Here is a 288,358-nt window from a genome sequence, read left to right as displayed (position 1 = left end):
TTGTTCCCTTTGTCCTTGTTTTTTCATTCATCTGTCAACTGCAAAAAATAGCCTGATGTGTGGGTTGGTGGGTTGCCTAATGTTACCTAGCTGGTCTTGGGAAATTTCATTGAAAAATTCTGCTTTCTCTGAGTTTTACGTGGAGCATACTGGTATTTTCTGTCTTCTGGAAGCTTTGATAGCCATGAAAGGATCACTTGAGTTTTACCACTGACAAGCAGAGGATGAGAACCTGCTCAAACAATGTTTTATGACGTTGATGGTGATGATGTACAGCCTCAAGGATTTGGTTTTAGCTGAAACAGCTATAATATATTTTTATTATCTGTGTGCTTTTATTTGGCTGATCATAGATGAAGTTCATGCCAGTTGTATCTTGGCAATCCACCTAGAAATTACAGCTGCCTGTGGATTCAGTGTGTGAAGACCAAAATTTTACTTTGAAAATGTTTTCCAAAAGCAATTGAGAAAGGAGATTACTATCGGAACATAACTTTCTATCTTGAAAGTCTAATTCTAATCAAAAGACAGCATCTTCCATTTTGAAAGGTTGTTCTTCAGTAGAAAGGCTAGGGAACTGATTTCTGATTTGCATCAGCAGCTACATGTACATTAGACAAGATCACTATGGTATAATTCCCTGATTTTGTGAGAAAGAAACAAACATGGCAAAAATTTCAGGAGGTTATAATGAAAAGATGGAGGCAAAGTTCAGTTCACCATCAACAGGGTCATTTTGTTGAAAGCATTTATTATTTATTATTTATTATTTATTATTTCTATTAAAGAGAAATTCTAGCATCAGCTTCAGTGTCAGACTTAACCTTAAAATCATTGATGTACAGAAAACTGTTTCTTCCTGGTTTTAATTACACTGTGTTCTGTTAGGCAAATTTCCTTTCATTAATACCTTATCCTTTATAAAATAAATTTAGCCCTTCCAGAAAGAGAGTGTTTTTCTGAAACATAATTAATTCTTAATTTCAATGAGGACTGGATGACCACAACTGACTGCCTTGAGTTCAGCCTAAAACTGAATCTGGTAATGTTGGGCAGCAAGCGGATGAAATTGCACGGATATTGACCTTCCTTTTTTATGAGGGCATATTTGTTTTGTGGAAAGGGAGAGCAATCTCAAAGTGTCCAGTATTTCTTTTGACTTCTTTGGTGTATCTATATTGCCAGGTAAGTCTAAGATTTTATTGTGTCTTACAGATCTAACTAGTGAGAATTCTGATTTAACACCTTCCCAAGCAGACAGTTTAAAAACCCTCCATCTATTACTGCTGTAGAGTTGCCTAGAAACTCTCAAGACTTCAAAGCTAGGGCAGACCAAAGAGAATTCTTTTCTTGTGTCCAACTCTCTAGTTGCTGTTAAGTCAGTTTAGGATTTAATGCGTTTCTGATCTGCATCCCTACAGCTCTTTCTGGTAATAACTCTCTCTTTCCAGTGAAATAGGATTTGGCTTTCAGTTTAGTGGGCAGAATTAGCAGGAACAAGATGCTTTCTGTTGAGAGAGTCCTTGAACATTGGATTCAGTGCAGCTGGAGATCCATCTGAGCCAGTCTTGACTCCTGTAGGGTAGGATAAAAGGCTATTTTTGTTCTGCCTTTCCCCATGTTGGATTGCAGGCAGCAACTATTTTGGACACGGCCTTGTTTTGTTCCATTTTTGAAATGAGCTGCTACTCTATGGGGGCAGATACTGAAGTTCTATGTGTAGTACAAAAACAGTGAAAGACATTACAAAAAAAAAGGAACAGGAAGATAAAAATTAATTTGCAGGACTTTGTTTAGTTTTTCTGCATTTGGAGACTTATTTGTAACATTGGTAAGGAATGCATGATGCATTCATACACCAGTGAGCATTAAGATATTATAAACATAGTTTGTAAAAGGTTGATACTTAAAACCAGACTAAATTCTTCAGGTGTAAATAAAAATCAGGGCCCTCTTTTTTGATAGCTGTCCTAGTGTTGGCAATTGTTAAATGTGTATTTTTAACTGTGACAGGTACGGAGTTTACAAGGAGATTCAGCTGGTCATTGCAAGATCGTTTTGGGAGTGTTTTTCTAGTTTATCTCCATATCAGAAAATGATGAAGGTTTGAGCAGAAGCACAATGGAAAGAGAATGATGTGGAAAGAGAAGATTGAAACAATCAATCAAAGACAGGGTGCAATCAAAGTAAGGAGCATTTAGAAACAAAGTTAGGGAGTATTACAGAAAAACATAAATGGAAAGTGGGGAAGGGAAAAGTTATTAGATGAAGAGAGATGACGTAGATTATGCAAAAGGCCCTGGGTTTTTTGTGTGTTCTTGGGCCCAAAAATCTCTTGCCAGCTTTGATTGTCATCAATAAAACTGCTTCCTCACAATTACCATATGTATCTGGAAGCTAGCCACACTGCTTGTTTAACCACAGTACATGCTTTGGAAATTTCATTTAAATGTCAAAACTGTCTGTTTGAATTGAATTGGTTTCTATTTAACTGTTTGCTTTTATCTAAGTCAACTTGCAGCACCAAAATAACTGAGGATTTTCCTAACTTTTAACATCTTCCTCTCCATTTCTTATTTTCTGCAGTGTCCAAATGCCTTTTGGTTTTGCTGTGTGACTGTCTCACACACACACACACACACACACACACACACACACAAATAAAAGATGGGGGAAGGGAATCTGGAATTTTGTGCTGCTACAAGTTGGCCTGAACTCTGTGTTTAAAGTTTAATGGTGTATCTCTGAACTACCACATGTAGCAGGGCAATGGCCCATAAAATAGTCTCTCCAATCCCCTCTTTGGATCATCTAACTCTGTTGCTTCTGATTACCAAGATGTCCTAAAGGATGGTTGGAACTGTCTCATCCTTTGGTCTTGTAACCATTTTCTTAGATATAAAGGGTGGATCAAGTGGGTTGTTTCCTTTTTTGTGATTCTAAAAACAATACAAAAACAAAGAAAGAAAAAATCCCTTCATTTAATAGACACTTTACCCACTCAGTCAAATTTTGAATGAGTTTGTTAGACATTCTTCAGCAGCCACTAAATAATCTGTATGCATCTTACTGGAAGACTTTTCAGTTCATTATCTATTAATAAATGAAAAAAACAGCTGGTGCCAAAGCTACACCATATGGCAGATCTCCACTGACACAAGTGCTTATCACCATAATATAATAATGAATGAAAAATGGAAGAATTAGTTGATGGTACATAGCATAGAGGAGAGGCTTTGAGGGATGACTGTATAGATCACACAAACAGTTCTGACCTGCCTGTTCAATACATGGGCAAGATCTTTCATTTTTGCTTATCCTAATGGATGACTGTAGTTTGGAGCAGTAGCAGCTGGGCAGGTGGTTCTGACTAACCTCTTGCCTGCAAAGTAACCTGAATCTTGTTGCTCCTTTTTGGTCTTGCATACACAATTTCACATAATTTAGGAATGCACAGTAATATAACACAGCCCTTTTAGTTCATTCTTTACCACCTTCCTGTTAGAAATTTCTTGCATCAAATTGTGACTTGCTTAGCTTAGTATCTAACCTTCTTTTCTGCTTGTTCCATTATCTTTCATCGGCTGTTTCATTACTGTTTCATCTCTCTCATTGTGTCCTCTTCAGCTTTTTGCTCTTCCTTTCAACTCACAGTATAAAATATGATGCCTTAATATTAAGCCTCCTTAAAAGCATACAGGAAACGTGGATGGTTTATCTAATTTTCCTTCTCTACTCGTCTCTGAACCCCTACCATCCGTAGTTCTTCCCTTGCCTGTATTCTTTTCCACCATTTTTCTCAGATCTCAGAGGCAGCACTTCTATCTTCTTTCCTTGACATGTCAAGTGTCTGCCAGTCCTGTCCTTACCCCTTGCTGACCTTCCCATATTTCCTTACTTCTGTAATGTGAATGCAGTTAGTTCCTTTACTGGTCCTCGTCATTACTTTGTTCCTCCTCTCCCCCAAAAGTCTTCACTGCCACTAGTCAGTTCTCCTTCCTAATCTTATCTGATTGTACCTTCCTCTTGTCTAGCTCTTCTTTCCTGCTGACTATCCAAAGAAATTTATCTCTCAGGCACATTGTTACAAATAATAATTTTATTCCTACAAATATCCCTGAATGCTCATTTCCATGGTGTAAGTGAATGAGAATATCTCAGGATCTTTGAAGCCCTGGATCAATTATTCCAACTTCCTTTTCATTACTCTTCACAAACACAGTTTTTGCCCATATGTGCCCATCTTGAATGCAGCTGCAGGGAATGTTATTCTGCCCATTATTGTCTGCTTTCCTCTTTGTCCACATGATGAGTTTGGTCCTTGGTTTCAGAGCCTTTCAAGAGAAATCAGTAGTCATGGTTCAACCATTTCTTGGCATACTTTCAGTAGCAGTGAGTTGTTACCTAGAAGCAAGCACCTTCATGCTTTTTTCCCCCTGTGATAGTTTTCTTAATTTTCCTCTGTAAAACTGTCTTTTGATGTAATGCTTGCACACCACTTGATAACTGTTATCTGTGCCACTCATTTCTGCATACTGAAATCATGTTATCACAGCACCCACTCCTGTCCTTATCTGTCTTACATTATTTATATGATATGTACCATTTTAGTTCTTCACCCACATCATGAAGCAGGTTTTTTTTTAAATTTCCTCTATGGAGATTTTGGGATTTGTTTTCAGGTACAATGAAAACAAATGTGTTTGTGCTTAGCTCTGTAACTATGACCTGGTGTTTTGCTGCATCTTCAATAAAAACTGCCAGAACTGTCTGATTGTGTAACTTTTGGGACAGGAATATACAATTCATTATTTTCTTTTGAATTATGGCATTTTTAGATATTCTTTTTACTTTCTAGATTAAGTATTTGCTTTATATATATTTGGTTTTGCATTTATAAATATTTGCTTTATATACAAGCTTTCCTTTTTACAGAAGTTTATACCAGATTTCTTTGGAACTTCTTATAAATTTATTTTCTTTCTTTTTTCCATTTCATTCAAGTTAGCATGTCCAATGCTACAGTTTTCTATATAATTCTATCATCTGGCTGTTCAGTGTAATTCAGAATAAGGTATTTTGAATGTGTTAAGCTTATTGTGTGAATGGTCCACTGCTCCTTTTTAACATTTTTGTCTATCTGTCTATGGTCACATAACTTTTTGTCTAAACAACTTATCTTATATACACATTCTTCCATAAGAAGTCTGTAATAGCATCTTTTGTGTCATTCTTTAGAAGGAATTGTGCCTCTGAAATCTATACCTTTATGATGTTACTGCATGGTAACATGGTATTTGTAGTCTTTGAAGTGAACCCCTGGTCTCTTTTACTCACCCCAAGCAGTCTCTCAGCACCCTTCTCCTCATGAGGCAGAGATAAGTTAAATTGCATATTTGTTTTTGTTGAACTTATTTCTCCTCCTTCCAGCATTTTACTCCCTGGGTATCACAGCTCTGAACAGACCTCACTTGCCAGAGTTTTAAGGGTGGTGCATCCTCTCAGCTATATGCAGCAGCTCCCCAGGATGCAGCAGTGTCCTCCACCCTTCCATGTCCATCCAACATCTCCTTGACAGATTCCCTAAATTGGGAAGGAATGCTCATCTAGAAACTTCCTGCAGTTAAAAATTATGTGGAATGTTTTTGTTTTTTTCCATTTGATTCTCTCAATATTACCATGATACATGACTGTCTAGATTTATTTCTTACCATGTTAGTCTGAAGTTAGTAGATGTTTGTGTGATCCTCTGTGTTCTCACGACAGTTCCTAGCACTTTATTTTGTTGCTTTTACTCCTTCTCAGCTGTGCAGTAAATTGCAGTTGAACCTCAGATATATATTTTAATGCAAGATTCCACCTGAATCCAGTTCCATAATTCAAGATGGTGTAGCAGCTCTATATCCTTTTTACAGAGCTTCATTTAGCCCTCACTAAGAGCACTTAAAGCAGGAGAGTTCCTGTTTTCTTGTACCATATTTGTATAAAGTTTTAAATCTTTATTTTGTTTTAGCAATAGCTTCCCCACTGCTTTCCTTAGTTTTCCCCAGTTTCAAAGAATTTACAATTCAACAGGGAAAGAGATGAAGTCATACCAGGAATGAGGCTGCCTGTTTTCTTTGTTAGGGGCACTGCATTTCCTGCTGGAAAAAGCTCTTTGGAAAGATCTTCTTTCCAGTTTCTTATAAAGTCATTTACATGCCATAACAAAATGTGAATTTAGGCACCTTCAGGTATCTAAGACATCATTAGGGTCCTAGGATATGACACAGGACTACCTTAAGCCCTGTGTGGAGCAGCAGCAAAAGCCCAGAAAGAGTACACTGGAAATATTAAAATGGTACTAGAGACCACGTGTAGGCAGCTGAACTGTTCCCTTAATATACACCAGTTCTTTCTGTGCCCTCTTTACAGAGCTGCACATTTTATCAAGAATTTGAATTTTAATGGAAAATGCTAAGAAAGAGGTTAACTGCATCAAAGGAAGCATCATGTTTCCTACAACTCAGGCTGGAGATGCATGAGGAGCACCAAGGAGAGGCATTTCTTATTCTTGGATGTAACAGACCTTTTATAGGCCTGTTGCCCCAAATGTGAAATGTACAAATGTTTGTTGATTCAAACACAATCTTTTTTCAAGGCATTTAACCACTATTTTGTCTCTGGGGCTATGAATGTATTTTTTTGGTCTGTGTTTGACTGTGTCATGGTTTAACCCCAGATGGAAACTCAGCTTCACACAGATGCTCACTCATTCACCCCCAGTGGGATGGGGGACAGAATTGGAAGGGTAAAAGTGTGAGAAAACTCATAGCCTGAGGTATGGACAGTTTAGGAGGTAAAGCACAAGCAAAGGGAAATCAGGAATTTATTCACCACTTGCATGGGCAGGCAAATGTTCAGCCATGTACAGGAAGGCCAGGGTTCATCAAACATACTGGTGACTTAGGAAGGCAAAATACATCACTCCTAATATTCCCTGCTTTCTCCTTCTTCCCCCAGCTTTATATGCTGAGCACAACACCACAGGGTCTGCAATATCCCCTTGGTCAGATGGGGTCAGCTGTCCAAGCTCTGTCCCCTCCCAGCTCTTTGTGCAGTGCTGGGGTGGCTGAGGAGCAGAAAAGATTTGCCTCTGTGCAAGCCCTGATCAGCATTAGGAAAATATCCCTGAGCTATCAACACTGTTTCCAGCACAAGCCCAAAGCACAGCCCCACAGTTATGAAGAAAACTAACTCTATCCCAGACAAATTCAGCACACACTGTCATGAGTCTTTACAGTCCACTAAATTCCAGGAATGTCCATAGCATTTAGAATAAAGTAGATACTTGTTTATGGTTTGGTGTGGCTTTTGTTTTGCACACATAGGATGTGCAAAACTACCGCAAAGTAACCATGCATGTGTTTGTGAGTTGGTACAGGATCACTTGTGATCACTAAAACATGATTCACAAGAATCTCAAGACTATTTATATCTAGCATAAATTTGGAGAATGTGGCTGGGATGCCCGATTTATCTCTAATGGAAACCTGATTGTATACTGAATGTTCTTTGGCAGCTCCTTTTATCAGACTAGTCTACTCTCTTGCAAAAGCATCCAAAAATATTAACATTTCTAGCAGAAATTTACCAGAATATAAATTATCCTCTTATTCTGAGCCAGGAAACACCTAATGTAGTCAAAAGCTGTTGTCCACATTTCCTGTAATTTTGGGTAAACTGTTAGATGTCTGCATGCTCAGTCATCACTGTACTTAATTTCATATACCCTTTCATTTCACATTAAACTTCTCCATCAACATCAAAATTACAGTTAAAAAAATGTTTTGCTATCAACCATTTTACTTCTTTATTGCAATTATTTTTTTATCAGACCCTAATACTAGATTTGGACAACAGTCTTAACATTTTTCTATGGCAAGGTGAAGTATGGTAGGAATTTCTTACTCCAACGAATGCAAGTGTAAGTGGATGATTAGGCTACTGTTGCTAGAAGTAAACATAAACAGAATTAATGCAGAGACTAAGCAAGATCAAAAAATAAACCTTCACACAAGACTGAATTACTTGAAAGTTCTTCAGTGGTAATTATACATAGATCTCTTAAATCATATATACAATGTCCTTCTTTTTCCTCTTCCCCTCTCTACCCAGATAAAAGTGGTATGATTTTTTTTTTCTTCTGATAAGGAATAGAAGGATGTTAGGAGAAAGATAAACACTGAAATATTTTACATCTCCTGTATTTAAAAATGCCAGTCTTTCTTAAGACTTCTGACCCAGTCTCAACTGATAACAAATGCTTTAGTTGTCAAAAAGCAGTATAACTTACTATTCCACCTTAAAATTTACTCTAATTTTCTTCAAGTTACATAGAATTAAGAAAAAACATCAAATAAGGAAAAAGGTATAACAGAATTAGTAAATAGAAAAAGGGCTGAATGTTCTTTCTACATATTTGTAACATATAGGGAACTTTGATGCAACTTTCTCTGCACTGATAAAAGTTTCACCTCCGTTCAGGGAGAAGGAAACAGAATAAGCACTAAGAAAACTGATTATTTGTTATTATGGTGTATTTCCCAAATTGTTTCAAAATTTAGAATTCTTGAAAGGCAGTTTGAGTCATTCAAAACTAATTTCACAATACTTGAATAATGGTGATTTCAGAGGCCAGGTAGAGTGAAATTCTGTTCTACAAGTACATATCGTGCAAACTTAACACCCTACTGTATGCAAATTCAAGGGAATTATGGTCTTTACAGCCATTTACACTTTGTAAGTATCTTATCATAATAAAAAGTAGTATATGGTGTATGGATAACACAGCTCTGGTCAATATTGATGAGAGGATGTCTTCCTAGTTGTCATGCTGAACTTGTGTCTTCATGCTTTCTGGAGGCAGTTTGCCTATTGTCCATGACCTGGACTTTCCAGGATTCCTTGGGGGTTTTTTCTCATTTTAGCATTTAAAGAACTAAGAACATTTGCCAACTTTTGCAACTGGCACCAGTTTTTTGTAGAGTGTTCTGTTAGTCAAGCACACACTTTTTCCACAGCATCAATCTTGAAAGTACTTTAGTTCAAATGTCATCTCTTTAAAGAATACGGCAGCTGATCACACAAAGCCAAGCTTTACGTAGTTCATGACTATGAAAGAATACCATCCAGGTTTGGAATTCACTTCTGGTTATCATCTGTGTAACACTGGTGTTATTACTGTGCACTTGATCATGACAGTTGCTTCTGTATTATTCCAGCTACATCAATAATTTTGGGTCATTCAGGTTAACATGCCGTGTGCTGTGTGTGGTAAGTCTGAATATAACTTCCTCTGCTGTGCAGAAATGCACAAAAATGTATCCAGTTATCCTATTCTCCATCAATATTACTAATAATTTTAGGTGATTCGTCTGCAACATTTGTGGCAGATTAATCTTTTCATTTTAGCCCTGCTATTCTTTATTCTGTATTCTCAGAGTGTGGGGGGGGGGGGTATTGAAGAACACCTCTTTGCCTCCACTCACAGGTACAGTCGACCTCCTGTTCATTTTTGCAGTCATGTTCATCAGATTCCTCTGCTGTAGCAATAATCTGCTCTTCCTCACCTGAATTCTGGCTGGTATGTTTAGGAAAAGTTTGAAAGCCAGAAAGAAGCATGCATTTTTCTGTTCCTCCTTTTTGAGTATGTGACAGAAGTCATCTTGAGCAAGTATGGAAGTGAAATACAGGTATAAGAAAGAGCTTGAAACAAGGATAGAGAAAATCTGAAAGTGAGTTGCAAGCTTGATTTGGACAAGTTATGGTTGAGAAGTGAGAGTGAGAGTGAGAAAGAGGGACAAATATGCATAGTTTGGGGGTCATGTCACTTCCCTTCCCAGTGAACATGATCAGAAAGAGTAACTAGATCACAGTGTAAGTGCTGTCTGTGTTGTATGGCTTCACTGAAAAAAAAACTACAAAAAAAAAAAAAACACCCTAAAAAAACCTACAAAACAAAAGACAACAAAAACCACTCTTTTTTTCATATTTTCTCACATATTCTCAAAAGACCATAAAAAAATCACATACAGTTTTCAACTCTATCACTGTAAGATATCTAATACATTTTCAAATTATTTGTGGTAGTTTTCATGCTAATCAAGTTGCCTGAAGTTCTTTGAGAATGACTTCATATATTGTTTAGCTGCTTCTTCACATAATGTATAGTTTAACAAAAATGCATCTGAAGATGAAATATTTGGCTTTGGAAAACTTGACAAGTCTGAGCTGGAACAGTGGGTAAGTAACAACAAGAAACTTTTTAGGACTAGCATTTAAAAATGATATAATAAGTTTTATCAATTCATGATGTTTAGTTTTGGGAGAAAATATTCCCATGGTCCATGTGAAATCAGATATATATGTCTGCCAAGTAATCAAAAGGGGAAAATATTACTGTAACTTTCATGTGACAGAGGCTTTTTGCAGCTCAGCTTCCTGAGATTTAAATGCATGAGAAAGATGCTAAAAATGGATGCAGAGAAATATATATGAAAGATCATAACATCCTTTGGAATTTTCTCCACTGGTATGCCTCACATTATAGTCTTTATCAATGACCAACCTTTCACTGGACTTCCTTTCTTGTGCATTACTTCCATGCCAACATGAAGTCAGAACACAGTTTAAATAACAGTTGGAAGCACTAGCTGGAAAGTACTTTCAATTTATTAAATCTCATTATTTGGGTGATACAAGACTACAAACTGTATAACACTGATGAATTTTAAATGATTTTCAGCAAAAAATGATTTTAGTATTTTTATTTTATTTTTTTTTTATAAAAAACAGGTTGTTATAGACAAATAACTAATATAAATTAGATGTCTAAGTTTAAGGTCATAACAGAGATGAGGCATGAATAATTTAAATTTTTTTTGCTATCACTCTTTTTAGGTGAGGTTAGCATTAAAGCCTGACTTCACTTACCTAGACCATGGACAAAAATTTAATTGCCATTAGGATTTGACAGAAATTTCTCTAATGTATCCAGTTATCTCACTGTAAAAAAAGATTTTTTGACAGTGAAAACATAGCCTAAGTCTACATAGTAAGACAGATGGGGCTAGTTGTGTGAGTGAACAGGATTCGGTTCCGTATGGCTCTCCATCAGAGAAGCCACAAGCAGAACGGAGCAAAATAGCAGGAGGCAGCTGAAATATATGAGGGACATTTGGAACAGAAAATATTAGTATCAATAAAAAAGCAGGTTTATATGCTAATATTAATTTTGGAAAATTTTCTGCCAGCAGATGCATCTTGCTAAGAACAGTTTATTGCAATAACAGATGTATATAATTGTACCCTGAGAAAATGGCATTGGCTGACATCAATCCCATATGCTTTTTGTTTTAAGGTAAAAAAATAAGGTGGTTATGCTCTAATCATTCTGCCAACATTAGTTCATTTACAATGCGGAGCTGTCTCTTTTTAATCTAGAAGTTATAACCTGAAATGTTACCTGATTTAAATTTCAAATTCACAGGTCAGTATAAACTTTTATGGTGGTGAACAGATGTTCATATGAGCCGTACTTAGCTGCAGAGCACCTTAAAACAAAAACATGTCAACGGAATGTCAAAATTAAATCTCCATCAGAAATGCCAGACGGCTAAGTCTTTCAAAAGTTTTGGTGTTTGCTGTTAGTTTTGCTGTAATCCCTTGCTCTTTGTCCCCCTGGCTTCACATGAACCACAGACTACTGCTGATTGCTTTAGAAATTTATATTCATGTAAAAAACAGTTTCAATAGTGAGAGGTAAAGTAAGATTGCAACATTCATGTATGTATATCTGAATAAACAGTGTCTTGCTCAAAAGTAAAAAAAAACTTTTACCTGTTAAGTTGTCACTACTGCCATATTTGAACTCGATTAAATGCTGCATGGAAGTTAATTATGATTGTAAGAATTCAGCAGAGAGAAGTTAATTGTCAGTTTCACACTTTTGAGGGACACATTCATTACTTAGTAAACAAGGAAAAAAGTTCAGAAATTGTGACAGACGTTATCAAAAAAGTTAGCTGCTGTAATTTGGAATTTAAAAACCAAGCCGTTATCTACAATTATTTGTGTCCAAATTAGACACAAATTCCCTTTTGATTGTTATAGATGTTTAGATTGCTATACTCCTAGGTAACTCCATAAATGATCAGAATTTGCAGTGGTGAGCAGCAGATCAAAATCACATCCTCAGAGTTCAATTCATTCATCTGACTGCAGGTCTCATAATTATCAAAGCTGTGAATAATTTCAGAGCTTGGGCTGAAGTATTTTGGGTTTTTTTCTACCTCTCACAGATATATATATATAGGCTTAGAGTGACAAGGCACATCAAAGTCATTGTGTATATTCTAACAGGTCGTAAAATCAGCCAGTCTGAGCAACACGTTTGTGTGCCAAGAATGACTTGGTGCCTGAGCATTCTTCATTTAAAGAGAAAACTCTGTCTCTTGCAGAGTCTTGAGCACAGATTCACAAGCCACTCACAGCACAGGCTGCTTTAGAGAAGAGCAGGCTGATGCCCAAGTCAGCAGCATGGTCAGTACCCTCCTGCCTTCACCTGTTCATATCGGGCAGGAAAACAGCACAAGGAACATAGAGGGTTCAGTGAATGAAAGAAGGAATAGAAAGGAGTTTCTCAGGCTAATGGATGTGCATGCACATTGCAGAGCTGTCTCAAAACAGCACTCTTGCTCCATCTGGAAGGTTTCCAAGAACAAGCTTGGATATTTATTTTTTTTTGGAACAAGAATATTCCAGCATATGAAGCATCTTGACAATGCTCTCCTCCTAATGGAAAACATTCAAGTGTTTCTGACTGAACATTCCTCTTAAATTCTGCTCAGTCCAAATCAACATGTGCATTTGGGTGGCCACAGCCAGATGAAGGTCACTGGTCAAAGAGGGTGGGCTCACATTCCCACTTCAGAGAAAGGGGACTTCCAGCTCCAGTTTAGCAGAACCTATGAGAACATCTCACAGTGTCCTTCCTGGCTCCAAAGTAGTAAAATCTTGGTAAAATCTTGTTATATCTTATACCTTATTTTTATGTATTTTTGTAGGGTTGCAGACCTCCTTATTTTTCCATTTACAAGTTTGCTTAAATTTTTGGAATACAGATAGCATATTCTTACAGTGAGACACTGCATCATCACTACTTAATCCCTTTGGCTCACTACAGCTTGCTTCCTTTTATGTTGTTTTTCATCCTATTGCATGGGAATAAATTCTGAAATTTTATTTGATGCTATGTGTAACAGAGACATTGCTCTGTAAACACTGGGAGGGATTGAAAGAAGCAGTGGGTAAGGATGCTAATGATAGGGCATGACTCCAGTTACTCTGCTGGCATCTTGCTGTGATCTGGATCATCCCTTAGATTATCCCCTCATTTGTTACCTTCCTGGGTTTAGCTGGGATAGACTTAATTTTCTTCCCAGTAGCTGGTACAGTGCTCTGTTTTGGATTCAGTATGAGAATAATGTTGACAACACATGGATGCTTAGGTTGTTGCTGAGCAGGGCTTACCTTAAGTCTAGGACTTTTCTGTGTTTTATGATCCAACAATGAGGAAGTGCGCTCTGGCCCCTGCCCAAAGCACCAGATTAGTTGTATCAGACCTTTTGAGCATTACAATATCCCACTTTTCCTTGGACTTCTTGAGGCAGAAGAATTTTAGCATACAGCCTTTGTCTTCTTGCTTCCTCTTCCCTAAGTGCCTTCCTGAAAACTTAGGGTTCCCATTTCTCATTAGGATGAAACATTCTGGGGAAACAGCCAAGGTGTATTTTCTAACTGTAAGATAAGTTTATTTAACATTATCCCCCAGAATTTACAGCCTGTGTTTTACCATGTGCCTGCTCAGGAGGATGAAGCTGTCATCTGCATGACATACAACCAATAACCTAAGGAAAGAAGATGAGCAGGAATTGATACCAGCAACTTTCCCAGTTTCCTTTTCTGTGCTGCCACATGGCTTGTTGCATAAATTAAAAGCTCTGACGGACCAGCTTCAGTTACAGTAGCCTGCCAATTACACCCTTTTCATCTTAGAGGTGGTTGGGACAGAGCAAGTCAAACCACATGCTGAAATCATCTCTGTCTCCCTATCTTCAGTGATCCTTGTGCTTGCGCTTGCGTCTCTAGGGCCACACTTAGATTATCATGAGGCTCTTCTCTAACAAAATATTAAGCCATATTTAGTTTGGACACATAAATCCTTGCTTGGACTTGAGCATTCCTGCCTTGCTTTCGTGTTTCCCACATCTGTTCCAAGATGATGGAGCATTATTTCATAACACTTAAAGGAGATCACGTCTGGCTATAACTGGCATAGCGTTGCCCAGTCTCCAGGACCATATGATGGACAAGGCAAAGCTGTTCTGATGCCATTTCACAGGGAGACAAACCTGAAAACAGGGGTTTTGCAGTACCTTTACATGCTGCCTTATGTGGAGGAGTCTCCTTATTGGAAGTTGAGCTTGCAGACTTTTTCACGTATTTCTCACACTTTTTCTGCGAAAAGAAAAGTGAAGGACATATATCCTCCTTTTCCCAACACACTGCTTGTAGAACTGCAGAGCAACTAATAATGCCTAACGTGTTAATAGCAGGCTGAAACCTAGTTCTCTATTCATAAAAGGCCTTAATCAACATGTCAGACATGTCAGGAACTGAGTCTGTGTAGCCTTCTTTCTACAATCCTCCCCCATGTAAGGAGCAGCCCTTTCTCATGCAAATAGTCCCCACAGCCTATTCGGTTTCTGAATGAGTAATGCCATTCAGAACAGGCCCTGCTTCCTCTCACAGGAATCATGGCTCCTATGCCCAGATAAACTTTTACCATTTTCATCAGCAAAAGGCACACTTTTCAAAATATCCTTTGCCAGTGCTGGAAACACTGCCTCTATAAAGAAGGATATAATTATACACGCTCATTGACAGCTATTAATCCTATTAATCTCAGACTGTGCTCTCTTCAAAAACAAAACAAAGACCCCAACCAAAACCAAACTCCATTGAAATGCAAAACTGCTTATACATGAGTGTAGAGTTTTGAAAATTGATCAAATCTAGAGAAATAGTCTAACTTCACTGAAGCTTGTGGGAGTGATTATAAATCAGATATAAGTTATAAAACAGGGCTTGTGAATGTATGGGAAGGTAAACCCTGATCATTTGCTGTGCAATAAAATGGAATATTAGCCAGATAATCAAATCATAAAACAATTACTGTATTTTTCTAGATGTTTTCAGGAAAGGAAATACAAAACCATTTTGGTTTTTTAACCAGATTTTCAAATTTTGTATTTTTAATAGTTTTCCTTTTAGTCAGTTGGCAAAAGAGCAATACCAAAAATAAATAAATAAACAAAAAGGAAGCTGAATTGGGGCTTTCTTCCCCATGCAAGTTATGGCAGCAATTTAGACAGAATGACTGATGCTAGCTGGGTAAGATGCAGAATAATTAGCAAAACCTTCCTGGGTCAGGCCCACAGAGATCACAGGGTTCAAGGGGGGAAAAAAGCTATTTTTTAATCAAGATGTAGCATTCACTCCTGATCTTATTGAAGATGAGGAGTGTTTGCAGCCAACTTCAACAGTACTTGTACTTGTATTTCATGCCAACCTTGCCACCTTTTGAAGTAAACCTTTGAACTGAATTTAAAGTTAAATTAGAAGCCAAGCGATTATTTAGTTCATTTAAAATGCCAACTTAATTAAACTGTCATCCCAATGATGAAAAGTAACTGAATGGTTTACTAGAGCACCGGCACTTGAAGAAACTAACTTCCAACCCAAGTTAAGTCAGCCCATCATTGTGCTGCAGAAGTGTTACCATCACATCTTTGCACAGCTGCCTGCACTTCTGGCACACGGAGCAATGGACATGAAGCTGGTGTGTTCAAGAGGTACTGGACTAAGTGCAGCTATTCATGACTGAAATACACTCTGTTATGAAGGTGTCTTATGCTGCTTTCCACTTACAGCTTAACAGAGCTCTGTGAGGGTATTTCTAGCCTGCTTATGAATTAATTGCATGCAGACACATACATCAATTCACGTATTCAGCAAGTGGCAGCTTAGAGTGAGGATCATTTGTTAAAGTGCAATTTGTGTTAATCTGCAGTGGTATTAGCTGAGAGAGGGAATATAGGCAGGAAAGCTTGCTATTTCTTTTTTTCTTTTTTTTTTCAAGTAATAATAAAGCATTTCAAATATCTATTTGAAAATCACTAGAAAAAAAGAAGATACAATATTTTGCACAAGGGATATAGCTCAGATATCTGACATGATTGTTAGATAAAATGCAAGAAGTATACAGAACTCTAGTCTGTAATAATGAAATTTTGGATCCACTGAATTTACACTGCATGTTAGCTAAGGTTTTAAATTTTCTTCTGTTCCTCAACACACACACACAAGATTTCTCAGGAATCAATTATTTCTTTAGGTTGTTGTTACTGATAATGCTGTTTTTGAGTCTTGTACATTTTAATTACATTTTTCAGACATTTTGACCTTTGTTTAATATTTTCTAAAATGGAATGCAGGGAAAAGTTCAACACTACTGTATTCATAGTGTTAATATGGAAGGGAAAATACAACATATTTGTAGTATCATGATTTTAGGTGTCAGATTTTTTTTTAAGACCTGTAATCACAGATTTCAAAGGGATGTAACATTCTAGCAGTAAAACAGATTCAATGATTCATGATTCAATGTATATCATCTTAATCACTGCTGAGATTTATGGTCCTGTGGAACAAAACAATGGTTAATAGTAACAGTGAATGACTAGAGGAATTTTTTTATTTTCCTTTTACTATGCCATATAAAGTATGGTGTGATATAAAAATAATCTTAGTGCTGTAGCTTCCTTCAAAATGCAATGACAACTTTCCAAAGAAGATTTTGGCCACCTGAGGCCACAGAGTAATTCAGGACCCAATCTTAAATCCACTGCAAGGAAACAAAAAACCTTGAGTTAGTAAAAGTACAGAACTGCAAGAGAAGCAGAATGGGATCTACACTGATCCTGATTGTACACCAGCCTTTTTTCAGTAGCTCATGAATGTAAGTGAGAGATCAGTATACAGAATAAGGAGTGAGAACATCAGGATGCTGGCAAGTCAGTCCTGCCTCTTTGTATCACTTGGCACTGGAAACCAACAGATCCTGACAGCCACCTCCTGCCTGCTCCTTGCCATACTTGTGGCAGGATTTGTTGAGTCCAAACACACAGAAAGGAGGAGAGGAATAGCACAGGGGGAAACACTGTTCCTGTAGAGTTCCTACTTTGCACTGGAACATACAAAAATTTAGCTGAGCAGGGAAAGTTCGGACTTTCAGCAGCTTTTGGTAAAGAAACCTACCGAGACAACAACAAAGATGAAGACAACAAAAAAAATTCTATTCAAAGTTTAGGAAAGATGCTAAAAAAGTGTAGAAGACAATAGTTGAAATGCCTGCTTTGGCAGCGTGAAACATAAATGGCATTTGTTAGTGATTTTACAGAAAAGAAATACTGAGGATCACATCTTGATCACATTTATTCTAGGAATATTCAAATTACTTTTGGAGGAATAAAACCAGTTCTTTTCCAGGGAAATGTTCCATGGTTCCTCATCAACTGAGGATTTCAGTAAGTATAGTTTCACTTCAGTAGAGTTTAGAGTCATCCTTTATATTTTGCAGAGCAGATACATGATATTTTAAGAACATTATTTTTTCTGAGTTTCTATAAAATGATTAAAAAACAGTGAGAAACCATTACATGCATAAACAGAAACAGGATCTAACCTTGTGTTTTCCAGACATTTCCAGCATGTATACTTTAAAAACATTAAAATACACTCATGAGATGAAAATTTGCCAACTCTCTTCTTGTAAGGTTCCCTAAACTCCAATTGAAATCAAAGGGGCATGTGCTTAAAGACTTTCCAGGAGACATTTTCTGGAATTAGTCATAATGAAAATGAATTAATCTTGGTCTATTTCCCAGTATTTCCCTAGAGTCACAGTTCTTATATTTTCCTCCCAGCTGTAGTCTGGGTGATATTTGGAGCCTGGAGTTTTTGAGTTACATGGTTTTGTAGTCAGTAATGCCTATTTCTGCTTTTCACAACCTCCTACTTTGCCAGTGTGGTCCTAAAGGAGGAAAAGAAAACTATGTCACAACACTAGAATGTTTTCAAGAGACTGTGTGCATATGCATGCATGTAAATCACGCTGAAAGAGAACAGCTGATGCTTCAAAGTAAACGTTTTAACCTCTGTGTATCATCTATAAGGCAGTAAATCTAATTCATTAACAAAAATAGAGCAACCCTAGAACAAATGATGTAGGAACAGTACTGCCACCTTGCTGGAGGAAGAAAATAATGTGATTTCAATTTCCCAACATTGTTTGGATAGCCTACAATTATCAGAATTAAGTATGATAATAGCCTGGTAATTAACAGTAATTTCTTTTATCACTGTGTGAATGGCATTACAGAAGCAACAATGACCTATAAATTCTTTCATGACTTCTAAAGTTATTGGCACCATGTTTTTAATTACTCTTCCAGTCACCTTAAGTATTTTAGAACAGTTCCCAAGATGATGTTAGATACCCCTGATCAGTCTGTTTTCTTGATGAACTGATAAAAAGGTTAAAAAAAAATTAATCATGATTTGACAACCATGGTGTGCTGAAGAGGTGACTAGAACTACTACCTGCCACTTGATAGCTTTTGGTAATATAAGTTCATGCAAAGAGATTGTTGGGGTTTTTTTCAGAAAAGTTGTTATTGCTTTTGACTGATCATTTGTAATTAAAGTTGTGTTAAAAAAACAAAATAGCAGAGTTGTAGAAGAAAATACAAAGCAATTACATCTGTTGTTTGACCCATCTATTAATTGCTATTAACGTCAATATTTTATATGCCTCCTCAACATCAGGGGGGAAAATGAAGTCTTAGAGGTTCAGACAGAAGCTAGTGGCAGTTTCAGTTTGATCCTGGGCTTCTCATTCCTCCTCTGCCATACTTGTTCTGATTGTAAATGCTATTTCACACAGCTGCTTGCCGAGCAGTGACCTGAGAGCAGCTTGGCCATAGCAGGCGTCAGAATCTGCCCCTAAACGTGGGTGGCAAGGCTGTGCTGGCCTCTTCCCAAGGGAGCTACTGAGGGGGAGCAGGCATGCCAGGAGCTGGGGGATCACACACCTCTGCATGGTCCCTTGGTATTCCTAAATCCAGAAAACTCTGAGATTGGCTGAAACTGCCTTTCCCTTCTCCTATGCCTGTCTTTTGTTCATAGTAGGACTCCCAAGGCCACGTGGCTGTTGCCACCTAAACAGACTACCTTTTTGAAACTTTTATTCAGTTTCTAAATGAAGATAACCTTCTGTAGAACTGTTTTAATACCTTAGAAAAAGGTAATCAATTACGAAGTGTTTGTATTCTCCTAGAAATAGATCATCCTGCCAACTATTTGGGAAGGAACTTTTGCTTAAAATGAAGCTGATGGGAACAAAAGAGAAGAGCAAAAAGTGTCACGTGAGCTCATCTGCATGAGCTGAATAAAATACTCAGTACAGGTATTTGTGTGTGAATATGCTGTGGAAGAAAACAGTGGCAAAAAGAAGAGAAACGGTCTGTTTTCATTCTTAAAAAGTTCCAGTTTCATCACTTTGTCATCTCCTTGACTTTGCAAGTATCCAACCCAATTCTTTCCTTCTCCCCACTTGCATCCTCTGTTCCCCGTTCCACTTCTCTTTGCTGAGCTTTTTAAATTGAACATTCACATATTGCTCAGTACTTACCCATGGATGCATGGACAGTTCCCCAGGTTGTCTCCAGCCTTCCAGGCTGAAGAGCTGTGGTTTGAACAGGTACCTTTGAGACTATGTGGCTCCAAGAGGCCCCCACTGTACTGGTGTCAGTGAGCATTAACATTTAATTTAGTGTTTACGTCACTGAAATATCCTATGCCTATAAAAGCCATTATAGTATGTTTGCTCTTCAGCTGCCATGCTTCGGGTAATGACACGGAGGGATTTGGTGCCTGTAAAGTTTAAGTGTTTGTGTTTCAGCTGGACTTAGCAGTGCTATGCCTGTGATTAACTTTGTGTGCACTGGTTGACTTCATGCAGCCTCTATTGAGCACATCCACAGTCTGTCTGTCTTTGTTCAAACTCCTTAAAGGTTCCTAGGAGCACCTTAAATAACAGAAATCATTAAAAACTCTGTAACACAGGCCTACTCGATAGCTGCTCCTTCCCAAGGCAGTTCCACTTTATGAAGTACAGCTCTGTACTTTATATTTGGACTTCCCAAACTTTCAAGATACAGACCATATTTTACTACAAGTTATCAACACTTCATCTCTGCTAATGGCCACATAGATCAGACCATCCATTTAGAAATGGTAAAACATTTTTAAGAGTTCAGGATTTTTTAAAAGAGAAAACTACTATTTATACACATTTTTAAAACCCAAATAATTGTATTTAATCAAAATGAGAATGCGCTAAAAGTATGTATTCCCCAGATCTCAAATAACTTTAAATACTGTTCTTTAAGCCTTGTGAAGCAACTCTTACTTAATTTTATCAACAATGAGAGTTGGTTTTCTAGGAGAAATTCTTTCCAGGAAGGAAAAGTTTGAGAGGTTTGGTCCCAGGTGTTATCTACAACAATGGAGCTGTACATTGCCCTCAGTCTCTGAAGCTGCCAGGAGGAGCTACCCATGAGTGGGAGGCATTCACCAGGGAACCCTCAATCACCACAGGAGCAGCTTCTGACTCCTGTGTCCTAAGGAATTTCTGGAAAAAACCTGTTGCTGGCAATGCACTGTGCTGCATGGGCCCAGCAAGGCTGATTGCTGGTGCCGTACATTAGCACAGCCATTGTACTTCCCTCATTCATGCTGCCTTCCTAGCAGACCCTGAGCCAAGAGGTCACAGCACTAAGTGAACTGTGAATCCTTCTTTTTGCTTTGAGTGTCTCTTCACATTTGGTGAACAGACTATCCCGGATGTGCGCTTTGTCTCATCCCAGATAATCATACCTCCAGAGAAGCCAAAAAATTACATCAGCGAGACGGGAACCAGGGTACTTGCACGATGTGTGTGAACTTGTTTTACTTCAGTAAGTGGTTAAGATCATACCACAAACATGTCTGTGGATGATTCTTTTATTTACTTTTCCTTACAGCACTTCTAGTATTTTACATTGCTACAGTAACAGCTATGAGAAAAATGTTGCAGAGTTAGTTATTGTCTCTCTCCATGGAGAATTTATGTAGTCCTTGAGCTGCTGAGGCTTTTTTTTAATATACAAAATATTTTGCATGTTAAGTCACCAAAGCATAATGTGAGAACATATGAGAATCACTCTCTAAGAATGCAAATACACACTGTTATGTAACGAATAAGTTTAGGGAGGTGAAATGGGGATCTTACTAAACTTCACAGGCAGGGTTAGCTGAGTTTTTTTATCTACCATATCTTATACATTTCCTTTCATAGACTTTCATACTTCCCTTTCCTGAGTTTACTTAATGGAATTGACAACACAGATTTGAGGAAAAACAAATCTGCTATTTGGACAGGGTGATAATGAATCTCCACGTTGCAGTATCATATTAAATGTACTGATTACTACTACTGCCCATTCACTGTAGTGTCACACAACGGCAATAACTTACAGTTATTGCAACTCTAAGTCTAATTATATGCTCTTTGACTCTTTAAATAAAGCAGAATTTTTGTGGAATTTTCCTATTATAATAACTCCCAGAATTTAAATTCTGTACTTTTTGGTCAAAGGACACTTCCTCTTTTATTTCAGATAATAGTGAGCTGTGTAGCACGTAGTTCTTACTCCTGAAAATAAACTTTTTTGTGGAGCCACAGCTGGGAGGTGGGACAGAAACAGCATGGGTTTCTTATAGAAATCTTCAGCCATCAAAGTCTTACTTACTGACTGTGGTTAAGCTGCATGCTTCCAGAAGAGCAATGGTTTTTGGGGCTATGTAGTTGTAAAGAACCCTCATTTCCTTCTACAGAGTTGGATCTAGATCCCATATCCAGTGTCTGTCTGCTGCAAAATAGTGACTTGATAACACTTAGAAGGACGTAAGGTCTAAGCTTGATCATAAAAGTTTGCAAATCAAGGGGATTTTCGCAGGAAACCAGAGAATGGTCAGAATTTCCTGTGTATAGATAGTAGTAAGAACGTCAGAGTGCTGTTCACAGAATCACAGAATAATGGAACCAATTAGGTCAGAAAAGTCTTCTGAGTTCATTCAGTCTAACCCATAACCCAACACCACCCTGTCAACCAGGTCATGGGGCTGAGTGCCACATCCAGTCTTTCCTTAAACATCTCCAGGAATTATGACTCCACCACCACCTTGGAGAGCCCATTCCAATATTTAATCATCCTTTCTGTGAAAAAATTCCTCCTCGTGTCCAACCTAAACCTCCCTGGGCATAGCTTAAACTGTGTGCTCTCACCTTGTGAGAGTCCTTGTGGGGGTATTCCTTTCATATGTGACGCTGCTCTTGGCTGCACCAGAGCTCCGGGCTAGCTCTACGGTGCCACTCCGGCACGGGCAGTCACCAGGAGTGGGGAACTGCAGGGGGAAGGCAATCCCACTGCAGAACCTTTGGAGCACCGAATCCTGCTGGGCTCTGCCAAACCAGGCGTCATGGGTGGTGGCAAAAGGAAGGAGGAGACTCACTGGGCTGTACTTCCCAGGAACAGGTTTATTCGGGGAGGGGATGGGCACAAAGGCCTGGGCTTGGAGAAATCAGGACCAAGGACAGCCCAGAGCACCTCTGTGCACTGGGTTTTATCTCAGGGGCGGGCACAGTCCAGGGTCCAATGGCAGCTCATGGAAGGAGGGGTAAGGGGAGGAGGTTACAATATCAGGGACCAATGGGGATACAAAGAAGGCGGGAACATAACATAACAACCAATAACATGTCAAGGAAAGGATGATATACATGGAAGGAGCTGGAAGGAGAGGTGGGGTTTATGATGATGGATGGGGAGATGGGGCAGGGTAAAGGTGATTGACGGGGAACATTCAGGAAAACTGGGAGGGGTTTACATAACAGACAAATGGAACCAACCAAAGCAGTAAATGGGGGAGAACCAGGAACATACCAAACAGACGAAATAATAGCAATTTCAACAGAACTGAATAAACATAATACAACAATATGTATTGCAGAAGTGAAGAAACAGATAATTTGAAGAAACAGACAGACTTTTGGTTGACCATTGGTAACATTCCAGCTGCACACATTCCTAATCTGAGCCCTGGTATAGACTAGACACCAAAAACCGTAACACAGGAACATGTCTCATCAGAATGTGTTGATCTTTACAGACTACAGCTTTACATAGTAGTGTGCAAGAAGAAGCTGGAACTAGAATTTCAGCTGCTAAACTTAAGCAGAAGTTTGAGAGAATGTTTGGAAGAAGGCTGGAGTAGGGATGACATCAACAGAAATAGCTAAGTGTAAATTTTATACAGTCTTAGTTGAGGCTTTTACAAATATTTTTACTTAGTTTGAACTTTGATTAAACATCTAGGCAGAGAAAATTTATAAGAGGACCCTCTTTTATCAAAGAGAAGAGGAGAAATCAAAAGCGTGTCATATATATTTACTCTCCCTTTCCTAGATCCTGGACCTCTCATGCTTTGATACATACCCTGAAGGTATTTCAACCTTGATAAAATTTAGGCAAGTTTCAGAGAAATCTCGAGGTAATTCCACATCCTGGCCACCCTGCAACAATGCAAACAAGAGCAAAGCCTTTTCATTTTCAGTGATTTGTGTGCATTTCTGTGCTTGCAATTTTCCTGAGAACTACTCCAAGTCATTGGAAAGATAGATAATTACGCTTTTACTAAAGGAAGTCTTATTTAGCCAATTCACTGTAAGGGTGTGACCCTTAAGTGAAGATGTTTCATCATGTGGACATGTAAACATGCGACTCAATTTTTATAAAGTTCTTAAAATTGTGTGCTACACGGATAGGCTCTGATGTTTATCAATTTTTAGTGAAATTAGTCACCATAGAAAAGCAGAAATACATCTTCAGTGCAGTCAAAGGCATCCTCAAGAACTTACATGTTTGCAATGCCAGAGATACACTTGGCTGAATATAGACTCAAGCATCAATTTCAAATGAAAAAAGATTTCTCCAGCTGCTGCCACATCTGTTGTCAGGACCTGCTGCTATGCCAGTGAATGCATTTAAGCAATCATCACAAGAAGTCTTTGTCTCTTTGTGTGTACAAGAAAGAGAGATCTATCAGAGTCTGTGAGACAAGAATTTTGTGGATTTTGTGGAAAAAGTGGATTTCAATCTTAATCGAAGTTGCTGGGATATCAAAATCAGAATGAGAATAGTAGTATTAAAATACTAAAATAATGTGCTAGAGAATGTCTTCAGATGCTTAAAACAGTATTGGGAAAAATTATGAAAAGTAATTCCAAGAAATAGAATGACAAACCTTCAGCTGAGAACAAAAAGACTCATATTTGTAAATTGGCATGTGTGGCTGATTTCAGTTTGTACCTGTTTACTCTTGACAGACAAGAATCCTCAAAGTTTCTTCTACAATATTGTAGTGTTTCTTGACATATATACTATTCTCACAAATTCTGTTTTGAAGCAGTACGTGAATTGCAAGATAAGGGACTTCTCTGAAAATATAAGTAACTGGATGGTTCCATATAAAGGCACGAAGGTCACCTTACAAAATTGTAAAATCTTGCCAGATAAACAACTGGTTTAAGTATATATAAATATATATATATATATATATACATATATATATATGTATATATATATATATATACATGCACATACATACACACACATAAAGTACTTTTAAAATAGCTAAGATTTTTTTTTTGTTACAGTTCTGCAAAAATCTTGGAGAGAGGAACAGACATACACAGTACATTACAAACCATCTATTCAAGTCTTTGAGAGGCTGGGTAGCTTTCATGCCTGTGGTTGTTACACAATCTTTAAAACTGCTTGATCCGTGAAGAATACCAATAAAAACAACCCTCTTCAATGATTTTCTTTTCAGGTCAGTTCTTTCATCATGAATTTGCCTTTTGGCATCTTTCTTACTGTATGTTCCGTGCACTAGTCGAACAAATGTAGTGTCACTATCATCATAAGAAGTCAAGCATTCCAAGCTGAACAAATTCATTTGCGCCTGCCAAATACTGCACAATTGTTATCTTGATACATTGTGCATTAAAGCAAAATCCATCAACAGAATAGTTTGAGAGGAAACAAAAAGTCTTATCATCTGGGGAGGCCTAAAAGACCCTCTCTAGTGGTGTGAAGTTTCTGTGCCATGGTTTAATTTTGAAAGAACATTGTCTTATACTTTCAGTACTAGATTTTAATTCAGATAGTCTTCTGAGGAGATAGAGGTAGTAGTCCAGATAATAAAGCTGCTATTACAGCTGTTCTTCCCATGTATTTCTGCACCTTAATGCTCCATCTGAGGGGACTGAGGAACTCTCCATGGTGTGCACTGTCCATATACCCCAGTAACCTGATAGTTCTTGTTCCAAGAAGGTGGCTGCTGTCTGTGAACAGCAGGAAGCTCAGGAGTACAAAGAAACTTTATCCAAAAGTTTATATTCAATAGACCGTTTCCTTTTCTCCTTTCTCCTTCCTGGACTGTCTCTGACAGACTCTGAGGTACTGCTTTCTAACTTATATTTATTCACTTCATTATTAGAGTCACAAATTCTAATCAGCACCTTTCCCTTTGAAAAGGAAATTGGAATGCAATTTCCACTGGAGTGTAAATCCATCTTTACTGCAGAAGTGATATAATACACTTTAATCTTCCAGAAATTATTTTGGATTTCTCAATTCAAAATAGATATGCCAAAACTTTTTCTTGAAGATGCACATGTATGTCCAATACATCCATATAGTTATCTGAACACTTCTTTGAAGTGTATACAATGGGGAATTAATTTATAAGTGCTTGTTAGTATTTATTAATTAGCTTTCTAGGTTTACAAGAGCTTTGGTGTATAACAGAAATAGGAGCTTTACCAGTAAGAATTTTCTGTATATCTTCAGTAAAATGAGAGTTCTTCTTTTTCAGAAGGTGAAGGAGTTGGGTTTCACTAATTGTTTTGCTGGTATTCCAAATGTGAGTCATGTCTACAAATCCTAAGCAAATGAACCAGAAAATGGTTAGGCACATAAAACTACAAATGACATGTTGTCCTCCTGAAAATGCAAAACATTGAGGCCAGTTCATGAAAGTTCCTACTGCACACTGAGGTCTTTGGAGCATTGATAAAAGCAATTTTGGCTTTCCTTGACAGAACTCTAATATGGAAAGGGGCTTTTGGGTCATATAAGGTATGACACATAATTATGTGATTTTGCCTTCTTTTGTGATGAAAAGGAGATCCTCAAAGTGATAGCAAATGGAGAATGTCTGCTTTACTGTATATTAGCCCACATCTATCTATCTATCTATCTATCTATCTATCTATCTATCTATCTATCTATCTATCAGTCTAGTTTAAAAACATAAAAATAAAAGTGGGGTGAGTATTAGACCTTATTCAGAAATCCGTTTTCCCAGACTGTTTTTAACTGGTGCAGTGAAACTGCAAAGTACATGCTGTGTGACTATAGTAATTTTCAGTTATATTTCAGAAACATCAAAGGTAACATGTCTTGTATTTCTCCTTTGGACCTGGAAATTGAAATAATAACAATGAGATGTGTTTCTTTAAACTTTCTGCATGACTGAGCTCACTAATTATGGAAGCTTAGTGTTGATGAATAGGTTAAGCTCAGTTGAAAATTAGTCTTTGCTCCCCAAGAGCTTATTTGACTCAAGAAATTTCTTATATAATTAGATGAAAATTGATTTTCTTCAGCACTTAAGGAACCACATGTACTTATGAATAGTCAGTGCCAACACAAAGTTTGCCATTTAACTTTGCTCATTTGCTTGTCTCTCTTGCATCTTGGCAAAATATATCAGTCTGGTTTCCTCTAACAGCAGGCTCAGAAGTTCTCCTTCTCATTGTGCTTAATTCTTTATGGTTGGTATGTTACAGAAAAAAAATATAATAACTGTGTATTTAAATAGAACATGTTTCTGCAATATCACAAATACCAAAATAACGCAAGTTTTGTTTTGGATTGTATCAATTATATGAACACTTCTAAAACAGATTCCAATTCTTACCTAAAATATGCCTGTGCCTATGTCATCTTTAAGCCCTCTTTTTTGTCTTTTTTCTTGTCTTGCTGTTGACTGCTACTTAAGACTTTTCTTTAGGACTCACATTCAGAACTTTAGATGGCCAGATAAACAGTCCTACCATGATGAACCAGAGACTAACTCTTGTCTTTGTAATACATTTACTTTCTACTCTTTAATCCTAAAACAATCAATCCTTCAATCCTGTCCTTTTATATCAGTTTGCTACAAGTGCATCTTTAAACAAGTAGCCTTTCTATGCAGAGGAGAACCATTTTCCTATCGACCCCTCTCAAACAGTGTCATCCTTAGGCAGCTCCTGCCTTTTGCATTTGTGCTGCAAGGGGAACCTGGGCACTTCCATAAAACTCCAAGGTGCTCATGTGAAAAGTAAGAGTGAACCCCAGCTTTTGAGCCCTATCCAGGACCAGCATTTCTTCTGAAACAGTTTCCTTTTGTGCATTATTGCTGGACATAGAGACTGGAATTGCATGGAAAACTCCATAGTTAATTCAGCAATATTCCCTGCTAGAGGAAGAGGGGAAATCAAGAGCTGTAAGGGCTGGTGAGAAGGAAAAAGGCTTCATTGTACTCAGAGACTAAAAGTGCACCCTGTAATAATAGGTTCATGGTCCTAGCAGAAACAAATTCACTACTTCCAATGCAAACAGGAATGGTGACCATCTCTCTTGTCGCTCAAGGTGCAAGGGGGTCAGTTTCTCCAGGGCTCTTACTTTCAGAAGAAAATTTGTTATTTAATTATGAGCAGAATCCATTTCTATATTCACAACATGAGTACCCAATAAAGAGTGACACATTTTGATTGCTAGCAGCTGTTGCCATCTGATCGGGGGATATATTACAAATATTTTAGCAAATGTTTCTCCTCCTCCTCCTTTCCCCCTAAGACTCTGACAAGGCTGATGCGTGACAGGGAAATGTATTCATATGTGAAGAAATTCCCCATGTCAAAACATCAGGCAGCAGGCAGTACCATTTCACATGCACACATATCAAATAGCACCTGTTAGAGTTTAAGCTCTGTTCTCTAAAGCCTTGACTAGAGAAGTGGCAAGCATTGTGTGTGTTTAAATTGTGCAGTTTGGAGGTGATGAGAAAGTTCAATCCCTGTTGACTGAACCTGAAACAAAAAGCTCCTGGTAAGCAAGAAGCTAGACCATTATCTTTTTCCGTTAGCTCTCCACTGAGAACAGCAGTGTTGAAATCAGAGATGTGATAATACTGCAGAAACAGGCTTTCTAGAAGTATTATTATGAGTGCTAGAAAATATTTTCTGCTGTGGATCAAGAAGAGGGAAGGAGCCTTAACATCTCTGAGGGAGAAGAATGAGTTGTTTAAACAAAGTCCCTAGCTCAGATCTGGAGGGGAGAGAACAATCTGCAGTGACAGAGCTCCTAATCCTTGGTTTTAATTTGATTTACTACTTTCCTAATTTTGCCTGTAAACCCACTGAGGAAAAAAAATCTTGCTCCATTTTATGCTGTTACTTTTCAACATGAATGAGGTGAGCAGAATGTGAACAGTGCTGTTTTTTCTGTGGAATAGATATCATTTACACACATTATGTTTAAATCCCAACCCAAATTCTTAGTATATTCTTAGGTTCTCATTCAAAGGTAGAAATGCACGCTATTATTGATTAGTTATTATGCACTTCAAAGAGGAAGTAAATCAGAAAACTTTGGTGCAGGGAGTTCTGGGGTTTTTTTTATTTATTTGGTGTGTACAAAAGAATTAGCAATATCTCCAAACCAGATTTGCAGTCTGTCAGCTCCCAGCAAGTCCAGAAGACTCTTCCTAGGAAACACTCTGTGTCATTCAGAATATTGACTGTATGGAAAAAGCAAGAATCCAGCATCTCACTTCATACCTCTAGGCAGTTTGCTGTAATTTCAATTTTTAATTCCAAGTTTTAATGAAAATAAGCAATATTGATCTAAGGAGGTCTTTAACCAGAAAATGTACAGCCTTTCAGCATATTCCATTCAAGTCTCAGGTGACCCAAAAGAACAATCACTGGTGAGTACAGAGATGTTCATTCTGATTATTTTAGAACACTGTATTCTCTTAGTATATACAGTAAACACTGTATCATAATTTTTCTAAACATTTCTGTTCAAATAAACTTCTGTTTTTATTAGATAAAAAGTTATCCAGCATGTTTAATGAAGTTTCAGAACAAACAAACAAAAAAAAAACTATTTAGTAATAAATTAAAAAAATGTGAGAAGAAATATGAAATGCAAAACAGGCTTCTAGGATACAATTTTAACATTTCTAGGGAAAAATACTTCTAACTCATTCTTTCTAAATGCAGCATTTTTATTGTAGACTGAAAAGTAAATATGTAGGTAAATGATAAAACCTGATGAAAGTGATTTTCCTGGTTGTGCAGACAACAGAGATCAATGTATGGAGCATAGACAGCCCTGGTGTCTGAATACCCTCCTCAGAACGTTATGAACTAAGTTCAAAGCAGTGTGAAAGAGACAGACCACTCAAGAACAATGAGAAAAGTGTCATATGATGTCTCATGGCTTGAAATATGACTAACTATAAATACAATATACATTAACCAGGAAGCTTTCATGTAAGAAAACATCCATAGTTACAATCTATATATAGCAGCTTTAACTTTCTTTCCTTTTCACCAGGAAATAGTTTTTATCTATTAATATTTAATGCCGCATGAACCCTTTAATGATGACAGACTTTATCTTGTGCACTTGGAAAATAGTGTTGCAGAGAAGAAAACTCTGTTTTTCTCTGCATGTCAGAGTTCTAGAAAAATAAGTGAGAATCTCTGCTTTTCTAGCTGACTGTCCTGTCAAAACAGGGCTTGAAAATGTAAACCAATACACAGTAGGTTATTTCTGTTACTGCATTTTGGAGAGCAGAGGAACAGGCCAATAAATGACTTATACACAAATATGTACAAAGGAATGCACAGAAGCCCTTTAGTCAGAAACCAGTTACATTTGTAGTTAATGTAATCTTCCTGGTTATTTCTCCAAACCTGTAGGCTGGATCTTTGCTTTGTGGACAAGAATAGGTTTGCATTTTTGTGGGGGAGGATGGACATGTTTTGCAGGCTCAGACAGGCTCTGAATACTAACTCATGGGTGCAGCCTATATATACATTTTGAAAGACTTTATCCATTTTTGGTCAAAATTGTTTTCTTTCCTCATTCATCCTGACATAAGCTGCAGTGTTTCTGAATGTTTGGGTTTGATATTTTGTTTGTCTGGGGGCAAGATTGCAATGGAAGTCCGGTGAATATCTGAGAAATGGACAGTCATATTAGAATATTTCTGTTTAGGATGATGTTGAGGGATGTATGTTGATCCTGGCAGGACATTAATGCTGCCATTAATGGTGTCATTAATGCTACCTAAACAGCACTTTTTAAATATCTGAAATGGAAAAATTATGATTTTTATGTTGTTCAAATTGACACTTTTTTTTTTTTTTTTTATACTGTGTACATATATATATATTAATATTTCTCTTAAATAAATGTCAATAACATGAAGTTCTTCATTATATGGAAGTAATTTCCATACTGACAACATCAGTGTAAAGCCCTCAAAGCAAAGTAGTGCTCTGCTAACAAGCACTTCAGTTTTTTCCATTCAGGAGTGACATGAGGGCTTCCCTGGATCAGAGCTTCTCAGTAAATTATTTCTCTCTTCTACATCCTGTTACTTTTCCCAGATTCATGGCTTTCTCCACCAGCTTTCTCAAGGCCTGGTGCTCTTTGCCATTTTACATCTCTTCATCTTCAAGACTACTAACTGAGGCCATCACATACTGTAGCATTTCCTTTGCTCCTGCTGACAACTTCAAAACATGCCGGTGCATGAAGGTTATTTTTCATGTTTAATGAGGTGCTGTGATTACACTGGAATTTCTAGTGTTTGCCGTGATGTTAAAGAGTCACCTTGTCTGACACTGTAAATGAACTTTATTTGCAAAGTAAATGTTTTCTCAGAGGTTTCAGTTCCCAAAGAGCAAATTTGAAGCTGCCTAGTGTTCAGATGCACTGGTGTATGATTGCTCACTGGCCCATGTTCTCTATTCTGCAACATTCTTCAAACCAAGAGCCAAACTAAACCAGACAATTATTGTCAGCCAGGTGACACTTGGTAGCTGTGTCATTTACCTCTTTACCTGGTAAGGGTGACTTTTCTATACTACACCCTGTACTCTGTGCATCCACCAGTGAGTCCACATTCTGTAGGTCTCTGGAATCCAAAATTTTCCACCCAGTTAAAAAGCATGCTGGAGATGAAAGCGTTGGACTGGGTTATATCAGCACTACATCAAAATCCCTGCTGCTGACTAGCCTTGGGGTAGAAGGGTGCAGCTGGCTACTGTTCAGGGAGCCCAGACAAAGGGTGCAAGTGGAGGGTGGTAGCCCATGCAAAATAATGAGTTTTATCCAAGCCATCTCATTTCTCCACCTTTCAAATGCAGAAACTTAATAGCTTTGTTCACAGTGACACTGGGAAATAAAAACATTAGTTGCTTGTAAGGTACTTGGAAATCCTCTGATTGAAGGTACTGGGGAAGTACAAATTGTTTATTGTGCCTACAGATAATATGTACCTGTGGGCTTGGCTTGCACAGAATAAATGATGTGTTACTAGCACTGACCAATTATCTGATTTTAAGGGTGTAAAGCAGATAAAGCCCTCTGCCTTTAAGGTATGCTAAAATAATTTCGTTTCACCCTGATTTTTCTCTCTGCTTTTAAACAGGTAGGTGATGTGACCTTGTAGTCTTTTATCCATCTAAAGTATCTGTCTTTTTACCCTATTTTCTTAATGCATTAATAGCTGGAAATTATATTTATTTGACACAAAATCTATGCTCTCATTCTATTATTTTCTTTGTGAAGAAGACTTGATTATAATAATTCTAAGAGTTTTGTTGTATTAGTAAGTGATATATTATTTTTCCCTATTAAAAGTCTGATTTAAAATATTTTGTGCCATGTTTTTATAACTCTGTCCCTTGACCTGAAAAAATCACTGAGTTACCATTAAATATATCTTTTAATCATATATTTTTTAAAAAATGAAAGATTAATTTTCTGCTGGAAAAAAAATTCAATAAAACTTTTGAAACTGTGGGAATGAAGTGTAACCACTATTTTCGTTCTCAATATCTCCCTGAATGCATGGGTTGCTCTTATTCCTTTGGCCAAATGTCAACAGTTGTGTTCTCCAGCTTTCACATTTGCTGTAAATGATACAGACTTCCTTGGTGTGATGAAAAACTGATCACCACCAGAAACAGACTTTCTGTTAACCCAATTCCACTTGACTGGAAACTTTTTTTTATATAAGGCTTTTTAAAGAAAGCTTCCCCTGTGTGTAGGTAGAAGGGACTCCTATTTTCTGGGTAAGCTTTGCTCTAGAAGCAGGGATAGCAGTGCTTGTTTGCAAAATAAATTTCTTTCCTTTAGACAGTGAAGATTTTCCCGTAGAAACATGATTAATTAATGCCACTTTTAACATATGACACAATAGCATCTCCATACTTGCATTAGGATTGTAGATATGCCTGTAGCAAGACTTCTTCCAGGGACTCACTACTGAGCAGGGGTCAAGCAAGTCATCAAATGTCATAAAATAAGCAACTATAAGAGTCATTACAGAGGATATACTTTGCCCAGAGCAGTGACAGTCAGGTGACAAGAGCTCAAGGTGTGAATGAGTAAGAGAATGAACGTGTTACATGCCTTTGAATGGCACCATGCCACTGTCTCTGTAAAACTGCTCTCCTAATAGACAATTTGGGCGTGGTTGGATTTATTTCACAAAGAGGACATCTCTTCTGTCACTACTTACGTTATGCAATTAACTGCAAACCATAGGAAACAAGCAGCATATTACATTTAGGCAGAAGGCTTTTGTTAAGCGGACTCCTAACACTTACCAGCCTCAGCAAAGAGCCTTACTATGTATTTTATATGATTACTCCATAACATGAAATATTGACAAAAATTCAGATTCTGTTTGAAGATAGTATCAGGATTTCTTGTGTGGGATCTAGGTCTTAAACAGCAATTCCACATGTTGTTTACTAAATTATGCTCTCTGTACATATGCTTCAACACAGAGCAGACCTTGAAAAGACAAATTGTTTATTTGTAAGGTGTTTTAGGCATTTACATGCTTCACAGAAAGACTACACTTGACATAATATACTCTCATACATTTGAATTGTAATAGTATTAAATTATTTTTGAAGGAACTAAGGAAAAACCAAAGGCCCCAGAATCCTCTGGATTTTTAAGCCTCTGATACCATCTGATATGCAGTGCCACCTGTGCAGTCTCTTTTTCATACTTATATCTAGGTATTATAGAGTGAGGAACAAGGGGAAGAGAATAGTGTCTGCAGTTCCAGAACACTGTCTCCTTTTCCTTCCTTCCTTCCTTCCTTCCTTCCTTCCTTCCTTCCTTCCTTCCTTCCTTCCTTCCTTCCTTCCTTCCTTCCTTCCTTCCTTCCTTCCTTCCTTCCTTCCTTCCTTCCTTCCTTCCTTCCTTCCTTCCTTCCTTCCTTCCTTCCTTCCTTCCTTCCTTCCTTCCTTCCTTCCTTCCTTCCTTCCTCCCTCCCTCCCTCCCTCCCTCCCTCCACCTTCCCTTCCCTTCCCTTCCCTTCCCTTCCCTTCCCACCCCTTCCCACCCCTTCCCACCCCTTCCCACCCCTTCCCACCCCTTCCCTTCCCTTCCCTTCCCTTCCCACCCCTTCCCACCCCTTCCCACCCCTTCCCACCCCTTCCCACCCCTTCCCTTCCCTTCCCTTCCCTTCCCTTCCCTTCCCTTCCCTTCCCTTCCCACCCCTTCCCACCCCTTCCCTTCCCACCCCTTCCCTTCCCTTCCCTTCCCTTCCCTTCCCTTCCCTTCCCTTCCCTTCCCTTCCCTTCCCTTCCCTTCCCTTCCCTTCCCTTCCCTTCCCTTCCCACCCCTTCCCACCCCTTCCCTTCCCTTCCCACCCCTTCCCTTCCCTTCCCTTCCCTTCCCTCCCCTCCCCTCCCCTCCCCTCCCCTCCCCTCCCCTCCCCTCCCCTCCCCTCCCCTCCCCTCCCCTCCCCTCCCCTCCCCTCCCCTCCCCTCCCCTCCCCTCCCCTCCCCTTCCCTTCCCTTCCCTTCCCACCCCTTCCCACCCCTTCCCTTCCCTTCCCTTCCCTTCCCTTCCCTTCCCTTCCCTTCCCTTCCCTTCCCTTCCCTTCCCACCCCTTCCCTTCCCTTCCCTTCCCTTCCCTTCCCTTCCCTTCCCTTCCCTTCCCTTCCCTTCCCTTCCCTTCCCTTCCCTTCCCTTCCCTTCCCTTCCCTTCCCTTCCCTTCCCTTCCCTTCCCTTCCCTTCCCTTCCCTTCCCTTCCCTTCCCTTCCCTTCCCTTCCCTTCCCACCCCTTCCCTTCCCACCCCTTCCCTTCCCACCCCTTCCCTTCCCACCCCTTCCCTTCCCTTCCCTTCCCTTCCCTTCCCTTCCCTTCCCTTCCCTTCCCTTCCCTTCCCTTCCCTTCCCTTCCCTTCCCTTCCCTTCCCTTCCCTTCCCTTCCCTTCCCTTCCCTTCCCTTCCCTTCCCTTCCCTTCCCTTCCCTTCCCTTCCCTTCCCTTCCCTTCCCTTCCCTTCCCTCCCCTTCCCTTCCCTTCCCTCCCCTTCCCTTCCCTCCCCTTCCCTTCCCTTCCCACCCCTTCCCACCCCTTCCCCACTTCTTTCTGGACTTCCACACTTCCCCCCGTTGCATCTGGCTGTCTGTCCATCTGTCCCACAGCTATTGTTTCCAGACACGTAGAGAAGCTGCAGTCCGGTTTTTGGGATGCAGCAGAAGACACTGAACAGAGAGCCACTGGAGGAGGTGTATAGGTGTCTAAGTCCACATTGCAGTGGTTGCAGATCTTCTCTTCCTTCCTGCTTCTGGCAGATGTGCAATTCCATCTCTCTGCCCAACTTTGGCTGCCACCTTGAGGATTCAGCTGGTCCTGGGAGTTTCAGCTGTAATAAAGTTATGAGGGCTGACTATAACAGATTTGTCTTCACCTATTGATCCCTAAACAGTCAGTGAGGATTGAAGCTTCCAAAGTTTGTATTTCAATTTCTTGAGATGAAAGTGTCCAGTGACTCCACTATAACTGTTACACAGACCTCCAAAGTCTATTTTCCTCCCTGTTATTTCCCAGCAGACTACAGCCTTTTGTCCCTTTCTTTTGGGAAATCTGTCTTAGTGCTTTTCTGGCTCCAGGATCAGAGCACTTGGGATTTCTTCTCACAAAGTGATTTGTTCAAGTTAAGAGCTAGCCCTGGCACCAACATGTCTAAACACTCTTTAGTTTCCTTGACTTTTCTCATCATTTAGATTATGCAAATTCAGGTTCCACAGACTTTCTTTAGAGCCACAAATTTATGCAAATATTTGTCTCCTTTTGGGACTTAGTAGTTCAGTTTTATCGTCCATCTCTCACAGATTTTCCATTCATCTTTTGCAATTCATCCTCAGAACTACTTGGGGCTGCCTTTTTATCATTAAAAGTATTGCTATAGCATTATACCATATAGCAAATACTACTACAAGCTGAAACAAATACAAATGCTAATCCAGTGTGAAAAGTTCAGAAGCTAGTACTGGTTTCTATAAGTACCTCAGCACTTCAGAGTTGTTGTGCAACTTATGGAGGATTCTGGGTTTGTTTGTTTAGGTGGATTTTTTTTTTTTAGGAAGGGCTCCCACATATTCTTCCTGTGGGATAAGAATGAAGTGTTTGAGCATTTGACAATTTAAACAAAGCTCCTGCCTCATCATGGAAAAGGCAGGCAGCAGTACTTAGCAAGCACAGACTATAATAGCATGTTATGCATACTCTTATTTTGTTGTAGAAAGCACAACTTAGTGATTTCATTTTTTGTGGCATGATGGATTTGGCTGGGGTAGAGTTAATTTTCTTCACAGTTTGGGATTTTGCTTTGGATTTGTGCTGAAAGAGGTGTTGATAACTCAGGGCTGTTTTTGTTTTTGCTGAGCAGGGCTTGCACAGCATCTTTTCTGCTCCTCACCCAAGCAGTGATTGGGCTGGGGGCGCATAAGGAATTGGGAGTGGACAAAACAGGTACAGCTGACCCCAAAATACCAAAGGGATATTCTAGACCATACGGTGCCATGCTCAGCCAAAAAGCCGGGAGAATAGGAAGGGGGAGGGGGAGCATTCAGAGCAGCATCATTTGTAACACATCGGAAAGCTGAGTTTAAATACATTCCCCTGTTTTTGTTCTGTGCTCCATCAGGAATGTATTAGCCTCAGGAACCTGTTGTCCATTCAAAGACAATATCAGAACATGTATTGTACTGCACAGGAAGAAATCCTCAAATGAAGGTTTTAATGAGCCTCATTCTTACTCTCTTGGAGACAAGAAATTCCCTGCAGAAGTTTCTGGAATTGGGTACTTTCTTATTTATGTCCCTGTAATAACAAATAGAAATTACATAGAAACAACAAGATAACATAGAAATAACAAGTAGAAATGCCTTTTCTTTAAAGAATTTTCCTGCTTTTTGTGCTTCTTCCTGTGGTACTAATAGAGGACATTCTCAAAGACACTTTTAGCAATTCTGTACCAAAATTTCCATTAACATTTCCCACCTGAATGTGATCAGCAGGAACCCATCCCTCATTTACCTCTTAGCAGACATATTTGCCATGAAATGGCTAAATCTCACCTTGTCCAAAGACTCTCTAGAGATATTCAGCCACAGACACCCTCGTGACCATCTGTCATCAAGTACAGGATAATTTGCAGAGATGGTGAGTACTTGCAGATATTTTTGCCACCAGGAAACAAGGAAATGCTGAGGGTCCTCTGCTGCTAAGGAAATCAATGAAATCTGTGTTGTGAGCTTTGTAGCATGCTCTAGTAAAGTTAATCCTCTTGAGATAGTCAGCTCCTCCCTCATTTAAAATGGACACCTACAATTAATGCACTCTTCTGGGCACTTTGATTTCATCGTGACCTATCTCTCCCCATCTAAGACTAGGAAAATAACAACACTTCATCTGATGGAGATTATAAGGATAAAGGCAGTCCTTACAAAGCTCTTGGATAATGTAGTGAGGAGAATTATAGAAAAATCTATGAGAAAAGTAATGATTCTGCACTGAGCACGAGGATTGACTGAGATATAATAAAAAGCAAGGGTGATGAGTATGAATTCAGAGATTGCAGCACAGTCTGTGAAATGAAAAATAAAGAATTTTATGGGGGGAAAGACTATAGGATTATGCTGTCAAAAACTGTGTAAAGGCAGAGTAATTGATATTTTATCCTCCTGAACCTATTGTTCTCAGCAAGAAAGAGTTCCTTCAGATTTTGAGAAGGTCGGGCTTCAAGCCAGGGGCTCAAGATGGGGATCCCAAATGGGATTATCAAAGTGGTGTCAACAGAGGGTCCATGCACTGATCTTTCACTGTGCATGGAAAGTTGTGCAGAAGCCTTCACTCCACAGAGAAATTTCAAACCTTTGTCTTTTGATGGAGATATCTGGGCAGAGTATGCATGTAAATAGGCTCACTGCAAATTCAAATTAATTCAGAAGTTATTTGGGAAATTTTGCGAGTATTTGGGATTCAACCCCTTTGTGTTTCACTCAATAAAAGCAAGGAAAGATTGTGTCTAAAGACTGGAGGAGGAAGAAATATAGCCCTTTCTACTCCTTAAGACTCATCCTTAAATTTCACCAATCATTTAGAAATTATTTTTGGTTTTATACAAATACATATTTTTATATGTATTTGATACATATTTTGCTTTAATATAACTTACAAAGAAAAGAGTTTTGAAACAACAAGTAAGGGAAGGCAAACAAGGCAGAGTGTACTGCCTGCATCAGCTCTTCCTCCTAACATCAGAATTCAAGAGAATTGCCTTTTTGAGTGTCAGCAGTGAAAATCTTCAGGCCAGAATTTTGTTACATTAGGTAGGAAAAGTAATTTACAGCTTTTAGTAATGTATATTTTATTGCATGCTGAGGAGAACCTGCAGTGGCCTCATATCACTGTGATGTATAAAAAGATTCACTTAATGAGTCCCAAAAATAAAATAGAGCTAATTAAAACTTCAGTATAAATGTCACGCTGCAAGTTTTAGTCAGAATGAAGGATCAAGCAAAAGTTTTAAATAGGATTAAAATATTCCAAAAATGGTACTGCAGAGTCAGGTGTGTTTCATGCATACTGGAAATAGTATGTGTGATGGGTTGACCATGGCTGGATGCCAGGTACCCATGAAAGCCACTGTACCACTCACCTCCTCAACTAAGCAAAGGATAGGAAAATGCAACTAAAACCTCATGGGTTGAGGTAAGAGCAGGGAGAGATTATTCCCCAACTACTATCACTGATAAAACAGACTGCAGGCAAATAAATCAACTTGGTTTATTACCAATCAAATCAGAGCAGAATAATGAGAAAATAAAAACCAAATCTTAAAACAGCTTCCTACACACATCCTTCTTCTCAGGAATTATTTTCCTCACAAATCCTGCACCTTGGCAGCAGCACAGAAAATGGGGGCTGTGGTCAGTTCATCACACGTGGTCTCTGCTTCTCTTTCTTCCTCAAGGGGAAGACTTCTGTCACTCCTCCCCTGCTCCAGAGCGGGGCCCCTCCCAGAGGAAACAATCCTCCAAGGAGTTTCTCCAGCCTGAATCCTGCCCACGTGCTCCCCAAACTGCCCCAGCCCCTCCTGCTACCAAAACCTTGACGTGCAAACACAGCACAGCATGGTATTTGGAGAGGACAATGATTTATGGAGCTCAGGGCAGAGCAGGAGGCTGTGTTTCATGCTTAGGGTACAAAACTTGTGTTATGGTAACATTTCCTGGTCATCATCTTCCATAGGTTATTTCTCTTCCCTACTGCACTTCCCCTCCTGGTTTTTCACAAGGAACAGCTTCCCCACAATTCTTTGTTTGTATTCCAGACTGTGGTACCTCCCATACAGGAGGAGATATTAACACACCATTTTCCCTGGGAAAGTAGTAGAGGCAGAAGAGAAGCAGTGCAGTGATGGCAGGAAGTCAAATGTAATTCATTTTTCAGGGGTCATGCTACCAACACTGCCATTTACCTCACCAAGTCATTATGCCATAAGCCTTTCCGTTTTCTGAACCTATTATTTCAAAGACTCTAAGTGCTCGTGTTTGTCTTAGGGTGACATTTGTCCTTTGAAGGAGTGCTTTAAAGTGTAATTCCTTTGATACACACATATACAGACGTGTGCAGGAAGTGAAAGGAAAGAAAAAACCAGGAAAGACCAAAATGTGGTGGTATCCATGTTCCCCTTCTACACTGTACATGTGAGATAAACCCAAACATACTCAGATGGAAATTATAAATAAGGCAAATGAGAATTGGCAACGGGGAGGGGAGATTCTGTTCTCTGGGGGCTCAGTTCAGTTCACATTCTATCAAGCACCATTTTCATTAAAACATAAACCAGAAAGGTCATATGATTCATCATGTATGTTCAAGTAATGCTACTGAGGGTATCACACAAATATATAGGAGAGAATAGACCCAAGGTTTTAGTGTATGGGTAAAATATTCTTTCATTAAATTAATTTCAGCCAGTCTGGCCTATTTTTGAACCATTTAAAGTAAATTATATGGTTTCAAGTTCTCTTTCTCTTTAGAGAACTCAAAACCACCTGTAATTTTTAAAATAATATTTACAGTTAACTCTTACCAAATGGAAGTGAATTAGTTTCTTCCCATTTGAAAGATATATAAAATTAGAACACATTCTTTCCTTTATAAAAGTAAATATCATTCATGCTTTTAATTTTACTTCTTTTTTAAATATAAGACATGGAACCATTAAAAGTTCCTCTAACAGAGTCATGAATTTTAACAGGTCAATTCTAGCACAGTCAGTCCCAATGACTCAATAAAAATCAGTATGGTTTACTATAAACTCTTTAGAACAATCCTGGCAATCTTCTTCCTTCTAAATGCTCCATTGATACTGCTGTACCTTCATGTGCCAGTGTCATCAAACATTATCCGTGGGCCTTGAGATATAAGAAATGCTAAATACGAAAATTAAGAGCTTGTCATGAGATATCCTAGGCAAATTTAAGGCATGAATTAGTGAAACCCATCACTTCCCACTTAGCACTGCATGTATGGGTTTCCTCATCTGAGCGCTTTGGTTGTCACTTTTCTGCCATGACTTAACATAACTAATCAAAATGCTTTATCTATTCGGAACCTACTTTCAGAAATACCAATTTCCATATGGAAGATCAAAACATTGTTGATGGAATATGTCAGAAGGGTTTCTTTCATGAGTTTCCTCTAGATTGCTCCTCCAGAGATTGCGACCTTCACCAGCACCATAGGCAGATGGAATTGATTTATTTGCATAATATTTGCATAGAATTCATTCATACCTGACTACAATGGGTGCCTTTACCACCCCTTTTGCAAAGGGATTTTGTCTGTCTCCATGTGAAGATGAAACCCCCTCCCTCAGGGAGACACAGCTGCACAGGAAAGGGGGAGTGTAACTAAACTCTTGCCTCCCATAGATAACTGGAACACTGAGAGCACATGCCCTGCCCAGCACAGTCATTCAGCTCAACTTCATTTTTCAGAGACAGAAAGGGGGCAGAAAGATGCTGGGAAGAAAAAGATCTGCATTCCTGTCCATCACAGCATCCTGACTAGCATTTTATTTTCGCTAGAGCCTGTTGTACAGAATTTTCACAGTGTGAGGACACTGTCCTTGTCCAGGTGCTTTTCTAGGATACCCTCATTGAAATTAAATGTAAATTAATTAAAGTGTTAGGAAGTCTGTTTGATACTATATTAGTTTATAATAAAAGAAATTAAAATGTTACATTTTCAACTTTATAGACACCTTAGGATGCCTCTATCCTGTGGAAGCTGGGAATTTTTTGGCTCAGCGTGTGAGGGCAATGAGTTTGTCTCAGTATCAGTGACTGAACTGGTGGTTTGAGACTGATTATTCTGAGCAACCCATTTGCAAATTTGAATGAAATTAGTGATTTGTGACTTAGGGAGAGAGAGTAATATCAATAATGCAAATCCCTACAGCAAAAAGTAACAGAGAGGCAGTGAATTTCTCCTAGACTTACCATACTGGCCTATACCAGGGCAGTGGAAACACTGTCTAGGTGACCACTGTACTTTAAGATAAACATCAAAATAACTATTAAGACATGTGGCATCACATTAAAGTGAAGTTTTTAGCCAGTCAGAATAACACACAAGTTTCAGACAATAAAAGTGGTTTTGAGTGGGACAAACTCAGTTGCCCAAGGTATTCTTGAATGGGAACATCCTTGACAATGAGATTAAAATGTGATAAGGAAGATGTTAATTAGTTTTGCATCTTCCTCAGAACACATTGCTTTTCTGCATTAACATTGTAGGTGAGTAAACTCTTGAGGCAAATATCCTTGGTCCAGAGATTGTACTAAAGCAGTAACTTTAGGGAAAAAAACAAAAAATCTGAACAAATAGATAAAGTAAGTGGGGTGGGAATGTGCTGTTCTAAGCAAAAGGTCAGCAAAGCTGTGATTTAAGCAGACAAAATATAAGCAGGGTTCAGACCTCCTGTTGTACTTTACCTAAATTCATGTTATTATTCTGTAGTGATTTGTTTTGCTGGGAAATTAAAGTATGGTTGACCTCCTTCTCCTTCTAATGTTTAATTTTAAATATAAAATACCAAAATGCAGTTGTCTAGCAGATAAAATTACACTGTACAGGATATTAGTTGTGTCAAAGCTCACTGCCATGGCTTGCATATGAGTTGTTCTATTTATACTAGTATATTGCATGTAATTTTTTTTTCATCCAGATGTCAAACAGTTAAATTATGTTTACACATAAAATGTCATCTCTGATACTCAGACTCATGGACTGTAACTTTGATTTACAGAAGAGGGGGTTGTGAACCAAGTCCAAAAAGACCCTTGAGGTTAAATGATTTTGGAGTTTAGAGAAGTGTGCGTCTGTGTCTCTGTGTTGGTTGGTTGGTTGGTTTGTTTGATCTGGAAAAGAGGACACATATGACTGCTTTGCTGCTCATCATCCCCACTATTCACAATAACATTTCTCTTTGGTCAGCTTTCACTGGATTTGACAAACAGAAGGGATCTCAAGGAAATGAAGTTCCCATACATTAAATGCCTTTGACAGCTAAGCAAAGAATTGTAACCCTGGTATGGGACCAGTTTTAGGGACAAAAGTAGGAAAACCAGCCACATGCATTAGGCAGCTCCAACGCAAAGCAGGGTGAAGCACCACCAGGGTGTCTCTCACTCAGCTGACATGCCAAGCAGGCAGGGGGCTGTGAAAAGGAGGTCCTTGTGCTAGAAAACCGGAGTTAAGGGAACCCAGATTACTGCAGTGATGGTGCCAGGGGAGCTGAGGAAAAGCTGAGATGAGAGTACAAGAGTTATAAGCACTCTCTCCTCTAAAAACACTTCTTCATCCCTTCCTTTTTACTGAAATGCCGATTTTGCTTTGCCATGCTTTTATCTCACACACTCTAACTACGGTGAAAGAGAAGACATTTTTGCATGTGTTAAAATCCCTTGAATTCAGGGGTTGAGATGATGGGGAAAAGGAAAATCAGGAGGTCATAAGAAATTGTTTCAAGGTGTTGCAGGAATAAAACTCTAACTGTGTGGCCACAGACAGTGGGAAGGGAGGAGGAAGGGTGAAGCATTTTTACACAGCAAACCAGAATATTAAGCAGGTCCCATGCCAGCGCCAGAGTAACAGGAATGAGGCAGGTAAGGGCAGAGTAGGCTAGAAAACAAGAGACAGCAGCCTGTGCAACACAGCAGGAAAAAATCTCAAATTGCAGAGGAGACTTCCTTCCCTTGAGCAGGCATCTTTGCGTGGAGCACAATGGGGTGATCCACCTCCAAGAGCTATCGAAAGAAATCTGGCAAACAATCTGGCAAACCTGTGCAGATAAACTGCTGCTCATGCTATTTCCATTCACATTTGGGGTGTGTCCAGCAAGATGACACATGCTGAGAAAAAAACCTTAGAAGCAGTTGTTTGCCAGCCTAAGAAGCCAGAGTGAGTAGGTTTTTGAGCACTACAAAGGGATTGTTTTGCTTTTCTTTATCATCTCCTGAAGCAGAAATTATTTCAGAAGACCAAAACTTTTTTCAGTACCCTGAAGAGCTGAGGTGCTGTCAGTGACTGCAGCAGCTGCATATTTCACCTATTCAATACTGGAGTATGGAGCGTGTGATTTAAGCAGGTGACTCACATGGGAGCAAAAAAAGGGAAAAACATGTAGTGGAAATTTGGTCCTTCAAAGTGAGAAGGCCTGAGCTTGACTTCAGACGCTCAGTTTCAGCACAGATTAATTTACTGGAACAATTCATTTTCTTAAAGATAAGCATATGTCTGTATGCTTTGCCAGATGAGGTGTGTTTTAGCAAGACATTGCTTTCTTTGCTACCCCGTTTACACTGGCTAAAATGACACATCATTTTAGTGAGACACAGCTTTAGCAAATGAAACACTAAACTGAAGCACAGTAAGAATGAAACCTTGTGATGTTGATTTGTGCAGCAGCCATTCATCTTGCTAGTATGGGATGGAATACCCCACGGAAAAATATGACAAAACCCAAATCATTGTAGGATATCTGTTTGCTGAAGTATTTATCTGTCAAATGTTTCTGCAATATAGCTCCCTATGGTTCAGGTATTACTTTCTTCTGAAGACATGTTAAAGAGGAGCTAATGAAGAGTTAAGAAATGCCTGTCTTCTATATAATCTGTCTTTCTTTGTGTTTTATTTCTTTCCAGTGTTTCTAAGGAGGAGGTTGGTTTGGGGGCTCTTGGTTGTTTTGTTGGGGTTTTTTTTCTGTTACTGGCTGCTGTGATAGGAGTCCTGAATGCTAGTCACTGTTATCAGCCACTTGGTTCAATTCCCAGAAGTCACACTGAGCAGCCCACTATAGCATGTGAAAAATGGTGCGACAAATATATTTCACACTCCCCTTGAATCTGATGGGCAAGTGCAAATTTAATTTTGCACTAACTTTACAGCACACAACTCGTATCTGAATCTTTAGGCTTATTGCAGCATGAAAAATACAGAAAATTAACCTATTTGAACTATTAAAATTAAGTGACTTTCAGCCATTCTGCTGGAATGAGGTAAGGTTGAGCCTTTGAAGAGTGCTATGTAATACATGTCACATAATACGGGTTTCAAAACTACTCAGGGCCTATTACCAGATGGGCAGGAAGCAGAGATCTCCAAGGTATTTATTACCTGACAATGCAAGGCACTGCAACCTAACAGTTCAAACATAAGGAATGAAGAATTTAGCTCTCCTCTATCGCTGATCATCTATCTACACTGAAATAACTTTTATTATTTGTTTGTTTTTTTTTACCTGAGTTTCCCCTAAAAAGTTGACCTCTGTCAGTCTGTCAGTTGATAAAACCTGCAGGCTGCAGTAGACTTTCTCCCCCCCATCCTGTGTTAGTACTTATTATTAATGGTCCATCTGGTCTTGGAATCTCACAAATGTTTTCTGGCACACTGAAAACTATTGTTTCTGGAAATAACTACTCAAATGTTATTGCTGATAACCTACATGCAGCCATTCATCCAGGTGTCGCCTTCCCAGCACAGACCTATAGGCCTCACTACTGTATGGCAGAAATGACCATGGAGAGGCTGCCAGCAGCAGCACCACCTCCTTCCCACAGGGTCTGTTCACCTTTAGGTGCATGGCCAGAGATCCTGATGTGCAGAAACAGTGATTTATCCCACTCTGTGGCTCCTCTTGCACCAGCTGGTTCTGCCCAAATTCAGCCTCCTCTCTGCCTGGTACAGACATGAATTGAGGGTTGGCATGAACGCAGAACATGAGCACCCCTGACCAGTTACACCAGCAGCTGGAGCTCCTGAATTTCAGTGGAGCAGGCATTGCAGGCTGTGGGAATCTGCAGTATCTGACAGTTTCTCTACGGGACAAACCTGTTAGGCAGCATTTGTTCTTTATCAGCATGCAACCGGGAATAGCTTCAGGGCTGAGACATATCCTGGGGTGCTGTGGAAGAGTGCTTTAAGCAGTGCTATGGTATCAAACGAGAGGAGGGAGACATTTGTAAAAATGTTTGGTAAAATTCTCCTCTCAAAAATGCAGAAGAACTCTAGATAAATAGTGCATCTTCTAAATCTCACATTCTTCCACAAAGGAGCGAGAGTGAAAACACAGCTGTGAAAAACCATGGGTTGTACCAGCAACTTCTAAATTTAATTTTACACCTTTACATTGCAGGAGACTAACATACTACAGGGCTCATACAAGTCAATGCACCCTCTATTTCAAATGTCATGCTTGAATGCCTCGGGCCTAATTGTTGGTTCAGTTGTCATAAACCAAGGGGAATGTTGACTGAAGGTCTCATGGCAAAGCAGGATAGGGGCATTGTGTTTGAAGTTGCCTAGGGCAGAGAGGACAAAGGCTTCCTTGTTTCAAGCAGAGTAAACTCATCAAGCCCACATTGTTTCAAGCTGGGGTTTACCCTGGGATCAAAAATTCTTAGAATGACCGAAAGCACAAAAAGACAAGTGATTTACTACCCGTGGGGAAAAAAATTACATTAAATGCAATAATAGACCAAGAAGCAAAACATCTTTCTTTATTTTTCTTCAATATTCATCTATATGTGGTCATTGTTGTCATGTCTGCTTCATAAAGAATATTATCACTAGTTAGGTTTTGTGTTCTGTGGGTTTGGGTCAAATGGTTTGTTCTTTGGGGTTTTTTTGGGTTTTTTTTTTTTACTTTGTGTAGAGAAGAAGAAGCTGAAAGAATAGCATAAGTTAACTGTTTCCGTGTCTCCTTTTTATTTTTTTAAGGAATAAAAAGGTTCAAACACACTCTGAATCCTGCACTAGAAAATAGGAAGTGTTCATTCGTGACTCTTTCTGCTGTAATTAAGCAGCTAATGCTCCAGATGGCTTAGTTTTCAAAATTAATAAATTTCAGCTCTGATGAACACTTTATTTCAAATAGTGCAAAATACAAATGAAAGCTTTTAAAAACTTCAGTTTTAGATATTCCAAAACAGTTTAGGCTTTATGACATCTGCTACATGGGCCAGAGATATAAAGTGCCTTGTGCTCCACATGACACCGTGCCACTTGGCTCCTGCAGCTCCCAGGATCCAGCCCACACCCAGAAGCCCCTGTGGAGCAGATTCAGCTCTTCTCCCAGTCAGGCATTCCCCCTTTGCATCACATTTCAGGGGTGGACTGAGACTTTGGCAAAGGATATTTGAAGGGAGACATCTGGCCCTAACACACCAGTCAAAATGAGAGTCCTGCTGGTTGCTTGGGAAAAAATATGTGCAGTACCACCAGCACCAGCATTAAAGCAATTTGCCACAGTTGCTCGTGGAGGTCAACTGAACTGATTTTACATTTGTTCCCTGTCTGTGGCAGCCATCTGCTTGCTCTGGGAGGTAGTCTGCAGATACGTTATCTATGTGTGCTTGTCCTGCACACTCACATCTGAGGGCTTGTGCCCTTGCATGCTTCTCTAGAAGAAGTCAAAACCGGCCTTCAAATTTAAATTCCTTTATCAGCAACCTAATGTGTGTCTGGAAAGGCAAATATTCCTCTGAATCTTTTGTGTAGCCTTTTCTCATAACGGCATGCACATAAGAAAGTGCTGTTTAACGCACGATATGTTATTTCATGTTGTCTTGCTGTTTGTTCCCGAGGACAAATACTTTTACAGATAAACACTGCATTAAACTTAGAAGTCTGCATGCATTATAACTGCATTTTTTATATCATACACTCTTTTTGCTGGATCATTTGTGTCAACATTTGTTATGCAGTTCCAAACGTAAAACAACCCAAGCCTGAGACCACTGAAGGGCACATGGCTGTTATTTTCCTATGTCTTTGCTAAAGGCCTGGCACATAGGTTGCTTGCCCATAGCATGGTTTTGGGGAAGTTTCATGAATCAGATTAATTTTTAAGGCTATCAACGATGCAACTGAACACTGTAGCAACAAACTACTGAACCAGCCTCTCATACAGAAAGCCACTGGAAGGAGTGTGCTCGTTTTCCCGGGTCATACAAGACACGGGGCATGATCATTGCTACTAGTTCCTTAAAAGTAATTCTCTCACAGAGCTGGGACACAGCTGGTTGTTTGTATTCTCACATTCCTGAGTTGATAGTACTGAGTGATTGCAAATACCTTGTACGAAGAAAAAATCACTTTGTGGAATTGATTCTGGTCAGAGTCCAGGCTGTGCTCACTCTCTGTTGGCAGAATCCCCTCCTGGCTGCTCGCTCACAGCCAGGAGCAGAGCAGAGAAGATGCACAGCGTCTTTGCTTTGTGTCAGTGTCCAGAGGTCTCCTAAGGACACTTAAGCAATCCAAATTTGTCCTTTCCTTGGCCTTCCAGTAGCTGAAAGTTGTTGTATGAGGCAGTGTGTAATGCCAGTGTCACCTGAGGATTTGATTTTGCAGGCAGAGCTCCTCAGGTCTGATTTATGGCTCCCACATATTGGTCCACCCACATGAAACTACTGCAGCAGTCAATATTCTGGGGCACCATTTGTGCTTTTTTGTATATTTTTTTCATTTTTGCAAATGAACACTACTCACTATCAGACCAAGCTGGTTACAGGCAGCTTGGACTGTGCCTCCTGGTTTTATACCATATTTTCAAGTGCAGGTCAGTCACAGTCCTTTTACCATATTTCCTCTGAAGTTATATTCATAAAAGAGCTTTGAATTTTACCCACTACAACCCCAAACACCTGTTTCCGCCTCAGAAAACAGGCTCATTGTAACTGATTCAAATGACAGACGAGAACAGAGGGAAAGGGATTGTTTGATTTACTGCAAGGCCACCATGAGATTTCTTTCAAGCTCTGATAAACAGACTCCTCAAAGATCTTAAAAAGCATCTGTAGGGCCAGGACCTCTGTTTACTCATTAGACTCTTAACCCACTTATGAAAGTCTTTACTTAAATGAAATCAATTCCTTCCTAAGACCATGGCCTTTTGTGGTGGGCTTCACACCCTGCACAAGAAATGGTCTGTGTGCTCAGAACTGTGGAGCATTGCACAGTCCTAGATACTGCAAGGGTATGTGAGGAGTGTAGGAGTAACTTGCAGACTCAGGGAAGAAATAACAATTTCTAGCTGATGTTGGAAACGCTGGGAGCTGAGAGTGGGAGCAGAAAATGAAAAAGGCAGTTCTCTAAAGGATTCCCATTTAAGGATGTCATCAACAAGGACTGCCAAAAGATTACCAGGGGTGTAGAGGCTACACCAGTAACAGCAGCAAGCAGCAGCAGAAAGGTTTCATAGTGGGCTGGGAGTTTCAGCAGGGTGGTTCCTTGCTGTTGCTGTGGGAGATGTAGGACCCAAAGGACGGAAGGAAGCTGTGCCTTCACCTTGGCAAGCTGCAGCACAGCGTCCAGGCAGCTGGGATATTCACAGACCCACGCCTTGCCCCTCGCTGCTCTTTGCTGTGTCTCAGCAGATGTATGACTGCTGCCTGTGGGGTCAGGAGCAGGATCTGCCAGCCTGGTGGCTCTTTCTGCACCCTGCCCAGCCCTCTAGGCATGTGTAGCTCTGCGGCTCTGAACGCTCCATGAACACCTTCATCAGCCTCACACACTGCACTCTGCCTGCTTCACAGCTTCTGCACCTTCACTCGCCCTTGTGCTGGCAACAGGACTGCTTCTAAAATACTATACCTTCTGGGTGGCTCCAAGCACTCCTGCTTCTGCCAGTAAGAACAAAAAAAAAAAAAACAAAAAAAACCCCAAACAACAAAAAACCACCACCACCACCAGACCAATTTCCTCCTTCAAGACAAATTAGGAACAGTCGGAGTCATTCCTTGACATACTAAACTATTAAAATGTTGTGGTATTATGTAAAATATTCTAGCTAGAAACATCCATTTAATTATTCTTTTGGGAGCTAAGGCTCAGTTTAGGAAGATTGGTTTCTAGTTCAGGTCAAACACAAAATAGTTGTTTTTAAAGTATGTAACTTTTATTGTTAGCATTTTTTATTCAAGAATTTTCTTCTATGTCTTTTTCTCTCTTCTACAATTCTCTAAAACACTGGATTACCAAGGACTAAAATCCCAAATATTTACAGGAATTTAATGCAAAGTAGCCTAACTGTGGTAATATGTAACAGAGTTAAGCACATAGGATTCACATTTATGGGTCTTTCACAGGGTTGTTTTTGTGAACGATGTCACCACATTGAATTCACCATATTGAGTGCTCTGTTGCATATCTTGCAGTCAACAAAGTTCTCCTCAAGGCATATTAACCACTGCAGATCTCTTTTTAGTCACTCAGATATCTAAATCTGTCACAATTCACCCATCACCAATTAAAAGATAGTTAATCAACCCTCAGATAGCTCTACAAACTTTGATAGAGCAAAATTACTAAAAATATTATCCAATGTTTCAGTACAGCTTAGGACTTAGAAAAATCGAGAAATCTGCTAAGTGGAATGGAAAATAAATGTTTGTGTCAGCCTGAATGACTGAGAAATTCAGTGACTCGTGTACTATTCTTTAATTTTATGGTTCTCAAAACAGTAAGTACTTTTTAAAAAATCATACCACAATCCTGTGTGTGGACACCCACCTCTTTCCCAGACTTAATCTAGTCTGTTAAAAAAAAAATTATCATAAAAATATTCTTGTTTCTGAGCTACAAAAATGAACAACCCAGGTGCTGTGCTGTATTATTTTTATTACTTTTTAAAAAACCTATTTTACATTTCCATGAGATTTTACCTCATTTAAGGCTGTGACCTATCACCCAGCTATTTCAGTGTTATATACTGGTCATTAAACATGGGGCTAATAATGACAGACAGCTTTGAGAGGAGTTGTTCAGGCAAGGCTAGTTGATTTTTGAGTGTTCTGCCCTCACAGGCAATGCACAGCCCTCCAGCAGGGATGGTGATCACCTGGCTCATCTCAGGTTAGCCTTGGGAAAGGCTCCTTCAGCCGTGCCTGAAGGAGAAGCAGAATTCTCCTCTGATCTTCTGGGCAGTCAGGATGCTGCCCATGCCCAGCTCCAGCCACAGAGTGAAGTGATGCCCTCACTGCTTGCTCCAGTGTGCTCAGCTGAGCCTTTTGGTGACTCAGACCCACTTTAAGGTCACCTAAGACCGGGAGGAGAGTGACTAAGCTCTGGTGCTGCTCGGGGTGCTTTTGGTGTTTCTGTCTGGGTAGATGATAAGGACAAATAACTAGCAATAAGTAGGGTACAATCAGGATATATTTGCAAAAAAACAGCTGAGTACAAGCTTAAGGCCAGCAACTGACTCACACAGAGGAAATTGTTAAGAGAACGAATCTCCACTTAACCTCTTCTTTTTTTCCCCTTTGTCATTCTTAATGCAGAGAGGAAAGAAAAAGTTGACATTCAGAAATGATCCATGAGGTCCATTTGTGAAGGAAAGATCTTTTGGTAAAGAAAAGCTGTGGTCACATTCCAACCCACAAAATATTTGAATAAACAATATGAATTGCAATATTTTAGCATTATTGAAAGCCCTTTGCAAGCAAAAATAAATAAAATAGTGCAATATGCCGTTTTGATATTTTAAAAAAAATTCTGTTTCTAAAACAAATACTCGTGTATGAAATGTTATTTGAAAGATGTCAGCTTTACTGGAACGCCTGTTTCTGGGGCAACCCTGTTTGATTTACACTCTCTGAACAGATTTTCTCTGCAGAACTTTCATGCTATTACCTTCTATTGGACTCTGCCGTCAAAACCTCTTCAGTACCTATTAGTCTCTAACCCTTTCTAAAGTGCTCTGTAGTAAGTCAAAGTAAATGGGTAAGGAGAAATGGCCTTTAATATTTTACTGAGCAAACCTGGTTATAACCAGCCTCCTGTCACGCAGCCTTGGTTCTTGAAGTGTGTTTCATTAATTCTTCAGTGTGTCCTGTGATATCCTTTCTGATCATCATAGGATAAAGTTCATTTCCTTCACACTTTTTTGGAGCTCTTTGAGGTGGTTTTCATTTTTGTTTCCAGATGTACCAATAGTTTTGTACTTCTAAGCCAAATATGGTTTAAATTTCTCTTCTGTTCAGGAAATGAACAAAATAATCCGTGGCTATACTCATGTAAAGCACATCATTTGTCTCCCAAGCGATTGCAGAAGAGTCAGAAAAAGCAACTGAGCACTGGCTGTCCTTAACAATGAAACCTTCTCATTTCCAGCCTAAGACCTATTACAGGGCTGGAGTGAGTTCTGCAAAGCAACTTTAAAGTGTTTTGTCATTGTGTCAGGCACGTCAGCTTATTAAGTTAAAAGACATCAGGAATATTTGAGGGAGGTGCTTTAGTGCTTCCTGCTTCTCACACACATTTGTTCCTGAAGCAAATACAGTTTTGTTCCAAAGTTTAAAGATTTGTCTAGTCCCAAATCATACCAGTGTTCCCCTCCAGACCACTGGTTGGACACCAGCTCCTGTTGCCCATGGCAAGGAAGTGTCAGGAGAAGCATCCCTCTGCTGCAGTGGGAGGGAATCTCCGGGGAGGTTTAGGATGTGAGAGCCCAGCTGCCCTCAGCCCCCAGCATGAATCATCCTGCAGATGCTGCGGTCTCTCCAGCAGCAGACATTTGATGAGTTGCTTTCTAACCCAGTAACCTGGGAAACACTGTGTAACCTTTGTGAAACACAGACAGTCTGGATCAGACCTGAACAAAACTTTTTATTTTTTTTTTCTTTCACACATGTATATAAACACTTCATTCATAACCGGTTATTGTTTAACTGAGCAGGGGGAACCCTAATGTTTCTAAAATATGAGCAAGCTGATATCTTAGAGAAATATGTTCAAAGCTAGACATAGAATTACTCACCCTGTGAGTCAATAAGCATGGTAGAAATGCAGACACTGTCATATGCTGTCAAGTAAAAGCAATCCTTTTTCCTGTCATTCCTTGAATGCACACATATTCTTGCTGTTCAGCAACAAACTTGCTGTTTGGAGTTTTTATGCTAGAAAAAGAGGTAGGAGAGTTTTGTTTAAACAAACAGACTAACAATAAATCCTTGGGGTTTGGTCCAGTGGTCTGAAGCCAAAATCAGTACAATGACATTGCTGCACATGTTTCAGATTGACATGAGAACCCGTGTATAGGGGGTAAAAAAGTCCCTTCAAAGTCACCTACTTTTTGAAACAATAAAATCTGAACTACCTTGATTAGCTGCACCAGAGATGGAAATTTTTAATCTCCTGGGTTTTGCCATGACTCAGCCTAACACATTATCTGTGGACTTCTGGTTGTCTGGGACAAGTGCACACATTACTTGGAACTGACTCCAGACCTGGCAGGTATCTTTTCCAGCACATATGAGTTGCACCCAAGACATTTTGGTATATTATTAATATGAGAGTCTGACTTGGGGAACAGGGGAGCATTCAATTCCTCGTTGACAAACAGCATCAACACCTTCAAAGGTAGTAAATTAAGCAGGCAGTATCAACTATAAAAAAAAATTCAGAATCCAGTATCTGGAGTAGAAGTTGCTTCTTGCTGCAGTTTGAAAGCCCTTCTTTTCATGGCTGTCTGGAATGAGGTGATTTGGGAAGTGCTTGGAAGCAGCAGGAGTTTCCACAATTCAAAACAGTTCAACATAATTCTGTTCCTAATTTAATAATGGAAAAAAAATTAAGAAGAAAAGAATGGGTAGGAGTTCAGGATGTAATCTCCAACAGCCAAAACTGTTCTAAAAAGCATTTAAACAGATGGGATGTTCTTCTCTTGACTTTAATCAGACAGACAGCCAAAACTAAACTTCTTGTAGGAGCAAAATTTTATGATCCAAGAAATAGAGACAATGAGCTAATAAAAATGTCTAGCTTCATACAAAATACAAATTCCTATGTTGTGTGTGGTTACAAGAGAAGAGCTTTCATGTGGGTCACTGCATGGCATGTTGGCAATACCCTGCACCCTCCACCTGTACCTGGTTCTCACTTTGCTGGAGCACAGTGGGCTCATATGTCAGTCAGATTATCAGGATGTACCCAGTGCCCCCTCCACACACAAGGACATTTTCTAGTTCTTTTCCCTACACATTTTCATGAGAACAGCTCTCATTCTCTTCCCAGCTTATGGACCAAGACATGTAATCAGCTTGTCTTAAAATGAACAGGCACACTTTATTTAAATCATTGTAGTTCCCAGACCTATGTAATGGATAGGCCTTCATGATAGCTGTAACCTGCTGGAGAGTATTTTTGGTGCCTGTGGCTCTGCACTATAAATGGTAAATTCTGGTTCTTTCTTATTACTAAAATGCCTACTATCCTAATGATTGCCTTAGTCAGCTAGGTTAGAAAAAACAGACCAGAACTTTTCTCTGAAAACTTTCATTAGATTTCAAATGTAGAAGAAACAAAACTATTATTATTTCTTTCTAAATTATCACAAAATGTTTTTTGATTACGGTATTTTAGCTTTGGACCAAATTTTATCTAATCTTATTGAAGAGGAATTGACATTAGGCATCTAACATGAAAAAAAAAATCTTCTGTGTAGTTGTAAGGTTTATATATCACTAAAGCAAAAATACAATATTCAAACCAATAAGGTAAATATAAATTGCAATACTTGGCTGTTTCTTAAATAAGATATATTTTAAAACACCACTACTTTCAAAGCTTTAAAAGAAGTCAAGTAATTTAAAATTATTCAGGCTTATGTAATATATAGATTACAATAAAGGCAGTCATAATCCAACATATTCAAAGGTACTGGTTTAATTAATTTTTAGCCTCAGAAAACTGCCTTTCAAAAATACATGAAATGTATTTGACCTTTAGAAACATGAGGAATTGGCCATGCAAACCTTATTCAGGGCTCCTCAAAACTGCAGTTGCATTCTGTGGGCCTGAGATCAATCAGTAGCTTAAGTTTCTTATTGTAACAGCATATTTGATTTCTCCATTTAACCAATCACCCTTTTAGAGACAGGTCATTAGAAGAACAGCTTAATTGATCATTTCAATCTTCTTTGCGCATAAATTTTGTGTCAGATTGTTTTCTTTCAATCAGACAAGTGGTAAGTATATTAGAGAGACTCTGTCTGAATGTTAACTTAGGTTAATTGTACTTTGTATCAGACCTCATTTTCTCTGTCAGGTGAGTAATATTCATTTGCCTCACCTCCAGTCTGCATAGAGACACATAAATTTCCTGTGCAGTTGCAAATACATTGTGTCTTTATCACTTTTGACAGGCTGCTTTCTCCACAGAGAGCATGTCTCAAACAACAGAAAACATCTGTCTATTGAGGAATACTCTGCAACGAGATGTGTAAGTGCCTTGTAATTTCTGGTCCTTGCTGATAGCGAGAATTTTCTTCTCTAAAACCTTACCTGTAACATGATGTCTAGTCTCTCAGACTACAGAAATGAAGCTATGAGCACCAATAGTTTTTGTTTTCACAAGTAATTTCTTCCCTTACTCATACACATTCCCCAAATAATGTACAGGAAGTGTTCAGCTGCACGACTTTTTTTCCTACATACCCTTCCTTCAGGGATCAGCAAGCATGAAAGTTAACATGAGTTTGGAGTATCCCTGACAAGATACGTATCAGAAGGTCAAACTATTTTTGGCACCCCTCTTACCCACTACTATTATCATTATTATCATTATCCCTACTGGGCAAGTTAAAAACAGGATCAAATAGCAGTTTGTCTACTACAATCTGCCACAGACTTAGCCATTTCCCAAAGACTCTAAAGATGCACAGATTTTCAGTATTCATCTGTGAACAAAAGTAAGATTTTTCCCAATGTCTCACAAAGCACAAGTCATTTGAAACTGCTCTCAAGGATGTGCAGCACTAGAAATTCCCAATTAGTCTGCCTGCCAGTGATGGTGTTCTTAGCAATTCCAGTGTTTAGCAATACAGGACTTGAAGATAGATATGAATTAATTATTCTTTTCTGCATTCCTGGCCCAAAGATGCTTTATAACAGGACAGGGAGGCAGAAATGCAGAACACACTCTGAGATTCTTCAAGAAATATAGAGATTAGGAATCAGAATCTTAGCCAAAATTTGCTAAACATTATGTGGTTTTGCACTTAGATAAAGACACATTTGTGCTAACTGCTCCTGATCTAGTCTGTGTTATGCAGAGAGGAATAGACTCCCCATAACTGTAAGTGCAAATAGACATTTTTTTTTAACCATGATTGACTTTTATATGGCATAGCTTGTGGAAAAGCAAATAGAAATTTTAATTAAAACTGAGCTCAGTCATGTTGAACCTACAACCTTTGAAATAAGCAGTGGGGCTGCTATCCACTTGTCTACCTGGTCTCCATGGGTCTGTATACATATATATACATGTGTGGATTTATATATGTGTATACATATATATATATACACACACATATATATATGTATGTATATATGTATATATGTATATATGTGTGTATATAGGAGTTTACTCACTACACTCATGCTCCCAGAGAATAATAGCAACCTGGAGAGGTTACCACACCAAAAATAATTTTCAAAATCAAATATAAGTAGTATTCAGTTCAAACAAAACCTATTCCCCAATTCATACAAAGATTTAAGTGCATAGAAAATTTAATGAAGGTTAGATTTGCACTAATAGTCTGTTATTTTGCTTGAACCAAAAATGTTTGAGTACTTTTAAGAGCCAAACATTAGCACTATTCAGTACATGAGCTACTGATTTCAGTGGGATCAAGGCTTGGCCCCTCATGGCCTATTTTGGAATTCTAATGAATTTATTGTTTGACTGCTTTGAAAAGTCTCTTGGCAGTGAGCTGCTGCAAATAAAATGGTTTGATAATGAAGGGCCATTTTTTCCCCTCTATGCTGTACTGGCTGTACTTTCAGCTATTGTGGAGTAGAAATCATTCAGCAAAAGAACTATATTAGTGTTATGGAGGGAAACTAAAAATCAGCTGTAAATGCTGTATGCAAACAGCACTGAGTCCTTATTTCATAACTCCATATGTAAACAAAATATAACAAAACATGAAGGTAATCTACTGCTATTTTTTCAGAAAGAACATATCTGAATATGAGTTATATACTTCTTTAATTCTTAATCCATAAATATACAGAAGATACAGAAGATACAGAATATACAGAAGGATGGCACCAGTAAAGTGATTTAAGGATATGGAGTAGTTGTGTCTGTCTGTGCAAGCCCTTTGAGAGACTAATATTTAAGGGTCTGGTATTAAAGCTCATATCTGAATATGAATTATTCCTGGGTTGTCAGACAATATTTAAGGCCTAGAAAAGAGTATACATCCATGTATAGCCTAGCTTGCTTATGTGAGCTCTGTAGATTAATACATTTTTTTCTCTGTGGGTGATTTATTTATTTAAATTTTTCCAGGGTTTTGGCTTTCCTTTTCTTTTGTTTGTTTTGATTGTTTTGGTTTGGTTTCTTTTTATTCCTGTGTGGATAATATGCTATTTCACTCTTCTAAGTTTTATCTTGAAGATATAGGTATTTCTGTTCCTGCCAAACCATGTCTTACTATGTTTCTATTCTCAGTCATTTCTCCACATCCCTCTGGTGTGTACATTATCAGCATGGGAATTTGGGAATCTGAATTACTTACCTCAAATATTCTGCCCTCTGTGAGGGCCCAAGTGACATTCCTGGCACAAGCAACTGAAGACATGCAGGGGTTCAAGGAAAACTAACAGTACTAAAAAATTGCCATGAGCTTTCTTAATATTCAGCTTTTAATGACTATCTGTGGTGTCCCTCCCCATCACACACACAAAAATCCTCATTCCTTATGGAATGAAGTCTGCCTGGGAAATATTCAAGGTCTATGGATGACTGCAGCAATGCTGGTTTTGACTACAAAACCCTGCTTTTTATGCAAAAAACACAGGATACTCTATCAAGTGTCTTCTTGCCTACATAATATTAATGGAACTCCCTCTTCAGCTGAGATCAATCAACATGATGAGACAGATATAAGTTAAAGTTTAGCATATGCTGATGGCTTCTGATTTCAAGCAGCCTCTCTGAAATTTGACTTTCAGAGGTCCTCTACAGCGGTAATGTGAGAAAGGTAGAAGAGTTCATTCTGTCCAACTGGGTGAAGCACACCTTATGTCTCACCCTGGTAACTCCTCCAAGGAGAGCTGGAGGAGCTGGAGTTTCACTGCTATGAAAAATTGTTACAGCACACTTCTGGAGAACATCTAAGTAATCCAGGTTTGCTGGTGGGCTGAGCCAACTTAATGAAATGCTTTGTGTGTATGGTGGACCTCTCTGGTGATGTATAGAAAAAGGAAAGGGAATTCGGTGGAATTGCCAAAAAAAAGCCAAAATAGCTATTGTTCTTTACAGCTCATCAGGGATAGATCCAGGTGTTTCTCATTTACACATACCATGAAGAAATTAGGACAGGTCTTGAAATATAAGGGAAGGAGCTACTGGCATTAATGTGGTTTCAGGGCCTCAGTAGCCAGTGCCTTTGCAACAGCTCCATTATGTCAGCTGGGCTATTCTCACTATCCTTTCCTAAGGCAGGGGGTTTATGTACCTCAGCCTTCTCCCCTCTACCATTTGAAACCTGGCTAACTTGTTGGGACACTGGTGATTCAGGCAGGTTGAAAATGTCACCAGTTGCAGATGGAATAGGTCTTATTTTAACTTATGTTTTGGCAATACTGTTCTTGCTGACAGTACTAGGACAGTCAACAGAATTCCCACCCTCTCTGCAACTCAGCAGCAGTGGTTGACAGAGCACAGACATAGATTTTTTGCATATTTTAACTACATAGACAAGTAAATATGTTCTTGACACACAACACTGTCATCATTATAGTTCAAATAGGGGACTTAAATCACAGAAGAAGAGCTCTTTTTAATAACTCCTGAATGACAACACTCAGAGCATGAGGACATGCAGTTATATATTTAAACTTCCTGTCTATAAGTACACTGAAAAAAAAGAAGTATTGGGTTGCTTTTGGAAGCAAATATTCCCCAGTCCTTGGACAGCAAAAGCAGTCCTGTACATAATTAAACCATTACTTTCTCCATTTTCTCCTATTAGTCTTTTTGTGTGCTTCTGTCTCTCACTGAAATGTTCTTAATGAAATTGTGGGATCTTACAGCTTTGAGATAAAGAAAAATTATCAAGGGAGAAAAATTATGTGACTTTTTACTCCTGAAAGAGTAAATCTTAGTGTATGAACTACTTACAAACATGTAAGTTTTAAGAGAGAAAAGGAAAGGGAGAAATGGAAAGGGAGAAATTGAAAGGGAAGTTGAAAGGGGAAAGAGGAAAGGCATAAGATCTCAGGCACCAGTTAGAATTACCTTGGTGTGACCTGTGTGACTTGGTTTAAGATGATGTAAGAGCTTTTCAAGTAATGTTTCTCCAATGAACCAATAATGTATTGCAAAATCCTGGTAACCCCATGTGGAAATCAGAGAGAAAACACCTTAGTAAATTCACTTTTTAATGATGCTCACAAAGACTCCCTAAACATTTGTCTTATGTTTCCTCATAATTTTTAATACAAAATATCCAAGAAAAACGTTTAGGGAAGAATGAAAATAAAAGAGAAGCAGAGTGCAGAAGCTTCCTGATTAGCTGTAATCCCAAGATAAATTACACATGTTTATGCAGGAGGTCAGTCACTACTGTAGCAGAGAAGAGATAAATATCTGGTTAGTCAAGCATAACAATTGTACTCTGAACACTTGGCAATAGATGGAATTCACCATTTGATTAAACTGTTTACTTAAATTCACTCAGTAGGAATAGCCAACATTTAAGTGAAGCTATATCTCACAAGGGCATAATCTATGGAAATGTATGTCACATCCCATGAATACTAAACAAATTCATTACAAACGGCAGTATTTCCCAAGAATCTGTAGTGATGGAACCTTTAAATTAAATTGTATCTCTTGATTTTACATTGTAATCGTGTTCATCAGCTCATTCCTTCTCTTTCCTTTTTTAAGTCATCAAACCCGTGAGCTCGTCAACATGCGAAAGCACATTTGAGCAGCTCAGCCCAAGAACAAAACAAGGAAAAGAGACAAAGCAGTCATTCTTTACATCATGGAGCATCAAATTCTTTTTTGTAAAAAAGCACAGTGAAAAAAATGCCTGGGATTAAGAAATACAGAACTAAATACCCACTATAGAGCAATAGAAAGGACTTGATTTCCTAATCTCTGTGCTACAAAGGTACTGTAATGCGTAAGAGAGACAAGATACCCTCTGACACTTGGATCAGTCAGCAGGATTTCCGAAAGGCAATCGTTGAGAAGCTTAAACCAGTTTCCTCTTAATGAGACAAGTTCCCAAATCATATGGTAACAGATAAAAAACCAGCCTCTCAAACTTTCCCAGGAGCACCTCAGTGGTGTCATCAATAGCCTGCTTGCAACTCCACTGGTCAGTGAAGTATTTCCCTCATCCGACAACAAAGTGTTCTTCCTTTGGGTAAATTACCTGCCAGAACACTTATCCAAGTGGCACACAACTTTTATTTCTTCAACATTACCACAGAGTCACCAGAGAAACAACAAATGATTGCTTTAACTACTGTCCCAGTACTATACAAAGCCTTACCCACCTTCATTATTATTATTAGTGACTATTGGTGACAGTCTCTTTGTGACATTGTCTTCCAAACAGTGCATTTCAATACCTGCATGACTTGCTTTTACAGTGCTCAAAATCCACAAACCATCACCAAAAGGCAAAGGGTACTGATTCTGCATGGTTAACAGTTCCAAGTTTGCAGCTTCATATTTCCAGTAGACCAATACCATTAGTCTACTAGACTAAGACAAGTCCGTATCAACACTCTTCCATTTGTCTAAATAGGGAACATGCGTATGAGCACCTCGAGTGTTGTAACCCTTTTGAACATTACAGCCATATGGAATGTATTTTTTCAAGCAAAAAGTTCTTCTGCATCCAGCAGAATTATTGAAAAGAACTTTTACTGACAGTAATTGGCAGCCTTTATCACTTTAATTGTACTTAATTGTATCAGTAAATCTCTATATAGATTTCAATATTTACCTCAGTGAGTAATACCTTATCTTCATTTCTCTGTCAGAAATTAGCTTGATTGTTATACAAAAAGCGTGATTTTATTGTCTCAATCCAGTGCATAAGTACATTTTAAAACAGAGCATCTCAGTTCAGTATATGTAAATTAGAATTAGTAAGAGAATCAGGAAACTTTGTTGCTACTGTTGATGACAAGAGGTATTTATGATTTTTAACTGGTTGAAAATGAATTGCAGCTCTCTTATTAAACAGCAGGTCAAAGTGCATGCACTTTGCTCTGCCAGCATTTGAAACATTTCTGTAGATATTCTTCCTTTATCTAATTTTTCATGAATGAAAAGCCAGAGATGAGACTTGACTTTTTTTTTTTTTTTAGTAAATGTACTTAGATCTGTTACAAATGTTTCACTATGTGCGTAAAATACACAAAATTATAAACATTGTTGAGTTAAATTCCTTTGGAAATGAAAAGGAGTCATTAAAGAATGATTTTTTACATTTTGGTTTTCATTTAGGTCTCTTACAGACATGGTATCTTCCTTTTTTTCCTAACTTCCTGTTCAGTACAGATACACAAAAGGACACCATTTGTCACATCATATCAACCACAAGGTCCACCTAACAGTGTATGTCTCCTGTTGGTGATGATAAATGTTAGATGCACCAGAGAAAGTTTGGGATAAAGCTGAATAAACTGTCCCTTGATCTCTCTTAATAAAGACTGACTAAAATCTTGAGGATCAAGACCTCTTTCAAAGTTTTGGCACCACTTTAAAGTCGCTCTACGGTTCAAATAATTCATTGTCTCTTCTGAGTAAAGCAATACAAAACCCTAAAAAATGTATTTCATGATATGGCCAGATGTCAATTGCACAAACACGAGGTTCATAATGTGCCTGGTGCAACCTGCTCTCTCCTGAGTCCACCTTGCACCCTTCAAACCCTTCATGCTGATGTACTTTTGATCTGTTTTACTCTGTTACATCTCCACAGAAGAACAAAGAGGATAAAAGGTGTTCAGCACCTTGTGTGACCTCTCTCCTTCACTGAGAAGGACTGCAGTAAACACATATTTACAGGAAGGAGGTAATACAGCAGCAGAGCTGTGATATGTCACTGCAAGTAGAAGTGGCTTCATGAAATTAATTCTCACTTTCCACTGTCCTGTGAAATACTGTTTCAACACAGATTCCTTCTCATCAGCATTTCTCTGCTGTAGATGTGTTCTGTTTAACATGCTGTCTCAGTTTGGGCAGATGTAGGTTTTTGGCAGCACTATGGTCATCTGTTGAAGCTACATGTGGCAGCATAGCACTGTCTGGGCTGCCTGTGACTAACTCTACACATAAGCCTGAATTTCTGTTTCTGGCAGAGGCCAATCTCCTTCTGATCATATAAAGAAAACAAAGCAAATCTTAAGAGACTTATCTGCTATTCATTTTCCATTGGCAATTACTAAAGGTCTCATCTAATACCTACATAAATCAATAGCAATTTCTCTTCTTTGGTTATCAATAAGAATCTGGGTAAGTGCCCAACACCTGTTCATCTTTCCTCAAAACTGTTAATTACTGTATCACAGTGAATTGAAAGTATTTAGAAACATTTTCATAGTGCCATGCCATTAATATCTACAGGAGTGCCATGGTGTACTTGACATGTCTTGAACAGAATAGATGGCATAGAAGATGTTCAGCAAACCTGAGATTACTCACACCATTTAAGACAGCAAGTATTCATATTCATTTAAAGAAAAAAATAAATAAATAAATAAATAAAGACACATCAACCTGATATAAGGTTCTTTAGCATTTACCATCTGGAGACATTCCAACAGTTGCATTGGCATGATTGTTGCAGATCCAAAGAAGCTGAATCTTTGAAATAGATTTATGTCTACAATTCAGTCACAACAAGAAAACTGTTTGGAAAATTTTGATTGACAGAAGATAGAAAAGATTACTAAGTTTAGCTAGTGGCAACTAAATTGACACTTTTAAAAAGTAAGCATTAAGTAAGTATCTATTAAGACTGATGGCAGAAAAATGTAGTATGAACAGAAATATTAAAATGTAATTGAAAAACAGTTATATCATCTCTTTAAAACTTTTTGTGTATGCAACTCCTTGAAAAGATGTGCTGGTATATGGAAGAGCCTTCCACAGGCACTTCTTTCAGAACAGAAGCAGCCATATCTTTTGTTTTTTTAATTATAAATCCAGTGAATACCTGAGAAAGAAGTAGGTGAAAAATGAGATTAGTTGAAAAAGTTCTCAAAGTAGTTCCCTATTTTCATTTTATGATTAATGAACACAGGATAGTCTGAGTACTTTGAAGGGATGCAGGAGAGCTAGACAGTAAGGCAAGTATCCCAAGTAAGATGTCCCATAATGAGAGAAAAAGTCCCCTGAATCTTACTTTTTTCCTTCTTTCTGAAATAAGAATTCCCCCCATTTTCAAATAAACACAACAAATATCAAGTATTTATGGAGCCACAAATATCTCCCAAAAGTTCTTGTTGCTTTCACAGTATTTCTGTAGGCAAAATAATTGACTGTTGTTGTAGATCTTACGACTGTTATCTTCCATCTCTTCCTAGACTGTCATGTCATCTTGAAATTTAACCAGAAACTGACCTTAAGTTTGTCAGCTCACTAGCCTCTGATATTTCCTTCTCATTTAGTAACTTCAGTTTCAGCAAGTAAGGAAAGAACATACCTATTTCAAAACTCAGGCGTTTATCAGGAACCTTCTTTGTTAGGTAAGAGAAAATACCTCTGACACATGTAGGACTCTTGACAGTTCTTGAACCGAAAACAAGCTGACACTTGATTATATAAAAAAGCAAAATAAAACAACATTGTTACAGCCCAATGTCACTAGCTGTAGTGCTTCCCTGAAATGAGTAAGAACAATGACTGGATGCAAAATCTATTACACAGAGTGACAGCTATCTCACCAGTGCACCAACTAAGTTAGCACCACAGCAGATTAGCCATGGAGAGTGGATTGATGTTTGATATGAACTCTGAGATTCTTGTCCAGTTCACCTAAAAGACAGAAAGAAAATAAGTAGTATTAAGCAGTGTTTACTGACAGAATCATCCTGAAGCTTCTTCTCAATATTGTAGCCTTAAAATAATGTTTGTATTGGGCCTTAGCAATAACAGAGATGAAATTTTAATATAAACCAAATGGAGCACAAGTATTGCTACTGAAACAGTGAAATAGCCATCGTTTGTTCATTTTGTATCACAAACCTGTTTCTGCTGAGTGAAACTCCTTGAACAAAATTGCAACTACCCTTAAAGTTGTCTTGAAGTTTTTGGCACATAGTGCTTTTTAACTGTTTTTATTGTCTGTGTGCTAAAAAGTCCTACACAGCAACTCATGTACACAAAATTTCAAGAGGGTCTTAAATGCCTCTTACATTGGAAATATTTGCTATTGCTCATAGACCACAACTTTTCCTCTTAGGTTAATAGTTTCCCAGTCAACAATATCCAATTGGTTTACACAGGAAGCCACAAAAACTAACATTCACTGAAGAGGTTTTCCTTTAAGCAAACACAAGTATCAGAGAAGCAGACGACAGGCAAGAATTGGATTCAGTTATACCGAATTCTAAAGAATTTTCAGTCAAACAAACACTTCAACAAAACACTTGAACAAACATTTGAACAAAGTCGATGCCCTACCTGACAGGGGGTTCCAAACATTTCATGGAAACAGCAGAACTACAATCACAATCTAATGTATCTCTGAAGTCGGTTCTACTTGGAGGAGGGACTGGACTTCCACATTCCCCCCCAGCCCTACCTGATATTACTTATCTGTTGCTTTGAGCAGTGAATGTCAGCTGAGAAACCAGACATCCCGTTTCTAAACCCTTGAAGAGTCCTTGTTAGCAAAGGGGGCTACTGCCAGTGGGGAAATTTACAGTGCAGGGAATTTACTTTTTCCTTCCAGGGCACTAGTGGCTGTAGATAGTCCAGGCTGAAACATGTAAGAGGGGAGCAAAGTGATACCTGGACCAGGAGATCTGTTTTGTATTTCTTCCAGGACATCCAAGTATAACTTCTACCAGCACTACTGAGAAGGTCTTAACTAATACTTCTTCTCTGTGCTAACACAGGTATTCTCTACACAGGCTTACCAGAGAGGAGTAGGTCCAGAAAAAGTTTTGAGGAGATATTTGCTCTCACAGTTCTTCATATTTGCTCAAAACACTGATCATTATCTCTGAGTTCCATCGTGTCCTTAAGAGGAAGGGAGTGCTCAAGATTCCGAGGTGCTTGTTGTTAAAAGGAGTGGCAAAAGTCAGTGGACCTGCAAAAGCTTACAAAGTTTTATTAGTAAGTAGCACACTTATCATAGAAATTGGTATAACTTAGACCTGGCCTCCTATATAAGCACATGGCTATGGGTTTTGGATAAAAGAGTAGGGCAAAATGGAAGAGGGAAAGAGAGATAAATGAATTAAAGAGGGGGAAGAGAAAGAAAGGAAGAAATATCAGTCGAGCTGAGGGGATGTCCAGAGTCCTGAGCTGTACACATGCCTGGGCTTCATGTGGGTACCTTTTTATAGACAAGTCTTCACCATCCTGGAGATAATTTCTTGCTTTGTATGCAAATCACTGACCATAAGCAGTCCATTATTCTAGACCTGTATGGAAATGGTTCAGAGGGCTTTGGGAGTCTTTAGTGGTCTTGATCCCCACTAAGTATGTTGGCCTGTGGTACACAGCCCAATCTCACTTCCTGGCCTTACTCCAGCACTTGCACTGTACTGTGTTCTGCTTTAATGCAGGATCCAGAAGAAGGACATTGGTCCCAGAAAAATGCTGCCCTAGCTCCATAAAGCCCCTTCTTCAGCTATATCCTGTTCTTTCTCACAAAGTGTTGTTACCAACAATCCTTGAGTGGCTCCACACTCTCTGGCTATTGGTGTTTGAGACAGACACACTACCCCCACTTAAATTCAATCTTCTACTCAAATAGGAGTGTTACTCTGCCCATGCACAAAAAAATAAGTTTTCTAACAAATGGAAAAAATTTACTTAACTGCCTCTTGTGAGGATGGGTCTGGGTAGTTAGGATCAACATTTGGTTGAATTGTATCCTTCTGCACTGGGAATAAGTGAAGAGCAACTACCTAAATGCTGAATGACTGCAGTCATGATTACTATTCATTCTCTGAGGATGGCAACTTGTCAAACATCAGGAACTTGTAGCTAGAAACTGTAGCAAGAGGTTTATTAGAAAGTTCTGCATGGGAGAGATGCTGTATGAACTCTTTTGTGTTCAAAGATGTGATTTAAATTAATGCTTAAGCTGTTCAGACCCTGCTAAAATACATCAAGCTACGTTAAAAAAAACCACAGCTTAAATATTTCTTCTTTTTCAGCTGTCATGCTTCTGAGACATCGAGAGGATTGGTGCTGGTCTGGGAAAAAAAAATAGAAAGGAGTGGAACAAAAGAGTGCTGGAGAGACCAGAATATTGTGGAGGACCAAAGAATTGTAACAGGTAGAGCTTGACTTTGTGAGGTAATGTCCTTTTGGAAGGCTTGTATTCCTTCAGCTTTCCCTGTTTTCATGACTAAGTGTAAAATTTTCTTTCCCTTCCATGAGTAAAGCAGCATATTATAACTCTTAACACTTTATATATTTTTCCGATTATTTCATTCGATGAGATTCCTTTCACCCAGAAAAAAATGCATACAAAATCCTACGTATGGCAAATGCTGAAAGATTTTAAATTCTAACTCTGTGGGGACAATTTAAAGTCTATTTTCCTTCTTCCAACTGTTGGGTGGGTTGGGGAATTTTTCATTATTACTCTGTCTATATGTTTATTGCACACTCCCCCTCTTTTTCTGAGAAAGCTGATTGCCTTCAGCAGCTTGTTGCTATTTGCTTTTCTGTATCATTTTAGTATCTCTTTATGGTTTCTCCCCCTTCTTCCCTCTTCTCTCTCTGAGACAGACTTGATTCTCCTCTCTGCATTTTCCTTTTTTAAATCCTCTCTTTTTCCCTCTGTTTTCTTTCGTTATATATTCTTCCCTCATCATATGTTTAATTTACCAGCACAGAAGAAAGGGATAAGCTCATTTATGGCTGCTGTGTCTTACAGAGTTGGGGTGAGAGGGGCTGTGGTGGACTTAGAATCTGCTACTCTCTTATAAGCTGTTCCCCCAAGTACAAGACCCTTTCTTTCTCTGTACCCTGGGATTGCCACAGGAGTCTTCAGAAAGACCTTGCACAGAGGACAAATACCAGAGATGTTTTGTCCCTATATCTCTAACAACTCCCCCTTTTGAATCAAGGGCATTTGGAATAATAAGCAACGAAAATTTTGCATACTCTATCATAAAAAAATGCCTGTGCTATCTGAAAGTATAAAGAGATAGTGCAGAAAACAGCAAAGCTCAAATGCCAAAAGCCCTGGCTTCAAACAGACCCTTCCTGCTGCTTCTCTAAAGTGTGTTCCAGAGTTGACTTGAGGGAAAGATTTTGTGCCTGTTGCTCCAGCCAGCAGGAGCTTTGTTGTTAACAACTATGGGCTTTAACGAAATAAGCACTTCTGCTACTGATTTTCTTTTTCCTATCAGCAAATAACACATATGACAAAAATTTGGACCCAGTGCTCTATTTGTCCCATCATCTTTATGCATTTCATTCTATCATTTTTGCAGATCATTGCTGGAATGAAAATTCCATGGCAGAAGTCAGTGCTTCCAGAGATCAAACTTTCCATTGTTCTTTGAATAAGAGATTGCATTTGAGTACTGAGTCCCTCTCTTTGTATCAAGTCAACTATTTTCAGCTCAGAGTAGCAATCTTTGATTTCTTGGTTGTAACTATGGCAATAAGATTAGATGGTATTCAGTAAAATTCATTTTGCAAATTAGCATGGGAAGGTGCCCATGACTGTGATAGGAGAAATGTAAAAACATTGTGGAATGAGATTGAAATTAAATCAGAACTCAGAATACTCCTCAAAATAATGATTCTCAAACTCATCCAGCACCATCTGGTAGTTTGTGAATGATTTACAGTTACCCACAATAAACATGATGGGATCAATGAGCCTGATGGGGGTTATATTTCTTACTCAAAGCCATTTTAAAAAGGCATTTTAACCCCATTTTGGGTTGATGCTGAATTCTTTGATCTGAGACTTTTGTAACAGAAGCAGTCAAATCAATTTTGAACACTTTCATTACAGCACAAATCTACAAAGCTCGTTATGGTCTGAGAAGAAAAAAAATAGAAGAAATATAGAAGTTGTCCTCTAGGCCTCAGGCCATGTTATAATGAGAGTAAGAATGAGCAGTGGTAGATACTATTTTGAGTTCTGCCTCTGTATTTCTGCTGCATGGTACAGTCCTGTCAATCTACCAGAGCAGCAGACCTTAATTTGCACACACTAAAGATAGCTTCCTGAAGTTTTGAATCATTTTCAATAAATCTTGGGTTTAATCATATTTCTTTTCTAATGAGTCTCCTGTCAATACCTAGCCTTTGCTGTTCTTAATTATATATGCCATCAAAGTCAGAAGGAAGGCGGGTTTAGATAAGTTTCTTTCCAGAAGTTTAACAAACACCTTTATTATTATCATTATTGACCTTTTTTTTCCAAGGAAGCTGTTGCCTTAATAAGACAAACATTGAAAAAAATACATATTTTCAGGAAATAATTTACTAACTGCTTTTTTCATTGGTTTGCTATGATATGATCCTTCATTTTACATGATCTGATACTGAATTAATATTGATTGGTTTCTTTCAATGTATATTAAGAAAATACCAAATTTCAAAAAGCAAGCGGCATTTTATTTTGCTGCTCCTTCTTCTTCTTCTGAATACAGTTGTTTACAGCTTTTCTTGAATGCAAGCTGACATATTAGAAGGCTGGCAGCGATCAACCCTGCAGCCCTCACAGCAAGAGAGTAACATTGCATGAAATTTCATCTCCCGACACAAGTTAAGCTCAAACGATGTCCTTTCATATTTCATAGGGCCTGTTCTAGCCTCCATGAAGCGAGTTGTCCTCACAGAACAAAACACATGTTCAAACTGCATAACTAGAATGTGTAAAATAGCATTTTCATTCATACTATTTCATAATTTTATTAACATAATTTATATTCTTTTATGTAGTATCATTTATGAAATATTTTGTGAATTATTTTTATGAATTCATATTGGTTTTATGAACTTTTATTCGTATTATTTCATACTTTATTTCATAAAGGCAATTCATAATTGCAATTCACAGTTTGTCCTGGCCATACTACCCAGTTGCATGGCCAGCTTCCATGATTGTGAGCAGCAAATGACTCTTCCAGGGGAAGGAAAATAGCAGACTATCTAGACATATACAGGACTATTGCCTCTGTCAGGAAAGGTCATCTTCAACAGAGCCTTTCAGGATAATGCCATTACTTCCTATTTGACCATTCTGGGCATTTCCAGAGCAAATGAGTATTCAACTCTGTTTGTTTTTTTGGGTTTTTTCCTAATACCTTCCTCTGAAGTTATTTAATTGCAAGTCCTCATTTAAAGCCAGAAACAGGGACACTACTTCAGTATCCAAATTCATTTCTTTTTCAAGCAAAAATAAAAGCTATTTGGGTGGAAATTTACTCGCTCTCACTATTGTTTACTAATTGTTTGCTATTCCAAATGAAAATAAATGGATGTTTGCATACAAATAATCATAACCCAGTTTCTTGCTAGCAATATGATTTCAATTGGTGGTACATAAAACATCACTTGCTCAGTGGCTCAGAAACTGTGTTTTTTAAAAATGGTCTTTTTTGCAGGATAAAAGAGTTTCTAGCAGCACAGGCAAGAACTTTCAGCCACAGAGTTAAACCATCCATGCTTTTACATCACAGGACTCAGCAGCATGCTTAGTTTGCTGTGAATTTCTGAAATGAGTCACGCCATGGCACAAATTATCTTATGCAGGGTGCACATTCAAACCAATGAGTAAACTGCAACAGGAAAAAAGAATGGCAGATTCCTAAAATCCATGTGATATGTAGTTCCCAGTGCAGAGCTTAAATGAAGCAAAACTTTGGGAAAACTGGAATCAAATACTGTAATTGAGGAGGCAACATGACATCCATGCTAATTTCAGGAACAAAAGGTGAAAGGATCAGCCAGGTAGGCCTGTGGGGGTTCTTCCCATGTAGGAAGAATATCAGTTGAGGACACAGTTTGGCAGGCAGGGAGCTAGGAAAGGAGGAGTGGAACCAGACCGTTAAACACATGTCAAGGTATAGTTAAATTCTGAGCATTTATTGCCAAAAAATAGATTGTCCTCCTAGGTTTAGCTTGTGCCAGTTAGAAGGAGCGCTTGTGGGATGGGTGGGAATCAGTTAAGGACAGCTTTTTAAGAGTAACCAAAAGGAATATCTACTGCTACATTCATATGCAATGGAGAGGTTTTCCTTGGATTTTAGCCCTAAACCTAAATTCATATTCAGGTGCCGAGCTATTGCATAAAAGCATTTTATGGGCAGCACAGCTCCCTGAGTAACTATCCTTATAGCAGCTGCCCAATAAATCTCTTTTCTTTACTTTTCCAAGCACCAAAATGAATGCAGACCCTCCAGTTCTGCCTGTTCCTTTGTTGACAAAGAAGACACCCTGATTTGTTTCTTTATCTGAGTTGAATTAGGATGAGCTGCGTTGCATGTGTGCCACGAGCACTGAGAAATTGCTGACAGTCCAGTCAGAACAGGTGAGACAAAAAAAGTTTGCTGAAAAACCTACCCTGCCTGTTGTGGGAAAAGTTGCAAATCATGTGTACAAATAAAGGGAAAAGAAGACCATTTTAAAAGAAGAACTAGTTTTCAGGCACTAAACCAACCTGCAAACCTGCTTGAAACATCTCTTTCCTGTCATAGCCAATCAAGGCAATCCAGCCTTGAAATGCTATGGGACAATCAAGTATATCAACAGCCTTTGTAACTGCTGACTGTGTTTCTGCTTTTAATTTGTGAATGCACTAACTGTGTTTCATAATGCCTGCCTCTGATAGCAGGAAATGCCTAAGTGTAACCAGAATCTGTGGATAAAGTTTGCTCTCCTGTTGTCCTTCAGATCCTGAGGACAATGCAGAAAATGAGTCATTACTTAGCTGACAATGTAGGAGATCAGAACTGGCTGATATTTATCTCTGATTAGGAAAGCATCACTATAATTCTTTTTACCTGAGCAATTTAAAACCTTTTCTTTAATCTGAGAGAAAGGAAGCTCTGCTGTTGTACTGAGTGGAGGATATTTTTAGAGTTACTGAATACTGTAGGATCAGAATTTCCACCTGTCTTTGAAACACACTGCATCTTTCCTGCTCTTGTGGACTAGATTCCTTTGTCTCTCTATAGACTGTCCATCCTGGTCTTTACACAGTTCTCATACAGTGGAAGAAATACATGGAGGCACACTGCTACATAGGCCACAAACACTGCCCCATTCTCTGTGCAGGTAGCTAACCTGACAACTTTCAGCTCCTGCAGGTGAATATTTCCAGAGTTATAAGGCCCTATATGTTTATGCCTTTAGTGCAGTTATGAACATCACCTGCTGAAAAAGATTTATATAACATTACGTTTTGAGTTTGTGGGGAACTGAGTGGAAAGGTGCAAAGGACAGTAAAAACGTCTAGATGGAAAGGAAAAAAATATAGTAATTCTGATACATTTTTGATGTGGGTGAGGTATCGAATTATTTTTAGCCTTTTTAATCCAGCCACCGGGAAAATTATGCAATATATCCGTTTTTGTAGGGTTTATATAGTTGCTATTCATCATCAGCATTTTATATATCATCAGGTTTGTTTGCCAGCAATAGAATATTCTGTATTCTATTCTATTGTATATCAAGTAAAACAGTGAGATCCATCATCCTTTTTGATATAGCTGATACAGAGAAAATGGTTACCTTTATCACAAAAACACATGTTAATCATACACGGGGTTTTTTTCTGCAAAGTCATATGATAGTTCACCAGACTCATGATGAAAAGAGAGCTTAACTTAGCTTAATTATGCTCCACTTGTGCTTTGGAATTCCAAGGGAGCAGTGTTTGATTCACAGGCATGAAGAGTACACCTTCATAGACAAATCCATACCTGGAGCAAGTGGCTCTGCTTGGAGTCTACTTGGCTTCTTCTTGAAAAACAAGAACGACCCCTCCATTGAGGATGGAAAAAAATGTGTTGAAAGGGGGATGATCTTATGAACGAGGACTTTGAGGAGCGAAAACCCATAAGTAAATTTTGTGGAGAATTCATTGCTTATTTAGCTGAGAATTTAGAGCAAAAACTGCACTTTCACCACAATGCCCTTCAACTCTTTACTAATGGCAATGCTTCTGCTGTTGTGACTCATTCTCAGCTCCTCACAGTCTCATGATTATTAAATATATGGGTACAATGGCTGGCACTGGAAATCTTTGCCTCATCTGCAATTTGGGAGCCTCCCATGGGTCATCATGCTCAGAGAGCAACAAAAAGTAGGACCCATCCTGAGGCCAATACCATAACTCTGCTGTCACAGACCACGTCTGTTATTACAGCAGATCCTGTACAAGTGCTCCAAATCCCCACACAATAACAAGACCCTCTTTTCTGAATATATATTATGGTGCAATCAATTCCTGTAGGAGATGCAGCACTTTAATGTGAAAATTTCCTCATTCAATCTTTGCTTGTTCTTTCTGAACCAGTGGAGCTGCTCTTCACTGCAGAGTGTCCCTACTGTGCCCTTTCCTGATGTAAATCACATTACACCCAGCTACAGCTCTCCTGCCTGCTTGCTTGCCAAATCGACAGGAAGGCTCACACTTAATTTACAGGTATCTGCATTTGCTGACTTGTGCTATTAAGCCTGTTGTCTGGCTGTTTTACTAATTGAGAGTGCAAGAAAATGAGAAAGAGGAAGGAAAAAAAGAATGAGCTACCAAGCACAAACTGAGAAAACTCTGCCACTGACTTTCTGGAAACTTGTGGTAATTTACATGTTTTAACTCAAATGCCTGACTGCTGCATAGAAATTGGCTAATGGGTTCAGAGCTGCCAGTAAGTAGTGAGAGAATGCCAGGAGAGTAAAAAAGGCAATGTGGTTACATAGGTCCTGTTTCCCTGGTGAAAGCAGTAGAGAACAAAACAGCATTAAAATAAAAACTACAACAACAACTACTACAACAAAAAAAGTTGTCATGGAGACTTTTCCTCAGAACACATTGGCCTTTTCGCTCCTTTAGCATTGCAGTCCATCACTGGTCACAAGGCCCATGTGCCACCTAAATCCCACATAATTTTAGTTGAGGATTAAGTGCAGCTCAAGAGGGATGGATTTTCACTGCTCGTGCTCTCTGCTCAGGAAAGCATTTCATTCTGGTTGAGCAACACTTGGTAACAGATTGAACACACAGGACATCGCTCACTTGTCACTAGAAGCAAGAGCAAATTGCAGATACAGAAATTAGTTTTTATAGAGCCTGATGATGCTGGGATTCCTGCTGCTAGTTTGTTCTATTTCTAATTGTCACAGACAGGGTATGAGCAGTGTGCCTTACCAGGGTGTACTAGATACACAGGTAGACAGCTGCCCACAAAAGGAGATCATTTTCTCCAAGCAGAATCTGCTCAAAAATGAAAACAAACTAGAGAATTATTTCTTTAAGCTACATTATATTAGCATACATGTAATGCTGAAGAAGATCAATAACGTATTTTATTATAGGAGTTCTCATAAAAAGCATTGTGCTGCTTTTTTTTTATATTACAGCTTAGACATTGTCCAAATATAATGAATATTGGTTTTGATGAATAAAATATAGTGTCAACTGAAGTGAAGGACTAGAATTTAAGCTTCTTAATCTCATCTAAAGCAATGCTATATATGAACCAAAAATTTCTGTTTGAAACGTGTTTTAAGTCTGATTTATTGAACTTCTCTTCAAACACCTTAAAAGTTCACCGATTTATCCATATCTGTATCCATATAAACATCTGAATTTTGCAGAAAAAAAAAATCACCTTTCCTTTGTTTGGGACCCATTCTGTCTGTATTTCCCAAGGCAACTTTCTAGGGAGACAAGACTGAAACTCCTCACAATGAACCCCATTTTTCTAGTGGAAATCTTGACCAGAGCTTGTGTCCCTCTCTCTCTTATAAAAATGACCTACTTGAAGAAGGTACTCCAGACAGGAATTCCATTTTTTTCCCCTCTTCTTGAAACTCTTAGTTGAAGAACAGCCTCAAACACAGCAAAAATGAAAAAACTGGTTGGTTATGGAAGATGTAGGCATACAGAGGTAAATAGCATCTCAGCTTAGATAATTAGTGCCTACACAGTAGCAGGCTGCATATGAAAATTTTTTCGTTTACAGCCAAAAAACATTATCTATGGAAATGGTCAAAGTGCATACTAACACAGCTACACTATCTGACTGTGAACCAAGAAAACTATTTATTTTCTAATTCTCTTTTCTTTTTTTTACCTGCAAATATTGCTTGATTTTTTCTTTGTTTCATCCAATGCACCATATCAAGGGACTCAGAATGCTAGACAAGGCTTTGAACAGCTTTATTTAAGTTGACCCTGATATTAGAGGACAGTTAGACCTCCAAAAGTCCTTTCTCATTTATATTACCATACAATAAAAATAATCTTAATTTATTAAAAAATAATAAGCATGAGAAACACTCCTTCCCAAACAATGGCAGCAGCTGGTAGAAAGCACCACAAGTGGGCTAGCAGGTTAAATAATATTTCTGCAACATTTCATTCTGCACAGCTGAAATTAAATATGTCTACATGACTTCCACTGCTTGAAGTTTTCCTGACAAGAACCTGGTTATGCCTTTCCTTGCTTTGTTTGGGACTTTACAAAGCACATATAAAAGTTTCCCATTAGCAAGAGTGGAGAGCTTGAATTTTTTTTGTCTTGTGCACAAACCTGGACATACTTTATCAATGTAAAAATGATTATGCAATGTAGAGGAGAAGCTATCTCCCTGTGTAGTTGTTCACAGAAGGGACTGTATTTCCTAACTATGTCTCTTGGGAAAATGAATGATGCATGAAATCATAAGAAATAGTCTCTGAGATATGCCCTTTTCTACCTCTTCATCTCTCTAAGGGATTTCTGATCCAGTTCTGCACAAATTCAGAATGTTAAGGTTTTATTATAGGAACTGGGCTTTTAAATTTTTACAACTTGCAGCATCATCATCTCCATCAGACTGTTCCCTCTTTCCATCTGAAATTACAGGTTATTTTTAATCTAGATTTTGATGATTCTTTTTTAATGTAATATATCTGTTTTTTCCAAAAGTAATTTAGCAGAAAACATATCTTCAATGACATTACATGAAATAATAGTGCAGTATTTAGCCACTACATTAATTTTTTAATTTTCACACAGTCTTTGCAGGTAGCCTACTTTGACGTCATCTGTAGTAAAAAAACTCATTGTTTTGTTTTTTTTTTATTTTAGCAATTTTGAGCCAAATTCTCATGCATCTATTTCCTATAAGATCCAGCTGATTTAACTTACTGCATACAGATGGAAAACAATCAGTGAATTTCCTTTACCATTGGTTAAAAAAAATAGCTAATAACAATCCTTAATGTCCACTCTCAGATTTGCTTTTTCTTCCATGACATGAAAAATTTCTTTGGAGGTGCCTTTGCCTTGTCTCAGACTTGTAGCAATTTATCATCAAGAACTATGGCTTCTTTAATCAGACAACCCTAATAGCCATTGGCTCTGTTACAATCATTAAGTATATACCTTCCATCTTAAAGTTCTTGTCCTAATATTTGCTAATTAAGAAGAAAGAAAATACAATTTCCAAAATTATAGGAAGACTGTATGAGAGATTTTGAACTCACATTGAAAAAAAATGTAATTTATCCAGCAAAAGGACAGTGTACTCCTGGCCTTGAATGCCTTTAGAAGTTGCTTTCATAGTGTTTATCTGAATAAATGTGAGGGATCAACTTAACAAATGTAATATTTTTGCTTATGTTAAGACAGCTCTGGCCCAGATCAGGACTCTTTGCACTGGTTACTCTAAAGATACGTGTAACAGACTGCTTGGCAGAGATTACTACCAGGGTAGGTAGTGGAAGTGTAGGAAGAAGGACACTTTATGATTATTGCTCATGTTTTGCAAACGAGGGACTGGAACCCAAGGACATTCTGTGCTTGGGTTCCTGTGCTTGGGAACCTGACATTCTGCAGGGTAATAAACACACACTGGGAACAGAGTAAGATATCAGGCAAGTGGTCTGGCTCTCTGCTCCTTTGACCAGTGCCTATTCCTCTGAAGGAAAAGGCCAGGAATCTGAACATTCAGCATGGAAACAAGGATGCTAGTTCTTTAGAAAATGCACGTTGTGGGAAGGGATAAAACCCATTGTTTGTGCTGCTCCTTGCTTTCCTGGTTGCTAATGGCAAAGTAGAATTTTTAAATAAAGAGAAGTGACCTCTTTCCTGAGAGAAAATACCCTCAGGCTTGGCCATGCATGCACTTGGTGTCATGGTCCCGTGTGGGCGAGGTTGTGCCTGATTATGCCAGTCTCTGCCAGTCTGTCTGAACTGGAACTACAGTGTCTGCTCTGGGCTCTGGTAGCTCAGACAGGATCTTAGCTGAAAAGAGAGCTTGATAAAAAAATAAAAAAGACAGAGCTGGTGAGGAGGTGAGGAAATAATCCCACCCTTTGACTGATGGTGTGTGCCCATTCAAATCAGCCTGATCCCCTTCAGCCCTCCTCTGAAGAATTATCCACCATGGGAATGGAGCACAAGCTCATGGAAGTCCTGCTGCACAGGTTGTATGTGAGGTACATTTCATGCCTTTAGTTTATTTTTAGTTCAACCAAATAAATAATCATCTTTGAATCGAGAGGGGGTTGGTGAAGGGGAAGTACAGCCTCATTATTGTTCTTACAAAGATAAGACTCAATGGATTAAAATATAAATAAGTTTTGTGTCCTCTTTCACTCTGCAATGTTCCTATTTTTGTTGAGCAGCAATTTCCTTATGCAATGAATTTTCTTCTATACTACCCATTGCCTCTGTGTTCTTTTATAAACTTTTCCATGTTCATCTTCCCAAGATTTTCCAACTTATTAAGGAAATTTAGGGTATCTGATTCTTACCCACCAGCATCACCCATTACCACGAGAATTACAAGTCAACAAATATTCCTGTGAATCTGGGTCTGGTGTACAGTTTGTTATCTTGTATGTATGTGTGTGTTTATCCAATGAAGATACAGGAAAATAAAATTAGTTGCAGGCTCTGTCAACACAGAACACTTTCATATTTAATCACGCATTGTCATTACACTGTATTATTATTTCTGAGGCATAAGCAGATATGACCTTTATTAGTCAAATTTCTGCTTAATCTATTTTAACATTGTTGTGCTTTTGATTCATGTAAAACAGGCAGTATTTTTCTAAAATTAGACTACTTAATAACAATAATGAATGTGAGCTTTAATCTGCATGCAGTCCTGTCCTCTTACTCCCATAATGTGCTAAATTGGGATTTTTTCAAGCATTGTAATTTGGAAAGTTGTTCCTGAGCAATTGCACACAGAGCTAAGCTAATCTTTCTTCCTCAGGATGGGAGATTCCTTCCTGAGCTAAAGTAGGGACTATGATTTCCTTTTCCAGGATACTTGACTTTGACTGATAGCAGCTAACCTATTCCTTAGAATGTTCCCTGAAGCTGATGCTGACAAGGCCAGGGCTGTGTGACCTGCCCTGCTCAGGCAGAGCATCCTGTACGTAAAACTATTGTGTGTGTGGAGTGGCAATCTCTGTGACTGCATATAAGGTGCACACAGAGAGCAAACCTCTTCCATCAAGATTGCTGCAGACTTCCAGCTGAAATAGCAAGAGGAATACAAACACTGAATTAAAGTCAGGGCAAGAAAGCAGAAAAAAAAAAAAAAGTGTTTGGGCAGAATATCCATATATTAAAAATGCACTTTTTTTAACTGACATTAGTGAGAAAAACACATTGACACAATTCACTGAAACAGGAAATGACATATTCTTCTAATCTATTTATGACGTCCGTAAGTTCCTTGCTGTTGTTACGTGGTCATTTATACCTGCCTGTGTCAAGTCTAACAAAAAGTTTTCTTCATTTTTCCCCCTATGTTGATGCTTTCCCTTTAGTTTCTGCTTGCTCTGCAACAGCAGCCATGGACAATCCTCTTTCCCAGAGCTGCATACTAGTTTATTTCAGTATCACACCTTCCGTTCTCACTTTGATAGAGGGTAACAAATTTGTATTAATGTCATCTGAGCTGCTTTAAGAGGTGATAAGACCATCTCCCACCTCAGGCCATTGCCCATCATCCTCCCACGCTCCCAGCCCCTAACCAGCCCGTCCCTCCCTCTGCTCAGACAGTTGTAATTTTTCTCCTTCCTGCCAGACCCCTTCTTCTGACACATCTGACTGTTGTTGCTTGTCGAGCATTAGGCACTCTGTAATTTCAGTGCTCTGTTATCTTAATTAAGCCCCTTGATTTCTGACTCCCAATCCACTCTCCAGCTATCACCAATCTTTGTGCTCCAGTGTCCTGCCAGTTGGTGTGGCACTTACATCCTTGATGCAGCACTGCATGTCGGGGCATTTGCAGGGGTAGCATGGGAGACACGTTTCTGCTACTCCAAAACACAGACCCTGCCACCGCCCTGGCTCCTCAGGGACAGGCACAGGCACAGGAGGGGTGTGGAAAATTCAGCTGTGTCAGGCTGCAGCCATGGGCTGTGGCGTGCACAGCACAGAGCTGCTGCTCTCAGAAATGGCTCTCCTGCCCTAACAAGCCTCTCTGGAGCATGCATTTTCTCCCAAGGGCTTCTAGCTTACATCCACCATGTGATTTAAGTGACCAGCTACTCCAGTCTGCTTATGAATAGTAAATGTTTATCATGCAGCAAGGCTGGGCCAGCCCAGGAGTTACTCGCAGGATGAATATTTCTGAGTACAGAATAAATCAGAGCACATAATAAGCTGTCTTCTGAGTTGTAACAAACATAGAAGGAAGGGAGGAGAGAGAAGGAATTAAAAAAACACCTTGTGGTGAATTAGTCCTAACAAAGGCAGAGGGACAAATCCTCAGGTAATCTAAGTCGCTCTAATCTTTCTGAGCTCAACTCATATATTTTAAGGCTAAGTGGGACTTCTACATCATAATAATTTGACCTCTACTGGGACATAGGACAGGAAATTTCAGTAATTCTTCTCTCTTCTGAATTTACTAGTAAATTTTTGTCAGGACATTAATGGGTTGTTTGGTTTGATATGTTTTCTCACCATTTCAAAAATACTTTGTAACATTGTAATGAAGTAGCATATATATATATATATACTTTTATATATATATAATATGTATGTATATATATGTATATATACACATATACTTGTGTGTGTTTACATAGGCATGTGGTGAGTTCTTTATTGTCATGTGCATTTAATTAGACTCAGGAAGGAACTTTTCATCTTATTTTAAGCTGAGTGTGACTGAGTGAAATTCACATCTCCAATCCTTTTTTAACAGAGCCTTATTGTTTCCCAGTAATTCTGGCTGAACTCTCTCAAACCTCAGTGACACACAGGGTTTTCTCCAGACTGCTCTCCTTGGCAGTACCACGGAAACACACTCTAAGTGGCTGGTGTGAACAGAATTTTAAAAATTCAGTGATGTATCTAGGAGTGCAATTGGAGAATCTGATAAGGTACCACAGAGCAATGCTGTGTAAAAAGAAGTAACACAGAGAAGGAGCCCCACATCACCAAAACAGCATGTGGTCAAAAATGTAGGTGTCATTAGGTGATGTTAAATATTTGTTCTCTGGGTCAGTACCACAGTAGCTGCAAGGAGTGTGGATACAGGCATTGGCCTGTTGTGTTGCTTCTGTCAGCCTTGAGAAACAGCATCTGGGGCAAACAGAAGAGCTGAGGCAAAAAGGATATGAAACTGCCCATCTTGCAGAAGGCAGGTTTGATATCCAAGAGAAAGAATTTGGTGTGGGATGGAGATAAGTTCCCCCACAGGCAGCCCTCACGGAGTTTTGCTGTGCTCTGGTGCCTAGGAAGCTGCTGATCAGACATCAGTGTGTTGAGCAGTGCTCCCACAGCACCAGCCTGTCCCTTCACCATTCTGCCCTGCCACGTGTAGGCTGGGAATAGGCAAAGCCTCAGGAGAGGGCACAACCAGGACAGCTGACCCAAAGTCTTCAAAGAACTATTCCATACCATTCCACGTGATATCTGCTCAGATATAAAAGCCAAGCAAAAGGAGGGGGTAGGGGGCATTTGTTATTTCTATCATGTGGTGAGGGTATATTTCACTGTTTTCAGAAGTCACAGTGGCTCTAGAACCAAAGACATGAACCTAGTAATTTCATATGTATGAATGATATACTGTGAAACATCTTGTATTTCTTATGCAAAGTGCTTGTGTACCTGTATGTGGTTGCTAATTGGTACACATGACAGAACAAAATATAATTAAATATAAAATATAAAATATAAAATATAAAATATAAAAATATATAAATTTATAAAATATATAAAAATATAAAATATTTTTAATATAATATTAAAATATAATTAAAGGATCGCCATTAAAAATTGCTACATCTGATATCCTGTTTTCAGAGTTTAGATTAATGGTGACATCTAATTGAGCTGTAACTGAGCTACAGCTGGTTATCTATGCATCATTACAGGAGTGCCCATAGTCACAGAGAAGACTGATAGAGATCAGCCTGCCATGCCCATCCTTAGTGCCTTCTGTAACTTGGGAGGATAAAATCAATCATATGCAATTAGGCATTAATTTCATTATTGAAAATATACTGTAAAGAAAAATATGTCCCTTGTGCACATTAAGCACAAATAGGACAGATCATTTTCACTAGGCAAATGTTTTCATCATGTGAAAATCCTGCTAAATGTTTCAACAATTTTTAAAGAGTAATTGCTTTTAAAAAAATTTCCTGGTAAGTAGATTCTGATTCTTCATTCACGGTCCAGTGCAAGTGAAAAATGTTACTTACCAATTTGACTTAATATTCTCCCATTGATTCTTTTTCTGTGTTTGAAACATCTTCTAAATTGCTGCTTATTTGTTATAATGCTTATAAGATGCCTTTTTTGCCAACACTCTTTCTGTTGCGGTTGCGTGACACTAGTCTCTCCTTAGTGACCAAGTAATCTGTTTTTTTGTTTTCATTCATGCTCTACTGCTCCTAGACTTCTTCCTGCAATGTCTGTAGGGAGGAGACAAGGGAGGAGGAAAGGATTTTTGTTCTTTTATTTTACCCTCTGTTGCATCTGGCAGGGTTTAAATTAGTCCCAATTCTGCAACTTCAGCCCAAATGCCTGACACCTGCCCTCCACCCTCAGTGCTCATATTATCTGATACTTTTTTTGATTTTAGATTGCATTCCATTGAGAGAGAATTCATGTCTTTGTTCTGTACCTGGTATATACATGAAAAGAATCAGTAATCATAATAATAGAGGTCCACCAAGAAATATTTGCAGAACTAAAAAGCTTTTGAACTACTCAGAGTATTTTTTCACATTAATTTTATATATAATTTTTCCTATAATTCAAGCAAGCTTATTGGTTTTTCTTCTAACCTGTCCTTGAGGCCTGTAAATACCATAAAAGTAAGAACTTTGGACAAGGTCTATCAGAATAGTCATCCCTTTTTAATGCATAAATCAGGCTTTTTAACCCACAGCATTTGAGCAGTTTCATGAGACTGTCACTTGTTTAGTTCTTGACATCCTCAGAAAACCATGCACAACACCATTATAGGAATTTGGATTTTGATCAAGGGATTTTAGTGACAGTATAAGCCACAAGAACAAAGCTGGTACAGTTTTATATCAAATTTACAGCTAAATAAAAAAAGACACACAGGCATTCTAATGATACACTCTAGGTGTAGTCTATTTATATGGCTCAGAGAAGATACGAAGAAAAAACAAAATCAGCTGATACAAACTAATTTACATTTGGAAAAACACTGTGCAAGTTGTATCACATGCCTCTTTCATTTTTGGTATCATGTTGCTGAAACTCCCCCAGCAATGCTTTGAACATGTAAGTATAATTGCAAATTTGAGTAGCTTTTCTGAACATTTTGGTTAAAATCTGATAGTCCCTATCAGAATCACACTGAGTGGATATTTATAGCATTTTCACTCCTGCTGCATACTTCCTTTCATACTTGAAAGCTTCACATCATCTTATTCAGCAGTCACAGAATAAATAGCTTAGAAGATCATAGCATTTAATTTTGCCAAAAGAGCTTTTTGTATTTCAAAAATTGTATTACTTTTTGCTATCTTTTATGTGCGATATTAATAGAATTGCTACACTTCAATTAACAATTGTCAGTTAGCAGCAGCAAGATCACTTTTGTAATCCCTTTGTTTTCAGTCATTTTGATTGTTTATTTGATTATCTGTCAGAAAATCAGAGATTTCAAGGCAGATAATATTCCCAGCAACACAGATGTAGTTTCCTTCAAATAAGAGAACAAAGTGTGTTTGCATTGACTCATGACATATGGGTTAGCTAAGAGCTAAACATAGAAAGACTGCTTTAAAGTTATGTTTACCTTCTCCGTAATATTCTCCACAGCTTCCGTGATTTCTATTCTAGACCCCGCTTCAGACTCTCATTTTGGGTCAAAAGTAAAGATTAGAGAAGGGCATATATGTTGCTTAGCTTCATAATTTTTTTCTGAGCTTCAGTTCCTGTAGGTAAATGGGAATATTGCACTTCTCTGAGAAGTTTAGTATTTACTAGAATAGCAATGCACAGCTACCTCACAAAGTCATGAGAGCAAATGAAAGAGAGATAACAAGGCAGTGCCTCAAATTACAGGTGCTTTGTCCTGAATTTGGGACAGATTCACCACCCTTCTCCCCTGAACAGTGCCACAGCTGCCCATTGTACCTCTGTTTCTTCCTCCAGGACATGCTGCCAAGCTGAGATCCAGCTTTACAGTGCGCTGCTCACATGAATCTCAGTATATTACCAGTGATAACTGCTGGATTAATGGTTCAGATTTTGGATGGAGCTATCACCTAGCTACAGGGGAGGAACTGACTCTGAAACCATGATTCCCTGGCCATAGAAAGCCAAACAAGAAGCCATCAGTTCTTCATGCTGAGATGACACAGTAGGACAACGGGTCTCTGGTCACCCCAGAAGCCAAAGTCACAGCCTGCTATGGTCAGGGGAAGGTGTGAGATGGTACAGAGGGGCTGAGCTATAGGGGCCTGTAATGGTCAGTCTAAAATGGAAGGGAGAATGGTTCAGCAGAGGATGGGAAAAATTTGGGGGTGGTTTGGATGGCCTTGAGGGTGAGACACGATGAAGGTTTTTGAGAATTCTGCCATCTCTTTCTGCAAAACGCAATAAAACCATATGTAGTCTTACTTCCAAATTTCCTTGTGATTATTATGATACCAAGGAATAGTTCTCCAAGCAGAAGCAACCTGAAAGATTTTTCTATTTCCATGTGTTCAATACTCTTTTTTCCTTCTGTTCCTCACACAAGAGCAGTCAATTCGAGCATTCCCAAGGACATTTTGCTACAGTTCAGCAGTGGAAATTGCTGTCTATCTGTTTGTGATCTGGGCATCAGATCACAAAATGGATAGACACTGTATGTTCTTTGTTTTACCACAAGCTCTCTTTACACCATGTGGAGATTTTCCCCTTTAAATGGCATGAGGAACTCCACATTTCTCTTCCAACATTTCACATTCAGTAACAATATTTTTACAGGATTTTACAAGGTAGAAAGCAAAGATAAACGCTTGAGAGCTTTGTCAGCTGACTGTGAAATGAACTTCCCTTCCCCCTCTCCAGCTGATGTACAGCATCCCGAGTGGTGGTCTGACAGAATAAACAGGGACAGAAATTTCTCATTCACTGTCTCATAGTTAGAGAGTAATTTCTCCTCTGCCTGCACTGCAGTGTGCTATGGAAATGCAGAGCTGCTACAAGGGATGATGGACAGTCCTGCTGTGCGTAACTAACAGGTGCCACACAGATAGATTTCACTGGCCAGGCTGGATGCATCTCTGCAGAGGGTCTCTCCCCACAAGCTGTCATGCAGTTTCTGCTCCTCCCATCAGGGCTTTATAAATCCACAGGCACACATGTAAGTTGCAGGAGGAGAAGAAAGGTGACATCAAAAGATCTTCTATATAAATCAGCTCTCTCAAGTAGGTTCACACAATACGGTTTCTGGTGCTGTTTACGGAGGTGAAAAGCTGGAGTTCCTCTATAGATCTCTCTAAAATTGTAACTGGATTTACACAGGTGACCAAAAGTCATGTTTGCTTTCTACAGAAATCTGTGTATTTATCTTTCTTGATAAAGTGCTGAAAACTCTGGACACAAAACAGGCAGTGTATCTTGTTGCAAACAAGAAAAGAAAAGCAGGGAAAAATGATGACAAGTTTAGAAATTATATTTTCCCCCTATTTGAGAGTCAAATGGGTTCTTACATCTTGAACTGTATGTAGAGCCATAAAAAAAAAAACAAAACCATCAGAGGATTTCCGCAGGTTTATAGGACACAGAGATGAGGGAGGGGAAAAGGAAACAGTTTTATTTCTTTTCTGCTTTACAGTCAGTCTGAATCCTCACTGTGTAAAATGCTAAACTTTTTCTGACCTTTCCCACCATGAATTTAAAAAATGTCTCCTCTCTTCTCAGTCTCAGATTTATAGCAGAACGTCTAATGTCTGGTTTGTGCATACACAATTAAAAAAATAAGAATTGCTGTTAGTAATCCATGTAATACCATGTGGGTGAGTTTGGGTGAGCATGAAAGCTCCAGTGAACTGTTCACCTCCACAGTAAATGTAGCAAACAATTCCCTCTAAGTTCACAAACTGAATGCTGCTTTCCCATGAAGAAAAACTCTTTATCATTCAGCCTGAATGTGCCCATTAGGATGGCAAAGGACTGTGGGTCTAAAAAAAACCTTTTTCTGGCATCTGTGGGAGAGGGATTCTGCACTTCCATGGCAGCACAGGGTCCTCTCAGCCTCTGGATGCTCCGTGCTCCCAAGGTCTGTATCCTTTCAGCCAGAGTCAGGTCTCAGCTACCCTGCTTCAAAGCCAAACATGGTTACTTTTCCCTCTAAGCTTCGAGGCAGCATCTGGGTTATTGACAGCAATGTATTGATAGCAAATATTGATAGCAATTCTTGGAGCCAGAAGCTGTGAAACGCATCGTGAAAACCAAGCTGAGAGGGCCTGAGTGAAACAATCATTGAGGACTGTTTTTCAAGCATCCTACCTGTTTGCTTGCATGAACACATGCCATGAGATGGATTGAAGCTAGAAGACCTTGAAGCATGAAGAGTTATCCCTAATTACAATCTTGACCTATCTAATGTAGCTGTGGATTGCCTAATTATCTGCAAAGATGTTTAATTACTCTCTGAATCCTACTAAGCCACTGGCTTCAGTGAGTCTGGTGGCAATGATTCTCAAAGGTTACAACTTGCAATTAGATAGCAGTAGGGCACACTCCAGAGGAAAGAGACTGACAGCCAGTACCACATCTGTTAGCAAGCCAGCAAGAAATTTCAGTTTTTACTACCAGATAAAGGTCTGGCTTCATAATCCTTCTGGGTATTTTAACCATAGATCTTTTTCTAACACAGTTTCTGTATTAGCAGTCACTGTCAAGTTGCTTTGTTTTTGAAAGGTCTGCCATTGTCAGGGTTTCCTGGTCAAGAAAGGACGTGCTCGTGGTTTTCCTTTCGAAATCAGTAAGGAGTAAAGGGCAGAAATATCCCTGGATTCCTTGGTCAGAGGCACCATGACCACCTTCTGTTAGGAAAGGTGCAATGATAAAGCAGAAAGGTGCAGAGATAAAGCACAGAGAAGTGGATGCTTGTAAAATTACAAAGAAACTTAATCTAACAAAACAAAGAATGGCTGCAATCTTTGCTTGACTGATGCCACATTTGACAGGCATTGCTACAAAAAGGACATAGCATCTACTCAGACAGGCAACAGGATTCCTGCAGGGGCAGCACTGGGGAATTCACAGGCAGCTGAAACCTGGCATTGCTGTGCTTAGGAAGGCTCTGTTTCCAGATCCATTCGAGGTGGATCAGTTTTGCCTGGAGCGGGAGGTGCAGAGCTGGATCAGAGTGCTTTGCGCACTCTGACGTGGTGGAGAGATGTAGAGGAGGCTGCTATGACTGCTGACCCTTTCACCAGCCCACCTGGCTCAGAGGGAGAGGGAATAAAGCAGGAGCACTTTTAGAAACACTGTCATCATCTAGCTGATGACTGTCCACCAAAGCCCGGGTTCAAAGAAGGATGGAACACACTCAGGTCGTCTGGGACTCGGGCTTGTCACAGCTGTCTGCCTTTTAGCTTGGAGATGCTGGAACTTGCCAGGTGGATACAAGCTCACCGAGTAGGCAGCAACACAGCTTCCCTCCTTGGACCAATTCTCGCTACACTTCACTCTACCAGCAGCCTGACGATGGAAACCACATTCACAGCACAGCGAGGCACCTCACAGTTTCATATGGAAAGGAAGCAAATCATGCTTGAATGCCTGTGTCTGAGCTGCTTTGTATCTTCCTTGCTGTGGTCTCCTGTAAGCGGGAATTGTGATAAACTGTTACATAAAATCAAGCAACTCTTTTCCCCTCATTTTATGACCAAAACAATTAAAAACACTAGTCAAGCAAAATCTTGTGAGAGGTAAGCATTAGCATTATGACCAGATATTTCTGTGGAATAACTAAGCACTTTACCATCTCCTGATTATCCTTTCTGAACACTTGGACAGACATTCCTCTGAATGCTGTTGCAGAAGAGCTTGGCTCTTGCAGCAGCTTGGTTTATCTGCTGCTTGCCATTGTCTCTCTAAGCCTCCTGCTGTTTTTCTCTCTGCTGTTGCAGGCCAACAGCACATTTGTTTCATTTATAATTCTTGCACGGCAAATATACAAACCAGAAATCCAGTTCTTGTACCCAAGGGAATGAAGGGCTGGGTATAAAAGGTCACCCTCCGAGGGTATTCCTTTGTAGATTAATGTTCAGGTGCACTTTGCATTTTCCTGTGCATCATTACTTCTAAAGAAATAACCACCCACTTTTGGGGTTTGCTGCTTGAACCACTAACTAGTTCTCTTTGCAAATTCAAGGGCTGAGCCCCAGGCCTGCCTGGGCACTCTGTGTGCAGGTTGCAGTCAGCTGCAGCACACACAACACTGCAGGAGAGAGATGGCATTACACTCAGCCACCCTCCCTACTCAGGAACAGTCAGGCAGGAGGTATTGTAACTCAGCAAGGACTGCAGGAGCGGAGCAGAGAGTGAACAGGCAGTTTATAGGTGCTGAGAACCCCTGCAGGAACTGAGAACAGGAGAGCAAGGTGCTACTCTGTGTGCACTGGCTGCTGAAGGCTTTCAGGCCACTGAGCTTTCAGCTTTCAGTTTTTTCCTGGCCTTTAGTGAGGGCACTGGCCTCCAGATCTAGGCCATATGCCAAGTCTGACCGCAGGGTGGGAAGCTCCCTTCTCCTGCTTTCCTCCCCGACCCATGGCAGTTGTACTTGTTCCCATTTCATGCAGGCCTTCCAAATGTGGAAAATATTGGAGAAATGGAAAGGCCAAACAGAGTCCTTAAGAGTGAGGGGAACACTGAAAGTGAAGATAGAAGCAGCAAGAGACCACAGCCTCCAGAATACTACATTAATGCATCTTCTGTTGTTTCAGTTTAAAAACTGGCACAGTAGGCACCATGACTTTGTTCCCACAACATTTCATCATTAGAATATGGGCATCTTTGGAGAATATGACTGGAAAATTACTTAAAGAGTCAGTGATGAACTAACATATTCAAAATCTTCTCTTGTTCAAGACTCAGAAACATTCTCCCTGCAAATCTGTTTGAAGATCTAGCTCAGGAGCAAATACTCCGATTATAATGAGATATCTGACCCTTACGGTGGGTCAAAGAACAGACCTGTTGTATCAATCTTGAACTCAGTTTTACCAGCCCATTATTTTGCTCTGGTGTTTTATCATGTTGCCTGAAGGCTTGTGTCAGTGATACCTTGTCACTTATCTTTCTGTTTCTTGACCTGCTAAAATAAAATGCAGAACATATGTAAAAAATATAACAAATGTAAAAAATGAAATGGTGAATCATTAGATATTGCTAGAAATTTAACAGGGAAAACTTTCAGAAAATGTCACTCAACAGATTCAAAAGTATATCAAACTCTTTCTGTACCAGAGAGTCAGTATTCCTCAGGAAAAATCAGCCTCTCCTTCCTTCTTCCAAAATAGACAGAACAGTATAGATTATCATTGAGAAACACTTTAGAGACTTGGGGTTTTTTCCCAGCCAGAAAAAAATGAAAATTTTATTCAAGTGTGACAAGGAAAGAGGAACCAGGAAGACTATATTACATGAAGGTTATTTTAAGTTCACCTTTGTGCTACTCCTAACTGGTTCGTTAATTTTTAGAGCTCCAAAGATTCCAAACAATGTTTGTCGTCTCGGCACCTGGGTGTCTCACAACTGTTAGTCTGGGGCTTGCAAACTTAGAGATGAGATTTTCAAAGCGTCAGGAAGAATTTGAATGCCTAGTTTGGTTACTTCAAGATCTGCTGGCATTAAAAGACTTTTCCTAAGTGTTTAAAGCCAGACACTCATATTATGTTAAATTCCACTGTAATGTATGTAACAGCAGTGCTAAGCTCATTGATTTGTATTTTTCTTTTCATAGTCGAGTCATTTGTTTAGAAAGTTAATGATGGGTTTGTAACTGATAATCTCAACAGGAACATGCTTTGCCCTTACAGCCAGTACATCATATTTACACACACACACACACACACACACACGTGCTCTTTGGTTTCATGGCAGCTGCTACATAAAAGGCACATAAAAGGTCACACAGAACAGCTCTCACTCCTCAAGCATGCCAAATGTAGGAGCTGCAAACATCCCAGGGAGTGGAGCCATCACTAGGAGCTTCCTGGCTTGCTGGCAGCACTCAAAAAAATGAGACCATTATGATGGACAGTAAAAAGACACTCGTGTTACAGATTTTTTGGACATCATAGGTTTAAGGTAGTAAATACTGCACGGTATGTAGGTGCTGGGTTGCTGAAAACTTGATTACCTGAAGCGTCAAGTAACAAGTGATATGTTTATGCCTATAATTTATATCAAAGATCAAATCGCGATTTAATGAGGGATGATCTTTCCCAAAACTTAAGCCTTAACCTGGTTCCTCAGCTTTGCTTCTTTATCATCTGGAATTAGATTCCTCTTACTGCTTTTATCCACACTCCAGCCTTCTTTCTGTTTGTAGGAAATCAAAATCACCGTATCACTTAAACATCTGAGAGATCATCTGATCCAAGCTCAAAGAAACTTAACATTATGAAATTCATTGTCTGCTTGGTGTCTTCGATCATGTGCTTCATACAAGTTGTTATGTAAGAATTAAATGTTCATGTTCTCTGACTTTAAGAAATTGGAAGGACACATCATTTAACCAGCATGCTCAGTTTTTTTCATGGAAACACTTAAGGAATGGGGATAGTGAATTTGTCTTGGTCTGACATTATCATTCCATATGGCTCAACCAGCAAGAAGTATTACAGGTTCCTTTAATTCCGACATTGGTATTATCTTTGAAGAAGAACATCCTGTGGTGAAGTGTTGCACTTTGTTCTGCCTGATATAAATAACTATATTAGGTTAATATGATTAAGGCTAATGAGACTCTGAACCTCATCCAAAAATTCTGTCATTAAAGCACATTTACTACTGACGAATTAATTAGTGAAATACAAATCACCTTTTAAGCAGGAAGCCTGCCAGGGTTATTCCAAAAATGCCAACATCCAAGCATTTTCTCTGTGGTTGCTTCAGCTTATAGATCCAAGAAGGATATAGAGGAACAAATATGCTGCTGATGTATGCTCTGGCACTGAACCTCAGAACCCAGAAAACGTAATTTAGCACAGGGAAGGAGAAGGGTAGGGTGGGTATTTACCAGCATCTTTAGCTCAGGGGACTGCTGCTTGCCATTCTTCCTGCCTGTTTATACCTTCTTCTTGGTTATATTTAGGAACAAAAAGGGGAGGAATATTTGGCACAATTTTGAAAATAGCAGAATATAGTTCTGGATGTATTTGCAGAGCTATAGATCATGATGGATTTTCTCATGAGATATTTGTGGACAGTTAAGAAGCAACTCACAAGAAAACTGTAAGAATCAAAACTGGAGCCCTGGAAACAGGGTTAGCCTCACTTCTCTGATATTTAAAGAGGTTCCAATTCCTTTCTAATTTACTGAATTTCAATTGAAATTGAGAGACCAATCAAATTCAAGCTGACACGAACCAAAATTATTACACAGTCAGGCTTCTCCTAACATCACTGTGTCCATGACATAAACTGTCCTGTCACTTTTCAACACTCCTGTAGCTCCTTTCTTGGCTCAGGCATCCAGTCTTGACTCCACTATACCTCTAGTCAAATTATTCTTAAAATTGGTACTGCTGTTTTATTGTTATTTGTAATAACCCTGAGATTATCTGACCGGGTCGGAGCACTGGAAAACCCAGGTTGTGAGTTCAATCTCTGTATGGGCCATTCACCTAAGAGTAGTACTTCTTGATTCTTGTGCATCCCTTCCAAATCAGAATATTCTGTGATCTGTGATCCCAATTATTTGTTTTCTGTTGATTCAGCCCAAACCTTGCACAGTTTGTGTCTCTGCAAGAATACTGAGCTCAGTTCAGGAGGGAGAGAGACTAAGCCTGACCTGTACAAGCTCCCATAAGGGTTGTAAAACTCAAGTCATTCATCTACAACCACTTTCATAACTCAGTTGCATGACCGCTCTTAATTATTTTGTGGCCTCTTTCAAAACTCCCCTGCACATGGCTGGCCTGAGAAGCAAGTCTATCACAGAATGTGCGTTTGCTAAGGATTACTATCCTGATTTTGTGTAGGTATGATGAGAAGTTATATGGAGTTTACTCAGAGACTGGTTTGGTAATCTTTTGGTGCTCCCCAGGAGAACCTGGTTTCTCAAGAAAAATGGAAGTTGGACAAGTTTCAGCCTTATCAACATGTTCACATTCTCATAAAATATTGTTGAGCTGACTATGGACTAGCTTAAGAAAATCTCCACAAGTCAATTTTAAAGCTTTCCTGGTAAATATGTATCAGTTTCTGTTTAATTATTCAGTCAGGCTGTTATATGGGCATGCAAAACCTTTAATCCATTAGTATTAACCAAGTCCTATCTGCATTTTTTTGTCCGCTAAATGTTTGCTTTTGCTTAAACTATCAAGTTCACGTAGAGGTGTGGTGGAAGGGGGTAAAAGAGCTACGAGAGGCTTGATGTTATACACTGCAGTGCTTTTCACTTCATTGCATTCGGCAGCAGAGACCCGAGTCTGTTGTTGCTTTGTTTGGCATAAAAGAGCAGACACATGACCCAGACACACCTCCAGCACAGGTGGCACTGTGTGGCTGTGTGGCATGGACAGGAGGCCAGCCTGGCTGCACAAATGAACGTGCTGTGCAACAGGGCCAGGGACACGTGTGCTCACTGTGCACAGTGTCACTGCATCTCTGCCACAGGCAGGCTGCAAAAACTGCCTTTACTGAGAAGTGGCCAATATCGTGGTGCTGTCACCAGCCCACCCGGAGCGAGAGACAGGTTTGTTCGACAGTACCTGGGCAGCTGTGACGGCCAAGCGGGATCGTGGAGCATGCACCCGAGTTTCCGTCCAGCGGGTCCACAGGGATGCAAAGGTACGTCATCATCATCAGCCAGAAAGCACTTATGGCGACAGCATGTCTTTGCAATGCCATGTATGTAATTAATTTACACTGCAGGGCAGAGTGTGGACCAGCCACTGTCACTGTCAGATGAATGCAGCTCCTAAAATGAACCTGTTTTGGTGGGGACTTTGGTCAGGGATTCACAATCTCCTTCATGAGACAATGTCCCTGTTCCTTTTTTGTTATTATCATATGGATTGCAAAGGCCAAAACTGTATGTTTGAAATCCAGCATTATGTTTCCATAATTCTAAGACTTACACAATCAAGAGCTGCTTTAAAATACACGTTCAAGTACAAAACACAGTTTTGCATATAATTACATATGTACCTAGTAATATATAAATGTAAATTCAGTAATTGCATATGCAAATACACAGAGCTGTGATCAGCACTGAAAGATGTCTGGAATGTGTCTGACACTAAATTGCTGGGCCAGGGAATTTTGAATTGGACTGATATTATTCTTCCAATTACGTGTATAATCATTACCTGACAAATCTCATGTACAGGCTGTGTTTAACTGTGATCTCTAGCTCCTATTCACTTCCTGCTGGAAGGCTATAGCTCTCTGAAGCATTAGAAACGCATTTATTTCTAATTCAACAATCTTTTTTGTCCTTTCTTCTTTATTTCTGCCAGATTTATTGTGTGTTTCTGTTTTACTTTTATAGAGCAATTCTTTAGAAGAAAACAAAGTCCAGAGTTTCTGGACCTGAAGACCTGTATTTAGACTTCTGTAATCAGATTTATGGTACCTAAACAAATACCTTATCATCAAAGTTGTTGAAAACCCATAATTATCATCAACTTCACCATGTATCTTGTTTCCACAAATCAAGAGCTACACAGGCTGGTTTTGAAAATATGCAGACCAGTGATGGTCTGTTTTTAAAAATACGATCTTTTGTGGCTCGTCTGTGAAATTGGTGGCAAGTTTAAAATAGAGGACTTCCTAGTTTCCAGGCCTATTGCTGATCCTTTCACTGCTGTAGATGGTTACAAAAGCACAGGCAATTCGGTCTTGTTTTAACAGGAAATTCATTAGACTGCCAGGGTTTAAGGTAGCTGTACAGCCAGCCCACGGACCAAACTTTTTATAATAGCACAAGAATCTACAAACCCACAATCAGTCCCACAATCATAATCAGTTGCTACATGACACTGCAAATTTTAAATATATAATTGATCATCACTGAATTGTTCTAGCAATCTGCACCATTTGCTTTTTTTCAGGAAAGACTCTTGGTACGTCAGTACTAAACAGAAGTGGAGAAAGAAAATTACTGATGAGGACAATCACAAAACACCTACCCATTGTGTAAATTTTCAAGGAAATGCACCTGCTTTTTTAATATTTTCCCACAATTATTAAAATGTTTTTGGTTGTGGAAAGAGATGCTGAATGGTCACAGCAGACCACCCTAAAGGCATTATCTTCAGGTATGTATGCAGCTCATTACTGAGTTTTCCTTGCTCATTGTGCTAGCCTGTTCCACCACATCCTCTGCATGCTGCTGTTCATTAAAGCTGTGGTCAATCAATTCTCTGTAAGGAGAGAGTTCAAGCATTCTTTTATCCAAAGCTTTGCAGAAGGAGGCATGGGAGCAGAGTCAGAAAAGTTAAGACTTTCTAGCTTCCATAGCTGCTAGACATGGCAAGATGAAAGCCTGCAGAAAATACTGCCTGAGACAATTATGTGAAGCTTAAGAGAGAAAAATTATTAATTTGACACCAGGAAATGCTTTAAAAAGAGTCTTTTCCTGATGGTGCAAATTGAGGGGATAGAATCCATTAATAGATCTCTTGCTAATGAAAAAGACTTTGTATCTAGATCCCAAGCTTTATTTTGTCACTGCTTTGACAGTCTGTGATGTCTATAAGTGCTTTTCTGATATTCTCATGAATTGAATGAAGCTGGCGTTCGTTAACTAGCTTTTGGCTTTTGAGTTTGCTTCCAGCTTAATTAATGTATTTAGGCAGTTAGGAGCTACATTTACATGAAAATAAGAGCATAACCAGCAGAACATCTAGTGATCTTTTCTTATGTATATATAGAGATATACTTGGGAATGAACGTGGTCAGTGAAAAAAAATCCAAGCAAAAGTTTCTATATTTATGATAAAATAAACAGAACAAACACATATATAAAATACAAATCATTGAAGACACTTGAAGAAATGTGGCCATGATAGATGTCATGAGAAAGAGCTTTATTTTGTCTTGTTTTAATGTCATTTGGATTAGACATTTCAATACTCTAGTGCTTTTCCAGCTTGTAGTTAATTAGTTATGGTTGGTCAGAAGATACCAGAAAAAAGCTTTGTACAGTGTCACCATGTCATTAGAGGTAGCATAGGGCCAAGACTTGCCAAAAGTCCTGGAATCAGCCTGCAAAGGCTGATAAACTTTCTCAGAAAGGGATTATGTGTCAGATGCAGCACAGAATTACAAAATGGAATTACCGTGGAGGGTGCACAGTGCAGCAGTTTGGGAAAGGACTCGGAGCCTGTGCGTGATGGTGACACACTGGTTTATGCGGGTGTTTATCACTAAAAGGGTTTCCAGAGCCTCTCACCAACAGGAGAAAAGAAATAGATCAGAGACCACACACAGACCAAGCTGGCATAAAGAATAGGGTCATTTTTCAAGACTTTCTCCACATCTACTTTAGATTATTCATACATCCATTTAATCTAGTTTTTTGCTGCCTTATATCAGTGAATAATTTGCCTTAATGAAGAGCTATTTAATGTCTAAAAATAAGCCAAGCTTGACAACCCTAAACTAAGGGACAATGCTAGGGAAGTTTTTTTTCAGAAGAAAGGGTATTGTGTAAAATAAGGGATATTTTAATGAATAAGCCTTAAAATTAGGATCTTCAGGCTCAAGCAATTTCACATCACAGGCTTAACCTGCTATGTAAACAATTGTTATATCAAAATATGTACCTTGAATGGCATAAGACATTTCTGGTTGTGTACGGATGAAACGCATCTTTTGACATAAATAATTTGGAGAAGACATTCTATAAATAAAAATGAGCAAGGAAACATTTCTGTTTTGCTGAGATGTAATAGAATGATCATGAAAAATTTATTCTGATTCATAAAAAAGGTTTGGCCCAAACCAATCCTGTTAAATCAGGTGAAGGGTAAGGCTTAATCATCATCAGAATAGCAGGGATTATTCACTCGCTGATTTATTTCCTTGCTCTTTGTCTCTCCCCTTTACCTGTGTTTTCTGGGGCTGACTAGTGAAAGCACAAGGTGTGACAGCAATGGTTTTCCTGCCTTGGCTGATTCCATGGACCTTGCAGCACTGCACAAGTGCCCGTGAGGTGTCCCCTGCAGCCACCCAGCCCTTAAGGTGCTTGATGCAGCAGAGGCAGCATCAGGGTGCAGTGTCCTGGCTGCTTCTGCTCTCAAAGTCAGCTGTTTTGTGAGGACTGTCATGTCCTCACCTACTGAGGTAGCTGCAGAAGTTCAAAAAGAACTAAACAGTCCAAGGGCAGCAGGGATTTTGGTGACTATCTCTCCTGACTCTGCAGCGTAACACCCCTATTGCAAAGAGGTCTCATTTCCAGGGTATGTCTCAAAACAGCCAAGATTTGGGGGCCTGTCTCTTCTCCAGCAAGAGTAATCACTCATGATACCAGATTCATATCATTATGACCCCTCCCAGTCATGTAACTTCAGCTGTGGTGTAAAGCTGTGAAAGTCATCTGTGCCAACTGAGTTAGGAACCGCTTTGTGTGATCTCCTGCCGACGTGACTCACGTCTGCGCTGGGAGGGGACCCTCAGTGCAAGAGAAAACACCTTTGGGTTTTTGCTTCTTGTTGAGACTCTTGGGTGCTAAAAATACAACACCTTTGCATCATAGATCGATGGTTCTTCTGCTCTGCCATCACACGGCCAGAGGTTTCAGTAAAAGCTGTAAAAAGAAAGATTTGGAGACTTGTAACAAATACTTGAGCAAAGATATGAGATTGGAGAAAATGTTCTGGGCTTTTTAATACAGGGGCACAGAAAAGAAGATTGGGCTCATATCTCCTACTTTTCTTTCAATAGCATTTGACACTTAAATCTAGGTGTTGATCAGAGTTTCCGTAACTGATGTAACAGGCAAGGTAGTTTAATAATCCTAGGTGAGGAGAAAGTGCTATGGCATAATGAGGATTTTTTAGTATGTAAATAACTGTCAGATTTATTTTCCTGCCATCTATTAAGTGTTTTGCTAAAGTCAGGCAAATATTTAAATAAACATAAAAAAAAAAAATAAAATTAAACTACTGATCCCACATAAAATCTTCTAAAACTCAGACCAAACAAGTACAATTTCACGATCGCATGCATATTGATGTGATTGATGAGGTATGATGGTGGGTCACAGGAAGTGCAGATGAGTCATTCAGGTTCTTCATCTGGCAAGGCTAACGCCCTGGTCTAAACTACAGAGAAGTTTAATGTCAGCTTTTCCCCTAGGAAGAGGCCACAAGGTCTGGCACTGGGACAGCAGCTCAGCTTGGACAGGGATTTGGATCACCTTTAAAATAGGGCTGTGAAACTGTGTGTGGGTGCAAAGAAAACACAGATATGTACACATTTACTGGGTTTAATGAAATTAATCACACCAAAAATCCTGTCTGCTAGTTGGACAATAAAGTTTAGTTTTCTTGCTTTCCCCTGAGTAAAAAAGTAATGCAATTTTTCTAAAAACTGTTTCATTAAAATCTAATGGTTTTACAGTTGAGAAAACAGAAAAAATGTTACAGTTCCCTTAAGCCTTCACTGGTTAATCTGTCCTTTGGGCCCCTGAAGACATCCTACCCCCTAAATTCCTGATGAGCTCATGACATCTTTATCCCGTTAGTAAAGTTTAGACCACCACATTAGGGAACACAGCATGAGCTTACTTAGGCTAATCAGGCCCTGAAACGCCCCTGAACTTCCCAAAGGAACAATGAGCAGAGACTACTGTTAGTCCTCAGGATATTGCATACAGCCTGCCAGCCACATTTCCATAAAGGTTAGGAAACAGCACTACTTGGTTGCTGTTGACTGCTCTGTGCTGATGCTACCCTGTGGGCTCTCCTGGCAGCCACAGTGCTCCTGCCCATCTGCTCCCCTTCCCAGACAGGTCTCCCCACCTGCCACGGATGGGCAGGAGGCTGGGGGAAATGCCAGTCACAGCTGGTGTGCAAAAACACTGAGAGCTACTTTAATCACCGAGCAACAACTTGCGTCATGAGCTGCAACCCGGAGAGAAAGAGTGTTATCTCTGGCCCTCTCTTCTTGAGGTGGATGGCAAGAACAGCAAGCTCGGGGTAACTTGTCTTAACTGACTCTATTCCTCTTAGCTGTCTCTAACTTTCTAGACAAACTCAGTGGAAGATGTAGGTGTGGTAACATAGGCAAAGGTGAGACTGTACTTGCACAGCTCCTGAACAGAGTGGTCTGTGCTGTTTCCTGCTCTTTGAGGCCAAGGGAAAGACAGAGATCTGAGGGTGGCCAGCAGAACTGAATTGTTCTGGTCGTACTTGGGAGGAGCTAAAAGTACCCTTCCAGGCCACAAATGCAGTCATAGGTGCAGATATTTACTGGCACATCTCTAGCAGATTACACCATTTTCAGAAATACTTAGGTGCCGGCATCTGCAATTTGCATCCTCAGTGGGCTAAAGGGGGTAACCACACTGCAAAGAGAACTTCAGTGTAGCACATGAGCTCTACAGAAACTGTCAGCTTTTTCCTTGGGTTTAGGAAAACTTCTGACTTAATCTGAATTTTTGGTTCACCTGACTAGCTTGAACAGTTTTTCTTAATGATGATGAGGATGATGAGGATGATGTTTTCCGAAACTAAGCAAAGACTCAGCCTTTTATTCCTCATCTTTACCTCATTATATTGGGCCCATTAAAAAGAACATTGCAGTAATTAATGTTGGAACAAGAGGTGTAGAGAGATTTAGGCACCTGAGCAAGCCTATCGGCAAATAACTTCAAGCACGTTTTTAGTGATCCACGATTACCAGCTTACCTAGGAGCAGTTATGTCACTGTGTGATAACAAGACACCCTTGTGGGGAAAAAAAAAAAAAAAAAAGAAAAAAAGAAGAGCATTTAAGCATTTTCTGAAAATTTTCTGCAGTTTCACCCTCAAAATTAAGATGTCTGTCTGACAAGCAGAAGGATGGGATCTCCTATCCCATCGTAGAGCTGACCTTGTTTTCACCTCTCCACTGTAGTCTAGCAGCATAAATTCATCATTATTAGCATGTAGGAGTTCAGTGTTTCCAGCAGACAAGCAACAAGAGAGTTGTCCCTTTTTCATTCCAGGATTTTTGCTTTCCAATTTAATGTTGTACGTTCATTCATTCCTTGAGCTCAAAGCACTCTTATAGCTGTTTCCTAAGAAACCACTTGATGGAAATGGGGCAACATTTTCTGATGTCTTTCTGCTAAGTCTCTGGCTTCAAAAATTAGCTTTTAGAATTTTCCATTAGAAAGCTGGAGAAAAAATACAGGTCGCCACAACATTTACAGCAGAAAGCAATCCTCCTGCACAGCTATGGAACTCTCTGATTTTATTTTGCAACTTTGCCTCTATTAGATGGAGCTATGAATTTACCCCTGTGTTTCTTGACTGCCCTTACCATCTACTATTCATGCTGCTATTCTGCCTGGAGACCCCAGTCAGTGACTAAAGTTATTTTGCTAAACCCTGAAAGAGTCTGGAGTGTCAACAGCCCCTAATCTGACCTCAAAAGTCTAACAATTCATAGTTTGATCAAATGCAACTTCTTCCACTTCTCTTGAGATTTTCTCTTTATGTTGTCTCATCTGTGCTCCATCTAATAGCTAAACAGTATATAATAATTAAATAAGGGGAAACTACAGAAGCTCTGCTCTGGTGTGTCCACTTTAACTCTGCATCAACCCAGTTAAATAGTTAAATCCCATTCATAGTTTAATCTCTTCTACAGAATTGCAGCCATGGTCATGCACTTTCATACAAGCCTGCAAAAGGAGAGGGTATTGTGGGCCCCTTGCATTTGAAGGTCTTTGTGCTCTCTTATATTTCTGGGTTTGTTTCTGTGTTTACTTCAAATTCTGCTCTGTGCACTGAAAAGCAGGAACTCCTCATTGTAAAAGCAGTGAAGTCTGGTCTCTATTTTTATTTTATTTGCAGGAAGAGCAAAGGTTTGAAAAAAAAAAAAAAAAGTCTTTGAAACTGTGTATGACAGCTTATCATGAGCACCATTGTTATCCTGTCAGAGAAAATAGAGTAACTTTAATTCCAGCAGAAGAGTACAAGAACTGGACAGATTCTCATCTAAATTATATGGCATAGATACTGAGCAGTTATTTGGTTTACCTGATTTATTGTAGCACAACTGAGCTCAAAGTAGGTCTTAGTATTTAATCTGCAGATTAATATTTTATTCATATTTAGAAATATTGCCAAAATGATCCGAGATATTAATAGAGACCAACGCAATACAGAAGCAAGTTGTTTTCCAAATCTCCCTCACAGAAATCTACTACAGACTGACTGCAGATTACTGCAGCATATGAAATAATAATAGCTTCAGATGCCTTAGATGAAATCCACAGAACAAATCTATATTAAAATATTTGGGTCAAAAATGTAGCAAGTCCATACAGAGGTTTCTGAAGAAAAATGGCAGTGCTTGTGTGAATTTGTATGAAACTTTAATATTTGTAGTTATCCCAATGAAGGTATCACAGGAACTGTTCTTGCTGTTCCTGGGCTGTCCTGAGACAGCCAAGAGAAGCACATGAAGAATTGTGGCCCATGTTGTACACTGTAACTTGGTTTTCTCTGTTTCACTAGATGCTACTTTTTCCCATCCCACTTTTAAAGGCAGAGGAGTGGTCACATCTGCAGCTGCTGAGTGTACAATGTCACATCAAGACTAGGTTAAAGACAAACTCTATGTTGGACAGTCAAGGACACCCAAAATCCAGAAGAACCAGCCTCTCACCTGTGTGGTCACTATAATAAATCTGTTAGGTGAAACCCTTACAGTATTTTCATTTGGTCCCTGTATTGCTTGTGGCTAGACTAGTATTCAGCTTACCAGCTTTTCCACATTTTCTTCCCTTTACTGCATGGCTTGCCCCAGGCCCTTTTGGGTGCTTCCAGTGTAAAAGCCTTGCCCCATTCTTAGGGCTGTTTACTTTTTCCTGGGCTTTTCTGAGGCACAAATCAAAATTTCACACCAGAACCAAAGAAAAATGGGTTTTGTGTTCTGACCTCAAACAATTGTGCTCCTGCCCTGCCAAATGCTGAGGTGGTTGGCTAGGTCCCCTGAATAACATGTGTTGAAGTAGGCATTGCAAGAGGCAGCCCACAAGGACAAGTGTGGAAAGATGTAGAATCCACCCCATGAACAAGAGGTACCTAAGTTGAACCAATGGCAGAAAAAGGAAGTCCCACTTCTCTGTGGGGCACAGAATGCCCTAGTAAATAGGAGGACGTGCTATTTCCCTACATACAGACTCCACACCTTCCAGGGCTGTGGTCCACTCTTCTTGCTTTGGGTAAAAGAGCAGGATTCACTCCTTTCTTTCAGAATGTAATCACCGATAGAAGAGAAGGAGGTGATTCTCTTCACTTTTTTTTTGGAAGCAATAGGAGTAAAAGGGGAACACACATAGTCCATTTCTTGTCCACCTAGGAGAAAAAATGTATGGTCTCAGAAGGCTTACTAGTTTTCTCTGAGTTGGGAGAGACATTCTCTTCCCAGTTCATGGAAAATTAATTAAAAATATGTGACACAAGGGGTCTGAAGGCAAATGTTCATAATGGGAGACACTGAAAATATCCTTAATTAACCTTGGCTACCTTTCTGCTGACACCTTCTACAACTTTTCTCCTTCCCAGACCTTCCACTCCCAGCAGCTTAATTTTTCTAGTCTTGGTGAAAAAGAGGTACTTTACCTCCCCATGTATTCACAGAGATGTGGTGCAGTCCCTCCTGTGCCTGGAGTGTTGGAATGGAAAGATCCAGGCTCTCTGGAAAAACAAGGAGGGGAGATGAGGAGAGGGTGACACCCTCCATGTTAGTGACTGTCTGGAATGCATGGCATTCTGCCTGGGCATGGATGATGGGCCAGGCTTAAAGGAATGTCAGGAACAGGGGACATGAGTCATCTATAGGTAGGTCGGAACTACCACATGTTCACAAGCCCTGGTCCTCAGGGACTGGGACTTCAGTCCTGGGGGACTTCAACCACCCTATTATCTGCTGGAAGGACAGTACAGCAGGGCATTAAGCAACCCAGGAGTTTCCTGGAATGCCTCAATGGCAATTTCCTTCTCCAAGTGATAGAGAAAACAACAAGGAGAGGTGCTGTGCTGGACCTTGCACAGCAAGGAGGGGCTGGTGTGGGATGTGCTCAAGGACAGCTTGGGCTGGGCTGCAGTGACCATGAAATGGTGGTGTTTGCGATTCTTAGGGCAGTGAGGAAGGGCAAAGCAAGCCCTGGACCTCAGAGGAGCTGTCTTGACCTTGAAAGATCTGCTTGGTAGAGTGCCTTGGGGTAAAGCCCTGGAGGGAAGAGGACCCCAGGAAAGCTGGTTAATGTTCAAGGATCATCTCCTTCAGGCTCAGGAGTAGCCAAACAAAGAGGAAGGCAGGTAAAAACATTAGGAGGTGTGCTTGGATGAGCTGGACAGATTCAAACACAAAAAGGAAGTCCACATGGGCTTGGTGCAAGGACAAGTAGCCTAGGAGAAATATGGGGAGATTGAAGATCCAGGGATTAGATTAAGAAAGCTAAATCAGTGATAGAATTAAATTTGAGCAAGGACATCAAGGGCAGCAAGAAAAGCTTCTATAGGTACACTGGTGATAAGGGAAAACTGGAAAAAATGTGGGCCTTCTCCAGAAGGAAAGAGGAGACCTGGTTAGCCAGAGCATGGCTCAGGTACTCAGTGACTTTTTTGCCTCAAGGTTCACCAATAAGTTCTCCAGTCACACCACCCGAATTGCAGAAGGTGAAGGCAGGGATTGGAAGAAGGAAGGCCCTGAGCCCACTGTAAGAGAAGATTAGATACAGGAACATCAAAGGAACCTGAAGGTGCACAAGTCCGTGGGATCTGATGAGAAAGCCCCAGGTTAAGCCACTATCAATTACATTTGATATGGTTTGGCAGCCCTGTGACTGGAAAAGGGGAAATACAAGTCTGATTTTTAAGAAGCTGTCAGGAACTACAGGCCAGTCAGCCTGACCTCAGCACCTGACAAGATAACTGAGCAGAAATTGTGCTAAGGCAGATGAAAGGATAAGCAGGCTATTGACAACAGCCAACATGGCTTCACTAATGACAAACCATGCCTGGCAAATTTGGTGTATTTTACTACAGGGTTAAAGCACTGGTAGATAGGGGAAGAGCAACCAGCATCATTTACCTGGTCTTGTGCAAAGCATTTCACACTGTTCTGCGTGAGAGCCTGGGTGATTAGAAGCTTAACATGTCTTGGCAGTTTTGCACTCCCAGCTCAGAAAACCAGCTACATCCTGGGCTGCATCAAAACAGTGACCAGCCAGGAAAAGAAGGTGGTTCTTCCCCATCTATTCCATTCTTGTGGGATCCCATCTGGAATATTGTATCCAGCTCTGGGGCACAGAGCATGAGAGGACATGGACATGCCAGAGGAAGTCCACAGGACTTATGGAACACTTCTCCTCTGAGAAGTGGCTAAGAGAGCTGGAGAAGTTCAGCTTGGAGAAGAGAAGGCTACAGGGAGAAATTACAGCACCCAACGGGGCTGCAGGGAAGCTGAAGAGGGACTGCAGTGTAGCGACAGAAAAAAGGGGTAATGGCTTTAAACTGAAAGAGGGTACGTTTAGATAGATACAAGCAAGAAATTCTTTACTGGGATGGTGGTGAAGTACTGGAAAAGGTTTTCCTGATAAATTGTGGGTGCCCCATCTCTGGAAGTGTTAAGGGCAGGTTGGATGGGACTTTGAGTAACCTGGCTTTGCATCTCCATCCGAAGCTGGGGGCTGAATTAGATGATCTCTGGAATCCCTTCCAAAACAAGTTATTCTATTATTCTGTGCTTAATGGTGTCCAAATGATGGCAGTAGGAATGACAAAGTAAAGGTCCTGTATGCAAAAATTTACTGAAAACAACTGATTATTTTTGGGGAGTGAATTACTATTTTTACTGGAGTGAATTATTATTTTTACTGTCTTGTCAATCTTTTGCCTTTGAATGGAATTATAAACAAGAGGCCAAAGCACTGATGAGTCATTTGCAAACAAAGATGCTTTGCAGTGATATTCTGAACATGCAATTATGTGCAAATATACATGCTTCCCCACAGAAAATTAATCTGAGGATCAAGGGCTGTGATCACAAATTTCCCTCAAGGTTGCATTCAACTAGTTTCAACTGTGCTTTTCAGCACATAACTATATTGCAGGTTACTAAGTCACAAAGCAGTGCAACCAGCAGCAAGTCACACCGTGAACACCATATAAGAAAAGGCAAAGCTGCTCCTAGAGTCACACTGCTTAACATTAATAAACCTTGAAAATGAGTTTATAAACCCTGGGAAGAAGATGAATGAAAAGACAAATGTCATCAGTAGCAGAGCTGATGCTTTCCCCAAGGCAGCAACTTCAAGAATGAATTCCCTCTTTAGTCCTCACTCCTTTCCACCATTATTCTTGTCACTGATTAATTTGTTGCCATGACATATCTCCAAGTAGGACATCATGAAGTGTCCACTCATCCAAGAGTACATCATGAAAGGGGAAAATATTCTTTTAGATTAAAATGAAAAAGGAGTCACAACAAAAGATTAAATGGTAAGGCCTCCTACTGCAACATTAAAAATCCACTTAAAAATCTTGTCATCAATTGTCCTTTACTGTGCTGCCCTGCTTCATTATGCGAGTTGTTTGCAGCATTGCAAGCTTCAAAAGCTATTTTCCAGGAGCTCTTCAGTAGACGTGATAATCAAAAGGTGTGCCAATGAAATTTTGACATTTACTTTTTCCCTTAATTTCATTTTTACTACCTCTCTGCTAAAGACAGCATGGATTGACGCCATAAACTCTGTATCTTATGTGGCAACCAATATTAGAAAAGGCAAAATTGTTTAAATTTTCAGTCAAATCGACAGAAATGAAAAATTTACCACACCTTTAATAGAAGCATTTAAAGGCTCCCTGGTGGGATTTCTTTTCACCTCCTTCTAATCTGTAATTTTGGTAGTAACACTAAATTAGACTTTGTAGGAAATTTTCATGTCCAAAATTAGATCAGGTTAATAATAGGATTCTAAAGCAATCCAAGGTTGTTCCTCTCCATCTTTTCCTTGGAGCTTTTAAGGACTTCCTTCCCCCAAAGAATCAGGCTCTGTGGCATGATTAATTCTTGCTGGCAAGAAACGAGAATGCTATGACACTTGCTAATCAGGAGGGAAAAAGGTGGGAAATAGTCACTCATCTGCTCAGAAAGAAGGATTTCTGTAGCTAAGGATGTGAATATTAATAAATCAAAACCGGAATTGACAATTAGAGTAGACAGTCTGTGGACAAAGCAGCAGATGTGGCTATTCTTTTTAGCTAAAAAAGAGGATCTCGAGCAAAGGCACTGCTTCTCCTCTGCCCTACCCCCCCGCCCCCTCGGAATATGGCATTGTGAGCGCACACACAAACACACACGCACACTCATCACCAGGGAAGCAAATTTGTCGAGTGGCAGAGAAAGAGAATACAACCTGCAAAACACAGGGAGAAGTGGAGAGAAGGACATATGGTGATGTTTTGCTGTGCTTGATATTGTCTTGACATGAAAGACGGCTCTGCAGGAGGATTTGCAATGCCCATCAACATGCAAAAGGCAGCTTTCAGCTAAGCAGTTCTGATAGCATTCAGTGGCTAACAGGCATGGAGAAGTGTAGGCCACCTGGGGTCATTGAATAATTAAATTCAATCCTGGTTTTCTCTCCTTCACTGTGGAAAAAAAAAAAAAAAAAAAAAACAACAACAAAACACAACAGAAACAAAATAAAACCAATGAGCCCTGACCTCAGAAAACCAAACAAATCTGCAGGTTTTTCTCACGTAATTAGTTACTTAACTTCTGTTACTACTTCGGGTTAAGCTTTTGTGCTCAGACATAGAAGCTTTCACATCAGTTTCATATCTTTGTGTGAGATGTCATAGGATAATAAAAGACCCAGTGGCAAAACTTCGGGAGATGAGGCAGGGGGAGGGGAAATTCTATTCCCACCTGAACTGTTGAAAGTATTTGCTCCAGTTGCTCTTGTCGAATTATTTTGCATCAGAGCTCTCTCAGGGTTGCAAAACACTCAGCACACAGCAAACCAGGCTTCCTTGCAATCAGGAGAACTCTAAAGGCTCTGGGCACCATAGGTTTCAGAGCTGGGTAAGAGTTTTTAATGAGCTGCACCCAAGCAAAACCAACATATGTTTTTTGTTTTAACTGTGGTGTGGCTCAGGTGGAAAGCAGATTTCAACATATGAAGGTGAAAGCATTTGGCTTTCCAGCTAACCACTGCTTGTCATAATAGGAGTATCTGAAGCCTTATTCTTGCACAAGGATTTAATATAACCAAGGATTTTTATGCAGGCAGAATTTTGCATATCTAAATACTATGCATTCAAACTGATTCCATTAACTTTGCTTTATCAATGTAAAGATTTCGACTTCTGAAAGTCACGACTCATGGAAAGACTCTCTTTTTAATGTTTTTTAAGTTAGAAAAGAATATCTTCTGAAATTCTGAAATTAGTAGTAGTAGTAGTAGTAGTAGTACAAAATCATCCTCACTACTAACATAACATTACTATAATATTAACATTAACATAATATTTTTCATCTTGATTACAACTTCCAAGCACTGCCCATGAGGTGTGAGCAAGTCCCATTATTTCCATTTTATAAACTAAGAAGTTGAGGCAAGAAACTAACTTTACTATTTTATATCTAGTATAAAACCTTAGTTGCTGAAAATATTTCACCTTGTTTTCCTCTACTGTATCTATTCATTCAGCTCCAAAATATCAGAATCTCTGCTAGTGAAATTTTCAAGCTAGTTAGCCAGCATTGCTAATCCTGCTCAAGTTTTTGATGCATCTTTCCTGATTTAAAACGTACTTATTATTTTCCTTTTGTTAACCTTTAATGTGTTCAGCAGTTTCCAGCAGCAGAAGAGAAATTTCACTTGTGTATCTCCTTTGGCCTAGAAAGAACTTCTGACTGTTACTGATGCTACCCTGCAAATTAGTGAGCCTGAAGGCCCACTCATAAATTACGTGCTGTCCTCTGCAGAAATACTTCCCAAAAAGACAGTTCTTGTTAGGAGGAACTGCACTGTACAGTTTAGGTAGTGCTTATGAGGAACACCTCTTTTACTGGAGTTTAGAAGCAATTTAATATAGCTTGAGGTTCATGATGTTTCTCACTGGATCCTGCAGCAGGCATGCATGAGACAACATGCCCTTTACATGCTTGCATTCTTAAGAGGCCTAAATTCAAAACTCAGGCAAAAAAAATATTTTCATCTTGCTCTGTTTATATTTCTGCATTTCTCTCTTCCTTTAGTATTTCATCCTAAAATTGTAGTACTGGATTTTGAAAGTAATCAGAGGATCATGTTAGCATGGCATCTGTTTGACAGTGTAAAAATGTGTTATGCCATAAATTTTTGCCTCAAATCAAAATGTAGAGTACTTAGATGTCAGTGGCTTTCTTCAGACATACCCTAGCAAACACCAGAGTATTCTGCTGTGGAGAGGGTTGTCTGGCTTCATTGTCACCAGCTTGTTCTAATTCTGTGTTATTTAAGCTATAGTTTATTTTATGTAACACCAATATTAATGATACTTATTTCCATTCGAATAAAAGCAAATTAAAGGTAGATTATGTACCAATACATATAATGTAATGGGGAAAAAAAAAGGGGGGTGTTGTTTAGAGTAAAAACAACGCAGGCATTTCATCATTTCATGAGCTTAAGACATGCCTTTTTTTCTCCTCTTTCCCCTTCTGTAGCACTGTAGTTCTGTACCTCATGAAATGACACGAGTGCGAGCCAATACCCCATACGTTACTGGTATGCAAAAAGAAAAATAGCCTGTGAAATGTTACAACATATTCCAATATAACAGATAATACATTTTACAGTCATTTGTTTATTTCATTGTTCAAGTGAATATTTGCCTCTGGCTCAGAGAGAGTGACTCTTCAGCCAGTAGTATCCTTTGGCAGGCTCAGACAAAAACAGCCTTCCTGGCAGGGGAGACATATTCCACCGCTGATGAATTGCAAACTGCTGCTCTTGTCGCGCAGCCCCCAAGTCCCTGCTGCAGCCAGAGCGTGGGGCAGGAGCTGCACAGACACATGCAGCTGCAGGGAGAGTCAGGGATATCCTCTGAGGCACAGTGAGCAGGGTGAAGATTGAGACATTGATTAGGCACCCTGGTTTCTCATCCATGAATCATTGGCTTTTTGGTGTCTGGAACGCCCCACAACTATAAACTCCCTGGGGCTGAAAAGGGTAGCGCAAAATACACCCAGCAGACATAATCTATTTAAGTCCTGATTAGATGTGACTTTTTGCACTTCAATTTCCTTTTGTAACCACATAAATTAGAACTTTAATTTATTGGGAAATAATTTTTATTTCATTTTAAACTGGCTGAAAATTCAGATCGGTGTTTAGTTACGTGCATGGGAATCTCTCATCATGCCTGAGCCTTTCTTTTTTTCCCTCACTCATGTGCTGGAAGTATGCTGACTGGAAAAATTTATTGCAAAACTTTCTGAGAAGATTCAAAAAGGAAAAGAAGGTAGTGTGGGAAACAAGTTCAACAGCAGATCAGTGAACCTGAATGAATCTAATTGAGACGCAGTGTAGTGTCATATGCAGTCGCCCTTACTCTTTAACCAAACAGGAGCTGTCATATCTGCAAGTTCTATGAAACTAATTGTGAATTTTCTTGGGATTAGTTTAATTCTATGTAAATTCCATGCATTCTGTAGTTTGCAAAAGGTGTGTTTATATCTGATGCAGGCCACAATGAACGAGATAATCCCTCTAGGTACAATTCTCCTTATGTCTTATGCTACAGCAGCTATGAGTTACTTACTATGTGAGTCATCCTATTGAGATCCATGCAAAAACTGCTCACTAACTCCACTACAACAGGCCTTCAGATTAAACAGAAGATCCTCTTTGGTTCAATTACACAAATAATTTAACAATAAGAAAGTGATAAGACCAACATCCACCACTCTTAGACTAGCATAGCCACACACATACAGTTCATCCTGTCGTGAACATTATGACCTCATGACATTAGAAAGATTACATTTTTATTAGCCAGAAGGAAGATTGCCATGATGTCTCATTAATTATCATTATTAATGATAATAATTATCTCATTAATTTTAAGTCACAAGCCTTTACATGATTCAAGTTGGAGGAACTCAGCTTCCCAGTAAGGTAAATGTTCTTGGAAAAGCCAGACATCAAAATGAAACCTGAATATTTTGGGTATTCAGTGCTCAATACAGTACCTTCGTAGTACCTCTGTCTGTGTTTTCACAAGAGCTCAGTATTTAATGTGATGAGGAAATGATTTTGTGAATGTTGAGCTATTTTGAAAATCTAGCCCATGAGGTAATGTTTTCAGAAATGGCAAAGACGTTGTTTCAGAAATTAAAATATGATCTCAAATACACAAACAGGATCCCATGAATAAACAAATCAAGATTTACCAGCATAATAAAATGCCTACGAGAGCCTTTGGGAGAACACAAGTTCAGTAACATATTCACTGACTGGTAAAAAGAGCATATAAAAATCACAGGACATCTTCAACACTCAGAAGCCTCCAGCTTCTATAGGAAGCAGAAAAGTTAGGTATTTTTGAAAACAGGAAGAAGCCTCTTATCTGCAGGTTCTTTAGAAGTTTAAATCAATTTTAAAATGTGGCTCTTCTAAAACACTTTTGGCCTATAGTGGGTACATTATTTTAAGTCTTCAGCAAGCATGTATTTGGCAGACAAGGATAAATGATTAAAAAACTTTAAGTTATTTTGATAATATTCCTTCTTTTCTGCTCAGATGTTGTCTACCAGGAGTTATGTTCTCAAAAGCAGGCAAATACATTTGCTGATGTGTTCCATGAATCATTTTTTAATCTACATCCCATTCAGAAACAGTTCACTGCAAATATTCAGAAATGAAGATTTGTCAGTTAGTTAGATAAATTACATGACACTGTTCATTTTTGCCTGAATGGGTGATTCAGATAACTAAACTGCAACAGGAAGATTCTCAAAATGTGGTCTGAGTCTAAAATCAGACATTTGGAACTACAAATGAAATTAGAAACTTGCTGAGACTTATGTGTGCAGTAGGGGCTCATGTATCCACATGAACATTTTATGTTCAGCTCCTTGGTTGTTATAAATCCAAGAACCACTGTGAGAGCTGAGATTCTGGTCCACACCTTTCACTTCACTTTTCAGAGCTATGTAGATCAAGTCAGCTTGTATTTGCATCTTCCTCAAAGTGCTCTTAGGAGTGCATTGCATGTTTTAATGGTTGTTGGGCTGCACAGAGAGCAGATCCACATGTATCTCTGTGACAGTGTTCCCTCTAAAGTAAAAAATTAATAATTAAAGCTACTCCCAGGTATCTTAGTTCTAGGTCTTAGCCCAGCTGTAGCCAGCTTGGAGGCCTGAGAACAGCACTGCTTCAGGGTAGACACAATTGATTTAATATTTTTAAGGGCACTTTGTGGGGCATTCACACCAGGATACACCTCACTGCCTCTTGATCAACCTCCTAATTGCCTTAAGGAGATTGGTGCAGCTGCACTCTCCACACCTGATTCTGATTTTGCTCACCCCCAAGCAGGAGCTGCTGAGAATACCTCAGAATTTCAGAAGCCTAAACTGGGTATAAATAAAGATTGTAATCACTCCTGTGAGAACTCAACAGAGATCCAGATTGGCCTGTGCTCTGCCAGGGCATTAGTCACTTTGAAAACTATGATAGTGCAACTTTAGGGAGCTGCACTCTTGCGGTCTGCTTTTCTTTCCCTTAATGGAGTCAGCACACTGAGGCAGATCACACAAGACAGTGCAGACTGAGTCACTGGTTCTCTTACCGTATTTGTCCATCAACAGGTCTGCCATTTCAGGGATGACACTTCACCCTTTAGAGCTTACTCATACATTAAGGGTATGTATTAATCATTATCTCCCTTGAGAAGCCCTGCATCACTTACAACCCTCTGAGACACGTAAGAGCCAGCAAAGAATCCAGTATCACCACTGTTGCTTCAGCATTTTAGAGTATATAGCAAAAAGCTACCAGAGTATGCTTGCTGATAAATATTGTGGTACAGAGTGGTTCAGTTTGGCTGCTTAAAATGTTGACAAAAGTATGCATTCTTATGTTACCTGCAAAACAATCTACAGCATAAATTACAGGTCTGTATTTGGTATCTGGCAACATACATGTCTCAGCAGAAGAGCTTTTGAAATAATGATGTGTTGATGAACACATCAGAAAAAAAGCTCTCATCCACTCCCATACTTAGCTGTGTTATATTTACACTATGTGTTTGGTTATATCACTGGTAAATTTACTCAGTGGGAAAAAAAAACACATCAAAACACTTTCTCAACAAAAAAGCAGGCACCACAGCTTGTTAAATGAGTAAAATTTCTGAAGGCAGAAGCTTCTTACTTGTGAGAGTAATACAAGCATATCAAGCAATATGGGCAGATCTAATTTCAGCCACAGATCATTTTCAAAATTCAGCCATGGGAGGAATTTGCAACCACGATTAAAATAAAGGAGCAAATCCAAAAAACTGCTCCTCTGTGTGTATAATTGAAGGGACAATTAAAATAATTAGAAAAAGAGGTGTACAGAGAGCTGTTCATAACTCAATTTTTCATCCCTCAAAGCCCTTTGAAAAACGTAACCCTAGCAGGATTTTCTGAAAATGATGACATATTGTTCCTTAAAATATACTAAACTATATTGCCTAGCATTCTACACATAAGGTAAAGGCAAGCCTGAGTGTCAATATTCTAAGACAGAAACATTGTACCTGTGAAATAAGTGATAATGTGTGTGACATGACAGCAAGAATCCAAGTGCCAGGGAGAAGTCCTCTCTGTCAAGAATCTTTTAGACGTAACCAGAGAGATGAACTCTGTGAGAGGGAGAGATATAGCTCAAGGATAGTCCAAACTTAGTTGATGGCAAAGTAGTAGTGAGCACCTCCAAGTCCTGAGCAATTTTTTTTCCAGCAGAATTTCATTTTAGAATTCTGAAGTTAGTTACAGGATTGCGTATCTCATAAAGAAGATGCAAAAATTAGGTGTGTAAGCCTTGATGTAGATGCCTCAAGGGATAGTAGATTTCAGTGACAGCACAGTGGATAAAGTCCTTTCTGGAGGTCTCTTGCCAGGTGCATTCATTCTGTTGGCTTTATTTTAAAAATCTATATAAAACTAGATATAAACTAGAGCTCGCTGTTGCTCTAGTTTATGCTTCACTGAAGTTATTCCAACATAAAACTTGAGTAAGGTGTGAATCAGCTCTTAAGATTCTGCAGTGTTTTCAACTCAGTTGTGGCTGCTAAATCTTGCTGTGGCTGACGCACTATTGATTTTGCCCAAACATTTCTTTTTAATTGATTTGAACTGTATATATGTTTTACAGCAATTGAGGAAATAGGAATTGAGTATCTAGCAGAACAATAGAGTCCATAGACCTCTGGTAATCAGGATGACAGCTTATGTGGCACATTTCTTTCTCTGTTTTTACTAGTGTATGTAAATTAATACCCTCTGCAGATTTGCTTTTACTGTGATGGATATAAGAAGTTGTAATGACCTAATAATTCTCATGCTGCAAGTCAGTTAGGCTTAGCTATTGCAAATTTAACTAACATTATATGGACAGCACCTGAGAGTTATTGATGTTGAGCACCCACGACTCCCTCTGAACCCCATACGAGGTAGGGGTGCTCATCCTTTCTGAAAGTAGGCTAGCAATGTATTCATGACAGGCTTTGTATGTGCAAGCCATACTGTGAGCAGCAGCACTAATTAGGCCTGATTTCAGGAAGACTGCGTCCACACTTGCCTGCCCTGTGATAACTCCCAGTCCTTCCACCATGGCCTTCTCTCACCTCTGCAACCTCAGTTCCCCCTGCTCTGTTCCTGCCTCAGCCCACGCCTTCACCTCTTCCTCCAGGCATCCCCTGCCCCATTCCCTCCTTAATATTTCTTGCTTCTTTCTTCTACTCCTCCCCTCAGGCACCATACACTTACCTCTTACCTCCTTTCCATTATTTTCTACAGAAACTGGAAAAGAAAAAAAGCCTGATTTGCTGATGAGCTTGAAGTTATTTGACCATGTAGGCTGGCCAGCTGGCAGACAAAACACAGCTGGTAATTATTTAATTCATGCTGAAACCCTCCCCTCATTTGGAGTACTTATTTAGCTCTTTTCCCTGTCTAGCTGCCAGTTTTCTTGAAACCTGGAGGAACAGAACATATCCAAGGCTGATACCTTTCTGATAAATTGAGTTGAAATAAGCCAACAGAATCAGAAGTTATTTGAGGGCAGGACAGAAAAAAACAAATGGGCAAGTAATACTGTTATGCAAGTCCTATTTCCTTAGGAAGTCAGGCTAATAAAACATACAGGCAGATGTTCATTTTATTTTTCTTCTCATGACCTTTTCTGTCCACTTGGATCCCATTTCCACAACTTCACCAGTATTGGAAGACCTGCTTGCCCTTTCAGTATCTCAGTTACACCTCATGCAGCTACATGCAGACATCACCCATGGGCCCATTGCCTCTACCCAGGCAGAGATCATACAAGCCTACATTTCCTTTGGACAAGCACTTCTTTGTTCCAGCGCTGTGCATGGTCCTCAATACTGGTAACATCCTAGAGAACAGGTACCTCATGCATTAAAATCATCTTCTTCCTTGATATCACACAAATTCCTGGAAATCTAAGCCATTAGCAATAACCTTGAAGCCTTGTCAGTCTCTTTTTGTGTTATTATTTTATGGTCTGCTTAGAACTGCAAGGGATGTGTGGTTTGTTTTTTTTTCTCTTCCTAGATAGAAAACTAAATATTTTTGTCACTTTCTTCTATTAAAAATGCTTGATTTTATTTTTTTTTCCATCTCCCAGCAGCTTTTGGAGGTATCCATAGAGATGTAGTATACAGACAAAAACTGAAGAGTGACTTTTCCTCCATGTATGGGAGTTGTGGATGTGAGATAGATGCTGATTCTCAGAATTGCTAGAGCAGTGTAGAAGCCTGTGGGAAAAGGTTGTCCAGTTGTAAACATGAATATGCTTGTGTGCCTAGGGCAGATGTAGTACTATGGTTGGCACAGCAGTGCTAAATTTTTTCATGAGTAGTAAAATAGAATTCATTGGTGGTCCTGTAGCTTTTTCCACAAAAGGAAGGACTTTTGTCCTACTGTAGACAAATTCCATATTGAGCAATTTGTGTAAAATTAATGCAATATGGTTTTCTTTTCCTCTTGCCTACAGAGGTTGAAAATTTCTTTTAGCCTCATCTAAAACCACTGGAGGGAACTGGGTTTAGAGCAGACCCTCCATGGATTAGTGCATGCTGCCCATGAGACCAGTCCTAGCTGAATACAAAACTCACAGTGATTCCATACAAGCACACATGTATTACAAGAGGATTTTAATTAATTAAGAACCACAAATGGTTCTGATTATAGCTCCCCATCACACTTGAAGTGATCTCAGTACTGCCGCTTCTGAGGAGACATTGTTCTGCACAGACTTGCTGGTCCAGCAGCCCTTTCCCCACACTGTAAGGCAGTGGGATGTCACACCAGCAGCCACCACAACCAGATAGCTCATACTAAACCCCAGTGAAGCAAAGTCCATGGTAGAGAAGAGGTGTTGGGGTGTGGCTTCCCAGCAATGCCTACCTGAATTTCCAGCTTTGAGCCTGTTGGCCTCAAGGCAGATAGGTAAAGGGAAGAAGCACTTCCACCCACAAGCCCAAGGAGATGTCACCTGTGGTGCTTCATCTCTCCAGGTGCATACAGAACCCAACAGGAATGGCTGGGGGCTTGGTCCACAGCCTGAATTTCTCACAGCCCATCACTGAGGCATGGAATTGTTAGTTTATCAAGTCTCCTCAGCAGTACAGGCTAAGAAAATTTTGCTGACATGAAGTTGGAAAGCAAATAATTTTCTTGGACAGATCCTACATTCATCCAGATTTAATGGAGCCCTTATCCCTCTAAAGGAACTGAGAGAAGTCCTCTGCCAGACTGGATAAACTTTACCTATCCCTAACCTGTGCACTTGAGAAGGATTCAGCGGGAATGGTGGGTGAGAAAGTCACCACTACCTCTTTCCTCCTCCACGGGCCCTGTTTTTGAAGGCTTGGCAGCCTGGTTCTTGGCTCCCTCCAGTCCTGCCACTGTCTAAATGTTCCCCCAGAAGAGGAAAACAATGGCTAGTGGAGAGGGAAGCATGTTCAGCTGTAGGGAGCAGCCTTTGTGCTAAGGCCACTGCCTCTGCTCAGTGTGGCAGTCTCTGTGCCCAGAGCTGTCTCCCAGGGGATGTCACATCTGCATTGCATGCACACTTTGCCCCTGGCCAAAACTAGGCTGAGTATCAGACTCTTTCACTGGAGCCAGGCTCAGTTGCTCTTGACCAGAGAGCTGGAGCAGCAATTAAATAAAGCTAGTGTGGAATGATGTCTCCCTCTGATGAAGATAAGCCTTTCCCTAATTGCTGAGGTAATAAAACAGCTTCCAGCCTGGTCCAGCATACACCCATACTGTTTCTGACCATCCTGTTCAGCCACATTCCTCCCAGGAGCATACCAAAACTTTTGGCAGGTGTGAATGGTTGTCTGCTGAGTGTGACAGAGGACCTGAGCTACCCTGCTTCTTGCAGTTTCACTTAGTTGATTCTACACATCTACATATTTTTCAGCTCTGAGTGTGGAAATCCACACATGATTTTAAACATTCAGCAAAGCCTTTAGTATGTCTGTAATGAGACAGCTCTTCAGAAGGGCAATTCAGAGCACTGTTAGACCACTCCTTGGAAAGATCTGCCTCTTACTTGAGAGAAGGCAAATCTGGATCTAAATGTGGGCTCCAGAAGAACTTAAAAACTACAACATCCATAATGTTATCTCAGGGACCTAGTTGTAAACCTCAGACAGGAGTTGCAGAAAGCTCAATTAATCAATAAACTCAGAGATGAGAAGTACCTCACAGTCAGTTTAAAAATTTCCTTTAGAAACCAAGGATATCTTCCCTGGGCTGCCTAAATTAATGAGGATCCCACAGTTTGCATCAGATCCTGCAAAAGACTTATTACATGATTGATAAAGGCCTAATTCTGTGTGGTCTATTTTTTTGCTGCTTTATTTCCATGTAATCTGAATGAAGAGGGTCTTTTTATGTGCTGCAGTTACCACTTCTGTGGAAAATCTGATTGTAAAAAACAGGTTTGCACAACCATCCTGAGAAATAGGATGGTAGAAAAAGCTATACAGGGATACTTCTCTGTACTCAGGTATTCTGTCTCATGAATATTACTGACACCAGTTAAAGGAACCATGAAAATCCTGTAGTTAATGCTGATTTCAGTTATTAATCTAAAATTGATTCTGTTTCATCCCAAGTATGACTTGATAAATTTTACACATTAAAATGAAATAGCATCATTTGACTTACATGTTTGCACGATGCATTATAATGGAATAATAGAAAAGTTTTTTTAAAATAATCTGAAAGCTGCTGGAGCTCTCTTCCTTTCTCAGAAGTGGGTGCAGGGATGTGGAAGGAAGGTGCAGGGATTTGCTTCCCAGGACTTCTTTTCTTGCCCAGCACCAGGTGACATTTGTGACTGCACAAGGAGAAACTTTCAAGAAGGATGTTGACTTCTCAGCTGTGACAGCTCCGCAAGCCAGAGGGACTCTACGCAACAAATAGCAAACAGCTGTGTCCTCTGCATATTTATAAATTACTTTTATGAATGACTATGCAGATGGCACTTTACCATACCTTTGTCTTGGCCCTCTCACTCCCCAGGTCTCTCTGTAATTAGCTGGAGGGCTCTGCAATGAGGGAGTACTTTTGGGACCTTCAGACTTGAGGCATGGTGTCCCTCTCCTCCAGCCATGAGGGTGAAGGCTCGTGGAATTTTCATGTGTTCGGAGAGAGGCCCTCCATTCATGGGTGTTGTCTCTCAAGTGTGCTGGACTACATTCCAACCTCTTTCTTTTCCTAGCTTCCCCCCACTGCAGCTCCTTTTGACACAGATGACTGTCTGCAGAGCTAGCTCCCATAATAGCTGTGTCTTGACTAAAACAGTACACCTACTAATTCCCCATACTAAAGACCCTATACCTGTTCTTTAATGTACATAATAATAATACAAAAGCAACTCTCCCATTAGCCTAGCAGCAGCCAAATTATACCAAAGATATAAAGAAAAATGGCTGGGACATCTAGGCTTTGCAAAAACAAATCCTTAGGGGAGATTTAATCGCTAAATGCTCTGAAGCTGTAGTTGAACAAAAATAACAGTTCAGTGGATACAGACCAGAAGAAGGAAAAAAAATAGAAGTCCATTTAACCAGTAGTAACACAAACAATAAATACTCTGTGGGACTGAAGAGCTTTCATTGTGTGATATGAAAATACATCTTACTCTTTCTGCTTAGTTCTTGGTGAGACCGTTTGTCTGTGTCTTCCCCTCTCCTCCTAAGGTTTCCACAAAATGGACCATTTTTACTTCACATTTACTAATTCATTTCAGTTCTGGAAGAAAAGACAGTTCTGTCAGTTGTAATATCTCTTCAACACTCAACAAAAAGCAGAGGGCCTGGAAAATGTATGTTATGCAACAAGTCAACCATTTATAATATTTCAAATGTTACTTCCCTTCTGAGTTCTCTAAACAAATATGAAAGGCTGCTAAACCAGAAAGAAATCACATTCTAGCACTGAAAACAGCAATGAAAAAAATGCCAGTAGTAAACTTTAACTCTCAGCTGCTATAACCATCAGTGGGTCAAGAGCAAATCACATTGCAATGAACTTGGTTAAGATTTTTTTTAACCTTTTCAGCACCAGGATATAAAGAATGCTGCTCTTCATAGTAACCCTTCAGTTCAGGTCAGTGAGACTTTTAAATACATCTATGTGAAATGTTAGCCTTCTACCTTGCAGGAGGTGGTAGGCTTTTGTTTCCCTTTTTTTTTTTTTTTTTTTTTTAAATATTTCCTGGAGTTTCATAGGAACATCTAAATCTCTTGGCCAAGCGCTGATAAAGTGCTGGTATCTGGCTGGCTTTGACATCAGATTTATGAAATGAAAACTGGGGTCAGACCCACAGAAAACCTGCAGTTTCTCTGAGTCTCCTCTCTGCCAAGCCCTCTTTGCTAAATGCAGAACTCAAAACAGACTGAAGGCTTCTTGCAGCCCTAGGGAGTTCTTGGCTGGTAGATGGAGAATGGAGCCCAGCCTCCTTCCTCTCTCCCAGCCAAAGTGTCAGGATTGGATGCAGATGCACTGCACCGCCTTCCAAGTTCCTGCACTAACTTGGGAGTCAGCGAGATAAAATTAAAAGTCAGCACAATGAACTGAGGTCGCTCTGTGCTCCTGGGGCCGGTCTGACAGCCACCAGGCAGGAGAAAAACCAGGGTGAAGTCCAGCTGTGCTTGCTGAACAAATAGCTACTCCCTAGAGGACAGCACTCTCAAAGGTGGTCAGTCACAAGCTTTTCAGCAAATTCGACTTCTGTCATACCAGGAAACTTATGTATGGTCAAAGTACTCTTCAAACACTGGTCCAAATTCTGAGCTCAGTTTTATAGAACATGTCCAGAATTACTTCTTAAGCCAGCAGAGTTGCTGCTGCTTAATATCAGTATCAATTTGGCCTGATGCAATTTGGCTAAACTTGCTGAAATTATGGCAAAGTATGTAAATGAGAAATGGTTTTACTCTCTTAGCTCTTCTTTTCAATGGTTTGCTTTTTCTCTTTTGGCTCCTGCTTTCCATTTAATTATGCCAGGCTCTAAAATGCATTCTCAATGGCAAGCCAATATTTTGAGTAATTGCAAGGAAGGGAGGATTTCTTGTTCGACATACACATTAGCTAATTTTCCCTGGGTTCTGATACTAACTATCAGATTCCACCACCCCACCCCCCTGTCTCTGGGCCGGGTTGTTTTTTTTTTTTCTCTCCTTGTTTTCCAATTGTAAAGCAGACATCTGGCAGCTCTCTGGTGGCAATAGCTGATACACTCACTCTGCTTACTGCACTTGGCCACTTCTCTGTGGGAGGTAGGAGAAGAGGCAAAAGGAGCCGTGGTTTCAGATTCAAGCCCTTATTTTCGTCCTATGTAATTCCACAGCGGGATGTTTTCCTCCTCCTACCACCCTCAGGCTTGTGCTTTCTATTATCACTGAAAGACCAAACTAGCAGAAAACAAAACCAGCAAAAAAACTGCCTTTAACATCAGGGAAAATCTTTCCAGTTTTCCTTTTGCAAACACCGTTCTTTTTCTTCTCCTCCTGAACCTCAGCTGAACTCTCCCATCTCCAGCAGCCCCAGAAGCGAGGGGCACCTGAACTGGGGCAGGGGATGCTCGGCTGGGCGCTGCCACCTGGCCTGCCTGATGCTTGCTGCCTTGGAGGTCACAGCACCCGGGGAAGTGATGTGGAGAGCACCTGCCACGCTGTTTTTTCTGCAGGGAGAGTCCCCAGGGGACTGAGAGACATGTGGGAAGGGGAGGGGAGAGGGGAAGCAGCGCATGACTCTATCTGCCATAATTTGCCCTGTTTGTTCCCCTGAGTTCTTGAAAGGGAATGTAACGGAGCCCTCCATGACCTCAAGCTTTCACCTAAATATTTAATAATGATTTATACTACTGTTATGTTGATTAAGACTGAGTAAATATACATACTACGCATAAATTATTTCATTCTAAATCAACGCTCACTTTTTTTTTTTTTTTTTTTTTTTTTTCCCTCGGTAATGATCATCATTAGCCTGGAATGTTTCTCATGCTTATAATTTTTTAATAAATTGAAATTATTTTTATTTCAAAATAATCCCCACATGCCCCTGTGTAATTTTGAATATTAATTCATTCCTATTCCCATATCTGTGACAATCCTGCCTGAAGTCATTTAGGCTCATATGAGAAGGATCAGATTTTATTCTTGAACAAACTATAGAGTCTTTTATGCTTTTGATAGCAATGTATTTCAGCTTCAACACAAAATAATTGTCTAGACATCAATTGGTCTGCATAAAGGCCAAATTTCATGTGAGACTTCTTTCTCCATCACAAAATATGCATCTGATAGGCTGGAAATTATTTTGATATTTGGTTCCAACAGTGCAGGCTTGTACACATAACTAATAGACATCTCTTTCATGTTCGCATTTTTATCATATTCCCCTACTGTCTTTATTCCCACACAGTTACATTGCAAGAAACTGCTCCCTGATATTTAAGAAAAAAAGGAAGTACTGAATGTCTTAAGCAAACTTACGTCTCTGCAAAAATAGCAACTATGATGTGTCAGCCTCAAATAACATCATCAAGTAATTTTCTGAGTAATACTGATAATTCAGCCTCAAAATGGCATTTTTTCAACTTCTACACAAGAAATCATAATGTTTGGAGTTGTCATATGAATATGTATTATAAAGCTTTAGTACCTCAATGTCTGAATGTATAAATATGAAGAGCAGAGAAGAAAAATAAAAATGCTTTAAAAATAAGCTCAACTGATTGAAAACTCTGGCTAGGAATTTCTGCAGTGTATACTGGGATTGCACAGTAGCAGTGAGCCCAGGATGCTGAAGATGTACCATTAGTCTTTAGCCATGTAATCTCAGTTTGAGACTGTCAGCAGCTCTTAATATACCCTATCACAGGATCCTCCTATAACGTGTAGAACAGGCTTGGTGAGTAGAGACACAAAAAAAACCAAAAAAACCAAAAAAACCTGCAGCTCACAGTTCTGGCTTCACTGCAAGTGATAGTAATTATCTTCATTGTTTTCTTTAAGCTCAGTCACAGGGTAGGACAGTGAGGGCTGGGGAAGAAGGCTTTAAGCAGAAACCTGAACATGAGACAGAGCGAGACAGCATAAAAACAACGCTTTTGTGGCAGTGTCTTTTGTTCTAAGCACGTTTCTGGTTAATTTTAAGAAAGGCTGATATAGCACTCAGCCATCTAGAGGAGGTATGCTCAGGTTGTGCAGGAGTGGAATTGGCCAGACACCAGCCTAAGGGCAGGTTTCTACAGCACAGGAGATTATCCAAATCACTGGTCCATTAGGAGCATTCTAAGCTTCAGAGGCCAATGGTGCTACAACTGCTGCTCACTTATCCTGCTCCCTGCTGCAAAACTCAGCAAGGAGGTCCTTCCCCAATGCACTGCTGCTGTGTGAGGGCAGATTGCCTCTTCTGTCTGCAAAGGGCGGGCAAGGTCACACTTGACCTTGACACTTGACACTTGACCTACCTGTCTGGTGTGCCACCCCCAGCACTCAGAGCGGGTCTAGCCAAATTTATCATGGCAGATGGGTGATCTGTAAGACAATTGTACTGCTCCAGCATTAAGATGACTGAACTCCAGAGCGTGCAAAGTGTTGTGCTGTCAGTCTTAACTCAGAGTGAGCAGTCTCTGCTCACATCACAGTAACCGTGATGGGCTGGGTGTTAGCTCATTTTCAGAGTTCCTATTTTAAAATTGCTTTCATAAACTACATTTTGGGGTGGGTGGGGGAGGGGGGGGAGGGAAGGGGGAAGGATGACAAATTGGGGGAAAAGGATTTGTCTCTCCATGCAAGCCTAAGCACCAAATGAGACATCCTCACCCTCACCAAAAACCAAAAGTATAGGTCAGAATCGGAGCATCCTCATGCTTCAACAGTTGTGATCCCACACCCAGGGCTTCAAGTCATTCACAGAGGAAAAACTCAGTAAATTAATCTTAAAGGAAACCTGTAGTAATTTTTCTCCAGTATTGGCTCTCAAATGGATCAGTTCTGTCCTGTGGAACTTCTGTTCTCCTCAGCTTTTTTAAAAGCAATCTCCTATATATTTTAGATTCAGTCTGTTTTTCACTTGTACAGAAGCTTATCACATATGAAGTATTGGCTAAAGTAAGAAAAATCAGAGATTCGGCAAGAGAGTTGTAAGCATTTGTATTTTACTTCACATTTGGGACAGACAAAGTGCATGTATATGATTGGTTACTGTGGCTCTGCTGATGTGCACTAATTCGTTGAGCTGCAGTAAACTTAGCATCTGTCTGAGCCCTGAGGGTTTGTCTACACACAAAAGTTGTTGTGTTTAACCATACCATTAAAGTGCAACACAGCCCTCAAGGACAGATGCAGTCAGTTTGATATAAAAGTATGTAAACCCACAGAACTTGGCCCTGCAAGAGAACAGCAGTAAGCTAAAGGTATATAAAGTATCTTTATACCTTAGTATAACATTACCTATAGGAGAAAACACCAGTGTATCACCACTTCGTGCAATTAAGTCAGGGGAAATACTCTGCAGAAACCAGGCTTGAAGTAATATAGTACCATTACTGCTGTTAAAATTATAGCTGAACACATGTTTCAAATCATTCCACGTCTGTGGTGTGTGACATTCAGCAGGGAAAAAAATCACCCAGACTGCACGCAGGAAAAGTGTGTGGGGTGGGAGGGAAACACATACAAATGGTAAAATGCCACCAAGAGTCTTGTGTAAGAGATATTAAACCTTTCTGTTCAAGTAAGAAATGGTGCATTAAAAATTCAAGAACTGGAGAACAGGAAGGAATCTGAATAAAAAATTCAGATTAATTGAGCAAACAGTCAGTTGCTAAGCTTTCTGTATTATGTGTTCATTTGGTAATTCATGACAATTAGGTGACTTTAGGAAGGTGGAAAGTATCACAGTAACTTGATAGCTGGCAAACAAGTTTATCTGTAGCTCTTGTAGGACCCTGATTTGAGACTTGGAACCCATATAATAATGCATTCACTGTTTTAAAGAGGAGCAAGAGAAAACATGAGCCTTGCACATGCATTGGTAGAAAAAGTTTGATATGAAATATACATTATATGCTGAATATAAGCATAGAGTGTGGTCTATGAGGAAATTCTTTGCGGTAAAGGGACGGCATTGCTCCTGGAATGGATAATAAATTACAGACCATTTCTTTTGGCATGATTTAGAATATTTATTGCAAATATCTGCCATAACATAATCTGCTGTGTGACACAAACTGGTAAAATGTGTGGGGCATATTCTTTTGTCCTCTGAGGAAAACATGAAATCTGAATTTCAGTGTATAAAAAGGTTTCTGTAAATGACAAAATGACAGCCACTGTTAAAGAAAAAAATGACCATACTTCAGTGGTAACACGTGATTTTGTTCCTTTTCACTTCCATGACATAACAGAGCCTCTGTGGGTTGCTTGGTGAGGTTTTGGTAGCAGGGGTGTGTGAGAGACTGGAATGTTAAGGGTCAGGAGCTCAGACAGTGGGCGCTCTGCTGAGGCCAGGTTTGCCAGGGGGTTCCCAGCCAGAAGGGAGGAGGAGAGGTTTTGGGGGTGCAGTGAAACCTCTGATCTCTGTAAGGACAGCCCAGGTGCGGAGGGGTGGGCACCCACCGCCGCAGGGTGACCGTGACAAACCAATCTTTGCTCAGTAACTGGAGAGGTTGTGAGCCAGATGGGGGAAAAGAAATAGACCCTGTGGAGATAGAATAGTGCTTTTTATCATGCAAGTGTTCTCCCTCACACAAACAGGCTCAGGTGTAAAACTACCTCCTGGGAGATTCTCCACAGGGAGAACCCTGTGGGACCTTGGCATTCTAACACAGGCCTGGGGGTTTCGGTCCCTTCTGACCAGGCACAACCTGCTCAGCCACACTGACCTGAGAGGCAGCTTAGGAGGTATCATAAACCATCAGAGACCCCCCCAAGCACCCCCAGATTCATTTCTGAGGCCTTCCACCAGAGGACTGTGATGCACAATGTTGCAACAGCCTTGAACTCCCCTAAGGGAGGTACCTGGGCATTCCCACCTGGGCATATTAATTAACACATGAATTCTGTGTTTCAGGCACTTCCCCTACCCCAGATAGATTAGGACTGAGATCATCACCTCACACAATTGATATCAGAATTGAAACAATCAAGTCTTGTCACTGGATTCATGGGTGGTGACTGTGTATCTTTCAATTCTAATCCCTTCTTTCTGCTTCTTTTCCTTCTTTATGTTTTAAGTGTTATTTTTATACTTTCCTATTGCTATATTTCTATAGATAATAACCAAAATAGCTAGATACCCCCTTTCCATTGCAAACAAAACTGTTCTAAAATCAGTGCAAATATATTGGATGGATGGATGGATGGATGGATGGATGGATGGATGGATGGATGATAGATAGATAGATAGATAGATAGATAGATAGATAGATAGATAGATAGATAGATGAAAACATCATCCATTCAGTGTCATTTCACTCTAGTCCACCCCAGGGGATCTATTAACAAGAACCCCAGGCACCCTTGCCTTCAGGGACGGGTTGTAACAGGCCAGCTTCTGTGAGAAGACACCAGAAAACACCAGAAGGTGTTCCCATGTTGGACAGAAGGAGGTCCAGATGACTCCAGGGTGGACCAGCTGCTGACCAAAGCTAAGCCTGATAAGCCTATCCATGATGTTGGCCTCACCTGTGTAGTAACATATTTAAGGAGTGGTAAAAAATGCTGCACAATGGCATCTGAGAGAGAAGAGGGAGAAAATGTGAGTGAAGTCCTGCAGACATCAAAGAGGGAGCAGGAGGAGGTGCTGCTGGTGCCAGAGCAGAGCTCTGCCCCTGCAACCCATGGAGGTCCATGGTAGAGGAGAGATCCACCTACAGCCCCTGAAGAATGTTGCAGCAGGTGGATGTGCCCTGAAGGAGGCTGCAGCTCACAAGAGATCAGTTTTTTTGGCAGATGTGACTCTGGAGGGGACCCACGCTGGACCAGACATTCCTGAATGGCTGCACCCCATGGTAAGAATCCACACTGGAGAAACTCTTGAAGAGTCCCACCCTGTGGGAAAGACCCACTCTGGAGCACTTTGTGAAGGTCTGTGTCCCACAGCAGGTACCACTTGGGGAGGAGTGTGAGGAGGAAATGGCAGAGATGAAGCAGTGTGAGCTGAGCACAAACCCTGCTCCTCACCCTCCCACACTGCTGGAAGGGAGGAGGTAGAAAAAGCGGGAGAGAAGCTGAGCCTAGGAAGAAAGGTAGGAGAAGATTTTTGAGTTTTATTCTTATTTCTCACTATATTAGTCTGTTATAATTAATTGGTGATGTATTACATTAATTCCTGTAAGTGGAGTCTGTTTTGCTAATGACAGTAATTAATAAGTGTCCTTAGCTCAACTCATGAGCTCTTCACCACATTTTCTCTCCCTGTCCTGTTGATGGAGAGAGAGTGATAGAGCAGGCTAGAACATTAATGGACAGCTGACAAGCCAACCAAGGTGAATTCACCACAGAGGGAGTAGTAAAGTAGTAAAGGATGTATTCTCATACAATTTCACTTTTTTTATATTAACAACTTCCTCAAATAGTAAAATACCACTCAAGTGTGACACAAGCAATAGACCCTACATAACTACCTCTGTAAAGAAGAGCCTTCCTCAGCCTTTTAGAACCAACTTTTTCAGAGCACAAGCATCCATGTGCTGATTTCATTTTGTCATAAGATACTTAGTTTTGTCATTATATTTCCAAATTTCAAAATTCCCTCTAGTTCTTCTGTACCAATATATTCAGCATTATTAGAATAGTACAGATTCATACCCAAAACCAAAAAAAATTTACAGCACAGCAGTATCAGGGCACGCTGTGGGAGACTGTTCCCAGAAGAGTGATGCACCAGTGCTTTGTGCTGATTGTGCAGATACACACATGCACTGAATCAATGGAGTGGACATTTTCCAGACATATTACTTCCAGAAATAGTTATTTGCTGGGCATTTCATAAGGATGAAAGCAGCTACAGCCAAAACAAATATCTGATTGTTACACCAGTGTGGAACAGGCAGTACCTCTTCAGGCCTTTTATTATTGAAAGAGAGAAATATTGGGAAGAGTGTTAAATTACTGGGCATTATCTCTTCTGGTGGAACTTCTCATATCCCTGAAATTAAGAGGGACATATTGACAATGGCGTATCTGTAGAGTTTGAAGCTTCTGTAATTCCAGCTTACTTTAGGTGTTTCAAAGCCTGTCTACTTACCAGTACAGGCCTTCAACCCCAGCCTAGAACAAAGAGGTAGCCTGGTGTTTCCTTTTGTCTGTAACCTGTGACACTTTCTGATACTCAGGATATGAAGAGAAAATGGCCTTCCAGTCATCCCTTGTGCTTACCTCTCCCAGCCTTAAATATGCCTTCAGTACAGTCCTCTGTAAGAAGAGCTGCACAGAAGGAGGTGTAGGTGGTAACTGTACGGGGCATCATTCTCACATGATCCAAGTGGCACTGAGGAGAAGAAGGTGCTCTGAAGTTTGTGCAAAGTGAGCCCAGCTTCCCTGCAAACCATCCTAGCACCTGGTGTGAATTCCTTCCTAGGTGGCCACAGCCCACGTTACCCTCACTGAACCAAGTATAATTCATATGAGGAAAACAACTGATCATGTACAAACTCACACACTGGCTCAGCCATGCAGTAAAATGCAGTAACACAAAAAGTTTCAGATTTCATGTGGTAGAACATTATTTTACCTCACCTTTTAAATAACCACACATAAAATCACCCATCAGTGATGCATAATGCATGCATGGTAACTCAGTCTTGTATCTTATCCAGGTGTTTGTTAGGTCTGATGTATTCTTTGGTGTGTGCAGATATATGTGAACTTTTTTTTTTTCTTCTTTTACTGTTTTTACATCTATTTATGCTAAGTGAGTTAAACTCTTTTAAACAATAGCAAAAGAAGAGCCAACTCCACAGATCTGAACAACCTGTACACATTAAAAATGCAATTTCACCAAACACTTGTGGCTGGTTGATTATAGACACCGTTGCTGCACTATGGCACACAAGATAACCACAACCCAGTAGCTGTATCTTTCTATTTTTAGCTCATTTTCATTAAAATTTCTATGTTAAGTGGTTTTGATAATAATAAAAAATTGTGCATTTTTGATGCATATCACACAATGACAACACACTGACCACACAGCAGAGCAAGGCACTTCAGCTGTAAAATTGCATTTCATGTGAGAGCTCTCAGAAAACATAAGTTTATACAATGTGTAGATAACATATGGGCCAGTAATAAGGCCATCAGATATAATAAATGGTATAAAACATGCAGGCATCTGGGGTGGGGTCCACAGTTTTGAATTATGTGTTTTCTACCCCATACCTAGGGAGTCAAAATCCCTCAGGAGGACAATCTGGACACCTTGTAAACCGGGCAAGTGTCCTGGGGTGATAAGTGTCCTTGATTAGGGAGTCACCGTGACACCCGTGCTAGGGCAGCAGGCAGGCCTCTCCCCACGCTCCAGCTCTGGGCCTGGTGTTACTGAGCAGGTGAAACTGTGCTTGTGTCTTGTTGGAAAGCAGTGAGGAACGAAGAAGTCCTGCCCCTCCCTGTAACTTATTGTTTCCTACTCCTTGTAAGAGCTTGGAAACTTTCTCAGCACAGTACAACAGTGTCATTCCCGTGCTGAATGCCTCAGCTATCAAAGAGGTGACGTGGTGCAATGCAGAGACAGGGACCCTGCGCTTTCACCAAGCACAGAGCTCTGCTGTTGCAACTCACAGCCTCCTTTCTCTTGACTAGAAGTCTGGAAGACAATGAGGAAAATCATCATTCTTCTTTCTTGCTTTGGATACACAGGAGTGGGAAAGTGCAGGCGAGCTTTCTCAGGCTGTGAGAAGGACTGAACCCAAGTCTCCCACAAGTTGACTGAATGCTTTTGTTATCCAGTGAGTGGTGGCTGCTCCTTTCTTTCTTGAGACAAACGAATTGACCACGTCAGCATTTAGATGAGAATCTGATCCTGACAACAAGGAGCCACGTATATTTGGAGGGTAGCACATAGGTGGGCTCATGCGTGGTACCAGGCAGAGACTCAGAGCTCAGCACTGAGAGCTGCCAAAGCATCTCTGAATCAAAGCTCTTTTAAGACTTTTAAGTCAAAGAAGGATATGCCCAGGGCTAAAATTGAAAGACAGTATCTATGGACCTCAGTCTTACACTTTTGTGGCGTAGCTCCACTCTAGCTCTACTTTAGCCATGAAATCCCTTTATTTGGCATAGATCATGCTTTCATCTTGACACAGATAATTAGATCTTTCAGTTAGGATGAACTAGTAGACACAAGCACTGATTTTTTTCAGATATTTGACCTTTTAAAAGTAAGATTTTAAAAAACAAAGTAGAGAGTATGACATGTTTTTATTACATTTTATGTTTTATATGCATACTGAAACGTATCAGGAACTCTAGGACAAAAGTAACCCCTGATGTCTTGGTGATGTTGTAGCCATTTCCCTTCCAAAATGGGGGATGTCCACTAACAGATACTCACTGAAGAAAGAGTCTATGTCAAAATAGGCACATATAGGGAAATATTTATTGTTCCTTAAAAAAAAATAAATGGAAGGGAGCAAAAAATTGTTCCTCATTGACAGTATTTTTAAACTGTCTCCTCAGTTTTATTCAAATTATTATTATTTTCAGCACTTCAGTACTAAAAATTTTGCAGGCTTGAAGCAAAACATTATATACAGTGGGAAATAGCAGCTACATAAATAATTATTAGTAGACTAAAAATAACTTACCCATGAATAAATACATGGTTAAAAAAAAATAAAAGAACATGCAATGACTAGAGCTCTATTTATTAATACTTTCTGGCCAAAAAGCACTTGGAAATAAATTGGCAGAAAACCAAAGCTCCCTGCAAGTACAAGAAAACAAAATTAACGCAACCTTGAGTTAATTTTAGCTGTGAATAGTTAAAAAAAAAAAAAAACAAAACAAACAAACAAACAAAAATCCAACCCAAACTCTTTATTTCAAAATGTTTTTTATTTCTTCGCTGTGTACTTCTCATCCCACTTGAAGACAAGTATTTGAAAAACCTTTATCAGCAAAATTCTTTGGGGCTACTTAATATTTTCAAAGAGAAACACTTAGATTACACACAAGATTCATAATTGCAAACTAGAATTGCAATGTTCAATCAATTTTTGTCACTTAGAGCAATTCTTGTCTAAAGAGCCTCAAACACTATCAGTGGTTTTTGTTCTGTTTGAATCTCAGTCTTATGTGTGCTCCTATGCACTTTCAAAACCTTACTACAACCAGAGAGGCAGAAAGCTAATCTTTTCTGTCAACTTTGTGCCCTCCTTCTCTGGAGGCACTTTTGAAAGTTTATTTATATATTTTATATCGTATGATTATAAAAATTGCCTGAGTTGGTCAGAATTTCTCGCCTGTTTTCGCTAAGATGAGCCAAAAGTTATCTCCTAGAGACATGCCTTCAGACGCCAGAAGAGACATCAGACATCAGAGCAAAGCAAGGATACACTTAGTCTTCCCCTAAATCTTTTCTAGGTTCTCAGAATTTGTAGCTTTACTGTAGGTTTACTGAGTCAGGAATGATTTTCCACAGTTTAGAAGGCTTCAGGTATTCACCTTCCATTAGCTAGTTTAATTTTCATTAAAAATGAAATTAAATGTTTGGTAGGAAATGTTAGGTTTCACAGGACCCTGTGGTGAAGAATTTCCACCGTGTAATTACCCATAGTGTGTGCAAGATCCACCTCCTCTGATTGTCCTGACTTGTCCTTTTCTGGATATTTTCTAAACCTAAAACAAACTTTCTGAAAGCAAAAGAAAATAGACCCACTACAGAGTTACATGACAGTAAAATTCTTTTCTCTGCATCCTTTCCTAATACTTGCCAAAAGTTAGTGTGGTTTTTTGATCACTAAGTATATTTTGTCATGAAACTTTCTGTTATAAACTGAAGTCCAAGTCCTGACTCATTACTGTCAGCTCAGACCATTTATTTTATATCTTTATGAACTCATGGGGGAAAGGAGAGAAAGGCCATGTCCTGTGTGCATCAGTCTGTATTTACCTTGCTAAATTTAATCTGTAATTTTCATCCTCAAGTGCACAGTCCCACAAAGTTCTTCCACCGTTCCGCACGCATAACTCCATCATTACTTTCCCATGCCCAATGGTTTTGCCATCAAAATTTGTCACCTCTCTATACACCCTTGCCAAATCAGAGAAGTTTCCTAGGTCTGTGGCAGTCAGCTGTCAAGCACATCTGCACAGTCATGCAGAAAAGGAAGAAAAGCCACAGAGATAGCAGAGCTACAGAGGAGAACAATGAAACAGTCACAAATTTCAATTATTTCTTCATGCATTAATTGGAGTCTAGATTCCAGGAGACTGACAAAGGAAATACAAGATAAAATCACTCTTTTGGAAAAAGTCATCTCTAAGCCATGGTTTTGTTCATGAAATAAAATTCCTGCAAGGCACATCAGCTGATAATATTTTAATGGGTTTAGATTTTAATACAGTTTAACCAAGTCACACTTAAATCAATTTAGAATCCCTCTAGCAGACTTAAGTGATTGAATACATCACAAAGTAGCTGCTTTGTTATTACTTTCATAGCAGAACTGCTAAAGCAGATTACAGGTATTGCTACTATGCACACTTGTCTAGAGCACATAAGAAATGAGACAACTCAGCATTGTCCGCAGAAATAGTGCATAGATGCACAGCTGTCTTTCAGAATGCTACATTGTGACAGGAGGCAGAAATGTTCTCCCAATTATTCATTACTTTTTGTTTATTTACATGCTAATATGCTAACACACCGTCAGGCACCGTTCAGAAATGCTGCTGTACTTACCACAGTCAGACCCTCCCTCTAGCAAAGCAGAGCCAGCCTGTGAGCTGTGTGTCTTGGGTCAATAAATTCTGACGCTGCTGGACACATGGACATGGGGAGGATGTGTGCCTCTTGCTAATGCCTGGCTCCCTGAGCTTCCCAAAGTCAGCCCACGGAAGGATGGCATAGAAGGTACACAGACTAAGAAATTCCCAAGCTGTATAAAAGTACTATCACAAAAACGGTGCCACAAAAAGTGTTCCTTGGAGCAGTGCCTGGCACACAACCTGCAGATAACAGAGCATGAAAATTGATGGGGAGGGACATAAGCAGGAGCAGCTGTGGTCCAGAGCAATTGGTTTGCACCACAGGCATTTTTTCATCACTCCAAAGCTGTGGCACTCCAACGAGGAAGGGATAGTAAAAGTCTCCAGGGCTATTTAAAATTTTGAGGAACTGTTCTGGGGTACTCTTGTTTTTTCTGCATATTAATGCAACCTTTTCCTGGCAGCCTGTGGGCCATATAATACATTCTGCACTCCCTCTGCAAGCATGCCATACCAGCTGGTTCTGTTTTCATATTTCAGGTGGCACCTGATGTGTGGCCTGCCAAAGGCTCCTGAAAGGTTAAGCTGGGCTTTGACAAGGGAAGCAACCTCATATTAATCATTCTCCCAGTTTTTCTCTCTATACCCTGCTGTCAGGTTTTAGCACTGAAATAACAGCATAATTGAAATGCATATAGACTAGATAGAAATTTGTAAAAATACCTATTTTCTTTTAGTTCTTTAAGTTTACAAATAAATGCAAGAACACTACATGACTTAGAAAACAGCTAGTAACTTTGGACCAACTTGTGTCATGGGAATGCATGCCCACTGAAAATTAAACAAACATTTTCTAAGGCCACCTTACTTTGCTGCTGTGTACTCTGAAGCCAACAGCCAGTTGTGCACGCTGCCACCAAATGCAGATTATCGTTTGAATTATAGCAGTAGACAAAACATCTTCACTAAAAGCTGTTCAGGAGGTCATCAGTCAGAACCTAATCCTAAATTGCCAGAACATTGGTTAACCCATTGTGAATTTTGTGATAGAAAGTTGTGGGTTGTCAGTGAAGTAAAATTTGAGGGAGTTTCTTTAAACACAGTGGTCCTGGGAGCAGTGAGGAATCACAGGTGACTATACTGGGAGGAATGCTGCCCTCTCTGTCCCCTCCTATAGTATGCCCATTGTTGATAAAGGCTGTCTTCTTTCTGTTGGTGTTCATTGTGGAGAGAAATGCACTAGTTATTTACTGGTGAAAATGAGATGGCAGTAACAAGCAATGGAAGACAGTGTTGTTTTTCATTTTGCATTGATGCCCCTCTACAGAGGCATGCATTTCTCATATTATTCTTCTCAAAGACTTTATTGTTCTGGCTTCCTGTTACAAGTCAAGCTGGTGATGGCAGACTCATGAAATCCCATTAGCATACTGAGAGCAGTGTATTACAGTACCAGGCAATAGAATAAATGCAGAACAATAAGTATAATAGGGAATGCATTACCCCAAAATGGAACAGCAGCTCTGTACTCAGTACCAGTTCCATGAAGGTGCCTTCTCACTGCTTGAAAACAAACAAACAGCATTTTTAGGGTTCAGTTGCAATGTCAAGTAAAATCTGGGTAGTTTAAACCGAGGAAAACAGATGCCAAAGGTGTTATGCTACATGTCCAGGTGCAACCATCTATCTCTCCCTGTTCATGGACTCTAGTTTTAATGTTTTTTGAATTTTAGACACAAAGAGCTTATTATTTTTTTGATATAGAGCTATAACTGGACCCTGTAAACAACTGAACTTACTTTAGAGTCTTATTCTTTGCTTGCCTGGCATCAATGGCAAGCATGGGATGTCAGCCTTCAGGTTTAAAGACAGGTTGTCTTTAAAAGAGCCAGTGCTTGTGGAGCCCGAACTAGAAGGAAAATGGCTAGTTTGTAGCCAGTCAAGCAAAAGCCTGCTATGGATGAGCAAGAAGACAGCTGGCACATCGACATGAAATAATACCTCAGTAATGCTGGCAGTTCTCAGGGACAGGCCTGTCCTGCAGTGGCCATAAGGGTCAGGAAGTAAAGGTAGGTACAGTAGGCAACTGCAAGGCCCTTTTGGGGAAAAAGGGACAAACTGACTAGGATAAGGAGCAATTCTGCAGAGGAATTGACACTTACCTTTACCTCAGACAAGCACTGGAAGCGTCTCTTCAAAGATGTGGATTCCCACTGCCTGTGACATACTGGTGTGTCAAAGGTGGGAAAGAAGGGTTTTTTTCCCCCAGTTTTTCTAGAATGAAAAGGATGATCAGTCTGAAAGACTTTTAAGAAAAGCTGTCAAACACTATAAAAAAGCAAACCAGATTATGTATTGGCATACTGTTTATAATGACTAATCACTTTCTATTTTAAATATAGGTTTTAATTCTAAAAACTGAAAAGAGAGAGTTACGATTTTTTTTTTTTTTCATGAGAGTTTCTGAGTTAGTAACTTGCAATGATATTGTGATATGGACTATAATTTTCTCACAGAAATGATCTACAGGGTCTCTTAGACCAACAGGTCTACTGTTAGTTCTGGGCACTCTCTTTGCAGATGAACAAAGGAGTAAAATATTAAATGAGAACCTCACAGTGGAGACTTCTACTAAGACAAACATTTGCATGTTTAGTTGTGTGGCTGAATACAGCTGAAATGCATTGGCATGGGTCTCAATGCTAGCTCATGCTACTTGGTGTATTCTTCTGCCATTTCCTTTGTAAAACTCAAATATTAAATGGGGAAAAGCCAGCCTGAAAACCAAAACAAAAGAGGTGATAGTGTGCTATATTTTGTTTCATCTTTCCAAATAGGTTAGGCCTGCTCTGACATGAGGAAAAATAAAGTCTTCGTAAACTAGGCCAAAGATGGGAATGGACAAGGATCATGAACATCTTCAGAAGCTTAGGAGAAAAGTTCCATTCAGGAGTTCAGACTAAAGCTGGACAAGAGTTTGAAGTTAAGAGAGAAAGCTGACACCCAGAAAAGCATCTAGAGGTTCTAGTTTCATTTAAGCTTTCATGCAGCACTGCCTTGCCACACAACCATGTCAAACCGCAGACAGGCCTCATTATGTGAGCAGGAAGGAACTTGTTAGGATTTCCCACCTTACAGTATCAAAGAAGATGCCCATTTGAGTTTTGTGTAGAAACACAGAACATAGAAAGGACAATTTTGGTTGTCAAGAATAGATAAGCATGCAAGAGATATTTTAAATCACATAGATCCACAAAATCTCTGCTTCACCTAGTACTGCATAACACACGCCAAAGGAAAAACTCCTTCCTCTTAAAGTGGAGACCATTCAGTTTAACAGATGAAAAATGGAATTGACCCGCAGGATGGGAGCACGTGAAGTCACCAACATAACCACTAAATGCTGCTCTAGAATCTATAAACTCCATTTGCTCAGCAACACGTGTTCAGGAAGATTCAAGAATAGTTATCTTAGCAAACACAGCATCTGTCCCTAACTCCAAAATAAATGCTGAAGTATTCTTAGCTACAGAAAACTACAAGAAAAGAAATGTCATGTTTCATTTTGATAACTCCTTAATTAAGAGGTGGGGGGGCGTTAACAATGTTTTTCAAAGAAAAGCCCCTAGTTATCCATCCAGTGTGGAGATATTCATATATCCATGCACAGTGTGAGAGGAATGTGCTAAAAATGTCGTAGCCACAGGGCAACTGCCCTTTGCACCATCTTTGGAATTACCAGAAATTGTGTAATTGTTTTTTCTCGCTATATTACTGTGTGCATGCATTAGTTGCCATGAAGACCTATGAAACAGAAATTATTTCATGTTCACCTACCTGCTTCAAATTAACGCCCTTGTAAGAGTCTTCTCAAATAATCTTGAAGTTGCTTCATTTCAGGAAGTGCAGATGCAATGCAAGGGACTGGGTGAAATGATTTATCCCTCAACTGCTTGAAAGTTCCCTTTCCACACAGTGGGCTCATGCTTTCTAAATTGTTCATGGTCATTGTGAGATGAGTCCTGGAAACTTTACAGTTGTACATGAAGAAATATATGCATTTTTTCACACTAATCTCATATTTTTCAACAGTAATGAGTGGCATAGAAACTGGTCCTGAAAGTTCAGTTTCAGATTAAACTAACCTTTGAAACTGAGTGTTCATTAAAGTTTAAGCTTTCAAAATACATGTGTAGCATAAAAAATGAAATTATTTATGTGATACACAATATTTGATGTGAGAAAACCATTAACAAATACTTTAATAAAGCACATTCATTTGTAAATCTCCATAAGAAAACATTATTACAGCAGTAATCCACACTGTAATACCTTCCCCTAGCAAAAAATACAAACTGGATGAAAATCATCTCAGATGTGTGTGTAAGTATACCTTCCTTTGAGCAGGAGCATAATAAGTTTTATGATTGAGCTTCATTTATAACTAGTCTGTAGAAGATCTCAGTCAAGCCATTGCTGCCCTGAAAACAGATGTGATTTTCCAAAGCTCTGCTTTTCAGATGTAGCCTTACTTCTCCTTCAGTTCTAATAACAGTACAAAATAATCTATTCCTCTTGGAAAAAGTAGATTAAAAAAATAGTCTGCAAGTCATACTGCTGACTGCCTGCACTGAGGAAATTTTGTCAGCTAGCCTAAGTACCTCCTAGTGTCCTGGTCAGATTGGGGTTTGGCTCTGTAAAACCCTACTGTAAAAAATGCTTCCCATCTCACAGACCATATGCTGGGATCCAGGATATCCTTTGGAGATCTAAGATGGTCTTTAGATGCGTAAATATAAATTGCAGTCCTTAGAAAAGTCGCTCAGCTCTTGCGTAAATCTGGAAAGGGCTTGATTTTACAGCATTACAGTGACTTATGGCTAACATTTGGTCATTCCTAAAACAATTGGGAAGCCCTGGCAGTATGACACAGCACTGTCAGTCTCATGTGCAAGCCCCACTGATTTCAACTGTCCAGATCTTAACCAGTGTCTTAATACAATCCAAACCGTGATACCACATTTTCCAGATGGGGTGCTGCAAAAAGCATGGCCATTGTATGGCCCTTAAATGTGCCAGATGATGGAGAACATACACCACTGTTCCTGCTATTATGGAGAATCTATTTCAGTTTTCATCCCTGCTTGAGAAGATCCTAAACTGTATATCTGATCCCAGATCCTTCCCTCCTCTTCTGTCACCTGCCCTGGTAAGAGAGGGACTTCTTTATTCTTGGGTTTCCCCATTGTGGATCCACTTACTATTGAATATATCAAAGCAAAGAGGGGACACACAGTGAGTGTGAATGTGTCCATCTGTCATATTAAAAGCAGTCCCTGTGTATTGACATCAGACATTTTATCAAATGACTGTTTAATGTGAAATACACCTTGCGGGAAGAATAAGTCAGACTGTCTGCTCTAAATTCCAATTGCAGATTTATAAGGTTTGAATAACTTAAAGGAATTTGATTACAATGACCTATATTCAGACTGTTCATTCAGTTACCTCAGTCCTAAACTGCACTGCAGGATGTCTGGTGCCATATGTTGCTTTCCAGCATGCCAGTCGATGAGGCAGTCGGTAAGGTATTGCACTTCTAAACTGCTTCTCCTGGGAAAAAAGGAGGAAAGAACATGGGAAGAGGGAGGGAGGGAAGGAAGGAGGGAAGCAGAGGAGGAGCAGGAAGGGAGGAAGGAAAGGAAGGCTGTTTTTCACATGCTTTTTAATGTTTTTCATCACCAGTTTGTGAAAGTGTGAATTAGATATCAGTAGCATCCTCACAGCATTACTGTGGTGCTGCAGACTCACTACTGTTCTTGTAGCACAGGTAGATATTGTGTTCTTGGACTGCCTGCCCTCCCTGACAGCTTTCAGCTTTTAATGCAGTTTAATGTATGTTTAGTCAAAGACTAGTCCTTGTCTGACAGTTGACGATTCCTGTCTCTGATTAAAGTCCATCCATTGTGAGAGGGTGGAGTGTGCTTGGTTTTGCTGAAATCAGATCACTCTTTCTGCAAAGTGTGTTTGTCACAGCATCCCTGCCTTGGTTACCTTTTTTTTTTTTTTTTTTTTCACTTCTGTAACTGTACTTCTTTGTAAGGTTCTTTTTTTCTAGTGTTATCCAAAGTAAACTAAAATATATCTTAAAAGATAAATAAAAATCTTAAGAGAAATTACATTTCCAGAAATTTACAGGCCTTTTTCACATCCAAAGATGAGAAGGCAAGTTTGAATAATCTTTGAAATGCAGCATGAAACCCTGCTAAAACTCTGTGCCAAGCCACCAGCACTTTCAACAATATCAGCATTGTACTAACTTGCCAGAGAACTTCACTCTGACTTTACACCAGCTAATTGTCCCTGTGGTTCTGCTGGCTCACCAGGGTTTCCACACCTCACCAGGGTTTTCACCCTCACCAGGACCAGGGTTTTAACACCACATGGTTTTCTCACCTGCATAAAATGGTCACTAAATCTCTCTCTAAGATCTGTAGAAGTCTCAAATAAGATATATATTTGTCTAGAGCTCTTCCAGTCATTTACTGCACCCACTCCCTCATTCCTGGGAAGTATAATGTTGGAATTGCTCCTTTATTCCCAGAAACATATCAAAGTAATGGAAGGCTAGGCTGTGCAGAGGTTTTGGAGGAATAGGTGCAGTCCAAGAAAACTCTTGAAAAAAAATGCTGTGATTCCCTTGCTTTGTCCTGTCTTGTTATTACACACCTCTCTTGCAGAGACAGCCAACATATTTGGTGGGGGAAGGCAGGAGGAGGCCATTGAGATACACTTTCACTAAGATTAAAGAAACTCAGGTTGCTTCACTGCAGATTTCTCAGAGGAACAATTTAGATCCCCCCCACCCCACTGTAAATGAATTATGTTTTCTAGGATGAAGTAATGTTTTTATGATGATTCCCAGTAATTAGCAGAAATACACAGCATGTAAATAAAGTTAATGTTTTTAATCAAGTGCTTTGTTGAATAATGAAGCTCTTTGGGTTTTCTCTCTAGGCTTAAGTAAAAGGGAAAACAAAGAAGAAATTAAGGATTTTCTTTTCTGTTTTAATTCTATTCAGTTTTATTTTGACTGAACACGGAGGAAAACCATGGAGGGCCTTAAAAAAGACAGTCTTATCATTTCAACTAGTAGACTGAAATATTTTTCTTTTGCATGAAAACTGATGACACTAAAAGTGGTTGTTAAAGAAAGGAAGTCTCGTATGTCTATCAGTTGCCAGCATTTTCAGCTGAGACAGCATTAACACTAAAATCTGTAATTTTTATTGTTATTAGCAACCTTTCTTGGGTCCTAAGCTTTCCAAAAGTTTCTGTTTCTGCTTTTGGGACTCCATAGGAAATCAAAACTCAGGACATTAAACAGCTAAGGATGTAAAAAAGTATTAATAATTTTGCATATTTAAATCATATGGAAAGGTAAAATAGTCACATAATTTTATTTCTAGAACTATACTTAATAATCCTGCATATTTAAGATGAGGAAGGCATTATAAATTAGTTCTAGACACAATATACTTACTAAGTTTAATTTTTTATAAATTAATATTTTCTCAGAAAGTGTAATCAAGCAATCTGTCTCTACGTTCAACTCAGCAGATTAAAATAATCTCTTAGGGTACTATGAAGAAAGAATTGTACAGACTTCATCATGCATATTTGCACAAAGCTTTAATAGCAGCACCTCTGCATCTGCAAAGCAGCATTACATCACAATGCAGTTTGAGAGTTTTATTTTCCCCTTCATCCAACAGTGGTATCCTCAAAATTAAGGAATGTTTTGGTCAGAGCTCCCACAATTGTTTAAGAATACCACAAGCACTTTATTATTAATTGAATAAATAGATAGCATGTGTCCTTGCTTCAGCAGCCTTTATTTATTTTATGGACATTTTTCATCAACTTACAAATATTTTCTGTTTGAAATGCCACATAATTGAATGTTCCCCATCTGGAATATTAATACTCGGCATGAAGAAAAGTCAAAGTGGAAAAAAAAAAAAATAACAACATTTCTTTGACTCCCATGTCAGTAGTACCAATTAGCTACATGAATTTTCCATCTGCTCTCACTGAAGAATACGTGAACAGCTGCATCCTACAGGAAGACAACCTGATGCAGCTAACAGAAACTGTCAAGCACCTGGTCATTTCCTGTCACTAGCTCCACTACTGCTGCAGATGTCAAATCCCACTGGGTTTGCCAGCTACCTTTGTCCAGACTCTACCAAAAAAAAAAAAAATTGCCACTGCTTTGCTTTCCCTTAGTGAAATCTCTTTGCCTATTGATCAAAGTGGTTTGTATTTATATTTTATTTTATGTGCATTGAATTGGATAGCAAAACACTCTATGTCTGGAAATTTATGGGCTTCACAGTCTCTAAACAATAAGGACACCAAACGAATGCTGCAAATTAAAGCAAGACTAATGATTTTGTTTGACATGGTCTAACACTGCCGTTAATTGGTAATATATATTGTGTTGGGCAGTTGCACCTAATCTATTTATTTTCCTGAAGGAATATCTATCACTTTTTGCCCCGTGTTTCACAGAATATCATGCAAACTTTCTCATTCCTCAAATTTAAAAGGAAGCACTATTTTAGACCCTTCTCCTCCCCACCACACCACCCTCCTGGAAAAAGAAAATAGCTATTACAGAGAGGGATAACTTCAAAATGTCTGACTAGCTGATTTACAGAAATGGAAGTACTGACGTCTTCAGACCTCTTGCATGAAGCATAAAGTTCCTCACAAAATATCTGGACCTTTTGCAACTGTCTCCTGCCAAAATTCTTGAGGGAATACCTTTCTCCTTCTTCATTGTTGAAGCTATCTTCCTAATCACATGGCATTGTTCAGCTCTCTGTCTGAATCAGTGGAAGGCTTACATGGAGATAAGACCATCTGTGGTGTTAGGCAGAGAGTGAGAATGCTCTCTGGAACTGTCAGGGGAACTAGATTTCTAATCTTTTTAAACTCAAGGATTGTGAACCCTGTAATTTTGACCTTTCTTATCAGGAGATTACCTAACAGCAAAAACCTCCTGCCTTATTAAATTTGCTGATACCATGCCTAGGGCATGCAGAGCAGTGAATACAAGACCATCTTAAAGACCATTCTTTAGAATGGCTTCTAAGATCTATATTCCTTCTAATTCCAAGTGGTCCAGTAATACATCTTTCTCCCTGGTTTCTGCAGTAATCACCTAAAACAACTGTTGCAGCATAGTTTTGGGTTGTTTTTTTTTTAATTGTACAGGCATGCATGCACTGAGAATGCAGCCAGGGTTTGCTAACAGAGCCGTTCCTAGAGACAGGGAGGATCCTTGAACAAGCTGTGCTCTGTGAAGGTCTCTGTTTCAAAGACTGTCTGTATTGTCCTCCCAAGTTATCAGAAAACACAGACTTACAAAAACAGCAAGGCCACATCTGTCTGGGAGCCTGGGCAGGCTCTGGGGGACAGCCTTATCTGAGTTATGCTGGCATAGCTGCACCAGTGCGACCCACAACTTGTGTCAGGCCAGCTTGCACTGAGAGGTGCAGTGCAGCAGTGGCAGCCTCTTCCTGACACTTGAGTGGGAGAGACAGGTTTCATGCCACAAATGCATTACTGTCCCTCATTTCTACACAAAAATGTGTGAACCTCCTGCACTTTCAAAAGAGGGGATTGAAATAAAGGGGTCAGAACTATGACCAAGTGCCTTAGCTAATTGCAGGTGCTCATCCCGTGAAAGTCACAGCAGAAGTCTCCAGCATTTCAGAACACTTTGTAAGTTCTGGGTGAGTTCACGCCCGTCCCCCAAGCACCCTCATTTTTTTTTCCTTTCACAATTGACAGCTATGCCATTCCTTGGTCTTAGCTCAAAGAGCTAAAAACCCCCAATTATTTGGATTCTGATTGATGTTTTAAGTAAATATTAACAAAGAATGAGAAATGTATATGATTGTTATTCAGCAAGCTAAAGTTTTGATAGTGATTAATAAAATTCAGTGCTCACAAGACACCTCAGAGATAGAAGCAAGTTCTTTTATGGTATGTTTTTGTAGTCCTCTAAATATCCAAAAATCTGTATCTATGAAAAAGCATTGACTTTTTAATACAAATATATAACTTTTAAAGCTAATATCTGAAGCCAAAACTTCAGATATTTCTTAAGACATATTTAGAGCCTTGAAGACAAGCATATAGATGATAAATTTTTGAATCTTGAACTATTAGGTTTTCTTGTTATGATGATTTTTTTTTATCAGAATGTAGAAACATATCATTTATGTGTACCTGGTCTCTCCATAATCCATTCTGTTGCAGACTATCTCCATTTTGTTTGTCTCTTTCAGGCAATTGCCCTTGTCAATAACTATAACATGACGATATTACACTTTAGATTTGAGAACAGAAGATCATAATAGGAGATACTGTAATTAATTTTCAGAGCTAATATCCATAAACCAAAGACTAAACTTCAGCAGATATTCATTATTGGAGCTATTTGTGCAGGGTTTATTCTTGGCTCCTATTCAACACCTTCTGCACTTGCCTTATCTGTATACAGGCTCCTGTTTCAAAAGGTGCACCACTGTCTATAAAACCAGTTCCTGATATTTGCATCTATGCAGTGATTTCCCAGCTGTAGCTTACCCTCCATAAACACATCCCAAGCACCTAGTCATTATTAGTATCCCATAACAGTGTAACTCTCTTTTTAAGACTCTTTTATGATGACAAAATCTCTGATAAGGGCTCCTAGTATATCAAGCTTTATCACTATAACCCCTGCCGTAACAGCATCCCTCTGCAACACACAAACAAAGAGCCTTTTGAAAATTGTTTCAGGTTGTGCAAGGTATCCATTAGACAGAGACATAAAGTACATCGTATATCCACATTGGATGGCAAGAAATAATGGGACATCATGGCAAAAGCAGCTCTTTTCTTCTGGTGAGGGTATGTCCAACTAAAACATTTGGTTTTACTCACTGACTCACTGGATGAACCAAATGCTGCAAAGAAGAGAATTGTGTCAGTCAGAAATGATGAACAATAATTCAGTTATAAGCTGAAATACAGACAAGTGTATTACCCTGCACTGCTTTATTCAGAAAACAGAAGGACAGTGAACCTGTTGAGGGAAATTTATTTTTATTTCTTTTGGTGTATAATTCCACACATTTTGCAGCCTTTAAGTTCTTCACATTTTGTCATGTAGTAAAATTTCATGCTCTGGAGCATCAATCTGCATGTGTGTCTAGATAGAAAGCAAAGTTCTTTTAATTCCATAACTGCCACTATATAAAACATACACACAAATACACAGCATCAGTCACCAATTTCTTGGGTGTTTCCCATCAAGTGTAGGGTTCCACTGAGAGAACTGCTGGACCAATAATGAAATATTTAATGCATTTCTTATTAAATAGAAAACCTTTCATTTAATCCCTATGGTTGCTGCCAGGCTAAAGGACAGCAGCAGCAATAACACACCATCACAGAAAGGTGGATAAAAAGTGTTATAATTTAAAATCGTTTATTCACAGATGTGGAAATGTACCAGGAAAAAAAGACAGCAAAGTAGAGAGAATGAGTGGGAGAGTAGCGACAAAAAAAGAAGACAATGGTCATTCAAAGGGCAGGAGAAGCAGGGGTTGAGGGAAAAGAGCAATTTATTAGCAGCAGACAGCTCTGGGAAGCTCCACTGGGGAACAGAAAGTGTAGCTTCAAGGCATTGCTGTGAAAACCATTGGCTGTGGCGTCAGTTTTGATGTGGTTCTGTCTGTGTCTGCTGCTGTGGCTGCTTGTGCTGCTCACATCACTCCAACAAGCCTGAAGGAGAAGGCAAGCTCCGCAGTAGCGTTGGGTAGGTGTGAAAAAAAACAGTCAACAGAGCCAATGGACTGAGAGGGGAAAGGAAATTTTTGCCTGTGAGGATACGTCAAGCCTGTCCTACTAGTAATTCGTAGTTTAAATCACCAGAACAGCTTAAGCTTCTCCAAGCAGCAATGTGCTGTGCTCTGCTGTGCTGTGCCGTGCAGGGATTTAGAGTGTCTTGATTACACAGGCTTGTGCCAGAAATTGTCAGCATCAGTGAAAATGCGTGATGTTGGATTGGAGGATTTATGCTAGCTCTGTGAGTAAAGCTTTATACAAGAAACTTCACAGCTTTATCATAAAGATTTCTTAAGGAAGAAGGTGAAAAGATAGTGCTCGGTAACTAATTTCAGACACTGCAAACCAAGAGAAAGGAAAACGATACTCAGTGGATGTCAAATATGTTCATATCAGTCAACCAGCTTTTGGGTTTTTTCCCAGTTTCAGAAATATAATTATTATATAAGCAAAATCAACCATTATAAATTAATTCCTCATTCTATTAATCAAAGCAGTGGGACCCAAGGTATGACTTACTAGCAATGTGTAAATGACAGAGACTAAAAGAAGTCAAGTTAATTGAAAAGAGATTAAAACATGAATTGATAGTTTTTCCATGGCTGCAATTTTTTCTTATCACCTTCTATGCTCTTTCTTGATGCACTCATGTGTAAAATAATGCTACCACTTGAATCAGTCTTCCAAACTCTTTTCAAGTTCTAAGGTGCACTCCAACCTTTAATGACAAGCACTTAAACAAAATGTACTGTGCCACTGGATTTACTGTGAACCTCTTAAGAGATTCTTCTGGTCAGCAAACTCACTGAAAAGCTTGACAATCTAGCCATTTTTTTAAGTTGTAGAGGAGCTAATTTAAAATCACTGGAGAAATCAAATGTAGGAAATTAAAGCAGCAAATCAATAGAGGAAAGGTGAACAGAATGAAATGGTCAGTGATTTAACTGATAGCATCTCTGATCATGGATACTTGATGTGAACTTCACCCCCCATTACTGCCAGTACTTCCGTAAGATCACTAGTGGTACAACAGCATTTTAATACACATATTAGGACTAAAAATAATCTTAACATGTTTATTCACATGACTTCATACCTCTGTAGTGAAATAGCTTAATATAACCTACATCTTTAAAGAGATTTCCATGCAACATTATTTCTGATCTGGTCACCTAACAGGATGTAGACAATAACAGAACTGTTATATATATTATATATATAACATATATATAAAATATATATTATAATATAATAATATATAATACATATTATATAGAATATATATTTTATATATTACATAATAATAATATTATAATAATTATATATATTATATATACTATATATATATATAATATATATATTATATATGTAACAGAACTGCCTATATTTTTTTCCTTTGAAAACAGTTAAGAGCCATTTATTTTAGCCATAGCCCTAGTTTCATAGTCTTGAAACTAATTACAAGTTAAATATTTTTTTACTTGAAAAAAAAAAAAACCCAAACATAAAACTAAACAGATAATTTTTGAAGTAGGCTTCAAAAAACCAAGGAAGAAATATCAATGGTACCTATGCCCTTTTTCATTTCATGGTGATGTGGGTGCCCACCTGAGATCACCTCTCCCATTCCCCTGAGGAGCATTTCACACGGCGTTTCTTGCGGCACACTGCTTCCGCCAGCATTCCAAGTGTGACCCATCTACAAAGGTAGACTCCACTCAGTTTGAGGCAGAGCATGTGAAGTTTTTCCTCTCTTCACTCCTGAGCCTCCAGACCTCCTTACTCAGGCTGTAACACACATTGTGTTACCCTTTGCAGGCACCGTCTCAAGTGACTGTGGTTAATCCTAGACTTTTTAAGTACTCCATCCATCACCCAGTGCCAACCCCAGGCCTCCAAAGTCAGCCTTCTGAAGCTCATCGGGATTATCACCCTCTTCGATCTTCTCGGGGAGCTGTTTCTGTGATTCTCGCTCTAATACGTTTCAATATAGACATGTCAGGCTGGCAAAGCCCTAACACTTGATTTGTCTAAGGAAGATAAGCACTGTTTGAGCAGGCATGTGGGGGTCTTTCACACCTATTCTTTCTGAAAATGTTTCGGAGACAAAACACTTGCACGAAGCAGGAGAAATGTGGAACTGCAGCGACTTTGTGAGTGATTTAAAATAGCATGTCATGGGAACTTCTTTTTCCCCAAGTCTGGTAAAAAGAGAGAAAAGTAATTATAAATATGCTGTCCTGTTTTACACAAGACTATATCTCACCCCTGAGATATAGTCGTGAACTGTCAAATCACACACAGCGGATTTCATAAGATACAACTCTCCAATGTATTTAAGGCCTGTGGTTTTGCTTTTGGGTGTGAGGGGGTTTTTTCTGCCTCTGTCTACTGACTCCCATAAAAAAATAACCTTATTTTTTTTTCTTCTTTGCAGAAAACAACTCTCTTCATTTTCAAATAATGTAAGAGGAATACACATTTTCATACTGTTTTTGTGCTTGACTTTTTCAACTTCTCAGCCCTGAGACAGGCACATGAAAAGATCTCCATGATGCTATCTCAACCTACTCCCATTTAACAACCTGAGTGAAATCCTTCCCCATTGAACTTAATGGTATTGTAAGGTAAATTGTTATGGCATTGGACTCCTTACCTATTTGAAGGGACAGCCTAGAGTAATCTATCAACGTATGTTACACTCTGAATCTAATGGATGAAAACTATTTAAGAACTTCAGCGTCTCTGATTTTCTGCTTGCTGCTGCAACTCTATTTAATTTAAATTCTGCAGTATGTATTTTATAGATGCCATACAATGCCAACTGAAGGTTACCACAATAAAGCAGGAAAAAAGATGAGGACTACAAAGACATTGGCAGCGTATTTTAATTCAGCTGAAAAAAAGTGACTTCTGCTTTTATCATCCTTTGTATTTGGCAAAGGTTAGAGTTTATCTGTTCCACAGGCTGCCAGAATGCTGAGTAGATCCTGCCATTGTCTCAGCGAACACTGAATTGCATATTAATTGAAGATCTAAGGCTCTACATCAAACAATAGAAGTGTAACCAAACATTGCAGACCTGGGAGAGGAATGCCTCTAGAGCTAGATGGGAATGTTTGATTTAACAAGGCCCTTTAAATGTTTCCTTCAGAAACATTGCTAAATCCTTTGAAACTTTGACAGTGTTTTGCTACTAGCTGCAGCTAAAAATTATTTTCTGGAGATCAGTCCAGCATGCTTACTTTGTGGTCATATCCAAATGGCAGGAGCTAGGAACAGCCCCAGCATGCCAGCTCCTAGGGCTGCTTGAAACAGCACATCATGCAGATTAAACTCCTCACCCTCTGTGAGGCCTATTGACCGACCATTCACACAGGTGTGTTCTTACTGCTCCCTGATGAAAGGACAAATGAGATGATGCCATGAGAAGAGCTGCCTCTCATCCTTCTGGGAGGTGTATGAGTGTTGAGAGGGCAGAAATCATCTGCCAAGGGGGAGACTTAGATTAGCCAAGTGACACTTGTGCACTGCTTGAATAAACAGGTGAATTCAGTCACACTGTAATGCATTAAGGATTTCTATTAGAAAAAAAGAACACATCTCCTGGATGTATGATAATATTTGTACATATATAAAATAGAAGGAGGCAGACAGAAGTGAGCATTTCTCCAAGAGACGCTAATAATGTAACGTGTATCACTAAAAGTGGAAAAAAGGAATAACGCCAAGGAATTTAATGGATTCAAATCCGTATAAAAATTGGCCTCATAATGATTACAAAATATTTGAGTTTCAGAAATTGATCAAAGCTGTTTTATGGAAACCTGCATTGAGTCTGGGCCCAGCTTTGCAATTCAGTCCTTCTTTTATAGTGCTCCTGATCTGAATGACAGAATTCCTGAACTTTTATTTCTTTGTGCGACCCCTCTCAAGTGTGATTTGTTCGCTCAAAAGAAAACATTGTGACTTAAATCCCCATTTAAACAGGACAGATATAACTGGCAATAGTCAGTATCACCATGGCGCTACTTAAGTCCCTGGTTTTAGAAGAAGAGTCATAAATAGAGGCTACAATGTGGATATGGTATCTTAATTACCTGCTAGATACCAGCACTCCTTTCAGGATTTGACTCCACCTAACTGTCCTCTGTGTACTCTGTGCCATTTACACAAGATATTTTGCTGAACAAATCCCTACCCATCATTTTTCCTCAATATATTTGCAATGCAAAAGAAAAACAGTGCATAGATGTAGAAGATTTGCAAGTATAAGTGATTAAAGATAACACACATAGTTTTAATGAACACTCTTTTAATAGAGAATGGATGATAATCTTCAGCAAGCAATGGTGTAATTTTAGATATGGTCCAGAAGTTCAGGAATCAGACATTTGAGTAGGAAGTAGCTTAAAGCACTACGTATCTGCCATAATTTTAGACTCTGAAAGCTGTAAACTGCAGCCAGGAAAATTTGCATCCCAGGGTTGGATATCATCCAGAGAAGATCGTCAGGCTACAACAACTTCTTAGAGACTTACCATAGCAACTTCCATCTTTACCTCATCCATACAGGCAACTCTTTCCTTCTGCCGAAACTTTGAGGATGCACTTATAGATATTTCCAGGAAATACATAGGGTACTTGACCCTTAGGACTGCAAAGCATCGATGAACTAAAACATCTTAGGGCTCTATAACCGTATTTAGCAAACAGACTGTAAGTGACAGAGGTTTATTGAATTTTTATTTCTTTTCTTGTGGGCCTATAACTGATGTGTTACAGTGACTGTCCTGCAGGTACTGAAGACGAAAGAGAGGTCATGAGTTTGACTAGTCATTTGTGACCAAGTGTCTCCTCTAAACACACAAAAAAAACTGTGATTCTAAGACATAGCAATAACAATGGGGGAAAAAAATAGTGATTTTTTTTAAAAAAATTGTGAGATATGGGAGGTAACTTCAATGAGCTAAGACCCACTCTGTATAAAACCTATACACCTTTCTCCTATCACTATAGCAAGATGATTTTGACTGCTGTCTATATTTCATCAAATTCTTCCAAATGCTGGTTAACTTCATAGTTACTATTTACAGACGCTAGCATTAGACACGCTATCTGTTCTAAATAAATTACACTCAGTGCTGTTGTTGAAATGTGTCGTTTCATAAACAATGAAGTGCGTGCAAGAACATCATCTCTCTACAAAAAAAGTTACAATGTAAAACTTGAATTCCTGAGATAGAAGATACCACAGGTGATTTAGCCACATGTTCAGAGGTGACTAACAAGCCCCATCCTGATTCAAGATCAAACAATAAAAGCATATTTCCCAAGTAATTCTTCCAAGACAAATTACAACCTCAAAGGCAAGAGTAGCACCATTCACAAAATAAGTCACCTACAAGAGCTGTCAGGTGGAAGAAAACATAACAACCAAGAAGCATGGCAAAATGGAAAATCATTTTTTCAGAGGGCAATATATACACTGGAAAGTCAATTGCAACATACATGAAAATCTTTTACAAAATTTCACCTACATATTGCCACACAAAATGCAGGTAATAAGCAAAATACTGTATTTAGTCTCCACTGTATTATTTTATTCCCTTGTTCACCCCTACACTAATTCAGTCATGGTACTCCAGTCACATAACTTAAATGCCATTAATTGTGTAATGGAACCCTCTCTTCCACTCTTCCAAAAAAAGTGAATTTTTTTAGTCAGTTTGGGATAATGGTTACATAGAAGTACCACTTGCACCAATCTGCAGCCAATATATTACCGCTTCTTCAGAAATTGTTGTCTTCCTCCTGTTAATTTGCTTGCAAATCATATTAAAAGTGCCTCCCATTCTTGTGTACACTCACAAAGTATAGATAGGGCTTTTCAAAGAAGTGGCCACCCTTACTAATTACCTGTGCAGTTCCACAAGCTAAGCTAATAAAGCTAATTGAGTTAGCCTTAAACACTGTAAACTCATCTATAGAAGGGATCGGTCTACTGAATTAAATATCTGGTAAGTTTTGCCTGTTTTCTAGCAACTGATGGACATAATAAATACAGCAGTCACAGATTTTTCGTTTATTGTCAGTTGTCATATGGTACTTTTTTCAGTGCTTCCCTATCAAACTTCATCAAGTGAACAGAGGGCATTTCCTATCGCGCGTGGTCATATTGCTGCATTTTAGGTTTGTAACAGAAACTCTTCTTTGGCAGCGCGGTACATGCTGTTTTCCCATCCTGCATTTAGAAGGCTGAGAATTTGGGTCTATTGGTTAAAATATAGATATGCACATCCAGAACTCACCCAGATTTTTATTTGATTTTTTTTTTTTTTTTCCAGCTATATATGCAGCACTGGAATACCCAGCGTGCTTGTTTCATTATATTTCCTCCCAAAGAGGAGCTCTAAAGAGACATTTCTTTGGCTGCTGAATGCCCTGTATTTTCTCTCTTCACTAATCATGCATACTGTGCAATGTAGAGTTTGAACTGCTAAGCATAGTGTGATTCACTTTCTTATGTGGAAAAAAAAAAAGCAGGACTGTTGCACTTCACATCAAAATCAATGAGTTTGTAACTGCTGGGACTTTTAATGATTGATGAGAGCTTTGGCATAGTTTCTATTTGGAAAAGAGGGCTTTGAACTGGTGGATGAAATACCAAGAGGAGAGACTTACATAATGGGCCCATCTCCCCTAATCTCCTCACCAAAGAATACACAAGGAAGAAAAACAAGGAGTCCCTTGTAACTCTTGCAGTGACAAGCATCGCATTTAATGTATTCAGTTACTTATTAGTAGGCCAATATAAATCTAGCACAACAGTGTGCAAAGTCAGCAGGGGGTCTGAATCCTGATGTTATTTTTCCCACCACTGAATAAATGATCCCAACCACCAGCTTCAGAAGCTCATCCTCATTAGTATGTATGAAATGAGCGGAATAAGCACTGAGAGATTTATATTGTTCTGTATTCAATTTAATTAATAAGAGACGGTGCTGATTTCTGGAGGAAAGAAAGAGGCAGTGTCCATAGATTACTGTTCACCTTTCATTGTTCTTCATGATAAAAATCTATCGCAGCATGGCAGCCTTAAAAAGTAAACTCATCATTTTCTAATCCTACTGACATTCATTAGCCAGACCTCTTAGCAACAGGCATATTATAATCTGCCACCATCACTAAGGTCACTGTAGAGTTCTCATTACAAGCCCTCTATTTAGAAGATTTTACAACTCTGATGGAAAATTTAAGGATAACCAAGGGGTACTTTTTGCTGTAGTCTTGTCCACTTTTAAATTCTGGACAGGCCCAAACAAAAAAGAACCATATAAATGTCAAACAAAACAGAACAAAACCAACCAAACAAAAAAAACCCCTAAATAAATAAACAAAACCCACAGCTACCTGTTGGTGTCAGACACTGGCCTGACAGCAATTAGTACAGGTAAAGTTACTGTGAAAACAGTTCCCAAGAGGCATGAATGATAAGTTCATTTAATTAGCATGAAGTAGATTGTGGGAAAAGGTGGGGTTTTTATGTCTTATCTGACACATACAAAGACAATAGCAAAATCAGGATTTGAGCTTAAGAATTGCTGTCTCACTACACTGAAGTCAGCTACAGTTTGGCTACTGATTCAAGTGAGACCAAGACTTGAACCAAACTTTACAGCTTAATGCCTGGGGGTCTTTTCTTATTCTATTTTACACTTATGGTCTTCCCAGTTTTCTGCTTTCACAGAGTTAGGAGTCATGGTTATTAACTAGTTAATGTTACCAATTTTGTCTTTTGAGTGATGCTCAGGTCCCAAGAAAGTCAGTGACAAAACTCCCAAAGATTTCTCTAAGTCCACTTCTTTTCCCCAAGAACTTCAACCCACATCAAACACAGCATGTTTATAAATATACTTTGATTTTTATTTAACTGAACACCAACTAAAAAATTTCAATTGAACACAGGCCCAAGCAAAAATACTCTAACATCATGTTTTATTTGTGTCTTTGACATAGTGTATAAGTAGATATTAAAATGCACACATGTTTTCTGCTGATTTTCTGTGAACAGTAATGCTTATTCCACACCGGGCTGAAAGTACTATCCAAAAAACATCCACAGGAAGTTCTTGCCAAAAGTGAGGGACAATGTTGAGGACAGACCAAATAAAGAGTTAGTCACCAAGAATTTTGCTATAAATAATACCCTGGGCAATAACATGTTAATTTGTTTTTCAGCTAGTGGGAGTTTCACTACTGATGGCACATAAATGAGGATGCCTGTGGTTTATTGCATGCAAACTGATGTTTTCCTCCACATTTCTTTTTCTTTATACATAGTCCTGCATTTCTCCAACTATGAGGTATTCTTCATCTACTAAACTTCCACACATGCACTGGTAAGTACACTCTAAAAGACTGGTAAAAAGTTTGGTATGGTGGTTTTCAGAAAGGATAGTGTTTTGAGTCAGAAATCAAATATGCATCTTCAAACAGTGGAAACCTCTTTTCACGGTGAGTTAAACAGAATTCTCCCAGCAGTCAGTTTCTGCATGGTCTCTTGTCCATTATGTTGAAACAGTGACTAATCTTCCAAATGGCTTTCTCACTCACTTCCTCTCAATTTTGTTGCAGTAATATCAGGGCAGCAGAGTGACTAAAACTCGGTTAGGCAGGACTGGAATGTCCAGACTGTGATTTACCTGGAAGAGTCACAGTTGGGAGCAGCAGATAGGTAATGATTGCCAGGAATGAGCAAATACAGGAAGTCTCTGCTCTCCTCCCCTTGTTCCCTGTTAATAGTGCAGGCTTAGCATTAGCAAATGCTTTTCAGCTCTAACAATCACCAGGAAACTCCAGATTACCACAACCCTAGAAAGAGGGAGGAAGGGAGGGGTTGCATCTCTCATGATCCTCATCAGATGGGACAGAGGCTATCACATCTGCGTACAGTAAGAAACATCTAACTCCTCACCTACCTGCACGAGTTTCAGTGCAACTTCTTACTGACTCAAACCCTTTTGAATACAAGTACCATTGGCAGAGTACAGATAATTATCTGGAAAAATGTAGACTACCAAATATGTCTCCAGAATTCTTTATTATTACTTTCCTCCATCCAACATAATACAGGAAAAAGCCAAAAGAGAGGCCTTCTACACCAGTTAATGGAACTAGACCTAGAAACACCATCTGATCAATTTTCTGCTTAGAAAAAGGGATTACAGACAAGCAGACAAAGGAAAATATGCATTTCTGCTCTTTTTCCTTTATAGTATCTTTGCTAGACAGCATTCTCAGAAATCACCCAGGAGACCACATCAACTCTCCACTGTAACCCATAAAAAACACACTACTCTACAAACTTGTGACTCATACCATGTTTTCCATTTGACTCAAATAAATTTCTGCTCTTCTCTGTGAAGGACCAGGGACATTAAGTCAGCCTTGGTGAGGAAAGGTGCACAGGGAGGATGTGAGAGATGTTTCCTTTCACCTGCTGATTTCACCTTGCTAACAGCTTTGAGCCAAGAAGAGACAAACTCCATCCAGCCCACCCACCAGATGTGATGACTGTCAAGCTGCTGCCTTTCTAGACTGATCCCGTGTCCCGGAGCACTGTTATTTCCTGGCTATCCTGTGTCACTTTTTCCACACAGAATTTGGTCCAAGTAACTCATCAGGCTGTGTTAGGAGGTGGCTGACACTGATGGAAACTGCTTTGCCAAAAGCAGGACAGTTTCTTCCCAAAGACTGTGTCATGTCCTTCAACACATTTTCAGCCATTCTTGTGTATCTTAGCAGGCTATAATATGCTTGACATCAATTCCTCCTTTAGTATGTAAAAATATTCATATTATTTAAAAGCAAGTGGAAACCTAGAGCTACTCATTCTCTCATTTCTTCTTGTTTTAATTCAGTAATCTTCAAGCACTGAAGGATAAAACCTGACTAAAAAGATAATTTTCAATCAGCTGCTCAATGGTCAAGATCAAACCAATCCCATTCTTCTTTCATTGCTTTATTTTATCTCAATAATTTTTTGCTGCACATAGAGATTATTTGCTTTCCATTCTCTTTGATACTCTTCCTATGCATCTCCTTCCCCCACCACTCCTCTCTGGTTTCCTTCCTTCTTGCTTGCAGCACAATCACAAATCTTCTCAGCTGGAGCTATCATCCAGACCCTTCCATTTTATCCTGGCTCCTCTTTTCCCCTCTGTCCTTCTCCACTGTCAACAATTTGAGGGTTAAAAAAAACAAAAGCCAGCTGGATAAGAGTTAATGTTATGAAGTGTGTGTGTGTGTGTGTGTGTGTGTGTGTGTGTGTGTTGGGTAGGAGGATGGAATAAAGCCACTTTATTTCCAATACTGAAACCATTAACAGTTTCTATTTGGTAATATTGTATTGCCTAGCAATTCCATTTACTGAGTGTTCTTTTAAGGGCTCAGTTCTGCTGAAGGGACACTGAAAGTAATGATTTTGATTTATTAAACTAACTACTTCTTTTTATTCAGAATTGGGTTTGCTCTTAGTTTGGTGCTGTAATTTTGCATAAAACATTTTTATTATACTATTTACTTGTTTCAGTGATGTCTTTTCAATTATGATGATTTTACACTTAGTTACCCATATAGAAATGTTCATTTTTTTGGGGGGAAGCCACTGCAATGTTTCACCTTGAACCCATTTGCCTACTGCAAGAACTTAGGCAAAGCTAAAAATAAATGTCTTTCTTCACTGTTTTCCTTAAGTTCTTGATCAAGCCTTATTTTAAGGACTCCTGATGAGAACTGATTTACCAAAAGTAAACTATGAATTTAATATAACTGTTCAATCAAAATATATTCCACAAGTTTTCAGAGAGTCTTTCAAAGAGACACTACTTAATTTACTCTCAAGACAACTCAATAGTTACCATCAAACCTTAATCATACAGAGAGAAACAACTGCTGAGAGAAATATTTTATTCTGTTCAGTTCCTCACTGTATTCAAAAAGGGTGCAACACCTAAGAACAATGTTGGAATAGCTGGTGGTGTGGATCTTCTGAAAGAGTGAACTAAAACCATAGAGCACGGTACTTGAAATTAAATCACTGTCAAGTAACTGAGGAGCATGCTGTCCTCTCCCATAACAAAACTGAGGAGAAAGAAACCTTGAAAACTCTCTTCAGATGCTCTCTCTATAGTTTCTGATTAATTTTCCTCTCAGAGACTCTAACTACAAGAGACTAATGTGAGATCATCAATATCCAATGTGTGAAGAAATTAAGTTTCCCTTTATGGAAAATCCAATAGAGTTCAATAGCAAATAATTTTTCTAGTGACTTGAACTTAAGTGCCTATGGAATACAACAGATCAGTTATAATCCTGTTGTGGAGCTCTCCAGGCTAGTTAAAAATTACCATAAAATCCCTTCCTAGTGAAATTTTACAAAACATATCTTAAGCAGGTGAAATAGTTACGGATGCACTACCATTAATAAGATTATGTTAAACAGGAGGATTTGGCCCATGTGTGTTTAGAGTAATTTGATAATGAATCACTGCAAATTTCTGTTGGTTTTAACAACTGTTAAATTCTACATCACTTTCCCATATTGATCTTACATGCTCTGTTGTTTTCTCTGTTTCTTTAATGGGGAGCCGCTCCCTTCACCATATGGTCCAGCCGCTATCCAGTTTTCTCTGCTTATTTCACCATCATGTAACACTCCTCTTCTGGGAGCTAGATGACACAGTGACATGCGAATGTTGCTCACAGTGCAACATGAATTTCTGCTGATTTTTCTGGCACAGTACAGTGGGAGCTGACCAGGGTGGCCTCCCGCATAAAACATCTGCTCTGCAGCCTTGTTTGCCATCCAAAATCCTCCATAGTTGTAAAGACCAACCTGCACAGAATTGGCACAGAGACACTCTGGGTTCCCAGCAGAGGCAAAACCTTCGCTGCTATTTCCAGTGAGTATTACAAAATACTTTGCTGAACTTTAAATACTCTGGGTGCTCCTTGTTGAGCATATCCCATGTCAACCTATAGTCATCTGAGTATCCACTTTGAAGATGTTTGAAGAAAGTGATTAAGAAAAGCAAATCCATATATGCCATCCAGCAGCCTCAAAGTGTGGCACTTCTGGTAAGGTCCTTATTTACTTACTTTGCAAGGATTCGCCAACCATTAAAAATCATGTTCATAGAGGAAATTCATTATTCTTAATTTCATTTTACATATTCAGCAAGAGCCGTAAAATGTCTAGCATTCATACCTTTAAACTAGGAGCCTGACTCTGCACGAGTTAATTGGGCAAAAGACCTATTGCCACTTTACACTAAGAGGCTGAGAATTGGGTCTGTGCTGATTTTTCTAAGTCTTGTTTCTTTTAGCTGCACTAAGTACAGCTACAAGCTGAAGAAAACCTCCTCACTTTCAAACCCCCACCACATTTTCAGAGTACAGCCAAGTTTGATGAATTTCCCTGAAGTGGTTAAAAGAAAGATCTTATTTTTCTCTGTGTAGGAGTAATTACTTTGCCAGGCATTCAATAATCTTGTCTTGACACAAATCATATTTGCAGTTTGATGAGATTTTGTAGGAGAATAGATTGTGAGGAATTAGGAATGGGGCTGTGGCCGAGCCTCATCCCTAATAGGGTGCAGCTGTGCAAGACAGGTACCGTCACTGACGGAAAAGAATCATGGAATGCTGATTTGTATTGACCAATCACAAAAGAGTAAAATGACACACGGGTGTTATGCATGTGAGAAACAGGGTATAGAAGGTTGTACAGGGAATAATAAAGTGCTGATTCTTGAAACTATTCTTAGTGTCAGTCATGTGTCCTCCATCAAGATTTCAGTATTGCTATAAGATTAAAGAAGTCAACAATTTATCTCAAGATGTGCCTGCACTCATCATTTTGTTTTTATTTGCAGTGAAATGTACCTCCACGGGTAAAAGCATCTCAACTGATGCCCAAGCAGGAGAAGAGAAAAAGGAGTACAAGCCCTCCTAAGATTACAGCCTTTAAGAGCCTCATGGACATCAAAACTATTTTATACCTTCCTTGGGGCAAAACCCCCTAGTATTTCCCAGACAGCTTTCAAAGTCCTCAGCTGTGCCATTTGTATTGTTTCTTGACATGGTAAAACGCTGCTGCATTTTGAGCTTTTGAAAGAGTGGCAAGAAGAACTGAATCTAACAGTTAACTGGAATTGGGGAATGTTGCATGTATTGTGTACGTGTTGAATGCTCTGGTGTAGGAAGGTAATGAATGGGGAGGAGCTTATCAAGGTGCCATTGCACTCCTGCAATTTATCCCAGCTCCTGAGAGCTGTATCTAACAGGATGCTGTTCATACAATCACATGGCTCTGGGAAGATAGTACAGTAGAAAATATATATTATACAATGTGGGGCACAGCACACAAATTAGCACTGAACTTTGTACATCCCAACCGAAAGAGGCAGCTGCTGCCACAGAAGGACATACAAATGCCCTTCCCCCATACAGGCCAGGTGTCTCACAAATATATTTCACATGGGATTAGGAAGGAGGAGTACAGGTAACATTTTCACTCAAACAAAGGTAAAATTTTTGGTAAGTACCTACTTTGGAAGGAGTTGGAGAAGTTCTCTATAGCCTGTGTAAATTTTTCAGATCAGGATTTTAAAATGCACAGCTCCATGGAGACCTCACCAAGAATTCCTGATTGGAAAACCCATCGCTCTCTACTGCTGCAGCTGCCAAAAAGACAGTGAAAAAAAATATGTCTTTTCCCATCAATAAGGATAATAATTCCCTTCCCCAAGCCCACAATTGTGTGAGTAGCCCACAGTTGTTAACTAGTCTAGGCAAAACAAGTAAGATTGTGTCTGTTTTCAGAAAGTCTGACAGCATGAAGAATTGAGATTGACTTTAAAGTTCCACAAAAATAGACTAAAAAGCTTGGTGGGAGAGAAAAGATCAGGAGAACAGTTCATTGGATTGAGTACTGAGTGAGAAAGGGAACAGGGAGTCAGGTAAAAATGAGGGTGGGTTTTCAAGCCATGAAGACACTTCGGAGTTTGTAAAGCAAAACAAGAGGTAATGAAGGAAAGAAGAGCTGGGTGTTATTTTGGCAGAGGGCTAAATGAAAAAGGGCTACAGTGCATGAGTTAAATTAAGTTAGGCAGCAAAGGATTGGAAATTAAAGATGGGGGAAAAATGATGAATGAAAAATATTTTTGTAAAAACACAGAATATGAAACTTCTAGTAACTGATGCTTTAGTGTTGCTTCTTCCAGACCTTTCATTGTATAAAAATCTGGTCTGTATTTTTCAAAAGCCTAAATATAGGAGGGGAAAATATTCACTGTCAGAGAGCCTTTTTTGATTAACTAAGAAATGCAATGGTAAAATAAACCATTCAGTATTGCAGAAATATTTGTGAATTATCTGAAGCACAGAGTAAAGACCAAATCTGTATCTGCTCCCAGTTCAAACCCACAACAAAGTTGATGGCAGTTTTGAACACCTCAAAATGTATGCAGTGATTGAACATAATATAATGATCAAATGTCAGCCTTAGCTACTGTGAAATGGGTATTCCCCACAAGTCCTGACTATGGTCAGTCTATGCTCTCATTTTCTTAGAGTGGAAGAAGTACCATGATGTGTTCAAGGGCCTCTTTGTGAAAATGGGGTAAGGGGTCTTGGCAAATCAAGGTACATTCATCTGGTTTACCCTCCTGACACATGCTTGAGTACCCAGAAATTATTTGTACCAGTTGAGTTTCTCTAATTGCTTTCAGATCTAGGAGAAGCTTGTTTCACTAAAATTTATCTGTCTCTAGCAATTACTCTGGTTCAGAACTCACTTCTGTTTTAGATTTTGAGGGGAAGAAATAAAGAAGGAAAATATATATTAGGTCTTGGTTCCTTTGGTCATAAAATTACCCTAAGTATACATTCAGTTTAAGCTGTCGGAAAGGAAAGAAGAAACATTTTCTTGATACAGATGAATGTTTTCCCTTGTAATCTAACAACTAGAAATTGAATGGATGTGTGGTTAATTTTAGAACCCAAATCAAATACAGAACCAAAACCAGTGTCTTAGAGTCCTTTCATTATCTGAAAATAAAAGGCAGAAAAAAACCAGCTGTCATAAATAAGTAATTATTTTAATTTTAATGCCACGCTTCTTGACCTGACAGCAATTCTAGTCGCACTCTGTCCTTTCACTTATCTGGTTAGGGAAAAAAAAGAGTATAAATCATGTTAAAGCAATTGCTCATGTAAATTAATCCCCTGGAAACAAGATACCTTCGCGCTGAAACAACTAGAGGCTCTCATTGCAGCCTTAACTCCGGTGAGATCTAGAGGATGGAAATCACTGTTAAAACTCATGAGGAATCGCATGCCGCCGTCGAAGAAACGAGCACACGGATCTCCACCTCACCGACTTTGAACTATTTCTCAGGGTTTACAGTGCAGCCCGCTCCCGCAGTCTGTCCGTCCCAGCCCCGATGCTCTGAGAGGTCAGCGGGGCGCGGGAGAAGTGGGGGCCGGGCAGAGCGGGAAGAACGAGGGCGCGGAGGGCCAGATTCAGGGGCCAGCGGCTCGGACCCCCGGCGGGACGTCGGCGGGCAGGAGCTGAGCGCCCCGGCGGGGTCTGCCGGAGCAGCGGAGCCTCCGCGCCTCCCGCCGGGGGGACGCAGTCAGTCCCGAGAGCCCGGCGGGTGAGGAGCGCTGCCCGGCGCGGCCCCCGCACCGCCCGGCCGCCGGGCCGGGGGGATTACTGCCGGCGGCAGCGGCGGGGGGCCTAGGCGCGGGGACGAGGAGAGGGGGGATTAATGTATTAGCGTCGCTTGCTCCTGCTCCCGGCTGGATCGGATCCGAGACAGGGATTAGCGCAGCCAGCGACCACCGAGGCGGGACTGAGACGGAGGGAAGAGGCGACAAGCGGACGGCCAGCCGTCAGCTGCGGCCCCCGTCCCCGCTCCCCGCCAACCGGGGATGCGCCCAAGGGAGTACGGCCCGCCCCGGCCCCGTGCGCGGGGCTTCGCTGCCGCTCCGGATCCCGCGGAGAAGCGGCGAGTCCTTCGGGCGCCTGCAGCCGGCTGCCCCCGTCCCGCACTGTGCTCCCGCCGCTGCCGCGGGCGTCCCCCCGCCCCTCGCCGCCTCTCCGCGCACCGCCAGCGCGCAACGACCGTGATGGCTGGAGGCGGCGACAGCTCGGAGGCGACGGGCGAGGGCCGGGGCCGGCGAGTCCCCTCCACAGACACCTGCTCGATGGTGTCGCTGGCAGCAGCGCCGCCGACAGCCAGCGCCGCCGACAGCCAGCCCCCGAGCGAGGCGCAGCCGCCCCCCACCGCCCCGCCGAGGGTCCCTCACGCCTCGCCCCGCCCCGGGCCCGCCCCCCGCGGGCGGGGCGGGGCGGCTGCGCGCGTGCCCCGCCCGTGGCGGCGGGAGGGGCGGGGCGGGGCGAGGAGCGGGGCGCGCCCGCCCGCCCGTCCGCCCGCCCGCCGCGCACCAGTCCGGGCTTTGTCTCCGCCTCCGCCGGCCGAGCCGCGTCCCGGGGACAGCGGGCGGGCGGCGGGAGACGGAGCGGCAGCGGCGGGAGAGCGGCGGGAGACAGGGAGAGGGACAGAGAGAGAGAGAGAGAGAGAGAGAGAGGGCCAGCGGGTCCCACGTCCTCGCCGCGCACAGTCCAATGCCCGGCAGCTCGGGGCGAGCAGCGACTACGCTTTCCTGCCGTGGCACAGCGAGTGCTTCCAGCCTCGGAGTTTTCCTGAAGCAGCCGTCACACCGGGAGCACTTTTGGTAGAGAGGGACCAGGAGACCCCGAAATGACTTACCTCCCGAGACTCGACTGAAGGGGACTTACTGGAGTGGAACCGTAGTGGAATTTGGGTCTGGAGAGGAGTTGCTAACGCGTTTTGTATTTTTTTTTTTCTTCTTTTTTTTTTTTTTTCCTTTTTTTTTTTTTTTTTTTTTAATTCTTCTCTCTGATCAGTCCCCTCTTCGCCCATCACTGGAAATGAACAAATTGCGTTTGCAATTCAGAAAGTAGAAATACTAAGTATACCATCCCCCAGGAAGCACACATGTAGTAATGACAAAGGATTGCAAAGGAGAGAGTGGCTCCAGTTTCCCAGAGAGATCCCCTAAAATGGATTACTAAATGGGACACTACATCAGCTAGTTGTCCTCTAGCTGCTCAGATACATGCACCGAAAAGGTACAGTACCCCCCTGTCCGTACCCTACCTTATGTTTTGGGATTTGCTTGGAAGGGAAGGCTCCCGGATCGCCCGGCAGGCTCGGAAGGAGCGAGGGTGGTGTGTGGTTTGAGGCGGGCTGCTGCCTTCTGTCTCGACATCGTTTGCAGCGCCTAGGGAGGAGGAGAGCCGCCCGCAAGTGCACACGCTGCGCTCGCTGTTGTCACTTTCCCGGCATGTCGCGGCTTCGTCTTTCTTTTCCCTTTTTTATTTGGCCCCTCTTTTTCTTCCCCTCACCCCCAATTGCCTAACATGTTATCCTCCCTCCCCTAGCCCTTGGCACGGCTTGCATGCGCCGTGGTGGGGCTGCTCGCATCCCGTTCCCGAGCGCTTCCTGGCACCGTGGGGAGCCCGGGACGCCGGGGCCTCCGGGCATGCTGTGGGGCTGGGTGCTGGGGTCTTTGTTACAACAACTATGTGGGCGCTCCGTGTAGAGGCGTGACACCGCCGTCTCTGCTGTTCCCGCTGTGTGTGGGTCGCGACCGATGTATTCATTTATTGGTTTGTTGGTTTTTTGTTTGTTTTTTTTTTTCCCCGAGGCTGGCGCTGCTTTTTGGGGGAAGTGGCCGGGAATCGAGGCAACTTCTTCCGTGGAGCAGCCCTAGGCGCAGCCGCGGGCTTTGTTCGCGATCGTGGGCTGGGGCTGCAGGCTCACCTCCCCGCCCGCTCCCCATGGACTGTGGCCGCCTTCTCCTCGCCCTGGCCCCGGCCAAGGTGGAGAGCCGGCTGCCCTCCCTCAGCCCCGCCGAGGGTGGCTCTGGGGTAGGGATGCTCCCCGCCCCCTTCTGCCGGGCGCCTCAAGCGTCTTCCCCGCGGGCCGGTGTCTCTGCCGAGCCTCTTCTCCTTGGCCGGGGGAGCGCAGGCAGACGGGTTGAGGAAGGCCGGACCCCTCGGTGGCCCTCCGGCCGGCGGGAAGCCGTGCGAGGCGGCGCAACTCTTCCTTGTCCCTCCGCCCAGCGCTCGCCCTGTCGATCCTTCTTACCCTCTCCGCCCTCGGGCTCCGGGCCAAATGGGAGAAACGGTGGAAAAGAGAAAGTTTTCTGGCTGGCGAGTAACAAGGCCCTCCAGGAGGGGCTGCGGGCTGGCGAAGCGGCGAACGCCGCACGCCGCCGCGGAGCGCCGGGGCCAGCGCCGGGACGGCGGGCGGGCACCGGGAGCGGGGCTCCTTCGTGCCGCAGATGCTGAGCTGCGGAGGGATGCCGAGCAGGGAACGGGGTGATGCTGAGCGGAAGGGATGCTGAGCAGGGAAGGCGTTTCACCCTGCACGCACACACCCTGTCCCCTTATCTGCACGGGCAGGGAGGGCTCCCAGCCGAGGCAGGCTGTGCCTCCGTCTGAGGTGCGCTGCCGACACGGCGCCGAGGCGCGGGGGCGGCGGCGGGGGCTCGGGCAGCCCCTGGGGCGGCCGAGGGTCAGCACCGCCCCTCGCTCCGCCGCCAGGGAGGGCAGTGAGAAGTTTGGGTCTCCATCAGGCGTGAAGGAAGTACCTGCTTCTTGCGGGGGCTCGGCCGTCCCACCGCCCCTTTCTTTCTTCGTGCCGGACTGCCGGGCTGTCCAAGGGAGGCGGTCCCGGGGCTGGACCGGACAGCGTGCGGATAGGGGGCTGACGGGGGCGGCGGGGATGAGGCTGAGGCTGCAGCCCGGCCAGTTGCAGTGGAGATGCCCTTCTGTCGCCACCGCCTCTGTCCTGCCTGGCTCGTCCCAGGGTGAGTCGCAAGACAGTAACTGCTGGATTTCCCTCAGGCAAATCTGTCTCTGTCTTTTTCTAGCCTTGGCCGCTTGCTCAGGGGATAATTTGTTCTCCTGTTCCTCTCCCGAGCTAATTGCCGCTTTAGAAGTTTGTAAACATGCACGTTTGTGCCAGCGTCTGTGCAGCACGGATGTTTAGCTGCTGCAGAAAATTATTTCACTGATAGAACAGCAAAAATTAAAGGCTTTAGTTAGCTGTGTGGTAAACCTCAAAAGATACTAATTCCTGGCGCTGCAAGCAAGGTGGATGCTTCATTTTCTGAAGACGCACACACAGGATGCCGATGTTATAAATAACGAAGTGCTAAGTGTCCACAACCATTTTCTCTCACAGGGCTATGCGAAGTGGCTTATTATTTGACATAGATTCTGCTAACTTGTTTTGTACCATCCAGCAACGATATAATTACTAACATGACCTCAAAGATAGTAGTTAAAGGTGTGGTTTTCCCCACTGTCTTTGCGACAATTAATTCAGTGACTGATTTTGGTTTGCATTAATTTAATTGAAGTGTCATCCAGTAAACCATTCTCATCCAAGTATTCTTTACTTGGTGATTAAATCTTTTGACATCAGTATGACAAAGTCCATTGCAGTCAGGCTCTTTTGATTCAAAATTCTATTCTAAAAACCTCACTGAGATTTTGTAGCTTTCTCTCAAAGTAAGAGATTTGTGGAGTAAATCCATAAACAGATTCTTATGGAGGTAAGATTTATGCAGCTGTTATCATGTTCAGGGTTTCATTTGCCATTTTTTTCACATTAGAAACACAAAATGATCTTGCTGTGGTTGGCTTTTTTTATATTATTAATTTTTATTTTTTTTTTTAATGAGACTGTTCTAGTGTACTGTGAGGAAATTCAAGTCTGCTCCAGCAAGTTATTTCTTCATGGAATTGCCTTGATCATGGTTGAAAGCAAGTATGTGATTCAATAGGATCAGCAGGGTTTGTGACTATTAAAGAAGTACAGTTGCCAAGGTGTTTCACCATCTAGGGTATCCCTTTATCTGTTAGGAGCCTGGTTTTAATATGGTAGCTTCTCATAAGTTACAAGATGGAGAGAACTAACTCCCTTTAAAGCCAAATAATTTCATATGCATAAAAAAGTTGATTTCTGTTCTTCACCGCTCTTCACTGGAGAAAATCTCTGGCATTCATGGAAGCTTAGTTCAGGAGCAGCTCATTCAGATAAGATTTCTACCTAAATGGTAAACAAAATTTAAAATAGTAAGTAATACTAAGAGTAAGTACTGCTGTAATGTATATTTGCGACATTTGCTTTTCATGTACTAGGCACCAAACGCTTGAAGCGTGAGTGAATGCTTTCAGGGACTACAAAGCAGGTAGTCACAGATGTTCTGTGTGTTCTCAGTTAGTCTTGAAAACTGCACATTCTTACTTAATGGCAAACCAACCTTATCTACTGAACTCATGCTACTTGAACCAAAATTGGGCACTAACATCTATGAGGAAGATGGCTAGTTAACATTTCTAGCTGCTTGAAGATGAAAGCATTGGCCATAGTCCCTTCTTTACATTTGCAAATAGAAGATTGCAATTACCAGTGTTTAAGACTGAAGAGTTGGATCAGGTTAAGAACCAGGACTTGCCTTCATTAAATTTTTGAAAGGAATTTAAGAAAAAAAAAAAAAAAAGAGAGAAAAAAAGAGAAGGACAGAGATCAAATTAATGACCTGTGAGAAATTCAGACTAGAATTGTTTGCATTAGAATGGAAGTAGGTGATTGTGAACTTGCTTGTGCGTGTTTTGTGAAGGGAAGGAGAAATTTGTCATCTTGTTTTGAAGAGCCATACACAAATACACATGAAAGGGGCTCACATGGTTTACAGCAGAGGAGACATAAAATGTTTTAGGATTAAATTGACCTGAGCTAATACATGTCTCACATCCAGCTTGTTTGCAGGAACACATTGTTATACTACTGAAATAAATGCTTTGTGCATAGTACCTGATTTCCATACACTTTAGCAGAGTGCTGAAAACAAACAAGCCAGTAAATTCTGGAAAACAACACTGAATTTATATTAGATGCAGCATGTGCTCGAGAAGTTGAACTGTACTAAACCAGAAGTTTTCACTATCCTAATTTGATACAGATGCTGCAGTATTTGACCTCCTACTGTTCATTTATTGATGAAGTAAATCTTTAGGCCTCACCTTTTGCAGTCTCATTCACCCAAGTTAGCTTTGCTGACCCAGGAAGGCCTTGCCTGCTGGAGTAATTTTCTGAGAGTAAACGCAGTTGCTGAAATATTACTTATATGTGGATTTTTTTTTTTGTGTTTAAGCCCCTAACTGAAAATACTGTTCTCTGCTGGGAATCAATACTTGCTAAGGACCTGAAACTATCCTGTGAGTACATTTGGTCTGGACTGTTCCTTAATGTTAAGTCAGACCTAGATTTGTGTGCCATGGAGCAAGTCACATCCAACACATTGTGACAAGCTTTGTTTGACAGGGCAACAGAAAAATGAGTGATAAATAATGCTTTTTACTGGTGACCACTTGAGCATTTTATGCTCACAAATTCTGTGTATCAGGATTATTCTTAGGTGGGTGAGACATTTTGGCAGTAAGATAAAAGTCAGTAGCACAGAGTCTGACTGCTGACCAACAGCATACAGCAGCCATGAACAGTGTTACAATGCAGAAGTGAGCAGCCAGGGGAAGGCCTGGACCTGAGCCTGACAGATCTCTAAAGGAATATTTCTATTTTTGGCGTGTTGCACCAGTCCTCCTGAGTGAGGAACGGCTTAGATGTGCATAGGGTCTGTGAAGATAAAAGTGGACTACTCCAGTTCAAGCACAAACCTGGCATAGCAGAGTCTCTATGTCTCTATTTTCTTTATGTGCTCTGTTACCCATGGCCATGGAAATAACTGAGTGTTTATGTTTCTACAGTGTTAAGAGATCTCTAATTATCCATGGTGAGGGTTGCTTTGGTTTTGGGTCTTGATTGCAACACATCAATATGGCAGCACATGCCCAGGGCACAGCTTTAGGTTTTAAAGGGAAGAGTGCCACCTACTGTGTTATAATTTTAGGTATCGCAGCTCCTGTGTGTCTTGTGGAGCTCCCAAGCTTCTCGTTTGCCTATTTTGTTTTAGCCTCCGGAAGATGTGAAAGGATTCAAAACTAAATGTGGCATGGGAACGGAGGGAGAGAAAAAACAGTAAAGAAGTACAAAATTAGGGTATTCTGGAAGTCTCAGGAAGGGTTCTTTGAAAGACAGGCATACATAGAATCATTCACAGTTTCTGTCATTTCTTATAAAGGCTGCTAGCTCTGGAAATAGGGAAGGGGATATGAGATATATGTTCCCCCCATAAAATAATCATGCCCTCAGCCTTCATGCATCAAATGAATATAAATTTCAGGTCTATGCCCTCTGAAATCTAAAGTTTAATTCTGGCTGTAGTTTAATAAAAAAGAGTAGAATTCACTTAAACAGAAAAAAAAAACAAAAACAAACAAACAAAAAAAACCCCCAAACAGCAAACCAGCTTTCAGAAAAGAAGGAAGGTGAGAAAAATCCTGGATTAATTTTCCTGTAATTTGCTGCAAAATCTCATGAAGTTTTTCCTAGTATAGAACTGTAGTTATTTATCAGCCCAAAGGAGGGGCGTAATATGGCTTGATGTGCATACAGAGTCTTTTTTGTAAGAAAGAAATTTTTCCCCATGCACCAGAGTGGGGGAAATTTCTTTAGTGGCTGAAATAGAGATGTAAAATAAAGTAGATAAACCAGCTATTAACAGAACTGCCAGTTGCTGTATCTCTAGAGTAAAGACATATGGTAATTCACTACATTCAGTGATGACCTTTCTTTTAAAAATATTGTTAATAATAGGCACTTCTCTGTGAAGTATTTATATAACATACTTGAAATTCATGTATCGTGGACTGCTCCATACCATTTTTGTTAGTGGCAGGTTTTTGGTTTGTTTCGTTGTTATTTTTTTTAGCTACTGACAAAACGGCTACTGAGGAGCTTTCTACAGCAATACACTTTGGCAGTATGCCTTCAGTTCCGAAGTTGTTTCCAGGGGCAGGTGCACAGCATTGCTGCACCTCTCTGACAGGGCAGCATGGGCCCTGTTCTCAGGATTGGAAGCCTTTGGCATCATCTTCCTCACCCTTCCCAGGAAGAGCCATGCCTTAACTGCAGCATTACACCCTTTCAGTAAAGCAGGCAAAGAAAAGAGCATTCTTGTGTTCTTGTGATCTCTGTAACCAGTTCCCTTTGCTGAAAACCTAATGCTTACAGAAGTGGAAGGAAATAAACAATATTTTTGTCATGCCTTTTCACCTCAGTCTGAGAACATCTAGTTGGATGAAGACTACTCTACTAGTACTTTTACTGGCAATAATAGCAGAAGTTTCATTATGTGCTTAAAAAGAAAAGGTATTCTTAACTGTAATTGATTTTGCAATGACCCTGATAGACTCAGGACCTTCTAATAACACAAATGTTTAGAGTATCTAACAGATATGGTCGGGTGTTCCAGTTCAGTAGATGGAAAAAATACTCTCCCGTAGCAATTCCCAACACAATGGGAAAAACCGTGCCCAACTTGACTGCAGCAAACATTATTTCTACTTTCTTATCTATGGCTGCTCAGTTTCATTCTGATGTTCTATATATTGAGTATTCTTCATATGGCTTTCATACTTGAATAGAAAATTTCCTATGTTGCTCCATTCACCATTGTTCCTGAACATTTATCCATTACTTTCTCTTGAGGCAGCCATTCATTGAAATGTTAATGAGATTTTGAACAGTTTATGGTTCCATAGGGGTTTTTTGTTTGGGTTTTTTTTGTGGGTTTTTCTTTTTTATCTGCAGAAAAAAAGTGTGGTTTTGTTGATGCCTTTCAAAATCTACTTTTTCTTGGTAGATTGAGATGGATTCTATGCTAATTTCTCCTGCATTCCTGAATTATGGCCTAGCCAGGCACTGTCGCTGGGATCTTCATCTATTAATCATGGAAGCTGCTTTCTTATTCGGTTGCCATAGTTTCAGTGCCTCAGATAGTGTTGGGGTGCCTTGGGAAAGGCTTACGATACATTCGGACTTGCAAGCCTTGCAGTTATTTTGGCAGTAGAAGAACTCTGAAGGATCAGAGAACAGCATCCAACATTATTCAGAGTTGGATTAAAAGCGGAAACTTCTGGATATGTCTCTCTGGACCTTGTTATGTGAATGTCCAGCTGATATTTACTCCCAAGATTTGCTTTTTGGTTTGTCTTGCTGGTAAAAACGTACACATCAGAGACTAATGGTTACCTTTATCCATTGCAAGAACAAAAAAGGCTGGGCTTGTCATTAGTTTTTCTGATAAATGGTTGGCTAAATTAGGGCATTTAGGGTTTCCTAAGCAATCCAGGTGATTTGTTTCATATTGCCTTTCAACCCAGCTACATACGGTATGATACCACGTTTGAGATGGAATGTTTATTGCTACCTTAAATTTAATAAGACAATAAGAACCTTTTTGTTAGCTGCAGAGCAGCTTGAATTACCAGTAGAAAAGAGGAAATTAACATTTTTCAGACAGAACTAAAGCTCTTTCAGTGCTGTGTTTGCACTGGCAGTATTTTTTCAATGATGTTTCAATATTTGTTCATAAACTCAGCATTAAAACATACATACTTTCAGAAATGAGCTGTGAGATGTCAGAAATAGCTTTTTTGATTAATGAGAAAAATGGTAGAGTAGTAAATATGTTTAACAGGCAAGTAGCTGAAAGACTGACTTGTCAATGTAGTGCTATCAATTGATTTGTCTGTCATGCATAATATAAAATGATGCAAAACCATATCTCAGTAAACAAATAATGGTTTCCTTTTTCTTTTGCCATTGAGAAGAAATCTTCATCACTTCTGTGTAATCAATAGTAAGCCACATGCTTGAGCAGATATTTAAATCCCATTTCTTTTGCATTTTACAGTGTGTCCAGAATGGTGTGATATCCCTCCAGTTCTAATGAAGAAATTTGAGTCTAGTGCTGAAAAACTTGCTAAGTATCTTCTGTTTTACAAAAAAAAAAAAAAAAAAAAAAGCCAGTCTTGACTATTCAAATCAGTCAAAATATAATGTTAAAACTATGTACAGCTGAGAATAAAGAATTCAGCATAATTGGAATTAATCAGGAAAATAGCCACTTTTTTGTTTTCATATGGTTAGTTTGCAATCAAAGATTAGTTTGAAAGCTTCACCTTGGGACTTTACCTCCCAATCTTGTCAATTTTTTAAGTGAGATCAACAAGCAGATTGAGAACATGTGCCCATTATATCTAATCCTCAGGAGCCCTATGAACTCAGCAAATGAAGTCCAAGAATTTGACAGGAATTTCAAAGTTTCATTTGTTGGTAGATGCACAGAAAATCTGTATTTGTAATTTTATACTTTCACATAATATGGAATTTTCTAGTTTACAATCTTCTGGATCTCTGCTGTATACACATATTTTGCATAAAATTAATCCCAGTCTTTTTCCTGGTAAACTCAGAATGTGTGTGTCTCTATTAGACTGACAGAATCATATGCCTCCATCGTTTTATATTTCCCCTTGGAAGAGAGGTAGTGATAGAATAAGAAAATTGTAACAGTGAGGAAATATCATAGATCAAAACCTGTAGATGTAGAAATTCCGTTGTATTTTTTTCCCCTCAGAATTTATTATATTCCATTTAGTTTTCAGGTTAGGTGTAAGATCCCCCTGCACAGAAATTAATTTCAGCAGTTCTATAAGGAAAGGTTTGCACCTTCTTTAACACTGGTGGGGGAATTTTTTTGCTTGCTATTTATTTTTTGCCTCCAAGAAACAGAAAAGTGAGTGGTAAGTCGATATTCAGTATAAAGAGCCATTCTGGTTCCAGTTGGAGGGTAAAAATGTATTTCTACTCAGCACCCATCAACAAGCCTTTATGCCATTTAGAGTCCAGTATAAAACTACAGAATTATTTAGGCTGGAAAGGTCCTTGAAAATCATGGAGACCAACCTTAATCTAGCAGTTCTGAGTCTATCACTAATCCATGTACCTAAAGCCTACATCTGCACATCTTTTGTATACCTCTATGTATCTTTCAAATACATGAGTTGGCGACTCAGCCACTTTCTTTCAGTTTACTAACAGCTGATAATAAAGGTTCTTCTGCATTCCCAAACAGCTGAATTATAGCATCAAATATACTAACCATATCAAGGAAAGAAAATAATAATTTCTGTGAAAGTAATTGTTGTATTTGTGTCTTTTAAGCGATGTCACAGCATTTGCTTTGCAAATCTCACATATGTTCAACAGCATCTTACTACCTGAGCGCTCCTGGAAGGTTGATGCTCGTTTTGGGCTGAGCTTATGAACAAACAGAGAGGAGGACTTGAGGTGTCCAGTTCAGCCTCAAAGCTCCCCCGGTGCCTGCAGCTGGTCAGCGGGTGTGGGTGGAGCACAGCCATCCCACTGGTCCTTTGGAGCGGGTGGATGGGGAGGAATGATTGGAGAGCAGCTGGAGCCCTGCCCTGCATGCCTGGGTGTGTGTGGGAATCCTGTCCCAAAACAGCACGGCATGGAAAAGGATGGGATGTCACGCCTTTTCCAACAGAACCTCCCCACGCAGGGCTCAGCCTGCTGTCTGTTGCCTGATGGAAGAGCGGAGGCTGAGTCCCATGGGATTATCTTTCTTGAGTGGTACTTCATGCCATGAGCATGGCTAAAAGCAGGCTCGTATTTGAGTCAAAAATGCCTTTTTTATTATATAGAGAGGATTAGAAGCTGTTCAACTGCAATCTTGAACTTCAGGTCATAGTCTTTATATTACTGGCTTTTTATCAGAGCTCTCTAATGAAAGAAGGGCATTGTGCTTTAAAATCAACTTCTGAATTTAATTTTGTGTATGAACAGAACTTGGTACTATGTGTATAAACTTCTAATAGCACTCAACACATTCCACTTCTGAATAATTTGTACTCATTAATTACAAATGTACAGCTTTTGCAATTACAACTTACTGATCCAAACCGTATTAAATCAGAAAAGATCACAGTTAAATTGATTTTTTAAAATTTTCTATTATGTGAAGATGATTATGTAACATAAGACCTGTGTCCCTGCAGTAGAACTTTGTTTCCTAGAAATACATTGTTTAGAATTTTTGGTTTAGTTGGGGTTTTTTTGTTTGTTTTTGGGAAGAAATTTAAGTAGAGAGGTATGTCAGGTTTCATGAAGAAGTAAGAAGACAAACTTTAAAGTAGTGATACTTTAGAATGCTTTTTTTTTTTTTTTTCCCCAGCCAGTAAAATTATTCCTGATTTGAAATAGGAATTTGTTTCTCTTGAAAAATAAATTAAGAACTAGATCCTGTATGCTCTGGGAAAAGGAAGAGTTTTTGCCCAAGTTACTGCACTTTTTCACTACTATCTGCAAGGTGTTTCCTTTTAATTCTGTTCATGGGGAAAGTTCATTGGGTTCAGAAACTGATTAATTTTATCACAAGATGCGTGTATTTCAGGTTGGTGTCACTTTTTTTGCTTTATCCTGTTCTACGCGTAAGACCTAGACGTGCTGCCAGAACACTTCCTTTCCCAAGATAAAAAAAAACAAAAACAGAAAAGAGATCCTGTTCTTGTTCAACAACACATGTAGTCCAAAAGGCAGATTTAGCCAACATGGAGCTAATGGCCTGAAGGTGTGAGATGAGGGCTGGTGCCTGGATGATCGTGAGAAAAATGCGGTTTTGATTTGTCAAAACACTATTAAGAGTACTACATTTGTGTGTTAAAGTGTCTATCAGAGAAAGACTTCGAAAATATGAGGCAACTTGTGGAATAGAGTAACTTCTCTGACTCGTGAATTTTAATTCCTTTTCAATGTGCTGTTTACGTCTGTAACTGTTTGTTTCTGTTTGTGTTCATCTTTGCCATAATCTCTCTTGTGTAGCTGAAATCTGGAGATAATATCATTTGGCAGAAAAACCCTCCAAAAAAACAAAGAAAGAACACCCAGCTCCAGTGTTGTTTATGGGAGAGAGGCAATTCAGCCAAGCCCTTTCTCATAACATATTGGTACGACGAAATGCTGGTGACATTCTGCAAAGGGGTGGAAAACGTTGTCTATATAATGCCTGCTGATGTCTGAAGTGGTCTGTAAGAACACTTCCACTGAATTACTTTAAAGAGCAAATCAATTAATTAGACTTTTAAATTTTTTTTCCCCATAAATGGTCAGTAATCTCTTTTAGATTGAGGCAGATAAAAGAATTCATTGTTGTCACAGTCTTAAGAACTTCAAAAACTTTTCAAAACCTGGAACATCTACACAGATTCTTAACCACTGCATTTTTAGGACTACTCCTCACCTCCTCCTTTGTGACAGGCTCCAAATAACCAACTATCTACTCAAATGAGTGTCCTCAGTTTATATGGACATGTCATCAGAACCAACTACATTGCTTATGTGTATAAATGAAGGGGTGCTGGGTGGAGACAAGAAAATACAGGTTAGCAGGATCTAACTTTTGATCTGTTAGCATCAAACAGAAAACGAGGGCACGGTTTTGCATCAAATTGCAATTCCATGTTTATTTTATACTAGGCATGGAGCTTGTCTAGAAGAGCTAACCTCTGACTTGTTCGTATTGGTGACATAAACCTTGCTGACTTTATTAGGAGTTATTAATTCCTGGTTTGTTTTTGTTTGTTTTGGGGGTTTTTTTGTGGTTTGGTTTGGTTTTGTTTTGTTTTTTTTTTGGTTGGTTGGTTGGTTGGTTGGTTGGTTGGTTGGTTTTTTGGTGGTTTTGGTTTTTTGGTTTTTTTTTGCTGTGTGGTCAGTTGTTTTTTTCTAAATAAACTTAAGTCGCAAGTTCAAAATACCTGTAATAATAAATAAAAATATCGAAACAATGAAGAAGGCACGGGACTGCAATGGATCTATAAATTGAATTGGTATTTTAGCTTCGAAGATTCAAGCACTGGAAGTTTTTCAGCAGTAAGCCAGCAGAGAACGTGTTAGTAGGGGGGCTGGTGTGCTACTTCACTGCTGCACTGCCTACTTCTAGACAGTCGTGGTATGACAGCCTGCTCTAACAGCTACCCACATTTAAATAGCAGGGTTGTGTAAGAATGAACACAACACATTTACCGAAATACATTCATGGTGGGGAGAGCCTTAAATATTCCGGCGGGTGGAATACACTGAGAGAGAATCTGTCGCATTCTCATTAGACGACGCGTCAGATCTCGGGAAGGGCGCTAAGTAACTTTCCTTCCCGTTACAGGGGTGGCCTGATAAATCGCTGCAGGTTTCCAGGGAAAAAGAACTTTCTCTTTTCGATACAGTGTTTAAGGCGGGGATACCGCTGTAGCTAGTGGTGTATTGGCCGGGAGGGGCGGGAGAGGAGCTCGCTGACATCCATCGTGGCGCTGGGTGTGAGTTTGCCTGGCTGTGGGGGCTGGCCGGGAGGCTGCCCGGCGCTGGCTGCTGTGGCTTTCTGTGGCTTTCTGTGGCTTTCTGTCGCTTGTCGCCTGCCCTCTTGTGTCGGCAGCGCTCGGTGCAGGCGGCCGGGGAGAGCGGCGGCGCTCCGGCTCCTCCGGGGCTCCTTCCAGCTCCCACCGGCTGCGGTCCTGCTGCTCCGCTCGCAGCGGAAAAAGAGTGGTCTCCAGCTTTCTTTCACAGAGGCAGGAACATCGGAAAGTGGGTTAGCCAAACTGATGTGCAGAAAAGCTCTAGGAGTGAATCTGAAGCGAGGGGTAGAGGCTGTGATGCATATGATTAAAGTGAAACATGCTGCCTACACAGAGAATTGCTAACGAGATTCTTTCACAGCTTTCATGTCTCAGCCCCGCTTTTACAGAAAATAAATTCGTGTTTGGTTTCAGTGGGCGTGCCATTTTGCTCAGCCCTACAGCATAGATAAGACAGCCAAACTACACAAATGCAACACAATTGAACACAGAATAGTACAATTTGCACTGAGCAGAAAAAAGGGCTGTGCTTATTAGCAAAACGCTGTCCCAGATTAACATTCATTTGGTCTACCTCGACCTTCTTTTCTCTTTATTTCTCTTTATTTCTCTTCTTTATTGTTCAATACTCATAGGGGAGGGAGGCTAAAAGCCCAGATAAAGTTAAGGCAAATTAGTTGTGAGGAGAGACGAGGAGAGGAAGAGGAAGATATTCCATGTCCTTTAAACACTTTTTTTTTTTTTTACCTCCTCTTCAAACAGAAGTGTAGATACTGATGCAAGCCATTTAATAGCTTCTGGCAGTAATTCTACCACATCCCCTTGCTCTATGAAGTATATCTTCTGTAGCTCAAAAGAGTATTTAAATACTCTCTCATGTTTAAAGAGCTTCCAGAATTATCTGAGGTTTTTTGCAAGATGCAGAAAAATAGACTGCAGCAGCTGTATGTTGTTATAGTGTTTAGAAAAAAAAATAAAGAAATAGTAATTTAAGTAATTATTTTAAAAGCTGTTTAAAAATCAGCTAAAAACTGGCTTGATCCATAAAAATTTTAACTTTTAATTTTCCCAGTAGTTTTTTTTAATTACTATTTTCTTGAGAAATAGGGTGCATTTATATAAGAAATTTTACCTCATGTCAGTCCCATGTGACCCCAGGAGTTATTTCAAATAATTTTATTTGTGTTTTCCTTGAGACATAACATTTTTCAGGCTTCATTTTCTTAACAATACTCATTATGGATCCAGGGAGGATAAAAATGTGGATTTTGGAAGGTTTTTTTATTTATTTAGACATTCAAGAGTTGCTTATGCATTAAGGACTCAAGCCCAGGTGTTCGAGACTTAACAAGAAGGACTCACAGAGGTTAGCATGTTCTTGTTTATGTTTTGCTTGTTTATTTGTTTGGTGGGTAGGTTGGTTTGGTTTTTTTACTTCAAAACAAAATACACATGGAGTAGGTTTTGTGTTTGGACTAATTCTGCTCCCAGTCCTGCTGATTTCTTCAAGTCTGCACCGGCTGAGAAATCAGCAGATCAAGATTATTGTGGTCAGTTGTGTTGATTCTAGGCGTCTTGTGGCTTTAAACCTGTGTCTGTTGTGTCCCTCCCCAGATCCATTTTTCCAGAGTACTGTGGTTGGTGTCTGGGGAAGACCTTTCTGAAAATGTGGCATGTATTTGCACTTTGCAATTGCTCTATGAACAGATGTTTGGTTTTGACCTGAATTCACACCTTTGCTCACCACTCAACCCATACCTCAAGTCCTAGATCTGCAAGCCTGCAGGTGTTTCTAGGCAGGACCTTGAGCAGAAAGCTGCTGTCAAGCAGCTGGCATTGTGTGTAGAAGGAAGGTAAATGTGTTCACAGAGAAAGCTCGTAGTTCTTCAGTCTCGTCTGATCAGGTCTCACTTTATTTTAAAAAATAGTGAGTCTTTCATGTTTCAACGTGTCATGAATAAAATGTCTGGAGACATTTTACAGATGCAACTCAAATGCATACGCAAATAAATCGTATTTGCCAAATGAATTATAAAATACTCTAGTTTTCCTGTCCTGAGTATATCATGAAGATGTTGCATGGGAAATGCTTTGGTGATGCATGGAAACTTATTTACAACTAAAGATGTTTCCTGATTTCTTCACTCACACTTGTTAACCTGATGCTAAACCGAACTTTGCAGACCATTTGTTTATTTAGATCTCTACTTTCTGCAGGCTCATAACTTCAGGTCTAAGGAAGTCAAGCCTGGGAGACAGCTCCTCTCAGTACAAACCATAGACTCAAGCTGCCTGTCCCAAGACTATCTAAATATTCACTGAATAGCCTGGAAAGTAGGGAGGTTGGAGAGTGCTCTGGATTTCGGGGACAACAAACACAACTGATGAAGAATGTGTTGTAGCACAAGTCATCCTTCTGAGAGTGGTGCCTTAGCAGCCCTGGATCTGTTGGCAACATGCTGCCAGCTCCAACTTAGGTTGTGCTGATTCAGACAAGGGAGAATGCTTTCTGCAGGAGTGTGGTGAAACCAGCTAGAATAAAACGCAAGTGCCGCTGAGTGACAAGGTGGCTCGTAGTAACTAGTTAGACTGATTCACTTTTAAGAAATAAGTGGAATTGTCCGTAAAATTTTATCATACACTCATGATGGAAACTGTGATCTCCCAAGAGTATACAAGAGTATTTCTATCCACATCAACAGGTGAAACTGAATGAAACAGAGCCGGTGTCTTTGGCCATATTGTAGACTTAGAAAACACTAGGACATCTAAAAGTCACTGCCATCATTCCCTGCTTAAAACTCCATTGCAACTTTATCTTGTAGTGTGAGATATAAAAAGCTTAAACTTATTTCTGGAACCTACATGTCTAAATGGAAAAGTAAGGACTAGATCTCTCTCTTAACTGCAGGAAAAATTCTCACTTGTTATCAGTTCAAATGAAGCCCTTTCCTTGAACTGAATACATCATACCTAATGCATATTCTCAGCCTTAACTCAGCAGGCAAAAGATGACAAGCTGTGTTGTCCTGCTTAAGGATATATTGGAGGAGAGTAAGTAATAGAGCATTTATCTACTTCAATATTTGTGCTGTCTTTGAAGTGCTAATAATATTTGTAAAAGTTTATATGTCAGGTTAACACCTGCTCAGTGAGCTTGCAGGAGAGACTGCAATTTTTTACCTCCATAGTAAAATCACTCAGATGGTCCCAGCTGAGGTATCATTTTACCTTGACCACTTTTTTTTTCTTGTTTTTTTTCTTGATTTTGTTTTTTTTTTTTTTGACTGAATCTTCAAAGTATTTTAATCATGAGGTTGTTTCTGAGAGATGCTTCCAGTGAATTAAATTGAAGTTAAGTTTATAGAGTCATATCAGTGCTTTTGTTAAGTATAATCTTTCAAAAATATTATCTTTGAAAAAAATAACATAAAGACTAGGTCAATAAGAAACCCAAAAACCTTGATACTGTGAGTGGATGCAGCTGTGGTACCGTACTTCTCTTGCTAGCTCCCAACTTCTCCCAGGAGTGATGGGACAAACTCAGATACGTTTGAGTAACTTTTAAGGAAAAAGTTTATAGGAGACAAGGAAAGTAGCTGTAAGGTCAAGGCTGAGAGGTGGAAGATTTCTCAAAAGAGATGGATTAAGGGAATAGGTGTAAGTCAGTAGTCGGAGTGGTGCAGAGGGAAAGCTGAAGTGCCTAAACAGAGGAGAGGAGGGCAGGGTGAAAATGCTCTCTGTCTTACAAAACAGCAGTATGCCATGGGATGATTCCTTTCTGTTGAGCTGTCATTATCTAAGTGTATAGGAAGCTTGGAGTAGAAAAAACAGATGGCACATGGGAGATGAAGTGACATAATTTGTCTCTCTGCCTGATTTCTCTACCCTCCACATAGAATTTGGTAGGTAGGGGAGGAAAAAAAGTCCAGATGTGATTCTCCTCCATCCCCACATGTTTGTCCTTGCCCTCAGAAATCTCATGAGACTCCAACCTCTCTCACAAGCTATTGGTAAAGAAGGTTTCAATCACTGCCAAGGATCTTGAGCGATTGGCTTGGAGAAAGCGGTTTGTTCTGTGGGGAAAAAAGGGTGTCACACAGGAATGCAGAGATAAGAGACATTAAAAAGGACAGTAAGCAGTTTAGTCGTACTAAGGCTTGGGCAAAGAGACGGAAGAAGGCTTCACAAACTGCGTGTTTCAAGGGAAGTTGCTAATGGTCTGTGTGATCTTCTTGCCAGGCCTGTGGTGAGTGGCCATGTTTCAGCCATGAGGAAAGGGCATTGGCATCACCCATTGCAGCTGGCTGGTCAGCTGCCTGGAACAAGTTCATGGCTTTTGGCCAGTTTCCACTGAACATGTAAAACCTCCTTTAAAAAGTCCCTGCACCTGGCACTGTTCAGGAAAATACTCGGTAGACTTATTGGAGAAGAAAAAGACTGGTGAACACAGGCATTAAAAGCCCTAAAAGTTAGATTTTGGTATATTATACCTTTTTAAAAAATTAGCAGCATATGTTTTTTAAAAGAGAGGATCTGTGGGTGGGGAAGGGAAAGGGAGAAGCTGGTGACTCTGGAAGCAGATGACCTCCAGGTCTCTGCTGGATCCAACATTCTTGCCAAGATGAGCAGGACTTGTCTTTGTACAGACAACCAGCACAGGGCTGATCTTTGCAGTGCACAACGAGTAACATCGATGCAAGGATCATCATTTTAAAAAGTGATTATGACACTGTGGCTGTAACTGCAGATGTGCCAGGAGCCTGTGAAGTTCAAAGCCTCTTTTCCAGCTCCAGACCTGGATGCCTACAGAGGGGAAACCTGCTGAGCAGGCCGATCCAGAGTGAGCCAGGAGTGTGTTATGCTGGCGGGATAGTACCAGGAGGCAGGGCAGGATGTGTAGTGACTCTGCCTCTGTCGTGACGAACGTGAGCAATCTGGTGTTTGTCACAGGTCTTAAAACTAAAACTGAGTATAAATAAAGAACCCTACCGCAAGTGAGCAGGATTTTTATAGTGGTTTCCAGGAATGAAATCAAACCTAAACTGCGAGGGAAATATTCTCTGCCATATTCAAAGTTTGTGTATAGAACGTTTCAAATAAATGCTCTGTAAAAATGATTTAATTCTGCTGTGATTATGAACTTGCACAAACACGCTGTTTCACATTACTCTCTTAAATTTGATTAGTAACAGCTGTGACTACGTAAGTCCCCCGGATTTTATTTTCGCAATAGGAAAGTGTTGAAGAAATCCTCAAATTATTGTAAATGAAGATTTTGTTGGTATCTAAAACTATACTAAGCTATTTTAAGATTAAATATCCTCGACAACATCCCAGCAATAATAATGTGGACACACTCCTTCTTGGAGAGGCTGCAATGAACTGCCTTTAGCTCAGACAAATAGTCTTTTCAGTTCCTGGACCACTCTGTGAGTATTAGCTGCTTTGTGCTGAGCAAGTACTAAAATCTAACCCAGTAATAAATGGTGCTGCTCAGTGACAGGCTGTTTAACCCCAGAAGTGGGCTGCCGAGGCTTCTTTGTGAGCTATTCCCTTTCACGGTGCAGACTAGGTGCAGACAGTCGTCCCACCCTGCACACACGGATATTGCATGTTTTCTGATGGTAGTGTTTGTTTACCGCTCCTGACTGGGTTGGTTTATGCACCTTGTGGTGCTCTGAGGGATAAGATAGTGTCCCACAGAGACAAAAGAACATTTCCCACCCAGAAAAGGTTCCCAGCTGGTGGGAGCAGGGATGTGCTCTGCCACCTGTGCACTGTGCCGGTGAATCCATTGCTTGGGTGCCCCATGAAGATGCCAAGTCTCACTGCTCATCGGAGTGTCTGTGGAGTTTCACCTGCATTAGAGGACAGACGTCCCTGTCCCCAGCTCTGCCATGTACAGCTGCTGCTGCCAGCGCTGGCTGGCTTTCCACGTGTGCGACTGCAACCTACTTCTCTGCAGTCCTTGATGTCAGCAAGGGCTGCAGGCAAACTCTCCTATACAGCTCTTCTGCTAATGAGCTGGTCTGCTAATTAAATAGAAAGGCATATTTGGCAGTGTCTTTGATATTTATTCTCAGTACGGCCCTTTTGACTTGTTTAGGATTTCAGGGTGGTCTTGAGGGAAAAGATATGGTAAGCAATTGCTGAGTTTGTATTATGTTTTATCAACATTGAAATAAAGTTTGTGAAATACTGTTTTGTTCCTTCTAAGCCAGATAATGCAATATAATTAAAAAATAAAAAAAAAGGGGGAAAAAAAAGAAAAAAAGTAAAGTTTAACCCAGACCACACTTACAATTTAGAAGAATAAAAAAAAAAGTCAAATGGAAAGGGAGTTTTTTAATGTTTTTGTGTATGCCAGATGTGCTCAGCAATACCCATGATGAATGACAGTCAGAAGTCAAATAACATTTGTTACACATTTTTGACCACCTTACATGTACTTCCTAATTTTTCTTCTAGACTACTTTTGACCATTTCAGCCTTTTTGAACAGTTTTAGGCAGATGGCATTTTCTTACAAGGAGAAAAAACACCAAACAAACAAACAGCCCAATCTGGGATAGGAAGGTTGACTTTTTACCCAGCGAATGAAGAGAGTTCCACCTGGATGTACATTTGCCAAGGGTAAAACACATTTTTTTTGCTGAGGCAGGAAATAGGTTTAAAGCTGAGATCCTCTGATCTGGTAGGGTGAGAGGCAGATGGCTGGACCCCCAGGTGATTTGTATCTGCTCACTCACTCCTCCCTATCAAGCATCAGTGCTCTACAGTATGCAGAGAAAGAGATTTCCATACCTCCAAGGAGAAACATGCTGTTTGCCTCCTAGCCAGCCATGTGACTTACACAGAAGTACCAGAAGTATAGTGTTAATGTGCCTAAAAGAGCTCCCAGACTGGGTCATTTTGAGGTTTAGAGTTTTTAATTAGTTACAGATTTTTCCTTTCTTCCCCTCTTTGTCTATCTCTGTAAACAGAGGCGAGGTAGCTAAAGCACTAAATTTGTATATTCACAAAAATATGTAGAAAATGGCACAAAGCCATAAGACAGTTTAAATTTGTGAAATGCTTCAAGTATTCAGTATTGCTTCTGTTCTTGGCTCTTTTCTGGAGGTTTTTTCATGATTGTTGCTAAGGATGGGATAGCAGGGTAGGTGAACTGGCCATAATGGCCAGTATCCCTGTGTAAGTGTTCTGATGGTATATGGAGATTGGAACATGTGTAATTGTCTGCTCTTCAGCTAAAGATTTACTGGTAGAGTTCTGTGTGCAAATGGAATGAAAACAATACGATGTTTCTACCCTGGCTCTTGGCTGGAAACAGGCAACAAAATAATGAAGGGAAATTTGAGGTTACCATCAGCCACCCTGGTAACACAGTAATTTCCGTGAACATTCCCAGCGAAATGACTCTGGCTTCCCACAGTTAACTTTGCGATCCTAATTTCAAGGCTAAGAATCAAAGGGCTGCAGGTCTAGCAGTATCCAGTAACAGCTGAGAGTAGATCCATTTGTAACCTTTTGTCAGTCCTGTGGAAGCCAGCAGGCTCGATGGTGCATTTGCAAGGAGACAAGACAGAAGCAAGTGCTGCTCACCTTTGTGTCTTCCCAGTGAGAAAGTTTGAAATTTGGAAACTGGTGTTAGGAATAAATTGCATTCGAGATTATGAAAATCTGAAGACACTAAAATTTGTGAAAGGTGTTGAAAGTGTGTATGTTATATTGGATGTGTTTTCTATTTCTTGGTAGTTCATTAATACTCCGTGTGTATGAGCACTGATCTAGACTTTGTAAAGTAAAATGGAAATGTAGTTAAATGATTTTTCTTTGTACAACTGTGCAGAAGAGGAATATGAGTTGTTTATCTGGGACCTATTTTCTACCTGTACATGGGAAAAGTGGACGCACAGGGAAGGCACTCTGCCTACAGTTATTTTCATTCTGATCCATTTGGTGATCGTGGCTTGGTGCTGATCATTAAAAATATTGTCCAGTTTTTTCAAAACACGGAAAAATATTCTTTTCTGTATAGGGACATGAAGAGGTTCACTATTAATTGCTAGGTCTGTGTTCTTCATGAAAATACTAAGGAGCTGTAGGTTTTATTAATTTGCTGAATAGTAAAGGTTAACGCTGAAGGGAATGTCTTCCTGGGATGTATTTGGTAATTTTTCCTCTCTTACAAATAACAAGTTTTATTTTCTCCAGGAGTTTGCTCTTATGGTTTAGGTTCATTTGCATTTGTGGAGGCTTAAGGAAGGTGTCATGACTTCCAGAACTGCTGAATATTCAAGGAGTCCTGATGGTACTGTAAGGAGCAGGATGCTTTCCAAGGGCAGGGTGGGCCACAGACCTTTACTTTTTACTTAAAAGGATAGGTGGCAACTGTCTTTTCTTTAAATGCATCCTGAAACTTCTGTTGATGCAAAATCCCCACGAACCACTGGCATCAGGTAGAATCAACCCATCTAGTGCTGCCATCCCAACCTACTCCACTCCTTGCTGGGCTCTGCTGGGTTGTGCTGGGCTCTGCCCCAAGACAGAACAAGCCCAATTCTGTCTGCAAGAAGTGGTGCTTGGAAAGCTTGTTCCTATCCATGGTTTGAATTCCTTAGCCTGGGTCTCTGATGAGTGGTGATAGAATACGTCACAAAATATTTCGTAACATTCATAGGAGTGTTGTTTCTCTGGAGGCTCTGGAAATGTGAAGAGACATGGTGTTACCAAGCTTTCCTGATCAGATATTCAAATGATGAAATAGGGAAGCTTGCAAAATGTTCCTGAGGGACCAAAGAGCCTTCTTATTCCTGCAAAATTAATTTAGTATCTTGGTTTCAGAAGCCAGAGCATCGAAGAAAATACCCAATGTTATATAGCCTTGTGATAAAAAACTGCAGGGTTTAGCAGCACTGGCACCCAGGAAAACTTTTCTTTAAAGATGTAAATATACTTTGCATTAGCTGGCAAGTAATCTTATAGTGAGTCTTAGGTTATCTTCAAAGAAGTGTATGTCTTAAAACAAAAGATAACTTGGTGAATAAAGAAATAAAGACTTTTTAAACTTTGATGTTGCTGTTTACTCATTGTCAGGTATGCCAGCATAAAAAAGGAGACATTTCCTCTGAGCAGACAGTGTGTGAAACTACTAGTGTGCCTTCAGACTCCAGGCCTCTTTTTTTGCAAGTCAGTCATTGAATTTAAGTCATGTTTTAAACAGCTTCATCCATATACTTGGAGACTGGAAAACAAGGTCACTGTAGAGTCCATCCTGTAGCTAGTTATTAAAACAGATGGTTGAAAAATGCAAGCAGACATCTGCATCTGCTTTGCATATTTAAATGAAAAATAAACCAAGAAAAGGCATCTTAGGTTCTGGGGGGTCTTGTAGTGAGTCTGCATTTCTGAGAAGAAACTCTTAGAATAACTTTAAAATTCAGGAGTGCTATGGCAGCACTAGAGGGAAATTGGGAACACCGTGTTCTCATGAAATTGGTTTTTGCCACTCATATAGAATATGAGACCAGCGACACTGCAGTTAGAGTCTTGAAATTTTTGCAAGAAATTTGTCATCAGGAGTCAGACTCTGACTGGGGAAAGAAGTATCATCTGCAGGTTACCCTTTAAAAAAAAAAAAAGTTTTCAGAACTTGTATCTTATAATCAATCCTATTGTGTTTGAAAGTAGGAACCAAAGCTACTGAATAAGGGCTGACTGAGGAAAAAAAAATAGAAAAAGTGAAAAGACTGTGGGTCGTTCCACAGTTACTAGCACATCTAGCAATGACACATTAAAACAAACTGCAAAAGAGCTGGGAATTGGTATAATAAATTTGTTTGGTGAATGAATTTGCAGCAGCCCTGTGGCCACAGCGGCAAGGTGCTCCTGTAGCACAAGCTGACCTGGAGCAGTATTTTTGCCCCACTACATGCAGGTGTTGGAGTGCAGAAATAGGAGGAGCATCATCACAGCTCAGTGTGCAGAGGTTTACCAGTAGTCACTTGATTTTGTGCAGAACCTTTATGGCTCTGTCAGCACAAGGCTCTGCCAGAGTCAAAAAGCTGCTTTTCAAAGTGTTGTAATACACTCACTCCCTTGTTTGATGTAGGCACAGTTGTTTCACCTTAAATATGAAGCTTACACAAAGCCATGCTTGTTGGTCCTATGGAACCTTTCAGGAAATGAACTCACTGACTTGAGTATTACTGTAGAGAAGTTTGAAAGGAGTATAAAAACTGTAAACATAGTTATTTCCTGGTAATGTTCAGAAATGAATCAGATTCATTTATGGATGTTAGGGATATTAAGATTTTGCTCATGTTTTCAACAGCAAGATACAGTCTCCAGGTAAAGCTGATACATTAATGTGATGATAAAAGATATTTCTGTTCCTTACAAGAAGGCCAAATATTTGATAATTACTTATCATTGAAAAAAACTTACCTCTTCAGTTCATGTAGAAACCATTTTTGCAGCCCACCATTGTGGAATATGAACACTTTTGAAATAAAGTCAGTTAGTGGGAATTAATTTCCTACTGGAATTCACCGTGGTTAGAAGGTATTGTTCAATCCAGTCTCACACAGCTAATTTTCAGGGCTCTGAAACTATTTCCTTAGAGAAGTAACAATACTGTAATTTTCAAGGTTTGAAAGGAGCGAGGGGAGCTATAGACCTTGACTGCAGACTCTGTAGGAGAAGGTTCCCGTTGCCCATAAAAGATTCCCGAGAGTGGCAGGAGCCTGGTACATGGCATGACGACCCCTCAGAGCAGCCCTGGGTGATGAAAGCCTGGCTCAGGGATGTGCTGGGGAAAGGTGTGTGGAAACAGTGTCACAGCCTGGGGCCGGCCCTACTGTTCCTGGAAATCGGTGGGACACAAAGAGGCATTGTCCACAGCCTCTCTCCCTTTATTTCCCATGCAGTGGTGTTTTGGGAAGCAATTGTTAAGGACACGGCCTGGCAGGTCTGTGCCAACATCAGGCGGATCTCTGTCTGAAAATAATCTCGTTGCAGCTCAGCTGCAGAGATCTGCATCCAGTTTACCCCCAGAGCCCAGATGACAGCACTGAAAGGGTCTAAACCGAAAAACCTCTGTAAGCTGGATAAGAAAAGTGCTGCTGTTGATTTGTAGTTTAAAAGCAGAAATAGTTTGTCACTGTGGAACGAGAAGGGATAAGGAAATATTTCTTAGCTTTGTTTTCTTTTTCAACTCTCTTTAATTTTAGAACACATTTTTTTTTTATTTTTTTTTTTACTCATTGCAGGTAAGTCAGACTGGATTTGGAAACTAATTACGGTAGGCTTCAGCATTTTTGCATGCCTTAGGGAGTACAGCACCTGCACTCCACAGGAGTGAATTCTCTGCTGATAGGTCTGGAGCCATCTTCTATCAGGGTAAATAGAGACTCCAGACAGGACTGGCTGGAAATGGTAGAAAGAGTTACCCCACATCAGCCAGTTGTTTGTACTGGCTGTATCCTTATCAGAGAATTCCACAAGTTACTTGAGAGAAGGAACTTTTGTTTTATTTATTCAGTGAGGTCTTGTAGTTTACATTAAAAAAATCACAAAAAGTTTGTCTGAAAGGAGCAAGAGAAACAAACAACTTGTGTGTCCAGGTGTCACATGGGTAGCTGCAAAGGAATTAGTGGTACTCTCAAACTTCTGCTGTCAGGATAGAGGTGGGAAGTGATTTTGTGTGTGAAGGAACAGTTCATTGTGTGTCAGAGTTCCATGCTCTTACCTCCTCAGCTAAATTTTAAAAATAACAGGAACAGGGGAGGTGAAATATCCTGTGCTCTTACTTGAAAAGAGCCTTTGCTGCTTTCATTATTTCCTGTAGTAATGCACAGGATATCCAGCTGATTAGTCACAGCAGGCTATGTGATCTTCACATCCACAGGAACCTTCTAGGATGTAATCTCTTCCTGAATCTGCAGAATAAACCTTTAGAATTTACCAGCAATGCATATGCTGGTTTTGGAGAAACTGAGTACAGCTTGTCAGGGGATGAGGATCTCATTGGTTAGGATGGAGTCTCACCATTATTTTGCCAAACAGGCTTTTTCAGGGCTCTTATTTTTCCTGTGCCTTATTTTCTTGTATCTTCACTTCTGTATGTCATGTACTTATTGTCCAGCACTTACATAGATAAGACTTGTTATGTACAACTAGGTTTTAATTAAAAGTGCCTTGACCCCTGCATGAATGATCATATTCTGAAGGAGTCTTACCACGGCTTAACTCTGCATGCTTTGGAAGATTAGTATGTTTCAAGAATTACCTTTGAATTTACATCTTGCTTCAACTGCCTTGACTTTTCTCAGTATCTCAGTGCAAGGTTCTAATATTTACTCAGTTCAACCAAGTCCTTTCGTTCTCTAATAGTTTCATATTTCAAGCCTTCTCCTTCCCCCTCTGTAATTGCAATTGCCTTTCTTTCTACATCTTGACTGCAGTGGTGCCTTATTCTCCTTCTCTTTGTTGCTTATTTCTGACTCTTTACGTCTTGATTATTTGCCCTTGCCTTCTAGTACGCAATAACATCTTAAGAGGTCTGATCTTCAGGCACTTTGAGAGCCTAAAGAATGAGTCTTTGAGGAAAACCTGAGCCCTTGAGTTTAGGAGATACCTGAGAAGAAGAGACTTTATTTGCTGATCCCTACATTATATTAATAAACATACTTCCTTTGAAAATAATAAGCCTAGCATAGAAATAGAGCATCATTTATGCAAGTATGAATAAGGTGTGGCTGAGGATCAGGATTTTAGCTGGAGTTCCAGTTGCAGCTTGTTCTCAATTTTTCCCAACATCAGCAACTACCACTAAACCAAAAATTTACTGTTACGTTGAAAGATAAGACTTGTGTTCATTTTTCTGTGTTATTGAAAATAATTTGATAATTAACCTTCTAATACAAAAATAATCATCACTACAGAGCTGTTATGGTACTTAAATGGTTTTTAAGGATGACTATTCTTGCAGCAACAGAAAATGTAAGCTATGGTGTATGCCTGGAAATGAGTGTCAGAGGAACCAGTCATCTGTAGATATGACTACATAATTTGCTGCAAAGCTTGCATCTTTTTCAGCTTTTGTTTAGGTTATGAACTTTATGTACAAAATAGGCAGAAATATCCACTAGCATATCCTCATCTTAAAAGAATGGGTGCTTTGCTGTTCTTCATCTTAATGAAAAATGGGTGCTTTCCTATGGCGTCAGTATGAGTGTGAGCCTCACAGCAAGACACCAAGACTTGTTCTTGTGAGGTCAGTGGAAAAACTCTCACTAACTGTGATTTTGTTCCAGGTTCTTGGCAGACTGTTCTGAACGTGTAGATTTATCTGGGGGTGAAACAGCAGGGGTCCCCTTCATTACTCCCTGTCTGTGCTCTCAGACCTCTGAACTGGCAGCAGACAGAGCTGCCTCTGATGCAGATCCATCTATTCTTGCTCACATCTGGATCAAGGCTGCCTTCTCCCAGCTCTGAAAGCTGGAATTCAGAAGAAGTACCAGTGCACACATCAGTTGTGTGTATGTAAGAGCAGTATGGACTGTTTCCTGGTTTGGAAAGCATGTAGTAGTTTAAGCAATTTTTTATTAACTCTGGTATGTATATAGCTTGCAGTTTCTACTGTTGATTTTAATGATGGACAAAGGTGAAAGTAGAGATGGGGGTAACCCTTCATTTGAAAGCAAATTCTCAAAAGAGAAAGAGAAGTGGAGGATGAGAAACAGCAAAAGAGTCTGACGACCTTTGATGTCCCAGGTTCAGCTTGAAGTGGGTTCCAGAAACAGCTAGAATCCCTAGTGACAGGGGTTGTTTCAGTACATTAGCAAGGAGTGTATCCAAGCTACAGTTGCTCAGGTCTGAGCAGAAAAAAATAACAAGCACACCCTCTCGTACTCTAAAGATGCAGCAGTCACAGCTGGCACTCTTTCAAATCTGTCATCACCTTCATTGCCTTCAAAAGAACTTTTTGCTAAAAGTGGCACATGCATTTCCCCTTATTTCATCTGCATAACTTGTTGTAATCTTCAAATAAATAAAAGTGCCACATAGGGTCAGACAGGTCTCTAGTCACAGTGCTGGGGTCTATGGAAACTCAGATTTATCACCTTGTTTGAACATGTTGATTATTCATCACAAGTTGAGTCAACAAATGTGAGTGCAGAAAGTCTTGAGAAGGGAGCCTTTTAATTGGACAACTCTTTTAAGAAACAAAGAATGAAGTACAAATCCTGTAAGGAAAAGAAAAAGTGAAATTAAGGTATTCTGAAAGTCTTTTGATTTGGGAAATGTCATGACCTTCATGAGTGTGACTCTTGAAAAAAATAATTCTTCGTACTTGAACTTACATGTTCTTCTTAGCCACTTTAAAAGCTTTCAATTCATTAGGCAAAGAGGAAAATAGCAAATAAATTGTAGTGTGAGGATAATAGACAATATGCATTATATATGTTATTTATTACTTCAGGGGTAGAGGCCACAGCTGGCTTAGCAAAACACCATGGTGTTAAACAGTGTTATGCACTGCAAGGGCTAAAAATATATGATTTCTAATGGGAACCATGGCATTTAGCTGTCCATTGAATTCCAGTAAGAAGCATGTGACTTACTTCATTCTCACAGCAGAGGAGGTCAGGAATTATACCTCTGAAGCCAATACCATTGTTAAGTATGAATCAACCTGGTGGAAGTCAGGAGAGAATATTTTGCTTCATTGGGAAGAACCTAATGTGGAATTTTGCTGAAGAGGAGAATTGAAACACAGAGAGTTAGTTCCTACACAGTTTTGACTACTGCTAGCATGGTATCCTTTGCTGGGATTGGTGGGCTGCTCTTTTTTTGGTAAACTGAAGCTTGAGGTCCTTTGTTTTGTTCTGCTGAAAGGAGCACAATGTCAGTGAGGGCTGAGGTCCTCTTGATTCTCTGGGCCACCAAAAAAGCACATTTTGCATTCTACCAGGGTAGGGTTTGTTGCACATTTTTGAATGCTCTGTTTGAAACTGCGGGGATTTTATGAAACTTGGAAGACTGAAAAAACTCACTGAAATAAGAAAGCACTAATTTTGCAATGGGGACTGCAGAAAGAAAAAAAAACAAAACCAAAAAAAAATGTAAGCAAGGGTGTGATACAACTACACAGGAGAATTCCCTTGTGGATAATTAAATCTTCTTTATGGCTTACAGAATTTAGAGCTTTTCCTGTCCTAGATTTCCAGCCACATGTAAGATAGCACCAAGTGTGCTAGAATTACTACAGTGTTTGAACTTGTAATGAGAATAATTTGTTAAGTGCTGGAAGACAAAAGTTATGTGGGTCGATTATCATCTTCAATGTATATTAATTAACCCCTTCCTGTGTCCATGGCAAGCTCTTTTCTGGCAGTTACTTCAACTATATTTTTAGTATATATTGTTGTATAATATATGTGTTGCAGGATTTGTGTGAACATACTGTATATATGATCATACAAATTACTTATTCAGGCCATCATGGCTTTCAAATTAAATCTCTCTTTAATTAAATCTCAGTTGTTCTTTTTCTTCTTAAAATGGACACCTCATATTTGTAAGACTGATAGAAGGGACTGCATTCTCCAGTTTCACTTCCAACAAGTTCATGATTTTTAAACTCAGCTAATTTCAGTTAATTAGTAGTATGCTTCACCAAGGCCAGCTTGTAATTCAAGATTTCCCTTGCTGCTCTCACTATAGCCTCCACCTGCACCTGCCCCCACCCCCAGATCTCTGCAAGTGTTCCCAGGGATGTTCAGCCTTCAGTCCATATGGCACAAAAGCAATTGTTGACCTTCAAGCACTTTGTCATCTTTCAGAGAGCTCTGTAAAGAGTTTTTGCAGCAGAGATGAAGGAACTGAATTTTTTTGTTACTGGCAGTATGGCATGTTTCAGTTGCTGTAGTTTACACTCAAAACTTTGACACTGAGTCAACTTTGCTAGTAGAAATACATTTGCAAAGAGGTTTTTGGCCTCAATTTAGAGGCAGAGCACTAAACAGTAGCCCAAGGGCTAAGAGAGATTAAAAGTAAGCAGGCAAAATGTAGAATTGTGCCAACTAGGAAAAGGGAGCATTCCCAAGGCACAATAACATCATCATACTCTTGCCTGGCATCCTTTATTTGATTATCTTGAAGTACATTACAGGAATTAATGGAAGCTCATAACTTCCCTGTGAAGCAGGTACTAGATTGCAACAGTGATTTGCAAATATATAAGCAGAGGTCTTGTGCAATCTTGGAATTCTCAGTGAAGTCGTAAATATTCTTAAGTGAGGTTGGAAAGGGGGAGCCAAAGATGAGCTAATGTACTGGTGGACTGGTGGCTACAAGTGAATCTCCCATATATTGCTCAGCCTTAACTTGGCACATCTGTCTGGCATCCCTCTCCTGGGTAAAAGCTGGCTTTGGCTCTTAAGAGGAGGATGTTAAAGCACTCTCTTCACACCATGCAAAAATCTCCCCCCAAAAAACAAAACAACAACAGCAACAACAACAAAAACCACAAAAATCCCCAAACAACAACAACAAAACTGCCAACAAAAACTTTTGAAACATTTGAGACTTGGTATTTCTTTTTGATATTAGCTTTCCACTTTGAAGAGCCACTCCTGTTCTGTTCTGCTTTTTTCTTCTAATACTTTATTTTGCTTTGCTTCTTGTTCCTCAAGGGCAATTTTAATTAGTCAGCAATGGCTTACCTGTCTGCTAACACAGGATTTGACTCAGCAATCTTAAGGGAATTTCACCAATCAGTTATTTGGCTAAGATTTATTCTTTGGGGAGAAAAAAATTGGGAACTGGTAAAAATCACACATTTCCCAACCTTTAAAAAATAAGCTGCAAGACCACCAATTGGTGACAGCTTTGCACCTCCCGTGTTTGTCCTGTTGAGGAGCACTGGTAAGGGGAAAACACTCAACTTAGCATCCCATCATGAAAATCAGGCTTGAGTTACACTGCGCTTAAATGTGTGATCCTTGCATGCCAAAATACATACCTTTTAACTGACATGGAAGCAGCTTCTGCCTTGGTATTTAGCACAGCTTCTAGTGCAGGCTTGGTTTCCAGAGCAGAATCTGCAGATCCCTGTGTGGAGAGCTGAGGTATTTCCTCTGCCTGTACCTTTCCCATTACAATATGTGTAAATGCATAACAAAATTTTTTATACTCAGCAGCATTTATTTTTCCATTTTTGCATTATGTTTCTTTTCCCCATATGTTGAAGCTCCATTTTTCTTGTCTTCCAAAACCACCTCTTCAAAGCTGGCATTGAGGCTGTGATGGGCAGTGTGCTGTCTGGATCACTGGTGGGGCGTGTGGGTCTCTCATACAATGTCTCTTTCTTTGCTGAGCTGATGGCCAGTGTCTGGTCAGCCTCATCTATTTAAAGTCAGCCAAGCTGGGATGGAAGTGCTAGTGGAGACGGTGCTTTGTTTGCTTACAAGTTGCAGGAAATTCAACTGTTTCAAATTAAGCACAAACAACTGTGTCAGGACAGGGTCAAGGAAGTGTCTGAAATCCACAAGAGAGGGGGTCAGAGATAAGCTCAGCCTCATTCATTCTCCATCCCTAAATTTGTCTCAGTGCAATGAAGGGTACAATTCCCACTGTAGTTCAGAGCTGAAATTCTTCTTAGTAATTAATGCAAAAGGCGATATTTTTAGCCTGTCATCCTAAAGAAACAAGGCTTGTGTGATCACATTGTCTGTGTATAAGTGGTTGCCAGCTCCCAGCAACTTGTGGATTTTTGGGTTGACTTAGCACAGCCTGCAAGATACTCATTTTCCAAGGCCTCTCCCGAAATCAGGGAAGCAGGTGAAAGAGTGGTTTCAGAGAGGCAAAGGCCGTGTGGTTATCTGCCCTTTTAAAGACATCTTCATCAGGACACATTCTTAAGATCCAAACTTCAGTGCTTGTTTAGCAGTAACGTTTCCATATAAATAAACAGAACATTCCCACTCCAGGATTGTGTGAGGCTGGATTTGGTATGTTGCATTTCACGCTGCCCGACACGTCCCATAACGTAAACTCACAGCCTAGCTAGTGCAGAATATTAATTTCATAAGGTCTGGCTTGCTGGCTACACTCCCACTGACTCTATTAAATTAAATGGCAGTTTTGTCTGCCTATGTTTTTCAGGATCCAGACCCACAGTTCGGGTATTTTTCAACAGTTTGAAGGTGTAAGAGTGCACAGCTCCTGATCTTTGCCATGTGGGATGCTAACTTTTGTGCCTTGTGTTGTAGATACAACCCCGTTAGAATATGACAAAATTTTTAAAAAATGCATGGAAATCAATGAATGACTGAATACGAGCAGGCAATATTTGATAAGTTTGATAACAGCATGGCTGGCTGTTAAGTGACGTACCACTGTCAAAGGACTTAAATGTTCTTGGTTAAATATCTGTGCTTTGTTGGTTTGGGTTTTTTGGGGGGGTGAAAGGGGTTATTTTGTTTTTGAGAATAAAAATTTTGAATTTTCTGTATTTCCAACTGGATCTTTTAAATCTTTCTACAGACTCTATTCACAGCTAAACTGAACTCTCATTTTAAAAATTAAGCTAATATTTTTTCACTCTGTAGCAGTGTAGAAAATATTTTAAACCCTTGAAAGTACAATTTCAGGCTGTAAAATGAAGCATTGTAAGTCCCCTTCTCAGTTGGAATTGATTTAATGTCTGGGATTGCCAAATTCAAATCCGATACAAATTGCAACAGCTGAGTTACAATTTTTAAATCAACCCTGAAGATGAGGGTTTTATAATGGTTTCATGGGAAACATGCTTCTTTGCAGCTGTATGAAAATAGAGCTCTATTCCAGTCAGATTCATCCACCCTATTGTCATGAGGAGGGTTAGGTACATACTGTGTTGGGCTTTCTGTATATATCCAGTTTCTCTCTTACTTCTTCTGGGTTCCCTTCACTCTGCCTGTGCTTCTCCCTCACTTCTCCTCATCTTGCTCTTCTTCTGTTGGACCTTGAGGTTTACTGTACCTTGAGAATTCTTTTCTTCCTCCTTGTGGGCCGTTTGTCAGTCCACTCCAAGGAAGCTGCTGGCTGAGGTAGATGATCGTGCTCTGCAGGAGGATGTTTTCCAGTGTTTTCATAACAAGTGCCAGTCCTATAGGCAACAGACTGAATCACTACATAAATCAAGGCACACATGCACAGGGAGCTGGGCCCAGACACCAAATCCTTCATCTCTGAAGCATAAGAACAGTTCTCATGTACAGGCAAAATTCCCTTGGCTCAGTAAGTCTCCAGGGTTTTCAGTGGAGATCTCACAAGAGTGATATTGTGGTTTGGTGCACCACGCCATCTCACCCATGATCTAAATACTACTTTCCCTTTCCTTTGAAATTAAATTGCATCTGTGAGACAAATACGGTGATGGATGACACCAAATGTCAGATAAACTGGACTCGAGTGCATTTAAGAAAGTTTTTAATGTATTTTAATGTATTTGGATGGCTTGTGATCAGTGAGATGCTGACAGAAGTGTTAGGGAGTTGTCTTATTTCCTGTAGTGAGACACAGAACACAAGCCCTGAACCTGTGTTTTGATGTAGCCATCATACTCACACCTGCAGCCCTCCTGTGAGCCGGCTGCTGGGAAGGCAGTATCATTGTCTCCTGTGCTATATAACGTCAGTAGATACAGAGGAGACTTCCTTCTGTCCTTTTTTATCTCTGAATACTTCTATGAGTTTAAAAGTTGTGTTAATAAAGAAACAAATACATCACACAGCTGAGAGACCAAATTTCCAAGCACGGACTGCAGAGGAAAAGGAGTGTGATACACAGCAACGGCCTTAACAATGTGTTTTCTTACTTCTTTTATTCCTTCTAGCCAGCTGTTGTCCTTTTCTTATTTCCATTTGCTTAGGAATCATCTGAATCTTCTCTCTTTTTTTCTGCCTTTTCCAAAAATTGCATTCCTGCATTTCTAGAGATCCTTTTACACGCACATGCTCGAGGTCCTTTTGCCTCACGGTCTTTTTACAGCTATGTTAATTTGGAAAGACCCTTCCCATCTTCGTATTTTTTTTTGCTTTCTCCCTTTTGCCAATCATTTATCCATGCCCAGATGCCATAACAGCTCTTCCTCCTTAGCCTGCTTTACCTGCCTGAACTTCCACCTCCCAATTTTCTCAGTCTTTGTTCTCTTCTTCTCAGTGCCTGTACTCAGATCTGCTTCCTTTTTTGCCCCACTTTGCTCTTGCTCTTCCCCATTTCTTTTCCAGGTCATTCCATTCAGCACATGTAAATAGAATTATACTTTCAGCCGCTTCTGTTCTTCAGTGTGGGGAATCTTTGAACAAATCTGTGAGTAGGATTTAATCTCAAGTCTAAAATATGTTTTGGATGTTGTGACGGTGATTCATGCCTCATTCTCACTCACACTGGGCCTGCTCCTAGTGTTTGGCTAGAAGCACTTACAAATCCCTGGCACTGGAGGATATTGGGTATTGTTTCTTCCACCACTGGATGTTACTGGATCAGGATTGCCTTGAAGGCATTTTAATATGAGAAAATACTAAGACAGCAACCACACAGCAGTGGGGTGTGTGGAGATGCAGCCAGCATCAGCACAAAGGGGTTTTGAGACACTGCGTCACCTTTTTGCATTTACATAATACATTCGAGTATATTCCAAGCCCTCTGTGTCAGTCTTCACAGTCTTCAGTTTCCTTGGGGCCTAAAACACAGCTCCTGTGGGAGCACAGCTTGAATGTTATCTCTCGCTGTACCTATCAGTTGATACTGCACTGGCTCTTGCAAATGCCGTGATACCTGCTTCTGCAACTGCGCCCCATAGTGAAGTCAATGGGCTTTCTACAGGCAGAATGAATGCCAGACTCCACTACTTTAGACTGTAAAAGCTTCTCAGGAGTAAGGAGCACATCTCTCTGTGTCTGTACAGTGCCAAGCACACAGCTGGTGCTCAATGAATAATATATGTATGGGCTTGGTAGGGGTGACTGTTCCTCTAGTGCAGCAGAGGTGAAGCATCTTTTTGTAGCGAGAGGCAATGCATTATCCCCTTTACTGGTCTATTTTATAATTTAGGCTTTAAATGGTGAAAGTATATTAGCCTGCTAGTTCAGGGGGAGCTCATTTACACCGCCTTCACACAACATGTCCCGTGTTTCAAATGACAGGAAGGATAGCTAGTTCTCTACAGCTGAATGCGTAGTGATTAAACTGTCTGGGCACCAGCAGTAGGCAGCCATTGAACAGATCATTATTAAGATGGCTATAATTACAGAGTCAGAGCAGCCCCTTGCAGCACACTGGTGATCTGCCTGGAAAACTGGCGGCACAAAGGCATATCTCCTTTTCATGTTGAGGCGCAAGCTGTGTAAAGTAACTGCAGATTTTTATGTTACGTCACTCAGGTCTTAAGCTGTTAATTGCATCTGCCTGCACTTTGGAGGCTGGTCTGGACAGGCGAATCTGAGGTAGAAATAAATGCTGAGTAAAGAGCTACTGAAAAAAAAGAAGTATAGCTATGACACCTCCACAAGAGCTCTCATGGTATTGCTTTAGTCATTAGCTGAGTGGATACTTGAGCTTAATCAGTATCAAAGAGACATACACAAAGTCATCTATTTCATTAAGCTAATTTGCATTACTCGGCTTACCGAGAATCAAATTTTCATGTATTGTCCATCTTGCTGTCAGCAAAATAAGGGGAGGGGGAGGAGTAAGTGATAAGCAATGCAAGACTGAGGTCTGGTGGTGGTTATTCCTTTTTTCAGATACACCAGCTAGTCTCTCAGGAGCCTTCATCGCTTTCAGACACCAAAAATACAGACTAGTAAGGTTTATAAAGTTTAGTTTTAGTAAGTCCTATCTAGAAATGAAACTTCCAGAGCTTTGCCAAGTGCAATATCCTTGAAGCAGTACACAGTTAGGCTTACAAGTACTGCTGTTGTTGAAGAAGTAAGGTAAGTGTTGGTTTGGGAGGAGCTGATGCGAGGGTTAGAGTAGTTAGCTAAAGAAAAGACCTTTAGCCTCCCCTTGTCCCCAGGAGACATCAGGGAAATGTTTTGTGTGAAGCTTCACACAACATCGCAGTCCCAAGGGACTTGCCGCTGCCATTTATATTGTACCAGATCTGGCTGCGGCTTTAGCAGAATGCTGTAATGTGCTGAGATGGCTTTTCTTGTTCTTCTGTTTTGTCCCTGGTGCTCATGACACTCTTCCTTCAGAGAAGGATCTATCTTTCCTTCTTTCTTTCTTTCTTTCTTTCTTTCTTTCTTTCTTTCTTTCTTTCTTTCTTTCTTTCTTTCTTTCTTTCTTTCTTTCTTTCTTTCTTTCTTTCTTTCTTTCTTTCTTTCTCTTTCTTTCTTTCTTTCTTTCTTTCTTTCTTTCTTTCTTTCTTTCTTTCTTTCTTTCTTTCTTTCTTTCTTTCTTTCTTTCTTTCTTTCTTTCTTTCTTTCTTTCTTCCTTCCTTTCTTTCTTTCTTTCTTTCTTTCTTTTCTTTCTTTCTTTCTTTCTTTCTTTCTTTCTTTCTTTCTTTCTTTCTTTCTTTTTCTTTCTTTCTTTCTTTCTTTCTTTCTTTCTTTCTTTCTTTCTTTCTTTCTTTCTTTCTTTCTTTCTTTCTTTCTTTCTTTCTTTCTTCTTTCTTTCTTTCTTTCTTTCTTTCTTTCTTTCTTTCTTTCTTTCTTTTCTTTCTTTCTTTCTTTCTTTCTTTCTTTCCTTTCTTTCTTTCTTCTTTCTTTCTTTCTTTCTTTCTTTCTTTCTTTCTCTCTCTCTCTTTCTTTCTTTCTTTCTTTCTCTCTCTCTCTTTCTTTCTTTCTTTCTTTCTCTCTCTCTCTCTTTCTCTCTCTCTTTCTCTCTCTTCTTTCTCTCTTTCTCTCTCTCTTTCTCTCTCTCTTTCTCTCTCTCTTTCTCTCTTTCTCTCTCTTTCTTTCTTTCTATTATCTCTCCTCTCCTCTTCTCGAGTCTCCTCTTCTCTTCTCTTCTCTTCTCTTCTCTTCTCTTCTCTTCTCTTCTCTTCTCTTCTCTTCTCTTTCTCTTCTCTTCTCTTCTCTTCTCTTCTCTTCTCTTCTCTTCTCTTCTCTTCTCTTCTCTTCTCTTTCTTCTCTTCTCTTCTCTTCTCTTCTCTTCTCTTCTCTTCTCTTCTCTTCTCTTCTCTTCTCTTTCTCTTCTCTTTCTCTTCTCTTCTCTCTCTCTTCTTTTTCTTTCTCTTTTTCTCTTTTTCTCTTTTTCTCTTTTTCTTTCTTTTCTTTCTTTTCCTTTTCTTTCTTTTCTTTCCTTCTTTTTCTTTCTCTCTCTCTCTGTCTTGTTCTCTTTCTCTCTCTCTCTCTCTCTCTCTCTCTCTCTCTCTCTTTTTCTCTCACTCTCTTGCTCTCTTTCCCTCTCTCTCTCTTTCTTCCTGAGAATTAATATATGCCATCTTCCTTTTCATTGTACTGGATTTTAAACTTAATTACTGTCTAGTGAAACTGTATTCTTTTACTTGTGTTATTTGGTAACTGCACGTTAAACCTTCAGTTTCTCCAATAGGTTGTAACTGAGGTTTGCTTTTAAATGTGAATTTGTTGTGGTGATTCTGTTTAAGCCTGGATGTCTGAGTCTAGAAATCAAACATAATTTAACTTGATTGATTGGACAGAATGATGGAACTCTTTCATAAGACAACTTAAATATATGGGGCATCATTCTTCTTGGTAGTGAAGCAGGACTGAGGGGTTAAGTCAGTAGTCTGTTCCCAGATCCTGCACAAGGTTTCCCAAACTGTTTCTAAAACCTGCTGGTTAGGAAAAAGATTCAGTAAAAACTCTTTTGTTATTTGTGTGACTTTTGTAGGTATAATGAGAAAAAATGTCACTCTGACAGACCAGTAGGTAATGATGGGAAAGCTAAAAAAGATGCATGATTTTGAGTTGAATATTTTCAGTGAGATGAATCACCATGTTTGTGCTCCTTGAAGTGCAAAGCTGTGTCCCTGCTGAAACTGCAAGCTGAACTGCTCCTCTATCTTGGGGAATGCATCCCATCTGTCTGCATGTGTGCATGATTCAGTTTTTAAGGACTTGGCACTGGGCTGGAGGTCAGCAGTTGAATGCATTCATTTGAGCCCAAAATGTTGATGTGAGAAGTTTGGGGTGTTGGAAATCAGTTACGGATGCTGTTATGCTGTAGAAATGCTGTCAGTATTTTTGCAGTTTAGTAACTAAAATGTTTCTCAGAAAAATGGCCCAAAGAAGACTTATGTATTTCAATCAGGAGAATTGCAGTTGGAAACAGCTTTCCTGATACCTGTAATTTTTTTTTCTTTTTTTAAATCTCCTTTATCCACACATGTGTGTGTTTTGTGTATGTGGACACAAAAGGCCTTAAGCCAAGGCCTTTTTTAATAAAAAATGCACAGCATCTGTCATTCTTGAAGAAAAACACAAGTTGAGGAAAGAATAACCAAAAGGAGGTCCAGTACAGTAATATCTGCTTATGGTCTTTCTTCTTCCCTTTTTATAGGTAACACCATTTTAATCTCAAGCAGTATTTTGCCATATGGATTGTAACCAAAACTTTATTTTTTCAACAAAGGCAGACAGAAAGTAATTTGCATTCCTATACTTTATAGGAAGGTCCAGCCAGCAATAGAAATGATAACATTGACAGGGCTGTCTAGTACACAAATTTATTCAGCTGATGCGTAACATTACTTGGCTGTAGATGATGTGTGATGGTTTGTGACAAAGCAGCAATCAATAATCAGATTGCTATTGCGGGAAATCATCAATTCATCCATCTATTGTATAGATAGATCTATTTGCAGAGTCAAAGAGAAAAAATTCTAAGGAAGGGCATAAGTCTGCTTGCTGCTGAATAAGCCTGAAGGAGAGGTTTCTTATCCTTGCATTGCAAACTGTGCTACCTCAGATGCTATATCTGATTTTGCTAATTAGAGCTGTTTTATTTCAGGCTTGTCATAAAAGAGAGCACACCTTTTGTCTGTGTTTGCATTGTAAATACCTTGAAAGCAGCATATGGGAAATGACAGCTTTTTTCAGTTTCTGCATATGGGTTCACACAGTCCAATTAATCTCACTTGAGAACTGGGCAGGAGGACCCTACAAGAGATGCATGGCTTAGAATTTTTGGCCTAATATGTTTGACCTTGTGTACTTCTGTGCCTGCAGAACAAGAGAAGAGATTAAAGTGTAAGTTGTGCTGAGAAGATTTCTGTCCTCATTTTCATTTCCAGTCAGGCAAAATTCTTCTGGATGACTGTGTCCCACCCCTGGGGAACACACAACAGGGCAACACTTTGTTCCCCAGGCTGAGGGGAACAGTTGTCTTTGTCAGGTCAAGGGAAAGGAGGGTACCCAGCTCTGCTGACTGAGAAAGAGCATGGGAATCAATCTGTCTCCATGACAGAAAAATAAGGAATGTGCCTGGTGGACTCCAGGAAGAAGAAGTTTGCTCTCCATCTTCCTCATTGTCCAGTACCTGTGAGAAAGCAGCCACATCTCTCTGTCCTGATTTTTCGGTATAATACCTGCCTTCAGAGCTCACTAACATTCAGCTAAGAGAAACTAAGTCAGCTTAATTAAAACGTACGTTAAAAGATATATTCCGAGTTTAGTCATCCTTTGAACATCAAGTGCTAGCTTTTTATTTATGGGAAGCACAAGCAATCAACTTTAAGCTGTCCAAAAAAGGAGGGAAGATACCATCTGTCCCCATGAGCATGCAGCAGAAATAATGTTCTCAGCTTTTGGGGAACGTAAGGGTGTGTGTGAAGAAGGGGAGTAATCTGTTCCGGTATTAGGAAAGCCAAATCTGTTCTTGCATGAGGAAAGCCAAGTTCTTTTATGAGAAAGAGAGACCCTACATGTCAGTGCTGCAAAGGGAAGGGATTGTGGGGAGCTCCTTGGGATTCAGAAAGGAAAAGCATACAAGCATTCTTCTCAGTCCTTATCGTGGAGACATCAGAGTTTTCAGTCTCAAACCAGTCCTATTCTTTGTAAAAGCACTTTATTGTGGAGCATTGCCAGTTTGCAGCTTCATCTTGCTAGTCGTAGGTTTGTGTTGCCCCTCCTGTCCACATGCTTCTCCATGCAGATCTGTGCAGGTTGTTTTCTTCGTGCCTGGGATAGTACATAATACTTTAAGGATCCCAGGGGAAAAAAGGCACGGTAATTTTCTGACAGAAAAGATTGCTTTCTAGCTCTGCATGGGGGAGTGGTGTTATGGTAGGCATTGGTATATGAGGTAAATTATCAATAAATTCACACCTTTTTTCCTCAAACATGCTCAGCATTCAAGTGTTGGGGGGCGGTTAAAATAAATTTTTCTTTGGCATATTCCCAGAGTGCTGTTTGTTCTGTGGCTGGACTTTTTCTGACTTCACATGCAGGAAGTGTATCTTGCTGGTAAGTGAGCTAAGTAAAGGTCTTTCTCCTTTCTGAAAGTTTTGTCAAAGCATTTTTGACAAATCTGGTGTGTCTCATCAAGGTACCTCTATGGCTGATGTCTAGGAAAAGCTGGTGCTAACAACCCTGAGGTGTCAAGTAACATCTCTGTCCTTCAGAGCTTCCAGAAAAGATTTTGTAGGTTAAGTGCTTTCTTTCAAAGATACTTTTCCCATCAGAACAGGTGAAGTGCCTGAAAATGTATTCTTTAGATCTCTTTGTTGCAGCAAGTCATTGAGAGGATAATTCCCAAAATTCTGTTATTATTGAGCCATTGTAGTACGCTGTTTTGTCATTATTGGTGATGTTGTTCAGGATACCAGAAGTTATGAATATATATGGTCATAGACACTGCAGAACTGACTTTTTCATAAACATATGTTGCATATAGGGGTGCTCGTGCAAAGAATCTCTTATACTTCAAGCTGGTGTAGTGATGTTTACTACAGAAAAATAATTCTGTTTTGGATTGCTCACAGGAAAAAGAAATACAGTAGAACATGATCAAGACTATCTGCTTTGCTTTCTCTAAGACAGTAAGAATGCTAAACAAAAGAAGAATTTCTTCTTTTTAAAGATTAGATATAACCTCAAATTCCACGGGGAATTTGGATGTGGTTATTTCCATTTCCTAAAATTAGATGGGAGACTTTGCTCAGAGCCCATGTAAAGTTAGCAAAATTTAACTGAGTCTTCATCCAAGTATGAGTACTTTTATGCGAAAGTTAAATATATACAATTCTCTATAACTGGAAGGCTTATAAATAGGTAAAGCAACCTCATGCGTGAGCTGATGCAGATGGTACAAGCTGTAAAGCAGCTACAGGTCTTCCTGGAGTCCGGCGGGAATCGGTGCCGCACAATCTAGCAGATGTCAGTGTCAGCGTTTTCACTGGCGTAAACAAAAACATGCCGATGCCCTTTGGTTGTGAGTGCTGTGTGACTGTGCTGCGAGCCGGAGAGTCGCTGTTGTGTGACTGTGCACAGCCTGTGGGGCATGGGTCATCCTTGTGGGCATGGGGGAGAAGACAGATTGGAGTCCAGCTGAGAGCATCGCCCCTCGATGCCTACCTGGATCTCCTCAGTCTTTTCTAGTGAGTCCCGCACAGTCCGTGCATACGGCCTTAAGTCTCATTGAACAGTAATTTGATTCTCTGGGCTAATGTCTTTTGTGCATTTTTTCCCTTCTAAATGCTGGCAGGAATTTGGGTCTTGGCTGTAGATCAGCTCCTGGCAGCTGATCAGTTCAATGTCCACATTATGGAGGCCAGCCTACAGCTAGAGGAAACTCTCTCTGCAGCATTTGATATAAATCACATCAGCAGCAGAACTGCAGAGTAAGAAATAACAGCAGCTATGCAGTCATCCTTATTCCTGCAGAGGAATTTCAGCTCTGTTGGGCAAGCTAGGAAGGACTCCTTTGGGTTAAAAAAACACCTGGCAGACTTGCTAAAAACCCTTAGCTGTGTGTTACTACTCATGAAGCAGTTTTGCTGAATTCACTTAGATGCAGTGAGCTAATGAATCATTGTTTTTCCTGTGTCACCCACCATTACAGACTGAAGTTGCAGAGTGTGGGGGAGAAGGAGGTTTGGGAACAGGTCTTTGGTTGTCTGAGAAAGCCTTGGTATTTTGGTTAGAGTCACTTTCATCAAACTTTCATCAAAGGGTCTTCCCATCCTAATGCTGATGGATGTTATTTAATTGCTGGGATGATGCTTGTAATCTGTTACACACAGAGCAGGTTTTTTCAGCTCCATAAAATTGTTATCTGGAGTATTAGAAGTGTTTCAGCTTCAGTTTCAGTCATTAGCTGAGTGCTGGTGCCATGAAAATGACTTCTCTTCCTGTGTCTCTCATTGCTTGCTGTTGGAACCTGAATGCATGCAATCATTCCTAAAATAGCCATAGGAAGCACAAGCAGTATAGAAACATCTTTGTGTTGCTCCGGGGCTTTGGGCAGCATAGCTGAGCCTGCCCTAGTGTGGGACCTGGAAACAGGCAGCAGTCTCATCTGGGTGACAGTCTGGATTGTCCTTTGCAAAACCCTGCACGTGGTATCGAAAAGGCAGAGGTTATTTCCCGCAGAAGGGGAGAATGACTTTGCCTCGCTCTAGCAATGAGCCGGAGAATGGATTAGAGGCTTTTCCTATCTGCAAGGAAGCTCATCCATCATGCCCCATTCAGGCAGTCATACTCAGTGGGCTTGTTCTCTCTTGCTACACTGAACCTTTTTCTCCATAGCTTGTCCAAAGAAGCAAAGCAAATAATAACAGAGCTGCTGCTTTTGTAACTTGTACTACAGGCATTTGTCAATGCTGCTTTGACTTCCTTTTCTATGCTGCTCTAATTCCCTCATGCTGTGCTAAGAAGCAGGTGTGAACAAATGTGTAAGGATGCTTGTATTCTTCAGTATGTGGGTGAATGTGTGTCAGTAGTGTATTTCTGTGGTGCAGAGACTCATCTTACTCTCACTATAATCTCTTTTCCTACTTTTTTTGATGCACACCACCTCAATTTTAAGTTTCCCCGTGAAATCAGACCGGATATTTGATGTTTCCTCTTAATAATAGACCCTCAGTAATTAAAATTATCTTGAACTATTCTATTAGTTACAGGAACTGGGGTTTTTACATTCAGAGGTTTATTGATTATATCTGCATGTAGCATTTTCCCTTAAAATACACTGAATTACAGTAATTAACTTTATGTTCAGGTTAACATACAGAACCATTTGTCTGATATTTCTTAGGTATCTGTTGACTTCTTGCCATGCCTTCTGTCTTCTTAATAACCCTGAATTGGTGGAATAAAGAGGAGAGTGGAAAATATGTTGATATATTGAGGTGATCTCTTTACTCAAAGGGAATTCTTGAGGATACGGTACTTTCTAGTATTAACATGTCCATAAAGCTGTTTGGATTTTATATGATTTAAAATTCGGGAATTCTTCAGGCATGAATCTAAACAGAACAAAACTCGGAGTCCACCACTTGCAATTAGCTAGCAAGCTGCAGGTGCTAGATTTTGTAAGCATCATGCTCATCTTGGAGGAAAAGCAAACTAAATAGATTTTCTGTCTCAGGATCAGATTTATTCTATTCCTTTAAAGCTTCCAAAAATACCAGCAAAAAACACTGGCAATGAAAAGTAATGATGAATGACAGGGATCTGTGAAATTGCGCTGAAGTTTTAGCAGGAAAACCTTTCCTGTGATCTGAGCCTTTTAAATTTGGGTGAATATCTGTTGCTGTATGGGCACACAGGAGTGTATGGTTGTCTGAGGGAGAGACATTTCCGAGGCGGATCTGAGAGGCAACGTTCTCAGTTAATTTTTGTTTTCTTAGTACTTGGAGTCTTCTGGTTTTTGCTTCTACCTGTGTCTATCCACAGTTTTTTAAATATTTTCCCTTAGGGATTACATTTGTTTTGTGGACATCCTTCATTTTTGGACATTCCAAGTTTTTGTGGTAGTCTTATTTCATGCTCTTCTTTAATACTTTTCTGTAAGGTGTAGAGAAATTTAACATAACTAATAATAGGGGCTAAATTTATAAGTACAGATAGAGAACTCTTTTCTTATCTGGATATTTTTTTTTTTTTTTTAATCTACCAGGGAAAAACATAATTTTTCTTGAAGACTTTTCCAGGTTTCCAGGAGAAAAAGCCTTCCCCTTTTTTCTGCCTATCATAACTCTGATTGCTTCACCACACTGTGTCCTTGTGCTGAGCATCCCTGCCCAGAATATGATGCTGAGGTTTGGCCTGAGACCCCCTGCCATGACTTAACTGTTGTGGTGTGGAACAATTGGTGCACTCTGTAGTGGTGACTGTCACCTTCAGGTAGTGTGTTATCCACTGCTGGAATAATTATTAAATGGTAAATGGTAACATTCTTGAGTATTTGAAGTGCTACGGTAGATTTCATTCACGTTTTAGGGTAGATACGTAGTTTAATGCAGTGTCAGATCACTTCATGACAAAGTTGATTGGTTGCCATTTGAAAAAATAACCAGATAAAATTTGCTATTTCTCTCCAGGTAAATCAAGGCAGGTTAATGAGCCGATTTTTTGCATAAATGGATTTATATAAATAGGGGCAGAACTGGCCAAATTGCACAACAGCTAAGCAGTGTGCTCTGATTAACAGCTGACTTAAATGTGATGATTTGCATTTCTCTACTGTTCCATCACGTTAAAACATGGACATTTCAATTTCAAGTGAATGGGACAAGCATCCTGGAAAATATAGCTGGGGCTCATATTTAAGTGCTTGAGTGTTTCTTGCATAGCAAAAAGCAAAGGAGAGTTATCTGTGATTACATTAAACTTTAAACATGGGGATATTAAAATCACAGAAATTGTTTAGGTCGGAAGGGGCCTTAAAGATTATCTACTTTCAACACCCTTGCAAGGACACATTCTGCCAGACCGGGCTGCTCAAAGGACCATCCAACCTGACACTGAGCACTTCCAGTAATGCAACCTCCACAATTTCTCTGGGCAACTTATTCCAGTGCCTCAGCACCCTCCCAGTCTGAAACCATTTCCCCTTGTTGTATCTCTACGTGCCCTTGCAGCGTTCATGTGGCTGCTGAGACAATGCCTGCAGGGCCATGTCTAACTTTTAGTCAGTGACATTTGTAAAGGTTGTTGTGGAAACATACCAGACCTGGTGTTTTACCTTTGCTGTCCAAAAGGAGAAGAAAGGAAGGACACATTTTTCTCCAGTTACATCTTTGGGTCACCTGCAGCTTCATCATTTTTATTCCATCTATCAGATGAGGGAATAGCAGGTCAGTTAACTGGCACTGGTATTTCCCAGGCAAAATGAGTGTTGGAGAGAGTAATGGTGTTGCTGGTAGTGTATCTGTTTTCTATTAAGCATGCCGAGATGAAACAGCAAAGTATATATTAGAGATGGGGTTCTCTTCTTTCAAAAGGCAGTGATTGCTACATTTAGCTCTCAAATCAATTCAGAATCTTGACAGAGTTTTGCTGAAGTCCCACAAATAATCAATAGAGCTATTTTTATCTCTTAAATGAGTGAGACTTTTAAAAATAAGAAAGACATCTTTGTAATGACTGACCAAGCTGTTTCAGAGTTAGGTCTATTGCTCTATATGATTGGGGATGTTGAGTGAAAGAAGTTATTTAGGCTTTGCCTTTGTTCCATTCTGCAGGTTTATAACCCCAAAATAAAATTGCAAATGTTTCTGGCAGCCATCCTCCAGGCACAGATGGCTTTCCTCCCAGTTTTGGCAAGCCTGATTTCGATATAAAACTGAGCAATTATTAGAAAGTGAAATATTGCATGATATAATATCACTACCACCACCATCAACATCATGACAAATGGAGCATTTGTTATTTCAGAGCTGTGTGAGAGAGCTAGTGCCACTGCATTACCCCTTCCTTTAAAACCTGTACCTGTGCTGCTGCTGGTGATGCACAGATAGATACATCTTGCTAGAGCAGATGCTTTAGCAAGGCACTGTGGCCATTTTCTCATTTGCGTTGGCTCTATATTTCAATGCAAATATCACTGAACAGGTGGCTGATGAGGCCCCTGTGGACTGTTTACAGTAAAGGTTACAACCAAAATCGATAGGCCTTAGACGCTTCTAATTCCATCTGGGAGATGTTCATCTTCCTTCTGACTGTTTCCCCTCTGAACAGCAGCATCCTATTAACACTGCAGTCATCAGAGATGTCTCACTCAGGTCAGAGGAGGGTTTCTTCTGTTTAGGCCTCCATTTGTCCTTTGCATTTTCCTTCTGCGCCGCACTGGAGGGAGCAGCAACGTGGATCTTGACAGGACAGGTTGCCAGCATGGAGCATGCTGAGTTTTGCCTACTGACTTGACACCTGCTACTCCCGTTCGACAGGCTGAGGCTCATCACTGCTGCCTGGGGGTGGTCCAGATCTTTTCAGTTTATCGCTTACCGAGGCAGGAGGTAGTGATGCCACATATCACAGGTGACATTACTGTGCGAGGTATGGCCTTGTAAAGGTGCAAGTGAGGGGAGAGAAAAGTCGAGATGGATTCAGGTTTGCATAAACCTGAAAAAAATAGGCAAGTACCCCTGAAATCTGCGTGAAAGTACTTTGTGTTTGGGCAGAAATTTTATTTTAGATGCATTTTTGGAAGTCTTAGTGAGAAAAGATGCATGGCCTGCATATCTGTTTTTCATTAAACTAGTAATGAAGTTCGTATTATTGTTTTCAATGAAGGTAGGTACTGTTGCTTACTATATGAGGGAAAATCACGCTTATTGGTGTCTTTCCCTTGGGCCTGATCGTCATGCCTGGCATGCAGCCCACAGCAGCTGGGCAATGAGTAAGCAGTACTGAATCCAATTAAAATGCTAGTAAAGCGTGTATAGCAGGGGGCACCCATGCAGTCCTCTTACAGTCAGGGAGAACTTCTTGATATGCACAAATGAGAGAGAGTGGTGCTTCATACACATAATTTAGGGTCCACATTGTTGCCAGACAGGTGTGGGCTTCCCTTGGCCACTGCCTCTCTCCCGTCACCAGTGTTGAGGAGCATCGCCTTGTTACCAAGAGATCTGAAAGAGCACAGGTGATTACCCCAATGCATTCATGCACCAATCTCTCTGGCATGAGGGCCAGCTACCTGGAGTGCAAGAGCGCTTTTTTGGCCCCGTGAAATGTACGGCCAGCTGTAGAGACAACAGGAGCAGCTCAGGAGAGGAAAGATGAATGATGGCCGCACCATCAGTCACAAAATGATGTTGGAGGTTGGTTGTGATGATGGGCATGGAGCTGGCATTGAGTCTGTGTAGCCACCTGCACCTCCATTCAGGTGACTGAGCAGCAATTGGTAGAGAAAGGACAGCACGGGTGAAAAAGCTGTCCATCCCAGACACTGCCCTGCCATTGCCAGTTCAGTTGCAGTGTCTGGCACTCCATGCTGCCTCTTGCTGATAGCTGCTTGTGTCTCATCTCTCTTGAGCTTCCCAAGCACCTGCTGAGCTTCTGTTCACTCACATCTGTCTGATCCCCTTGGCACCACTCAGACCAGGCATTTTGCAGGAGCCCTTCTGCTGCCTGGTGCAGCCATGCAAGGTGGCCGAGCAGCAGCTAGCATACCACACAGGCAGGCATAGACAAAAGATGCTCTCCTGAATGGTTCTCTAGTGCCAGCCTAACTTTCCTCGTTCTCTGGGAGCTGCAGCCTTCAGGTTGTATTCTTCTCTTTTGTTTTTGTCGTTGCATTATTGCTAATTCCTTCCTCTGACTTGCACGAAACTCTTATCTTTCACTTTCTGGGAACCGTGAGTTTAGAAGGGTAAATAGCAGTGATGGCGTTTTCCACTAAGAGATTTCCGAAGGAAAATTAGCCAAATTTAAATTTAGCCAAAGGAGCTGAAGGATATTAAAGGCAATTGTTGAACAGTTGAAGGCAAATCTGCATCATAGCAGGGAACAGCAGGGGGGTTGGCCAACTGGTTTGTGTGCTCTGCCTTCGGCATGGCAAAGCATGTGCTGTGTAGATCATACATGCTTTTTGTGTAAGGGCAGAGCTTGCTCTGTGAGTCCCTTTTGATGAGACACTGGAGTGGGACTTGGGCTCTTAAATCACCTGCATGCCTTTAAAGCTCTTAACACAGAAGGATCTCCAATCTTTTAACCTCTGTTATGAAACACAAGTCAGTTTCTTCCCTGCTTTTTAATTTTACTTCTGCTTTTGCTGGTTATGATTCTAAGGGCTATTTGCTGAGTATTTCCAGGACCAGTTCATGTGGGCTGCAGCTTTCCCTGTTGTGCACTTTTCCTTATGCAGTAATTCAAATTCACCTGGCTTGACTTTTTAGTTTCCTCAATGTTTGGTTCACAATGCTGTTCCTTATTGCTGGACTGTCTTTTTGAAGAATAAACTATTTCTACATATTTGTGGAAATGAAAGAGTTTGTTGAAGACAGTCACAGGCTTTTAGGGCCAGTAGGGTTTCTGGCCTTGCTTCATGCATAACACAGACCGTGGAATTTTGTCCAGTGATTCTCACATTAAGCTTTATAATTCGTGGATCCAAGTGCAGCTGTTGTGCATGAACACAACCCATCATGGTAGAAAGAAGTTCTGTAATAAATGAATATAACAAGATCTATTCATTACAGAGCAGTCCTACCGTGCCATGGGAAAATTCTGACATGGCTGCATACTTTAATTTTTCTTGGAGTTACGCTGGGATTAGCTGAATGTACAGTGAAGTTGAAGCAACAAGATGGGAGGTTTTCTAACATGGAAGAGCATCCCTTTTGTTAGAGAAGTGCCTTTGCAGTCGTTGCTGTTGAATTTGTTCTCAGGATCAAATCTGCCCTTGCACTTTTATGGAGCTTACCAGGAAGTTCGCTTTTCCGTTTAGATTTTTCATTGGATTTGTGTTCCTACTGGAAAAAACAAGCTGTAGATAAAATAACCTGCCTACTAGGGCATTGTGGCAGGAGCCACGTAATTCTTCCCTTAGCCAAGCAGATATTCTGTATGCATTTCCACCCAGACTGTTGTAAATGCTAAAAATATCAGACAGCAAAAAACAAACCTCATCATGGTGGCTTCTTTTTGGCTTAAACAGCCGTGGATAGCCATTGTGGAAGGAACTTGGCACAGTAAAATTTGACTTTTTACCTTGTTTTAAAATGATCGTTACTTTCTTGGCTTCAGAAACTCCTTCATGCCAACAGCATGAATTGTACAAAAGTAAATGATCCTATGTCAAGCATATGTATGTGTATGTGTATGCATATGTAAACGTATACATAGACTAAGTAAAAATAATAGTAATAGCAACTACATTGTACTGGTATCCAAACATCCCGCTTACAACTGATTCACCTTTGGGCTGAAGTGTACAGAGAAACCTATTCCACTGCAGGAGGCAGAACTTTGATTTCTGTATACATTAAGATGCATCATGTGGTTTGTTTACACTTAATTATAATAATGACAAAAAGGAGGGAACACATAAGTGGACAGAAAAAGATGTCTTATGCAGGTATTTGAAATATCAGCTTCAGAAAGAAGAATCAGAGCAACAATGTATGTTCCAATAAAATCATACATTCCTTGATTTAGGAATGCAAAAAGCAGATTATTCATGGGGTTTTTAGAAGCTTGGAAGAAATCTGCCAATTCAATGGCTGGATTAGACATAGATTATAAAATGTGCTCTTAAATATTTGCAGGGCTGTATTTTAATAGCGTGCCTGATAATAAAAGACCATCAAGACTCACTCTTGTCACCAGTAGCTTCCTTAAACAAGAGTAACAATGTTTTGGACCAGGAGAACTGGAGTTCTCAGACTCAGTTTTCTCTCAACCAGTATGGTTTAGTGCAGGCCAGACTGAACTGCAGTTCAGATCTCTGCATGAATGGTGGAGAGCTCTTCATTGATGTTTGCAGAACTTTTATTTTGAGGCATTGCCTGTACTCACTTGGCATCACTGTCTAACTAACTACTTGTCTTCATCAGACATTGTGTTCACAATCTCTTTTGATTAAAAGTAATTTCAGCACAGTTGCAAGTGAGAACATTTGCATCAATCCCAGGGGCACAACCACAGTGAAAATTGTACTAAAAATAATTGTGACCTTCTTGAATCAGCACTTTTCTGAAATTCCACTGAAACAGTATGGCTCTTTCTGCCATTGTAAGAACTGCAAAAGTGACAATATGTTTGAATAATTATCTCTGAAGAAAAGCTGCCTTTGGATGCAATCTAGTCCTCCTCAGTGTTAATTTATTGGCACAGACACTGATACACGTGTAGTCCACTTGAGTTATTGACATGTCAAAGCAGATGTTTTGCTTTGCACATTTTGAATTTGTATTTGAATTTGAACGACTATGTTGGCATCAGAGCAATGGAGAATTACACTTTTTTCCTCTCTTCTCCCTCTTTTCTTCCCCAAAAGAATCCCCTTAAGAAGGAGAGGGAATTTCATATGCCTATAAACCTACCAATCTATGTCAGTTCATTTGTAAGTTTGGCTTTTTTCCCAGGTAAAAGAAAGCAGATCTGGCCCAATAGCATGTACATGGAATCACAAAGTGAGCGTGCTGGGCATTGTTCATTTTCCTGGAAGCTGTCTCCCACACAGATTTACACGGAGCAGTACACACGTCTGAATGAGAAGCAGAGACTGATGGTGCAGAATCACCCATGGGACGAGTTTTTCAGGCTCTAAAGGGGGGTGGCAGAGCTGTGTCTGCCCTGCAGTGGTGCTTTCCTCACGTTGTTAGATAGTGGGTTTTGTTATGAGGGGGAGTAACAGAAAGCAGCTATTCTTGTGCTCTGGAGTCTCACTGTGAGCCAGGTGGTTTGGATTGTTAGCCTGCAGACTGATGCTGTAGATTATTCCAGTTTAAGTGAGAGAATTGGATTGCTTCCTAAGTTCTTCCTGTTAAAATGTTGTTCCTCATGTAAATTTCAGAAAAGATTTGTACATTGGATCTTAGCAATTTCAAGGAAAAAATAATTTTGATCAATTTGTGTATCAAGGCATTTTGGTTTATCATTTTGCAGTGTACTTACAAGGGCAAAATTTTTAAACCAGCAAAGTGACATTTTGAAAAATTGCATAGAGATAAAGGAATTAGCCCCTTTAATGTGTATATATTGCTTTTAATTAAAACCTTTAGAGGGAAACTGTTTTTCCAAGCATGCTGTTTACTTCTGCTGCTTATTTCTTATTTGGGCATTCCAGAAGACCCCAAATGACAACAAATAGAAAGAAACAAGTTCTATCCCAGAGAGCTAACAGTCAAGAGAAAATGTAAGAGGTGACTAAAAAGACAAATGGAGGAAATGCGTAGAGGAAGTGTCTGCAGGCAGATGTAGCTGTGTCAGTAATCATACAGAGCTATTGGCTTAACCAGTGATAGATGGAAATACTTCTATGGGGGCTTGTATGGACTATCTTTTAGTATTCATTCTCCTATAAGTTATAACAGACAGACAGTGTCTGCGTTGTATTGCGTTTATCCTTGCTATTTTTATCCTTCACCATCTATGTGAAACTTTGTTCGGTTGTCAGTCACTGCCTTGTATTATTTTTTATTTTTTTCCTATTCTTAGTCTAACTTGGCCTTTCAGTTATTTTGTTAATAGACATAGAGAATCAGCCAAAATTCCAATTTGTGTGCTGAAATAATAATAGACTAACAGAGAGAGTGTAATAAATCAGTAGTCCTTATGGACTCTATCACCCTGCAACAGATCCCCCGCTCCACACCATTTATAGCAACTGAAATTTTATTTGAAAGCAAATATCTGATGAGGCAAATTAATTATTGTGACATTTTTCTATTGGTTAAAAAATGAGGAATCCAACATTTAAGACTTGCTAATGCTTTTTTTGGCATCAAGAAAGGAGACACAGGTATCTAATATTAAATAGTGCTGCAGAAGGGCAAGTTAGCACTTTGTTTGCCAAATTAACTTTCAAAGACTATGTAGGTTATGAAGTTTGACTTTCTGCCCATAAATCTTGAATGAGTGAGAGACCACTGTAAAATAGCTTTGTTCAAAAGGAATCTTTGGCAGGCAGCATCAAAGGTTTGAAACTCTGGAAAGGATGAAAAGAACACCCCACTTTTGCACTGATTTCCCCTACAGATCAATGTCTCTGTGAAATTTGCCTGAGAATTATGAAGTATTTACCATATTATGTGCTGGGTTTTCTCACTGTATCCAAATGCCCCAGTGGTTCCTTTTATCTTGAAGATTTAGGGATATTTTTGTACATGAAATCTGAATGAATGAATGAATGAATGCATCAGTGGAGCACAAGGAAAAAATATGCTGGATTTAGACAGTTCTTTTCTTCCGTGTTTTATCACAAGTTGGAGCACTGGTTTTACGACACCTAAATTTATGGGTACATATTTTTATGGTAAAGCCCAATGACATGTTCTGAATGCTCCATCAAGCTCTCTCAGTGTTTCTTCACTTGATTCACAACTCTGCAGGGTATGAATCAGTCCTGTAGTATAATTCTTAATCTCTTTCTAACCAGAATAATGTAGTGTGGGTTTGTTTTTTTTATTTATGGTGTGTGTCATCATGTCATCATCTAATTATGTAAACCAAAGAAGGGGGAAATAAAATATTTCTTGGAATACTCTTGTCAGCTGTCGATCAGTGCAGGAGATGAAGCATCTTTATTGCATATAAGCAGCATAGGCAGAAATTTTTTTTGTAACACACAGGTCCTTAAGTCTATCCTCCAGCAAGATGTGGTCCTGCTGGGGCATGGGCTGAAGAATAACTGGCTTTGCAGGGCAGTTTCCGCTTAGAAACACATCACATCTCCTCAGGTACAGCGAGAGGCTTGAGGAGAAAAGCTCCCTCTACTTTCAACAGATTCTTAGAAGCTCTGGTCCAACAGAAGGTGATTAAACTCTTGTTTTTCTTCCACAGGGTGAAGTGAAGAAGTGAAGCCTCACAGCTGAACTACTATGAGGTCAGAAGCCTTGCTGCTATATTTCACACTGCTACACTTTGCTGGGGCTGGTTTCCCAGAAGATTCTGAGCCTATCAGTATTTCGCATGGCAACTGTAAGTATAAGGGGCCAGAGGACTTCATTTGTACTGAAGTACTGATCAGGGGACTTCAAATCAGCACTACTTAAATACTTAAATACAGTTGCAGTGGATATAGTTGTTTTGTCTTGATTTCTCCCATATCAGCCAAATTCTCTAGTAATCATATAGGAACATGGCTTTTTCACATGGTCTTATTATTTGTTAATCTAATACAAGCAATTGAATTTAATTCTTTAAGCTTAGATGAATTCTGCTTGAGCATTAGGCATTTTTTTTTTCCTAAGATGGAATTGTAACTAAACAGCAAATCAAGACAAAGAATCTTTTATGACAGAAGGTCTCTCCTTTCTTACCAGTAGAGATTGGCAAACTCTCCAAAGTCTAGTGTAATACCAACAGCTGCATATTGAGATCTGCTGGCTAAACAGGTGGAAAGCTTTCTGTGCATTTTATTGTGGACGTCAGGCTTGGCTTAACTGTTTCTTTCACATTTGCCTCAGCTCAATTGTGATAATGGCAAAGAAAATTCTTCTAAGTCCCAAAGTTTCAGATGTTTATAAGGAAGTCTTTATCATCTGGGCCTCTAAAAACACAGGGAGTAGCAAGTCAGCCAAGAGCAGGCCTGTGTTCAATTCTTTATTTGTTCAGGAATTTGGTTTTAAAATTGCCCGTGTTTAATGTGCTTTGGAATGGCCTTGGTGCCCATAAACTTTTCTGTCCTCTGTAACACCAGTCTGAAATATGAGACTCCAGGGCACACCTGATGTGCTGAAATGCCAAGAGACCTCTGGGATACAGCAACAGGGAAGAACTGCTCAGAACCAAACCAGGCTCTTGCTGGCTAGTGTGGCCACTGGATCTTCAGCACCAACATTTTCACCCTCCAAAATTGCAGTGCTAATCATTCCTGCAAAATGATTTGCCAGACTTGATCCTTTTGGAGAAACAGAACATGAGATCATTTTTCCTCTGCATCATGGCATGCTGAAGTGGACATGGATGCCCCTATTTGTTCTATGTCCATGATTTACAGAGGAAACATTAATGAACAAAAAACACCCTGACAGTAAAACTTGGCATTTTGCATTAGGACATGATCAGAAGGATTAAGCTCCTGAATGTAAATCCTGCCTGGTGTCTTAATTTATTTCTTCAAGAGTTCTCAGCACCTGGTTTGGAGAGAAGTTCCTTTTTCTGTCTATTGCATCTGATGATAGTTTTATCACCAGACTTTCTGGCACATGACACTCTGAGGTGCTTTGCTGAAGCCATGATGTGAACCAATACTTTGACCAAGGACAGGTACAATGCTTTTAGAAGACAATAGCTGAAAATACTAAAGCAGCAGATGAGTTTCTGAAGAAACAGACTCCCACAAAGAGCTCAGTTTTCTGGGAAAGCATATTAATGGGGAAAAGGAATAGCTAGATGCTAGTCAGCTCTGTATAATATTCACCTGCAGCAGATCTGCAGTGATAATGCTCATCAGAGGATTATCCTCATCCTGTCTTCTGTTATTTACTTGATTATTTACTTAATTAGCTCCTTCTTTGTGTTCCTAGATGTTGTGATCCTATGATATGCATGAATGTGAAGTGGCCCTTGATCAGAAGTGTTCACTGTTGTTATAGGTTGTGCACCCTTCTGAGGAGCACTGGTGTGTGCTGAGTTCTCACACAAAAAATATAATGGGAATAGACAATAAATGCTCTTGCTGACTGGTAGAACTGGGGGGAAAGCTGACTTGTTGATAGCACAAGCTCAGTACAGGGATTCCAATCCAGTTGCCAGAAGGAGTGGCATATCAGACTGGATGCCAAAATAATGTGCAGTGACTTTGACTTCATAAAGTTCAAGTGGTGATTTCCCACCATTCCTCAAAAATCCCTGCAGTTGTTCTATGTAGAAAACCCAGAGAGCTGGTAGTTTGAACCAATGAGAGCCAAGCCTTTTGCTCTAGCCACTACCAGTCCAGACATCATGGTAATTGATAGGCCACTGTGGAATAGTTTTGTCCTGATAGACATGCTTTGGCAGCCAGGAGCAAGCATTTAAGCTCTGCAAGCAGTGAAAGAAAAACTGTGAGAAAGTGCCATGTACCTGTGTGCCAAGAGCTCCAGAACAGCTTTATGCTCAAAAACTTCACAATTTCTGCCTTCTGCAAAGGTGATGACTTTCTCCTTTGCAGCAGCAGAGACTGTAACCTTGAGGAACTCTCCAGCTCTCTGTGCTCATGCCTTCCAGCCCCAGTCTGTGCTTCCAGGGCAGAACAAAAACCACGGGTTTTGGCTATAGCTGGGCCCCCTGGTGCCTCATGTTAACACCATTTCAGTTTGTTATTCTCTTTTGACCCTGTTGATTTTTTTTCCTTCCTCCAGATACAAGACAGTATCCGGTGTTTGTGGGTCACAAACCAGGGCGGAACACCACACAGAGGCACCGGCTGGACATCCAGCTTGTCATGGTCATGAACAGGACCCTCTACATTGCTGCTAGGTCAGTAGCACTCTTACTGCTTTAAGAGGAGAAAGGAGAAGGAATATTCTGAGTTCTTCTCTGATGGACACATTATTTTTAGGATTGTCTTGCAGACAGTTTTGCAGCCTGTTAGTAAGACATATTAGAAACCTTGCTAAATTATCAGCTAAAGTTTTGTGATGCTTTAGGACACCCGTGCTTTAGGACTACATACCTCTGCCTTCCTCTGAGACCTGCAAGAGGGAAGTTGCCAGAAAAAATAATTTAGTTCCATGGAAAAGCAATTCTGTCCTCATTGTTTCATTCTACTTGTGCTCACCAATAATGACAAATTTTAAAGAATAATTCTTCTGTGCACAGATGCATTTTTTGTAAGAGTTACTAGAATGTAATTTTGCTTATTTAGGCATGTTTTTTAAATCGTAAGACAAAAAAAAACCAAAAACCTAATATGCTTCCTCAAGGTTAATTGAATTTAGTACCTTGAGTTTTTTGGAGAGCTGTACTGTGCAGACATGAGCACATCTTTTTATAAAAATTGCACGTAGAGCCACCCATTCAGTTTGCCTAGCCCAGCTTGCACTATCAGCCTCAGCAGGGCTACACCCATTATACACCTGCTAGCCTGGCAGAGATCTGAGTTAACACTTCATCTCCCTACCTGTGACAATTTTAGAGTGGGAATTACTTGAGAGATGCAGAATGAGTGCATGAGGGCTCCAGATTAGCAAGGGTGGGTGGTCCAGATTAGCAAGGGTGGGTAGTCCAGTTTAGGAGTTCTTGAACCCAGATCTTGTCTGGGACCTCCCTGCAAGCTGCCTCTCAAGTAGTAGCTTGTTTCCTGCCTGTTTTCTGGTCCTCTGTTGGAAAAATACGCACCTTTCTGCATGTGCCACATAAAACCAGGCTGTTGCTGCAGATGGGAGAAGTGGTGGGTGGGATAGCCAAGAATGAAGGGGAACAGCTGCTGAACAGGCAGCCTCTCACCACCAGCCCTGTCTGCAAAGCCCTTGGCAGTCTCTGGGAGCTGCCTGGCTTTCTTCTCAAACAGCCACTCCCCATCTCCTGGGTGGTCGGATGAGTCCTGTGGGGGAAAGCTGCCTGTGGATCTCTGTGCGGCACCACCTAATTGGTAATTGCGTTACACCGGCACGGTCACTCAGCGACGCTTTCAGAGTCGTGTCCCTGGCTGCTGGAAGAACACACCTGTTCCCTTAGCCAGCCACGGCAGCTGCTCCGGCTAATTGCAGCTTCCTCGGGCTCCTGGCACGCCCCGCTCTGCCTGGGCTCTGGGCGACAGAGCTCACGGCAAGAGCACGGCGAGACCGCGAGTCCAGGCAGGGAGCCAGTATCCTTCCACAGGAGCTGCGGTGGTGGTGGTGGTGGTACAGGAGAGGTCAGCCCTGCTGCAAGTGGCTGCAAGCCCTGTGCTTTGCCTGAGCTCCAAGATTGGTGTTTCTGCTGTGTTTAGTGGGATAATGAGTGGGGCAGGGCAGAGGGTTGAATAGGTTGGAAAGGTGGTGGCAGGATTTCCTCCTTTTCATGACTGAGCTCCCTTTGCTTTCCTTATTTGTTTCTCTTTAAATTAGGAAATTATTTGCAGTGAGGTGGTAGTAAATCCTCTTTGCAGATTTTGCTCTGCTGTTTTCATAGTTTGTTCCCAGACTGAGATTGACGCAGTTAGACCGTCTCAGTGCCCGAGTGACTGGCATTACAGCAGGAAAAGCCAGAAAACAGCTTTGTGCACAGATAATAATGCAAATAATTTTGTGTGCACAAATTATGTGAAGAATGCCAATATTTGGGGCATAACATGTACTAGTATGTGAATATGCATTCTTCCTTATTTGTATAAAACCGCTTCCTACAATGAGAGTGCTTATGTAGTCCCAGGATCTTGTGACCTACAAAAAAGAATAAAGGCCTGGTCTGTTTTGTACTTACACAGCCAGGAAAATCTTCTTACGCTTTTTTTTTCCTTCAGTAACTCAAAACCTCTTTGACATATTCTTTCCCCCCTCCGTGTTACTGAATAAAGTCCTTCCTGGGCTGACAAGACTATTTGATACAAGTTGAAACTCAGACATAATCTTTAAGTAACAAACTTCAGAAAATGGGTCATCCTTCCCTATCTAGTGTGATTGAAAGCTTGTAATTCAAATACTGAATTTCCTTCAAAGGCAGTAGTAAATCTCGAGATTGGAAGCAAATTTCAACAAGCAAAGGTGTTAGCCAAAGCATTTTATGACAAGATTCATTGAAAACTAGCTAAATAAATCTTTGGGCTATTATATGAGACCTTGTTTTCAAGCTTTTTTAATACATTGAAATACAGTGATCCTAAGTTTATGTTTTATCTAATTATCTGAAAAACAATCAAAACAAATGGTTAAATTCTGAGAGTTTTTATTTTAGGGCTGTTGTGTTTAGGCTGGGGTTTTTTTCTTTTTTTCTTTGTTTGCTTGTTTTTGAAAAAGTGTTGACTTTTGCAGACAGTTTCAGCACACCAGAAAGGTGAACTCAGATTGGAGAGCTGCTTAGATTTTATTAATGAGCAACTGGCATAGAGCAAAATTTCTGTCAGTCTGTTACATTTTTTGTCGTTTGGGATACATGACTCCCGTATTAGCTATTACCAAATAAAGTTTTGTGTCACTTCACAAAGGCATTATTTCATGTTATCAGGCAGAAATACACAGCCAATATAAATCAGAAGAACTCAGCCAAAGCCCATAAAGCTTTGCTGTCTGAATATCTGGCTTGCAGTCTGTGAAGAACCGGCTCTGTCATCTTTTTTCTCGTGGGAAGGGTACTCCCTCGCCATCTCCCTCTCACTCACCCACACCCAGGCACACACCCCCTTTTTTCTAAGTTTGCTGTGTCTCCTCCTCCCATTGTCTCGTGCAGTGGCAGCTTTTGTTCACATTATCTGCCACCCCTCCTGTGTGTATGGAGCAGGGTTTGGGGTGGCTCCCTCCTCATTTGCAGTTACGTGTTTCCAGACCCTGCTCCGAGTGCCAAGGGTCGTGCACAGCCAGTGGCATTATTTAAATTCCCTTCCTCGACAAGATTATGCCATGGCAACAAAACTTGGTTCTGCTGACTGGAGGTGGGAAAAACGGAAGCTCTAGGATTAAGTAAATTTGTGTTAGAATAACTTAATTAGCAGTAAACTGTACACATGCCACAGCTACTAGATAGTAGGAGGTGGGCAGCAGTGGGAAAAGGAGAACAAGGACGATCCCACGTTTTCTGTGATTAGGGAGCCCTCCCCCAAATCTGACAGCTCTTTTGCTCTCTGCTGACACTGTCAGCAACTGTGGTTCGTCTGTGGCATAACAAAATTATATGTAATTTTCCTGATGCTACCCTTCTTTCCAACAATCCCATCACTTAGCATCTAAGTTTGGTTTGAACTGTTCCTTGAACCAGAAAGTAAGTCCTCTAAAGACTGTTTTGTGGAGATTGGAACTAAACAACTCGGCTCTTTCTGAGTACTTTCGGAGATGTATTTTCTAATTGTCTTGTTGAAAATTAAAAAAATGTAACCTCTGGAAAGCGAGGCTGATGAATAAAATCAAGAGCTTTGCTGGAAGAAGGGTTTTAGAGGTCCACCCGCACCTCATTTGCAATTCAAGAGATTTTCCCCCCCACTTTTATATAGCAGGAGTGACAGCAATAAAGAGCAATGCACATAAAAAGGGAACCATGACGTAATCCATTAAGCTGATATCGTGCTAATAGGTAATTTTATTCCAGAACCAACCCTGACCACTGCTCTGTCACTGAAGTCAGGCAAATAATAAACTGAAGTATTAAACCAATCTTAGAAGTAAATGACAGCTCTGGTTTTAGTCTGAGGAGAAGAAAACCCATCAACTCCTCGATCTGGCATCTTACAAAGCAAACTCCAAGCTCCACAGGAGACAAATTTTTAAAAGCCTGTTCCCTACCGCAATGCTGCCTCTTTTCTCCACCTGAGAGAAGTGTTGTTTATTTCTCTTCTAGCAGTATTCTGTGTTTTCCTTATTTAAAGAGACTAGCACTAGTTCCCCAAAACCCAATAAAAATGAAACTAACCTTGCCAGCAGGGATTTCTAAAATGGAAAGAGCCTGCATTCTGCTTTCAGCAGACCCCTCTGATGCTGTGGATCATACTTCAGCTGCGCAGTTTTCTGCAATTTTCTTTCAAGGAAAAATGAGATCAAAGTCCCAATTTGATGTGCTGATTACTACAGCGTTGTGGGTTGATGGGTTTTTTCAACCTTTAGGTTCTATACAGAGCTGTCCTTGTTCTGAGCTTACATGGAAGAGAATGTCTAAAAATATCTCTTTACCTGTGTAGTTGTGTCTATTTCCTCTTTCCAAGAACAGTATGGCAGCTAATTGTAGAGGGGGACGGGTTCTCAGGAAAATAGGAAAGTAAATGCAAGAAAAATAGTGTGAACTTATTTTCAGAGAAATATATTACAGTTTAGTTTGGCCAGCAGTGTGTGAAGAAAAGAATGATTTTCTGGGAATAGTTTTGTGTCTGTCAGCTTTTGTCTGCCATATTGTCAATCAAATTATAACAGTTAAAGTTAAATATTTAAGAGAGGAGAGGAGAGGAGAGGAGAGGAGAGGAGAGGAGAGGAGAGGAGAGGAGAGGAGAGGAGAGGAGAGGAGAGGAGAGGAGAGGAGAGGAGAGGAGAGGAGAGGAGAGGAGAGGAGAGGAGAGGAGAGGAGAGGAGAGGAGAGGAGAGGAGAGGAGAGGAGAGGAGAGGAGAGGAGAGGAGAGGAGAGGAGAGGAGAGGAGAGGAGAGGAGAGGAGAGGAGAGGAGAGGAGAGGAGAGGAGAGGAGAGGAGAGGAGAGGAGAGGAGAGGAGAGGAGAGGAGAGGAGAGGAGAGGAGAGGAGAGGAGAGGAGAGGAGAGGAGAGGAGAGGAGAGGAGAGGAGAGGAGAGGAGAGGAGAGGAGAGGAGAGGAGAGGAGAGGAGAGGAGAGGAGAGGAGAGGAGAGGAGAGGAGAGGAGAGGAGAGGAGAGGAGAGGAGAGGAGAGGAGAGGAGAGGAGAGGAGAGGAGAGGAGAGGAGAGGAGAGGAGAGGAGAGGAGAGGAGAGGAGAGGAGAGGAGAGGAGAGGAGAGGAGAGGAGAGGAGAGGAGAGGAGAGGAGAGGAGAGGAGAGGAGAGGAGAGGAGAGGAGAGGAGAGGAGAGGAGAGGAGAGGAGAGGAGAGGAGAGGAGAGGAGAGGAGAGGAGAGGAGAGGAGAGGAGAGGAGAGGAGAGGAGAGGAGAGGAGAGGAGAGGAGAGGAGAGGAGAGGAGAGGAGAGGAGAGGAGAGGAGAGGAGAGGAGAGGAGAGGAGAGGAGAGGAGAGGAGAGGAGAGGAGAGGAGAGGAGAGGAGAGGAGAGGAGAGGAGAGGAGAGGAGAGGAGAGGAGAGGAGAGGAGAGGAGAGGGATTAACCTCTTTTTAAACCATGTTAATAGGTACCTATGTGACGCAGTGACTTCTAGCCCAGGAATCTGGCAAAGACTGCCTGAAAGCTTGCAGCTGATTTCAGGATACAGCAAAACATCTTCATAGTACATTGTGACATCTACTGTAGAACTGATAGAGCAGAAATCATGTGACACTCTTCCACTTTCCCAAATCTCATTTGTTCAAATAAATAATTGCTTTTGGGAAAGATTCTTACTTTGAAGTTTTGTAGCACTTTTCTTTTTTTCTCTTAATGGGAAAGCAAACAGTTTATATGTAAAAATGCTTTAGTGGGAGAAGCAGGAGATGCTGCCAGTAATGTTTCCTGGTAAGATCTCTGATTTTTTTTTAAATGGATTATGGATTATCTTGTGATGGATAGCTCTCTTGTAGAAAATAAACTGTCTGACTATTCCATGTGACTTTGTATTCATTTGCTTTTGTTTACAGGGACCATATTTATACTGTTGATATGGACACATCACATACAGAAGAAATTTATTTTAGCAAAGTAAGTAGCTTTTATCATCACCCAGAAACCAAGGACACTAGAACAAGCTTCAAATAAATAGGATGATGACATTGTTTTAAAGAACTTCCAGCACCGCTGTAAAACTGTAATAAGCAAGCAAGATGGCATTGCTAATCATATTTGGGGAGAGCTAGAATAGCAATCATGTCCTCTGTGAGTTTCTGATAAGTGTTTTAGCTGGGCTGATAAGCAATCTGTACTGAAATATGGTGAGGTCCCTGATGGAACATCTGTCAAACATCTATTCATTTATATGCAGCAGTTTTCTGTAACAGCTATACTATCCCAATTAAGTCTACTGAAACTTTCATCATAAGAAGCAAGTTACATATTTTCATGTGCACAATTTGTTTTCACTCGTGCAAGAACCGACTGAATAAAATCTTGCTATAAAACCACTTTGTAGATGTATTCTCATTATCTCCATGGGAAGTTTCATTCAAACGAGAAAAACTTTGTCTGCATTACTACACTGGATATTAACATGAACATACTGAGAATTATCACCCTTCAGCTGCTTTGCCTTGCATTCATATTGTGTAACATATATTAAACACAGCCTTGGGCCCACAGAAGTTCATACAAATTTGGACACTGGATGAATTCCACTGGAGAAGGGGACAGTGCTTCATTATAACTATGAATGATGCTGAAGATGGACTTTTTTACTCATGAAAGAGTGATGGCACAAGCTTATAATGGGAATTAATATTCATGGTTACTCTTTCAGCTTAGACCCCTCCATGAATGCACAGTGCCTCAGTTTACTGATCAGGAACTGTCAGAACTGTCAGAACTATCATGGCAATAGTGTCTAAGGTGATGCCATCTTAGGCCATGTGATTTTAAACAAAGTTTTATTATAATTAATAAGCCTTCCACATTTGACCATTATTTAAACTCATCTCAAAAAAAAAACAACCAAAAAACCTGGGTACAGGATTTACCTGTAAATCTTCTTGAGGAAGAGTGTTAGCAGATGAAGTCAGCAGTGTCTTGACAATTGAAAAACTCTTAGAGCTTGTTAGCTGAATTAAAGTGGTAAGATTTACCTGAATTTTATTTCTTTCCATATCTAACATGTTGTCTTTCAGAATGCATATTTCATTTAGAATCCAGTGAAGGTTCATAGTCCATAAATAGCAATAGTAATAGATAGTCCATAAATGATAATTCTCATTTGTAGAGCAATATGAATTAAAAGAAGAGAACATCTAGTACTTTTAAGAAAAGTACACAGTTTTCAAAGTTTGCCTGTTGTTGAATTCTGTTAGTTTAGGCTTTAAAGATAGAGGGATGGGTTTCCAGTCTCTTGAACTGGAGACAAAACTAACTCCACACCACTAAACCTTCATTTTTGTGGAGAATTAATCATGGAGAAAGTGCAAAAAACTTTCAGTAAACTTTCAGAAGATAATCTCCCCTAAGGGACTTCTACTTCTGAAATCAAAAGTAAAAAACCTCTGAGTTCTAATTGATATCTTTCTTTATTCTTGCAGAAATTGACATGGAAATCTAGACAAGCTGATGTAGACACATGCAGAATGAAGGGAAAACATAAGGTAGGTAATTTTCATTTCTTCTGCAACTGCCACTTTAGTTGCATCAGTATTATCTCCAGCTGCTGTCTGTGATGTGGAATGGATCGTGCCATTCACTTCTTACCAGTAATTGCTTTTTCCATCAGCTTTCTGAAGGCTTTAATTTGCAAAAATAGTTCACTTAGAATGTGATAAAATATTACGACAGAAGCCACAGCAATATCTGAAATACTTAAAGGCATTGAGCAGGTCCCAGTGCTTAGTGCACCAGTCTTGCTTCAAGAGCCAGGTGCTGCTGTCCATCCTCCTGTGGGAATGCACTGAGAAGTTTGGGTAAAAATGAATGTGGGGCTGTAGAAGGACTGTTTCTCACACCAGTTTCACCCTCCTGTAACCCATGACTGGCACAAGTGGTATCAAAGTTAGATGCGGACTCTTTGATTCTTTGCTTCCCCTTTTAATTACAGAAGCTTCATGCCAGAACATTGTAGTGGTGATGTCACTGTCTGACCACAGCACAGGTGACAAGATCAGATTTCTTTGCTCTTCAGGAAAGCAACAGTTTTCAGACAAATTCACCTTTGTCGGCAACAGCAAACTAGGAGCTGTAATATGAATGCTGTCTCTTCAGTTCTTTGTAATTTTTAAACTACTTGAATATAAATTAATTAAAATTTGCTTATTGTCAAGTAAACATTGACAAATGTTTAATAACATTTAGCATGTTATTAAAGTCATGTCAAATGTCTTTATAAGTCAAAATAAGTCAAATATTGTCAAAATAAGGCCAGAGTATCACAGTGAGTACTGGCCAAATTAATTTTAAACCTGACTATGAAATATCCCTGCTTAAAAATAAAAACAAATACTCAAAATACAGTAGTTGAAATAATTTTTATTCTTTTCCTTCAGGATGAATGTCATAACTTTATTAAGGTTCTCCTAAAAAGAAATGAGGACACACTGTTTATCTGTGGAACAAATGCATTCAACCCTTCTTGCAGGAACTACAAAGTATGTAATCTGCATGTGGAATTTCTCTTATGCCTTGTTTTTTGGTTGGATTTATTGTGACTGTGTTGGCAGCAGCATGAGGTTGTTATTCAGCTGTGCACCATTCAACTCTGAAATATTTGTCCTGACTTGTTTCAGTGCTACCGAGTTCAGTGTTGATTGGATTTCTGAGAAAACCTCAGACTGAATAGTTCTAGTTCTTTGGAACTCCTGCACATCAAGAGTATTGCCACTTTGCATTGCCCTCCATAGGTGCAGAGCCCTTCAGATCCCTGCTTGGGGATGTGGTCACTCCTCAGAAAGTTCCTCAGCTTGTCACTGACACTCACATCAAATCATAGACTAATATTGGAGGTTACTTCTGAGTAGCAGGTTTTAAAATTTCTGTCGTACTGTTCTCAATCACAAAACGAGTTCTCAAGATGCTGGAGGGCATAGCAAGCAAAACCTGAGTTTCTTGTGAACCCCCCACTGTGGAGATCCTGCAGCACTGTGTGCTGTGGAAGTGATGGCAGAATCCTTCCATGACAGCAGATCTCCACAAGGACATGTACAGCAGGACATGGTGTATTCCTCACTTGCTGGGGATCTGCAAAGCCACAACGATGTCCAGAGCAGTGTCGAGACTGCTGGTCCGTGTGTACTTGACATTAATGCCCTGAAGCCAATTTATTCCTTTGGCATAGTGCATCCCAGTAGTCTCCATTCCAATAGGACACATTTACTGAAATATTTCCCGTTTTCTTAGGATTTCACCATTATATTCTTATATAACTCCCAACAGTGAATGTCTCTGGAGTAGTTTTGAAATTAATTTATTTAGGCATTTGACATCCACACTCTGCTTTTCTAGGCACATCCACACATCCCACAGGTCTTTTTTCTGGAAAAACAAAATTCAATAAAATAAAATGCTGCTCCTGACAAACCCACAACTGTCATTCAGGTTTTGGGTTCAGAGTTACTGTGAAAAAAAAGAATAAAGATAACATCCAGGAAAACTACTTCCCTAGTGGTATTCACTGTGAGTGCTGCTCTTCCTTGATTTTTGTGCAATGATGCTTTACCTCATTTAGCCACTATAATGGCTGCAGTTTAGAAAACACAGGAGGGAAGTGCAGGGTAGTATTTTCTTCCAGTCTGCGGAGGAAGAACCAAATTTGAGTAAGAAAGCTTGTGTCATGGTGACTGTGAGGAACAGTTAGATGGTCTATTAACAGCTGTTTCTTTTATTCTTTCTTTGCCTGCTCCTAGTATGCAGTGAAGCTTCTTGATCTCAGGGCTGTATCTAGTCTTCTAGTACAGTTTGTAATTTTTTATCTCTGAATGCCATTAATGAGGCTAACAAATCTCAGCCAGTCTCCTTGCGTGGAAATTGTCTTTTAGATACAATTACAGATTTCTTTGGCATACTGATGTGAGGCATATAAATGGCCTTCTCCCCCTTATTCCAGAGTTTTCATCCCCCTCTCTTCAGGGATGGATAGTGATCTCTCTGGCAGTCTTCAGGAGGCCTCTGCAACACCTACCCTGACTTTTCCTCCATGTATCACTTCTTTATACAGAGAGAGAGCTAAACATGTGACAAAGAGAAAGCAGGGCTGCCCCTCAAGCCTGCAAGTGGCCGTGAGGATGAGCCCAGGGTGTGGAGCTTGGTGCAGGAAACGTCACTCAGGACTCTAACTCATTTCCTCTCACTATCACATGGAATGCTTTTCAGCCTTTGAGTAAACACAACTAACTGCCCTCAGAGTGGATTTTGACAGGAAGGATACATGACAGAAAACAAATGATCACAAATCATCCTCCAAAGGACTTGGTAGCTGTAACATACAAATTAAAAGTTGATTTAAGTTGATGGTGCTGTATGGGTTATTTCTCATGCTCTGAATCTTTACTGTATGTGATCTATACAGTATGAGCTGGACAGGTTGCCTGAATATGCTACAAAGGTTCTTATTCCCAAAATACAGTAATATAAGCATCTTAAAGAGGTAAGAGGTGTGCGATTTTCCCTTAGCTCACCAAACCTTCTTGAACTTCATGTAAAGTCAATCTGTATATTTGTGTCATTATCAGTGCCCAGGGTGAATTTATTTCCCAGGAGTTACATATAAGCCTCAGAATTTACAATTGCTGCACAGATTAATTGTTGCCTGCTGGTAAGAGGATTCTCTGTGACACAGACTCAACTGGTATAGTAAAACCTGAAGAGCATCTTTCTGAATATGCAAATCAAGGAAGAGAGCACCACTGTTGAGACTAGAGCAGAAGGATCTCTGGACTTGGGGGAGAAAAATGCACACAGAAATAATTGTCCTAGTGTTGTTTCTTCTGAATGCTGTGGTTTGCAGTCTTTTCTGGGTATAAGAGTGCTTCTGTTGGGTCACTGTTGAGGATAAATTTTGGAGCCTTGCCAGAACCACAGACCACATAGCCTGCTACAGTTCAAAACGAAACTTGTGTGCAGATAAAATACAGACTGAAGACTTTTGTAAAATGTGTCAGGGTGAGAAAGATTAGCTCCAAAATAATGCCTGACTTACTAGACATAATTTTTTCAGACTTATTTTATTTAATGCCATGATTTTTGTCAAGTTTTTACTTCACAGTCAGAAATAGAGTTAGAGAATGGGCCTTCTCCTCTGCCCGGAAAAGAAGAAGCACTGTCATAAGCCTTATCCTGGGTAAGAAGTTTTGTTTGTTTGTTTCTCTATTTGAGGAGCTCCCTTTGATTTTTCAGATGGATACCTTGGACTATCTGGAAGAGGAATTCAGTGGAATGGCCAGGTGCCCCTATGATGCAAAGCATGCCAACGTTGCATTGTTTGCAGGTAAAATGATGGAGATAAACTTTTTACTTTCTGTCCTGCAGCCCAGGCTCAGGATAATGCTGTGCCTCTTGCTTGAGCCCAGAATGCCCAAATCTAAAAGGTGTCAAAGGGAGTGAGCAATGACTAAAAAGAGCAGGGCATAAGGAAATCTCTAGCAAAAAAATCCTTCCCTTTCTCTGGAACTAACTTCACTGTCATCAACATTGCATGAAGCCACAGTTTCCTTGATCAGTATTTCAGTACTTCCTGTATTCTTGATAATGTGACCAGTGTGAGGCACCATTTCTAGCTGCATCCAACTTCTGTGAACGTCAAGGGAAGTCAAGGCTTGTGTAAGCTTTAATGAGGATTAAGCAGGATATGCTTTTTAACAACTCTAAGCCTAAGCTAACATTCTTAATAAAAGGAAGTCAAGGAAAATGCTGTGGCATGCCCTTTTCTAGATCTAGGAGGAAGGGGAAGGTGATTTTTTTGTTGTTTTTTTAACTGAAAAATCTTAATATGGTCTTACCAGCTGCTGTAGACAAAAGGGGAGAAGTGTATTGGCTAGTGGTGATTTATGCTGCATGCAGAACAGTGTTAACTGTGATTTCTACTACAATAGTTAAAAAAAGTGGGATCTTATAAATGGGGTTAATTTTGGATGTTGATTGTGTGGTACTTTTGTATATCTCTTCAGGAATCCCTGATTAAATTATTTCTTTATCGAACTTCTCTTAGTGTGAGCCCTGCTGATCTTTTTTTAGATCCGGCTGTTAGATTGGTGGTGAAAATAATAAAGACATCATCCGTGATAATGCGAGTCCTGTTCAGCAGGTGTGCTGCTATAAAACAGAGCCTGGGTGCTCACATGGAAATAACTGAGCTATTCCTCTGAAGATTTAAGAATGTGCAAGTATTTCAGCCATTCTCTAACGAGTTTGTAGCCAAAGGGCTCTATTAAGCACTACTATTTTTGAGGTATCATCATCTGCCTCACAAAAGAGAGATTTTATAACCTGTTTCAATTTTTTTTATATTTTTTTTTTTTTTTAAATCTTTATGGTGCAAATAAGTGGGATCTTTTGTTTCAAGAATAGTGATGACGATAGCGGTAGTATGTGATTTCTTAATTACAGTCACAGGCAATTAGAAATACATAAAAGAATATATAAAGAAATATACAGTAGAAATTCTCCAGTTGTAGCAAGTAATTCATAAAGCATGGAAAGAGAGAAAGTCCTTTAGGGAAATATTTTTCCATGTCTCTCAGACTCCCTGTCCTTAGTGCAGTCTGAATGACCTCTCAGAAAGAACTTTCTCACTGTATTGGCCAAGAGTTTATGACCAGCCTATTGTAAACATTCACTTTGAATGCAGATGAAGTTCAGAAAGATTACTCCAAATTTCTCAGTGAAGAAATCCTTGCATTATTTGAAATTAAAGAGAATATTTATAGAAGTGATCATACTCCTCCATGGTGATTCAGAACAAATTTGATACAGTTCAAATAAATATTTCTAGACTATGCCCCATAAATATGCTAGCTTCAGAAAATCACTGTAATATATGTCTTACATGTTGGTACCCATGCTAAGTTTTCAGAGTGCAATGAAAAGCAGTTTCAGAACAGTTTAGGGCACAAATCCAGGTCATCTGAGTTTGTTGGATGCACTTACATGAATATGGCTCATCTTGCTATTACAGCTGATATGTGCAAATTGTAGTTAGTCACAGAAACTTGGCAGGAAAAAAAAAATAGGAGTGTGGTTGTATTAACATGAGTTCAGACATCCGTATCTCAACAATTGAGCTTTTTATTTTTTTATTCTATTTTAATTTGGGGGGGGGGGGGGGGAACGACAACACGACATGACATGACATGTTGTAATTACTTTTTCTGTTTTGCTAAGAAAAAATGATCATTCTTAAGTAGCCAAATAAGGACAAGACTTGCATGAGTCAGAACAAAGCATACAGTACTGCTAATAAAAAACATTCTGAATTTTAAATCTGGAGCTGAAATTTCATAAACTCACAGGGTTCCAAGGGTTGGAAGGGAGCTCTGGAAATCATAGAGAGCCCAATGCCCCTTGCCAGGGCAGGGTTACCTACAGCAAGTGACACAGGAATGTGTCCAAATGGGGTTTGAATGCCTCACAGTGTTCTCAGTGTAAAGAAGTCCTTCCTTGTCTTGAGGTGGAACTTCTTGAGTTTTAGTTTGTGGCCATTGCTCCTGGTCCTGTCGCAGGGCACACTGAAGAGCTTAGCACTATCTGCTTGGCAACCTCCTTTGAAATAGCTGTATGCACTAATGAGATTCCCTCTCAGTCTTAAATTAAATGGTGTCTGAAAGTATAAGGAGGAGAGCTTGGAGGCAATAGAAACCTCTCTGCTTTTTCTTGGGAATGTCCTCAGTACTGGTGCCTTCAAGGTACCAACATAATCTCTATCCGAGGAGATGTAAACAATTCTGATTTTTATGCAGACACAATAGAGACACAATTCTGTGGGCTCGCGTTGCACCACTTGTGCTTTAGCAGACATCATGTTCCAACAACTTTCTCACACATGAAAACAATCCTGGTGCAGTTACCATGACCTGCAAACAGATTAGATAACAAAAAAAATTTTAAAATGCTGTGGAATCTTGTGCTTTTATGTCCTTATAGTTTTGTATATTTTGGTTGTCCTTGGGGTGCCATTTTGTAAGCCCTTTCTTATCACTTGTCCTCCATTCTTTAAGAGAGAGGAATGCATAATTCAAATGGGAAATGCCTAAAATGCATGCTAGAAAAGAAATATTGATGGGTAATCCTCCTCCATCTCTCTTCATTCCTGTTTCGTCAGGGCTCCCAGCATGCTATTTAATCTTTTGTTAGTGATCTTTGGCAGAGCAGAAGTGCTCTCAAGGGGAGAAATCTTTGTAAGTGTCAATTAGCTGACAGTCTTCAAGCCCTGTCTGGTTTGCACTCCCAGTTAAAATTAACAATTCTGTTATATTTGTTTTGCTGGCATGCCTAGGCAGAATTTCTGAGCACTGAACTGGTGACATGTGACTGTCAGTATCATGTACCTAAACTGAAGAAGAATTATTCCATAAGGGTATTTTCTTCCACAACATCCCTCTGAAATTACCATTTTGCAAAGTGGCGACTTGCTTGTTCAGTACTCAGTTCCATTTACCTAGCTGGATTTTTTTCCTTCCCTCCAGTGTTCCTAAGGAGACTGTGATGGCTTTGTTTCCCCTGCCCATCTGACTGATGAGAGAAGAAGCAATTGTATTATTTCTAATGCTCCTCCCCCCTTGTTTCTTCTTTCTGTCCTCCCCAGAGGGAAAGCTGTATTCTGCCACAGTGACCGACTTCCTTGCAATAGATGCAGTCATATATCGGAGCCTTGGAGACAGCCCAACTCTGCGGACAGTTAAACATGACTCCAAGTGGTTGAAAGGTAGAAAAACAAACAAGGCAAAAAAAACAGCACCTCTGATGAGAGTCTTGGGTTTCTGGCAGGCCTCTTTGTCAATTCATTTCACCAATGTTTTCTGGCAGAAAGAGGGAAGTAGATTGCATCTCTTGCTTACTCTGATCTGTTTATCTCTTTCTCTCTTCTCCTGACCCCAAGTTACTGGATTTGACAGAAGCTGTGAGCTGGGTAGATCAGGATATGTATTCCAGTGAGCTTTCCAAGCTGAAATCCACCAGTTTACGTCTGTTGGATGGAAAAGTTGGAGCTTGCAGGGCTCTGTGTGCTTGGGCTGTGTTTGAAAATATTCCTGCCACAGCACTGTTAGGTAACAATCAAGGCTTTATGAAGTATAGAAGGTTTGTCCTGTAATGTTAAGATTCACTAATGAAACTAAAATTATGGGAATGTTGCACAAAAGCCTTTCTGTTACAGTTCTTAAGAATTGTACTGCTGCCATTGAATTATGCAATTTCTGTGCTCTAAATGCCCTCATTGTTAAGAGTGGTGTTGTTTAGCTTCATGTAGGTGTTAAGAATTGTTAGCATTTGGAGTGATTTTAACAGAGAGCAAAGCCATAGTTTCAAGTCTTTTTCTGCATGCAGAAGTGTTTTGCCAGGTGTCAACTTCAGCTGTCCCACTTTGCTTGCTGCTACAGACACGTGTGGGCAGAAACAGTTATGTGGTTTCTTATTCCCTCAACTCACAGCCTGCATGCCATGAAGAGCACTGCTTGGACCCCTCAGGCATACAGTTATAAATGCCTGTTTACCTTTCCTCTTACTCCATGCAGGGCAGAGGTATTAGTGGCAGAGACTCAGCTACTCTGCAGTGATGCTGCACAGGCTTGTTCCCAGCTCTCCTGTCCCCAGACAGTGATTCTTCAGCAGCAGTGATTTGTTTGTTCTGAAAACTGATCAAGTTTGTCAAACACAGACGTTTCACTTCCGGATGTTAAGTGTGAATGTATTTGGCTTCTCTTTGCTGTATTTCTCTGTATCCTGTACATGGTGTCTAAAAGTCTTGGGTTGCTGTTTTGTTGTTGTTTTTTTTCCTAGAACCATACTTTGTTCAGGCAGTTGACTATGGCAATTACATATACTTCTTCTTCCGGGAAATAGCAGTGGAGTACAACAGCATGGGAAAGGTAAGGGCAAAAACATTGCCTTGAATGACTTTGTCAGATTCAGGAGGGGGAAAACTTATGCTATTCTTGGACCAATGCTGTTACGAGTGACCTTGAAATGAGAACCATAAATCATGATGACAAGGTCAGCATTTTGAGAAGATTCCTATTGCTCAAGCCAAAAGGTTGGCTGGAGTGAAACATTGCACTGTCTTGAAAGGAAAATGTGTGGTTTCTTACAGTGATGGTGTATGCTAGGGTCTCTTTTCTGAAATTACAAAAAGCACAAGGCTAATGTAGTTAGTTCAACATAGTAGATAATTGTTAAAAATGGACTCCAAAGCAGGAAGACGTTTTTCTGTAAGAAATATGAATTAGAGTGCTGAGTAAACAGAGGCAGGAATTTTGTGCTCTGCCATTCTGAAAAGAACAATTAAACACTTTCTGCATTTTTTCTAATGTCACAATAGCTTTCTGACGAAGCAGTTAGAAAAGCTGACCAAGGTCACAAAGGTGGAGAGCAGGAATAAAAGCCCAACGAGATTTGCATAGTTTTTAAGTGCTGAAAACACAAGAATCAGAGCAGCAGTGTGGGTTGCAGGGATTGTGAATATGAAATGTGCTTTTGTTTGGGGAAATAGAAAGCTAAGCAGTCTGTATGGAAATGAGTTTTATATGGGTTGAGAGCAGATCTCCTGAAGGATTTATGGCTGTATGGTAAATGCCACAGTCTTATCTTTCATAGCACACTGTTCCAAAGCTTAATTTTTCTCTGTTTCTTATTTGTCACAGATTATAGAAAAGTGGTATTAAATTAAGCACCTTGCTGTGTTATTCCAAATGTTTTAAAAGCAGTATTGCAACGAAGTCTTTAAGTCAAGCAAACACTTAATTTTCTCCATTATTTTTGCTCTATTCCTTACAGGTAGTTTTCCCAAGGGTGGCCCAGGTTTGCAAAAATGACATGGGAGGATCTCAGAGAGTGCTGGAAAAACAGTGGACTTCCTTTCTCAAGGCTCGGTTGAACTGCTCGGTTCCTGGCGACTCACACTTCTACTTCAACATTCTGCAGTCAGTCACAGACGTCATACATTTCAATGGCCGGGATGTTGTTTTAGCAACATTCTCCACTCCCTATAATAGGTAATAGGCACAATAACCTTTTACCTTCTATTTCCTTCATGTTTTGCTTTTCACTGCAGTTCCTTTTTAGTTTATGCGAGTGCAAGAAGTGATTGCTCATACGATGTAATTATTATGTAGCCTGTGCCTGCCGATAGTTTGTATTTAATTTTAAGGTACCCTGGTAGTGCTTACCTCATTCCTGATGACTTAGGGTGGCTTTCAGCCATTTACTATCTGGACACATCCCTCAGACATGCTTTTCTTTACATGGGAATAGTTCATACCAGCCACCAAGAAGCATTGCAAAATATGTAACTTGCAAAATATTATTCCAAAGAGAAAATACAGAATTTTTTTTTCCTCACGAAGGGCTGTGCAGACAATATATAAACTATCCTGTTCATAGCTAAACCTCCAAGAACCGTGTTATCTCGTTCCCTTTGTTTTATGCATCCCTGGTGACTCTTGCATTGATCCTTGACCCTGCATTGACCCTGCTGCCCCCTGACTCTCCTGGGAGAACCAAGGTCTTGCTGGCTGGGAAGGAAGGTCCCCAGAACGCCTATTTCATTCTTCGCATGGTTATCCAAAAGCATCCCTTCATCTGTAGAGATTTTATAACTCTTACATGTTGTGGCATGTTTCTCTGGAAGTTACTTGAAGAATAACTGTATCTATTATTGAGAACTCCCAGAGAAGTTTAAAAAACAGTAGCTTTCTAATTAAAAAGTGTTTCACAGTTTCACAGAGTAACATTTGAGCTGAAAGAGGAATTTTATTGATGAAATTCATTTAGTTTTGCTGTACCCTTTCCACCCCTTGTCAAAGCCTGACCCCAGTGAGGTCATTCACAGAACTGACTTCAAATGAGAGTAAGCCTGGGCTTGTAATGCATAATCACTGCTTTTGACATCAAAACAATAGGAACAGCAATGGAATAATTATGCCACCAATAGGGAATACAAGCTTAAATTAAGATGATCTCTTTCCATGCAATCTGGCTGAATAAAAACAGGTGAACAAATAGAGATTCAACATCAGAAAATAGATTGTATCTTGCAATTATCTCAAAATTGAGACTGTCCTCCCACTTAACTAGTATTTCCTATGGTGTGTCATGAATAATTCTTTTCCTTAAGTCTTGCATTTTAAAATCTAAATACTTGGTGTAAAAAGCAAAATGCTAGTTTATAGGCCACAGGTTTTTGCCAGACATGGAAGGTGACAGCAAGGCATATATTCCTGGAGACAGCTTATTAGCAGATCTGGCAGTCAAAATGTCCTGGGGTGCATCAGGCACAGCATGGCCAGCCAGGCAAGGGAGGGGATTGTCCTGCTCTGCTCTGCTCTGCTCTGACCTCAGCTTGAGTGCTGGAGGCAGTTCTGGGTGCCACAATGTTAGAAGGATCTAAAGGTATTAGAGACCATCCAAAGGAGAGCTACAAAGATGGTGAAGGTCTTGAGGGCAAGCTCAATGAGAAGTGAACAAGGCCACTTGGCTTGTCCAGCCTGGAGGAGAGGAGACTGAGGAAAGACCTCACAGCAGCTCAGAGCTTCCTCACGAGGTGAAGAGGAAGGGCAAGCACCAGTCTCTGCTCTCTGGTGACCTGTTAGAGGGCTCGAGGAAGCTGAGTCATAGAGGTTTAGGTTGGATATTAGAAAAAATAGGTTCTTCATCCAGGGGGTGGTTGGCCACTGGAACAGGCTCCCCCGGGAAGTGGGCGAGGTTACCACGCCCGACAGACATCAAGGATCATCTGGACAATGCTCTCAGGCACATGTGTGATTCTTGGGGTGTCCTGTGCAGGAGCTGGACTTCAGTGATCCTTGTGAGTCACTTCCAGTTCTGGATATTCTGTGATTCTGTAGTTCTGTGAAACCTACTTCTGACATAAATGCATCTCACATTCCTCCTCTACTAAAGAAAAGTTGCAACAAATACCTTTGGTCTCTAGAACAAAGTTTCCTTCTAGACTGAAGTGGAAGAGATTCCCCAGTCTGATCAGAGGTCACTGAGGTAGAAGCTAGTGCTGAGTTGTAGTCCAGTAGTTCAGAGGGGGCTCAGACCCCCTTGGCTGTGACCCACCGTGCTCCATCCTTACCACTGCATCACACTACAGACCTGCAATCTGCCACCCTCCAAAGCAAAAGGTGTTGCAGTCCTTTCAGCACAGCAATGTCTCCATCTGTGCATGGTTGTGTGTTGAGCATGGGTCTCAGCACTTGTAGTTGTGTGTAACACACCTCAAGATTTCATGGTTGGAATTTTTTTTTTTTTTTCATTAGGACTTAATTCAGCAATGTGAAAAATATTCTAGCTGGAGTGGGTCTTGAGCTATCTTTTAGGATGAGGTCCCCTGTGTGGCCAAATACACCCCTGACCATCTCTTACATCTACACATATATGGCTGCCTCCATTTAAAACTCCTGCTGTGTAGTATCAAATTAATATAGAGCTTTGAAGTTTCCTTCCATATAAAAGGACAAATATGGGGAGATCAAAGTAAGACAACTGTTGTTTTTCTTCAGCAAAAAGCATTTTAAATTTTTTTTACTATTCAGACGGTTGTTTTTCTATCAATTTATATACCTTTAGGAGTTTAGCTTAATCCTCTGTAACAGTATTACAGCTCCTACATTTTTTCTTTGATGTATAATAACCTACTGGCTAAGAGCAGGATTGAAAGCCTCAGTCTGGATTCATGCTATTTACCCAATAAAATCAAGTGGTGGAAGTCAGACACAAATACAGTAGTTCATGTCCAAAAAAAAAAAAAGAAAGGGGGATAAATGAATATTTCAGTTCCAAGTGACTGATCATGGTAAACCCGTAAGCCTTTCAGAAAGTATGTAGGTAAGAATATGTTTGGACAATGCTGTCATGCAGTTGCATGCAAGTATTCAAAAAGCTGAAATTTGCAATGCTATGATCTTAAAATAATATCAAATTTGCTTCTATAAGCTCTTTACATTTCATTGAGTAGAGCCAACTCCTGAGCATAGCTGATTCTTTTTCATTGGGAACATTTCATAGATATCAGGCTGTTGGTGCATGAACAAATTCCATGTAAAATCCAGGTAAATGGCACATTGCAGCACACTTCCAGTTTGATTAGAACCAACTTCTGAACTCTCTGCAGTGTGTTTTTTAAGGCATGGCAGGGACTACAAGGGTTGGTACTGAGAGATGTTATGACTTAGAAGAACTTGAATTTCCAAAAACTGGGTTCTGAGTGAGACTGGCCATTACTCCTCATGCATTGCCAGTGATAGCCAGAGTTTCACCGATTCTTTCCCTTCTTCAAGATTATTTCAATTACTTCTTTTTGCAAAGGCTTAGAAATAAATTCTCTTGGCAGGAGCTGATTGGTATTCAGGCTTTTCCGTAGGGCTGTCTTTACCTGTCAATACCAGATTCAGAGTTCAGGACTGAGTAACCTGGGATAGGAAGACTTCTACAGAGCTTATTTTTTGCTCAAGATTTTATGCTTAACTGCAGAATAAGTAACAATTTCTGGGAAATGTCACTTCACAGCATCCCTGGCTCTGCAGTCTGTGCCTATGACATGCTTGACATTGCCAATGTATTTACTGGGAGATTCAAAGAACAGAAGTCTCCAGACTCCACATGGACACCGGTTCCTGATGAACGAGTACCCAAGCCCAGGTATGTTTCATGTATAGTGATATTGTTCTGTTCCTTCATGCAGGCTGCAGAGGCTTTTTGATAATTTGAACAGTCTTGCGAGGTGCAGATACAATCATACCTGTTGCAACAGTAAAGTGAAAGTTGAGTTGAATTTAGATCTAAACTATGCAATTGAGATTTTTCCACTTAAAATGAGATTTGCATAACATATATCAGGCCAGCATCAGATCCACTTGTTCAGAATAATCACTTTAGAGTGGTGTGAGTTACACAGTTGTTGCAAATTGGTTCAGTAATGGATATATCTCATTACAAAGCCTGCACCAGTTCTGCAGTTTGCTGTTCTGTGATTAACATGTGGTTTAAGTGCCACAGTGGATGATTTGTGGAAAGCAAAAAAGAGCATTCCACCAAACCGGACATTCAGTTTACCTCATTTTTCCTATGTGTTGTTTTCCCCACTTCCACATGTTTGCATGCATCTCCTCTACTACACTCTTCATATTTCTTACAAGTACCATTTCATACAAGTTGCTGTTGACAGACACTTGTTATCTCATTTACACCGATGGCATTTTGCTCTGAGATATTGAGATGCATACAGATATATCAAATTCTTTTATCTCACTTAGGCTTTACCACTTTACTGCATGTTTTACATTGCTTGTGATATCTTAAATAATTTCAAAAGGAAAAAATAACCTTTTTTCTCACTTTACATTGCTTGTGATATCTTCAATAATTTCAAAAGCAAAAAAAAGCACTCTGTTCAGTGTTGAACGCCACAATATAAGAAGAATATAAAGCTATTGGGAGCATCCAAAGGATGCTACAAAGATGGTGAAGGGCTTAGAGGGAAAACCATGTTAGAAGTGGCTGAGGCCACTTGGCTTGCCTGGAGAAGAGGAGGCTCAAGGGAGACCTCATCACAATCCACAACTTGCTCATGAGGGGAAGAGTAGGGGCAGGCACTGATCTCTTCTCTGTGGTGACCAGGGACAGGACCCATGGGAATGGCCTGGAGTTACGTCAGGGGAGGTTTAGGTTGGACATTAGGAAAAGGTTCTTCACCCAGGGAAGTGGTTGGGCGCTGGAACAGGCTCCCCAAGGGGAATGGTCTGAGAGCACCAGTCTGACAGAGCTTAAGAAGCTTTTGGACAACTCTCTCATGGCACATGGTGTGATTCTTGGGGTGTCCTGGGTGGGGCCAGGAGCTGGACTTCAGTGATCTTTGTGGGTTGGTTCCAGCTCAGGACATTCTATGAGTATGTGAAGCTCCATGGTGGACACTGAGCTTCTGCTTAACCCAAATTTGTTTTGGATTTGCCAAGTGTAGTATTACTGTGCTGTCTTTATTCTGAAGTTGTCATGCAAGCGAAGAGCCTGGAGGTGACTTGAAAATCTGGTAAAATCTGTGTCTGTTTTCAGTCTGAGCCTTAGTAATGCAGGTGTTGCAGGATTTTCTTCTCCATTTTGCAGTGTTTCAAACAAGTTGTTGACACACTGGCCTGCCTTGGGAGTGCAAGGCTGCATGATGGCTCCAAGGTTTTTTGTTTGGGCCTTACTGAGATACATTGGCAGGGAGGGGGAGAAGAAGAAGGAAAAGTCACTCTGAGTGAGAAAGAGGAAGTTTCTGAGTTTGGGATGAGCCCATAGCAAGCTAACTGTTATGATGAAGATGGGATAATATTGCTTTTCTAAGCCTGAAGGAGATTATGTGAATTGAGAACGGTGTTTCAAGTAACATTTGGCAATCAATCTGCTTAATAGAAATAATCATTACTTGTAGCTCATATTGAAGTACCTGACAGACACCTTTGAAATAAGGTCATTTTTGTCTGTGTGTCTCAGTATGATGCAGGAGCATTACTGCCCCTAGTGATCCCAGCATTTCTCAGAACAGAGAGCCAGAACAGAGCCCTTCATGGGTGTTGCTTCCTTGTTTGGCCAGACAGCAGGGTTTGCTCGGATTTGTGCTGACTTGAATAAACCAGTTTTGAGATTAAAACAGGATTAATCCAATCATGCTATTAGGATTTAGGAGTAAATAGGCCTCCAGATTAGATACACAGAAACTGTAGACACCATGGTGCCAGAAGGTGCAGGCTGCTCCCCCGAGTTCTCTGGGAATGTTGCTTCACAGGTCAATGCCCTTGCAAGGACCTAGGAAACCAGTCATGCCCTTGATTTCTCCTTCTCTCCATCTGTTGCTAGTTCTACATGCAATTACAAAACAAAGTATTTTGGATATGAATAGGCAAAAGCACATATTGTCTGCATGTCATGTTCCTTGTGGGACCAGACTTGTTGACACAGCTAGTTCCTTTGAGTCCTATGTTACCTTCCCTACAAGGTATTTATTTACCTAATGTTCGAATATTTATCTAAATCTGAGCAACACAGATGATAGGACCAGTCCTGTATTTTGTCCAGGCTAACATTACTCTTGATGTCAGTGCCTTTACCCACATCAGAGTAGATGAAGATTGGATGAGGCAACGTTTTTATGAGTGAATGGTCCATCTTTCATCTTCCCATCTCATACCGGCTCAAAGGTTTGAAGAATCATAGTGCTCTAGAAAATGGGATCGAATGGGGCTTTTATTGAAGAAAATTACTTACACAATATTATCAACTAAAACATTTTGCTGCTTCTTTGAGATATGTCCTGTCCAGGACAGGAAGACGGAGCTACCTCTTAGGAGCAGGTAGATTTTAGAAATAGCATGAGCAGATTTGCATTTAAGTTGACAAAGAATGATAAATAACCTTTCAGTGAAAATTCTCAATGAGCTACCATTCTTAAATCATGTCACCCAAATTGAACAAAGGGTAAAACCAATGTTTACATGGGTGCTATTTGGTATGTCTTCTCCAATAGTCCATTTTCTGTCAGATGTGACTGATGTGACTGATAGAAAAGTGGCATTCTTTCATTCCTGTTAAAAAAAAACAAACAAACTTCCTTCTGTATTGTAGGGACTGCTTTTATGCCCAGAGAGAGCAGTTAATTAGGCAAGTTAGAGATCACAAAACACCTGTGCCATTGGGAAGCATCAGGCCAAATGCAGATAATCATATGCTGTGATTACATTCCATATGAGTGGATAAATTACACAGTCTGTGCATAGCACTCCTGATGAAAAAATGACTTTATGCTAGTAAGTGACACATGAAGTCCTTTTGAATGGAGGACAGAGCAGGATTTTAGGCTTTCCTTGAGGGGCTGAACAAGTCCACCACTCTTCTCAATCCTCCTCCAAGTTAAACTCCAGTAAAGCACATCAGATTTCTGAGAGCTTCATCACAAAAGGAAGCTTGCTGTTGACGTCAAATAAGTTTTCTGGCTTACTCTCTTGTTTTATATAGGCCTGGTTGCTGTGCTGGCTCTACATCATTAGAAAAATATGGAACGTCTAATGAGTTCCCAGATGATACTCTGAACTTCATCAAAACACATCCACTGATGGACGAGGCTGTGCCTTCCATTGTCAACCGACCCTGGTTCCTGAGAACAATGGTCAGGTGCGTACACCAAGCGAGCTCCTGTCCGCATTGTAGCTGTCAAGTTGTGCTAATAGCCTTGCTGCAAATACACTCCAATTCTGTAATTGTCCTTGGTGTCCTGGGCTCTAATCCAGCTAGGAATGGTGGCAGAACTGAGCAGATGCTGCGGAACTCCCTGAGCAGCTTTCAAGATAGGAAAGACCTCAGTCTTTTCCAACAGTGCTGTGCTTAAACCGGATATTGTAGGAAATGCTGTGCGGGGAAGGTTTACTCACCTCTCGGCTTATGAGTCAGGGTTTGAGATGGCTCTGTAAAAACTTCAGGCAATGATCAGCGCAGGAATATGTGCACAGGATACAAACATGTCTGCCAGGATATGTTCACAGGATATGTAGAGGTCTGTCAGGTTGTGTACTGGTAAGCTTTAATGTTTGCAGAAGTGTATAGGCAGAAGTAATCACATAATCTGCATCCTTTCTATAGCAACAAGAAAAAAAATAATAACAGATGTGAATAAAGACTCATAACTCAGCAAGTGTTAAATACACCATCCCCTTCCTATCAAAACATTCCCACTCTCTGCTGTGGTCATTATACTACTTATCTACCCTCCACCAGTGAACAGAATAATGTGACTAACTTTTGCCATATTTTCCTCTCTTCCTCTGAACAAAGGTAGAGTACTGTGGTGGGCACTTAGCTGTGGAAGGGTCTGACTTAGTCATAATAGCCTATCTTCTGTCAGGTTTTTCTGTCAGGTTCTGTACCTCCAACCAAAGATGAGAGCAGCAAGCTTCTTGGAGTGCTTCCCTTTGATAGGCAATACAATCTAACTGGTACCAAACCACCACTATACTTGTTCTCAGTAAATTTTGTCATCCCAGGATTTGATATCACCTGATAGCGCTGAATGTGTTTGGTGGTGGCTGTGTGATTATTTTTAGTGAGGTAGAATGGTGTTTTAGTGTCTCACTATTGCAATGACACAGCTTTTCCTGACAAAAAAAGTTTAACCTTGTTCAGCTGCTTTTAATGTGACAGAGCTTGAAATTTTAAAAACAGTTCACTGTGCTGATTCTCTATCCATGTCCAAAGAAATCACCAGGCTTTTGGGAGGATAATTCCTAAATGCCCTCAGACTCCTAGCACCCCTTCAGCTTTCTGAACTTCTAGACACTTCTGAACTTCCAGACGCTTCTGCTCACTGTTGGATGTGTGGGGATGCAACACATGAAAATTCCCCAACATCTGGGGACCCAAATTGATACAGTCTGTGTTGATTTACAGTCAGGTAGGAACAGTGCTTAAATGTGATTTATGGTTGCTAGAAGTCTACCATACACTTATCTGATGTGAAAAAATGATTAAATAAATGACAATTATGTGATTATCTCTGAGATTTATCTGTGAAAATGCTCTTTTATTTTAGATATCGGCTGACCAAAATTGCTGTTGACTCTGCTGCTGGGCCATATCAGAACTACACCGTGGTTTTCTTGGGATCAGAGAAGGGAATCATCCTGAAGTTCTTGGCACGGACAGGAAACACTGGTTTCCTAAATGACAGCCTTTTCCTGGAGGAGATCAGTGTTTACAATCCTGAAAAGTGTGTATCTGATTCTTTGTACTTATGCATGGGTGACTTTGAACTTCTGATTTCCCAGAGAATAATTTGTCCCATGGAAACGGAAATGGTTAGAGAAGCCAAATTTTTTGAGTAATTTTAAATTGTTTAGGGAGGGGATGTCTGCTTATCAGTCTCTATATTGCAATAAGATTTTTTTTTTTTTTTTTTTATTCAGTATGTGTAGAAAATAGCCCATCCTATGCAGCAGCTGATGGATAATTAGAAGTGAAGTTCTGGAAAGGAAGATTAATTTTCTAATCCTATAAAAAACCCTGATTCCTCTCCAAATAACTCAACAAGCAGCAAGCTGGTCTCTAAGGGAAATTTTCCGCATTTCAGTCTTCCTCAAATATGCCTAAGGGGGCTTTGAAGTGAGCCATAATCATGCAGAAATTTCAGCTACTTTGAGTGCTGGAGAAGAATAAACACAAAAATGAAGGGCCGTCAGAAGCTTGTCTGGTGTGCTGTTGCTCTCCAATTCTTAACTACCCCATGCATTTTTAATATTTGCTTATATGTCTATCAGTATTTTTAGTGGCTGTTGTGTGTTCTTTCTCCTTGACTTGTTCAGTTCTACCTTTCTTATGGATTTTTTGATGGAAGTTTTTCGTGATCCTATTTTTTTCAGCCTGGGGGATAATTAAGGTTTCCCCTGGCTTCCCAGCAGAGCCCACTTGTAACCACACCTCACTTTCATTCAAATCAGGTGCAGCTATGATGGCATGGAGGACAAGCGGATCATGGGCATGCAGCTTGACAAGCCCAGCAGTGCGCTGTACGTCGCCTTCTCCACCTGTGTCATCAAGGTTCCCCTGGGACGTTGCGAGCGTCACAGCAAATGCAAAAAGTACGTGTTTTTGTGGAGGCTGTCGGAGGCCTGGGCAGTTGGGAAGCTGGAGCACTCATGCCACCTTGTGCTCTTCTCTCCCAAGGGCCTGCATAGCATCCAGAGACCCGTACTGTGGATGGGTGAAGGAGAGCGGGCTGTGCACGCAGACGGTCCTTGGCTCCAAGTGAGTAAGGGCTCTGGCTGGACAGGCTGCAGAGCTGTGGCAGTGGTGCCAGGCAGTCTTGGGCAAAGCTATTTGAAACATGAGGCTTTTAGAAAGGGAAAAATGTGGGAAGTGTTTGTTTCCACCTTATTTGCATTCGCCTCTGAAATGTCTCACAAATTTTTTTGATGTGAACGGTCAGCTGATTGGTAACTGCTGAAAGAGGAGGAAGAAGAAAATGAAAGAGCTGTATTAAGGTCCACATATTATTGAAAGGAGTGAATTGGATGGGTATGTCTGGACCAGCCTACACTGGAGCCATCACAGCTGATTAAAGAGGCAATAGAATCCAAATTAAATTACTGAAGTAATTTGTCCACTGAAAACAAAACCAGTCCTTCTAATTTACTGTGCATTACTAAGAGGAATAACAGAGTACAGTAAGGGCTTAAAACAGATTTAGAGAAGTGCTGGATCTCCCCTTGCTTAACAGTAGAATTTAATTATTTTATGATAATGAAAGTCTGTGAAGTTTACAGGGAGCAAACCCACTCCAGAGCTCGCGTTTCTTGGCCACTTCTAACACACCATATGACTGCCCACTCTGAGCTATACAGCTATACGCCCTCATGGTAGTAGTGGAAATGTAGCACAGACATCACAAAGCCTTGAGAGCTCTACATCTGACACCACTTAACCCTGCTTCTCTACAGGTCCTTAGTATATAATGGAGAAGTAACAATCCCTGTGTTTCTGTCTTGTTCTTAATTTGCTGATTTCCCCCATCTGCTGGGGATGCTGTAGCTGTATGTGCCTGTATGTGCTTGACTACAAAAATGTGGGTTGTTTCTGATTTGACATTTGGTAGGATAATGTTAAAATGCACCTGTGTCCGTATCAGGTTTTTCATTACTCCAAAAGTGCTTAAGACTTCTTCAACTTCCAAGTCATTCAAAGACTTCTTCCCCTTCCAAGTAGGGGAATTCCATACCTCACTTTCAAAAGCAGCTCGCACTTTCATCAATAGATCCATCAAGACAGAGGCTGTGCAGCTTGCAGTGTTGAAGTCCAAAAGCGAGCAAGGCAGCTCATGTTCTGTCCAGTGCTTAGGAAGGGGGTCCAGATCAGCTGTGAAGAAATCTGGTGAAATTCTAATCTAGCCAAAAGGAGGCAGAGGTGTTAGGCACCCTCCTAGAGTAGGTGACAATGGAGCAGGTGTTATAAGAACATGGATTCAGAATGAGTTGTCTGCAAGGGTAATTATGCCTCAAGGGCAGGATCCTAATATAGACAAGGGCTCATATTTGGAAGTTTTCCAAGATTCTTGTCATTCACCTTTGACCACACAGGAAGCTGGAAGAACAGCTTCAATAGTTATCCAAAATCAAGGAGAGAGGTTGGGAGCCTAAGTTGAGCAGGTCAGCTAGAAAAGCATGTGTTTGTCAGTAGAGCCCGCTGAGTTTAGGGGAATACTTTTTTTGTGGGGTGGACCTTTTGCCTTGCAGCCTCCTCCAGTGCTATACTAAGTGATTGCTGAAATGCAGGTTTTTTCCCTCAAGCACAGTACCTGCCCCATGGGTTGGCTTCCTTCTCACACCAAAGTGCCAGTGCACCCAGTCTACTCTGTGCATAGGTTAAGGTAGGGTTACAGTTGTTTCTGATAACATCATATATTTAACAGTTTTAAAAATGCAGGTCTTTTCTTCCTTGGTAACGAGGCATGCAGTGGATTTTTAAAAAGTAGTAATATAGAGGCAAAGTATCATTAGAAGCCAGGAGTTCATTAGGCAATGATGAATAGCTCAAATGTGTAAGTTGTGGTTTTTCAGCCTTTGCGTGGAATTTCCAAAGAAATAGCCAGTTTCACAGCAGGGATTTGAACATGTGATAATTTCTTTCTGGTTATGCCTATGACTGTTGTTATTCATACTGTTCTGTTTCTTTCTATTATTTAGACTGGCATTTGAACAGGACATAGAACGTGGCAATACAGATGGCCTGGGTGACTGCCAAAGTAAGCAAAACTTTTACCTCTGTTTACAGTGTGTCACAGCATCCTTCTGAATGCCTCAAATCACCATTACCTGTCAGGCATTGTTTTGTAGCAACATAAGCCACAACAGGGACAGCAGTGTAGCTAATGATGTAGGTTAAGAAGAAGCACTGTTGTTCAAATGTGTTTGAGGAAAATAGCCCAGTTCACGTGATTTATACGAACACTGGACTTCGGAGTGGTTGCATAATGAGAAAAGCTCAGCTCTAGAGGATGCTGATTACAGCAATGGCATAATGAATTGGGGTCATTGTCTTTATTAGCGCTGGTGATTGGGTTGTTTATGTAAATGTACAGAAGTGGCTTGGTTTCTTAGTGTAGTCTGTGATTTGGACTACATTCCCATGCAGCACAATGAGACAGTGAAATATATCTTCAGTTTTGGATCCGGATCAAGAAATTACAACTGCTTAGTTTGTGAATATTAGGGAATTTTACATACAGTCTGGACAACCTCATGATATTAAGGGTCAGGTACTATTGGCACTGCCTAAGAAATTTTAATGGTAAACCTTAAGTACTGACAGCGTGAGCTGGAAGCTTAAACACGGTCTTTAAACATTTACAGTTTTGTACTGAAATGCGTAAAAGCGCATAGCTTGCACTGCATGGAAGGAAACCTTGCATGCTGATTTCTGAGCCTTCAGGAATACCAACATCTGTGTTCAGGACAGCTCTTGTTCCAAATGTTCTCACCAAGGCTGGTTTGATTCTGAGCTCCAAATATTACTTATAAACCTCATGAAATGAAGACTCACGTTCTTTTCAGTGTAGTTCTCACTGATGGAATAAAACTGATGAAGCTGAGGAATCAATGTACAGTGAGAGAGTCATTACTTCTGCAATACAAAGAAAAAAAACAGAGCACTAGACTGTGCCATGGGACATAGTGTGGGCCAGCTGCTCTGGAGAAAGCCAGAGCCTTCTCATGCCTTGCACATCCTTATTCAAGAGCCATTAATTATTCTAATCACTGTGCTTGAAGGAGCAGAAGGATTTCAGCCTCTGTCCCAAGAAAGGTTAATACAGACTGCCACAAAGATTTTTGAAGGAGGTGTACACATAGGCCTCCCCTCTGTCCCCCTGTAAAATGGGTTAGCACCAAAATCAGGCCAGTTCCCAGCTGGTGTATCTTTGCCCTTTTCAGCCAGTTCTGCTCTCCTTGGGCAGATAGGTTAGGCAGGAGTGGAGCGTACCTGACGTCAGTTGCATATCAAAGGAGGATAGGAAATTATCCAGGAACAGCACGTTGAGCTCATGGAGAGAGATCTGCTTCTGTGCAGAGAGCGACAAAGCCCATACCCTGCTTAAATCCCTCTTCAGCCCTGAATGATGCATTGAACCTTGACACTGCACAGAGGCAGATTTCATTTCCTGCTAACACAGCTGATTTTAATAGTTCATGTGATCTTGGGTCACCTGAGTTCTGTCCACTCACATTGCTGGCTGTTTCCCCTGCAATGCCTTGCCTTAGACTAGGGTTTGCAAAGAAAGCAGGGAGGACACTGGCCCTCCTGCCCCAGTACCTCCTGAACAGAGCTGGGCACGAGCACTTTCAAAGCCAGACATTAGTTTTGGGTATGTCGGAATATTAAGTTTGCCTGGGTCCTTACTGTACAAATCAAATGGTTATAAATATCAGCTGAAACATTAATAGCTATTAGCAGCAAACTACTTAAAAGGAAAAACAAGATAGAAATAATGATTTTTCCCCTGTTATTTGTCTTTCAGATTCCTTCGTAGCCCTGAATGGTAAGGAAGTTCTTAGTTTCAATATTTACTGACAGAAAATCTATTTTGGAGGAATCACTTTTTACTAAACTTCTTTATATATTCATACTTTTGTTATACTTAATGTTTCTTCCCAATTTATTTTGTTCATAGACATTTCAACTGCTTCACCTGATCATGAAATGTCTTACTACACAGTGTATGGTCAGTTTATGAGTGTTTCTTAAAATTCTCCCCAAATCCTTGTGTTAGCTAGTAGTTCCTGTACTCAAATAGTTATTACCCAATTTTACTTGCTTTGTCTTGGTACTGAGGGCCCGATTCACTAATCACAACTAGGATTAAGTCATACCTCTTGATTTTCAATCCCTCTTTTCTTGTCTTCCCTCAAAACTGTCTCCATTGAATTAAAGTCAGATACAGCCTATTTTAATGGCCTGCCAGCAGACATGTCTAAGAGCATGCTTCATCTGAACACTCAGAGAAACACTTGGGTACAGTGATGCATCTTATCTGTTCACCAGGACAAACAAGATAGTAGCTCACATCGCACTCATGAGCTGTACAGGCTGGTGCCATTACTGCTACAGCAGCCAGTCAGAGATACCTTAGGGAAAGCAGAACTATCCCTGGGTTATAGAAAGATCTCTCATAAGGAAAATTAGCCTTTTACTGGTGTGGTTTGGGATTAGATTATGCCTCAGTTCCTGAAGGTTCTTGTCACTTCTAGGGTGAGTCATTTACATTGTCCATTTAAATTTACGTAGCAAATTAAATGACCTGAACTGAAGAGGATCATTTCTGCAAGCCTAGAGTAGCAGGTTCCCATGAGGCAGCTGTTAATCTGTGCTCATAGTGCTTTCTACCACTTTGTTCTGCATATTTGGAAGTAGATTGTGCTGGTTCTTGGAGTGAAGAATGTCTTCATGAGGAGTCACTGCAGAATAAAAAAATCACTTTAAATTCAAACCTGGACATGCATTGCAATAGCTTTTCTTATAGACATCCTGAACAAAGACAAGCACACACAAACTAAGAGGATGTGTGGCCCTGCTGCCAAGTGAAGTCAATGGCAAAATTCCATGTGGGGTGGGAGCTTCCTTGTGAAGTTGTTTTCAGGCTGTACAGGACTAGCAGTTCATTAGGGCTAGAACAAATTCACCATATGTTTGGCTGAACACAGAAAGAGGTAGGTTGATGTGAACTTTTAATTGATCCTTTCATCTCATGCCTGCAGAGTATGTAGGTACAGACCTGAACCAATGACAGCTCAGTACAGCAGAATATAAATAACTGTAGGCACAGGAATGCTGTTCAACATTTGTAAAAATAAAATCAAATTCCCCCTACTGTTTATTACCAGGAAATGAAAAATGTGCAGGTGAAACTTATTTGAAAGTATGGTAATGAAAACCAGTGAAGGGAATGTACAAAATCAAAGGCAAGTTGAGACTTTCTAATATATGGACAGTTTCATCTGCATATATGGTTTATACTTTCTTTCATTGTGAACTTGCTGTATTTCTAATGCACAGAACAGTAATTAAAGAAGAGTAATAATGAAATCCATACTGCTGAATGTAAAGATAAAGAGAGTGGCTTTGGGCATAGTGCTGACGTGCCAGAAATGTTCTAGCTTTCCATAGTCTGCAGAGTTATAGCTGTGGAACTGGGGTTCTGGATCCTGCCAGCTAGAGTATTAGTAGGTCCTTTAGTAAAAACTGGTATTTTAATCTGACAAAGGAAGCAAAAAATGTTTCAAATGAGCAGCAGAATGAAAAAAGCTGAACTCTAACAGAGTACAGTTAGCACAAGAGAGTACATTTTACTGTCCAGGCATGCCAAGCCCAAAGACAGAATCCATTAAATGAACCCAGCTTTTGTAGTAGGACCTTACAGATGGCTGCAACAGAGAAAAGCTGAGAAAACCCAGCATTGGCATGGGTTCCCATTCTTGTCCGGTCTTTTACAGCTTATTTCATTGACCTCTCTCAGGTACATCCTGGTAAGGATGCAAGTCTCTATGCAAGTCAGCTCCTCCTTCTATTGGTATAGTTAAAATGCCTATTCTGATATTTTTGCAGTTGGGCTTTCTTTTCACCTACTGCTAGTCACCTCTATTGATCTTCCACATCAGGGGTGCAAAAATTCTAGGATGAGGTAGTACCCATTCTCAGTAAGCATGTTCATGTTTGCCAACTCTAGTGACTGGTCTGAGTAATTTTGTATCTTGAAAAAACAAGAAATTTATGAATGATGTATTTTGATGTTACTGAGTACAGTTTAATGCAAAGGTAAATGCTACACAATGGTTAAGATTAAGCTTCAGAACATTGGTACCAGAATACCAACCGAGTGAATGCTCAGTGGGCTAAATACACCCAAAGCCATCTGAAGCTCCAAAAGAAGTCATAAGGCTTGATTCTCTTCATTTCTGCCACTATAAATCATCCTACTTCAAGACACTTACTACCAGTCTGTAGCAGTGTGAATAAAAAGAGAACCAAGCCCTTAATCTTTGTATTCTTAGCACCAGCCTCCCCCTAAGTTTGGCACATGGGCTCTCTTCCTAAGGCAGTCTCACATGATCAGTTGCAAGCATTTAAAGTGCAAACTGCACACAGGTGGCTCAAGTGACACTCAAGGAGAGGATAGCAGACTGAAGGTCTGGATGCAGAAAATTAGAGAGAAATTTTGCAGGAGCATAATTTAAACAAGGAGATTAAGCTAGATCACTGCAAAAATAGCAGCTTCAATTACCTTTTGGAAACATCAGTTCTTAGTGAATTGGGCCCTTATATTACCCCCTAGCCATAGTTCTTTCTTCCTCTATAGTATTGACTCAACTTTCCCTCTAATTGTCTAATTAGGTTGCTATAGCTGTTAATAGGATAGTGTGCAGATATCTTAACCTCTGAGATTCTAATGACTTGTGCATATTAGACCACCTATCAAATACTGATGGTATTGACTCTCTGTCTTTGTTTTAAACCTGAAAAAAAACCTCTTTACATTTTACAAGTGCACTTCAGAACAAGCTATAGTTACAGAAGTGCAGCCTTTCTGCATCATTATCTGTGCTTATAGGCACTAAGTGCTTTTACTCTGCCTCTGTTACTTGATTACAGCACTCCAAATGAAAAGTTTTTGCAAATAGTGGAAGCACCTAGACCAGATTTTTTTAAAGTGCGTCTATTTGATTTTTATGTGTTTTCTTTAAACAAAGACATTTGAAAAGCGCTATGTGTACAGTTATTCAGAGGCTTATTTTAAAACAAAGGCAGAATTGGTTTTTCAGATGTTTTTTGTATTAACCATTATTAACACAGAGGTACTGACCACATCTCAGATGTGCTAAAGCCTTGTTAAATTTCAGCAAAGCTTATTTGCAAGTCAGAATGGTAAAAAATGGTGTGATGGGAAAAAAAGGCCCACTACATGTTGCAAACTATTTAGTGCATTGTAAAGGCTTGATAATGGCTGTGTGTGAGAGGGCCAGGACTGGGTTGTCTGCCACTCCAGTCTTTTCTCTGTTTATGAGAGAAACTTAAGTAGCTCATACATTTGTGGTGCTCTGCTCAGAGGTGAAATTCACCCAGTGGGACTGGCTTTTCAGGCACTTACAGGACACTGTGATACTGCTTACAGGAGCAGGTTTAATCTACTTCTGCCCTGCTTCCTCAAAATCAAGAGGAAGAAAGTTTGTGTTGATTAGCTGTGTAAGCTTGCTTCTCAGTGTGAACTAGACTCATACATTAGTAACAGAGAGAGTATACTGATTCCTTTTATTTATGTGGAACTCCTCTCTACCCAGTGACCATCTGGTACATATTAATATCTTCACAAAGCCTTAGCTTTCCATTACCAGCAAGTTCTCTGTGTATTGGCAATATATGGTTCAAGAAAAAATAGTTCCAGAAAATGTGTCCCTTAGGCATATACTTTCTCCAGATTTCTGTATTATGAAATTATTTTCTGTAACCATACTTATAGCTTTTCCTTAGAATTTCTCCTTTAAGCACACTTAAAAGTGCAAGTGTCTGGAAAGAGATATAGGACTATAAATGCATATCAAACACAGGTATATAATATGATTGCTACTTGGCAAGATTTTCTTCTCTTTTACCTCCTTATCAAGCAATGACTAATTGCTTTCTTATGTTGAGTGCAGCACTATGTGTAAGCTGACCAAATACTGTACACATTACTGGTGTTGCTGAATGGGGTATAAACTTGAAGACTGGAACCCCATGAATGCTTGCACTGTGGCTTAATCCTTAGGGAAAAGAAAACATGAAAATACCATAATTTCTGTTTTCTGCCCTGTTATTTGTCTTGTTCCTTGGGAATGGGCACAGGAGTTGACAAGCATAAAATAGTGTTGGAGTGAATGCTTTCAGGATCCAGCATATTCTTGCTTCAAGAGGGCGTGTGTTTTCAGTTGCTGGACCTCTTCCTGTCCCTTGGACACAAATAGTCCTGCTGCAGGACTGCTGTGTGTGGAGCAGGCAGCACATTTGGATTGGAGTCCTCTATCTGTGTGTTACCAATGTTCCCAGCCATGCTTATGGAAACCTTTCAAAAGAAGATAACATTTGGCTTAACTCTTTTCTATTTGGGCAACATTCAAAACTGTCTTAACAAAATACAGTATTCAATTTGCTGTTTTAAGGAGAGATGGCTGGGAGAAAACACTCTTTCTACCATGAGAGAGTAAAAAATCCACTGCCTTTGTCAGTATAAAACCTTCAGACTGACATCGAGAGCTAAATTATGTTAACAATTACCTGTAGTTGAAGGTTGGCTTCATGGTGAGAACAATGTAAATTTAACCAATTTTGCTTTCTAAACATACAAGTTAAAGGAGTTCATTATGGCCATGCCCTATGCAAAACATAGTCCAAAGTACTCCCATATATAATTCAATTCAGTAAATCAAAAGAGCTCCTTGAAAGCTTACAGAGGAACACAGACATTTTTTAACTCTAAAGACATTAATATTCAACAGGACTTCTTTAAATCATAACAGCATCTTAATAGAAGTTGCTGCATTTTTCTGACTTCATCAGAAGTTCCATACCATGAAGCTGGTGAATGGGCAGGATAAAAATGAAGCATGTGGGGGCATCTAAAAGCTTGAGGACACTAGTGGCCAGCATTTCAATTTTTGATTCTTGGAGTAGAATTGAGGATCTGGGTTCATCATCTCTCTCTAGACTTCTGAGAGCTAATTTGGATGGATTTAGAAGCCATTTAAAGCAGCATGTTTTAGATGCAGCTTTCAAAAGCTTTGTGCATACCCAGGAGCTGGTTAAAATAAACTACAGAAGCACAGGCTCTACCTGCCCAGCTCTGTGCCTTCTCTGTGAGGCTTGAATTTCACTCCTCGTGTTGATCTATCTCTGCCCCAGTGAATCTCAAATTATTTTTCTGAGCAGTGAAGCAAGATCAAGGAAAGGAGCAGGGAGAGGGTCCCTGCTAGGGCAGCCTGTAGCCTGGTGATTGGACTCCTCTCCAAGTGAGACTCATCTTAGAAAGGAAAATTAATTTACTGGGCTTTTCCAAAGGAGACAGGAGAAAGGAGGGCTGCTGTCATTCTGCCTAGTGTTATCTGACAAAAAAATGTTATATTCCATTCTGTCTGTGAATAATCCAATTCTGTTAGTTTGTGTTTGAGCATGTGTCAAAAATCCTTTTTTTAATGGGCTCTTTAAGAAAAGTAGGTATGGGGATATAGTTACTCCACATAAAATTAAGGAGGCCCAGAACTCCTTGAATCCTGATGAAAATAATTCACTTTTTCACATGTGCTGGAAGGAAACTTTCAGAATGGTTTTGAGGTCGAAATGTCGTGGTGTGGATGGCATTTGGTGCCCTCTTGCCAAAGCAGTTGAGCCACTGGAAATTCCATGTGGGAGCTGTCTTTCAGAGACAGTAGACTCAAGTATTTTAGGTGCTGATGTACTTTTAAGATCCAGCTGCAAAGAGTGTATGAATCTATAAACACGCCCCTGTCCCATCCAAGCCACCTTTCAAACTGTGCTGTGTTTCCAGTGGGGCAAGTTCTGTGAATGCTCTGTGTGTTGGGATATGCGAGAAGCGGATCAGTCTTGTTCAGGGCACCAGTAACAATGTCTAGAGCATTTGCAATGGAAAAAAGGCCTGTGAGATCTCAGTCTCAGCTGCTGCTGGAGTCAGGTGCTCTTGGGCAGATCCGCAAGGTGAGGCATTGTCTGCGCTGTCGCTCTGAGCAGAAATAGTGTTCAGTCTTGTGCTTATTTCAGAGCCGTTTTGGACCATCAGCTCAGACAGGACCCATACTGATGGTGCAAGCGGGTGTGAGCAGCTGGCCCGGGACATTTCCCATCTGGAGAGGAATGCCGCAGTGTGAGCACGCTGGTTAGGCAGTCCTTCATTCCCCTGGGGGCATGAGGTACAGTGCCTCATAATGTCACCATTTCGTAGTTCTTCCAGTGTTCCCATTCAGTTTCAGCCATTTTGGACATTGTTCTGTTTCAGTTGATTTTTTTGTTTGCATTTTGACTGAGCCAGTATCAGACAGCATGGGCTGACACTTCGGTTTCTGACAGGCATGTGTACTGAATCCAGCCAAAGGATGCTTGACTCAGATAACGTGATCTTTCATATGCATTTAACTCTTTTGAGAAGCACAGAACTGCCAGCTCAGTGGCAGCACCTTTTAGCACCCTGATCTGGAAGGTTCAAATTCCCTCCTCCTTTGGAGTCATGATTTGAAGGACTTTTGAAAAGTTGCTCAGCCTAAGACAAGACGTTCACCCATCACAGAAGCAAAGCAGTGCGTACACCCCTGAGCATGGGGAGGTAGCGTGGTAAGTTACTAATGAGACTTGTCTTCCCTGCCTGTATTTATAATATAAACAGGACACTCCAGTTCCCTAGTCCCAAGCACCACCACTTCTGACTCTCGCGCTCGACAGGGTTATGATGCTAGGGGACGCATGCTGGATTGGAAGGATCCGCTTGGTTCATCTGAAAATACAGATCCATATGTGGCAGTTTCATCCCATAATCATCAAGACAAGAAGGGTAAGGCCTTGGAAATGACATCCTGTGGTGAGGAGGGAGGGGGAGGAGGACTAAAGTGTAACTGCTTCCAGCTGGCTCAGAGTAACATGTAATGAAACTCCTGTGCTATAATTAAAAGCTTATCGTAAAGTCTGAAACTAAACAACCAATCTCAGATAATTCACTGCCTGAGGAAACCACACAAAACAAACAGAAGTGTGTGCCTTTATAGAGAGTTTTGTGCATGTGGGAAGGAAGGAAACAGGGAGGATTTAACTCCCTTTAAATTTGATCTGACCTGGTCTCTGACAAAGCAAGACCCATGGCTTCCTATTGTTCTTAAGGATGCATTTTTATATTGCCTTTCTCTGAATTCCCAAGGCAGCACAACAGTTCTCAGCTAATTTCACATAATTTTCATGTCTCAACAACCATAGAATCCTAGAATCACAAAGTCCTTTGATTTTTGATTTTGCACAACAGTTCTCAGCTAATTTCACATAATTTTCATGTCTCAACAACCATAGAATCCTAGAATCACAAAGTCCTTTGATTTGGAAGAGACCTTAAAGGTCATCTTGTTCCAACCCCCCTGCCATGATCAGGAATATTTTCCACTTGACCAGGTTGTTCCAAGCCTCCCCCCCATTCAACCTGGCTTTGAACAGTTTCAGGAATGGGCCATCAACGACTTCTCTGAACAGCCTGTTGCAGTGCTTCACCACCCACCCTCAGAGTAAAGAATTTCTTCCTTATATCTAATTTAAACCTGCCCCCTTTCAGTTTGAAGCCATTTGCCTTGTCCTGTCATTACATGCTCTTGTAAAATGTCCCTCTCCAGCTCTTATATATCCCCCTCTAGGGACTGGGAGGCTGCTGTAACATCTTCCTAGAACCTTCTCTTCCTCATCCTGAACAACCCTAGCTCTCTCAGCCTGTTCTCCAGCCCTCTGATCATCTTTGTGGCCCATGTCTTTCCTGTGCTGGGGACTCCAGAGCTGGATGCAGGGTTCCAGGTGGGGTCTAACATGAGCAGAGCAAAAGGGCGAAATCTTCTTCCTCACCCTGCTGGCCACGCTGCTTTGTGTGCAGCCCAGTATACATTTGGCTTTCTGGGCTGTGAGTCGTCCTGGCTCAGGCACTTTGCACTTGGCCTTGTTAAACCTCCAGGTTCCCATGGGCCTACTTCCCAGTCTTGTCCAAGGCCCTCTGGATGGCATTCTATGCATCCATTCCAGGTGCATCAGTCACACCACACAGCTTTATGTCATCTGCAAACTTGCCGAAGGCTCACTCAATGCTGCTATGTCATTGATGAGGACATTGGTCCCAAAATTGACCCTTGAAGGACACTGCTTGTCATTGATTTCCATTCTGACCTCAGGCCATTGACCACTATCCTCTGAATAAAGATGTCCAGTAAATTCCTTGTCCGTTGAATTGTCCACCCATCAAGTCCATCTCTCTCCAGTTTAGAGAGAAGGATGTGGGGGACCAAGTCAAAGACCTAACAGAAGTTCAGATAAATGATATACATAGCTTTTTCCTTGTCCGTCGATGGAGACTCTCCACCAGGCTGGTCAGGCAACACTTTCCCTTGGTGAAGCTGTGCTGACTGCCTAGAACAGCTCCCTCTGTCCTCCATGTGCCTTAGCAGAGCTTCTAGGAAGATCTGTTCCATGATCTTTCCAGGCACAGAGATAATGGGACTAACAAGTTGATAGTTCCCAGGGTCCTTCTGTCTACCTTTTTTTAAGATGTGTACAATATTTCCCTTTTTCCAGTCATCTGACTGCCACACTTTTCAAATATCATGGACAGTGGCTTGGTAATTAAATCAGCCAATTCCTGGGACTCTGGGATACATCTCATAACATTCTATAGACTTTGGAATGTTCAGGTTCTTCAAGTGGTCCCAAACCTGATTTTCTGTTACAGTGGGATAGACTTTGCTCCCCTAGGTCCTGTCTTGTGGAGCAAACACTTGAGAGAAGTGGGAGGAGATGTTGCAAAAGAAGACTGAGGCAAAATTGTTGTTGAGTGCTTCAACTCCTCCTCATGCCAGCCTTGCTAACCAGGTGGAGTACACCTTCTTCAGCCTTCCTTTTCTGGCTGACCTATGTCTGTAGAAGCCCTCCTTCTTATTCTTGGCTTCCCTTGCCTGCTTCAGCTCCAACTACACCTTAACCTTCCTGACCTCACCTGTACACAACCAGACCGTGTTCCTGTACTCTTTCCATGACACCTGTACCTTCTTCCACCACTTGTGCATTTCATTTTTGCCCTTTAATTCAGCTACCAGGTTCCAATACAGCCATCCAGTCTCTCGTCTTTCTTGTCCAATTTCTTTCACCTGGGTTTACTAGCTCTTCCCTCTCGGGAGATATCCTGAAAGATCTACCAGCTCTGTTCTGCTCCCTTATCCTTGAGGGCGGTTTCCCAGGGGGTCCCTACTGACTTCCTTGACGTGCTGAAAGTTTGCTCTTCTAAAATGCAGAAGAGCATTCCTCTTCTTCCTTTACTCTTTGTCTGACCCATATGCCTGAGGACTGTGACCTCCACCAGGGCATGATGACTGCAGCCCAGGCTGCTGCCACTCAGGACATCTCCAATCAGTTCACTTGAGCTGGTGACCAGTATCCCAACACAGACAAGGAAAACCTGCTCTAGTTTAACCACTGAAGTAAAACTTGGAGTAGTCCTAGTCACCAAGCCTCAGTCCTGCTGTCTTCAGTGAGACCTGAGCAGAAAATACCTTTTAGTATGTGGTCGTTCGTGTACATTGAATTATGCATAATTGACTGCTCATGGAGAGGGTCTATGTTTTGTTTTTCACACACCAAAAGGTTGGGATTTAGGTGTTATTTGACAGTGCTCAGACCAGTGCTGAAGCACAGGGGTCTAATACAAATCCTGTCCTTTGGCCTCCACTCCCCCTTTGCCATTCATATAGAGAATTAGGCAGAGAATTTCTAAAATTTGCTGCTTGAACATAGAGAAGAAGAGCCTTTTCTCCTGTGTAGATGGTGGTGCCCCTCATTGCATCTTGACCCTCATCATTCTTTCAGCTCCTTTTAATCTGTATCTCAGAGACTTTAAAATGGTTCCTTTTAAACAGGGGAGTTAGGTTCAAATAGCTCCACTGCCTAGAGAGATCTGAATCCTTGTTATTCTTCTCCAGGGTGTTCTTAGATCTCTTCTTTCAATCTCTGTTCTGTTGAAGATGTTTTTCTCTGTGTGGACTAATTAAGTACTCAGTGTGTCAGAAGGAAGATGAGTATGAGCAAAACTCACTTGCTGAGTGGTTAGGGCACTCACCAGGGGCAGGAACACACGAGTTCAGTTCTTTCTGCTATGAATACTTGATATAAAACACTTAAAATATTAATTGAAATGCGGATTCCAGTCTCTATTGTTCATGCATTTTATATGAAAAACTCATTAGACAAAAGCATCAGCTGTTCCTAGAGAAGCTACTGGCAATGGCAGACCTGATGCTTTGCATTGTCTGCCTAAACTAGTAATTTACTAGTTTCCCCCTATTCCTTCCCCTCCATCTGACCCACTGAATCTTGAATTCTCAGCATTAGTTGTGGCAGCTTTCAGCAAGGAGTGATGAGCACATTAACATCACAGAACAGTCTTCAGCAGAGCTACATGAACAGCTGCTGGTGGTCTGGACCCAGACTGTGACCTCAGTGCCTGTTATTCAAAACAGCCCCAGATAAACCATGCCTCCCATAGTCCAGGGATATCCAGGGTTACTAAACTTCCCAGGATTGACCTCAGAGAGCCTTCACAGCTCCTAATCATAAAGGCAGTGGGCATCAACTGGCTGGCCCAGCAGAGACAAATCCCGAAGCACTTTTCCAGTTGAGGAGGTCAGTCAAATTAGGCAGAAGGTACAGTAAAACTTCTTGACATACCATGGAAAATATTAATCTAGTAGCCTTGACTTTTAAGCTTATTGGCAGGAAATTGAATATGAAGATTTAAATTCCCACAGACAGAGGACGTAAACTTGTCCCACTCCTCCCAGCTAATGTGCTCTTCCTACAGAAGAAGGGAAAAAATACCCCTGTTTAAACAATTTCTTTGTAGAGCTTAATCCTGTGGACATTCTGGGAGAATTACTGCAAAATCTAAACCAAAAAAGTGAATTTCTAAAACCTGATCAGTCTTACCTGTGTGTTAAGCACAGAACCTCTTTGCACCCTGCAGACCTGGGGGCTTCTGAGCTTTGGCAGATGAAGAATTTCAGGTGGCTGCAACACACAAACTCAGTAACCATAATTTCAGGTGCAAGGGAGTGACAGTACTGAAGATGAAACCTCACACTCCTAATTCCAGTTTAAACTCAGTTTGAGATATCATCTTCATTTTTTAATTCCTAATTCCTTGCTCTTCAATTGTAGAAAGGCAGTTAAGAAAAAGGGATGTCCCTTACATAGTAGAGGGAAGGCAGATAAACCTGTATGCCCTCCCTAAGATGGCATGTGATTTACCTAGCACTCCTCTTTCCTTTCAGCAAAAAGGAAATTTTTTCCTGACAGACAAAAAATTAGGATCTTTTCTGTCTTTGTCCAATTGTTGGTAATACCTGTTATACAAAATACTTCAGGCAAGAGGACATTTCTTAGAAAATCCAGTTTTCCCATTTCTGAAAATAAATGGTATCTTTCTCTTGTCCACCCTGAAAGAGGGGGAAGGAAGGAACCCCTGAACACAACTCCTCTGCTGCTGCCAGACAAGGGAGTGGTGTCAGAAACCACCAAAAAGTGGAAGAGCTGCCTCTTATGTACCCTGAGGAATGCAGAGATGTGCATGCATTTAAATAGAACTGTTTGTTATGTGTGGGTCCCTGCTTCACAAGTCTTCTGAACAGCAATGCTTAATATATGGAAAACTAGCTCTTAAAAGCATCTTGTATGCCACTAGCAGCTTTCAGAAGAGCATGCAGTGAAAATATTAATAAATGTATAGCTGTTGGATTCTAATCATTTTTGCTTCAATTCACTGACTGATGAAGTGGCTTACATTCAATACTTTCTTCCCAGAGAGTGATGGTTACCAAAGAGCCTTATAAGTACTTGACAGGGTCATTTAGATATCATGCATTCTTTGGTGCCTAATTATGAATATTGACAAAGCTGGAAGCAGTCTACACCCATCAAAACAATGGTGGCAGAGGTGACCGCATGGTTGTTTACCATTACCATCCACTTGTGTGTTGTTACTCCTTGCCTTGCCCAGTCAGAGCCGGTTGGCTCCAAAATTCTATTGAGTTGTTGTTTCAAAAGGGCAAAGGAAAGAGTTCTTACACAAAACTAAATCAAGAAATGTTACACTTAAAATCTTTTTATCAAGATTTTGTTTCCACTTTTGCTGTGATTTCTTTTGCTTTCACACATTCACAAAGAAAATTTTATTTTTGTTACTATTTTTGCCTTGTTTTGCAAGGTGCTTTGTGGTTTTCTTCACTGGTTGTGTCTATTCCTTTGAACAGCGTTTTCTTTCTTTTTCTGTTCTCACAAATGGCTCCTTACTGATTGTACTAACTGCATAGAATCCACTTGCTGTTTTCTTTACTGTAGCACGTTTGCTTTGATGATGTCACATCCATCCATATGCTTCACTCTTAATTCAGTGCAGGCATCTTGGGGAATATCTGTGGGGGTGTGAAGACAGGGTTCTTCAAAAGAGTTGACTCATGGGAATGTGACATTTGTGTGCCACAGCTTTAGTAGCTAAATATACTCTGGGACTGTTGTTTCTGAGCCACATCACATTTCTTGCCAAGATGAAAATGTGTAGTCCAACCGATAGAGTGGGAATTGTGCATTGCCATCCCATTGGCATTTTCATTTTGGCCGTTAAGGAATCTGCCCTTTCTATTGCAAGCAAAAAAAAAACCCAAAAAAACAAAAAGCTCTGATTGGGCAAATTACAACCCTCTTTCCTGTTCTCCTCACCAGAAAACTAAATCAAACCAAACCAAAAAAAAATACTCAAAACAACAGCACGTGTTCTAGAGTATGTTTATGTTTTGTTTTCTTTCGTGCTGTGTTTTAGTGTTAATTTAATTGTATGTTTCTCACCTTTGTTGAAACGGTTTCCCTAACCTTGCCGCCTAACCTTCCCCCCTGCTGCCATTGTACTTGGTGTTCCTCCCTCCACAGTCGGAGTCATGAAGCTCCTCCTGTGGAGCACTCCAAGGCTTTACCCTCCACACCCCCGTAGTGCCCTAGTGCTGCGTCCCTCTGTAGTCATCCTACTAACGAAGGGGGGAGTAGAGATGTACAGCTCTTCGACAGGCCTCCATGAAGAAAGCAAAGTGATTTTCTTCAAGGGTAGCTGGTCCTGTCCCTCACTACCCTGCTGCCCTTCTCTGCCGCTTCCTGTTCTTCCTGCCTCCATTCAGAAATGCCTCATGCTCTCCTAGTACTGGGTTCATTAGTGCAAATGTAGCCAACAGCTCGGTTTTCTCACTCATTCCCTAATTGCCTGAAATCTGTGCTTTTTAATCACTGCGTTTATAAACAGGTTAAAAATTCAGGTTATGATTTTGTGGGTCTGCTACAGCTTCTTCTTCACTGCATTCAGGTAGGAGCGGTTGAGCTGGGCACTGAACAACAAAAGTGAAGTGGTTAGAAGGCTTTAATGTTTGTATGCTTACTTGGCTCAGCACTCCTTAGGTGAAGATTGTTAGGTGGTATCTCCTTTCCTTAGCAAGCCTTTTGTTGTTACCCATGTAACTAAGGTAAAAAGCTGATTAGAACTGGGTTATAATGAACACAGTTTACAGAGTGAAGAGTTGCAGGTTTATTTGGATATCAAGAGTGCTCCTTTAGAGACAGTATCTGGTAGCACCTATTATTTTATAGACTGTACAATCTCTATTATTATTTTTATTAATAACAGCAGCTCTTCTTCAGCTATTCATTAGCAATAGTCAACTCCTCTTTTTGGAGAGGTCTGTGCTCTTGGGGAGCCCAAGAGCTGTTCCTTTCAAAACCTGCCTCCAGAAGATATTTCATATTGTACACAAGTGGCGGTGTTACTAAATTTTACTTTGATTATCACTACTTGAACCATTTGCCAAGTGCTGACAATGCTTGTCTCTGGAGAGTCTGCAAATGATCAGGCAGATTCTGCTGCAGTGAGACAAAATTATAAGAAACTCCAGGTACAGTTATGATAAAGAATGTAAAGTGCTGATATAACAAGATACTCTACAAGTAGACATGAAATGAGTGGGGGAAAAAAAAAATCTGTGGGAAAACAAAGCTTCAGACTTTAATTTTTTTTTGGCATAAATTAAACAATTAATATTCATCACAGGAAAGCTGATTTTTGCACCAGGAAGTACATTTGCAGAGTATGTTTCTACACAAAAATACTGTTATATGCTAATATGTACAAGGATCTAAAAGATTCAAAGTAGTTTCTATATCAGAGAGAAGAGAGGAATGTTATTATGTTGTTGGTATTATGTAATAAATCAGGTGAAAAAATGAGGAACTAAAGTGGCGCAAAATTTGTCAAAACTTAGGTTTTGAGTCAGTGTTTGCAGGTCTGAATGGAAGGGCTTGGACTTTCAGTGTGCTGAGATGAAGCAAATATTCAGTATTCCATCAGTATCACCATTCTGATACTGTCAGAAGGAACTGATTGATCCGAAAACAAGTGTAAGGCTAGTGGGAGGAGTTGCAGCATAGGCAGTTCTGCCTGGATGGGATTGGGAAGAGATGTAGTCACCCAAAGCATGTGCATCTGGGGAAACTCTGCAAACACTGCTGTTCTTTCCCATATCTCAAACCATTGTATGCACAAACATAAAACACTTACAAGTACTTTGCAGATTACTAAATGTCAAGTGCTGAGGAAACAATGAAGATTGAATCAGATCAGATCCTTTCTTTACTAACAGGTTTTCATCCCAGAATCTAGTAAAAGAACATTTTGAGAAAGGGAGTAGAGAATTTGCTCTATGATTCTATAGCATGTGGATGAGATTTGGGGTGAGAGGCGTGGTTACTCAGAGCTTTAGTGGTTCACAGTGATTTTACCTAGGCAGGATGACACACGGTTTAGTCTATTTAAACTTGTATAGAATGACATCTAGATTAAAACATACTGACTTTTCTCATTAGGATGAAAACAGAAGTTGGTTGGCTGAACCTGTGCTAAACAAAACTCTGTAGATTTTTTTTTTTCTGAAATAATCTTTGGTGAATTAACATCACTTTACTGTAAATGTCCCTATTTCCAGAGGGAGGCCTTATTTATAGCCTGGTTGCTTAGTTGAAATAAAAATAAATAAATAAATAAATAAATAGATAAATAAATAAATAAATAAATATTAGAACAAAGAACCAAACCTATATCTGCCTAAAATTGTTCTAGTGAGCAACTTGTCCAGGAACTGGATGTCTCATAAACTAATCCCAGCACACCTACTGTGGAGCACTGTTTCAGCACAGTATCAGATAAACACCTGAAAGCCATTGTTAGCATTTGAATGGGACCAAATTTCCCAGTATAGTTTTTAGTGGCCAGATACCTGAGTAACTAGACCAGGCTAATAACTCACAAACATGCCAGAAGACTGATGATCTCACCACACTGGAATTGCTGGTATCCTGTGACATGCACCAGGAGGGCTGTGCAGTCAGGATTAAGAGAACACACCAGACTTGTCCAGAGAAATGACACTGATCCTTCTTCTGTTCTGTCTTGCATGTATGAGCTGTCTGCTCCCACGGCTAGAGACAGTTAATCATCTCAGATTACATCCTCAAGTTCAAACAGTGACAGTAGTAAAGTAGATGCTAATTAATAAAATGGAAATTGTATATAAAATTCATGAAAGAAGAATGCTGGAAGGCTGTTTCTCACAGACTTGTTTTTATGATGTTTTAGTAAGTTTCTCTGAGAACAAGAGTGAAGAGACAGAGCAGAGACAAGGCATTCAGAAAAGATGTCAGGAGCTAAATCCCTGAGCAGGGCCACATCTTTAAGCCAATTTTAGTCAAACATGGGGTTATAATAGAGTACAGGGCAGTGATTTAGTGTGCCTTCTCTGTGACTAAGTCTGCATTTCAAACCTTATGTAAAGAAAGCTCCAGCTCATTTAGTCACAGATTTTCTATAGTAGCCATCTGAAAGTGCAAGGAAAGGTTTTGCAGATTTAACTGCAAAAGACAGGCAAGGATGAGGAAATCAAGATAATGGTGGGGTATATTCTAGCACACACCAAGTGCCTGTGCCACACTTAAAGAAATGCCTATACTTTAGCACTGACGTTCACTTAACGTTTTCAGAATTCAAAACATTTCTGTATTTCACTAACAGTACAGATCTCAGATTTAACTGAAATTAACTTAGCAGAAATGGAAACATTGAGTGGCAAGATTAGAACCAAGAATCATTTGCTGTTTAGTAGCAGAAAAAAAAAAATTACATCATTGGTAACAGAAGGGGTTGTATTGATGTGCAGCCCCTGGTTACGAAAACAAAGCTTCTCTGTTCTGCATTAGTAGACCCTACAAATAAAAGAACAATGAAGTTTAAAATAGATATTATCAAATATGGCTTCTGGAAACAGCAGGTATCCTTGACCCATAATTGTCCACCTGCATGGGTTTCAAGTCAGGCTATCCATTTCCAGGCTGCAATGAGCTGTAGAGGCTTGTCTTGCTAAAAGAGGGAAAAACTGTCATTGACCCAGGACCCTGATGTGCTTTTTCAATACAAGAGGCCACATCTAATTTGTCAAGGCAGCTGCTCAGGGCTCAGGGCACTGCAGCTATTGTGTGATGGACCAGATCCCCAGCTGCATTCATCCACTGTTACCCAGTGAGGATCGCTCAGTGGAGGAGCACAGACTGCCTCGTGCTCTTGTTTGACCTTTGTGGCACTGACATATTTATCAAGGGCTGGGAATTCGCTGTAGGGTGTGCTTGCTCCACAGAGCCACTACTCTATCTGGAAATAGCAAGGCATAATTGGTGGGCAGGACGTTGAATAATAATACCCAGTTTAATTTTTGTGATGTTTGTATTGACTGTAAGGAGATGTTGTGCCATATAAAGATGCTGAATTGGAAGGACAGTCTAGCCCTTTAAACAGGAGATTTCTGGAACTGCTTTGAAATTCATAGGGGTTTAATAGCAGAAATTCTAGTAGCTGAAACACATACATTTAAAGCACTTTTTAGTTTTGTTAATGCCAGTGTACAATTAAAATGTCAATATACTGTTAGAGGTATTTGACTAATTAATTTTTCTCATATAAGATGTGTCTAGTTCCAATGACTATATTAATTAATAGTTCAGATGTGATTGTAGTAATTTTACAAAGACCTAAATATTGACAGTCCTGGTTCAGAGCACTTTTAATATGGTCTGTAAATCTTCAGCTGTCTAATTACCTGCCCTATAAAAGACACCACCTACATTTTTCTCATATGCATTTACTTCTAGTTAATGATTATCAACATCTCTTTAACTGTATAGGAAGGATCCCAAATAACTTTTCCATTTTTCTTAATTTTCATTGACTTTAAAAAAGGCACACTTAATTCTTTGTGTCAGCATGGGCTGGTGCTTACTGATCAACAGCAGGTAGTTAATTAAAAAATGAAAAGCCTGGAGAGGGCATAATTTAAGTTTTGCAATCTCAGTTTTATCAAACATTAAATACAGATAACAAATTTGGAAAGCAGTTGTTCCTCTGAATTTCCTTAATTTAGTCAGGTGCTTAGGCAGGTGTTCCTTCAAACTCTTTAATAGTCATTTAGTGAGGCCCTGTAATCTCTTCTATCCGTTTATAATTGCTATTACTTTTGCTAGACTTTAATTATGTATTCTAAGATTGTGCCAGTGGCTGAGAGAGAGGATAGGGAAAAGATACGTTGTTATTCTCGTATTACAAAAATATGTCATAAGGGCACTTTATTGAGAAGTTTTGAAGCAGATAGTGCAAATTTACCACTGTATCAAAAATGTGCATCCTAACATCCCTGTGAGGGAAAAAAAAGGAACTTTGTTGGCAAAGCTGTAAATTTTTCTGAAATCTCAGTCCCTCATGCCCAGAAGAGACTTCTCACTGTTAGGCAACTAAATACACAAACGGCTCTGTATACATTGAGCATTGGTGTTCTTAAACCACCAGCTGATAGCCTCTCCCTGCCCCAGCAGAGCAGAATAAGTCAGGGTCCCTGCTCCAGGAGATTTTAACAGCTCCATTGGCATTAGAAGGGCTCAGAGCAGTTTATAGAGTAGTTGCTCAGGAAGCATTAAGAAGGATTTCTGGCACAGCTATACAATGCAGCAAACATTTGGAAATGGCTAACAGCATATTCATCACCAACTTTGTGTTGGCCAGGATATTAAACTGTTGTTCTACCCGCAACCAAAGATTGCTTATCTTCTGTGAAATAAAATCTCAGCTGAAGGGGCAGCTTGATAGCATTGTCACAACTGGGCATAAACCAGACAGTTCTTTCATATGCCCATCAAGGATTTTTTAATTGTAAAATAACACCAGCTGCATGCTGTCAATAATATGCCATCTTGCTCATGTTCCGTCCCATCTTACCCACAATTGTACTAGAAAATAAAAGAGCAGCTGTTATATATAAAAAAGGAGGTTAGGGGGAAAGCTGGTGCATTTTTTAAGCCCTACAAAGCTACTGCTATCCACCATCATGTCCTTGTAGAAAGAAACAGAGGGGTGTTTTTGGAGAGCCTGAAAGATCTGCAGTTGCTGAACACAAGCAGTGCAGCATGTGCAGAAACACCACCAAAGCCTTCATTACAATAATTCCAAAAGTCATTTGAGAAGCACGTATGCTCTAGATGTTTCCTTATTTTTTAAATCAGTAAATTCTTATTCTTAAATAAATACTGAGTTCCTGTTTGCAAGCAAGCAGGGTGAATGCTACAGAAGCCACAGTGTTGGGTGGGCACTGAGTACCACTGGTTTTTAAGGATGCTCACAGATGTGGTCTTACCAAGTAGTACAGGAAAGGCCACCGGTAGTGACTTAGAGCTACTGGTGAAATTGAATTCTGCTACCAGCTCATTGCTGCCATCAAACTGCTTGGCAATTCTCCATGTGCAGTCATTGCTGAGTGAGCCCCAGTCAGCCTCTCAAAGGAGGGCACAGTGCAGGAGTTCCCTCTGTCCCTTCTTCTGCCTGCTGTCCACACTGAACCTCCTGCAATCACCACAGCTTGTGCAGAGGTTTGTTCAATCATGGCTCATAACAAGGAACATAAAGAGCACTGCTCTTTCTTTGCAGATAGCATTCAGCTTTATCTCTACAAAACAGGAGTCCCTATTCAGTGTCTTAAAGAAGTCTTACAGTTTTGCAGCACTTTATGTGTTTTTTTGTCTAAATATGACCAGCAACAGGCAATGTCCTGAGGCAGTCATCCAGTAAGAGCAATTAATTTTGTGTACACAGGGTTTTTTTTCTTATCTCAGAGTGCAGTTCACACTCATTGAACTAAATTACTAGTATCAAATCAGCAGCTACTTTCATATACCCAGCATCAAAACCTGGAAAGACAATACAGTTTATCTCTACTTGCTCATGGCAAGACAACTTGATAACATCAGCAGTACTTCCCTGAAAGGTTTGATCTCACCTACACTGTGTTATATGTCACCAAGTAAAAAGAGATAACAATAAAAATTGATAGGGTTTCAGTGCTAGGAAAAGAAATTAGGCTTTAACCTCTTACATGGAAGTTTGTATAGCTGTAGATCAGTAAACATGTCTTGAGAGCTAGTCTACAAATGTGAAAAAGCCAGGTATGTTCCTTGTTGCAGGAGCTACCTTCATGTTGACTAACTAGCTGTGTAAGCTCCCTGATTTTCCTGCAGCCCTGGAAAATGCTGGGTTAAAGTAAAAGCATGAGCAGGAACTGGGTAAATGACTACAGCAAATCGAGAAAAGTGAAATTTGAAATCAGTAGCAGAGATGATTACAAGGCTGGGGGGAGTTGTTATTTGCAGTAACGCTGCTGTTTGTGAGATGTTTGGTGCAGCAGACAGGTATGTGTGCCTGGCCTACTGCTGGACAATCAAGAGTGTGTCTGCATGGGATTGGAATCTGTGCTGGAGAGGACACTTGTTTGCCCACACTGCTCTGGTTATATTAGGTTATATTACTGCAGGACTCAGCTTTACTGGAGCTGGGGCATATGTCCTCTGAGATGAAACTACAGCTTCACCTGATCTAGGGAAGCAGACTGGCCATAGGTATTACTGAGCATGTTTAAAAATGTACACAGGAAATATAAATGAAGTTGTGGCAACAAAGCATAAATGTACACATGGTGTCTGCAAGGTAGGGAGGTGTTAAAAAGAATTAGGTTTGGAAAAAAGCAGAGAATCTATAAATAAGACAGAAAAATGCATGAAAGAAGATACCACTGAAGACAGTAAATTAAGAAAGTGAGACCATAGCAGCATCTGGACACAAAGTCCACAAAGGAAATGCTGTCTTTTATTTCAGGATATAGCTGGAGTAACCATGTTTGCTTTGCTGGACATACTATGGACATGAATTAATGTAACAGACAAAATAAAGGTTCTGGTATTTATACTTAAAGAGTAGTGAGACATCAAAGAAGAACTAGCAGTAAAATTAGTCTTGGTGACTGTTAAAGCCTGTGTTTCAGACTCATCACAATCCCTCAGTCACTTAATGTATTCAAAGGCAGATGAGGCAGTGGTGCTGCAATACAAAGGGAAATGGTAAATCTAATATCAGACATGTATACTATTTTTTTTTCCTACATCACCAGCCCTGCAAATCTTTCTGGAAGAAGCAATCTTCTTAGTATCCCTGTCAGGGGCATGTTTTAATTCTTAAGTCCAGGCCTTCTGGCTACACCTGCTGTGTTCATGAGTAGGAGAAATGAAGAGCTAATCCACAGTGTTTGCTTTTCTATCATGCAATATAGAGTGATGGCATTTTAATGACAGAAGAGGTTTTATCCTTCCTCTGTGTAAAGGCAGAGCTAACAAAGGGTTCAGCCACATTCCTAGCATGCACCAGCAGCCCAGCTGTGGGCAGAAGGACTGTCCCCTAAGAAATACAGTCTATGTGCATGAATAAACACTGTTGGCTTAGTCACATAGTTGTTCAACAATTTAGTTATCATTTCCAGGAGCCTCAGGGAATAGGAAATATAGGGTACTGTCTTACTATTTGTCTTTGAATGTTTAATGGACAACTCCTTTGTTAGCTCAGGTGTGATGTGTTCAGTTGCACTATTAGCTCAAAATTAGCATTATATTTTTGTATCTTTAAAAAAGATCAGAGGATGAGGAAACAATTTTTGCTTTTAGATTACATGTGGTGTTTGAAATTTAACCCATATTCTACTATAAGGCTGCTTTGAGCTTTAGCCTGCTAAGCAGAGCTGCTTATGTTGACATTCTGCAAACTTCACTTTTCCCTGTTGTGCAGAAAGGCCATAGTTCAAAACAGGCTGTATAAAAGGAGAGGAAAAGCCACAGAATTTCTCAGTGACAGCTTCTTTTTCCTTGACACTATTCATAAAACTTCTTCCAGAAAGGCACTGCATCGTTCAGAATACATAATGCCCGCATCAGAAAAAGAAAAAAAAAAAAAAAAAAAAAGGAAAAAAAAAGAAACACCCAACACTTGTTCTGTGCCATCAGAGGAGCTCCATGCAGTGAAATGGGAACTGTGAAGATGAGAGATTCACTTTGCAGGCTACAACAACTTCTCTGGAGCCCTGAAATCATGCATATTCAGCCAAACATATGTAAATCTATTTTAACCCAGCTGTGAAAGATCCCCTGAAGTAAGCTAATAAAGAGCAGCTGTATATGTTTAAGCTTATCCCAGGCATACTAGAAAGGTCCCAGAATGTGCACTGAGCTTTTTTTATGTCATGAGAGGAAATGCTGCAGACTTTAAAGGAAATTTGTGTTTTAAGATGCAAAGCAGCATAAAGTTTGTGTCTGCCGAGACAAGCTACAAAAGAATTAATTTTCCTTGACATTTGGATTTTATACATCTTGTTTTTAACTACTGTGAATACTTGTGTTTTATGGGTTTTTTTTAAGCGACCTGATATGTCTGTTTATTCCCAATCCTGCAGAGGCATCTAAAATTATCGTTGCTCACAGAAAGGGTGAGAGGTGAAGGAAAGTACTGAAATCAGGGAAGTTCAAAATAATCAGCCTCTGAGTACCACCTGCCAGTGGGAGAAAGGTTGTCAAATGCTTTCTAGTGCAAGAGTTGGCCCTGAGCTTAGCCTCTGGGACAAACAAAATTGGGCTGGCTTCAGGACTGTAATGACTTTCATTATATTTTATTATATATGCAGGAGGTTGTGTCAAACAAATATTCTCCCATACCTGCAAAATTAATAATAAGAGATACTGCTCAGAAGTAACACAAATAAAAAAGCTTTAAGAGTTTGCTATTCTAGTCTTTTCCAAGTCTTGTCTCCCCTTCACTCCACTGGGGGTGGAAATTGTCTGAGCATGAATTTTCTGGTTCAGGTTTTGTGATTTCCATCTGTAATCCTGTGTTTCAAAATTCACAAGTGTGAATTCACAAGGCCATGGTGTGAGTTTTGTATGGCCACTATAGTGTGCAGAAAAATTAGATTGCAGGTTCTTAATCAAATTAAAACCAGATAATTGAAATTGATTCTTAAAATGTGTCTTCAAGAGTCACAAGTTTTGTCATAAGGACATGTTGATCTCCCCTCCTTTTGTAAGTTACCATCTTTTTTCTATAAAGAGTCATATTGGCAGTCGCTCATGGAAAGTGAAGAGAATGATTTAATGATGAACAGCTGAAAGAAGAAATTAAACCATTGTTAAAGATCATTTGATAAACCTGTCCTGGAGGGATTGGTTCTGAAATAGGTCTAATAAGGGCCAAAAAACCCTGACAGAGGCCACTCGAGCTGATCACATTGCCTAGATAGTTTTCAAGGCTTTGTTGCAGGTTACTTCAGTCACAATATTTATTGATTTTGTTTTCATAGTTCTGAAGTATGATTTCTTCTCATGCCTCCAATCATTCCCAGGCTTCCTGTAGTTGAAGGTTTTTTCTTTAACAAATTTGTCCTCTTTCCATCTTCACATACCCACTTTTTTTTGCTGGATACCTCAGACTATTAGCTCAGGCAACTGGCTTTGAGAGCCCTAGAGTAGAGAGAAAATGGATTGCTTTTCTCAACACAGTCATGCAAAACTTCAGAGTTGCAGACCTTTACGAGTCAACTATACAGCTTTGCTGAGAGGAAGGTGGGGGATAGAATTTTCCAGCAGCATTAACGATGACTATTTGGGCTGGGTTTTTTTCCCGCTGGTGACACCAGTAGTCCAGAAAAATGGGTACTGGGTAGTATTGCACTGAGTCATCAGAGTGAGTCCTGGCAGCCAGAACAAAGATGAAGAAAAAGCTTTCTTACTGTTTTCAACAAAGCAATTGCAAGATAGTGGCAGATGTTTATATATATACATCTAGATGTATATAAATGTATATAGATGGCCATCTAAAGAGGCAAACACCAAGTCATTGAGATAATAATGTGGTTGGTTTATGTCAAATCTTTAAATTATTCCTTCAGGAAAACATGAGATAATATCTCAGAAGTGCATGGTAGACTTTGGTCATTCCTCTGTTTTTCTGTCACAGAAATCTCAAAGTTCAGTATAAATTTGTCTGGGGATTTTTTTGTTTGGTTTCTGGAGGTTTTTTTTAAAATCATTATCACTAGATAAAAAAGAAAAAGAAAGCTTGTTAATACCTGCAGGGATTTTCCAGTCTGAAATAGTCTTTTAGCAACATGAGACCTGTAAACACATTTCTAACACCTGGAGACACATGTTGAAAATATATTCAGTGGTATTTTAAAAAGATATTCTGAAGCCCATAAAAACCTCCATTCATAATGAGGTTTTTACCAGTGTTTCTTGCAAGCCTAAATTGAGGGAGCTGTACAACCTACAGAGAAGCATGCACTGAAGAATGAAATTAACTGCTGAGTTCTCCCCTTAAATAACAATAGTAAAAAAATCATTGTGCCTTTCTGAACAATGACTCGTTCAGTGGAAAGTCTCAAGTGATTTTGTAGCTGTTGGAGATGGACGTGGGCTTATTCCCATTTAGCTAGAGAGGTGACGTTTAACACAACAACGACCTACTCATGCCTTAAATGCTCTTAATGTGTGGTCTGCAGATAAATATTACCTTATATCCTGATAGTTATTCCCTCATTTCCCATCCAAAACATTATTCTTCATTTCCTACTTCAGTGTTTCAAGTTTCATGTGTGTCACCATTTTGGGTTATTACTTTACCAACTGTTGCAGGCAGCTTTGGAAAGACGGACAATGACAGCTCCCTGTGGATGTGATCATAGAGTGATCATGGTGCACCTGGCATGTGGTCTTCTCATCGCCCAGGGCACACCTCTGCCAGCCACAAACCATTTCTTTGTCTCCACACTGCAGCAAAATGCAGTGCTCAGGCAGAAAGGTGCTATTTTTCAGGACAGGTAGCTGTTATTCACACATGGGAACTTGTAGTGGCAGACCAGGTATTGCTGGTCCTGTGAGTTATCCTTACCAGCTTCAGCCTGGTTGTGGAAGAGGGCAGCATCCAAACTCGTGTATCACTAAAACAGCCTCTCATCCAGCTGTTACAACTGGGAAGTAATTTGCTGTTTGTTTTCATTCATCAACGAGTTGTGAGAGTTACAAGCTGGAATTTCAGTTTGTACCCACTGCACAACATACACCAGAACTTAGACTGAAATGAATGTGACTATGGGGCTTTTCTTGGTGTCCTGCCATTGGTGTCACACAGGGATCACAGGTGAGACAAGGAAATTTAGGCTTCATTGTGAGATGTTTCTTTTTATGTTGTACTTGCTAAAAGGACGCAGAGCTTTTGCTGAGCCTCTGGAGTGAGGTCTCCTTTCTGCAGATGCCTGTTAATTGCTGTTCTCCTGAGACAGGCACCTTACTTCAGATCTCTTTCCAGGGAGACCTTTGATCAGCACTTTTCAACTGCAGCTTTTTCGCAGGTTTTAGCTTGCTTTCATTTACTACTGAGAAGATAAGTCAAAGGCTTTAGAGAAGTCAAAGGCTATCATACTTACTCCTTCCCCACAAAAAGTAAGCCATTTATCCTGCCAAGCAAGGAAGTTTGTCTGGTTTCATGTGATTTACTACTGGAATTTTAATTTTTTTTTTTTAAATTTAATTTATTCTTTGTGTGCTCATAAAATAGATTGTTTTATTACTTGTTCTAGTGTCATCTCCATTTGAAAGATTGCACTGGCAGGTCTGTGTTTTGTTGGGTCCTCCCTTTGGCTATTCTCAAAGGCATGTAATATATTTGTCCTTTTCCAGAGCTCTTTATGCTTGTACTTCCTCCATCGTTGTCCAAGATACCAAACAATGTCTAAAAATTGCTTTGGCTAGCTCCTTAAGCAGCTGGGGACAAATTCCTTAAGACAATTTAAAAATGTCTACTATCTAAGTAGGTTTACCTCTTTTCTCTATCATGATCGACACTTACTCCCTAACTTTGTTACATTTCTGATTACAGGTCAGAGTGGGGATTTTTGTTGAAAATAGCAGCAGGAAAAGGAGTAAATAGTTCAGTCTCCATGTCTTCCCTTATCTATCCTTCTTTAATGAAGTTTTTTGTGTTGATACTCATTATTCTTATTCAGTTATGCTCATGCTATGTATTCTTTAGAATGATGAACTTAATCCCTTCGTGATTATTTCATTTTAATTACATTTTTGCCCTTGGAATTTCTTTCCTATTAGAATTAGAAGGAACAGAGCATCTCCAGAATAGCTTCATCAGCATTTTCATACAGTAATCTTTTCAGCACTCCGCACATCTTACTTTTTTACTTTTTTTTTTTTTTTTAGCTTATGTACTGCCCAAAAGCCTGAATACTTTTGTTAATTGGTGAAAAGAAGAAGCCTCATTTTCCTGCTTATGACAATCTAGCATACAGGAGATCTACATCTTTGCATAATCTCTGGTCCTTTCTGTATTGTTTTTACTCAGAGACTTCCCACAAATCCGTTTTTCCCATCTTTTATAACTTTAACAATAGTATATGTATTATTGACATAAAATGTAATATCTCCGTGCTCATTCCCCGACTACCTTTAGCTAGATCAATGCTCTGCTCATGGGATTTATAAATGCCCCTAGCTCATTTCAGAGTTGAATCACCATGAAGGTCTGGAAACATTTTTCTAAATGTCTTCTTAAACAACCAGCCAGTCCAAACTATGTACCTTACCTAGAAACTCTGCTGGAAGGAGGAATTAATTATGCATGGCAGAATAACACAATACCATATCAGGTCTTCTCTCTCATTAGATGAGTAAGAAGAGGTGATTTTGTGTGTTCCAGACTGTTACAGTGCAGGGTATACTGACTGAGAAAATGAATGGCAATGTTAGGAGATGCAGACAAAAGGACATGGGATGAAATTACAGAAAGTTAATGGAGGCGGAAGGATCAGGTTTTCTATGGGAATCAGAATAGTCATGGAAAAGGGAGAATATCAGGTGACTGGACTGGCTGTCTTAGTAGCCAGAAATAATATTGCATCACAGGTGGGAAGACCCTGAACTTGTAAGCCCAGCTGTGATTTGTAAAGGAGAGAGGTCGACTGAAAAGGAGGAGTCTAGGGAGGTCAGTAAATGTCAGCATGTTTGTGGCATTAGTGACACAACATGTAAGATCTGGTCCTTGAAGATGTGAATATTTGATGTCATGTATTTCTCTGTACCATTTTCAGGTTTACTTTTATTTTTACCACCACACATCTCTGGAGTACAATGTTAATACAGATAATTCTGTCAAAACTATCCCTTTCAAAAGAATAGTTTGTTGTTATCCAAAGTGATAGGTCTCAATGCACTAGAGAAAATAGTCAGGGGTATGGATTCAGATCACATAAAATGAAATAAGCAATGTCTTTCCACTTTTGCAAATGATATAATAGAAACAGGAAAGTGCTAGACATTAAACACTTTAAAACAGAATAAATTGAATAGAATAATATTTTTATTAATATTTTTATTAATAATAAGAACATAATAGAATAGAATAATAATTCTTTTATTAAATAAGATACATATAATATGGGGATACTTAGACATATTTTACTGGTTCTATGCAGCCAGCCCAGTCAGTTTTCTAGTGCATGATATCTTAAAAGTATGTCAGATAATAAACAGCTGTAAGGTTTTTTAATAGTAGGTATTTCCTCAAAGCTGGGAGTCCAAATACTTTACTTATCTTTCAAAAATGTAGACCCTGCATTTTTCTGATTATTTTCTCCATTCATATTAATTCCTTGAACAATGAGTACAAATGAAGGATGCTGGACTTGCCATGTGGACTGTGTTCTTTAAAAACTGCAGGATAAGTAAAAGCACACAGAATGCAGTCTGTAAAGTGACATGAAGAGTTTTCCTCAAACTTGACATGGTCGGGATCACATACTTCCTAAATCATCCCACGCTGTGCAGGCAGTTACTGATGATCTTAAGGTTTGACATGTTGATGGACAACAACTGCAATTATCAGCCTATGTCATGTTAAATTCCAGACCACTCCCAACCCACCCTGTGGTCATTAACAGTAGGATACTGAGCATTTCTCCTACTTTTTTATTAGTTTTATCTATTCCATGGACATTGATGCAGGGTCAAATCTTGCCCAAGTTAGTGGGATTGTTTGCATAATTAATGACACATGGAAGTGATCCCTGATAAAAAATAAACTATATCATTTTCAGAGAAGATCTGCCTGCCTAGAGCAAAGCCATTAATGCTAAATATCTTATAGTATAGGAAACATAATAAAAATTAGGAAGGTTTGAGTTCAAGTGGAAATCGCTGGAATCAGGATGCTTTAAGACAGTCATAAATTTCTCATCTACAACACCTGCAGTGTGCACATCATTTCAGCTACCCCTTTCATGAACACAAAGGGTCATGCAGTCTGGACTGTGTAGTAATTTTGTGATGTGAGTGCTAATGTTTTGATATCTACTGGTAACCTAAAGCTGAAGGTTTTATGTTGCTTTTTTATGCAGTGATGCAGGTTTGTGCTTGAGGCTATCACTTGCAGAGTAGGACGTAGCCTAAAGCAGAAGACTGGGAGTGCAGAGCTTGAAGTTTCCCTCAGCCAGTAGGAAATTTCAGGCATGGACATGAGTTTTAAGGTATTCCCCTTGCATCCTATCACCAGATACCTGAGAGAGGTAACAGCACTTTCCCCTCCACTCCAAACCATGAGGAAGTTTTAGATAGCAATGAGGTCTCCTCTAAGCTGAACAAACCAAGAATTTTAAGCCATTCCTCACCAGTGGTGGCCTGCAGTCTTTTCACCATTTTTGTTGTACTCCTCTAGACACATTCCAGTATTTTTACATGGTTGGCTCCTTTTTCCACCAGGGCACATGGTTGAGTCATATTGAGCTTACCATCAACCAAAAGTGCCATTTCCCTTCCCACAGAGGAAGACTGCACTCCCAGTCTACACATAAAAGAATATTAGAACAATAGCATCACAGCGCAATTTACATTGGAAAAGACCTCTGAGATCATCAAGTTCAACCTTTTACCTAGCACCACCATGATCTCTTCTAAACCATGTCCCCAGGTTCAAGCATTAACATGCCTTTTGAAAGATATGACTTTCCTGTCATGGATCCATGTTGGCTTTGACTGCAGGTGCTTAAACCCTTAGGTACGCACTGAGCAGGGATTTTGAGTTTTTTCCATGCAAAACACATTGGATAAGTGCTCAAAAGGACATGCATGAGAAGTTTGTGCACAGAAAGCCATTAAATTAGACTTTTTAAGGTGAAGCTTTTCTTAAGTTCTTCACCATTCTTCCCATCCATTTAAGACTCTGTATTTGATTCACTGATTAATCATTGCAAACAGTTTTACAAGTGTAAATAAATTTGGCCACAAAATGCTGCAAAGTCTAGCATGTAAATACCAGCGGGTGAAGTATCACAGGAGACCAACATCTTTGCAGTGAAATATAGTTCCTGCTGACTCTGCTGTAACCACTAAACTGCTTCTACACATAACAATTTTGTATGTGGATTTAAATTACAGAACTAGGTTTTGCTTCTGCTTGCTAAGTGCTGATGGCACTTAGAAGAATAGAAGAATCTGCCTCTGAAGAAGCTTCTGGGTTTTAAAAGAGGGTTCTCTTAGAAGCACTTAATTTGAAGATTTTTTTCTAATTATATGTTGTTTTCTGAGTTTTATTTTCCTGTCCTTGCATTTTACTATTAGGACATTTATATGAATGCCAGATCTTATTTTCTTAAGTGATCGTCTGCTCTTGCTATTTATTCACCTTGTGAAATCATAATCTTTTGTATTGTCTCAGCACTGTAATTTCTGTGGCACCCAGCTGTCATGTCACATGCAGGTACTTACTTTTCAAGAGCTGTTTTGCTTTTAAATATAAAGTTCATCTCTCGTACAAATATCCCTTGTCTATATGTTTATATGCTGCAATTAACTTGGGACAGAAAAATAGGAATAATACTATATCTAGCAAGAATACTTATCAAAGGCTTCTGTGAGATAGTGGCAACTAACATTCTTTTTATACAGTTTGCTGAGGAGCATTTTGGTTCTAGTTCTGGGTTGTAATTACCTTCTGTGCCAAAAACATGAAAAGACCTTACTTTAGAAGTTGATTAACAACATGAAAGTTTTGTATCCTCATAAAATCTCAGGAGAGCCTTGGAGTTCTATTTTCTGCCTTGCTGTCCCTCCTTGTTGTAACAAGGACAACTATTACATTTCCTTTGAATGTGTGGAGCATTTAACCTTTTAATCCCCTGGCACTTGGGCCTTCTCTGGAAGAAGAGGTGGGAGAGATAGATGTTCCTTCAGTTCTGTGTGAAACTGTGGCTGCTCTTTGCAAACAGTAAGAAGAAAACCAGAAATGGGGAAAAAAAAAAAAAATTAGAGTCTTTTTGCTCGTGTTTCATTAGTACTGCTGGCTTGGTGCCCACACCAGGAAAAAAAACAACGTTCTTTGGAAATTCAGGGTATTCATTAACGCCACATTAGAGACTTCAGATGGAGAAGGAATGCTCTGGCAAAGGTGCCTCCTTAGACAATGGGTGCTTGGATGGCCGAGTAGGATTTGACAGTAATCTCTGACCACAGGATGAGGCACTAGGTCAGGTCTTTCAGAACAGAAAGCAGCGGCTTCAGCACAGAGGTCAATCTATTCATGTGTTCAGAAAAGAGAGAACTTTTAAAATTAAAATAGCAAGGACAGTCATCTAGCAGGCTAAATAAATTTCAATACTGTGCTCTGTCTTTCATAGTTACTCAAGCATCCTTCTGAAGCTCAGGCATGTGACACTGACTTATAAAACACATGACAAAGATAACAGAATGAAGAGCAGAGAAAGAAGCCTTAAACAGTGTGGGACACACTTCCCTGGTATCCACCAGGATTCTATTTCCTCTCCTTTTAAAGGCTTTTGAATGTGAATGACTTACCATAGTAAAAATAAGATGGTATTAGCCTAGGAGAGATTAGAAAGAGGAAAGTGAGGAATGAGCACTATGTCAGAGGAGGAGAGCTAATAGATCTGCTAAAGTTAGTGTGAATTGCCTAGGGCCAAGTTTTCAAAACAGTTGTACTTGTCCTGCAAGTAAAGTCCCTTTTCCCCCCTGAACTTTGTGGTCTTCAGCTCCAAATCTAAAAGCTGAAGGCTGCACATGGATGATGTAGCTGGCATGGTTATTTCTCCAAATTTCAGCAAGCTGATAAACAAAAATCACATGCATGTGATTTTTGATAAACAAAAATCACCCTGCAAGACACAAAGCAACCTCCCAGGGGCACAACTTTGAATAAAGCAGTTAATGACAAGTAGCCTCCCCACCTCCCCACTCCTCCTTTGCCTTAGTTTGTTTAACCTCTGTATGCTGTCTATTGCAGGAGTGATCCGCGAGAGTTACCTGAAAGGTCATGATCAGCTGGTGCCAGTCACCCTGTTGGCCATTGCTGTTATTCTTGCTTTTGTCATGGGGGCCGTCTTTTCGGGAATCATAGTGTACTGCATCTGCGACCACCGCCGCAGAGACATGGCTGTTGTGCAGAGGAAGGAGAAGGAGCTGACCCACTCCCGCCGTGGCTCGATGAGCAGTGTTTCCAAGCTCAGTGGCCTCTTTGGGGATGCTCAGTCCAAGGAGCCAAAGCCTGAAGCTATCCTCACGCCTCTAATGCACAATGGCAAGCTGGCTACCCCAGGCAGCACTGCCAAGATGCTAATCAAAGCTGACCAGCACCATCTGGACCTGGCTGCCCTGCCAACCCCTGAGTCCACCCCAACCCTGCAACAGAAGAGAAAGCCCAGCCGAGGCAGTAGGGAATGGGAGAGAAACCAGAATCTCATCAATGCCTGCACAAAAGATATCCCCTCGATGGCCTCACCAGTGATTCCAACTGACCTGCCGCTCAGAGCTTCTCCCAGCCACATCCCCAGTGTTGTGGTCCTGCCCATAGCCCAGCAAGGTTACCAGCATGAGTACGTTGACCAGCCAAAAATGAGCGATGGGGCTCAGATGTCCGTGGAGGACCAGAACGCCACCCTTGAGTACAAAACTATCAAGGACCACCTCAGTAGCAAAAGCCCCAGCCATGGAGTTAACCTGGTGGAAAATCTCGATAGCATGCCACCAAAAGTCCCCCAGCGGGAGGCTTCCCTGGGGCCCCCGGGTGCCTCGCTGTCACAGAGCGGGCTGAGCAAGCGGCTGGAGATGCACTCCTCTGCTTACAACGTGGACTACAAGAGAAGCTACCCCACAAACTCACTCACGAGAAGTCATCAGGCATCAACCCTCAAAAGAAACAACACTAACTCCTCCAACTCGTCCCACCTGTCCCGCAATCAGAGCTTCGGCCGGGGTGACAACCCGCCGCCGGCCCCGCAGCGAGTGGACTCCATACAAGTCCACGCGGCTCAGGCACAGGCTGTGACTGTATCCCGGCAGCCAAGTCTCTCTGCCTACAACTCACTGACGAGGTCAGGCTTGAAACGCACACCCTCGCTAAAGCCAGACGTACCTCCCAAACCTTCCTTTGCTCCGCTTTCCACGTCCATGAAGCCCAACGATGCGTGTACATAATCAGAGGGGGAGGGGGAGCAGGAGGAGGATGGCAATTAAGCCGAAGTTGCCATTGAAAGCCAGTGTTCTGCAACTGTTATCACACGTTCCTCTGAGAAGATGGTTGTTGCAAGCTGAAGATGTGTTGGATTTCTGCTCTCTGGGAAAAGTGGAATATTTTTTTAAACCCGAGCCATATGACCCATGGTTGAAGGTTTGCAATTGCAGGATTCACCCCCACAACCTGCCAGTTCTTTGCTCAAAAGACTAACCCTCCATCAAAAACATTGAGCCAAAAGCACACAGGTGAAAATGACTGTGACATTTCACCCCCTGCCCCTAACTGCACAGTGCATTCCTGAACTGGGAAAGAGTGCTCTGAAAAGCAAAACAAATGTAAAAAAAAACCACACACAGATGTAAAAAAAAAAAAAAAAAAAAAAAAAAAAGAAAAAAAGAAAGAAAAAAATTAAAAGAAAGAAAAAAAAGAAAGAAAAAAAGAAAAAGATCAATTGATAAAGCTAACTCTAACTCTGACTTAACAATGGCAGAAGTTTACCACTAGCAGGTACTGTGAAATGATGCCCTTCAGTGTTACAGCCATTTGGTCATAGCAGTTAAATGCCGGCTTGGGCAAACTATGTCATAGATTTCTGCTACCCTTCTCTTTTAATGAATAACATGTGACTGTTAACACAAGTAACTCCTCTTATTTATTGTTCAACTTTGGTTTTTCCTAAGGAACTGACATGCATTATCATCCTGTGAGCAGCTTTTCAGAAGTACCTTGAAAGTTATACCTATTTAACGTGAAACCCATTAACTGGAGTAATTAGAACTCTTTTATTTTTCCAAGAAATTCACTGAGTTAGATAAGTTGGAGCTGGATTTCTGAACTTTGTGCCTGGACTGCCTGGTTAGCTGAAAAAAAAAAAAAAAGGGGATATCTATTTAAGTCTCTCAGCTAATTAGCTGGCTGGGCCTCTGACCTAAGACAGCAACAAATACCGCAAGTTCATAACTTCTAAAGCAGCTGCAAGAGAAACTTAAAAGCTGCACATCTGTGCACCATTGCTATCAACATGGCTTTGTCAGTAGCTAATACTTTCTGTGAAGGCACCAGCTTGTGATGTGCCATCTCATTTCACCTTGCATGTGAGACGGCAAACAAAATCCTCAAACAGTGTGAACTAGCTAATATGCCGGCTGTTACCATGCATAAATTATGGTCTTATCACACGGGTTTTTCGTGGGAATATATCTGTGAATAGCCTGTTTTCTTCCACATGTAAATTTGTGCCTTACACCCTCAGTTGTGTATATTTGTGAGCTGTAGTATGTAAAACCTTTTTCTTTTTCCCCTTTGAGTAATGCAAATATTTATTGATCTTCCTCCTCCTAGCCCCTTCAAAAACTGGAGTAAAGACATTGAAAGAAGAATGTGGTGGTTATTTTCATAACCCTGCATCCCTAAAGAAATTAGGCTAGCACCATACCTTCCAAATTTGACTTTCTAGCTGTGCCAAGTCCTCTCTCAAAACCACCCACAGGTAATGATGCTCCCAAGGCACCGTGCTGGGGGTTCTGCCTTCCCCCACCTCCCGCTCCCCCTTTACAACCTGTCAGTGTGGAGGTCATTCTCACTGGCAGCAGGAAAATGACTAACACGTTTGTCAATGGAGCTGGAACATCCCCTGGCTGGGGACAGCACTGGTGAGAGGGGCCAAGCCCTGCAGAAAGCCCAGCCGCACATCCTGCAGCACGCAGGGCACATGGAGCTAGGACAGGCAGGCAGGCTCCTGCTGTGGCTACCTGCTGCTCCAGAAGGATGCTGCATATACTTCTTTGGGGAAAAACGTGGGGTTTTTTTTCCTTTGTTTCTTTTGTGTGACTGTGCATGTAGCTAGTGTGGGAGTGTGCGTGCGCACAGGTGTGTGCGTGTGTGTGCGCACGCAGGTGTGTAAGTTCCTTTCCAGTCTTTCAGTTTATGCAAAAACGTAGCTGTGTTTTTAATCTGTTACAATAACTGTGTCAACATACTGTAGAAAAATGATGGGGATCGCTTCTAAGCTTTTTATATATATATATATATATATATATATCTACTGAACAGTATGTTTGAGTAAGGTGGTTGTTTCTGTTTCAATTTGTTTTTTAAAATTTTATACTTCCATTTGTTTTTCAGGGTTTTGGTTTTGTTTCCGAATGGTTGAAAAGACAGATTTAAAGTCCACTAGCTTATAGATGGTATATATAAGGTCTGGATGGTCTACACCAAAGTGTGTAACAAGGGTGCTTGCATGTTCTTTCATTTCATCATGGCTTCTTCTATGAAACAGTTTTGTTCACCCGTAGTGAACTATGCAGACTGGAGTAGATAGATCTGTATCCAAAGCAATGTTGTTGTTTTAATAAAAACAAACTGAAAACCCTTTGAAAACAGTAGGTAGCAAGCTAATTTTTTTAAAAAAGAACCAACTTAACACCTTTTTATCAAGCTCCAACCCCTGAAGCAGAGTTCCCTTGATATTATCCCTCAAAACGTTGTCCCAAACCATGGAGATGGAAAATCATGGAAACAGCTTGTGCAGCGATCTGCCTTCACAACTTACACTGCAGTTACTGGGTTGACCTCGAAATGTTCATTTTGTATTCGGTGGGTCTTTTGTTTTCATCCTTTCCCAACCCCAGTTCCCTTCCACCCTCATTCTGTTTTGAGGGTTCATGAACCTATGTGTGCCTTTGCTTTCCACCCTTGCTATACACTGGTAGATGCAACAAATTCAGACTCTCATTTGTAAAGTTGTAAAGTATTGTGATGTCACCAGTTTCCCTTCATTTCCACATCCCCCTAACATATGATTCACAACTTAATGTCGGTTGTAAAAGGAAAAAAAAAAAGGCAGGAAAGGAAAAGAAAAAGGAGGAGAGGTGGGAAATAAAAGCTCTTGATTACATATGGTAATAAAACCAGACTGTTCTACCTTGTTTCTTGTTTCCTGGTTCTCTTGTTTCTAGATGATTCATCATTTTCCTTTAATAAATACAAATAGATGCAATACTGATCATTTCGATCAGGTTGCAGTGAGGAAGAAATTTGTTACTTTTTGCCTTTTACAGACAACAGACTTTAGTGTAAGGTGCTGGTAATTAATTAAAAATTAAATCACACATTTGCTCTCCCTCTATTCATATTTTGCATTTTGCTTTTATAATCTTGTTCATTGTCAAATATTTATGACAGACTTAATAGTTTAAAAAAGCAAGGCTGGGATTTAAGAACATGTGGTCCACCAAAATAGATCATCATACAGATGTGACTTCAATCCCCAGATTTTACATGTTAATAACAGAGTACCATATATTTTCTTTCAGCAGGCATAAATCCGTTGTGCTTCACAGGCCTGATTCAGAGGATGTTGTCTGAGACTTAGTCTGCAAGAAAATAGTAGTGAACAAATAATAACAAAATAGTGTAAAAGTAATGACTCCCTAGTCCTGAAAGTGACTAAAACATACCGGAGTTCTTCACCTTGTTTTTGTGTAAATGGGATCACTCATGCATAACCACTAACTACAGAACAAATAAACATTGGCTATGTCCATTACTAGGCTTAGTGGACTTGTTTTGTGAGAGGTGTAGGCATTGTGAAATGTGACCCCACAGATACATGGCATCTAATCCAGTAATTTACCCTTGTTCAGATCATATTTGGGCTTTTCTGCCCTGCCAGTACACTCTGTTCATGGACCTATTGCCTTTGTGATTTGTGCCACATAAGTGACACACAAATGCAGAGCATTGCAGACATCATTTTTCAGTGCCTTGCCCACATACTTGCCTGTTTTTTCTCAGTGCAGCTCCCTTCATGCTGGACATACTGGGCTGCAGGTGTGTGGTGTGCACAGGCAGGGAGGATTATATAGGTCTGCCAGGCCTGGGGCATGCCCCAGGGACTCTCCAGCCTGGGGACTGAGGGCACTCCATGGTTACACAGTGCTCCACTCTCTGCTGTGTTTGACCCGCATACTCCCAGAGCTGCAGCAAATGGGAAAGCTCTCCAGGTGCTTAGGGACCTCCATTGTTTTCATGTCCTGTAGCCAATCCTTTGTGAAATTCCTTTGTCTATAATGTGAAATGCTTTGTACAAGCACCATCTACAGAAGCTATTCAAAATTAATATACTTCTGTTTTAAAATTAATATAAATGTTCCTCCATAAGCCTGGAGAAGAGGGCCCAGTAATTCTCAGCAGTTGTGCGGGATGTCTCGTTTTACACAGTTCCTTCATCTCTTGCCAGTGAAAGTCCATTTAAAACAGGCATGAAGGAGAGAGGGCAAGAAAGTGCCCTGGTGCACAAGCCACTTGGGGGCCCAAAACTTGCTGCCAAAGGGAAGGCTTGTACTTAGCCCCTTAAAGCACTATTCCCTTGCAACACTTCCCCAAAGGTGCACTTCAAGATGGCATTTACAGATCCTCTGACAGAGACCTGCCTTACCTTCTGCAGGGCAGGAAGAATCAGGAGAGGAGCTGAAGGAAACACATTGCCCCAGTGTGGTCTTGGCCAGCCAAGCAGAGGGCAGGCACCCACAGCAGCACCCTGCCAAGAAATGGTTCCTCCACTGAGAACACACACCTCCCCACCCAGAGGAGACTGTGACACTGTGGTGGCTTTTGGCAGGGGTGGAGATCACAGAGCTACTCACTGTCTGTTTGAATCATGAGATCTGTCCCCTACAGGGGCTGCTGGTGCCACACTGCAGAAGTTCCCTGGGGCTGAGCATGGCAAACAAGAAAGCCAAGAGAAAGCAAGGATGCTTTGAGCACTTCACTCAAGTTAGTGTCATCTTAGTCATCGTATTAATGGTACTCACACTGACCTCATTTAGTGTGTCATTGAGGATGCATGGAAGTTCCCTTCCAATCAGCATTAATTTGCATACATATTTTTACACGAAATGGAACCCAGCTGAACAGCTCAAAACAATAGGTCTCTGTAAATAAATCCTGGTCCACTGCCCGGTTCCTCCTTTCTCCCTCTAACAATACATTTCGAACTACACAAGAGTGTCATTTCGAAGATAAATGCAAGTCCTTCCCCACTGAAGCTTCTACATCAGGGAATATTTTGCACCTGAAAGCTCCCCATGTGAAAAAAAGATGAGGCAATGGGGTCAAGCATGCGCAGTTCAGTCCACTTTGCTGCCAGCAGGACAGCCAGCCACACGACAGGTTTGCATGGAAAGCGTTGCCAGAATAAAGTGCCATAACAGTAATGCATCAGCACTAACAGTAGCACATCGTTCAGATGATGGCCAGACTAATTTCAGGGATGCAATTCCGATAATTCTTCTGCCACAGAATTAGCAGGCTGTTCTCTCCCTGGATTAGGCATGGATTTTTGCTCCCTAAATCTTGTTTATAAAGCATGTTTAAAGCAATGTGGAGGACCTCAAGTGCTAGTGTTATCCACCCCACTGCATTGAAGCAGGATCAAGTAAACCTAACCCATTCTTGATAACTGATTGTCTTACGCTTTCCCTGTAAATATATTTTACTCTGAGTAATGAAAGTCACCCAAGGGATCAACATCAAGCATTTCAGAGTGTCCAAAGAAAATTAAAAGATAAGAAAGTGAGTTGGACTGGCTTAGTTAAGGCCAGTTTTCTATTTATCCAATTAAAGTTAATTTCCCAGAAGCATGACACCTACTCCAATGAACAAGTGTTAGAGAGACACATTGTGTGTGTAATATTCATATGCTTCCTGCTGATGCATGTGTCTGCTAATGAGTCTCTAAGTAGTCTTTTTATTACTTTTTTCCCTTTCTTTTAAAAAGTGAAAATACTTCTCAGAATAACTACTAAGTCCATCTTCACATGCCTTGTGCAGAACAATGATGTGTTAGACATCTTTGTATGAATAGAAACAGGTAAATAGTCATATATCCCCTGACTGTAATTTAAACAGTGTAAGTCAGTAGGGAAAGGCTATAATTGGAGTTAGAGTAAGTGAGGTGAAAATTGCTAGGTGGCAGTACCATCTGCATCTTGTTTTAATTAGCCAAGTTTATTGTCAGAATACAAAACTTTCTGCTATTCAGGTCCCTGGCTTATTTCAGCCATCAGTCCAATGTGACTGCCACATGTCTGGGTAAGCACAATTACCGATCAGCAAAGGAGAATTATCCTCCCCACTGATCTGGCTAACAGTAACCGTGTCTAGGAGTAGGGACAAAAATATGGCTAACCAAGATCATTGTCACATCTGCTTAGTGTTTCATGACAAACTCTATTAGGGCTAACAGAACACTGTTAATTCAATTAGATCAGTGTTTTCCTTTGCTGGCCATGATGCATTTGGAAGACCAGCAACTGTATGCAGAGCATGGCAGGCAGTCCGCTGCAAGGAATAATAGCATCATAAATAATATATTAAGATGAAGACAAATCTAGCATGCTGCAGTCAGAGCACATCAGCCTTATAGATGAGTCCTGCAATATCACAAGGAGTGGGGGAGGAAAAAAGTAGCTATGACAGGAAATTACAGCAACTGTAAATGACAGGGACTACAGGAGGGAACAAAACTCATTAGGTAAGCTCTTTAAGCAAAGTGCTAGGGAAGCACAGGACAGCCTGCTGGCAGCCATGGAGGGCCTGTGAGCCCTCACATTTATCCTCCTTAAAATGAAATAGCAGGCATCAAATGCTGGATTTAAAGGAAGATGATAAATAAAGGAAGATAACTGGCACAAACCTCAGTGGAAACCTACCTCTTTCTCTGGCCTAGTACTCAGGGCTTCCACCCTCCCTGCAGAGCTGGACTGGGCTGGCTGCAGAGCAAAGAGGCTCTTCTCCTGCACAGCAGCCCCCCAGCAGCAGCTGAGGCCCTGTCCTGTTTCGGGGCAGCACCTTGCAGGGAGTGACGGGCACAGCTCAGGGCAGAGGAGCCCTTTGTTCCAGCCTGCTGGATGTGGGCTCGCAGGAGGCCCGCGCCTCACCGCCGCACAGCAGCCCTCAGCAGCCGCAGCTGGAAATCCTGTGCAGGCCTCTTCGCTGTTCAAAGAGAAAGAAACCAAAACCCACCTCTGCTTCAGCGAACATGCCAGTAAAAAGGTGCTGATACGAGCTTCCTAAAGCAATTTCTGCCTTTTGGTGAACCCTTTTGGTGGGGGTTTTCTTTGTGTTTTTTTATGTGCCTATACAGCCTTGCTGCTAGAGAAAGGCACTCCATGTCAGAAAAAAAAAAGAAAAAAACAACTAGAATATTTTGTTTCTCTGACTTCTGGGAATTATTACATAATCTTATCAATTCTCAACAAATACAATCTAAAGTATTCAGACTGTTGATAGAAATATTGCTTCTGATAGTGCAGCAAACTGCAGATTGAGCTTTTATTAAATGCTGCATAAATTGTCTGTGAAGAAACCTTTTACAAGATATGGTGGTTCAAACAATTTTACAAAGAGCAGGAGACAAAGAGTTCCTTTTACACTAAAATGGTTTCCTAGGAAACACTGCAAAATGTAACGTGATATCTCTGTGGAAGTTCAAGGACTTGTGTGTGCTAGTGTGTGTTTCTCCTGACCCTCTTTTTTTTTTTTCTTTTTGTTGGTGTGGTGTATGGTATTGCTGGCCAATTTTACCTTTTGATGGTAGCCCAAGAACAGAATAGGCCTGTACCACAGCAACCCACAATCTGAAGGACATTTTCCTCTTTGATAATCAAATCTCTTCTCTAAACAGAAAAGGAAAATGTTGCTAGAAACCAAGTCTTTTCATCTGTAGCACTGTGCTCTCACAATAAGGAAAAAACAATGACTGAAAATGCCCAGAGCCAAATTTCAGATTTCAGATAGTTCTCAAGGCTGATCCATGTATTTTCTCTTAACATATATGTACACAACATAAACTTATGGGATTAAAGCAGATATCAACAGCCTGCAAGGCTATCCAAAGCTATGCAGAAATCTGGACCTGTGTCTGATCTTCCTTAATTAAAGGCTAATAATCCACCCATCTGAGACAAGTACTTTGTCTTCCCTATGTGCAAAGAGTGTGTCCCCAGAAATACAAAGTTCCTAACTGGGACAACTCAGCTGTTTACCCAAAAAAGAGGTAACTGAATTTACCTGGCTGCATGCCCTTTCATTAGTTGTCCTACTCTCATAGATGCTAATTGTGACAGAGCGTTAGGTGCACTTCCTGCACATGTTAAAGACTGCAGAAATGTTGATGTATAACACATTGCCCCAGCCATAGCTAGTCTCAAGACCTCAATGTGCTGAAGTCCTTCGCTAGACAATACGTGACCCTATGCAGTGCTGCTGCTGTGTCTGTCATCCTCCCAGCTGCAGCCAGAGCATTCAGACCCATGCAACTCTGCCAGGGGCTATGTCCAGTTACAAAAGAATACTGGCACAAGTGCAGAAGCACTACAGCACTGCATACAAGGCAGCAGAGACAGACAGACAGGACCAAAGCTCCAGCATGGCTCAAAGCAAAAACACTCCATTTGTTGAAGGATATTTTAAAAGAAGTTGCTTTGCAACAGACCATCACGAAATAAAAATTTTTAACAGGGCTGGGGAGATTATTTAGGTCCTAGGACACCTTTTGCTTAGCTTGGAGGAAGGGCAAGCAGGTATTTCAGAAATAATTGCACTGAATTTAAGCAGAGTGTCATTCATAGGTGACAGGGACAGCACTGGTTGCCCCTGTCAACCTCAGTCAGAAAACCTCCCTGAGTTAGCCGGCCTCTTTGGAAAGCACACACCCAGCGCGTTGTTCCTTACCGCTGCCTCCCCACTCCTGTTGCTCAGTTTTATCACCTTGTTGCAGAGGATCCTTTGTTCCTCAAGCAGAGTCTGGGAGAGTGGCAAGATGTAGTGTACATGATGATGTATTTGTCTCTGGTCCTGGGAAAAGTCCCTGGAGAATTCCTGTTGTGCAGGTGACAAATGGGTGAAAACTCACAGAACATAGTCCAGAGAGTTTAGCTCATGTTTATAAGTACAGGATAATCCAAGCAGCAGGTGAGCTAAGAGCTGACTTTTACTGTTGGTGCAGAAATGTGAACTTTGGTGAACTACTGAGTTTGTCAGGAAGCAGAGAGAGCAGCATTTGTATCCAGATGTGCGCTCTGGAAGAGTTGGAGTGCATTACTGATGGCAACACAGATGCTGACCCAAGGAAACACTTGACTTGAAACACAATTTCATTCATTGAGCTCCCTGTTTCAAAACTGGGATAGAATGACAGGTTTTCTGGGCAGGGCCACAGAACCCTCCCGAGGAAACCACATTGCCAACCTAATTAAGAACGGTGCTGAGCTTTTTCCAAACTAACCCAGGCCAGACAGCCATTGATATGGCATAAGAACAACTGCCCTCCAAGCCAGTAAATCTAAAGGAGTTACCTGAAAGTGCTCTACACACATAAGGCTGTGCCATGAAGGTAATGAATGAATACCTTATGAAGGCAAATTGCAGACTTGGGACCTGCTTTCACACACCTTGTTCATGTCCCATTAACTGTGCAGATTTAATGCTTACTTCGTGTGGTACTCAAAAGCTGTACTCATGGGCATGTTGGAAACACCAAGGACAAAGGAATAGGGCTTGGCTGATGCACCCTGTAACACTGTTTTGCTCATTCTCTGCTTTATTTGCTCTGTTGTACTAATAGGATTAAAATGCATTTAACTGAGATTTCATGTTTGAGATCAGCAGGTAATTAAGCCCACAATGATGCACTACAGTTATATAAACACTTTCTGAATAGAAATGCATCCCACTTACTTACTGCCCTAAACGCTTTACTCAGAGTGCCCAGTAAGTAAAGATTTAAATAATTCACACCTACACTCAAATAGCTCTCCTTTAGCATAACTTGTGTGCTTAAATATCTCCCAGCTGTATTACATCTGCATTTAGCATTTAAAACCCTATGCAGACAAACACACTTTTTGATGTAAGTCACACAAATTATTAGTCAGTGAGGGGAAATCTGATTTTCAGGAAGGGGCTTTCTGAAAAAGAGAAGTCTCGATTTCAGCTGAACAGACTGAAATTTTGGTTCTATCTCCCAATAGCTATTGGTATATTGGTTGAGCTGTGTAACCAGCTCAAAATAGAGATTGTTTAGATGGTCCAGTCTCACCCATAATTACCACTGATATAAGATCTGATTGATACACAGACTATGAAATGCATTAGGCTGACTGACAGAAAACTGAATAGTCTCCAGTGTGTTTGCTTTTAAATGCACATGCCAGTTTGTATAAAAAATGCATCTCAATAGTAGATTTTTTCATCTCAATTTTTTAATGAAAGTATGAAAGTCTAGCTGAATATTGAGCTACTTGCTCTAATGCTGGAAAGGACTTAGAATTGGTCTAAAAGAAATAAAAACTAATTTTCAAACTTTGGATTCTGTGACTATGTCATATAAGAGAAAGGACAAGCTGTCCCCCGACCTAAATAAAGATGTGTGTGGCCTTTCCCCATTGTTTTAATGATGGAAATTAAGCTGATCTATTAGCTCAGATCATCAAGGCAGTTCTTTAGATGGATTTGGCATGTCTGTGGGACTTTCACCACATGAGAAGGTGAACACCTGAGAGTCACTGCCGTTCCTGTGGCTGGCACTGCAAAACACAGGTGCTGTGAGAGCTGCAGGAAGGGTTTACAAGCATCAGCCTCTGGTAAGGATGCTCTCAGCTGTCTGCAGTGGTTGCACAAAAAGTGGTCTTTGCTCCCTTCCAGCCTAGAAGTCTGCTTGCATCCACAGATCATTCAACCTGATTTGGAGATCACAGGGAACCTTCATGTATTTCAACAATAGTTTTATTCAGGCTGTTCCATTTTAAATCCTTCTTCTCTGTCTTCTTTCCCTCTTATCTTGCTTTCTGCCCTACTGGGACTACTTTGATGCAGGAGAATAGGCTGGATGACACATTTTATGAGCAGGCAAAATAAGGACTGAAGTGATTTTGTCTCGGGCTACCTGCAAACCAGCAGCAGGGACAAGGGCAGTCACAAGGTCCCAGGTCACTGTCACATACATTCTCCTCAGAACTGCCCAGCATAAGTGGCAGGCTGGAGGAAAGGCACAATTCCAGAAGCCTGGAGAGTCTGGTGGCAGAAACAGAGAATCAAAGGAAAGGGGGTTGAATGGGAAAAAAATTCTCTTTTGTGAAGGAATTACAAACAAGGCAGGCACGTGGATATTCCTGTTTCAAGCAAAAAGACCTAGGAACAAAACTGAACCTTCCCATTGCATGGGTGAAGAATAAGAGGAGCTGCTGGTGTAAGAGGAGGAAGGAAAGCAGAGTGCTGCCCCAGGGGGTGAGGGCACAGGTCATCTGTTCCCAGGGATGGGAACAGTGCCTTCTCTGGTGAGGTGTGTTTCCACCTGCAGCTACAGGCTGGGCACGAGCTGAACCACCACTTTACACCAGCCCCACATGTCCCACAGCTCTTGCCCTGCCCTTGGCACTGCCTGGATGCTCACAGGACATCCTGCTGCCAAGGCACAAGTAGGCAAATGGGAGGCCTCCAGCATCAAGGAACTTCTGCTTTCAGAAATCCTCAGTGGCAAAATGATCATAAAATTCCAACTTCATTAATTGATGGATTAATAGATAAAAATATATGCAAACATATAGGTAGAGATATACATATTCATGTGGTTTACATATCTTATATATAAGACATATTAAATTTATATTAAATATATTTTATGTCTATTAAAAAGAATACCCCTCTTGGGATTATGTACCAAATTAACTGCTAATATTCAGTTCCTGCTATACTAACTTGTAACTTTCTACACAGCAGTAGGAGTTTGCAAAGCTACCCCAGTACACTGCATCCTGGCTGTGGTGAAAGTGAGGAGGGAACTCTCCTCCCAAGAAGAAGCACTCCTGCTGGAGTGAGGCACAGCAAGGTTCCCAGCAGTCTCAGAGACCTCACCTGTCCCTCAGAAATGGAGTATGAAAGGCGCAGTCATGGGAGGAAGCAACATCAGAGGTTGGAGAACTTGCAGCAGCAGGCTCTTCAATGAGTAGGGTAGGAATAGATGGTGTCAGAAAATCTGCTACCTTCCCACAGAAACAAATAATTTTATGAGACTAAATTTAAGTCATTTAAGGGAGATGGTGTGGTTTCATTCATGCAGCTAATTAATGGTTACTTAAAGGAAAAATAATAGTGTAATATTTAGAGCAATACAAATGATGACTGATTTGTTTCCAAATTGTACCAAAGACAAACAATCCACAGAGCCAGAAAAGTTTTTTTCTCCTACTCCTCTGGGGAATGAGGACTGCAAGCAACCAGCTGCCTCCTGCCCAGGGGGATGATGCTGGCCAGAAGCAATTAAACATTTGATTGTAATTGGGCCTCAGTGAAGATACATCGCTAATCAGTCATCAGCTCTACTGTGGCTGTCAAAGCAGCTTGATGTTCTTCACTTAGCCTTCCTCTTCATTTATTTGTGGAGGGTTTGTGTGTGTTTATTTTTATTTTAAGTGGAAACTAGGTCCAGGGCTACTACCTACAACTTTTTCAGCTGCTGTCCCAGGTCTGTTCTGTGCTCCTGGCCAGAGAGTGAAGGGAAGGTTTGGCAGTATGGGACTCTGAAGTCAACAGCATGACAGGCATTATGCACATGGCAAGGCCTTTCTTTTCCTGCTCTCTTTTCCTGTCATGTGTGCCCCTCAGCACAGGGGAGGAGGGTGCTTGCCATCCCTGAACAGCAGCTCTGCCAAGGAGGCCTGGAAGGTCTTCAATCCCAGCAACTTGGAATTGAACCACATCCTTTTCCTCCTTCCTCTTGTCTCAGGATGTTTTCAGTCCCTTCTGTGACCATGGCTGTGCCAGAGGAAGCACTGGAGAGCTGAAATACCCCCCCAACACAGGTTAGCTAAACTCTTCTGAGC

The 288,358-nt window shown here is 40.3% G+C and overlaps 1 protein-coding gene and 3 long non-coding RNA genes across 12 annotated transcripts; 1 reads left to right on the top strand and 3 right to left on the bottom strand.

Annotated features, from left to right (window-relative positions):
* Positions 1-149,476: 149,476 nt before the first annotated feature.
* On the bottom strand, positions 149,477-157,893 carry LOC111941268 (uncharacterized). Of its 3 annotated transcripts, none has more exons than XR_015280716.1 (4): positions 157,689-157,893; positions 156,802-156,854; positions 155,110-155,240; positions 149,477-153,394 (listed from the first exon to the last, which is right to left on the bottom strand). It is a non-coding gene; the product is annotated as an uncharacterized LOC111941268 (long non-coding RNA). The 3 variants fall into 3 exon arrangements; XR_015280717.1 differs by lacking the exon at positions 157,689-157,893 and having other exon boundaries at positions 149,477-151,730; positions 153,111-153,394; positions 156,802-157,641; XR_015280715.1 differs by lacking the exon at positions 157,689-157,893 and having other exon boundaries at positions 156,802-157,640.
* Positions 157,894-158,043: 150 nt separating this feature from the next.
* On the top strand, positions 158,044-275,698 carry SEMA6A (semaphorin 6A). 7 transcript variants are annotated; one of them, XM_086868496.1, is made up of 20 exons: positions 158,076-158,719; positions 209,913-210,050; positions 212,417-212,534; positions 218,422-218,482; positions 220,003-220,065; positions 220,957-221,058; positions 223,802-223,892; positions 227,205-227,324; positions 228,398-228,486; positions 229,391-229,608; positions 233,126-233,257; positions 236,609-236,764; positions 238,176-238,352; positions 239,080-239,220; positions 239,306-239,386; positions 241,321-241,379; positions 243,150-243,170; positions 243,303-243,353; positions 250,053-250,217; positions 274,245-275,698. In XM_086868496.1, exons 2-20 carry the CDS (start codon positions 209,951-209,953, stop codon positions 275,432-275,434), a joined length of 3,135 nt encoding a protein of 1,044 aa, XP_086724622.1. In that variant the 5' UTR covers positions 158,076-158,719; positions 209,913-209,950; the 3' UTR covers positions 275,435-275,698. The 7 variants fall into 7 exon arrangements, with proteins under 7 accessions (XP_086724627.1, XP_086724624.1, XP_086724622.1 ...); XM_086868497.1 differs by lacking the exon at positions 158,076-158,719 and adding an exon at positions 160,212-160,464; XM_086868498.1 differs by lacking the exon at positions 243,303-243,353 and having other exon boundaries at positions 158,056-158,719.
* On the bottom strand, positions 241,760-245,726 carry LOC147648216 (uncharacterized). The gene is made up of 2 exons (XR_015280714.1): positions 245,502-245,726; positions 241,760-244,086 (listed from the first exon to the last, which is right to left on the bottom strand). It is a non-coding gene; the product is annotated as an uncharacterized LOC147648216 (long non-coding RNA).
* A 3,079-nt stretch (positions 275,699-278,777) lies between the features above and the next one.
* LOC111941209 (uncharacterized) lies at positions 278,778-282,446 on the bottom strand. The gene is made up of 3 exons (XR_002869901.2): positions 282,188-282,446; positions 279,913-280,014; positions 278,778-278,848 (listed from the first exon to the last, which is right to left on the bottom strand). It is a non-coding gene; the product is annotated as an uncharacterized LOC111941209 (long non-coding RNA).
* Between the last annotated feature and the right edge of the window lie 5,912 nt (positions 282,447-288,358).

The sequence above is a fragment of the Cyanistes caeruleus genome, chromosome Z (genome assembly GCF_971803275.1).
Source record: "Cyanistes caeruleus chromosome Z, bCyaCae1.hap1.1, whole genome shotgun sequence".
Taxonomy (NCBI): domain Eukaryota; kingdom Metazoa; phylum Chordata; class Aves; order Passeriformes; family Paridae; genus Cyanistes; species Cyanistes caeruleus.
Note: the sequence above shows the minus strand (reverse complement) of the source record. Positions and strands in the feature narration are given on the sequence as shown.

Bases quoted from the DNA above. Each gene is read 5' to 3' on its own strand.
- SEMA6A (XM_086868496.1), top strand. From the start codon at position 209,951: ATGAGGTCAGAAGCCTTGCTGCTATATTTCACACTGCTACACTTTGCT. The intron at 227,325-228,397 runs GTAGAAAAACAA...TTTTTTTCCTAG, and splicing joins TGACTCCAAGTGGTTGAAAG to AACCATACTTTGTTCAGGCA. The intron at 236,765-238,175 runs GTGCGTACACCA...CTTTTATTTTAG, and splicing joins TTCCTGAGAACAATGGTCAG to ATATCGGCTGACCAAAATTG.